At 32.5% G+C, this 288,358-nt stretch overlaps 7 protein-coding genes across 13 annotated transcripts; 3 read left to right on the top strand and 4 right to left on the bottom strand.

Annotated features, from left to right (window-relative positions):
- The first annotated feature begins 46,837 nt into the window (after positions 1–46,837).
- LOC127735639 (cyclin-G-associated kinase-like) lies at positions 46,838–97,414 on the top strand. The gene is made up of 24 exons (XM_052245875.1): positions 46,838–47,033; positions 59,281–59,342; positions 61,383–61,442; positions 61,779–61,893; positions 62,514–62,653; positions 63,058–63,183; positions 67,870–67,959; positions 75,819–75,954; positions 76,264–76,407; positions 78,492–78,660; positions 78,892–78,944; positions 80,872–81,020; positions 81,634–81,756; positions 82,258–82,391; positions 87,971–88,084; positions 88,456–88,536; positions 88,712–88,829; positions 89,799–89,878; positions 90,738–90,934; positions 91,812–92,957; positions 94,396–94,647; positions 95,670–95,818; positions 96,154–96,330; positions 97,086–97,414. Exons 1-24 carry the CDS (start codon positions 46,901–46,903, stop codon positions 97,185–97,187), a joined length of 4,050 nt encoding a protein of 1,349 aa, XP_052101835.1. The 5' UTR covers positions 46,838–46,900; the 3' UTR covers positions 97,188–97,414.
- On the top strand, positions 68,668–71,385 carry LOC127735645 (uncharacterized). Its single transcript, XM_052245888.1, has 2 exons — positions 68,668–68,995; positions 70,600–71,385. Exons 1-2 carry the CDS (start codon positions 68,911–68,913, stop codon positions 71,112–71,114), a joined length of 600 nt encoding a protein of 199 aa, XP_052101848.1. The 5' UTR covers positions 68,668–68,910; the 3' UTR covers positions 71,115–71,385.
- Positions 97,415–103,487: 6,073 nt separating the features above from the next.
- LOC127735615 (uncharacterized) lies at positions 103,488–128,550 on the bottom strand. 4 transcript variants are annotated; one of them, XR_007998535.1, is made up of 7 exons: positions 128,467–128,550; positions 127,418–127,883; positions 115,789–116,261; positions 107,206–107,294; positions 106,367–106,604; positions 105,921–106,103; positions 103,488–104,582 (listed from the first exon to the last, which is right to left on the bottom strand). XR_007998535.1 is itself a non-coding variant. In XM_052245847.1 (6 exons), the coding sequence occupies exons 2-6, from the start codon at positions 127,437–127,439 to the stop codon at positions 104,356–104,358; spliced, it is 1,143 nt and encodes a 380-aa protein (XP_052101807.1). In that variant the 5' UTR covers positions 127,440–127,883; positions 128,467–128,542; the 3' UTR covers positions 103,488–104,355. The 4 variants fall into 4 exon arrangements, 3 of the variants coding, with proteins under 3 accessions (XP_052101807.1, XP_052101816.1, XP_052101824.1); XM_052245847.1 differs by lacking the exon at positions 107,206–107,294 and having other exon boundaries at positions 128,467–128,542; XM_052245856.1 differs by lacking the exons at positions 107,206–107,294; positions 128,467–128,550 and adding an exon at positions 128,395–128,453.
- Positions 128,551–132,538: 3,988 nt separating this feature from the next.
- LOC127735489 (HAUS augmin-like complex subunit 3) lies at positions 132,539–161,397 on the bottom strand. Of its 2 annotated transcripts, none has more exons than XM_052245679.1 (14): positions 161,276–161,397; positions 158,841–159,027; positions 158,070–158,183; positions 157,345–157,428; positions 155,389–155,500; positions 152,062–152,277; positions 151,236–151,378; positions 148,394–148,528; positions 147,561–147,744; positions 146,938–147,090; positions 137,657–137,753; positions 136,446–136,593; positions 135,523–135,700; positions 132,539–132,743 (listed from the first exon to the last, which is right to left on the bottom strand). In XM_052245679.1, the coding sequence occupies exons 2-14, from the start codon at positions 159,014–159,016 to the stop codon at positions 132,615–132,617; spliced, it is 1,869 nt and encodes a 622-aa protein (XP_052101639.1). In that variant the 5' UTR covers positions 159,017–159,027; positions 161,276–161,397; the 3' UTR covers positions 132,539–132,614. The 2 variants fall into 2 exon arrangements, with proteins under 2 accessions (XP_052101639.1, XP_052101632.1); XM_052245672.1 differs by lacking the exon at positions 161,276–161,397 and adding an exon at positions 161,147–161,264 and having other exon boundaries at positions 158,841–159,044.
- On the bottom strand, positions 141,385–144,496 carry LOC127735575 (uncharacterized). The gene is made up of 2 exons (XM_052245821.1): positions 144,179–144,496; positions 141,385–142,566 (listed from the first exon to the last, which is right to left on the bottom strand). The coding sequence occupies exons 1-2, from the start codon at positions 144,261–144,263 to the stop codon at positions 142,052–142,054; spliced, it is 600 nt and encodes a 199-aa protein (XP_052101781.1). The 5' UTR covers positions 144,264–144,496; the 3' UTR covers positions 141,385–142,051.
- Positions 161,398–161,499: 102 nt separating the features above from the next.
- LOC127735448 (dentin sialophosphoprotein-like) lies at positions 161,500–202,069 on the top strand. 2 transcript variants are annotated; one of them, XM_052245624.1, is made up of 30 exons: positions 161,500–161,603; positions 165,478–165,527; positions 166,150–166,241; positions 166,966–167,138; positions 167,837–167,898; positions 168,654–168,742; positions 169,933–169,982; positions 171,898–172,059; positions 173,635–173,690; positions 173,954–174,042; positions 174,738–174,805; positions 176,257–176,291; positions 176,884–176,909; positions 177,249–178,961; positions 179,073–179,592; positions 180,930–180,964; positions 182,229–182,577; positions 182,965–183,039; positions 184,480–185,726; positions 188,551–188,730; positions 189,230–189,292; positions 189,699–189,776; positions 190,276–190,602; positions 191,070–191,183; positions 191,687–191,794; positions 192,180–192,272; positions 192,861–192,986; positions 198,199–198,374; positions 199,152–199,242; positions 199,542–202,069. In XM_052245624.1, the coding sequence occupies exons 1-30, from the start codon at positions 161,601–161,603 to the stop codon at positions 199,634–199,636; spliced, it is 6,345 nt and encodes a 2,114-aa protein (XP_052101584.1). In that variant the 5' UTR covers positions 161,500–161,600; the 3' UTR covers positions 199,637–202,069. The 2 variants fall into 2 exon arrangements, with proteins under 2 accessions (XP_052101584.1, XP_052101579.1); XM_052245619.1 differs by having other exon boundaries at positions 177,249–179,592.
- A 3,398-nt stretch (positions 202,070–205,467) lies between these two features.
- LOC127735563 (calcyphosin-like protein) lies at positions 205,468–218,190 on the bottom strand. 2 transcript variants are annotated; one of them, XM_052245808.1, is made up of 5 exons: positions 218,090–218,190; positions 217,798–217,959; positions 216,683–216,860; positions 216,001–216,207; positions 205,468–206,341 (listed from the first exon to the last, which is right to left on the bottom strand). In XM_052245808.1, the coding sequence occupies exons 2-5, from the start codon at positions 217,932–217,934 to the stop codon at positions 206,240–206,242; spliced, it is 624 nt and encodes a 207-aa protein (XP_052101768.1). In that variant the 5' UTR covers positions 217,935–217,959; positions 218,090–218,190; the 3' UTR covers positions 205,468–206,239. The 2 variants fall into 2 exon arrangements, with proteins under 2 accessions (XP_052101768.1, XP_052101760.1); XM_052245800.1 differs by lacking the exon at positions 205,468–206,341 and adding an exon at positions 214,010–214,519.
- Between the last annotated feature and the right edge of the window lie 70,168 nt (positions 218,191–288,358).

Genomic DNA, 288,358 nt, shown 5'->3' with positions numbered 1-288,358 from the left:
TATATCTCTAGCAGATAAATATGGCGCGGGATCATGATCAAATATGCTTATCTATGTATATCCATAAATCGATTTATTGTTTATACATTGATATTTACATGTATGTTTAAATATCAAATTATTTATACACTCTCGTATTTATTTAATTCGATATGTGAATATATATGAATAAGTATGTTTGACCTTGAGCACATGTCATAGATTAATCAACAAATATATGCTCGACCGTTTCTGTATTTGCAATCTAGAGATGATATTAATTTAATTAAGATAACATTTTATAATTTTCAGTTGTCCGATGTGCTTTTCTAAATTAACCTTATTCAGGAATGCTCTAACCCGAATATTTTAAAGTATTTATAGATAACTGAACACGCAAAGATCTTTAACTGCCAGATTCCTGACTTAGTACGGGCATTATCCGAAGAAAATGAAGGGTTGAACCTAGTTTTATAGCTAGCAAAACCCCCACTTGTATGACATTAAATTTGTTTAAAGATACATTATATTGACAAATAGAGTAAATAGGAATAACACTCTGTTTATGTTGCCTGAGGTAGTTAGAACCTTTTTTCATGTTTAACAAACAGAAAAATATGCTATAAATCAATACAAAAGAGCTGATTTTTTGGCTGATGATACGCGCAGGGTATCGATCCACTGCTAGCTAAGTTGGGTAACGCGTAGAGGTTTTTCTTATTGGTTATCGCTCTTATTGCTCAGTAGGTAATGATTTGTTTTAAGTGTTTGTTATTGTGATATCTTTACTAAATTGTATCTAGTGTTACCAAGGGAATATTATAACACATTATGTTGTCATTTTTTCTGTAAAACTGTTCTTTTTGTTAGGATACAGACTTTTCATTTATGTTTTGTAATACTACCTTTACTATTACAATAAGTCCATGATGTTGTTAAATTTTATTTAAGACATCATTTGTTCTCAAATAAAACATTAAAAAAAAGATATTTTAAAAAATAATCCTACCTTGGCATTACATTTATCGCGTATGTCAACGACGGCTTTAATTTACTGTATTTACGTTTATCTTAGTAAAATAAACATACAAGTAGCAATGCATTTTATGTTGAAATGCACTCTTAAAGAAAACAAAATATATATAAGAAAGAGAACACAACTTCAAGTACATTTAAGAAATAATTCATGGGGGCTTGAATATATCGTGATTTTACCACGGGTTGGCCCTTTATGACAAATATTTTACCCTGAGCGATATCGAGGGGTAAAATATCGGCATAAAGGGACAACCCGTGGTAAAATCACGATATATTCAAGCCCCCATGAATTATTTCGATTCTAATAGGACAAATACGGCAATTGTTTTGGATCGAAGCGCTCTGGATGAAGGCATTATTTGCCGTTCCCATGAATAAACGCACTATTAAATTGACGTAAAAGACCGGAGCAAACTGAATAAATGACATGCTTAAACTATTTACAATAACATATTTAGATAGGTTTGGATGAATCTAAATGATAATTGTACTTATATGTCTTATATATGTATACAAAACATGGCTTATATAACACATTTTAACATCGTTTGTTTACGTTTCCTTGTGATGATTTACGGTTTCACAAACGTGTATTTTCCCGTAAAATGCTTATATTCTTACGTCATCGTTCTATGACGTCCGGTAGCTCATTCATAAAAAAGCATATGACGCAGGAGTACGATCGGAACAGCCCAAACAATATATTCATATTTTACCACGGGTGTGTACTCAAAGCGTTTGAAGAACGTCATGTTAGAATCCACAACAACTATATCTTGTTCAATACACAGCTTCTCTATATTTCTGGGATTTCTATAAATAGTTAGAATCGGAAGAATTTAATACATTTATCTTATTCTCGAATAGTTTTTGTTGTAGTTTTGTCAAATTTAAAACTTTTCTCTGATTGAATTTCCTTATTCTCTAACTTACATGCTTATGATTCTTAATCGAAAGTTTTGCAATCAAAATAATGATAAGCAAAAGAAACCTATTCACTGTTTTTTCTTAAAAGAAAAAGAAGGTCTGTATCATTTGCATCTTTCTGTAGTGTTTGTAAAAGTATCAGTACTTCTTTTTTTTTATTTGATTCTGTTGTTTATTGGCGAGTCCTTTTTTTTTTCAGAATGTTCCGATGGAACATTGTCTACTGATGGTATACACTGCAAACCATGCGAATATAATTTTTACGGATACCAGTGCCAGCACGAATGCACTTGTCAAAGGTATTACACTGTTTTCATAGTTCTCGATACTCTTATTTTTAAAAACCTTCTTTAAATAGTAGTATAAAAACATATTTCACTACTTCGATTAAAACGTGCATTTTCATCAATAATATAATAGATGGATAACGTAAGATAACTCTACATCATGCATTTTGCCTATTCTAATGATTTCTGTTCTTATGTTCAATTATTGGTTTTTTTTTCGATTTTGATTTTATTTCAACGTATTAATATTTAAAAATCTAACCTGATAGGTGTGATCCTGCTCATGGTTGTAAAATTCAAGAACTACATAATTCTTCAGTTAGACCCAATAAAGATATCAGTACATCAGGATTCGAAATATCAACAACAGAAGATGGATTTGGAAAAGGCAAGATATATAATTTGCACTTTGATTGAATGATTTCTTTCAAATGAAAAGTGTCATTTTTATACAAATAATATTGAGGAAAAGTTAAATTTTTCTCTCATAGTTGTAGCCTATTATTTATTTCCAGAATGAAACAGTATCTCTCGTATCAAACTGAACGGAGTATGAAATGAAAAAAGTAATATGAGAAATTCATTTATTGTGTTGGACTATTTGTAAATTGAAACGAAAGTGCGAAATTACCGTTAGCTGTTCATTACTTCAGTGATGAATTCCAAAGATCATAACGTACAACTTTCCTTCGTAACAACGGAGTCAAATAGCTCTTCATTAATATTCTATACACTTGAAAATCTATATTTTGTTAATTTTGAGTCCGTTCTGAATTTAAGAAACAGTAGTTTACCAATGTTTAAATCTTATAAATCGACACAAATCTAGGCAACAAACAAACACCGAGGCAATCGCATGAACTCCAATAGGAGCAAGACCAGATACGTCTCCTGCTTACATCATTCCCATGCGAATCCACACTCAATAAAAATGTCTCAACGCAGAATAGGATATCACCAGTATCAACTATTAGTGAAATACAATATCTGAAGTTGGTTAAAAAAAAGGATATCATCGGTAACAATACAGATCAAACGGCTACTCTTTTATCTACAGACCCAAGAATAAGACCTTAGACTGTAAAAACGTGTCGCTAGTGAGTTGAGACACAGACATATCGTATCGCTCACATAATTTGTGATGATGACCGTAAAACTTGAAGTGTAAATTTCAGTCGTTCATTCTTATAACTCTATTGGAGCAGTTTTTGTGTAATGAGCAAACCTCTATTAATGAAGTCCTTATTTTGCAAGAATGCTCGAGCGTAACCAGTCAGGATTCTACTTTGTCAAAAATTATCTCCCCATTACGCCACCTAATTTTTATAATCGTAAAAATGGAAGTCATTGTAGTGATGACGCGATGTCAATTTAGCTCTTGAAACCCGATAAATTTATCCACATAGTATCATTACGATCCTTATATGCCAGTTGTATTTTAAATGACAAATGTATCGACTAGCTATTGAGCTTCATTTAATGTACTGTTATGCATTTGTTCAACTTAAAACTATTGTCTGATCGGTACGTTGTCAGGAGGAATTTTCGAAAGTTCAAAAATATTTAAAAAAATTCTAATTAGATATTTTGTGGAAGGGCAGACTAAAAATTTGGGTTGAAGACTAATTACCCTAGATAATACACACAAAATATGAAGTTTTTTGAAGTTATGCATTTTTAAGATCCACGAGAAAAGTTTGTCGTCAAGTACTTTTAGTAAAAATTTGTTATTCGAACACATCATCCCTGTTGTTATGACTCATTGGAAAGGTATTTCACTTGACCCATATATTTCATCTTTTATAACGGCAAATTTTTAATGCTATAGTATCCCTAATCTTAAGTTCACTTGGAAATATGAGATGCAATCACTCATTGACATGTGGATTACTAAGTGATCTTCTTTCAATTCAATTACAAAAATAGCAAGCGCTTTAATGCATTAGTGTTTTGTGAACGGACTATATGTTATTATGTCAAAGAAATTTCTATAGTATGAGAGCAATTATTTCTATCATTTAAAGACAACAGTTTGTCAGGTACATAAGCCCGCCATTCTGACGTTATGTTAAAAAGAAGAGGAATATAATATAGGGATATTCAGAACTCATATGTTGAAGCGAAAATGACAGCGCCATGACAAAACCCAAAACGACAAAAAGATATACAACAGTCTACACAACATTTCATGGAAAGCTAAAGACCGAGCAGCAAATTTGGAACAAAACTTTTATGTTTAGGTCCCCTTTTTAAAAACATCGCTTTAACTAAAACCAAGGGAGACATTTCATTACATTGTTAATTTGGTCTAAAAAATGGATGTCAATTTGTATTTAAATCTAAAATAAACTAATTCGACAAAGTATGTTTTCACATGCCGCAGGTTTTAAATGCAAAAAATTGCGACCGTTTATTTGTGTGGATTAATTCACTTTCTCTGGACCTTTTTCTGAAACCTAGGTAAACTAAGGAACGATAGTTAACCGATTTTTAAATCTCAAAAATCGATTAAGAAGACAAACATGGTAACAATTAAAAACTAAAGGGGGATGAACTCTTCAAGAACGAGACCTGCATCTCTACATCTTGAAATGCATTTAAAAATAAGTAAGACATATTTTACAGAAATTTTTATAACTGATCAATTTGATATGAACATGTTTTTTCACAAGAATCAGATTTTATCCTTGTTTTGTGATTTGATTTCCAATTATGCAGAAATAAATAATTCAGAAGAAGTTAACATATTCAAACATTTAAATTGCAGCAGAAGTTACTCAAAAACCATCAGTTTTTATGAAAAAGGTTTTGGAAATGATACAATATTTGCCTTGAAAGTTTTATGATAATTAAATAATCAGATTATAAAAGTTGAAATGATTTAAATCATATTATTTTTTACACTTATAAATAAAATCATGTATTGCTAAATCATAAAAGTACAAAATTTAAAGTTTGAGGTGTCAACAAATGGGCGTTACTCGTAAATTACTGATCTGATCCGATTAGTCAGAATTTTGACTGGTTGAAGCGACACATTTGTGTATAACGGCATATAAAGTGGCAGTTTCATATCATATAGGCCAATGAAATAAAATTTTTCAAAAAAGTGTGTCCGAAGCGCTTTTTTTTGGTTTTACCTTCTTCATGAACGCTCAAACTTTAATGTTTGTTTGAAAAGCCAGGTATGCATAAATACATTGCACCGGTAGCAGCTAAATTCATCTAATGTCAACCTAAGGGAGTGGAATATTAGTTTCTAAATCACTTATAGTAGGAACAAAATATTTGTCATGCATGTATAAAACCACAAGTTTAAAAATTTGCTTTCAATTACTTGGTACGAAAAATTACGAAATATGCAATCACGTATTTTACATTGTTCCTTTTGAAAATTTAATCAAAGCGGTGTCCATACCCTGATATTGGAGCTACCCAAATCTGAGTTTTCGTTTAAAAGCTGGGATGTAAAATGATTTGGTACTTGTCCGAATTGTCTTTTTTCTCACGAACTATTTATCCAATCTACTCACTGGAAAGCTAGTTTTAGCTTTCCTGCGTCAGATACAAAATACATGATATTTGAAAATAGAAATTTAAAATTGCAATCAACCGATGTCTTGATTAAGTGGACTGGAATGGAGAGAAACATCAACATGTCTTTGCCAGTAGCAAAAATTAAATATTTTTCAAATGTATAGGTTGGTTATAAACAAATAGGCTGACCAGCAAATTTTTATCAATTAAAAAAACGGTACCAATTTTGTTCTGTAACAGAGGCGCATTTCGACAATTAATGTCTCTTCAGTGATGATCGAGGTAAAAACATCATAAAATATTCAAGGACATAACCCGTATCATCCCAACGAATCGAACAAGTTGAAATGTATAAAACCATACGATGGTGTCAAGGAAACGCCACCATAAAAACGGATACTTAACAATAGGAAATGAAAAATCATCTTTTTTATCGTATGTTTTAGTATTAAGCTTCCCGTTTGAGATATAGCTATCAAGATCCAGGAATGGGTAATGTTCATTGTTAGTATTAGCTGTACTTAAAGTAAGTTCAACAGGATAGATCTGAGAGTGATCGCAGATCCTAAAAAGTAGTTCAAAGCCAATACCAATTAATAAAGATAATTAAAAAATCATGTATCTAAGACGAAATATCAATCAGTACACATCGAACATTCCATAGATTTAGTGTAAAGACGTAATTAATAGTCCGAGAAAAAACACGACCTTGTACAAAGCCAAAAGGTTTCGACAGAATGCAGGATCGTGTATGTACATATAGATGTGCATAGCAATAATATGTAGTTTTGATTTATTAATAACAAAATCAATGTTTATACCAAGATGGAGAGGGCTTACATAGGCTATGCCTGTTGACCAATCCAACTCAATTTATTTGAATAAAATACTGTTTAAACTAAACTAAACTAATATTTATACCGATAAAAAAAATATTCAAAGATTTTCATTACAATATTAAATTTGTTACCTTTAAGAATAAGTTTATTTAAAGGATCGATAAGTTTATCCGGATCTTATCTACATTTACCGGCTCGGTAACAGTTATGATGTGCTATCCCGTTTGTAACTAGTTTTATACAGGTACAGCCAAACTTCAATACTAAATCTTTTTATATATATATATATGAAAGAATTTAGTAAAGATTTTATGTAATTTGTGGTAATGACGTTCATGGCTTAATTATCTGCATAATAGCCATAATAACAATGTTTCAAATTTTATAAATAAATACATTTTATTAGTCCGTTTTATTTTGTTTGGTCATAGGTTGTAAAACTAAACATAATTTCAAAATTTTAATGAAACTTTATGAATCAAGTTTTAAATAGATTATGGCACGGTATTGGTTGCAAAAATTTATTATTTTTCATTTAAATGCAATATTTCTTATTTAACTGGTATATTTCTTCATTTAAATGCAATATTTTTTTATTTGAATGGTATATTTTTTTCATTTAAATGCAATATTTTTTATTCAAATGGTATAATTTTTCATTCAAATGGTATAATTTTTCATTCAAATTATAATTTTCATTCAAATGCAATAGTTTTTATTCAACTGGTATTAAATGTCATTTGAATGCAATATTTTTTTATTCAATTGGTATAGTAGTTTTTTATTTATATGCAATAATTGCATTATCGGAAATTCTTTGACGTCATAAGGTCAAATTTGCAACAACGTTTGTGATTGGTCGGAAATTGTTTGGATTTCTCCCCTTTCTTTCTAAACATGGGTGACCAAAAATTAAAAAACGCGTCAGAATATCGCCCCTCTAACTAAATCTAACGTTCGTGCGAGTCCTGCACTGGCTGTTAAAATCTTGTGGTCATAACTAGTATTTCTATTGCAACCATTTAGTAAAAAAGAGGGGGCTTAGTCCAAATAATTGTAACGTCCTGGATGCTTTTTATTCTTTTTTCATGTGTGCCTTCCTGCAACGTCTCTGAGGAGCAAGAAAAGTAAAAAATGATATAGCACTAAAGAACGTCATGATTACATGTATCTGGACTTAGAAGGGGGGGGGGGGGGCTAGCTATGTATTTTTTTTTTATTTCAATGTGTAGACTGTAGGAGAGTTTCTTCAGAAAAGGTTTTCATTGGAGGTGTTTTTGCCATGCACGCAGGCATCTGTTTCTATCCATGAACAAGTTGTGCCGGTCAAATTAATTATTGTTACTTGTCACTCGCATTTTTTGCTCGTCCTGGCCATTATTGGCATTAACAGCCAGTGCACGAACTCGCACGAACGCCAAATTTAGTTAGAGGGGCGATATTCTGACGCGTTTTTTAATTCTTGGTCACTCAAGTTTAGATAAAAAAGGGGAGAAATCCAAACAATTGCCGACCAATCACAAACGTTGTTGCAAATTTGACCTTATGACGTCAAAGAATTTCCGATAATGCAATTATTGCATATAAATAAAAAAAACTATCAGTATACCAATTGAATAAAAAATATTGCATTCAAATGACATTTTATACCAATTGAATAAAAAATATTGCATTTGAACGAAAATTATACCATTTGAATGAAAAATTATACTATTTGAATGAAAAATTATACAATCTGAATAAAAAATATTGCATTTAAATGAAAAAATATACCATTCAAATAAAAACATATTGCATTTAAATGAAGAAATATACCAATTAAATAAGAAATATTGCATTTAAATGAAAAATATCAAATTTTTGCAACCAATACCATGCCATAATAGATGTACATTACAAATGACATATACGGATGTTTAATTTAAAGTGTTTATAACTGTGATGTAAAAGCCGCCATCATATAAATGTTTGTTCCAACCTGAGACTACTATTTCACTATGTTATATTTGTCTCAGTTTCAACACAACGATGTTATCATTTCCCTCAGGTTTAAACCTGACATCCGGAATATACTTTTTTATTTTAGTGACAGATTTTGATTCATTGTTTCTTCTTTTTGATGTTGCTGTATAATCATACTGCTTTATATTTTTTTTGTAAAATCGCAATAACAATCCTACATTTGATTTAGTCGTTCAAATGTCTATCGATCGTTTTCCAAAAAAATACACCCACAATAAAAATAAATATCAAATTCGAAATGAAAACACCAAGATGAAAACACCAAGACAATATATATTTCAAAAATTAAAGAAGCTCGTAGTCAATGAAACAGCTATGCAGTGTGTATGGAGAATTAAGCGCTTTTACAGTATAATAGGGGCTGTCTGAAACTTGCAGTGAGGTGAAAGTTTTTGCTGCGTGTTGAATAAAATAATATATCTATACTTAGCGCAGACTCAGAGATGTACATATTAATGGCGGTTTCTATTTACCTTCCACGTAAATCCACATGTATCGTAGCCTATGTGCAAACACTATGTGGATTTCGTTGTGTTCAAATTGAAATTGTGTTTAAGTAGCTATACTATAACTATGTATTCATCTTATATATTTTTTACAGAAAGGACCTCGTTTCCATTTATATTTACGTCTTTAATAACTACTGAATCTACAATCTATAACAAATACTATCAAATACTCAGAGTTTAACCGAAATATTCATTTACAAAATATCGAAATGCGTGTTTGTTCTCGTTTGTACTATTGTGAGTACTATCGCTATTTTGTTCTCTTTATCATACTGCAGTTTTTCTTTCTACGAAATATGACCGCTCGTGGTATTGTCTTTTTCTGTTATTGGTGTTTTTTGGTTTTTTCTATTATTCGTATTTAGGATTGATTTTGTCGGAATCTCTTCTATATTAGATAAGTCGAAAAGAGTATACATTAAATGGAAAGAAAGGATATGAATGATGAAGAACAGATTTTTTGTTGCATTTTGTTAGCTTATTAACAATACGGAATAGTTGTATGATTGTCATTAGAACAATCATCAATTGAGTTTGCATGTCCCTTTGGTATCTTTCGCCTGCCGTCTTATCAACCATAGAACAAACTCAGGGGTAGGCAAAATAATTTTGTATCAGAATAAAATGCTGAGCAAGAAAAAATGTTTCTTCAGAATGACCGCCGTTCACTACAAAATTGACCGTGTCTACGTCGACATTATAAAGTTTGAATTTCATTCCTCGAGATTGTTTTCCGCAAACTGCAAACTGCTGCTACCATTCCAAAACATTAGCCAAATTTATTTGCATTTCCATTCTATATATAATTGTATATCTATACATTTATTTATCTAGTCTCTCTCTCTCTCTCTCTCTCTCTCTCTCTCTCTCTCTCTCTCTCTCTCCCACAAACCCCGAGTCATCTCATTATTGAAAGATTAAAGTTTCACAGCCAGGGTTATTCACCATTATTATTCTGATATTTTTTCGCAGATTCAATGGAGACTGAAATGATTCTTTACTATGGCATAGTTGTGGCTGGACTTATTATAGCAGTTTTACTTTCAATAGTGCTACTACAGATTTTTCATAAGCTCAAACGACAACGGAAATTATCTCCACAAATGAATATTCATGACCAAATTGCGCAACACAACTCTTTAGAAGAAAGTATATACCACGAAATAGACGAACTATCCACATCAGAACCTGCAACTAGTAGGAGAAATTCTTACTTGAGTATTGAAGAACATAATTCTATGAAAAATTCTGAGGAAAACACAACAAATGACGAAGAAACGTTAGGTGTTGGTGAGTTTATGACATCTTGTACGTCGGTCGCTTTTACAAACCACACCCCAAATAATGAGCTTTCAACTAAAAAGCAAGATGTAGACGATGGCATCTCAGATGAGATTGAAGACTGCATTACTTCTGATACCAATGATGACTTAGTTCGTGCTGCTGATGACGATGACGATAGTGACAATGATACCATTATTGAAACAACAGATATAGACGGATATCTTAGTCCTTACCACGCCTTATCCACAATAAGATATAAACAAGACTATGAATAGGGAAAGTTTCACAACATTCTAGTTCCTTTCAATTTATAAAAGCTCATCTACTCATTTTTATATCATCTATAATTTCAATTTGTTCATCTGACGTTTCTCAAACAAATGGGACAGCAACAAAGCAATGCAAGATGTCGTAACAATAATGTTGATGTTATAATTTTGATAAAAGAAAACCGAACACAATTAATCAAAAATAAAAACTAAAGACATCCAGGTGTCTCAAGCGCATTAGAATATACTAGACCACACCCTCGACATCGCGCGTCCGTGACTGAATTGAGTTATCTAATCATGTATAAGCCTTATTTTTAATCTGGATTTTTAGTATTAGTATTGTCATTTGATAAAGTCATGTTAATTATAAGAGGCACGGTTTTCTCTGCTTTCAAAATCTTTCTGTTTGAACCCGTCGACCTAGAACTTATTAATTATTTGTAGTATTTTTTTTGAGAAAAACAAAAGGGCCTGGATTGGTGAAATTGTAATCAACATCATTTTACTATATTAGTTATATATAAAGTTGAATTCTTTAATTCGCCGTTTTTACGTCATGCCAGCTAACAAATTGGAAACTGTACCTACGCCTTTATTTCAAGTCTGGATTTTTAGTATTTGTATTGTTAAAGTAAAACTGATAAAAAAAACTACAAACGGAAACAATGTGACAATGATTGAATTGAGTAGTGTCAACCCTGTATAATGACGAAGTGTATGTGTGTTTATGACCCGTGTATATAGCAAATGGTGGTGCGCCTGACAGTTACGGAACGTACAGATTAGGTAACAGGTGACATATACTATTGGTATCGGAATCGGATTCGACCCGGAACTTGTTAATTATTGATAATATTAATTATGTGGAAAACAAAAGGGCCTGGAATGGTGTAATTTTTAATCAACACCATTGTCCTATATTAGTTATATATAAGTTGAATGAATTCTTTGATTCGTCGACTGAGCATGCGCGAAAGCGTATAAGACACGGATCGATAACGGTCTCCGAATTTGGATATTTTCTCAAAAATTGGCTTTTTCTGTGGAAAAAAGATTGTTTCAAAGACAAATTTATGGAGTACAAAACACTACATTTTTACGTCATATCACAAAATATTTCCGACTTTGTATGGTTTCAGAGGAGTTGCGGCTCAATGAAATCGGTCTCTTCCTTTAGTAGTATAGATGTTTACCTAATAGAAAATCAGCTCTTATCAGAGCAGATAGTTAGCATATGCAACATATTCGGCATTTTTTATATTAACTGGTTTAGTAGATTTGAAAAGAATATATTTAATAAAAAACAGAAACAAAAAGACAGACTCCTTTTGGACCATTAAAGCAATAGTGTACTTTTCATCAGGAACAAAGTGATGGCCTGGTAAATACATCTTAGGAAATGTTTGCATGTTTTTTTTTGTCATTACTTTTCATCTGCTCTTAGAATATATTTTTGAAATAGGTTTTCAATGTAACACTTTGACTTTAACAGGCGGCCATTTTGAATATACAATCTGCAGCAACGCTACAGCACTTGTCGACTGTGGAAAGATATCACGTAGATTTTTCATGGTCTATTTCACACTAGGACTATTTAAAAAAAGTTTTTTTCTCACTATTCTAGCACAAACCGTATCATAGATGTGTAAGGATTAAACAACAATTTGGTGAATTTTCGAACGTTAAAAATTATTAATGTCTAAATATGTCTCTTGAAATCAAATTTGACAGATATTGCAAATATTTAGCATTTATCAGTAAAAAGTATAAAAAGCAATCCGTTACTAAATTATAATTCTATGGAAAGTAGAGCTATATACGATATATTGTCCTTCGAATACACATAATGCATTTTGGTAATAAACGTCCTTCGATTCATACATATACTAAACTATATAAAATTTGCAATACTATCTTTTCTAACACTATAAAGCGTTGAAAAACATTTATTTTGATTTACTTGTATATATATATATATATATATATATATAAGTCTAAATTGAAAACAACGTTCAAACCTATGATTGCTTTGGATAAAAACCGCAATTTTTATACGTGTGCATGCAAAATAAATTTCTTGTTAGAGGGGTCTAGATACAGCACAAACAACATTTTCCAAAAGACCAAAAAAGTGAAAAAGTATATTTTAACAAAACGCATTTGACTAACAGGTCGAACAACAAATGTTCTTAAACCCTGCTGACTGCCATTGGCGATTGCCAAATAAACGGATCACCGATGTAATAAATGGATCTTAATTTTAAATTTAATACTAAACAGAAAACAATAAACTTGCGGAAAAGATGATATGCCGCAAACAAAAGGTGCAAAGGTTTTTGTACACCATATCCGGATTTCGACAAATAATGTCTCTTCAGTGATGTTAGGAATCGAAACGGTATTTGGAAAGCCCAAAAATTTACCTCAATTTAGGATATACTCTTGAATTTTGAGGAGTCAAAATTGGATGAACGGATCATATAAACCCTAAGGCAAATATAATACAAGCCCAAACGAAAAAATATAAACAAGTCTAAATTAAAAACAACGTTCAAACCTATGATTGCGTTGGATAAAAACCGCACTTTTTATACGTGTGCATGCAATATATATATATATATATATATATATATATATATATATATATATATATAAAATATGTAAAATTGTTGATTGTTTCTTTATGCCCGTGATTGATTGAGGTTAAATCATATTGAATATTACAGTTCATAACTAGACTCATATAACATCCAAACAAATTAAAAGAATGAATGCACTTCATGTTTGTGAAACCGCAATTTTTATACGTGTGCATGCAAAATGAATTTCTTGTTAGAGGGGTCTAGATACAGCACAAACAACATTTTCCAAAAGACCAAAAAAGTGAAAAAGTATAAGGTATAAAATTCATGTTTGTGAAACATGTTGATAGATAAAATTGTATATGTGTGTATGAAAATATGTAATTATATGTTTTATTTTTTTCAAAAGTCAACCAAAAGTGTAGCTGTAATTGAAGACGGGGGTATCGCTTAAGATGACGATACATGCTCGTTATAGTCTTGCTGTATGGTATAAACTGTTTAGTTCATTTCTGACAAAAAAAAACTATCTGCAAATGTCTAGAAATACAACAAATGTACTATATCATACAATATCATCAACATTTTGTTTATATATATATATACAGTGAGCATATGTATTTTCTTTCAGACTAACATTTTTATTTTTATTTGATCGTATTAAAATTATAAAAAAAATAATTTCTAAACGGCTTCAGCTTTTAAATTTGATTATTTAGTTTTGAATTTATCAAACATCAATATGCGAAGTATCCTTGAATAATTATTTAAATTAAAGTTATGAAAAATAAACCCTTTGTTTTTTTCTTTTAAATTTCTTTTCATTTCTTTTTGTTTATTGATGTGATATAATATATAAAATATTGTGAAAAAAAGAAAAAGAAAACCCATGAATAAGTAACAGATGAATTATTGCAAACTTTATGGAAAGGACTGAAGATAAAACTCAATGTAAGACTTTCCATTTTCATGACTGAGCAGTATTTCCTATGTGCAACGTCATTTATTTTGGGTAATTCGACGACCATTTAAGGTAATTCTCGACAAAAAAATTACAAATCAATTACAGAAAAATACTTTATTGATTGTTATCAAATTCGCATTTATAGCCGAAACGCGCGTCTGGCGTATTAAATTATAATCCTGGTACCTTTGATAACTAATTATATTAGGTTTTAAACGTAGCAAATCTTCAAAATAAATATATTTCGACCCAAATTCTGTGCTATTCCCCCCAATTCCCGTTCGCCTGTATCGTATAGTTTTAGTAGGTATTGGTTATCACCCCTTGTGTGTTAAATTTAATTTTATAGTATGTGCTTGATAATATTTCGTTGACATTTACTTAATTATGTTAGTATTTGTATAGCTATGCACCGTATAAATTCATAAACCTCAAAATGGGTCCCCGTTGAATTGATAACTAGTATTTGGTGAATGATATAAGGGCAGATCAATGGTTCGAATAAAGGTTTACATAATTGTCCGTAATAGTAAAAAGGTCGCGGACTGTAGCTAAAAAAATATTTAAACTTAAGGACTTTTTGGAGACATGATTGCTTAGCTGAAATTGTCTTGTGGAAACAATAGTAGGGATGCTAAGTATGTATATTAATTGTTCATTCCATTTTTATAAGAATTGTTGTTGTATAAACATGTATTTTCTTGTCATTAAAGTGTTGTTTGTTTTACATTCTTGTGCGTTATTTAATGTGCATTCCTAAAAACTCCAAGGGATTGTTTACTTTCAAACATACATAATTCCGAACTTTACCCAAAGGAGCTAACTTTAAATATATTAAATATTTACAGCAATAACTGTCCTTTCCTATATTCAGATATTTCAGTTTTACACCAGAAAGTCTACACAAAAATTTATGACAAAAGAAATGATTTTTCTTTCCCTATTGTTAATTTTCCTTTTGTGGACGGCGATGTTCCTTTGACACCGTCTTGCTGTGTTTATATATCCCAACTATTTCGCTATGCCCGTGTCTTTAGTAACGTTTTGGATTTCAATGTATATAATCTATGTATTACTGGTAATTGAAGAATATATATTATTAATAACTAAATAAGGATATCGATTGATTAACAACAACAAAAAAGAATATATAGTGTGCATAAAACGCAATAGGAATAAAACAGAGAATGTGGCTCGGAAATTTGAATTCGTGTTGATAAAAAGTCGAAAATATTATATGGGCAGAAGGAACGATAAAGGCCTTTGGCATATATTTACATTGTTTACATAGTAGACATTGCGATGTTGACAATAGCGAGTCAACATCGTGTTTAAATTGTATGCTTAGTCTATACCTTTGTGTTTACATTGTTTACATCGTAGACAACGCGATGTTGACAATAGCTAGTCAACAACGTGTTAATATTTTATACTGTGTCTATACCATTGTGTTTACATCGTTTACATCGTAGACATCGCTATATTGACAATATCGTGTTCATACTGCATGCTTTGTCTTCACCTTTGTGTTCCCATCGTTTACAACGTCAACAACGGGATGTTGACAATAACTGCTCAACATTATGTTTATTTTGTATACCGAGCCTATACCTTTATGTTTACAACGTTTACATCGTAGACATCGCGATTTTGTGAATATTGTATCTCGTATCAACATCGTTTTTATATTGTATATCAAGTGTTATTATAAGCTAAACTTATGTGAATACCTTCAATACAGATTAATTCAATGGTTTAAATTAGTAATATTTTTGTTTATTATGTAGTACTTTTGAATTTGATTGTCTTCATTTTGCTATTTATCTGTAAATGTTTGTGCGTAAGAAACTAAAAAATTTAAAAAAAGAAATTTATTTAATTTTCATACTCATATTCATGAAAAGTTACGTTCTTTGGGCATTTTCACCGTCATATTACAGCCAAAAATAGCCAAAAAATAATTTATTTTTATTTACACTTAAAATTTAATGTAATTGTTTGATAAGCAATGATTGACAAATTAATTATGAAAGTCGTCTTAAATTGGCAATGTAAACAGTATATGAGAGTTCATACAATATAAATGATGTTGACACGAGATTGTGAAAACTGCAATGCAAACACGATATTGATAATACATTGTATACATCGCGAAGTTAACGAGGTCAACGATGTAAACAGTAAATAAGTTGTTACAATATAAACGATGATTACACGATATCGTGTAAACATTGTTAATATCGCAATGTAAACGATGTAAACACGAAATCGTTACTACATTGTAAATATCGCGATGTTGACGATATGCTGTTTACCTTGTGCACTGGACATGGATGAGATAGATATTGTGAGAAAGTTGAGGGGTTTGAAAGATGGGATTATTTTACAGATTACTTTAGAGGACCAACAAAAAAAGAGAACAATTGCTCTTTTTTATTTTCAACAATTAACAAAATAGATTGAAAATGCAAAGGAGGAATTTCCTACATTATATGTTACCATCGAAACAACTACTTTTCTCCTTTTTGTCATATATGTAATGTCATTGAAAAAATATTATTTTTTAACATGCAAATATCTGAAATTATTTTGGGATTAAATAAAATTGTTACTTGATAAATAAAAATAGGATATCATATTATACCAATCAATACTTTTTTGTATGGCTACAAAATAAATGATAAAACTTATCATGGCATTAATGATTTTCTTTCTCTTTTACTTTTTTACTATACATATAGTCTATTATACGTCTGAACATCAAAGAAAAAAAGTGATGTATTCAAAATTTTTTGACGAGTTTTGTCAGTATTATAAAAATAATAGAATTAAAGAACGCAAATATGACAACATTACCAGATTTGTTGCAGGAAAAAAAATATTTATTTTCCAGAATTTAAATTATCTAAAGATTTTCTCTGGTTCATTTATGTGAACGCTTATAATACAGAATTCATTAAGTGTGTGGTTTTTGTTATTATTTTTATAATTTTAAGAATCCGACTCGGAATATACAATATTTATAAATGTAAAACCAAGAAGATGTCAATGATTTCCAATGAGACAACACTCCATCAGAGACCAAATGACGTAGAAGTAAGCAGCTATGAGTCACCATTCAGCCTTCGCCAATGAGCAACATATACCGCATAACAAGCTATAAAAGGCCCTGAGCCGGAAATGACAAATGTAAAACAATTCAAACTAGAAAACTAACAGCCTGATTTATGTACAAAACAATGATCGAAAAACAAATATGATATATAGCAACGACAAATACTAAATTACAGGCCCCTGACTTTGGACGTGCTACAGAATGTGGCGGGGTAAAACATATTTGCGGACGTCCAATTATCCCCTTACCTGGGACAATGGTGTTACTATAACTATAACTGTAAAAATCAGTTGAAAAAGGCTTAACTCGTCCGATTGATACAAATCAAAAACACAGAAGACACAAAAGTGCAGATCGGAGGATATTTATCAACTTAAATATTTTGTAAATCACACATTTCGTACCATCATGTACTAACCATGAAAATGAACTGTATAATACTAATGTAACTTGGCAACATATGCATCTTTATTCTCAACAGCCAATGGATATCATCGATGCAAGGATACAATTACATAAAAAAAAACACACACACAATTTACAATAAAAAAACAATACATACATATAAAATTAATAATGGTAAATAGAAAATATAAAGCATATAAGAGTTACAAGCCAGGAGGACAAACACAAGCATTTTCGTATTTGATATATATTACGTTGTCATAAATAGCAAACAAACCATAGACATTCTTAAAGAAAATTTTAGTGCGCCAAAAATGAAAAGTACTAAAAACACAAGCAAAACAGTTTCAAATATCAATGGTTTGCGTTTTATAAAGATGAACCCAACACGCTTTCTTGAATATTGAATGTAATATTGATAAAAAAAAAGTTATGTAACAAAACAACAATGAGCATAAGATATAGGGGTTCAACCTTTCTACTTACTTTAAAAAGTGTCGTTTTGGATGTGATTCTGTGCATGGCTGTATACGTCAAAATTCCAAATTGTCAACCGAGGGCATCAGTATGCTAAAACCTGATACGTAAATAAGATAAATTAACTTCCCTACTTCAAAATATTCCCCCTACTATAGGAATCTAGCGAAAGTATCAACAGCTGTTGGTTGGATACTGCCATGGACATTGCGGAATTGTGTCCTAAGTCACGAATGAAAGATAACCGTTGTAAACTGGAGTTAAAATCTCATTAATTACGAAGATAGAAATCAAGGTAAACTCTTGAGCTAACTGCACAAAAGGACCGAGACCGGATGTACCGACAGGGCAGGCGTCTCATGATATGATGCATTACCCGCCATTCGAAATTCCCACTTAGCCAAAATATTAGAATCGGTATGTTTTCAGATTAGACGACTATTCTGGTATCCAAATACCGGTAGCTTACACTGCGAAAACATTTTGTTAGTGAATTAAGACACAGACACATCGTGATGGTGAAAGTCAAACTAATGAAGTGTGGATTTCAGTCGTTTTTCCTCATAACTTTGTTAGAGCATTGTTTGTGTCGGGATCAACCCTTACTGCTGAAGTCCTTATAGGTGAACATGAATGTAACTTATATCATTATCATTACGCGTAAAACGGAACAGAGGGTACGTTACTGCTGAGAAATGGAAAATTGACAATTGGGAAGTTGGAATCATCACGTTTGTCATATTATGAATTCTAGTTTGAAGTCGTTCATCTGTGTCAATATCGAGGAATAGATCAAAATTTCAAGCATACCTTTTAGTTGCGGTAGTAATTTTAATTCCACTGCGATATATGAGCTGCAAGAACTTACTGAAATGTGGGTTATCGAGTGATGTGGCATCATCGGTCTATTTGAGAGTGAAATTGAAGAACTTTGCAAGATGCTTTAGTATTGGAAAAAAAAGCGGGGTTTTGAACCCAGCTTTCAATTACAAATTTGTCTGGTTTTAGAGTTTCCATATACATGTATGTTTTAAATATTACGACACAGTTCCGCTAAAACAATGTTTTAGAAATGCACATCCTTTGTTGTTGTGTTTGTCCCCAGATTATTCAAATTTATTAATGCCTTTTTGCATTTTATTTTGCGGATGAACCCATCGACGGATACCCTTAAGTCAAAGTTTTGAACCAATCCCATAGTAGTAGCGATTTGTACAAAAATACAATTTACAAATACAATGACGCTCCGTTTCAAGATCATGTTGGCAATGAATAATACAAATTAATATAAACTAATAAATAAAAGAACAAAAATATGAATCAAATCTTTATTTTTTTTACCTGTTATCACATTGCAATTAAATATGACCAATAACGTTTCTTTAAACAGAAAAGAAATGAACATCTAAAAAATCACAAAAATAATTCAGAAATGCAGCGTCTATTACACATTTAACTTTCTTAGACAGGTAAATGATTCAGTCGCGTCTTGAAGTTAGTTATAATGTTTTGTCAATGTTATAACTAACTTCAAGACGCGACTGAATCATTTACCTGTCTAAGAAGAATCTGCATATTCAACATCTCTTAAACCATATGGTGAGTACTACACTCATTTATCAGTGGTTTTCTCGAAAACAGCATATTTGGCGCTGTTGAAGAATCTGCATTTTAAATGATTAGTATTGTATAACTCCAGAACTGTGTGTTTTATTCAATCGACTTTACAAGTTAAACAACAAGTCATTTTGACCTATACATCACACCTTAATTTAGTCATAACCCTGGTGAGGGGTTAAATGCACATAAGTGCATTAGCGTCGCTTCCAAAGATATAAAGATAATATGATTATATATTAAATCCAAATAGAAACTATGACTATTGGTTTGTGACCTGGATTTGTTTTCGCTTAATCGATTTATGACTATTGAACAGCGGTATACTACTGTTGCCTTTATTTACAATATTCAATTCATAATTTAGCATTAGTACATTGTCCGGATATCTATATAAAATTAGCATTCCAATTCGAAATGTTATGAAAATCATCTAACCTCTACTTATTACAAATCCGCCAATAAGTGCACGGATATCCTGTCAATCTTGAAAAATATGATCCTTTTACTATTTCCCCGGAAATAAAGCCCCAAACAACATCGTTTTTAGGTGTAAATCACATTACATAAACTGCATGATAAATGTATTAGGTATTGATAATTCACTTGGAAACTCAACATATACCACCACGACACTTACCAAGGAAAAATCCTGGATAATCATAGGTCTGTTCTATGTTCCTTTTGGAATTTCAACCAATGATGAAGAACTTGATCTTCTTTCTTGTATTGCATACCTAAACTCATAAGTGTCCTTACAAACAACATTATATTGCTGGGTCTTCCAAGTGCTCTTTCTAAATAATGAACATCAAATTTATCAGCAATCAAAGCCGGGCTTCAAAGTCATTGTCAACCTATTATAAATGTGGATTCTAAAACAATCCACAGATCTTTAAGAGTACATACAATCTAAGACTTTTTTTATCTTGCAATAGTATATAAAAATTTGACTTTTCTACACTTTACACAAATATTCCCCATTTCAAAATAAAAGACAAATTGGAAGAGTTGATCCTGCTTTGTTTCATAACAAAAATGGGCCAACATAGATACAATTATATTGTATGAAGGAAGGATAATTCGTACTTTGTAAAAAAAATCACTCTGATTCAAATAAAAAATTCTCTGAAACTGAAATTTTCAAGATGCTTGATTTCTTGATAGACAACATATTTTGGAGGACGCGTTTTCAACAAACAGTCGGCATTTCAATAAAAACCAACTATGCTCCTCTTCTTGCCAACTTGTTCCTTTATCATAAGCTTAATCATAAGCTGAAATCATATTTAATATGGCGTATAGTTTTGTTTTCAACCATCCTTTATTGTCAATTTCTAGATTTAAGTCAAGATATGAGACAGACTTAATTGTTTCTGTTCATAGGCGGATTCAGGGGGGTTGGGGGCTGGGAGCCCCCTCCTCCCCCCCCCCCCCTCCTTTCGTGGGAAAAATTTGGTTGACCCCCTTTCGAGAGAAAAATTGGTTGATTATATAGGGAAACACTGAAGTATGACTGTAGCGGGCCCCTCTTATGGCAGTCAGTGGACCCCTTTATGAAAAGTTCTGGATCCGCCTCTGCCGTTGTATCTTCTATCTCAAGTTTGATGTGATAGATGCGATCAACATAGTCACCAAACTTTGAATTATCTAGTGAGAGAACATCATCTATATAGCGGAAAATGAAGACAAAAGATAATGCAAACTTTCTTTTCTTTCTTCCTAAGAAGCTCCTGTTTGAAGTCAGCCTCATATGAATAAAGGAACAGAACAAGTCGACAAAAAGAGGATTGATCAGCTAATACAATATTCCAAGGCTTGTATTTCCTATAATGATTTTCTTGATAGAGGGTTGATGCTCTTAAGGAAGCTAATAAAATTAAAACCCTTCTCCACCAGAGACCAAATGACGTATAAAAAAGAGAGGCGAAAGATATCAGAGGGACATTCAAACTTATAAGTCGAAAATGAACTTACAACGCCATGGCTGAAAAAGAAAAGGACAAACAGACAAACAATAGTACACAAAACACAACATAGAAAACTAAAAGACTGAGCAAAACGAACCTCACCAAATACAGGGGATGATAGCAGTTGCTCCGGAAGGGTAATTAGCATATCCTGCTCCACATGTGGCACCCGTCGTATTGCTCATGTTAGTACAAACCCGGTAATAATTTTATTTCGGTAGGTCACATTCAGGAAATATGGACGGGATTGTAGTTACGACATTATAAAAACATATCCGTTACCATCTGTGAAACGGATATTCCATAACGAACAACCAGTTCGTGATGGCGTCCGTAAAACTTCGAAGGGATGATTTCAATTTCACCACTTGGAACTCTTGGTTTAATAGCTTCCTTGTGATGAGCATCCCTCTATCAAGGAAATCATGATAGGAAATACAAGCCCTGGAATCTCGTATATACTCGCAGGCGCTGCTGGAATGTTGCTACAAAATATATAAATGTATAAATTATACAGAAACTGTCTTAGTCCAACTCTCCAAACTTAAACAAATTATTTCCACTTAAACTATTTTAATACTATTCGCTGATTTAGCGCTTTACGGGAAAACGGAGGTATTTTCCACCCTAAGTGACATTCTAACATTTTCTGAATTTGCCACTTTTTGACGAAGAAAAAACAGGAGAAGAAAGTTATGTGTGATAGTTGAATTTTGTCATTTCGTTTGGCATAGACCATCTTCCGTTTGAGATTGTTAATATTATCCATAACAACCGTCCTTGTACATCAAGTTTAAGAAAAATCCGAGGCCTACAGAATGATTCTCCAAAAAATATTTCCCAAGTGTATCAAAATTTATATTGTAAATATACACACTGTAGTAATTCCTAAACAAATCATTTATAATTATATATAATCATATATAAATATACTAAATAAATAAATAATTTGGAAAATACGTTGAAGGTATAAAAAGTCATGAGATTTCCGAATGCAATTAGGTTCTTTCCGGGCACTCTGGTTCAAAACCTTGGTTCCATCCGGGTCTTTTGGTTCTGAACCTTGGTTCTATCCTGGTTCTTTGGTTCGAAACAATGGTAACTGGTTCATCATCCGGGTTGTTTGGTTATAGGAACCCAACTTCTTGGTTCTATCCGGGTTCTTTTCTAATATTCCCGTTGAACTTTGAGAAATATCCGCAAGTATCCGAATAAAGAGATAAAGTAGGTCAAAGACGCTTATCTTGTTTTATTTCATTTATACATTTCAGCATCGCCGGAAAATGAAGCTGTAAGGTAAATATCTTCTCATATTAATTATTTAACATTGGAAACCGGACAAAAATATATAATAAATAAACCCAAATATAAAGTATATATATATATATTACATCCGTTTTTAGAATCAGAGTCGTTCCGTTTTCATTTATTTTTCACTACTAATCCCTCATTTCCGTCAATTTTATAAACACTAATTAGCCAATTTAGGACATGTCGTTCATTTATTTTTCACTACTCATCCCTCATTTCCGTCAATTTTATAACCACTAATTAGCCAATTTAGGACAGTCAAACCTTTTGTTCTAGCGGTGAGCATCTGAGACATACAATACCACACCCTTTTCATATATTTTGATTCCTACCATGCTTTATGCGTGATAATGATTACGCTGTTCGGAGTGAGTGAGTGTTCCGCAGAGAAACAGTTTGATTTGACAAAAATCTGATGCACGTGACCCCCACAGAGACTATGTCTCTAATTACGATTAACCACAAGCCCTACGGCCATGGCCAGTATAAAAATCTGGTCCGCTAAACTAATGTGTTCATCACTAGCGAGCCTCCTCATGAGATTTTTGATTATGTAATTACTTGGCCATTTTTATAGTGATTATTTGATTACCAGACCAAATATGTCATGATTATTTGATAATCTAGGACTGTATTTTTGATTATTTGATTATCTTGTTTAAAAAAAATAATTAATGATTATATGATTAAAAATATTGGCAAATAAATTGTGATTATGTGATCACTTGGACACCCCCATGAGGGGCCTCACTAGCCATATGATCTATACGGCATACCAAAAAATTTTATCACTGGTAAGACAGTAAGAGGCCTTACAAGCATAGTAAAGTATAATAAATTTGATTTAAGATTGATTTTCGGTCTCCAAGTCACGAAGCTTTCGGAAGACTGAATTTGTCCTGAAAAAATGCCTCACAAGCCATATAAATCAAAAGAAATTCCATGAATTACTGATTTTCGGGTTTCTAAGGGAGAATTTTATCGGACATAACATTAATTTTCACCTATTAATTTAAAGGCTTACCTTAAAGTCTGATAATACTTTGCTCATCTAGAAAGTCAGTTGATTTAATAGTTCATTTTATTAAAACTGAGGGGCGAAAATTTATTATGATTCCACAGCTAATACAAACATTGAAAAGGACCAAAATCAGTTAAGGAACCAGAGCTACAGTATATATAATAAGACGTGGTATGATTGCAAATGAGACAACTCTCCACCAGCCCGAGACCAAATGACCGTAGAAGATAACAACTTTAGGTCACCGCACGGCCTTCCACAATGAGCAAAACCCATTAGGGTGAATGTCAAATTCTATATAGATAATGTTTATGAAGGAGCAATTACAGATTTATTGACTTAAAATAAAATTTACTCTAATACATATACTTATATTTGAAAAAGTTAATTTGCTACATGTTTTTATGGGGCAAACTAGTCCTTTATATATATATATATATATATATATATATATATATATATATATATATATATATATATGCCTTTGCATCATCTTTCCATTATTTGGCGTTTTTCAAGGGGCATTAGCTGTCAAATTCATGTTCACCGATTTGACTCAAATTCTCATATTTGATTTATAACATACTAAAAGGTAAATCCCAATTATAAAAAAAAGTCTTAAATAAACAATGAATTTGATTTAAGATTGATTGTGGTCCAGGAAGTCAAGAAGCTTTTCGAAGACTGACATTGTCCTGAAAAAATGCCTCACAAGCCATATATATAAATCAAAAGAAATTCCATGAATTACTGATTTTCGAGATATTAAGGGAGAACTCTCCTCGTACAAGGAGACAGACCTTATCGCTATTTTGATATTAGCGACACTTGAACTATTGACGTAATACAACAATCACTTTTTTGTGTGTGGAGTCAGACATTTGTGATGTCAAAATAATTAATTATATGGCCTTCCAAATACCGTTTCGATCCCTAACATCACTGAAGAGACATTAATTGTCGAAATCTGGATATGGTGTACAAATTTTTGCACCTCATGTTTGCTGTATACCATCTTCACCGCAAGTTTATTGTTTTCTGTTTGGTATTAAATTAATAATTAAGATCCATGTTACATCTCGTGATCAATTTATTTGGCAATCGTCAATGGCAGTCAGCAGGGTTTAAGAACATCAGTTGTTCGACCTGTTAGTCAAATGCGATTTGTTAAAATATACTTTTCACTTTTTTTGGTCTTTTGGAAAATGTTGTTTGTGCTGTATTTAGACTCCTCTACCAAGAAATTTGTTTTACATGCACACGTATAAAAATTGCGGTTTTTATCTAACGCAATCATAGGTTTGAACGTTGTTTTCAACTTTGACTTGTATATATATATATATATATATATATATATATGTATATATGCCTTTGCATCATCTTTTTATTATTTAATGTTTTTAAAGGGGCATTAGTTGTCTAATTCATGTTCACTGATTTGACTCAAATTTTCATATTTGATTTATAACGTACTAAAACGTATATCCCAATTATAAAAAAGTCTTAAATAAATAATTTGCGATGCATGGAATCGATAATATGTATCAGAATTTCGAGTGTATTTTAGTCTCTATATACTCCTCTAATTAACTATCGAGGTGACCTCCAAGACTGCCGATAGTCATATAACATAAATATAGTTATAAATAGATAGCGAACACGTGCAATGGGATTTTTTTTTAGGTCTGTTTGATTTCATATTGTAGGTTAAAAAATATATATAAATCATCGTTTTTTCCTGTATAAGAATGAGTTTTTGTGGATCGAATCAGTCAACCAAATGGTTTACTTTTGTTTCACTTTCAATGTTGACATTCTTTTCCTTTTAATAGCTGAACACGCTTATGTTCACCCAATCCACCTCTAGCTAAGGGGATAAATTGAAGGTCACGTAAATACGAATTCAATGAGGCTGAATTATTTACTTGCAAGTGAATAAATAATCAGCGATGTTTCTTAGCTTATTTTGACAAAATTGAACCAAACTGGCTGCTAAAAGCGAATATTATCATTTCACTATTTCACTTTTATTTATGATCATGATGATTGAACAAAACAAAGATCATATTTTAATTTTTTTTCATATCTCGTAGCTCATGCCACTTTAAAGCTGATATTTTCATTTCTTGCTTTTTTTAATTATGATGCTCGGTGGCAGCTTGATTATAAAAGCCAAAAATAGCAAATAGAAAAATGAATGAAAAAGAAAATATGAAAAATTAAAGAAAATGTAAATGTCACCACACAATGTTTGTGTTAAAGGACTAGAGTCAAGCAAAAAACAAAACATAAATTCAGGTGTTAAACGAATCCACCCTTGGATGGGATTGCAATTAAATATCTCCCTCCAAAACGAATGACATTGATGAAATTGCACCCTTTTCTCCCTTTGATAGTGTATAGATCTGTGTGCTGTTCCATAATAATTCAATTCAATTAGTGGTTCAGATGGTTTTTCAATAGTTTTATTTGATGACTATGCAGAAGCACCAGGCTTGGTATGGAAAAGTTTGGTAAAGTGACGAAACATCAAACAGCACCAGATCATTTGCGATTCCAGCTGATTTCAGATTAGTAACAGTGTTAAAAGTCATCTAAAAGAGCAACACAACAATTACTTAATAGAATGTACCTATACTATCATACATGAAATTGAATATTATGTCCAGACATAGAGGTGTATACGAAAGAAAGTTATGATAGATCAGAATTTTATTCAGAACGCACTAATAAGAAACCGTAGTTTTTCTTCATTTATTTACCTAAAACTATTAAACCAGCTGCAAAATTATTATTATATGTACGCCTACATTGCAGTAAACAATGGAAATTAACAATTTATATGTATATAAACGATCAAACTTGTAAATAATTATCAATAAATAATTATGCACAACCATTCTTTTAAGTATTTAACAGTTCAACCTTTAGAAGTAGTAAATAAACAACCTGGGGAATCTCATTCAAAATATGTACGATCAATAAATAATTGAATTAAATTGGATAAAAAAATTACAAACAGTCTATCCTCTCGGTCTTAATGATAATTTCATAGGAATTGGTAATGTATCAAGAACCAATTCTGTTAACATTTTGGATAAGTTTCTAAAGCTGTTCGTAAAAACCGTTCTAATGGACGTAGAATAAATCGCAATCAGAGGAAATTTCGTACTAAAAATTTAAATATTTCGGACCTACTTACTATTTCAAAAAACAACGGCAGACATTATTTGTTAACCAAACTCTGTTCTTTACCTGTTAATAAATTACAATAAATTTTGGAGGATTGCAACACAATTCCATATTGCAGTCCCAAGTATGAAATTGTTCAAATTATAATTGCATATTTTTATTCTAAACTGTTTCTAAAAATTGATCGCCCTGAAGACCACAAAAATCATTTCATTAAAATCAAATATGTCAATAAAGGTTTTGATTTTGTAAATATTGCCGGTATTTTTAATGATCATTCCGTAAAAGAGCAAAACCTGGTTATTTTGATAAAACTGAGCTCCCTCTAATTTGTTATGTTTATAAAAAATCTACCCGGAAATATGTGTTTAATTAAAGCGAGGTGTGTAAAGATGTTAATATCAGTGACATTACACCAACGTCTTGAAATTGCAGTAATTCCAAATACATTTATGGCCCCAGTTCCCATGTTATCACAGGAGACCTTAACATCGTCCAGGACCGAGAGCTGAAATCTTTCCTTAGTAAAGGACCTAAATATCGTCCCCCGTCAATTATTAATTGGAATGAGTGTCGTCCAGGACTCACTCCGTACTTACTGCACGAAATGGATAAAACGAGAAAAAGCTGACAAAAAATCCTTAGATTCTTTTTTAATTCAATAATGAACATAGTTGATATTCGTATTAAACATTTTAAAAAACATTTTACTCCTAACAACAACCAAAATAGCCCTATTTCTCGTATCAAACATAAGCTAAAAAAACTCGCCAAGGAATTTGTTTTTGTACCGTCTGATAAGGCTGCCAATAATATCATTATTGTTAAATGTAAATTTTACATTGAGGTTCTGCAAAAGGAAATCACGAATTCATCAACATTCAATCTGACTCCATTTTCGGAAAAATGACATCTGTAACAAACATAAACTTTTAGATACGTACCTCTTTACAAGCAGAACCAACTACAATGAAAGTTCCAACTATGAACTGACTTCCGAAGCTGCATAAAACACCTTACAAATATAGATTTATTTCGTCTTCAAGCCATTGTTCCACTACTAAACTGTCTATTCTACTTACTAGTACACTTGGTACAATCATGGAAGTAATATTTAATATTCAATATTGCTTCCATGGTACAATCAAAAACCTGGTAATAAATTGTTTAAATAAGGCCTTTGAAAATAATGGAATTAATTACTTTTGGAGTGTCAAATATTCGTTAGAAGTACTTGATAAATTGCATGCTTATATTTTTAGTTCATTTATATGTTTTGGAGTTTAGTATGATGACGTCCATTATCACTGAACTAGTACACATTTTTGTTAAAGGGCCAGCTGAAGCACGCCTCCGGGTGCGGGATTTTCTCGCTGTGTTGAAGACCCATTGGTGTCCTTCGGCTGTATTCTACTCTTTGGTCGGGTTGTTGTCTCTTTGAAACAATTCCATTCTCAATTTTATTATATTGATGATTTCGAATCTGTTCAAAGTTTTGATTTTTCTACCATATATACCACTTTGCCTCATAATCTCATTAAGAAAAAATTCACACATCTAATTAAATGGGCATTTAAAAAGTCAGAATGCGAATATATATGTTCAAACTCTTTTAGGTCATTTTTTAGTAACAACAAACAAACGAACTATGCCAATTGGACCTGCTTTGATACGACAACTGCCCTTGAATTTTTACTAGAAAACATTTTTGTTCGTTATGGAGATTCCGTGTATCGTCAAGTTATCGGAATTCTAATGGGGACTAAATTTACGATAAAAGAGATGATTTTTCATTTCCTATTGTTAACTATCCATTTTTAGATGGTGACGTTCCCTTGTCACCATCTTATGGTGTTTGTATATCTCAACTTGTTCGATTCGCTCGTGTATGTAACAACGTATTTGATTTTAACGAAAGAAATCTCTGTATTACCGAAAAATTATTGCACCAGGGTTTTCGATATCACAAACTAGTCAAAACATTTACTAAATTTTATCATCGGTACAAGGACATCATTCGTAAATATAAATCAACATGCAGACATCTTATACGTTCAGGTATTTCCCGTCCAATCTTTTATGGTAATATTCTATACAAAGCACAAAAATATCGTCATACACCTCAAAAGCTAACCAAACCTTTAAACAGACTTATTCAGAAAGGATATAGTTACGATACTGTTGTCAGGTCATTAAAAATTGCATATTTTGGGATTAATATTGATTCACTCATAGGGTCTTTCCATCGGAAATAAGCACATTTATTCCAAAACCAGATGTTGGCATGATACGGGTTATGTTCTCATATATATTATGATGGTATGATACTAAACCCCTAACGGGAGGGATTGTGCCTAATTTTCAGATGATGAAGACATAATCTTTCAATCAGTTTAATAGAGGTCTGGAGCTGGCATGTCAGTAACTGCTAGTAGTCCCTTGTTAATTTATGTATCATTTTGCTTAGTTTCTTCTGTTACCTATTCTGACATCGGAGTTTCACTATGCGTATTGCTGTGTGTTTGTTTATTCTACATTGGCTAGAGGTATAGGGGGAGGGTTGAGATCTCACAAAACATGTTTAACCCAGCCGCATTTTTATTTCACTGAACTAGTACACATTTTGTTTAGGGGCCAGCTGAAGCCCAACTCCGGGTGCGGGATTTTCTCGCTATGTTGAAGACCCATTGGTGGCCTTGGGCTGTTTTCTGCTCTTTGGTCGGGTTGTTGTCTCTTTGACACATTCCCCATTCCCATTCTCAATTTTATATATATATATGTTACAGTGAATTTGTATAATCAGGGATTATGTAGAATCCCTGAATTTTCAGGGATTATGTAGAATCACTAAAATCATTAGTGATTATATAGATTCCCTGAAAATGACCAGTGATTTTATATAATCACTGATAATTTTAATTATTATTCTACAAATTCCCTAATATGATTTCAGGGATTATCAATAATTAAAAGCTCCAAAGATGATGAATCAAATTAACATAGACAAATTATCATTTTTTTTCTTATTCCTTGAAAGATTAAGTAAACAGTTTTCATTCCTGATCTACTATGTGAATCTTAAGTGATGAGTTTTTCCCTTTGCATTTTATTCAAGTGTTGAACCTCATTATGTCACTAACAAATAAGCTCGGCACAGGCACAGATGTTGCTTGGGTTGAAGAAAACGTATGTCCAAAGTTAATGCAAATTGCAGAGGAAAAACAAAATGCAACATATGCATATCTCATACCATGGAAGTAATATTTAACTGGCGTTGTTGTTATTCCTTTCAATATTACTTCCATGATCATACCAATTCCACTAGTGGTTCCAGGAAAGGGAGATCCCAAAAAACATAAAGGTCATTATTCACGAAAAGACTGTAGAAGGATATCGCCTTGCCAGATAGCATGGAATCCTGCTCGGAGCTTTAATACAAGAAATCAGTTTGAGGTTGCTGATTTCCCTTCATTGGTACCTTCAGATGTTTGTGCTGAAAACTCTATTTCTCTGAGACGTGCAATAAAATCTGATTCAATATGGAGGACAAGGTTTTTTTTAAATGTTGATATTGTGGTAAAAACAGATGTGAATTTGATAGATATGCCTGTAGAAAAGCAGGGCAAATGTGTAATAGTCGATGCCATCCAAATTTAGTTTGTAAATAAAATGTTTATTTTTAAAATATTGTGCATAACATTTGACTTCATTCATACAATGGAAGAACATTTATCAAAACGATTGTACGCATAAAAATAGTTTTAATGACAATTTCATTTTATTTCATATTCTCAACCTAAAAACAATTGCTAAAACAATCAGATAAAAAGAATAATCATTCTGCCATTTAATATTTTCATACTGACTTCATCAACCCGCCCTTGTGGGCTTGCTTGATATTATTAATACTGATAAAGTCAGTGTCAAAAAGGGCTCGCTTGATATTATTACTGATAAAGTCAGTATTAAAAAGAAAAAACAATTATTCTATATATATTTTGCTTATCATTTAATTATATTGTGCTTATCATCTAATTATATTGTGTATAACATTTCAGTATTTTTGTGTCTATCATATTAATATATTATGCCTAACGTTTTAACATATTAAGGTTATTATTTTGATATATTACGGTTAACTTTTAATATATTTCAATATGTTATATATTTTAATATCATTTCAGTTATTCTGTATAATCCCTGACGTTTTTTCTAGTGATTATACATAATCCCTGAAAATTTTAGTGATTATATATAATCCCTAAACTAACCAGTGATTATACATAATCCCTGAAAATTTTAGGGATTCTACATAATCCCTGATTATACAAATTCACTGTAACATATATACATCCAATCACATCGCTCGCTTCCTTCACATGAGTAGGATACAAAAAGGGCGACCTAATGCCAGGAAAATGAAATACTACAACTTTACCTATAAATTTTGTTTGATGCAAATATTGTGTCCAGATAAATAAGGCGTCAAGACGGTCACAATCATATCATCATCCGCTAAAATGACGTTAACATAGGGTAATATCTATCTGTCTCTCTTAAATCACTTTTCACTAAATAAAATAAATGTTGTAGTAGATTTTGAAACATTACAGATAGAAAAAAAAGTTCATTCATTATGAAAATATTAACCCGTCGCCTTTAGAATAAAAGTATACAGTCAAATTGCTTAATCTATATACATTCATAGATTCATAACAGTCAATGGCATTATGCTAACAGTATTATGTATATGTTTAATTTGTAGAAACAATTATTCACTATTTAGTACCAATAGGAAGCTTGGTATTATTTTTTTCTGGATTGCATTGGAATTCTTCAATTATTGAATGGTCGACGAAAAAAAAACACTAGAAGTCACAATGCAAGTGAAAGCGAGGGTGACCGAAGAAATCAAGCAAACAATGAACCTAAAGTCGAGAATTTTTATTATGAAATTGACGACGTTTCAGGCCCGGTATCAGAAGCAATTGTCCGGAATTCTTATATGAGCATAAATAGTGATCAGTCAGTTGAACACAATGACGGCGAATCTTTGGTTGATAATGGTTACTTGACTCCCGGTCTACCATCTACTCCAGAATGCAAACCTAAATGTGGAGCAATAAACCCAACTATTGCAAATATGATTTACTACCAAAATAAAAAAGATGATGTAGATGAAGTTATGGAGGACGAAGATGACGAAAATAAGAATAGCACTATGTCCTCTGAAAACAGAACAGAGGAATACTTGTGTCCTTATCATCTGCTGATTAAAAAAAGAGACATTCATGACTATACAGATAATTGAACTAATACCCTGAATTCATCCTTGAGACAGGTGGATTTAGGTGGATGCATATCAGACTATTATTTCAAATACGGAGACATATCCATGGTATTTCCTTATTTTATATCTTGTAAAAGAGCTCTATGTTTATGCATTCATGGCTTTTAATTTATTTATTTGTTAGCTGTTCTTATGAATGTAGATCAGATAAAGCGCATCAGCGCACCAAATGTATCAAATATTATTTTCATTATTAGTGTTTTTAATATTATAACAAAATAGAAAGAAACCAAACTTTTGACAAATAGGGCGAATATCTTATTTCTTTCTCTTGAATTTTGTTTATAATTGGTTCAATTCGTTTGCAAAATACGTTTGTTTTGGGGTGTTGGTTTTACTCTCGTTTCCGATAGTAGAAATCTATAGAATGTATTTGACAATAACTGGTGCTGAATATGATAAAAAAAATATTAACATTTGAAAGCTGGGGTATTTTTTTATGTTTTGCAATGCTTGCAACATTTATTACTTATATCACGGATTGTTTCAACATCGATTTATGAGATTTGAACATCGGTAAACTAATGTTAACTTATAATTTAAGTCCCACCGTAGATTTGACGAGCTTCAATAAACTTTCTTCGTTTTCCTTTGAGGCTATTTATCGTTGGACTTGATAAAAACTCACTAAACATACCAGGCTTGTAATTTTGTTCGCCTACACAAGATTAATATTTGGCACTCGGTCGTATGATAACAGTTGGAATGCCAAATCAATTAAGTAGTTTAAGAGCATTAAACACAAATTTTCCAAAAAATCGTTCCAAATCAGACTCCGAATAAGAAAACCTTAGTATTTCGAATGATTTAAAGGTTTTAGAACAGTCAATTTACCAAACAAATACGTATCAATGATATTTTATGTGAGCATAGAAGTGCTGACTACTTGGCTGGTGATACTCTCGGCGACGAAACGTCCAACAGCAAATGGCCTTGACTCTGTGGTTGTGAAAACGCATCATAGATACCAAACAGTGGTGGAACCTCAAGCACTTTTCAAGTAAAATAATACCCTATACATTATCATAACATTAAAAGTGAGAATAAATTGAAATGTGGATATATGTTATACATGAAGTCAGCAACGCAATCTAACGACACATACAAGTAAAAGATATGGTATTTACTGACTTTCTGTACAGTTTTTAGGGCATTACGAGTTAACATATCTCCGAATATCAAATTATCCTTCTTGGTTTTCGTATATACAATTGAAATATTTGTTAACGGTTTGAATCGACTATAAGTAAATACTCATAAACCAAAGGACAAATATGTAAGCAATTAAAGGTCATTGTTTGGCCTTCATCAAAGAGCAAAATCATACCGTATAGTAAGCTATAAATGGCCCCGGCATGACAGTTTGATAAATAATTAAAAAAAGAAAACCAACTTTATTTATACTACAAATGAACGAAAAACAAATATGGCAGACAGATATCAACTGCAACCACTGAATTAGATTTCTGGGTGGTGGTGTAAGGTTGACCTCTGTGGTCTGACTTCTTTATGCAATTTACGTATTTACTCAATTCCAGCAAAATATTTTGAAAGATTACAACACCTTCGGGCGGAGTTTACCTTTGATGGATTTGGCTGTTCCGGCATCTTGGGTTCTTTTGATTTTAGTTATGCCCTGAAAAGATGGGTATCAGTTGCCAGCGTACGTGAATTCTAGCCTTTGGTAGATATATAGATAGATATACATTATATCAAAGAGTACACAAAACTCCTCTGTTCCATAAATTGGTTAGTATGTACGTACTGTGCATGTATATAAAAAAAAATTGTAAATGGGTTATACTTGTTGAAATTCTTTCCCTTGTAATTCTTTGACTAATGTGTATATTTCAAGAAAAAGCAGGAATTTATCAATCGTTTTTCAAGTCGCCATTAATATATATAAAGTGTAAAAGGATAACAAAAATACCAAACTCCAAGGTAAATTCAAAAAAGAGGAAGTCCATGAAAATAGACAAAATCAAACGTTAGACTTTATCAACCAACAGAACGAATGGAAAACAACTGTCATATTCCTGACTTGGTTACAGGCATTTGGTGGGTTAAAGCTGGTTTTATAGCTAGCTAAAACTCCCACTTTAATGACAGTTTTATAGTTCCGTTATATTGTCAAAATTGATGAGCAACCCAAAAAGACAAATCTATGTTTATGATAATAGTTTAATGCGGAAACAATTGGGATCCAGCAGCAAAAAACATACATCACAGATATACAACACAACTGATTTAAGTTGTATACAAATGTTATTTGAAATATTACTTGTCCAAGTAAAACAAAACATACGATACATGCTTAATTACTACACATGTAAATTTTGCTCACTTGAAAAAATCACCTAAAACGAGTTTATACGTAAAACTCGCATATATGCGGTATGGGTTTTGTTCATTGTTGAAGGCCGTACAGTGAACGGTAGGGTAGGTATCTCATGCTATGTATACGTAAACAACAGTCAATTATTCAGAAACACATGTTGAACACAGGATAATGTGAGGTGGACGATGATGGAGATTCTGGTCTATAGGAGAGTTCAAATGATTCGGTAACTTCCGAAACTGAGGCACTGTAACAATTAATACATTCAACTTGTGGAAATGAAATGTTGGGAAATTGATAATGAGAAAATTTAAACCATAACGTTTGTAAAAGTTTCTAGTTTTAGCCGTCCGTCATAAATAAATATACATAATGAACAGACTAGTTCTCTTGGCAGTTTGGCTATATTTAAGTTCATAGGATATACACGGTTTAATCATCAAAAAAGACTTACTGAGTGATAAAAACATAATTTATAACATATTAAAATGATATTTGAGGATTTGTTATATTTTTCTTCTTGACTTTAAGATGGTGTCTTTTTATTTATATTGTACAAATTCTGAATCAAGAATATGTGCATCGTCACTGAAATACTGACTGTTGCAATATAAGTTTCTCAAAATCAACTACCAAGTTTTCATTTGCTTCCTTTTTTATAGAAGAAACCATGTTATTGAAAAGTGATAAATGATTCTTCAACTGATAACAAGCAAAAGTAATGTAAAGTATTGAGAGGTCAAACAGTTTGATACCATTGCAATTTTTTAGTGACAGTAAAAGCAAATTAATATCTCTTGAATGTATAAGATTTCATATCAGATCGACACATGTATAGTATATATAGTTCAGTGGAACATCCTGTAGATCATTATGTTTAACGTTATTTAGAGCTGTATAAACCGCTAGATGTTTTTATGGTTTATTCAATTCAAGGGTTGTTTCGAACGTTTGTACTAGATTTTGGACTTTCAAATATCAAGTTTGGCATCGGGCATCACTGAAGAGACATTAGTTGTCGAAATGCGCGTCTGATGCAGTAAATTGGTACCGTTTATGTTATTAAGTAAATGTATGTCCAAATGAGAATGGGCAAATTTATGATTTTCTACAATTTCCCCTGTGTAAGAGAAGTATAAGTGACTCAGCAGATGCACCATTTTATGAACATATGGGGTCTATATTTTTAAAATTCTTTACTTTATCTAAATATCGAAAATGCCATTTCACGATACACATCTGTGATAGAAGCTGTACGTCCATATTTTTCAACTTAGTTCGTCGCAAGAAGTTTTAAAACCCTTTGTTTATCTAGAAAACGAATAAAAAAATTTGGTATTGTAAAGCGGCAAAATTCTTCATCATCGTTGACATGATCGCCTTGAGTTCTACACTGCATTCATATAAAATTTCATTCTGGATTTTATCTTGGTCAATATCTGAAAGAATGATAAAAAATATTTTTCCGATCTATTAAAAATTATTGAATATAATATTTGACCAAACATGAAACTTGCATTAAATGAAATGCAAGGTATAATCCGTAAAAAAACATTTGCCAAAATATCGGTACTTGCTTACCCTTCCCAAGCATATTGGTTCAATACCTGTTTAATGGGGAGAGGTTCCTAATAATCTTTGGTTTTCTGTGGCGTTTTGTCGTCTGTTGTTTTTTGTTGTTTTTTTTCGTTTTTCTTTTGACCATGGCGTTGTCTGTATTTCTGTGATTTGTGGGATTTTTATTGTTCCTTGATATTATCTCCCTCTTTTCCACCTTCTTTGATAGTTGAAACGAAAGAACCGTGTCGGATCGAATCTCATATAGCTTGTTTAAGTATGTGGATGCTAAAATCTAGAAAAGGAAAAATAATGTGAGAAAAAAATACCTACGCCACTGACGATTCTTTACAATGTTCAACATGTATGTATACATGCTTTAGATTATCATCATTCATCCATCCATCCATCCTCCTCTTCATCATCATCATTATCATCACAATCGTCCCTCGTCGTTTTTGTTATCATCATAGTCGTCGTCGTCTTTGAATTAGGTAACCAACAATTTGTATTACACTAGATAGATAAATATATTTATATATATTTACGGACGGATGGATGGAGCAGTCTTTCAGTGCTCTTTTACAATGTGATCAAAGAATCAACTATTAGAATAAATAAAATTATTTAAAAAACAAAGAAAATCAATTAGAAAAAAAAACAACAACTTATTACAAATGTTTTAAAGTCCATATAAATGTCCCAAATAACTGCTGATATTTTTGTTTGTTCAAGTTACTTTCCTTTATATAATAGATGTTAGTCCGGTAGGACGGATATCTGTAACGTGCACGACAGTTTCACACTATAATTGTAGATATGTTGTTCGTGATGTTCATGTTGTTCATGTTGTTATAACTGTAGGAACCACTTCGCATTGTAGTACTCGGGTACAGGCTAGAACCTCAGAATTGATGCACTATATACAAAAAACAGCAGAACTACTGTAGGTTAAATTTGAATATCAAAAATGTAAAATGATCTGACGGGTGTGACATCCTTCCACACCAAAACCTCGAGCAGAAATAAATCTACCTGAATAGGTGTGTAAATGTAACAGCCACTATGTTCCGTCAGTTACTTTGTTCCGGCGGAACTTTTCACCTAGTTATTTCGTGCCGATGGAACTTTCCAGCTAGTTGTTTTATTCAGAGTGCAGTCGAAAAGTTCCGGAAAAAAAGTAGCTAGTTGAAAAGTCCCGGAACAATGTAGCTAGTTGAATAGTTCTGGCGGAACAGAACAACTAGTTACACCGTTCCGAATATACCCTATTTCGTCCTTTTTGTAGAAAGAGGGGGAAGAATGAGTATCAGTGTATATAAGAGCAAATCATTAATTTACGAGAATACCCAACGCACTAAAAGGGGTTTCTTTGGGGACAAATATGCAAAATTTATGTTGTATTTCATAGCTCACATAAAACGGAATAAGTTGCATTATCATGCAAATTTAGTATTCATAGTACACTCAAGAGAGGGAAGAATACCCCCTCCTCATGTGGTTCTTTGCATCAATTCTCCAAATGGAACTTTGTGATTGGTTGATAAGTTCCGTTGGAACTTTTGGGCTAGTTTGTTAGTTCCGGTTTTGACTTATTTGCCAAAGAGGAACTTTGTGGCTAGTTGATAAGTTCCATTTGACTTTTGTAATCAGTATCTTGGTTTCCCTTTGAAAAGTTCAAATATAATATGTTGCGCTTTTACTTTGCATCAATTCTCCAAATGGAACTTTCTGCCTGGTTGATAAGTTCCGTTGGAACTTTTGGGCTAGTTTGTTAGTTCCGATTTTGACTAATTTGGCAAAAAGGAACTTTCTAACTAGTTGATATGTTCCGTTGGAACTTTTCAACTAGTCACTTTGTTCCGGTGGAACTTTTAAACCAGAGGAAGAACAAAGTAACAAGTTAATAAGTTCCTCCGGAACTTTTCGGCTAGTTAGTTCTTTCCGCCCGGAACTTTCCAACGTCGGAACAAAAGAGCATTTACATAAACCTGTCCGAAAAACTCGACTGACCACTATTTACAAATAGCCAACAGGTATATAATAAGGCCATGCATAATTAGTGTGAACCAAACTTAGGCCAAACGTGAATATATGTATAAAAGCGTATGGTAGATCTATGTTTTAAACAAACTATGAAAAAGGCGTCTCGCGCAAAGACCACAAGTGCAATTCTTTGTTTTTGACGACAATTTCACAAATCATATTATTTATATACATGTCCGACTGAATAAATATCTGTAAAATTCATCTGAATCGTGACAATCATCATAGTCGTCGTCGTCTTTGAATCAGGAAACCAACAATTTGTATTACACTATACATCCTAAGATAGATAGATAAATATATTTATTTGATCAAATATCAACATAAAACATTACAAAAGTAGTGAAACAATAGCAGACATGTAAACATACTAAAATTATAAAATCTTTAAAAAATGTTTATACCTAAATCTGGATTGCCCATGAAAGCCATACGGCTTATTTCCAATGAGGTCCATTTATGTTACATTCTAAATAATATTAAAATATAGTTATAAGAAACTGTTCTGCGTGTTCGTCGACTGAAAAGGCGTTCGACACGGTTTGGAGAGAGGCTCTTTGATATAAACTACTTTTAAATGGTATTAAAGGGAAAACATATATCAAGTCATTCTCAATATGTACAAAGATACATATATAATTACAAATCAGATTATTTCTCATGTGATAGTCTTTTCTGTTTGCTATCTTTTTGAATGACTTGCAATTTTTTTAGAAACGGAATATTTTGAGAGTCTGAACGTGATTTCAGATTTACTAGAAGATAAGTTGAACATTTGTCTATAATTCATCTGTAAGTCCTTATGTATGAATCAAAAGCAGACCTACAAAACATATTGAATGAATTTGGAGAGTACTGTTATATATGGAGACTGAAGGTAAATGTTAATAAAAAAAACACCAGTCATGGTATTTTCATTGCAGATTTAAAGTTTTCTTTAAATGAGGCAGATATAGAGATAGTTCACGAATTTAATTTATTTTGGAATACTATTTAGCAGGATCGGAAATTTCAGTAAAACAATAAAAAAGCAAGCAGAGAAGACAATAAAAACAATGTATGAGGTTTCAAAAAGAGGTCGCATCCATAATTTATCAATCGAATGCGAAGTACAACTGTTTAATAATATGGTAAAGTCAATTTTTTTGTATGGCTCAGATGTATGGAGATTTTGAAAAAATATGCAGTGCATCGGAAAGGCACATTTTTTTCACAATTTATAAATTGTTACTTAAATTGAAATAATCAACCCCAAACTACATCGTGAACTTGGCATTTTCCCTGTTCAACTAGATATCAAGATATCAAACTGGAAATTATTGCATATTGGGCATGACTTTTATCTGGAAAGAATTCGAAACCTTCTTATTTAGCGTATTAACTATATGAAATTGTCGATCGTAAATCATTTGGAATCACCATAGTTAAAGCTCATAAGAAAAAGTGTTTGATGATACTGGCTGTTCCTATATTTGGACGGATCAGCTTTTTCCTAGCTCAGATTGGCTTATTTCTTTGATAAAGATGCGCCTACATGATCAATTTAGACAGGAATGGCATTCACTTATGTTAAATTCACCAAAATCTATAAATTATAGATTATTTAAAGAAACATTTGAACTTGAAAACTTTTTAAATATATTGGAAGATAAAGATATCTATACGCTTTGCAAGTTCAGAACCACACATCATAGACTATACCTTTAGAAACAGGACGGTGGAATGGTATAGAAAGGGAAAATAGAATATGTTTGAAACGAAATAATAACTGTATTGGTGATGAATATCATTATATTCTGGAATGTAAAACATTTGAAGTTGACAGGAAAAATCTAGATGAAAATGTGTGGCAAAGACCAAATATTTTGAAATTTAAAGAAATTATGAGTTGTACAGACAAGTTTCAATTAGCTTTATTTACGGCAAATCCAGACTTTTTACCGGTTCCCCTATAGATTTTGTCTAGTTTGGGGCCCGCGGGCCCCCCTTAATCAAAATCCTTGATCCACATCTGATATTTTACATAATGATATATGTGTATATGGGTATTTACTGATTTTAATTGTTGTATGCTTGTGTGTATGTTTGAATGTGAGTTTCTTTTCATAGCTATATGTGTGTATATCTCTGTACCGTTGTAACTAATGGATTATGAGAATAAAGATTATTATCATAAGAAATCATGACTTTGGAAGGTTTGTTGTAACTAATTAAGTTAAAATTATAATTGACGAAGGCATTGACTAAAATATTCAAGCAATCAATAAAAAAAAAAATGCTATTTAAATCGTTGCTTTTCTTTTTTTTTTACAGACAATCTTTAACATCAGTTTTAAAAGATTCAAAAGTTTTGTTGCTCTTTGAATCATTTGGCAACAAGTTCCAATCCTTTATGGCATTACAATGAAATGTTAAAGTCTGTTGCCCTTCATACTGGGTGGTATATAAAAAATATGAATTCACTAGATCTTGTTGAATAATTGTGACAATCTTTGATCTTAGTAGAATTGCCTTGCATGAAGTTAGGGCTTTTGTTATAAAATATTTTATGTACATGGTTGAGTCTTAGTTGTTTGATTCAATTTTCTACATTAAAAAAACCAATGTTAGTTAGTACATTAAAATTTACAGAAGATATATTTTCTATATCTTTTATAAATCTAACAGATTTATTTTGAAATACTTAATTGTTACTTATTTATAAACTTTTTACACAAACATGAATATCACACGAACACGCATAATCAAAATAACATTTGTACTAGAGAATTATGTAAAGTATTCTAGAATTTTCTGATAGATATCAACCATGTCTATAAGTATAAAGGAACTTCAATCATTCATTCACTTTTTGTAAAATATTACTGATAATAATTTTCCCAGACAAATATCTGTCTATGCTTAGGCCCAAGTAATTTACATAATTTTGAGCTGGAATAATATGGTTGCAGCTGAATTGATTATTGTTATATTTTGCAAGTTTGCGTTTTGAACCAAACAAAATACATTCAGTTTTGCACAAATGAAGGGATAATTTGTTATCAATTAACCATTGACTTCAAGTTTTTCAGTTATTACCTCCGGGATCCTATGCGAAAATAAAATTGTGCTATCATCAGCATATAATAATAATTTAATAATTTACAATCGGAACTTATACTAATAGACACATCATTTACATAGGCGGATCTGGGGGGGGGGGGCCGCCCCCCCCCCCCTTTCGTGGGAAAAATTTGGTTGATTATATAGGGAATCACTGAAGCATGACTGGAGCGGGCCCCCCCATAAGTCAGTCAGCGCCCCCCCCCCTTTTTATGAAAAGTTCTGGATCCGCCACTGATTTACATAATACTAAATAAAAGTGGACCAGCCAAAAATACTCCTTTGAGGTACTCCACATGTAACTGTTTGAAAATTAGATTCAAAGCCATTTACATTTTGCTTTCTCTCTGCCAAATAAGATTTAAACCATTCTATGGAATTTTACACCCATTGTTCGTAGTTTATTACATAAATTGAATGACCAACTGTTTCAAAGGCTTTTTGTAGATCTAGCATTATCATACCAGTGTAGAGCCCATAGATGACGTTGCTTTAAGGTGGCTGGGGCGTCTTTATTAAAACTGATAGAATTTTTTAATAATTTGACATAATGAAGTTTTTATCATGCTTTTTTCAAAAATATAATAAAAAGTATGTGTCACCGGACTTTTTTTCACGCTACAGGTAGTACAAAATTGTCAGATTTTGTATAGATTATGCATGGAAAATTAAATTGTGTGTGATAAAAAGAAAACTACATGATAGAATTTTAAGATAAAATGTGAAGATATAGCTCTTATAACATGCTTTCAGATAAGAAAAAGAAAAAATGGGGTCACCGAACTTGTTTTCTTGCTACAGATTAAAATAGGTAAATTCACAACACTTTCTATTATAAAAAATACTTTATCTGAATTATCTCCCCTTATTTGGCAAAGTTGAAAAAAAATTAATCAAACACAAATAAGGTGGTTTTTTATAAATTACAGCCGTAATTATGATGAAACCCACAATTTTCTATATTTACATCAAAAGTCTTACACATAAATTACATACCACTCTCAAAATTTGCACATTTTATCAAAGATCTAGACCAACGTTATCTGCTATTTCAAAATCTAAAATGGAGGAAGACTCCCGAGACACCTTAATATGATCAAGTAAAAGAATTAAACATGTGTCCGTAGAATACGAGGACATAAAGCCAGACTGAAAGCTGTATAAATCTTTTTTCACTAAATTATTTTCCACTTGAGAATAAACCGATTTCTCAAGAATTTTAGATACGATAACCAAATATATCTTTCCTACACTGTAAAAATGGTGTTTAGATCCTAAACACATTTCTAAGCACATCTTTTGTGCTCTTTTTTTTACATGTTTAGATCTAAACGTGTCTCAGTACAATGTGTTTAGGATTGTGTTTAGAATCGTGTTTAGCTTAGAAAAAAGTTTAATTTCTAAACACTTTCATTTTTAAACACATTAAAAGTGTTTAAATTCAAGACATGTTTAGATATTATGTGATTACTGAGAAATGTGTTTAGAAATTAAACACAATCCTAAACACGTTTAGATCTAAACATGTAATACAAGTGTTTAATTTCTAAGCACGACTTTTGCAGTGTACTTACTGGACCCCGGGACAAGGGGCATCATATATATTATCATATTACAATAAAACAAGTACAAAATAATTATACAGAAGGAAATAACAGAAAGAAAAGAATGAAAAAAGTACACAAATTTGTGTTTCAATAGATTATACCATCCTCAGTGCCCTCCCTTACTTTGGTGGAATAAGAATTATCCTTTTCGAACAAATTTCAGTTAGCGAATTTTAATACTACAACCCATTTCCTATTTAGTTTAAAAACACAATATGTTGTTTAACAATATCATTGAATTTGATTTTCATGCATAAATATCGGTTATAACTTTATAACTTAATTTTGGATGCAACACGTCTTCAGGTTGGCTGAAAGATTTTTTGTCTATCAGCTCATAGACATAATTTTGTCATGTGACCGTCACGTCATCGTTTTTTCATGATATACTCCTTATAAATGGATTTAGAATTAAATCATAAGGGCTGACTGTAATATGATTCTAATATGTTTACTGTCTATTCGAAATAACTCAAAAATGTGGTGCACACTTTTAAATAACACGCTACGCGGGTTATTTGGTGTGTAAAGAAATAAGAAGATGTGGTATGATTGCCAATGAGACAACTTTCCACAAGAGACGAAATGACACAGAAATTAAAAACTATAGGTCACCGTACGGCCTTCAACAATGAGGAAACACACACAGCATAGTTAGCTATAAAAGGGCCCGAAATGACAAATGTAAAACAATTCAAACGAGACTAAATACTAACGGTCTGATTTATGTACAAAATAATGAACGAAAAACAAATATGATATACAGCAACAAACGGCAACCACTGAATTACAGGATCCTGACATGGGACAGGCCCCCCCCACCCCCCCCCCCCCCCCCCCCCCCCACACACACACACACATCTCCACTACAAAAAGACACTAAGTACAGATCTGAGAGTACTTGCAGAACTTGGGTCATTATAAAAAAAACGTGCATATTTCGATGAGGTAAATTTCGGGAAACTGATGTCATTGTTTTAAAAATTAAAAAATATGTCCTGCTATTCTGAAATATGGTAGCAGCTATATTCAGAAATATGCAATGGGGAAAATTAGGAGTTCCATCAGTTTAAACAATTTAAGGCCTTTGATAGAATCATGTCAATGGTGTTACCAATATAAAAACATGCATTTAGTTATTAAAAAATATTTTTAACTACCAAACAACTGTTCCAATTTGTTGTTAAGGGTTAAATTACTACTTATTGACATTATTTTTATAGGTATGCATTCTATTTAAACATAAATTTCAGAATAAATTGTTGTAAAAAACGTAGCTGTACTAATTATGGCTGTTGTTAATATTAAAGTATACACTAAAACTATTTCTTCGTCTGTTAAATCCTTTCAGATTTCTCAGTTTTTTTGTTTTGAAAGGGAAGTAACTCCGTTATGCCAACAATAACAACTTGTTAGCTTTAATTATGTTTTATGAACTTTTTTCAACCTTTCATCATCAATTTCTTCGTTTGTTGAATCAGATTTTTCCTCAACACCATGTCGTTTTTATGTTATAAAGGGTTGTGGCATCTTTATTGTTTTGAAAGGGAAGTAACTCCTTACTAACCCCATATGGTTGCTAATCCTATATGGTAACTAACCATGTATTTTTAGGGCACCCTATACCAAATATACATAGTCACCACGTGTAGTCCTTTAACCAATCATATCTCTATAAATCTATAGGAGGTAAGATAATAAAGTATATACTAAAACTGAATACATGTAAAATGTGTAAGACTGAATGATAAGTTAATGCCTAATCCTTCGTATACGGCCTAAAAAAACTTTCATTTGTTAATAAAAAATAAAAATTATTGCATTCTTATACAGTAACACCACTGACCCTTCAGTAACTACAATGACAAAGAAGTATCACCATTGACAACAAAGTTCAAATTTTACTTTTATTAAGTACTGAACACCGTGGCAAAACAAAGAACACTTAGCAAAAGAAAAAGAAAAAAAAGATTCTTAGGCTAAAAAATGCCAAATTATATAACATAACATCAATAACTAAAAATGTCAATATTGTTACTAAATAGTGTCATTGGTGTTACCAGCATACACCAGTTTGTGAAAACTTGGTGTAGGTAATACATTATATTGTTAAATAAGTATTATATTTCATAAATAAAATGATGTTTCGGTTGTTAAACATGATAAGAACAGAAAAAAATGCTGATTGTCATAATATATTCAGTGGTGTTACTAAACTGGTCAATGGTGTTACTTTATTAAAGTGGTCTCACCATTGACAGTAACGGCACCAATGACGTACTGGTGTATTTTTAGATTTAGTTGCAAAATAAGTGCTCCATTCCCCTATTTTATATGTTGTTCCTGGTGCATGTTTCTATAATCAATATCTTTTCAGAAATCAAAGTTTAGGAAATCTTTCGGAAAATGATTTTTCTAGGGGTACACCATGGACACTAATTTCATTTACGATACAGCTTGTACTTACTTCTAAGATTTTTTCACTAATTTCCAACATAGATTTTTTTTTGTCGTCTGCATTACATGCTTACAGGTAACATTGCTAGGGGAGAAACTATTGTAAATGCTGAAATCTAGAGAAAGATAACTCTTACCAAACCAATTTGTCTTTTAGTTACACTATAGTGACTTAAAAAGAATGAGACTCTTCTTTTTGTTGAAAATTTTTATTATAAAACCAACATACACTTTCCAAATCATTAAAAAATGTTTGTATATATCAAAATGCAATAAATAGGGATAAATCCTAATAACAAAGAATATGAATAATAGTCCTATTTCAGGTCTGAAAGGTCACAGTACTATAGAAAAAAATAATAGTTAATTCTGGCTATATCCAATGGTTTCAGAAAACATTAAGGATGTTTTTATAACATTTCATACTGTAAACTGTATGTTGTGTATCAAAAAATATTCATATCTAACATATACAAGTGTTATTTTGATATATGTTCATGTCTGTGACTAAAAAAAGACCAAATAACAATATATTTGCATGTTTTTTTTTATAATGACCCAGTTACTGACAGTTAGTTCAAAGCCAATAACACTGACTAATAAAGAAAAATCATCATGCATCTAAGACTAAAATATCAATTAGTACACATCCAACATCCAATGGCTTTAGTGTAAAGACGTCATAAATAATATCTAGTACCACATTTTTGAGGTTATTTCTTCATAGATAGAAAAAAATACTACAGTTATCCCGTAATAGTTTTTTGTTGGTATGTATAGAACTTTATTTTTTATTAACTGAAAAGAATTTGTGTTCTTTTCCGTATAATCTTCAATTGGTTGTTTTGTGGTTATATGGCATCTCATAAAGTCGTAACTCATTTCATTTTCCATTTATCATTTATATTGATACTCTTGGCTTTATTTAAAAATCAAATGACTATTTGATATCTAATTGCTCACTATACAGTAGAACGAGAATACTTTCATTAGCTGTTTATGATTATCGCAAATTGAGTTACTTCCGGCAAATTGACGTCACCTCTCTACGCCTGTCACAATGTCCAGATAGTCTAAATCATAAAGTAATAAGAAATGACAGACTTTTTTAAGTCGGCGTTTGGGATAATAAGTGGTGGTGGTCCCGGTGGTGCTGAGAATGATTTTGTTGGTCAAATGGTGGAGCTGGGAAATCAGAAACTCCGTGTGAAAAGGGTCATTGCAGAAGGTAACTTTATCAACATAACACTCTTTGAGCACAGTGTACGTTTCTTTAAAAAAACGATAAGAGAAATCAAATTTCATGCATTGCAGTGTCAGAAATCTTCTTGTTGGGCGCATCTTTTGTCTCTACGTTGGGTGAATTTACAATTGAAGCTGTAGTTAAGAAATAATTTTCAATGCCATGCCGATGGAATAATTAAAATCATCAATGATAATATACCAAGTAAAATGACAAAATCTAAATATACAAATCCCTGGGCAAATAAAGAAATTGATAGTTCATGTAAAAAACAAAGACGAGCATTTAATTAAGCTAAAAAAACTGGGAAACAAATCCACAAAGATAAATACATAAAGCTTAAAGCAACAGCTCAAAGAGAAATTAGGAAAGCCCAAAGTAAATATATGGAAGAAATCATAATTCCACAACTGGAGGAAAAACCAAAATCATTTTGGCAATATATAAAAGGGAAAAAGACTGAAACATCAGGAGTCTCACCTTTGAGAGGTAAATATGGATTACTTTATAGTGATCCACAAACACAATCAAATATTTTAAATGAACAATTTAAAAGTGCATTTACTAAAGAAGACAAAACTTCAATGCCACATAAACCTAAAAGTCCCTACCCCACCATGCCAGATATAACCATTAATATCAATGGCATAATTAAACTCCTTAAAAATATAAACCCCCATAAAGCTAGTGGGCCTGATAATATCCCTGCTATTTTCCTTAATAAACTCTCAGAAGAGATATCCCCCTTCCTTGTATTCTTTTTTCAAAAATCCATAAATGATGGAAAAAATCCCAGAAGAGTGGAAACACAGTCATACAACTATGCCCAAGAATTTGCATCAAAATGATGTTGGATGGAAAATCAGCTTATCACCAACACCACTTAGAAAACACAAAATTTTCAAATAAATTTGTCACTCCAATTATAAGTTTGTTAGTTGATGAATACCACATGTTTAGTTTTCTTGATAATTGGTGGTAATTATTGCATGAATGAATTAATAGTAAAATACCAGTTGAATTGTACAAGAACCAAACTATGTTACATGTAAATGCACTAACTAGAGTTTTCAATATTTGTTTTGACTCTGGTAAAGTTCCAATAATGTGGTCAAAAGGGATTATAACGCCTATTCCGAAAAGCTCAACATCAGATCCGAGGGATCCCTTGTCGTATCGTGGTATAACTTTGGCACCAGTTTCCTACAAACTGTATTGTGGAGTATTGAACTCACGACTAACATATAAGCTTGATGATATTGACTTCCTATGTGACGAACAAAACGGTTTTAGAAAAGGTCGTAGTACTGTCGACCATTTAAGTACACTGTCTACTATTATAGAAACTAGAAAGCTTCGTAAACAATCAACATATGTGGCATTCATTGACTTCAAAAAAGCTTACGATTGGATAAATAGAAATTTATTATTTTGTAAATTAAAAACAATTGGTATTAGTTCTAAAATGTTGAAGTCACTTTATTCTCTTTATAACAATGTACAGTCTTGTGTTAAAGTAAATGGTAACTTGACAGATTGGTTTGATGTAAATTGTGGTCTAAAACAAGGGTGTATCCTTTCGCCTTTGTTATTTAATATTTATATAAATGATCTTGTTGATGAGGTTAAGAAATTGAATATAGGTATAGACATTGAAAATCATAAAGTTAACATGTTGTTATCTGCAGATGATCTTGTTTTTATCACTGAGAGTGAGGGTGATTTACAAAAAATATTAGATGTTTTAAATATATGGTGTTGTACTAATGACCTTACTGTCAATTTAGAAAAATCTAAAATAGTACATTTTAGAACACAGTCTGTATCTAGATCAAATTTTTCATTTTTGTTTAATGGTAACAATATTGATATTGTTTCCCAATACACATATATAGGTTTATTGTTTACTGAGCATTTAAGCTATGATAATATGGCAAAAGCAGTTGCTAAAGCCGCTAGTAGATCGTTGGGTCTGTTGATATCTAAATGTAAAGCTAACGGTGGTTTTCAATATTGTACATTTACAAAATTATTTGATACACTTGTATGGTCTGTAATAGATTATGGTGCCTCTATATGGGGAACAAGTGATTTTTCATGTATAAATAGTATTAAAAATAGAGCCATGCGTTTTTTCATGGGTGTAGGAAAATACACACCTAATATGTCTTTGTATGGTGACATGGGCTGGATGCCGTGCAAAATCAAACAGTGGACTAGTGTTTTTAGAAACTGGACACGATTTAATAAAATGAATGATAATAGAGTAAATAAAAAAGTGTATATATGGGGTAACACATGTAAAAAAGTAAAAAATTGGCATTTTAGAGTAAAAAATAAGTTTAAAGAACTTGATATGGAATATTTGTGCAATGGTGATATTTTGAACAAGGATTTAATTAAGAATATTGAAAATGTATGTTTTGAAAAATTTAAGGAAGAATGGTATGACAAAATTATTTCAGATGATAAAAATAAATTACGTACATATAGAATGTTTAAAAATGTATATGGTGTAGAAAATTATTTGATTTTTAATATACCAGGTAGATACAGGAGTGCTTTAGCCAAATTTAGATGTGGCGTAGCACCAATCAGAATTGAAACTGGTCGTTATGAAAATATTGATATTGAAAATAGATTATGTTTTAACTGTAGTGATGACGTTGAAGATGAAAAACATGTTTTGTTAAACTGTCCTGTATATTCAGATATTCGTAATGTTATTTTTAACCATGCTAGTATTGTTGATGAGAATTTTTTACATATGTCTGATAATGAAAAATTTATATTTCTTTTTACAAATGAAAATATGGTATTTTATACTGCCAAAATCTGCTATGAAATTTTAATAAAGCGAAAATGTATTTTATACTCATGATAGTTGACTTGTATTTGTATTATAATTTAAGAAAAATTGTTTTATAGTCTCTCATAACTCTTTATAGAGTGGCTCTTGTTGTTAACTTGTGTTTTAAAAAGTGTATATTTTATATGTAACAAGTGGTGAGACTTTAATAAAGTATTTGTCTTGTCTTGTCTTGTCTTACAAATGTGAATATTTAGTTAATTACAAATGTAAACATGTAATACAAATTAAAAATTATAAGAAGACAAATAAAAATTTCAATTTTTTTAATAATGTATAGGGAATTATAACATCACAAACTTTCCTTCATCATTTTTAATATTTAATTTCCATGAGTAGTTATTAAAATGTTAAAATAATCAAAATTTCAATTAATTTCATTGTTCTTGTTCTGGAATGGTAATATCAGAAACTGGACACATTGTGTATTATCATCTATACTGTTATTACAAACTCAGTTTTTTGTTTTAAACATCTGTTTGTTAAGTATTATTATCTGACCCTTTATCAGCATCAGGTGACAGATTTACAGCTTTAGTTAACCATTTTATAATTGAGAGAAGATATGAAAATTTCACTCTGTAGGGTTTGGATTCAAGACTGAACAGGCAAATGTTGTGCCAATTTTTAAAAAGGGAGATAAGCATAATGCAATTAACTATAGACTGGTTTCTTTAACGGCTATATGTTGTAAGGTTTTAGAACACTTCTTAACAAGTAACATTAGAAAACATTTAGATTTAAATAATATTTTAAATGATTGCCAACATGGCTTTAGGAGTAAACGTTCCTGTGAAGCACAACTTGTTATCAGCATCCAGGACATAGCCAAATACTTGGCAGAAGGTAATCAAGTTGATGCAATACTTTTAGATTTTTCTAAAGCTTTTGATAAGGTCCCCCATGAAAGGTTAATAACAAAGCTTAATTATTATGGTATACAGGAAAATAACTTACTTTGGATAAAAGATTTTTTGTCAAACAGGCAACAGCAAGTCCTGCTTAACGTGTTCAATCTTCCAAATTAGCTGTTGACTCTGGTGTTCCTCAGGTTACAGTATTAGGCCCAACTTTATTCTTGTTATTCATAAACGACCTACCTGAGCATGTCTCCTGTAAGGTTCGTCTTTTTGCTGACGACTGTTTACTTTATGAAACATCAAATAATATAAATGAGTCTCAAGCACTCCAAAAAAATCTATCAAGCCTTGAAATTTGGGAATCTGAATGGCAAATGAAATTTAATCCTGAAAAATACTATGTCATAAATATTTCTAAAAAGTTGAAAACTAATTTATTTCAATATCAATTACATAACCATGTACTTGAATCTGTCAAAGACAGCAAGTATCTAGGAGTTACAATAAGCAATGATCTTGATTGGGGGCCCATATTAATAATATAACTTCAAAGGCATATAAAACACTAGGATTTTTACGTAGAAACATGAAAAATTGTACGCATAAGGTTAAAAACTTTACGTACACATCACTAGTGCGTCCGACCATCGAGAACTCCTCACCAGTTTGGGATCCGTACAAACAAAGCCAAATAAACAAAATTGAGCAGATACAGCGTAAGGCAGCAAGATATGTTTTTAATGACTATAACGATAGATCACCAGGTGCTGTCACTGGTATGTTAAACAAACTAAAATGGGAAAACTTGCAATCCCGTAGAACAAAAGCTAAGCTTGTCTTGATTTATAAGATTAATTGGGGGGTTGGTCGAAGTCACTAATGACGTCCTGACACAATCTGACAGGCGAACTAGAGGCCTACATAAATTTCGACATATATATACAAATAAAGACTTTTTTAAATCATCTTTTTTCCCCAAGTACTATTGCTGTCTGGAACGATCTCCCAGAAACAATTTGCATGTCACCCTCCCTAGAATCCTTCAAAGGTGGTATCTCCACCTTAACATTTGGAGGTTCTAGCCTGGCTAATTAATTAGTGTATTTAAGCCACTGTACATAATGTGAATATGTTTAACATTAAGCTACAACTAATGTTATTATAAATTGTAATTGAATTGTGGCAAATATTTTTATCTTATTATAACAAAATTTTCGACATCCATTTGCATGTACATAGCGCCACAATTCCGGGATATTCCACACTCCGGCACCAGAGTCTTTCCCGTACCAGGAAGAAGAAAGAAGATTTTATTATTTTTAACATGGGTAGGCATTTGTCAATATCTTTATACGGAGCGTTAGCAAGGTGTAAAATGTTGACATATATAATGCCTTCCCATGTTAAAATGAGCATAGAGCATGGCATAATAGAATTATTTCAATTCTAATAGGAAAATTTAGAATTTTTATCCTTTGAAGCGTTATCGCGTCTGTGCGCTCCGAACACACGTTAGCACCCCACACGTTTCCCCCAGGGTTTTTTGCACCCTATTTTTATACAAATACTGGTTGAATTATTAAATATTTTCTAGATGTTTTTATCAAAATATTTAAATTCTTTAAAAATTCTGGAATTTTTTAATGAGTTTTTTTTTTGTGATTTGATGATTAATTATTAAATGCCAATTATGTATGTTTACTGTTAATTGGTAGTTACAAAGCCAAATTCGATATAATTGTTCTGTGTATGAAAATCATAATTGTTGTTATAACTAGCTTTGATGTACAAAATTTAAATACTGCATGAAGTTAGCTTCAGCTGCTTGGTGTGCTTGGTATGAGTAAACTTATTGAAGATTTGGTTTCTTTTTGCCTTTCCTTTACAAGTCTTTGATGAATAAACTTTGCCTTAATCTTCATGAAATTTTCTTATTCATGATTAATTTCGTCAAAATAATTGATAAACAATAAAACACTAATGGAAACCTGTTTACTTTTTTAGTATGTCACTTTAATTTGAAACAATAAGAATAACTTATTTATCATGTTTATAGCAATACACTAACTTAAACACAATTAAAATTTTATTCAACACAAAACCAATTAAAAGGAGGGAATGGACCCAGGGTGCGAACGTGTGGGGTGCAAACAGGAAAGGGGGCAACCGTGAATGGGAGTGAACATGATTTTGGGCGAACGGACCCTAATTCCTCTTGATGCGGACCTATAATACACGTCGGAAAGGCAGCCATTTTGATTTGACGAAGCCTAAACGATATAGAAAATCAACCGTTTCATGATAAAAAAATGAACAGGTACATGTAAACTAAACTTTTAGAATGATTTTATTTAATTTCCTAGTGAGCAACCCCAACACAAATGTCCAATTCGATCTCCAGCATTGTTTGAAATACAACTGACATTGCAATTTCAATTGTGACGTCAATCACATGCAGCCCATGTTTTATTCGAATTAGAACATGGCTTTGTTTTTAAAGCAAAAGAAGAACGTCAAATTAGAATTGAAAATAAGTTATACAAGTACTTGTAAGTCAATCACCCTGAATCAAGGAATTATTTGACAATGACGAAGTCCTCCCTACTTGAACTGGTCTTTTAATATGAGGCATGTGTTGACCTGTGTAAGAGGATGAAGTCCTTATCATGAATATTATGAATTTGATACCGATCTTCATTGTATTGTAGTCAGTATTCTTTTTGGTTATCAGATATTCAAATTTGGGTGGGAAATCATATGGCTTACAACATGGCAGCAGCCATCAACAGAACAGGAACAGGGTAATGTGCAAGTGCAACTGTTAAAATCATTATAATGTTAAAAACCATGGGTAACTTTTGAAATACCCTTCATCATTGGCTTTATGATTGAAGGCTTGACAATTCATAACTCTTTACCAATTAATTGCAAAACAATTTATGCCTAGCATAATTTCTGTTGAAAAAGTAACTGAAATAAGGAAATGTATCCAATGTTGGTCATGTTGTTAGGAGCTTAATTATGAAATCCTTTTCAATGTAAATAAAGAAACACTATCTGCTTTAGGTAACGTTTTTTCATAAGAAAGTTTTATTTTATTAAAAGTATAAAAATTTATACCTTAAGCGATGAAAATACCACATCACATTTATCATTATTCTTTTTACATTAGATAACATGTAAGGATACAAAAATCTGCCTGATCAAGTGAATTTCCCTACTCATTTTGTATGCTATCTTGAAAATGGTACCTTGTATTGCACGATTCATTTTATTACGTACTCCAGCAAGACACAAGTCAGATTATTCGTCCTCATATTATTGTCATTATTCTTTTTGGTAATCAGATATACAAATTTCGGGAAATTGTATGACTTACAACATGGCAGCACCCATCAACAGAACAGGAACAGGGTAATAAGCAAGAGCAACTGTTAAAAAAAAGTTAACAATTTTGAGTTCATTAGTATATTGATATTGTTATGGATTTTTTTGTTTTTTTTGGACTGTTATTTTTTTACAATTGATGTACAAATATTAGAGACATACATTGACATATATAATGTATGTAATTTGAGACAGGTTCTACCTGGTGAGTTCCCAAAGGTTATTGGTGCATTTTAGTTTTACTTACCATCACACTTTTTAGTAGCTGCAGAACCATTGCTCTTATGGTCCTTGTGATGTTCACAAGGGAAATTTTTTTTTTTAATGCTGTATGATCTCAAACAGGAGGCACGTCAGACAGTTTTTCAATTGATGAAAGTAAGCTTGATAACATCTTGTCACACATTGTGATGTCGCTGATAACTTTTACTCAGACATTGTTGATATTTAAGTTCTGCTCCTGTCCCAAAGCTGTGATACAAGAATTACTGAGCACCTGAACAGGGTGATATGAGCAAAGGGCAGGACAATTATGCAAGGTACTGTAAATTCAGAAATTATTGCGTGCATTTATTATTGCGTTTTTTGAAGAATTGACATAAATGCGAGATTAATAATTGCGATTTCTGGAAACTTTGCATACAGATATATGTATCGGATATCAGTATGCTAGTTCTTATTATTGCGATACTCACTCAGATGATTATTTGCAATAATAAAAACCTCGCAATAATTTCTGAATTTTTTACAGTATGGATCTGTTGAATAGTGGGTCAAATGATTTAATCTTACAACTGTTTGGGTTTTTCTTTAATAAACAGTTTATTGTCAAAGAAGTCAACTGTGGCATTACATGTACATGCATGTACCTGTTTTTTAGAAGTTTACTTTAGGTAAATTAGTTTATTATGTATTCTTCCCTGTGGTGGTTGTCCTTTTCACGATGTCAAAATCATTTTTTTTTTTTTTAGATTGGACAACAATAATTTTATTTAATAGATTTAAATGCATTGTAAGGAGAACACACAGAGATGAGATTTACAAAACAAAAAAATAAAAGAGGGAATTATGTTTGAAAGTCTCAATTGAGGCAAAACATCTTCAATTGTCAATAAACTTTATTTAAATGACTCACAAAAAAAAGTTTATAAGCTCCTTTCAGTATGTTCAAAGCTGAGACATTTTCACAGATGTGGTTAAATTTTCAGAGTACAAAGTGTGGTTAATTTTTCACAAAATGGAAAACACTGAAAGGCCCCTTTATTTGCAACTTCAGCAAGTAAAAATTCCCTATTTATATCTCACAGTTCTCTCTAATTCTTTACAAACATTTACTGTGACCTGATTGTAAGTGTTGTTTTTCACCTATTGCAGTCCATTCAAAATTCTGACCAAATTGCCATTTGTTTTATCATATCAAACTGTTCAACTGCACAGAAAATTTAACCATCTGCAGCAGGAATCCACATACTAGTCATGAAATCCAAAGTGATACTTACAATCCTATAAGATTTTAATTCCTCTTCATGTCTACAATGATAGAGTGGCCTATAATTTTGAAGTATATTATATTTATTGTACTAATTGGTCAATGAAAGGGTAAGGTAGTAATTCTTGAATTGCTAAAAATATGTCCTATTGAAGTTTTCTCTTCTAAATGTTGTGCATCTATGTATAAATAAAATAGAGAATGGAAACGGGTAATGTGTCAAAGAGACAAAAACCTGACCAAAGAGCAGAAAACAGCCCAAGGCTACCATTGGGTCTTCAACACAGCAAGAAAATCCTGCACCAAGAGGCGGGCTTCAGCTGGCCTCTAAACAAAAATGTGTACATGTACTACATGTAGTTCAGTGAAAATGGACGTCACACTAAAAAACATATGATAGAAACTAAAATTAAAAAAAACACCAAAATACATGCTTCAAAGATGTTTTCTTAGTAATACTTTTAACAATCAAATATATATGAATTTGTTGGAAATAGTTAAGTTTGCTCCTTTTTGATGTTATTATGAACAAATAATTGTGGGGAAATTATATGAAAAATCTATAAAAAAAGAAAACCAGAAAGAAGATTTATTGCCACCATATTGTTGGAGGTTTTTAAGGGTACATGTACATGTATATAGACAAAAAATGAACCTTCTACCATTTATTCTCTCTTCTTTTTTACAATACTTGTACAGTTATACAAATATTGTTGAAATTATACCAGTATAGTGGTTGCCAAGTTCAGGTGATTCAAAATAGGATTTAAAAAATATTATACTAGCATCCGAAGAAAAAAAAAAGTCAATATTTAAAACAAAAATTCTATTTTTCTGATAAATGTTCTTAGTTTTTCACACATTATTTGTCACTCAACATAACATTTGTACTCCGCCAGCAGCAATAGAAGGCGAGACACAGGGTTCCATGGAATCCTTTGTGATTTTTTTGTGTTGTCAAACTGAAATTTTCAGCCCCTACAAGATGATTCTTTCATATTTACATAAATATAAGAATTTTGGTATGGTTACCATTGAGACATATATCCACCAAAGACCTAAGGAGTAGGACGTTACAAATGTATGTACGGTACTTTTAACCGGACTAATCAGTGTTTTAATTCCATTCTCTGTTATATCATTCCATTCATGGAAGCCAAAGCAGACAATTAAAACAGTTCAGATGAGAAATATTTGGGTTACTGTACTATTGATTCATGAGAATAAGCTTGAACTCAACTTTTCAAAAAAGTAATGAGCCCCAGGACTCACCCTAAATACCCTAGTGAGAACCTTGCTTTGGTAAGAAGTGGACATGAGTCTCAAGGTTTACTTTGATTTAAACAAATTAAGGATACCCCAGTTATAATATTTACAACATACTCTATATGTCTTTCTTGGTTTTCTTGTGTAGTTGGGTCAATGTCTTGCAATATCTTGATGTACCAAATACTGATACAACAATACCAGCCGAGCTTTATGGTATTAATGACTTTTTTAGAAAGTATTAATGCTACTATTGATTCCTGGATGTCAGTGTGGTGTAGTATTGATCAATACACCAGAAATCTGTTGTTACCACTGCAGAGATCAATAACCTTAACATTTGGCAATTATGCATCATTTGATTGGTTGATTCTGTAACTTAGACATTGGAATCATTGATATTATTGAAAGACATTCTCTATATAATTCAAGGAGGAATCATGTCAAATTTTATTTCTTATATGTATTAAGTTTTTTGACAGCTTTGATGAACAACAAATATTTTGGCTTTTTTTTTCTCGTATTCATTGTTATAGCAGTAACACCTGACCAGTCAAGGGTGTAACTTGAATAAGTTATTAAAGAAAAATAACATACATGTGTTATTACGGATACTTTCTCTTAATCTGTAGTAACATATGTTTGTTATCAGTTAAATGTACCATAAATATTTTTATTTTCAGTGGGCATTTGGGAATTCTTGAAACTTGCGCAGTAACTTAATACATAACCTAGAAAAATAATTTTCCTATTCAATTAATACATTTTTGATCAACCATGGTAAATCAATGAGACAAGGCTTTTAAGTGATAACTTAGCTGTAATAACAAGGCTTAGTTATTACAGGCATTGAACTTATTACATGAGACACTTGGGAATGACTAGGAAGCTTGCGCAGAACCTCATTACATGCTCTTATCATTATGTATTACAATAAATTAAAATACATTGTGATATATGTAGGAGAAAAGGCTTTGAAAAGATGTAGAGAAGCTGTAATAACACCCATTAGTTATTACAGAAATATTTTTTCTGTAATAACATGGGTGTGTTATGCATGATTGGCAAACTATGGGCTGTTATATCTTTCTAAAGTTTAATATGCATAAAGACAATTATAATATCAATAGAACTAGTACACAATTTAACAAAATAAAGGATGTATAATGCCCCTTTGAAACATGTAACATACATATGTTATCACAGATTTTTGATTTTTTAGCCCTCAATAACAAATGTATGTTATTTTTCTCTAATAACTTATTTAAGTTATACCCTTGACTGCTGACAGGACCAGAATAATAATTTGTAAATAGAGACTTTACTTATTCTTTGAATAATAGAGTTCTTTTCTTCAATCCTCATTATTATAAACACTTTATAATCCATAAATATTTTCATAATAGATTTGATAAATAACTGCATTAATATTTTTACAAACATAAGTCTGGTAGACATATTTCAATTGATGTAGATTGATTATATGTGAAATACTTACCTGGTATCGAGAATTTTGGATACTAGTTTTTTAGCTTACCTGGCCAAAAGAGAACTATTAAAGATAAAGAGAAAGTTTAAAGGCAAAAATGATCAGCAATACAAGAGCTGCAAATATGTCGGTATATCCAAAATCACCAGTCTATGTCTGATCTTTACCCATTTTTTTTTAACTTTTAAGTTTAGGTCTAAAACTATAGTAGATAAAGAGAATTTGTAGATGGAAAAAATTATCAGCAATACATGTACAAGATCAACAAAAATAATATTTAACTCATGAATTATTTTCTTGTCGATTTATTGGAGAGTTTCCCTTCCTGACGATTCATATAGGCCCAGGTGGGTGACACAAGCTCTTTAAAACCTCTAGCATGTCTAGTTTTACTCTCAAAGACTAAAATTTTGAAATACAAAAAATCAAACTTTTTGAAACCAAAATTTAAAATATCTTTAAAACAGTTGCATTTTTTTTAGGGCACAAATTGTTTTTCCAAATAAAAATCACCTCTTATTAGAATTTATGGAAACTTTACCAGAATCATAACCAAATAATGCCATTGTGCATATATATATACTTTTAACATGATTTTTTTCCGCTAGGGAAATCATGGACTGTATAAGGGGATGATGGTATCATGTATGACCTTTGATTACTTCATGTATAGCTTCATTTTTGGTAGGATATCAGTTCATGTGGTGTAAATTGTCTTTTAGTTTTTGCAGGAGTTGTAGCTCCTCTATACCATATATTTAACCCTAGTTATGAGTGTTATTAAAAAATTTTAATATGTAATGTGGGCAAAGGGATAATTGGTTACAGTTAAACTTCATGTGTTGTATAACCTACATGTCTGTTTATTACAGGTGGATTTGCCTTTGTATACATTGCTCAAGACACTACAAGTGGAAAGGATTTTGCTCTCAAGGTAAACACTTCAGACGTGTATGTCCGATTAGATCTTGTCTTCTGACATCAAGATAAGTGGGGTCTCGGAGGCCATGTGGTTTAAGTACTTCATCTGCTGTATTGCTAGCCTGTCAACATTGACGTTGTGAGTTAGAACCCTGCATGTGGCAGATGCATTCGACTCCCAATTTTAATTGACTAGGATTGTCAGTTTTCATGCAGAAGGTCAGTGGTTCTCTCAAGGGAATCCAGCTCCCTTCACCAATTAAAACTGATTGCCAGGATATAGCCAGTAGTACTGAAAGTGGTGTCAAACACCAATAAACAATCAATCAAAATAAGTATCATGGCAGGTAGCACTAGTCATGTTGCATCATAGAAAGTACTTTACATTACCTTAGTATCACAATAGTGTTTCATGGAAAAAGAAAATTTAAGATATGAGATTTAAATATATTAATGAACCAGAATTATATACATTGTAGATGCAAAATATCAATTCTACCACTGAATCAATGGGACATAAAAATTAATTGTCATATTTAAAATTGGACTCCTTATGTTCCATGAACACTAGGTAGTGTTCTGGTAGGTGACATTGTAAAGCCATATTAACACTAGAATAATAGATCATGAGCCTTTGCATTCTTTCCAAAAAAAATAATTGAATTTCAGGAGTGTGCTTGGGTGTTCGAAGCTAATTTAAATACCATCATTTGCAAAAAAGATTATTGTGACATTAAGATATATTATTTATATTATTATACGACCGCAAAAAAAAATTGTGGTCATATATTGGTATGACGTTGGCGTCGTCGTCTGAAGACACATTGGTTTTCACACTCTAACTTTAGTTAAAGTGAATGGATCTCTATGAAATTTTACCATAAGGTTCAATACCACAAAAGGAAGGTTGGGATTGATTTTGGGGGTTATGGTACCAACAGTTAAGGAATTAGGGGCCAAAAATAAGCATTTTTGTAACTTCCAGACATAACTTGTGTGTTAGTGTATGGATCTCTCTGACATTGTACCACACAGTTCCATATCACAAAGGGAATGCTGGGATTGATTTTGGGGGTAATTGCCTCCAAATTTTAGGAATTAGGGGCCAAAAAAGGGGCAAAAAACGAGCATTTTTCTAGTTTCATGACAATTACTTGTGTGTAAGTGTATGGATCTTTATGAAATTGTACTACAAGGTTCCATATCACAAAGGGAAAGCTGGAATTGAGTTTGGGGGTAATTGCCCAAAACGTTTAGGGATAAGGGGCCAAAAAGGGGAAAAAAATAAGCATTTTTCTAGTTTCCAGACTATAACTTGTGTTCAAGTGTATGGATCTCTCTGAAATTGTACTGCAAGGTACCATACCACAAAGGGAAGGCTGGGATTGATTTTGGGGGTAATTGCCTCAAAATTTTAGGAATAAGGGGCCAAAAAGGGGCAAAAAAACAAGCATTTTTCTAGTTTCAGGACAATAACTTGTGTGTAAGTGTATGGATCTTTATGAAATTGTACTACAAGGTTCCATATCACAAAGGGAAAGCTGGGTTTGAGTTTGGGGTAATTGCCCTAAACGTTTAGGAATTTGGGGCCAAAAAACAAGCATTTTTCTAGTTTCCAGACAATAACTTGTGTTCAAGTGTATGGATCTCTCTGAAATTGTACTGCAAGGTACCATACCACAAAGGGAAGGCTGGGATTGAGTTTGGGGATGATGAATCATAAGGGGGTTCAAAAAATTGGGGGGGGGGGATTTTTTTTTCCTTTTTTCTCTTTAAAATTTTCCATTTTAAATTTGTTATTTCTGATTTATATATAAAAGCAAATAATAATGATATGGTTTGAATAGGTAAATTAAATTGTTTTAAGTTCTTAGACCACATTCATTCTGTGTCAGAAACCTATGCTGTGTCAATTATTTAATTACAATCCAAATTCAGTGCTGTATCAAGCTTGAATGTTGTGTCCATACTTGCCCCAACTGTTCAGGGTTCAACCTCTGTGGTCGTATCAAGCTGCGCCCAGCGGAGCATTTTATTTTGAATATGTTTTCAGAGGTTATTAGCCAACGATGAAGAAAAGAACAAAGCAGTGTTGGAAGAGATTAGGTTCATGGTATCCATTACTATACATGTTATAGATAGAATTGATTATCCTGGTAGTACAGGAAGAATACATACTCATTGGTTAGATGTCATGTTTCATATAATTGGCTTCTTGAGTATGTCTGTCAAAAGCTTTTAGTTAAGACTGCAAAGGTTTCTGGCTAGGGACAAGAAAATAACCAAGTAATAAGGTTCAATTAACCTGTAGTAGAATTTTTGAAAATTAGATATACTAGAATAAGTCATAACATTAAAAAAACTAAATTTTCCATTTATCATAAAATTTGAAATGTATTTGTACCAAGATTATGTATATATTATTTATGGTTCCTTAACCACTGCCTAGAAAAAGTTAACAGGTCACAGTAACATTGTACAGTTCATAGCAGCTGCATCTATTGGTAAGGAGGAATCAGGACATGGGCAGGCTGAATATCTCTTATTGATGGAACTATGTAGTGGTAAGTCCACTACATTAACTTTACTTTAAGAAATTCACTGACCATATAAAAAACTAGGTTTTCAGATTGATTTTAGGATTATCTGACCTTCACATTTCATGGTACATTGATCAATATAATTTTCATTGATATCAACAGATTTTCATTTATCAAAATTTATAAGCTATAATTTTGTTGTATAAAATCATAAGAAGTATACAGGTCTAACTGACAAGATTCATCTGACCTTGACCTCAATTTCATAGACTATTGATAATTTTAAGTTTGCGTCATACCTGGAGTAAAACCTTAACCTCTAAGACTTTCAACATAAAATACAATCATAATCTGTGAATCAGGCAAGACATTCCAGCGTGTCCACTCTTGTGTTTTCATAAGACTAAATCATAAGCTGAATAAAAGATTACCCTATAATGACTTTCTTTATTGAACATTAATTCAATTTATTTTATGTTTTTGCAGATCTACTGGTATACATAATTTCTCTTAATGGATTTTACAATAATGCATAAAATTGGAAAAGGAGAGAAGAAAAAATAAAACATTAAAAAAAAAACAAGTCCTACTGAACAATTATTCATTAAAAATTTGATTATAAATATTATGTGATAATTTTACAGGTGGTCAGTTAGTAGATATTATAAATAGAAGACCTGGTCCTTTACCATGTGACCAGGTGTTGTTATCATTCTATCAAACATGTCGAGCAGTCCAACACATGCATAGACAGAACCCACCTATAGTCCACAGAGATCTTAAGGTGAGATTACACTAGATTTTATTAATTATTTTCTGGTAAGATATATATACATGTACTGTAAGAAAATTGTAATCCTGAAATATCTGAATAGGCTTTACACACAAAATTCATATTTCTTACACTTACATTTTTAGAAGATACTGAGAGAACCAACAAAAAGCTTACGAAGATATTATGGTAGAATAGAGCACATTCATAGAGCACCACAATCTCAGTAAATCAAGTAACGTGTTTAAGCCTTAATAATTAGAAATCCTTGATGTAAATTCTTCAGAATTGATGAAATTTATTTGATTTATGATTTTTTCTTGTCTTCTAAATCTGTGATAACTGGAAAGATATAATTTGAAATCTACTTCATGGCAAACTTTGAGTTTTGTACATAATGAATTGTTTTGTTTCAGGTAGAGAATCTGCTTTTGAGTTCCCAAGGATCAATAAAACTATGTGATTTTGGTAGTGCTACAACAAAGACCCATTATCCTGATTCTGGCTGGTCTGCTATACAGAGGAGTCTTGTAGAAGATGAGGTAACAATTATAATGATATTATTTCATGAACAAAACATTAGGAATATGATTTTTGAATTTTGTTTCAACTTTGCCATATAAGGGGAGATAACTTGGATAATGTAACTTTATAAAAGAATGTGTTAGGGCTATTCCATTAAAATGTATGTGGGAGGGTAGGAAGGGAAGTTTAATTATTGAATGTGGGTCATGGGTCTTTTTACAGTATGCGTCTATTACCATTATGCAAAATTATCTAAAAAAATGGTTCTTGGTTGTAGGGATATTTTCAAAGTCCCTTCCTACCCTCCCACATACACTTTAATGAAATAGCCCTTATCAATTTACCTACTTTGTTTTGTAGTAAGAAGACTAGCCCCATGACCCTTATTTTTATTTTCTTTAAGCACATTATTAGAGCTTTCTTCTCATATTTTATCTTAATATTCTATTGTTTAGTTTTCTTTTTATCACAAAAAATTTGTTTTTCATGTATAATCTATAAGAAATCTGACAATTTAGCACAACCTGTAGCTTGATTAAAAAGCCCAGTGACCAATACTTTTTATAATATTGGTAGGTGCATTATTCTCCAATCTTTATTGACAAGGATTGTCAGTTTTTCTACCAAAGGTTGGTGGTTCTCTCCGGGCACTCCAGCTTCCTCCACCAATAAAAACTGACTGCCACAAAATAGCGCAATAGTGCTGAAAGTGCCATTAAACACCAGTCAATCAATCAATCAATAAAACCAGCAAACCAAAATACAGCTTGATTTTCTATTATACAGAAATGAATCATCTTTTTATTTTTATACGACCGCAAAAAAATTTTTGTGGTCGTATATTGGAATGACGTTGGCGTCGTCGTCATCCGAAGACACATTAGTTTTTCGCACTCTAACTTTAGTTTAAGTGAATGGATCTCAATGAAATTTTACCATAAGGTTCAATACCACAAAAGGAAGGTGGGGATTGATTTTGGGGGTTATGGTACCCACAGTTAAGGAATTAGGGGCCAAAAATAAGCATTTTTGTAACTTCCAGACATAACTTGTGTGTAAGTGTATGGATCTCTCTGACATTGTACCACAAGGTTCCATATCACAAAGGGAATGCTGGGATTGATTTTGGGGGTAATTGCCTCCTAGTTTTAGGAATTAGGGGCAAAAAAGGGGAAAAAAACAAGCATTTTTCTAGTTTCATGACAATAACTTGTGTGTAAGTGTATGGATCTCTCTGACATTGTATCACAAGGTTCCATATCACAAAGGGAATGCTGGGATTGATTTTGGGGGTAATTGCCACCAAATTTTAGGAATTAGGGGCCAAAAAGGGGCAAAAAACAAGCATTTTTCTAGTTTCATGACAATAACTTGTGTGTAAGTGTATGGATCTTTATGAAATTGTACTAGAAGGTTCCATATCACAAAGGGAAAGCTGGAATTGAGTTTGGGGGTAATTGTCCAAAAAGTTTAGGAATAAGGGGCCAAAAAGGGGCCTAAAATAAGCATTTTTCTAGTTTCCAGACAATAACTTGCGTTCAAATGTATGGATCTCTCTGAAATTGTACTGCAAGGTACCATACTACAAAGGGAAGGCTGGGATTGATTTTGGGGGTAATTCCCTCAAAACTTTAGTAATTAGGGGCCATAAAAGGGCAAAAAAACTAGCATTTTTCTAGTTTCCAGACAATAACTTGTGTTCAAGTGTATGGATCTCTCTGAAATTGTACTGCAAGGTACCATACCACAAAGGGAAAGCTGGGATTGAGTTTGGGGGTGATGAATCATAAGGGGGTTGAAAAAATTGGGGGGGGGGGGGTTTCATTTTTTTTCTTTTAAATTTTCCATTTTAAATTGGTTATTTCTGATTTATACAGTACTACCTGTGACATTATCTTACTAATGGTGGCCATAAAAAATATGGTCACCATGATGGCCCTTAATGTCCATCATTGTACCTCCTGTTGCTTAATTAATACACAAGGTATTAATCAAAAACTAGTCAAGGATAAAGGGAAATCATGACTGCATTGAAGTGTTAAAATTATATAACTTGCAGGTAAAGTGTCTCAGGTAAAATATATGTGTTTGTCAAATTTAATAGCTGTGATTATGACAAGAAAATTCTAAAATAAAATAAATAATAAAACTAGTTGAACATATAGCTTCCTAACTTTTTTTTGTAAAATTTTTCTCATGACTGTTTGTTTTGAAATTATACCATGTATACCTTTTAAATAATTCTCTCAATTTAAGTTATTTGTTACATGTATTTTTTGGCAAGTGAATAATAAATGAATATCATCTTCTAATATAATGCAAACTTTCACATCGCCTGCCTTTTTCTATTGAAAAGGTGTTTCTCAAATTAATTTTCTAAAATCAAAATTGTTTATACTTACTGCATTCAACATTGTTTAACAAATGTTTAAGATTATCTTTAGGACTTATTCTAAATAAAATTTAGGCAATTCATTATTTCTCTATTGAATAAATACATGTATATATTCAAAATATTCATTACAGAAAAATTTGATAATATTTTTATTTTCATATAAACATTTTACAATTTAATCAAGTTTACGACAAAAAAAACAAAAACAAACATTATAATGCAAAGAAATAACAATTCTATAAGAAATCAAAACACATGGACAAAAATTATTAGGTTTCTGCCCTCAGTTCTAATGACTTTTTTTTTATAAAGGAGTTAATATTTTAAACATGTTCCATGTTATAGAGGTTTAGGATTTTTTTTACTTTTTGTTCTTGGTTAAAATTTCATTCATAAGATTCAAGATGTTATTCATAAACTGGTCAGAGACATTATAATGAGAAGGTAAACAATTTTCAAATTGATTATCTCTAAGCTGTTGTGTTTATTTTACAAACAATTCTATCCTTTATAGGAATTTTTACCCACCATCTTCTATTTCTAAATAATGACCACTAATTCTTTACTTAGTGAAGCATTTGAGTTTACTGTTTTCATCATAAGTTTTTATTTTATTTTCAAAAATATTTTAATTTTTTTTCTTAAATTTCATTTTTAATCAAGGGCTTTAAAGAATCTAATTCATTCAAGTCCCTGCAGTTATTAACTTTATCTAAAAGGCCTGAGTTGAGTGAAATATTTTTTGCAAATGTATACCAAGAATAAGTATCATGCATATGCCAGTCCTGCACTTTCCGACAATATAATACACAGAACAAAACGTAATTTAATTAATGGGCCATAAAAATGTCACAATCTATATGGAAGTGTACTTTATTTTTTTCTGGAGACAAATTTTGCCTGTTAACTGATAAAATTAGCTAAACTGAAGATAACATACTTGATAAGTTTACAATTGTTTCAACAGAGACATATATATGTGTATATATGTCTCTGGTTTCAAAAAGCAAGACAATTTTTTCTTTAAATACAATTTCTTTTCAAAGATTTACTTTATTCAGAGATAAGAACATTTTTCATTATGATTAGCATTTATCAAAATTTGATATTAACTAGGTAGCCATTTGGGAAATTTAAGTCTCTTTAGTGGTTCTTCATGCACAACTCCAGTTTGAGATTTGAAAAATATAAAAGATAAACAAAAATAGTTTATTCCTATACCATATAATGATATCTGTAGTTTTCCTGAATAATAATCATGATATTAGATATTAGATTATACAACTTTGTTAACAAAATTTATTGTAAAAGGATTGATATTCATGATATTGATAATTTTAATTTGTTAAGAAACAGGCTTGTTAAATTACTTGCTTCATGGTTCCTTTAAACATATCATTTTCATGATTATAAGTTATAACTAATAATAATTCATATTATAATGCAAACAAACAATAGAATTCCATGCACATCATGTACAATAACTTTTTTTTACTGAAAAAAATAATTATTTAAAGGATTCTCTGTTTTGTTTTCAAATGCTAGTCAATAACTTATCTTTGAATTTTTGTCATTTTTACTCAAGATTCTTTGCAAGAAGAAATTAAAAGAATAAGAAGCAAAAAAACAAATAAAAAATAAAAAATAACATGAAAAAATAAAAAAATAAAAACATAAGAAAAAAAAAGAAAAAATGTAAATTTAGACAGAAAAATCAACAAATGATATGAATTAAGTTTAATTAACAAAGACTAAAGCAACATTCTATTCTACATTTTCAAGAAAAGGTGAAATGTCAATTTGAGAAGAAACCTGAGCTACCTGTACAGGTAAATTTTAAAGAAACATACAAGCTGAAAACTTCAATGCTGATTGATTTCAACAGGTAACATAATTAGATAAAACATCAACCTATGTTTTATGACCCCAATAAATGGCCAACATCTCAAGATTGAATACCCCAATAAATGGCCACCATTCGATGGTGACCATACAAGAGGGTGGACATAATTAAGAGGAAGTCACAGGTTGTACTGTATATAAAAGCAAATAATAATGATATTGTTTGAATAGGTAAATTAAAAATTTTTAAGTTCTTAGACCACTTTCATTCTGTGTGAGATTTTGTCAAATATTTAATTACAATCCAAATTCAGTGCTATATCAAGCTTGAATGTTGTGTCCATACTTGCCCCAATTGTTCAGGGTTCAACCTCTGCGGTCGTATCAAGCTGCGCCCCAGCGGATCATTTTTTTACAGTTATATTAATGATAAGAAAATTCAAAATTCTATTTTTTTTTTTTTTAGATTACAAGAAACACTACACCTATGTACAGATCTCCAGAAATGTTAGACTTATACATGAATTATCCTATTTGTGAAGGTCTGGATATATGGGTAAGTTCATTGAAATTTAAATCTATTTATTCATTTAATTTGTACATACTGGAAAATCTTTGAGATCATCTGAGAAGAAAATATTATAAGATTTAAAAAAAAAATGCAACTAACATTACAGTAATCTATGATAAAACAGTTAAGATTTCACAGGTTTCTGATTGATGCAAAGTTTGGTTTAGACAAGTTTCACAGTATAGTAAAAAAAAGGGAGATAAAAGGAAATTGGAGCTACATGTGTCCTTCAATTTTTAAAGGCAGTGCTTTAATGCCTTTCTAGTTGCCGTGTTAATATTTCTTTCCGCGATATCCAACTTATCTACGTGGGGGGTCATTAGGCTCCAAGTAGATCCGGAAAATGTTGATTCTCTCCTCTTCTTATTGTGGTATCAAATGTTTTTTGTCTCATTTCATTTACATTGGGAAATAGAGAAACGATCATTGTGTTTTGTTAGTTTTAAAAACTTTTGATATATTTGTATTTTACATTATAAGCAGTCAACCGATTGACAAACTAGAATTATTTGAATTCCGTGTGGAAAGAGGTCGGGTTAATTTCGAGTGTTATCTGCAATCTAGATGTTTATAAATCATTTCAGTCGTTGATATAATAATTAAAGGTCGACTGAACATGAATTATATTATACAATTTAAAGCGCATTTCTGTTTATGCACGCGAACCCGTCTAACGTTATTATTATTTCGCAGTTATATAAAGTAGCAAATTATCGTTCCTGAATAGGTGGCGCCGTGGTAGCCGATCCTGTACTTCAACTTCCGGTTTCTGCACTGTGCAACTATTACAGTTGCATTTTTAATTAACGATGCCAAGTACTTGTTGTTGTGTACCTGGGTGTCATTTAAGAGGAGGACATGCATTTCCAAATGACTTAAAAAGAAGGAAAAGTTGGATCAACGCCATGGCCCATACGCAGATTGGACGAGAACACGATGAAATCGTGGAGTCCATCTCAATCAGCTGTTGTTTGCAAGGCACATTTTACTGAAAAAGACTACGTGCAGGAAACTATTCATGGTAAAACTCTATTTTCTTTTTAAAATATATAATTATATATGTTATCGCCATGCGAATAAAACAAAGTCTGTTTACAACCGCAATTATCGTTTTAGAATAAAAGGGGGTGGTTAATTCAAGACGTCATAATTTTTTGGATTACGATTCAATGTGATCTGTTTGAGATTTTTTGGTGCTTGCTACAATTATAATGATTTCTTACAAGAGGTATATCATACTGAGAATTATTTTAGCAGTAATTATGCTAATGTAGTAATGACAGGAATGCATAAGCTATGCCTCTTAGACTTTCTTGAAAAATATCAATGACAATGTTAACAGGAACAAAACAATGACATGCTCTCATCTATATTATAGTTATGTAGGTACAAACAATGTATGTTTGTTGCATACGTCTCTCATTGTTTGTCCTTTGGATTTACATAACATACATTTTGATGTACATTGAATCAGGCTAACATAGTTTTATCCAGATTGTAATGAATAAATCTAGTTAATATTTTGCCAGGTAGTACAAAGGGATTATAGTTATCTCGTACCATTGTAAACTCGTACCAATGTCAACTCGTACCACTAAACAAAAACTCGTACCACTGCTAACTCGTACCACGGTAAATTCATACCATTGTAAACTCGTACCAACTTATTTAAATGCATTCAAATGGTGTTTAATGATGAATATATACTTTAATTTCACTCAATACCTCTTAAGTCTGTAAAATGTATATAATTTGAAATTACAATAACCAATTTGTAGCTTATTTTCCTTGTCTAATTGGATAGAGAAAACCGTGGCAGATTGGCTTTGTTGTCTCCCTTGAATAGACTCTTTTTTAAACTTTTACTGACAACTATTTGATATAATTTTTAATCATTCCAAATCAGTAACATTGAATAGATTTGGGTATTTTTCTATTGTTTCTAAAAGGAATTTTATTTAATGAAAGAATTTATTGATTGTGTTTTAAAGGTTTAAAATTGTTTATGACCAACAGTTAGAAAGTATGAAATTTATTTTTATACAATATTCAGCACATTTCAGCAGAATATGACCATGATTATACAAGTTGATTAGTTAAAGATAAAAAAAAACAAGTTGATTAGTTAATAATCAACCAATAATCACACAATCAAAGGAATTTAATATATTTATTAGCATGGTAATTAAGAAATTACATTCGTATTTTTGTCTAAGTTTTCATTAAAATCTGGTATAAATTTCAAAGATATTTTAATTTTTTGTATAAAGCTTAAAAAAAAAATAATCATAAAACATTCGTATTTTTGTCTAAGTTTTCATTAAAATCTAGTATAAAATTCAAGTAATTCAACTTTTTTTATTTAGTTTACCAAAAAAAAAATCATAAAACATTCGTATTTTTTGAATATATTTTTAATGGTACGAGTTTGCAGTGGTACGAGTTCTGATTGGTACGACTTCCCAGTGGTACAAGTTTACGTTGGTACGAGTTAACTTTTTTGGTACGAGTTTACGTGGTACGAGTTTACAATGGTACGAGTTAACTTGCTTCCGTACAAAGTATGCATTGCTAATGGAAGTTCAAGTAATTATCAAAAAACTAATGTTTTATAACCTTTTTCAGGGCACAAACCCACTATACAGAGACTTAAGTCTACTGCCAATCCCAGCCTATTTTCCTGGACCAAGCAAGAGACTGAATCGTCCGCAAAAAGAAAAATCAGGGCAGTTTCCTGTGAAAACAAAAGAACTAAACTTGATGAATATTGTAGTAGAAATCTAGAGGAAAGTTTTGATTGTAAAGTTGGTTTTCCTGAAGAAGTAATTCATACTGCAGACAGGATTTATGACTGTCCACCACCAACTGCCGAGCTAATGTTGAGCTTCACAGATGGAATTACGCAAACACCATCAATGCCTATATTTTCAGCAGAGAATTTTGAAATGAAGACACGTGACACAGCCATGCATTTTTACACCGGTTTAGAGTTGTATACTAAATTTTTATTTGTTTTGACCACACTTGGTCCAACAGCACATTGTTTGAGATACATATATATTCAAATTGATAGGGTGTCATTTGAAAATCAGTTTTTTTATGACTTTGATGAAATTGATGCATTATACAACCAACTTTGAACTGTCTAGATTCTAGATTGAAACTAGTGTTAAGAATATTGTGTAAACATGGATTGTTTTTATGTCTAAACAGTGGCGTGAGGCTAACACTTGGCCATTTAGTGGTTTAGTCAGGTATTTTTCGCCATCCAACTTCAAATTAAAGTTTCCTACAACTTGGATTATTATTGACAGCACAGAATATCCCGTGATAAAACCTAAAGCTCCTAGAGCTCAGGCAACCTTTTCATCATATAAAAACAGAAACACTGAAAATACTTGTATGTTCGACACCCGGATGGTTTAGTCAACTATGTCTCTAATGCATATGTTGGTTGTACCAGTGACTGTGAAATAGTTGAAAGATGTAGAATAGTTCAGTTATGTGATCCAGGTGACAGTGTGATGGCAGACAAAGGTTTAAATGTGCAAGATTTGTTTGCTCACTTTTTTCAAAAAAAGAAACGGAATTAGTTCCAAAACTCTTATACGGGATAGAAAAGTCTCCAATTATCACATGCACATAGAGCTAATTATTGGACTTGGCAAAACATACAAAATTCTTATAAATCCTATGAATGGAACTGAAACAAAACTTTCATCTGAAATAACATTTAGTTGTTTTATGTTGTGTAATTTTAGAACTTGTATTGTGCCAAAGGATGCATAAATAAAAGTGACGCAATGAAGTTTGTTCTGATATATATATATAAATATTATTTACAATTACATGCACATGTAAATTGTAATGCATATAAAAATAAGGAGATGTGGTATGATATTCAGTGAGTTTATCGAACCAAAGTGCATAAGAAATGGGTTAAGCAGTTACAGGTGTTACTGTCACCATACAATCTCCAACAATTAGAAAAACTTGTACCGTGTAAAAAATTTCAGAGATCTTACAACTAAGTTTTGTTGTCTCACCTTGACTTTGGTGAATTGTTTATATCTGTTGATGTAAATATAAAAAAGAAGATGTGGTATGATTGCCAATGAGACAACTCTCCACAAGAGACCAAATGACACAGAAATTAACAGCTATAGGTCACAGTACGGCCTTCAACAATGAGCAAAGCACATACCGCACAGTGAGCTATAAAAGGCCCCGAAATGACAATGTAAAACAATTCAAACAAGAAAACTAACGGCCTAATTTATGTACAAAAAATGAATGAATAACAAATAAGCAACACATAAACAAACGACAACCACTGAATTACAGGCTCCTGACTTGGGACAGGCACATACATGTACATGCAGAATGTGGCGGGGTTAAACATGTTCACGGGATCCCAACCCACCCCCTAACCTGGGACAGTGGTGTAACAGTACAATATAAGAGCGAACTATAAAAATCAGTTGAAAGAGGCTTAACTCATCAGATGGATAAATACAAATACTAGTGGACGTGGCCGGGTAGTTGTACATCCAAACAACAAAAAGACACTAAGTACAGATCTGAGAGTACTCGCATTTACTGACAGCTAGTTCATGGAGTTCAAAGCCACAAACAACTGACAAAAAAATCTTGCATCTAAGACTAAATTATCAATCCGTAAACTCCCTTTAGAATTTTATAAATTTTAGATTTTACATTTCTGAGTTATGGGGTTTTATTCATTAAAAAAGGGGGGATTTTCCAGTTTTTGGACAACAACTCAAAAATGCTTTAAGCAGTTCGCATGAAACTTCGGTGAATTATTTATAGCTATTGATGTAATCTCCCTATTGATTCTCATAAATTTATAATATGACATTGAGAAGAAATTGAACTTTATTTGTTTATAGTCTGGCAACAGATTTATTAAGTATTGCGCAACAGCACAGTGTATTGCACAACAGCAAGAAATCTTTAATTGAATATCAATTCAATTCATATAACCGATTTCAAGTTCTTTGACTACATTTATTCAGAAACTATAATATGTCAAATATTTAATTACAATCCAAATTCAGACCGGTATCAAGCTTGAATATTGTGTCCATCTTTGCCCCAACTGTTCAGGGTTGGACCTCTGTGGGTGTATCCAGCTGCGCTCAGCGAATCAGTTTATTACTTAATTAAGAACTCCTTTTTGTCGAGCCTGCGACTTTTGTCGCAGAAAGCTCGACATAGGGATAGTGATCCGGCGGCGGCGTTAGCTAACTTCTTAAAAGCTTTATATTTTAGAAGGTGGAAGGTCTGGATGCTTCATACTTTGTATATGGATGCCTCATGTTACAAAGTTTCCGTCAGTCACATGTCCAATGTCCTTGACCTCATTTTCATGGTTCAGTGACTACTTGAAAAAAAAGTTAAGATTTTTTGTAATGTTTAATTCTCTCTTATTATAAGTAATAGGATAACTATATTTGGTATGTGCATACCTTGCAAGGTCCTCATGCCCGTCAGACAGTTTTCACTTGACCTCGACCTCATTTCATGGATCAGTGAACAAGGTTAAGTTTTGGTGGTCAAGTCCATATCTCAGATACTATAAGCAATAGGTCTAGTATATTCGGTGTATGGAAGGACTGTAAGGTGTACATGTCCAACTGGCAGGTGTCATCTGATCTTGACCTCATTTTCATGGTTCAGTGGTTTTAGTCAAGTTTTTGTGTTTTGGTCTTTTTACTTATACTGTATGCAATAGGTCTACTATATTTGGTGTATGGAATGATTGTAAGGTGTACATGTCTAGCTGGCAGGTGTCATCTGACCTTGACCTCATTTTCACGGTTCAGTGGTCAAAGTTGAGTTTTTGAGTTTTGGTCTTTTTTTCTAATACTATATGCAATAGTTCAACTATATTTGGAAATATTTTATGATCTATATGTCAGTCACACAGGTTTTTTTTTACCTTGACCTCATTTTCAAGGTTCATTGCTCAGTTTTAAGTTTTTGTGTTTTGGTCTATTTTTCTTAAACTATAAGCAATAGGTCAACTATATTTGTTGTATGGAAGAATTGTTAGCTGTACATGCCTGCCTAGCATGGTTCATCTGACCTTGACCTCATTTTCTTGGTTCATTGGTCAATGTTTAGTTTACTTGGTTAATGTTAAGTTTATGTGACAGTTGTAATAAAGTTTTATATTTAGGACTATCAACATAATATCAATGATTAGTAAAGAAGGCGAGACATTTCAGCGTGTGCACTCTTGTTTCATTCATAAATTACTTTATACTTGGAAATATAATTTTGCTTGGAGTTATAGTTTCTAAAAAAAGTATTGTCATTGAATGAGTTGACATGTTGCAATGTACATTTATTCTACATAGTTCTATGGTACCAAATCAAAAGTTTATATTAAAGAAAGAAGTCAAAGGTTTCCCATCATAGTTTAGTTACATACATTTTTTTTGTACCTGAGGTCGTTGAATATAGATCATTATATAAATAAGGAGATGTGTTATGATTGCCAATGAAACAACTATCATCCATACATTGTACTTACCAGTAACAAACCACATTTGCTAAGTTGAATAAAATACAGTTGATAACATTTACTTATTACTAAAAAGAAAATGCCAAACTATTTTAAACAGTATTTGACTATAAACATAGATAAAAGAGGTACAAACTGGACATAATGCACTAGTTCATAAACAAGTGAGAACTATCGCCTTCATATGGTGCTCAGAATATGACATTCATAAAACTTGTTCAATATCATTAGAGAACTCTAAATCTTAAATACTGAAAGCCACCTCTGATAAGTACAATGTACTATGCAAGATAATGATATAACTGGACTAAAAATACACACAACCTGTAATTAACTGCCTTTACAGCGCTTTCGCGCTTTGATTCTCTGACCATATGCATATTTGAAAATAATATTTAATGTGGGTGTCTTTTTTTCAGTCTATTACATTCAAAATCTGTCTCATTGTATTGGTTTAGTAAATTAGTATAAAGTATGATACACACACATTCTAGGCTGGATATCATAACGATGATTGGACATCAAGCCACTGTCAATCATATTTTTATAATAAAATTTATCATTTTATTTTCAAATGTAAATTATTTGTAATGTAAATAATGTCTCTTGAGATAGTCAGATGGAAAGAAACATAAATTGGTTTGAGCATATTTTATTTTCAAAATCATAGCAAATTGAATAAGACACAAAATGAATGATCTATCAAACTTATAATATCTTTTCCATATATTAAGTATATTATATATATTTTATAGCAGGCAAATAATTTCCTACAATCTGACACATTATAATATCATGAATATTAAAGCATTTAAATTGGGAAAAAAATTAAAGAAAAGAGTAAGATGAGAAAGTAATGTATTAGTGAGTTTGTGTGCATGTGGTCATTTGGTACTTCTCTAAATGTTGGTCAGTGGCACAAAATTAGAAACCTCCTTTTTTCTTCAAATGTAATCAAAAACTTTCTTAATATTTCTTCAAAAGAAAAGTATTTATAGGCTATTACAAAAATTTTAAGTTCAGGTTTTATTTTTCGATAGTGATCCTACTTTATGTATGGATAAATCTTAATTATTCCATTGTTGAATAGCTAATGTGATAAAAGAGTTCCTGATTGATGAGAGTTTGCAAAAAGGTCAAAAATATCGTCACCATTTCTCAGGGTATAACAGAAGTATGTATTGACGGTGATATTTAATCATAAAGGTAGTGAGGAGCAATTTCATTTGATTAATAATATGTAAGAATGTACAGGTTACTGTTACTTTACCAACATAACTATCTTTTCTTCCAGGCACTTGGTTGTGTCTTGTATCTTCTATGTTTTAATGTACATCCATTTGAAGACTCAGCTAAGCTTAGAATCATCAATGGAAACTATACCATCCCAGATACAGACAGAGAGTACACAGTATTCCATGATCTCATCAGTAAGTGTGTATTACATCATAGATTTTGACAGGAAAACAGTTCTGTTCTGAAAGTTAAAAAAATCATTACAATAATTTTCACCAATTACCTCAAATATAGCTATACTATTATAAAACAGCCAATGTAAAACTATGATTTTTGTCAAGCCTGGCTATTTCAAAAATTATCCATTGTGTACATGACATGAATGGTTTAAATTCACTTACATAATTATTGGATCTGCATTACCAAATAAACCCAAATGACAGATGAAACTTTAATGACATATTAGACAAATTTTATTACATTTTGACTTGTCTATTTTTTAGGGTCTATGTTACAAGTGAACCCTAATGACAGACCGAACATAACTGATGTATTAGACAGATTACAGGAGGTAGCAGCAGCCAGAAATATCAACTTAAAAACTCCACTTAATATTACTGAAGGAATATCTGCTACACCGTTCTCAGGTAAAAAAAACTCCACTTAATATTACTGAAGGAATATCTGCTACACCGTTCTCAGATAAAAAACTCCACTTAATATTACTGAAGGAATATCTGCTACACCGTTCTCAGGTAAAAAACTCCACTTAATATTACTGAAGGAATATCTGCTACACCGTTCTCAGGTAAAAAACTCCACTTAATATTACTGAAGGAATATCTGCTACACTGTTCTCAGGTAAAAAAAACTCCACTTAATATTACTGAATATCTGCTACACCGTTCTCAGGTAAAAAACTCCACTTAATAATACTGAAGGAATATCTGCTACACCGTTGTCAGGTAAAAAACTCCACTTAATATTACTGAAGGAATATCTGCTACACCGTTCTCAGGTAAAAAAACTCCACTTAATATTACTGAAGGAATATCTGCTACACCGTTGTCAGGTAAAAAACTCCACTTAATATTACTGAAGGAATATCTGCTACACCGTTCTCAGGTAAAAAAACTCCACTTAATATTACTGAAGGAATATCTGCTACACCGTTGTCAGGTAAAAAACTCCACTTAATATTACTGAAGGAATATCTGCTACACCGTTCTCAGGTAAAAAAAACTCCACTTAATATTACTGAAGGAATATCTGCTACACCGTTCTCAGATAAAAAACTCCACTTAATATTACTGAAGGAATATCTGCTACACCGTTCTCAGGTAAAAAACTCCACTTAATATTACTGAAGGAATATCTGCTACACCGTTCTCAGGTAAAAAACTCCACTTAATATTACTGAAGGAATATCTGCTACACTGTTCTCAGGTAAAAAAAAACTCCACTTAATATTACTGAATATCTGCTACACCGTTCTCAGGTAAAAAACTCCACTTAATAATACTGAAGGAATATCTGCTACACAGTTGTCAGGTAAAAAACTCCACTTAATATTACTGAAGGAATATCTGCTACACTGTTCTCAGGTAAAAAAACTCCACTTAATATTACTGAAGGAATATCTGCTACACCGTTGTCAGGTAAAAAACTCCACTTAATATTACTGAAGGAATATCTGCTACACCGTTCTCAGGTAAAAAAACTCCACTTAATATTACTGAAGGAATATCTGCTACACCGTTGTCAGGTAAAAAACTCCACTTAATATTACTGAAGGAATATCTGCTACACCGTTCTCAGGTAAAAAAACTCCACTTAATATTACTGAAGGAATATCTGCTACACCGTTCTCAGGTAAAAAACTCCACTTAATATTACTGAAGGAATATCTGCTACACCGTTCTCAGGTAAAAAACTCCACTTAATATTACTGAATATCTGCTACACTGTTCTCAGGTAAAAAACTCCACTTAATATAACTGAAGGAATATCTGCTACACCGTTCTCAGGTAAAAAACTCCACTTAATATTACTGAAGGAATATCTGCTACACCGTTCTCAGGTAAAAAAACTCCACTTAATATTACTGAAGGAATATCTGCTACACCTTTCTCAGGTAAAAAACTCCACTTAATATAACTGAAGGAATATCTGCTACACCGTTCTCAGGTAAAAAACTCCACTTAATATTACTGAAGGAATATCTGCTACACCGTTCTCAGGTAAAAAAACTCCACTTAATATTACTGAAGGAATATCTGCTACACCGTTCTCAGGTAAAAAACTCCACTTAATATTACTGAAGGAATATCTGCTACACCGTTCTCAGGTAAAAAAACTCCACTTAATATTACTGAAGGAATATCTGCTACACCGTTCTCAGGTAAAACTCTTGAAATCATAAGCTGGTTAAACTCAAGATAACATGGAATCTTTGTTTGGAAATTTTTTAATCATCACTAGATATTACTTACAGAATATATCACCATTCTCAAGTGTAAATGATAATATATGATTTGCACACTGTTTTTAAAACAAAGTGAGATTATTTTGGGAGAAGAATGAAATAGCGTTTTATGAAGGAAGGTATATGTGCATGGTTGTTTTAATCAGCATGTTTTTATGTAAAATGATATAACAGTTTAGAAATAAATAAACTTCTTTGATTTTGAATGCTTCTTTTGATCATTGAAAATCTTTATTATTTTAATAGATAGTTCAGATTCTCCAGTCAGACAAGCACCTCCACCACCTCAGCCTTCAGCATACAATGAGGGACAAACCACAGCAGGGTCAATATTTAGTTCATTAAAAGGTGGAGCAGGAAGTTTAATGAAAAATATCAAAGATGCTTCAGCCAAAGTAATGGAAACTGTCTCAGCGTAAGTTAAAATAGAAAACTTTAATATTTTATGCAGTGAAAATCTGAAATTATTTTACGACTAGTTAACCATTTATGGAGGTATCATTTACTGTAAACAGTTAAAGATATTTCAAACAAAATATTGAAATAACCAATTGTAATGAAGGCTATTGAAGAAAACTATTGAATGATGTGTGTTTAAAACAACACTAGAACATTGTTATTATTGAAATATTTACTTTTATTTCAGAACTGTGAACAAGGCAGATTTGGATTTGAGTTATATCACATCTAGAGTAATAGGTAATGTGCTTTCATTGGATTAATATTTTTTCATCATAAATGAATTTTTCTTATAGTATAAAAAATCTATATTACTTCATTAGCCTGTATATTATTCTAGATACATCCTCAAATGCTATTTTATGTTTGAGACTTGTAATGTAAGCTAGACTTGAAATGATTAAACAAATTATCCTTTAAAAAAGTGTATCATTTCAAACATTAAAAAAAATTCACTTATATCAGATGGATGGGTGGCTGATGAACATTCAGTGGCAAATTAAGTGCATATTTAGGCCACCAAAAAAATGTGTGTTTCCTATTACATGGAATTTTAAAATAGGGTAGGTAGGTGTTTTTTTTGTTTTGTTTTTTTTTCCCTTCAAAAAAAGGGGGATGGAGATTCAATATATATTGAACGGTAAAATTGATGTGTGTTAACAGTTGTATTACCTTTTCATTTCAGCAATGGTTGCTCCAATCAAAAGATTTATGTCTTTGATGAAGTCATTGTTTTGTTGATTCTAGACTTTTAATTTTGAATTCCTTTGCCAATAACTGTACATATCATCTTTACTGAGCCTTAAAGTGCAAACAAAATGAAACTGTACTGTATTGAAACTAATTGAAAAAACTGGATGACCTCAGGTGCTCTGGAAGGAATAGCAGGTCCTGCTTCTTGCAAGATAACCACCATGTTTCTCACAAAGGTTATTTCGGAAACTGTTGAAAGGAATCTACGACATCAGAAAAGGTCTGTTGACATTTGGGACACAGGCACCCCATAGCGGTCAATCAACTCATGATGACGGCCATAGAACTTGTGAAGTGATGAAACCCACACCAATGGCCCCAACAAGAAAGTAAATCAATGGTTTAATACAGCGCAATAAATTGCATCATAAAGTGTAATACTGAAAATACAAGGTGCTGGAATTTATTTATCCGTAGGGCCAACAAACATGTTGCCGTAAACAAGTGCGCAGCCATTACGATTTTATAATAAAAGAGAAGGTTACGGAAAAAGCACATAGTTTTTCCGGATTTTTTCTGAAATCATCAAAAAAAGTTCAGGGTCGGGATTTGGCGCAAAAAAATAGGGTGGGTCGGGTAACCGGAAACACACATATTTTTTTTTTTGGCCTTAGTATAAAAAGATGTTAATTCTATATGAAAATGAATCCTGCTTTTTACAAGACTGACACGCTGAGCAGGATTTTTAACAAGCTAGCTTTCAAGGTAACAGTCTGCAGGAAAACACACCTCCCTACTCATATACGTTGTTCTGACTACAAGCAGATTAATCTCTTCTCTTCTAATATCGCATGCTTTGGGGTGAAGCAGCAATACCAATTTTAAAGTCTTTGGTTTAACAGGGCCTGGAATCAAACCTGCACTCATTGCCACAATGCGACCACCACTTAAATCAGAGCACAAAGTTTAGCATATATATGTGAATTTACATTAGGTATTTCTAGCTAGCCAGGTAATTCCAGGCAACTACTCCACATGGTTATCACAAGAATAAGATGTGATATGATTGCCATTGAGACAATTCTCCATCAGAGAAAAAATGACCTAGAAGTTTGCAACTATAGGTCACCACATAGCCTTCAACAATGAGCAGAACTCATAAGGCATAGCATACTATAGAAAGTCTGATATATGTATAAAACAATAAAAGAAAAAACAAATATGATGTATAGCAGAGGCTGAATTACAGGCTCCTGACTTGGGACAGGCACATACAGAATTTGGAAGTTTAAACATGCTAGTGTGTGCCCAACCTTCCCAATAACCTGGGTCATTGGTGAAACAGCACAATACAAGAAAAAACTATACAAAACCATAAAATGAAAACAAAGATTAGTTCTATTTTCTAATTTTAAGTTGCTACTATCAGAGAATATTGAATGGGGTATTAAGTCTAATAACATTTCTATTTCAGTAATGTCATTCCCATCAGAAGGTGTAGAATCAGCTTTTAAGAATCATATAGATGAAGTTAGGAATTATTTAGATTACAAACATAAAAATTCATATGCTGTATACAATATATCACAGAAAAGTTATAGGACCATCAAATTTGAAAACAGGGTTGGTATATATATATCTATGTATTAACACATACATCAGTTCTAAATTAGAAATAACACATAAATAATCATATTGTACAGATGACCTTTGACACTTACCATGACTGGCAATTGTTATTTCTTTTCTTAAGTTTATTGAACTTTCTTTACAACTTTCATCTCCTTTCATGTTCAAGAATAGAAATTCTTATCCAGTTGATCATATTATTATTCGCCTTAGTAAGTTAAAGAAATACTTACTAGGTATAATAAAGTTGTACATGATTTTGACCAGATTAAAAAACAAATGAAGTTACTGATTATCATTTAAATAAAAAAAAAATTATTTCCCTTTTGGTCATATAGCTACTAAAGTTTTTATGTTTTTATACATCCCTGGCTTTCAAATGTCTAAGTTAGGATGTCTTAATGAATGTAAATCCAGAAAAGCTGTCTGGATGCACCAAATTTTTAAAGTGTTATTTTCATATATAATTGTATCAATTTTTGTCTGCAATTTATTATGATTCATTGTTTTCAAAAGGACACATAACTTTTAAGTAAGAGTCTAGATATAATTATTCTTTTAAACAGATACAATACCATTACACAGATGTTTTATATCTACATTATAGGTGTCAGAATGTGGTTGGACAGCAAGAAAAGCCCCAACACTTGCCAATCTCTTTGCTATTTGCAAGAATATGCATTTATGGCTCAGACAAAATCCACATAATATATGTGTGGTACATTGTTTAGTAAGTAATATATAAGACATCAAAGTAAATAGGTTAGGTAAAATATAAATTACTTCACATAGTTTGTATATTTGTAATATGCAATATAATATAAATAAAAAGGCCACATTCTTATGTTAAATATAATTCAGTATATAGATGAAAGTTAAAAACCAAATTTCAAATAACTTAGATAACAATGTTGAAATATTTCTTATACATTTTATGCCTATGAGTAAATGAAAGTTGTTTCAATAAAAAAAACAAGATACAAGATGTAGACAGTTCTCCAATAAGCCTTCAAATCTAAATGTGTTGAAAAAACATTGCAGAACAAGATATCTAAGGAATTGGGAACATTTTGATAGAGTATTTTATAAATGGTTCTGTGTTATAGGGACTATTCTATATTTGAAGCTGCAAGATAAGAACAAAAAGTTTGAAAATGATAGAATAAACATATCAAGCCTATAATTTACATTAATATGACAATAAAGTTTGATAGATGTTTTAATATTGTAGGATGGTAAAGCTTCCTCAGCCACAGTCGTTGGAGCATTTCTTGTGTTCTGTAGATTGTTTGAATCTAGTCAACAAGCTTTACATTTGTTCTCTTCAAAGCGATGCCAGCCAGGCCTGTCTCCTGCTCAAAGAAGGTATAACTGTCAACTTCCAACTTATTGTAGTAAAGAATTTCACTTGTTACTTGCATCACCAGCGGTGAAAGCAGGTCTAGTAACCACTCAACACAGTCCATCATGCCTTTCCAAAAGTCCTTCGGTAGAAATATTTTGACAAAGTTTTCTTGGGTTCTATGAAAGGAAACATTTTTGTATTAAGTATCCACCTCAATAATGTTGAGATATTGTGTGTAAGCAATTTTAACATCTGCCATGCAGCCATTTCCTGTTTGCCGATAGTTTGAAACTTTACAGCTCGCATTGTACAAGGAAAATGTTTGTCAAACACTTCTTAGATTTTAGGGAAGGAAATAATTTTATATTTTATCTGCAGCTTGATAATGTTGAGTTGTAGCCTGTTATTAAATTATACTAGTGCCAAGGCGGGCTCTTCATGTTTGCCAATAGTTTGAATTTTACTATACCTCTGTAGAAGGAAAATGTTTTCCTGGCTTGATTGATTTTAGGAAATGATCAGTTTTGGTTCAATATACATGTTACCTCAATTGCATGCTGCGGCACAGCTCCAAACATGGTATTGTTCTTGTTCTTATCAAAATGGTGTCTGTTATGTCTATCCTGCTCAAAAACAATATAACAGTCAATTACATTTATTAAGTCTCCCAAACGAAGTTTGGGAAGACTTATTGTTTTTGCTCAGTTCTTATTATTATTATTATTCTTCTTCTTCTTCTTCCTCTTCCGCCACTTTTAAATTTGAACTTGTCCGCACCCGTTCTCCAAAACCGCTTGTCAGATTAACTTAGGGTTTCACAATATGTTAGACTAACATGTCTAGTGGTGCAATCAGGGTTTTGTTTGTGCAATGGGGTTTATAAAGGGGTACTTTGAGGGGCAAAAAGAAGAGGGTTTTACTATAGAACCCTATGGGATTTTATTTTTAAAAATTTTCAAATGATTATAAATTGAAAACTGTTTGTGATAGACACAATCTTTTTAATTGAAAATGTTCTAAATGATAAAGCCCATTAAATGAAATACAGCGTTAGTCCCCAGGGGTCACCCCACCCCCTGCCATTTAAGAAAGTTCTAATACCTTGTAAATGGTCAAGATCCCCACCCCTAAACCATATATATTCTGTTTTTTCATGCTAAGATGGTTTGAATGATATACAGGGTTAGTCCCCAGGGGTCATCCCAACCCCCTGCCATTTGAGAAAGTTCTAATATCTTGTAAATGGTCGAGATCCCCACCCCTAAACCATATATATTCTGGTTTGTCATGATAAAGCACATCAAATGAAATACAGGGTTAGTCCCCAGGGTTCACCACCACCCCCTGCCATTTAAAAAAGTTCTAATATCTTGAAAGTGGTCAAGATCCCCACCCCTAAACCATATATATTCTGGTTTGTCATGCTAAGATGGTTTGAATGATATACAGGGTTAGTCCCCAGGGGTCATCCCGACCCCCTGCCATTTGAGAAAGTTCTAATATCTTGTAAATGGTCGAGATCCCCACCCCTAAACCATATATATTCTGGTTTGTCATGATAAAGCACATCAAACGAAATACAGGGTTAGTCCCCAGGGGTCACTCCCACCCCATGCCATTTAAGAAAGTTCTAATATCTTGTAAGTGGTCAAGATCCCCACCCCCTAAACCATATATATTCTGGTTTGTCATGCTAAGATGGTTTGAATGATATACAGGGTTAGTCCCCAGGGGTCATCCTGACCCCCTGCCATTTGAGAAAGTTCTAATATCTTGTAAATGGTCGAGATCCCCACCCCTAAACCATATATATTTTTGTTTGTCATGCTAAGATGGTTTGAATGATATACAGGGTTAGTCCCCAGGGGTCATCCCGACCCCCTGCCATTTGAGAAAGTTCTAATATCTTGTAAATGGTTGAGATCCCCACCCCTAAACCATATATATTCTGGTTTGTCATGATAAAGCACATCAAATGAAATACAGGGTTAGTCCCCAGGGGTCACCCCCACTCCATGCCATTTAAGAAAGTTCTAATATCTTGTAAGTGGTCAAGATCCCCACCCCCTAAACCATATATATTCTGGTTTGTCATGCTAAGATGGTTTGAATGATATACAGGGTTAGTCCCAGGGGTCATCCCGACCCCCTGAAATTTGAGAAAGTTCTAATATCTTGTAAATGGTCGAGATCCCCACCCCTAAACCATATATATTCTGGTTTGTCATGCCAAGATGATTTGAATGATATACAGGGTTAGTCCCCAGGCATCACTAATGCATATAACTTTACTGGACCAAACCAATTTTCACTGGACTTTGCCCAATGTCAGGCGACCCTGGGAATTACGAATTATGGGAGCTTTGTTTGGGAGACTTCGTAACAGCATCCTGTTACAATCATTTCTTGTTCTTTATACATCAGTGATATCCTGGCTTATATTCTGTTCAGGGACAAAACATAACCAATTCCCATGTAACCAGTCATTGGTAGCCAGATTTGTATCAAGTTTAAAAGTAAAAAATGCTTCTATTTTTTGGCATGTTGATTATCTTACGTACAAGAAAAAAGGTTCTTTAGATGGTTATCTTGTATAGATACTAATTACACTTTAATTTGATTGACTATTCTATAGGTAGTTGATACCTGATATTGACCTCTCAGAAAAGCAAACATATATAAAATTGAGAATGGAAATGGGGAATGTGTCAAAGAGACAACAACCCGACCATAGAACAGACAACAGCAGAAGGTCACTAACAGGTCTTCAATGCAGCGAGAAATTCCCGCACCCGGAGGCGTCCTTCAGCTGGCCCCTAAACAAATATATATACTAGTTCAGTGATAATGAATGCCATACTAAACTCCAAATTGTACACAAGAAACTAAAATTAAAAATAATACAAGACTAACAAAGGCTAGAGGCTCCTGACTTGGGACAGGCGCAAAAATGCGGCGGGGTTAAACATGTTTATGAGATCTCAACCCTCCCCCTATACTGTAAATTCAGAAATTATTGCGTGCATTTATTATTGCGATTTTGTCATTTTAGACTTAAATGCGATTTTAATTTTTACGATTTTGAGAAAAATCCTGTTTAGTTCATATAAAATATTTCAAAATGCGAGTTTAAATTATTGCGTTTACAACTCTGTCGCATTTGTCGCAATAATAAAAACCTCGCAATAATTTCTGAATTTACAGTACCTCTAGCCAATGTAGAAAAGTAAATGCATAACAATACGCACATTAAAATTCAGTTCAAGAGAAGTCTGAGTCTGATGTCAGAAGATGTAACCAAAGAAAATAAACAAAATGACAATAATACATAAATAACAACAGACTACTAGCAGTTAACTGACATGCCAGCTCCAGACTTCAATTAAACTGATTGAAAGATTATGTCTTCATCATATGAATATCAGGCACAATCCTTCCCGTTAGGGGTTTAGTATCATACCATCATAACATATATGAGAAGAACATAACCCGTGTCATGCCAACAACTGGTTTTTAAATAAATGTGTTTAGTGCCGATGCAAAGACCCTATAAGTGAATCAATATTAACGCCAAAATATGCAATCTTTAATGACCTGACAACAGTATCGTAACTATATCCCTTCTTAATAAGTCTATTTAAAGGTTTTGTTAGCTTCAGAGGTGAATACTGACATTTTTGTGCTTTATAAAGAATATTTCCATAAAAAATTGGATGTGAAATACCTGAACGTATAAGAAGTCTGCATGTTGAGCTATATTTACGAATGATGTCCTTATACCGATGATAAAGTTTAGTAAATGTTTTGACTAGTTTGTGATATCGAAAACCCTGGTGTAATAATTTTTCAGTAATACATAAATTTCTCTCGTTAAAATCTAAAACATTGTTACATACACGAGCGAATCGTACAAGTTGAGATATATAAACACCGTAAGATGGTGACAAGGGAACGTCACCATCTAAAAATGGATAATTAACGATAGGAAATGAAAAATCATCTCTTTTATCATATATTTTAGTATTAAGCTTTCCATTAATGATATAGATATCAAGATAGAGGAAAGGGCAGTGGTCATTGTTAGTATTAGCTTTATTTAAAGTAAGTTCAACAGGATAAATTTCATTAGTATACATACTGAAGTCGTCATTATTGAGAGCCAAAATATCATCCAAATATCTAAAAGTATTATTAAATTTGTGTATCAGATATTGTTTCGATGGGTCTTTGCTGATTTTTGTCATAAATTGTAACTCATAGCAATACAAAAAAAGGTCCGCAATAAGTGGTGCACAGTTAGTCCCCATTGGAATTCCGATAACCTGACGATATACAGAATCTCCAAAGCGAACAAAAATGTTATCTAGTAAAAATTCAAGGGCATATATAATATCAAAGCATGTCCAATTGACATAGTTTTTTTGTTTATTGCTACTAAAAAATGACCTAAAAGAGTTTCAACATATATATTCAGATTCTGACTTTCTAAATGCCCATTTAATTAGGTGTGTGAATTTTTTCTTAATGAGAATGTGAGGCAATGTGGTATATAGGGTAGAAAAATCAAAAATAGAATACATATCTTAGTTGGTAGCTGAAACTTTACACATGATTTCAGTCATATTTCTAAGAATGACCCTGAGGTTTAATTTTCATGTTCACCCAGATTTGAAAAGACCCAGTTCATAGCAAAAGCTTTCATTTCTAGATTGATGTTGTATTAAGGATGTATTCTTCTGAAGTTTTAGTCTCGTTGAAATCTCGTTCTGGAATTATTTCCAAAACATGCGATACAAGTGGAAAATATCAATGAATTTAAAAAATATTATATAATCAAACTTACCTCTGAGAAAAAATCGTGTATTAACAATAAGTAGTTTTTGCATAATAAAATTTTCAAATTTTATAACCAATCAAGTCAGTCTCATCAGCCAAAATTTTGAGAATATTTTTTCATGATAATATTCTAAAAATGGATAAAAATTGATGAAATATGGGAAAATCATCAAAATTGGGTACTTTCAAATGGCCGTAGCAAAAAAGAAGTGCACCACAATATGATTTTTTCTTCACCAATAATTTTTTTACAGGCATATAAACCAAAAATCAGGTTAAGAAAAAAAGTTTAATTCTAGAAATTGTTGGCTCCTCAGAGGTGTACATCCTTAATAAAAAGATGTATTGTAAAAGGTAAACAACGTGGTGAAAGAAAATTTCAAGCAGATGTAATATGGTTTTTTAAATTATACAATCCATATAAATATGAACCTGCTTGGAAAACAATGAGTGGCAAATATGACTGTTTTTGAACCCTTGCTGACACCCCATATTTACCTTTCTTCAAACATTTGTTTTCTATTTATAGGTATATAGGGTACATTTCTGAGATGGTAGCTGACACCCCATATTTACCTTTCTTCAAACATTTGTTTTCTATTTATAGGTATATAGGGTACATTTCTGAGATGGTAGCTGACACCCCATATTTACCTCACTTCAAACATTTGTTTTCTATTTATAGGTATATAGGGTACATTTCTGAGATGGTAGCTGACACCCGATATTTACCTCACTTCAAACATTTGTTTTCTATTTACAGGTATATAGGGTACATTTCTGAAATGGTAGCTGACACCCCATATTTACCTCACAGTAGGCCAGTGATGATAAAGAACCTAATCATGTCACCAGTTCCACTATTCAATAAAATGAGGTAGGTAGTGATAAATCTACTGTAAAAGTTATATACTATGTTACTCCAGACCTGAAACTATAATAATAGAGTAGTAGAAGAAAATAAATTAACAACTGTTATAAAGCTTGATTGCAGGAATATTTCATTGTCTAGGTAGATTGCATCCTAATTAGGGGCCCACCTTGAAAATTTGGGAGCTTTTTTGAAACACAGACTCATTAATTTTCTCATTTCTTCTCAATATTGAAAGCAATAATATTCTGAAGATTAAAATTTTATTGCAAGTGTAAGCACAAATTTAATATATAGTAGTTTAAAAAATATAAATGATAAAATTTTATTATTGTTAATAAAGGTGTTTTTATATTGTTATTATATCTGTTTAATAGGAATGGTTGTCGACCGTTTGTGGAGATTTTTGTTGGAGAAGATAGAATAATGTCAACATCTCAAGAATATGACAAGATGAGGTTTGTAATATAATCTCATTAAGGTAGATTGTAGATGTTGTATCATTAAAATTGGGTTTTTTTTTAATGTGAAAATATTTGCAGGAACAGGAATATTTTAAGAGAGAAAAAAAGATTTATAGAAACTATTTAAATCAATTAAATGAATAAACTAATTATATTGTTTTACTTTCAGAGGGTTTGTTGTTGATGAAGGAAAAGCTATAATACCACTGAACATGTCTGTTGTTGGTGACATTACTGTGATAGCTTATCATGCAAGGTCAACATTTGGGGGCAAAGTTCAGGGCAAGGTAAATTATTAAATTTCAACATTAGGGGACAAAGTTGTCAGCAAGAGAAGAATACAAGGACAACATTGGGAAGGCTGGGTGCCTAATAATAGTATCTTGGACAAAGTGAAGGACAAGGTCAACATTTGGGATGAGGACATGAAAGGTTGAGGGCAAAGGTCAAGCAGAGGAAGTAAATGTACAGACCTCCATAGTCAACTTTAAGTTTAAGACAGAATTTAGCGGATGGGGTTATGAAGATATCTTGCTCACACTCTTACTTAACCACTGAAAAAAACCCATTACAAGTGGTGAAAGTAAAAAATTCTAATTTGTTTCCAACCTTCTAAAAGCAAATCTAATATGGTTTTTTAGGGGTCAGTTTCAGTTTGACTTCATTGACATATCCTGATTAAGGTTACTAGTCACCAGCAAAAGAAATCCATTCATAAAAATTCTAATTGAATAGATTGCCTGAATATGATGCTCCACTCCCCCCCCCCAAAAAAAGGTGAAAAAATGTAAAATAAACATTTTTATGTTCTCAATATAGTACATTTTTTCTTTGCCAAAGACAGGTACATGTATCTAGGCAGTCAATATTAGAAACTAACTCAGTACAAAGCTACAGGCTTAACAAAAAATAACTTCTTTTTAAAACTAGTTGTAAAACAATGTTGGGACCATTGTTTAAAAGTAAGAAATTTGTCTGGTTGTGAAGATCTACTGCTTCTGTCAAACAAACAATGCTTTCATCCACCAAACATCTATTGTCAGTGGCATTCTACATTTCACTTCATTTATCTTGGTCAAGTCACTTTACAGAACCCATCTCATGGGTCAGGATTTCAATATTGTTAATTTGTTGTTGTCCTGAATACACATGAAATATTGGAATCCAAACATTAATCAAACAACCAAGCAACATTTCTATTGTGTAAAACTGTTTATCATTACAATTATAAATCATATTAAATTTGTTTCTTTCAGATTACATCAATGAAGATGTTTCAGTTACAGTTTCATACTGGTATGGTCAAACCTGAAACCACTAACACTAAGTTCACACAGTAAGTATAAATACTCCTATGGTCAAATGTGAAACCACTGGTTTAGTTTAAACATGTTTTATTGTTCAAAAAGGTCAATGTGAATTCACTTACATAAAGTTCATAGAATAGGTATTCACACTGGTAAGGTCAAACTTGAAACCACTAAGATTAAGTTCACAAAGTAGATATACATACTGCTATAATCAAACCTGAAACCAATTACAATAAGTTCAAGTTCAATACATACTCCTATGATAAAATTTGAAACCACAAAGGATAAGTTCAAAAGTAAGTCTGCATACTGCGATGGTCCAACCTGAAACCACTAACAATATTATAAGTTTACACAGTTATTCTACATGCTGCTATGGTCAAATTTGAAACCATTGATATTAGGTTCATGCTTTGAACCTGAAACCACTGTCATATTAACAACAATACCAAAAGTCGTTACTATCATTCGAGGCTTTTTAAAGGTCAAATGATTATATGACAGGATGTTGAACTTTGTCATATTTATGGATATTTCAAAAAAGTTTACCATTAACATTATGATTTATATTCATTTATGATGACTTTAAAGGTAATAAATAAAATTTTCAATTTAAATAGTGCTTTTACATCAGTCCTACATTCACCAAGAACTGTTTATTACGGGATATGGTACTTGGAATGTACAATCAACATTCACTTTTTTTTAGCTCCAGATATTTTTGCAAAACTTGAGCTATAAAGTTTGAAACAAACCATTATCATACTTTATGGAATAAATCATTGTTATCACAGAGCATTAAATTGTCTTCTTAAACCCAATCTTTCAAGCTGTACTTCAACTACTTGTTGTCTTTATGTTTTAAGATATATTTTTTTGTTGCAGATTTGATTTGGATCAGTTAGAAACTGCGGACAAATATCCGGATCTTTTCTCTGTGTCGTTGGATGTGATTGTATCACCCAATGAACGTCCTAGAACTGACAGTATGTACCCATGGCAAAAATTTGATACACAGAAACTGAATCCCAGGGTTTTATTCTCTTCTAAAGATGAACTGTATCAAGTTCTAAATGAGTTTGGTAAGTTGTATTATCAGGATAATTTAGTGTCAATAATAATAATAAATTCTTTATTTAAAGAGGGTAAACACAGTTGCAATAAACTTATCTTCCCTGAGGTCCTCACATACAAATTACAATACATTCAAAAACAGATATTTACACATAGTTATTTTACAATCATATAGTTCAATGTATCATTACAAACATGATAAAAGATAAAACTGCTAAAGAGGTACATGTAGTAAAATATTTTAAAAAATAGTATACAAATCAATATAATACATTGTAAAAAACAGAAACCTTATTAGCTTATAAAAGTAAGAAAATATAAATAAAGATTGCTCTTTTTTCACTTAACATACCTGGGTATGACAAGAGAATAGATAGCTAGGCACAGGGAAAAACTGGTCTAATGAAATAAACTAATGAACTGTTGAGAGATCGAGGGATTTTAATACTATTCATATAAGGCCATTGAATGTTGGTTTCCCCTAACACAAGAAAATTTGTGAAGGTTGGGCAGGCAGGAAAATCTCTTTATTTAATTTATTAATTTTTTTTATGAAAAAGCAAACAAGGCACACACTGTTTTAATAGTTCTATAGAGAAATTTTCTTAAACCACTGATAGGAAATTTATCTGTTTAAAAAAATGACCTGGAAGGTAAAACAGCCCCGGCAGGTTTATAGGAAACCAACATTCTGTTTTGCCTAAGGCAATAATCATCAGGACTTGTATGACTGATACAAACCAAAGTAATACTGTTTTAATACTTGGCTTTTAAGGTATTACTGTAGATGTAAAACATTAGTTACATTTCACATAACCTTTATTTATTTAGTAAAACTATGCTTTAATTATATATATATAGTTTTGATCCAATTTTCTACATCAGGTATATCAGAAAGAGTAAAATCCAGATTACACAGGACTACCAGTCAACCTAGTAGTGAGAATAGCAGTCCTGCTCATGTATCAAAGCCACAAGAACCAAAACAGGAAACCAGGAAAACAGAGGAACCAGTTAACAAAAAAAGTTTCTTTGACAGTTTAAGTTGGCAACAGGAAGAATCAAAAGGACTGGGTGAAGTAAAGAGTTTTGCTGACAGAGAATCGGAATCAGGTCTGCTCAGTGGCAGTGAAGATGAAGATGATTTTGCAGCTTTAACTAGTGAACGTATGAAGGGATTACCTAATGGTAATAGTGGATCTCAAAACTCTATTGGAGGGAAGAAATCACCAAATGTTGACTTGTTTTCTTCTGGAAATAACTCTGATAATGTGGATTTATTTTCAATGGGAAACCAGTCAAAACAACAAGATGTTGACTTTTTCTCATCAGGAAATAACACTGAAAATGTGGATTTGTTTTCTTTAGGAAACCAGTCAAAACCACAAAACGTTGACTTGTTTTCATCAAAATCTGATAATCAATTGTTTGATCTGTCAGGTGAGCAAACTGAAGCAGGCATATTAAATTCAAAAAATGGAGATGTGTCAGAACAAATGGATTTACTTAATATAAATGAACCTAGTGATGACTTAGACTTTCTAGGTGGAACACAAAATAGTGCGCCTAGTGGTCAGCAATCTACATTTGATCCTTTCCAGGAATTATCTTCTCGACAGACTAATGCATTCCCAACAGCCAACTCTACCCAGAAACCATCTGGAACATTCGATCCATTCCAAACAAGTGTCTCAAGTAAAAACAATTCCAAAAATACTCAAGAAGATGAATTTATTAAAATGATGGAAAGTAATTCCTCAAATGACACTGGTCCAAATTTACTTGGAAACTGGGATAGTTCAAATGTAGTTAAGTTTAATACATCAAACATTCCAGTAAATAGATCAAGTCCTAACTTACGACAAAGTCATTCTGCTTCTAACTTAGGAGGTAATCAACAGAATAATAGTGGAACTAAATTGCCGGCAATGGGAGGATTTGGTTCACAACAAAATATTTTATCTGCTAATCAGGCTAAGCCAGCTCAGCAACAACAACAGCCCAAAAAACTGGATCCATTTGCTGACTTAGGTAAGCTGATAAGATTTTGAAGATCAGTCAATCTTCTACATCAGTCAGGGATATAACTCTATAGGGTTATTACAGAAAATAACTTGCATGTGTTATTACAGATACTTTCATGAGTTGTCTACTCTTTATTCCTTAAATTTTCTAAATCTGTAATAACATATGTTTGTTATTTGTAAAATAAATCAAAAATATTTTAATCTATAGTGGGCTCTAGGGAACTCTCGAGACTTTGCGCAGAAACTAAATGCATAGCCTTGATAACTAATTTTTTAATTAGATTAATACATTTTTGATTAACCATGGTAAATCAATGAGATAAGGCTTTTAAGGGATAAACTTAGCTGTAATAACAAGGCTTAGTTATTAAAGGAATGTAACTTATTATATGAAACACTTGGGAATAACTGGGAAGCTTGCGCAGAACCTCATTACATGCTCTGGTCATTATTTCTTACAATAAATTAAAATACATTGTAATTAAGCATGATGTATGTCTGAGCAAATGCTTTGGAGTAGCTGTGATAACACCCTTTAGTTATTACAGGCATATTTTTTCTGTAATAACATAGGTGTACTATGCATAATTGGCAAACTATGAACTGTTATATCTTTCTATAGTTAAGTATACATAAAGACGATAGTAATATGAATAGAACTTGTATACATTTTAACTAAACTAATGATGTATATTGTCCCTTTGAAAAATGTAACATACATATGTTATCACAGTTCTATGATTTTTTAGTCCACAATAACAAATGTATGTTATTTTTCTGTAATAACCCTATAGAGTTATATCCCTGACTGTACATAGGAGGTTTCAGAGACATAAATGAGGGCGTTCCACTTGACAATTAAATTTGTAAATTTTTTTTTTAATTTCTGTTTAACTGCAATAATAGCTCAAAAATATATGCACAAATGGCAGCGGAACTTTTAGGCGATTGTAACTCTAATGGTAGAAAAAAAAGGCATTTGATGCTTGATTGATTAAAGTCATCCTTACTCACATGTAGAAAATACTTGAGTTTGGCATCCAACATTCCTTCGAGAGAAATACTCTCCTGTTAATGAACAATAATTAATAATTATAATATCTAGTTGCATGTAAACTGTTGATGTTTTTGATATTGTGACAACTATTGTTTTCTCTGTAATGTCAATTGTGTATTATGATGAGAAAAGGTGGAGTTTACTTCTAAAGAATGAGTTTGGATCAAATATAAAAAAGATATATGTTTATTTCATTATTTCACCTAAATAAATGTACACATTGGATACCAAAGGTGGTAAATAAATAAAATCAAGTAAACTGTACCAGGATATGTTTTTAATCATCAGACAGAATACCAGGTATGAGATACTTGCAAGTTATAATAATTTTAGAGAATAAAGTATATATCTGACAACATGTCATAGAATACCTTTTTTAAAACAGGTAGTTTAGGTAGTATTGGAGGTAATAAGCAGTCTGCAGGGTGGCAAAATAAACCATCTCCACAAGGTTCTCCAAAACTCAACAGGCCACAGGCAGTCATCAACAAAAATTCCCCTCAAGGATCCCCACAGATATCTAGACCTGCACAACATAAACCAAACTACAACGTAAACTTCCCTGCTCCTCCGAGTAACACAGGAAAATCAAGTGTGATTGGTGATAGAAGTGATCGAGGTGTTAGGAAACCATTCGGTAAGTGAAACTAAAACAGATATAGTACCAAAGTCTTGTATCAAGGTCTTTCATGTACAAACACAAACAAAACAACATTGATTGAACATTTAACCAATGGTTTTATGTTAAATAAGTTTTTATTATTAGCTTGTAAAAATTTAAGCTTTTGTTTGTCTGATTTCTGTGTTTAAGTTGTAATATGGATAGTAAAGTATGTAATGAACTCCGAGTCCAAGGTAATTTAAGGTCTTAATTAACTGGAAAAATGGAAACACAAACCATCTAAACTGCTGGAAAAAATTGAATTTGACTGTCATATGCCAGACTTGGTAAGGGAATAATTGGATGTCAAACCAGGTTCTGTGGTACCAAACTTCCAACTTTTACACTTTGGAGGCCAAAATTTTATAGCTATCTTCTGACCATTTTCACATAGGTCAACTTTGGTATTCATAATGAATTCAAATCTCCACTTTGTCATTGAGTTTATCTTTGACTGTTGATTGTTTGAGTAAGACTGAAACATCCTAGAAGCAGTATAATGATTGTTTTGTATTTGCAATATATTTATTTTATTTTATCATGTTTATTTTATTTTCCATCATAATTTAACTCTTGTCATTATGATTGCAGATAACTTTGGTAATACATTTCAATAACATTTTGAATGCTTCTGAGCACAACATGCCACTTTTCCTACATCATTTGTTAACACCAACTTTTCACCATTTTACACTCTTTAAAGTATTTACCTCAATGTTTATAAAGAAGTTAGATTCTACCAGCCACCTTCTAACCTGCACCTTGCATTTATGAAATGTGAAAAGATTAAAGTTGCACAAATGTTACACTGAATTCTGTCTTTTTTTCTCTCCATTATTTCACATGTTTTAATTTAATGGTAAAACAAAATAGGTTTTAACTAAAACAAGTCAAATTTTTATTTTTCATAGAGTTAATGTTAACAATTAAACTTGTTCTAAATACTAGTAACTTCTGATTGTTTAAACCATTTTGTTTATGCATTTCACATGTTTCAGGTCCAAAGCCATCAGTATCTAATCATGCCTTTGAAGATCTGTTAGGGCAGCAGGGCTTTAGTTCTACAGCTAAATCTAACGAACAAAAGACTATTGCCAGTATGAGGAGACAACAGTTAGTAGAAGATATGGATCCTGATAAATTAAAGGTAGATAACAGACAAATACACATCTTTTTAAATATCTTAATAATTTAAAAAAAACAACACTGCTGTCTGAAGTTAAAGACCATATGTTGATGTCTTTTGATTATTATTTTGTGTTGTTACATTACTGTCTCATTGAGGTATACAACATATCTCCTTTAATTCACAAAAAAACTCATTTTTGTTACATTGTAAAACATAAAAATGTCATTTTATTAGAATATTGTATACAAATCACGTCTATGAAAATCTTATCACAGATAAAAATATGAGCTTTTATACAACAATTTGTTAAAGAACTGTCAGAAATACTATCAATTAATTGAACTGTATTAAAGATATTGGAATGGGTACAGGGTAAAGAGAGGAATATAAGAGCTCTTCTGTGTTCACTACATACAGTCCTATGGGAGGGAGAGGAACGATGGAAAGGCATTGGAATGCACGACCTTGTCACACCGGAACAAGTCAAGAAAGTCTACCGTAAAGCTGTTTTAGCCGTTCATCCAGATAAGGTAGGTTCTGTTTAATGATATCATAACCGTACAATAAGTCAGGAAAAATGTTCTGTATGTTTGCTGTTTATAAGGCTAAAGTATGTGTAGTACCATAATCTGGTACCTTGTACCAGTCAAGAAATGGTTCCATGATGTATCAGATAACTGTTCATCCAGATAAAAGGGGTTCTGTACCATGAGATGTTTACTTGCATTTAAAGCCACATTTTACAGTCATTCAATATATTTATAGATCTAATTTAAAAATTTGAATTGTATCTCTGAAATTATAAGTGATGCATAAATGGAGTTCAATGAGTTCTAAATGCCTATAACATTTCATAAAAATTGGAAATACTGCTTGGCTGTTTAAGCTGAATGGTAATACAGAAATAAAACTGGAAATGTTTATTGTTATCTCTCTCAATTACCACATACATGTACAGTACAGGTGATAGCAGTCTATCATCAAAATACATTTATCTTCTATTAATGTAGTGTATTCTATGGGCAGTTTTACATTATGTTCTAGTCTTAAACTTTTGATTCCTGCAATTAGATTAAGTTACAATGATTTCATTATAAACAAACTGTCAAAATAATACATTGAAAGTTGAGAACTTTTTTTTCATGTGCATAGTCCTCATGACCAGATTAAATAGAATTTATAATGTTACGTGGTATGTGAAATGGTTCATTGAATCAGTTGAACATTCAAGGAATTATTTAAGTTATTCTACCTTTAAATGACCCAAGATATAATTTATTTGCAGCTGACTGGATCACCACATGAAGACATGGCTAAAATGATATTTATGGAATTAAACGATGGCTGGGCCCAGTTTGAGGAGGAAGGCATGAAAGCTTTATATTAACAATTTCAAATCACATGATCATGGACAGTTACTGCACTTTGAAAGTATTCGATGATTATCTAGGTCACATGTAATTTCTATAATTTTAATGTTTTTTCTAGGACTGTGCTGTATGTTTCTTATTAGTTTTCAATTTCACTTTAACATCATTTTATTGAGATAAAAAAGGCCAGATTACTTTTAATGTTTGGTGAATCAGTAATTTTTTTAATTTTTTAGTAGCAGGGTGAATTAGTAGGATTTTTAGCCAGCAATGGAATTCTAACAATATCTTTGAATACAATTGGAAGAAAAAATAAGCAACATTCATACTAAGTAATTATTGAAGTAAACCATATATCATATACATGTATCATTAAAATATTTATGTAAATTTCTCTAAAGATTGAAAATACAAAATGTATCTGATGTCCCAAACATTAAGATTGGAATTATCTTATACTTTATCCCAATAGTCAAAAGAGCAGTATATGATATCCCTTAAACAATGATCTATTTTATTTTGTGTTTTAATATTTATATAGATTGCTGCTTATTGATGAATTATGTTATAATATACTTAATATATTTAATATTTTACTTGGCTTCAATTGCACAGTTAAAAGAAAATTCCCTCTAACAGATGATACCACGTTTTAATCCAATTTTATTTTAAGTACTCCTTATAATTGCTACCTGGATAAATCAGTTTTAAGGTCTCTACACATATTGAAAATTGGCATAGTGTGTGATAGTATTAAGAACATCTGTTGTGGTATGTTTCCTGACTGCCTCTGTAATCCAGATATAGTCATTCATATGGCATAACATAATGGTTGTACAGCGGTCACATGGTCAGTTGTGGTACAGATTACTTAAATCTCATCATGTTTCTATCATTGCCTCTTTAATTTAGATATAATCATTTATACCGCTACTTGAGTTTTACATTTCTGTACTGTTTACACCCACAATTTTATGCCTGGTTTCTTGTCCTTTTTAGTGATCGTGTCATCACTTTAGGTAGGGATTCCTTTAAACATGTTTATTTTATTTTCCTTTTATTTAAACATTGTATATGACCCACAATCTTATTTGTTTGTGCAATATAATGGTTTCATGTAATTTGATTAGTATTCAGTATTCTATGTTCTGATTATAGTTTAAGTACTAAAATGTAATTATTTTCCAAATTTGATACATTTAAGATTGGAAACCATTAATTGAGACAATGAATTGAATATGATATATTATTGTCTGTTATGTACTAATTAATGTATAGTTTATCTATGTATTTATAAAACATTCCGATTGATAAGCTGGTTCTTTTGACATATCTGTATTCCCCTAAGGTTAGTAAGCATGTATTTTGTATATTTTGGAATATCTGTGATAGTTATTGGTTAATCTTAATAATACTAAGGTATGGTCTTTCTACAGATGTAGGTGTAGACTTTCTATAAATCTCTTAAAGAGTTCTAACATGAAGTATTAACAATTGTTCCATGGACATATGTGCAATCAGTGAGATTCATACATTTTAGCATTTTAAAATATGAAATATTATTTCTGTATGGTGTAGTAATTTAAAGTACAAATAAGTTTTTAGAAGGAAACTGTTAAAGTTAGTCGTCACTCACATATTTTTCTGTTTTATATCCAATTATGAAAGATTTGAACATTGGTGTTTAGATGTTTTAGAAGTTAAAAAAATTTAGTGAATAAGTAAGTTTATTGCACTAACAATTACGTCAATAAAAGTTGTTATTTGAGAATGAGATTAGGTGCGTTTTAAATTTGTGTATATTAGTTAATGATAAACACTGTTTGTTGTCTGTAAATAGTGGATACTTATGAATAGGTCAATAAATATGCATCAGTATGATAGTGTTCTTATATATTTAATAGCCACAACAGTTTGGATTCTTGTGCATCTATTATCAGATTATCCAGTCAAGGACATGCAAGTTTTTTTGACCTCCTGAATATACTGAAAAGAAACATACCAAAAGTATTTCTTAAAAGGTATTGATTGACATGCTTTAAACAATTTTTAGCTGACCTGGCCCAAAGGGCCAAGTGAGCTTTTCTCATCACTTGGCGTCCGTCGTCCAGCGTCGTCCGTCGTCGGCGTTAACTTTTTACATTTTGAACTTCTTCTAGAGAACCACTGAATGGAATGAAACCAAATATGGCATGAATGTTCCTTATGAGGTACTGACCAAGTGTTGTTACTTTGTAGCCGATCCATCATCCAAGATGGCCGCCAGCGGGGGACTTAGTTTAACATAGGACCCTATGGGAAATGCATACAAATGACTTCTTTTAGAGAACCACTGAATGGAATGAAACCAAACATGGCATGAATGTTCCTTATGAGGTGCTCACCAAGTGTTGTTACTTTGTAGCCGATCCATCATCTAAGATGGCCGCCAGCAGGGGACTTAGATTAACATAGGACCCTATGGGAAATGCATACAAATGACTTCTTTTAGAGAACCACTGAATGGAATAAAACCAAACATGGCATGAATGTTCCTTATGAGGTGCTGACCATGTGTTGTTACTTTGTAGCCGATCCATCATCTAAGATGGCCGCCATCGGGGAACTTAGTTTAACATAGGACCCTATGGGAAATACATACAAATGTCTTCTTTTAGAGAACCACTGAATGGAATGAAACCAAACATGGCATGAATGTTCGTTATGAGGTGCTGACCAAATGTTGTTACTTTGTAGCGATCCATCATCCAAGATGGCTGCCAGCGGGGGACATCGTTTAACATAGGACCCTATGGGAAATACATACAAATGTCTTCTTTTAGAGAACCACTGAATGGAATGAAACCAAACATGGCATGAATGTTCGTTATGAGGTGCTGACCAAATGTTGTTACTTTGTAGCGATCCATCATCCAAGATGGCTGCCATCGGGGGACTTCGTTTAACATAGGACCCTATGGGAAATACATACAAATGTCTTCTTTTAGAGAACCACTGAATGGAATGAAACCAAACATGGCATGAATGTTCGTTATGAGGTGCTGACCAAATGTTGTTACTTTGTAGCGATCCATCATCCAAGATGGCTGCCAGCGGGGGACTTCGTTTAACATAGGACCCTATGGGAAATACATAAAAATGTCTTCTTTTAGAGAACCACTGAATGGAATGAAACCAAACATGGCATGAATGTTCCTTATGAGATGCTGACCAAGTGTTGTTACTTTGCAGTCGGTCCATTATCTAAGATGGCCGCCAGCAGGGGACTTAGTTTAACATAGGACCCTATGGGAAATACATACAAATGTCTTCTTTTAGAGAACCACTGAATGGAATGAAACCAAACATGGCATGAATGTTCCTTATGAGGTTCTGACCAAGTGTTGTTACCTTGTTACCGATCCATCATCCAAGATGGCCGCCAGCGGGGGACTTAGTTTAACATAGGACCCTATGGGAAATACATACAAATGTCTTCTTTTAGAGAACCACTGAATGGAATGAAACCAAACATGGCATGAATGTTCCTTATGAGGTGCTGACCAAGTGTTGTTACTTTGCAGTCGGTCCATCATCTAAGATGGCCGCCAGCAGGGGACTTAGTTTAACAAAGGACCTATGGGAAATACATACAAATGTCTTCTTTTAGAGAACCACTGAATGGAATGAAACCAAACATGGCATGAATCTTCCTTATGAGATGCTGACCAAGTGTTGTTACTTTGTAGCCGATCCATCATCCAAGATGGCCGCCAGCGGGGGACTTAGTTTTACATAGGACCCTTTGGGAAATACATAAAAATGTCTTCTTTTAGAGAACCAATAAATGGAATGGAACCAAACATGGCATGAATGTTCCTTATGAGATGTTGACCAAGTGTTGTTACTTTGCAGTCGATCCATCATCCAAGATGGCCGCTAGGGGGGGGGGGGGGGGGGCTTAGTTTAACATAGGACCCTATGGGAAATACATACAAATGTCTTCTTTTAGAGTACCACTGAATGGAATGAAACCAAACATGGCATGAATGTTCCTTATGAAGTGCTGACCAAGTGTTGCTACTTTGTTGCCCATTTACTGTTCAAGATGGCCACCAGGATATTTTATTAAATAACGGGACCAATATTAATCAAAATTTGGCCTCAATCATTATTTGGGTATCTGTTATGATTTTTATCTATCTTTACATGATTTCTAAAACCAAAGTAGAGTCAGGTGAGCGACACAGGCTCTTGAGAGCCTCTAGTTATTTTATCACTGATGAAGTTTCCAAAAGAGAAACTTTATTTGTGTTTAAAAAAAGGCGAAAAGATTATAAAGGGCGGGACAATAACATATTATATTTTGAAGAATTAGAGAACACCATGGTCAAAAGAAGGCTGAATAGACGGTCCACAAAACGCTACACAAAAAACTAAAGACTGAGGAACACTAACCCCACCAAACACCAGGAATAAACTCAAGTGCTTAGGAAAAGTTCCTGTTCCAGTGGTGACATCCATTATTTGGCTTATAGCAAGTACAAACTTAGTGATGTCACAATAAAGGAACGAAGAAGAGGTATTATATTTTGTAGCAATTGTTCTGTTAAATTTTGTGCAATTTACCTCCTCCATCATTCACAGGAAAACCTTATACTGTAAACCAACTTATTTTCGCGAATACTTTATTTCGCGTTTTACCCTTTCTAAGTTACTACGCGGCTATTTAATTTTGCGATTTTTTTATTATCTTGGTGAAATTTAATAAGTCATGATCCGAGTTTTACATATTCGCGACGATATATATTCGCGTTATTTTTCTACTCGCGAAAGTAGCTAAAATAAATCGCTCGCAAAAATAAGTAGGTTTACAGTATTCAAACATTACAAAAGCACATTCATATGAAATCTTTTCATCACATAATATGGTTTTCAATATTTAAGAATAATTTACATTAAAATTATAGTGCTACAATTAAGATAGGCAAATAAATTTAGGTGGAATTACTCTCAATGGGTATTGTATGTTGTACTGCTAATTATTTCTCATGAGTAATAGAAGTGAGGTATATCACACTATATTTGGGTTATAACTAGGTACAACGTTGATTTCTTTGTTTTTGAACTGTTGCCTGTGTAAGGACTATTATCAATTGATACATGTAGCAAGTAGTGATGTGAATGTAGTTCTAATTATGTGTGTGGTTGGATAACACTATTTTTTGTAAGGGGTCAATTTAAGTTTAATTGGTTTAGTAAACCTGTCTATCCAGTATAAACTAATAAAGTATTTAGCAAGTAAATTACGAAGTATTATTACATACTGATAGATCTAATACACCTTGTTCTTCTATTTTAGGATTGAGTAATCAATAAAGGAAGTTTAACCCAACACATATGTACATCACAGAACCCTTGCAACAACTCTCTGATTGGTCTATAAGTGGCCTGTTTAATCCACCATTTTCTACATAAGAAAATGCCTGTACCAAGTCAGGAATATGACAGTTGTCCATTCGTTTGATGTGTTTTAGCTTTTGATTTTGCCATTTGATTAGGGACTTTCCGTTTTGAATTTTCCTCAGACTGCGGTATTTTTTTTATTTTACTTTTTGCATGGCAAAATCTGTGGCCCTTTATAACATTCCCTCAGTCCAAAGGTTCCAGTCTTGCAGGACCTACCTTTTCTTGTCCTGAATATGAATGCATGAACTATTATATATAGATTGATTCAGTGATTTTTGGTGTTTTTTTCACTGTCAGCTCATTAATGTGGTGGCAGAAGCTGGAGAGAACCATCAACCTTCAGCAGGAAAATTGTCAATCCTATTCAATCAAGATTGGCGTGGAATGCGTCTGCCAATCAAAACCGCAGCTAGTGAAACAGTAGATGAACTAATTAGGACACTTTTGCCACTGGATGTTGGGTTATACACAATCATTTAACCCTTTTATATTTTCACACAAGCATACATGTTTGGTTACATCTTCACTCATGAAAGGAGTCATCATTTGGTATCTGAAAATGTGAGTCCTTTCAAATGTATTTTTACTTTATGGATTAACGAACAGGTGAAAAAAATATGGTAAGTTCAGTGCAGAAAGTTTATTTGTGATGGCATAAACATGTCGAAATTAACATATTTATCACACCTTCTTCAGAACTGTCCACCTTGTAAATAGAAATGCAAGTCAATCTTGATAAAGGTATAATTTCTTGTTTGATTGTTCTACATACTGGAGTATTAAGTTTCTAAATGGTCTTTATAAAGGACAATAAGATTTTTAAAGGTATCCTACATGTAAGTGAAGGCCTTTTAAAATTAATAAGTAAATAAACTTAAACAAACTTTTATTGAAAAATGAATGAAAGACACATGTGTGAGACATATATTTACACAATCATGATTAAGGTTATCAAGTATCAAGTATTTTCATTAATGTATTTAAATACTGATGGTTAAATCTCAAGGTAAACAAAACATGGACAAGTTGATATATATATATAAGTACGTCTGAACCAGTGACAACTCTACAATAGATTTATCCATCGGATCACCAGCAGTGATGGTGATACATGGCTGTGTACATTCTGTATATATATATAGATGATAATTATTCTTTTATGATGAACCTTACGCTCTACTTATACAGGTATGTCTGTTTGCCAGTTCTTGTGAAACTGTAAATGAATGCATTTAAGCACACCAAGTACAAATTAAAGTAATTGCATACACATTAAACGAAAAATAACACTATTGAATTTATGACAAGTACATTATAAGTATTAAAATTTTGCTACATTTCAGCAGTGGTCTGCGTTATAACTATAATGTTAAAACAATGGTAATACACAATTATTAAGTTTGTATTGACTCCAAATAAACCTTATTTAATAATTGCAATGAAAGGATCAAAATGTTTGTCTCTAAAGAATAATACAAATCATTGAGATGTGAAATATTGGCGATGTTGTCTTCCTGTTTGTGGATGTTGCTTATACCCTTAATTATGCACCTTTAGACCCAAGTAACATGGTTGTAGGTCATTTAGTATCCGAGGTTTGATGTGATGTCGTACATAACACTTAAAATAAGTCAGTGCAGACTAAATTAAAACCTCAACTTCCTTGAATCAAGCCGAAAATTACATATGTTTTTGAAGGCGAAAATATTGCAGTGACATGACAAAAATCATTGTTGATTATAAGGAAGTATCTGACATTTGGCTTGTGTTCGGAGCTGTATCTGATAACTCTTTCATTTCCAGTTTATGCATAGACAATGTGCTGGCAGTAAACTGAGCTGTTTCGATAAACATTTTTTTATAATTGGTTTCCAGATCAGAATCTGCATTACTAGCAGTCTCATGTGAAGAGGTACATCTCTTTTGTCCCTTTTGTAACTTTGTTCTCAGCTTTTCAGCTTCATCTGAAATGATAATATACATGTCATGTCCAAAACGTGTTCGATTCCCCCAAACGTGTCCACATGAAGTCACTGAACTGCAAAACATGTCTTACGGCGCCAAAGCTTGTCATTTGTATGAACGCTCGAACGTGCCTAATCCCCCAAACGTGTCCATATCAAGCTTAACTTGTTTTCTTTTACTGAATGATCATTTGTTTCCATATTATAAATACTTCCGTTATTTGGTTATTGCTATTTCATTAGCGTATATTCATTTTACTATTTTATTAAAAAGTAGAAATAAAGTACTTTAGGTCTTTTTTAAACCGGCAGTATAAGTGTGGCTTCTAATCAGCTATGATGGATGTAAATGTAAGCAGTCACACTCAGTTCAATTGTGGATATTAAATCAGATACCTCGTGTAAGGAGAATATCCCATTCCCTGCAGATTAAAACCTTTCTAACAACTCTTTCATGGTGCCATCAGTTGTATTTCGGAAGGCACCATTTTTGTCCTGATTCATTTTTGTTCTAGTGGCAGTTATAATTTCCGCAATTTTTATTTAAAACGACCTCTATTACATAACGGATATTGGAGTAGTGTCTTACTGAAGTCATAAACTGGTTATCAGATTTATTTATATATGATTTAATAGTTAATTCATATGTTACAGATTAAATTTGCAATTATGATAATAGTTAACAATGACCACTTCATCAACTGTGTCCCCCATCATAGAATTGCCGTAAACGTTATTGATTTCATTTTGGACATACATGTATTAGCGCTAAAAGACGTGAGACGTTTTGGCGAATAACAATTATCGGACACGTTTGGGGGTTATGAAATCGGACACGTTTGGGCGATAATGAATATTAAGGACTCGTTTTGGGGGGAATAGACACGTTGGAGGGAATCGGACACGTTGGAGGGGATGGACACGTTTGGAAGTGTTACATACATAAATTGCATTCCATTGAAAAATGTACAAAAATAGCCTTTTTTTTTCAGTTGATGTGTGCTATATAAAACATGATAGAGGATCAATCAATTAAAAGTATCAATGCATGTTGCCTATAGCTCCCTTCCTAGCAATGAAGACTTTTTTTACTTGCATAGATGTTTTGAATGTAAAATTTAGAAAATCATCTTTGCAATGATTTTATTGAAACAACTTCTAGATAATTAATTTCTGTTACAATTCTACTCCTTGGTCGGGTTATTGTCTCTTTGACACATTCCCCATTTCCATTCTCATTTTCATTTCTGTTGATGCAGTTGTAAACCAAATGTTGATATCCCCCTATTCTTATTGAAATATTTGTTAAATCAAATTTGAATAAATTTCATAGCTCACCTTGTATGACACTCTTCTCTAGGTCTCTCAGTTTGTAAACAAGGTCCATAGGTCTCTTGTTTTTCATCCAGAGCTCCAACCAGCGAGTACAAGCATTAGCAAGTTCATCTGATGTAAGTCTCTCACCTAACGGATGATTACCAACATCGCCAAAGGCACCATATATCTTTTCAGGTCGTGCCACTGAAACAAAATGTCCATATATTAAGAAGTGGTTCATGTAAAAGTTTTGGATTGGAGTAGATTTCTGACATGAAAATTTAAAAAAAAGAGACCCCATTTATATATACTTGATTGATTCCTCGATGGCAAAGGACGACAAATTAAATAACATACAATAGTATTGTGTACCAGGAGTTGCTCCATGGTTTACTTGAGAGGAAAAAAAAGGTTTCAAGTATAGTTTTAACTAGATTGCTGGTTTTGATTTCCAACCTGTATCTTACCGTATTTCACCGCCAGACATTTTGATAACTCTCTCCCCAACTTAGGAACCACTTTATCTGAAGTTTTGTATTTCATAGCATCAGCTGCTTCTAGAATGAAATCATCTGTAATTGTGTCCTGTTTTACTCGGGTAACAAGACTTTTGACATCGGTTATCTTTTCTATTAACATTTTCATGTTTGTGTCATCTGTAGACTGTATCAGCTCCAACTTTGCATCAATGTTGGATAAAATACTCTGGAAAAATAAAACTTCTCTTAAAAATGAGTACAGACATAACTAGAGATCTACTATTACTGCTTAATTGTTTGTAACTTTTATATAACTCGTTCCTTCTGTTGGTTATACTTGACGATAATCAGTATCAACAGTTGTGTTCTGTGTAATCATTACTGCAGTGGTCCAACTACAGTCTTTTTTCACACTTGCCTCCCGCATCAAGTGTTTCTTTGTTTTGATAAAAAAAGAAAATTCTAATGCAACATTGTTTTTAACGTTCATTTTGATTGGATAACGTCACCAATTTTCATGGCATCAATTGATGCTATGAAAACGTACGCACAAGCGCAGAAGACGTATGACAGATTTCAAATGTAGGATCTGACATTGTTTTCTGTCAGTTTTATTAGAATGAAAATAATAATATTGTATTTTAAGCTCCGACGCCATCAATTGGTGATTTTATGGTCGCAAATACCCGTTTACTGGCTCCTCTAACGCAACGCCAGTAAATTTAATTTGCGACCATCAAATCACCAATTGATGCCGTCGGAGCTTGAAATACAATACAGTTATCTCCTAAATAGATATTTTCTTGTTCGAGACATTTATGACTTACAAGTATATTGGTTGGTTATAAACTTCTCAATATCATTCCATTTAAATCATCTGATTTGCAGGATATGTTCGTCTTTTCTGTCTGTCAATCTACATTGATAAGCGGAAGCATTAATTATGATGAAGCGTTTTGTCTACATAAGACTTACCATTGACGCTCGAATCAAAACAGACAAAAGGCCAAATTAAATACAATGTAAAAGAGCATTTAAAACCGGATAGACCAAAAATGTAATGCCAAATAAGGCTAAGGTAAGGTAGAAAAACCAAGCGTTTGGAATATTCAATATTTTATAAGCAATTATTTATATATATAATAACAGTTGATATCCATTCATTTGATGTGTTTGAGCTTTTGATTTTGCTTTTTGATCAAGAACTTTCCGTTTTGAATTTTCCTCGGAGTTCGGTATTTTTGTTATTTTACATTTTATATTTGTTTGTTTTTATAGAGATTAAGATTAAAACACAATGTTGACTGCTGTACCCCTATTTTTGACATTTTTACCAATTAAAAATAAGTATGATGTGGTAAGAGTGCCAATGTATCAACTCTCCATCCAAGTAACAATGTATCAAAGTTAACAATTGCCTGTTTGTTTTGTTCACACATAGTTGTCAATATTTATGGAATTTTATGCGACTGGCATACAAGTAGTTAAAACCAGGTTTAAAAAAAGTAAAATAACAAAAATACCGAACTCAGAGGAAAATTCAAAACGGAAAGTCCCTAATCAAAAGGCAAATTTAAAAGCTCAAACACATCAAACGATTGGATAACAACTGTCATTTTCCTGACTTGGTACAGGCATTTTTTATGTAGAAAATGGTGGATTAAACCTGGTTTTATAGCTAGATAAACCTCTCACTTCTATGACAGTCGCATAAAATTCCATTATATTTACTACAATGCGTGAACAAAACAAACAGGCATAAAAGGTAAAAATGTCAAAAATATGGGTGCAGCAGTCATTGTGTTATAATCTTAATCACGATACAAACAAACAAATATGTCAACAAAGAAATACAAAAAGGCACATAGACAAAACACATTAGCAAAAACGAAAGACAAGAATACAAAACTTTATCACAGTACATTAACACAATGACGAAATGTATAAGTACCGAGCCACGTCAAATGGATATTACCAAAAAATATACTAAACAGCTAAAGTAATAATTTACAAAGACAAATAAAAGAACATTATAACACGTAATTAAGATGATAAACAACGTGAGTACCTCGAATCTATACTTCAAGACCATTCGTGTATTATTTGTGAAGTTGATAAGGAATATTTATCAACAAGGTCTTGGTATCTTCCGATGAACTTTTTTTCGAAAAAAGACAAGACGTTCTTTGACATAACCATGAGAACCCTGGTTCATCAACTTTCTACTCTGACCCTGGTGACGTTTTACTAAGTCTGAGTAGCAACTACAAGCTGTTGAATATCAAATGAATCGGGTTATCCCATATGCAGGTGAAGATGGTATATTGCTACTCAGGTGGGGGAAATTGATGATTTCAAAATTGAAATCGTCTCGTTTGTCAGATTTTGGTACTGATCGAGATGACCGATTATGTCAAATTCGAGGTATAAGTCTAAAAATGAGGCAGAGGAAGCCGTGTCTGTTGTTTCTTTAATTTTTAGTTCTAAAGGATATATTAATAGAACCCAATCAGAAAAGTTTGGATTGTTAATGAAAAGAACATCAATATATCTGAATGTGAACTTAAATGATCTGGCTTCTTTGATCTTCCAGCATTTTCTACTTAAGAAAATGCCTGCACCAAGTCAGGAATATGACAGTTGTTTTCCATTCGTTTGATGTGCTCGAGCTTTTGATTTTGCCATTTGATAAGGGACTTCAAGTTCTGTCAAATTGTGTGGTATGTTTTTTACTCATTGTTGAAGGCAGTACGGTGACCTATAGTTGTTAATTTCTGTGACATTTCTTCTCTTGTGGAGAGTTGTCTCATTGGCAATCATACCACATCTTCTTATGTTTATAAGACAACCTTCAACATTTCATCAACAGTAGATTTACAGAAAAGGTGGCATATAAGCAATTCCTATTTATAAAGCATTTCTAGTGATGTCTTTAATCCGTCATCTATTCTTTTAGTGATCCTTGATGTGATATAAAAGAGGGGCGAAAGATACCAGAGGACAGTCAAACTCATAGATCGAAAATAAACTGACAACGCCATGGCTAAAAAATAACCTTGTTTCTATTATGAACTAAAAAGTGGGGGTTCTGGCGACTTAACCTAGTTTCTATATGGGGATTCTGGTGACGTTTGGTAATGTTAACCCTATGGGGAAAAGGCAGCTCCCCAATGTGAGGCTAATTCTATGACGTCATACTCACCTAGTATGAGACTAATTTAAAAAAAAATCAATTAATTTCTTTGGATAACTTCGTTATTAAGTGTCACTAATGACAGCTAATTAGTTAAGTTAACCTATTTTTATAATGTTTACAAAGAAGTGAAAATCCCTGGCCTATTTATATATATCGGAAAAACCCATCTACAAATATTTATTCACCTACGGCTATAAAACCGATTAAGCTGTATACTTTAATATAACAACATAATTGTTTAATCAATATTGAAAGCGTGTTTAAACTTGTCATTATTGTACGAAATGACCTTTAACATGTTTAGACGTCTCAATAATCCGTTTAAAGGGAAATGGGGGGTTCTGGCGACTTTTTGTTAATGTTAACCCTCTAGGGAAAAGGTAGCCTCCCGGTGTGAGTCTAATTCTATGCTATTATGAGACTAATTAAAAAAATCAATTAATTTCTTTGGATAACTTCACCATCAAGTGTTACTAATTACGGAAAATAGTTAAGTTAACCTATTTTTACAATGTTTACAAAGAAGCGGAAATCCCCGGCCTATTTATAGATATCGGAAAACCCATCTGGAACAAAATGCCACTGTGCCACCTGTAGGTGGCATGGTAGTATTTCCTGGCCCAAAGGGATAATGATAGCCTTTTTAAATTTTCACCACTTTCTAACACTGCCAAAAATTCTACATATACAGTTAACTGATGTACTTTCATTACAATATTCAGAAATGAACTTGAATATGTATCATGACCGTTTACTTTTTTAGCTATCTTTAAAACCATAAGGCCACTAGTGCTTTTAGGTCTTTTATCATGCAGTGAATTCAAAATTTAAAAAAATTTCAAAATCATTTTCACCTGTATGTAAAATTATTTCATATTTTTCTACACCTGATTCATCCCTCAGTTTGGGTAAGTATGTTCAGTTGATACTGTATTGTTGTCCAATCACACTGTTCAGATACATTGACTAAAGGAGGGTACACAAAAGAGCAACCTAAATTCCGGAATGCAAATACTACCGTGCCACCTTAACAAAGACTTCACAAACTTGAAACCAGTCATGTATGATGCATAGACTTCTTACTAGGAAACATATTACAATAAAGAATATTATTCTGCATTTATTTCTTACCAAAAAAAAAAATAAAAGATTATACCCCTACCCCAGCTGGCAGATTTTCGCTTTTTTTTCATCTTACCATTTTTACTTAAGGAGTGAACTATATCCAAATATATGAAGCTTCAAATCAACACAGAAGTAAAACATGGTGATTCGGGTGGAATTATTGGATTGCCAACTCTATTTCTAGTTAATCTGACTGAAAGAAACAGTTGAAGTACCAAATCATGAAAAATGATAGTAGAGTCCATTCCACATTTTACAGCATGCCTTTCATTTCTTTAAGCATTTCCAGATTATGAAGGCAATATAACATGATTCTTTAGATGGCAGTTAACTATTAATCTAAAATCTTTTTGACAATACATGTACTAGAATATATCTCTAAGTTTACTGTTTGTCTATAACTCATGTATGCATTAAGTTAAATTATGTCCCCTTACATAATCAATTTACCTTTCTTGTGCTTTTCAGGGTCATAAAATCAAAACAATTCATGACATTTGCATGGAAAAAGAAAAAACTATTTAATCTTGCTGATATACAATCATAATCACATTCTTTGACCAAAAAATTGTTTTGTCAATGTAAAGAAACCTCTAATTCTATCTCTATTTCAGCTAAATATTTGGGCTAAATGAATAAGTAAGAACCCCTTAACCACTTGCTGGTTCAAAAAAAGCTCATACTGGTGTCATGTTACCACAGAACTACACATTAAACCTGAAGAAAACTAATATAGCTGTACTTGTGTGGAAAAAAATAAGAAATTATGCACTTTATTTATTTCGGTGAAAATTATAGGACGTAAAGGCAACTAAAATATGTCGCGTCTCAAACTCCAGTTGTTGCACATGTGTCAGACACTGCGAAAAGTTAAAGCCAGCATTTTTAATTAAAAATGTATTGCATGTTACATAGAAATTATGAACTTCTACTTTCTAGGTAAATTTTTACATTATTACCCACAGATCAGGCAAAATATGCTGAATCAGCAATTTTCACTCCTAGAGGCGGAATTTAAGGGCTGTTTTTATTCTAGTTGCCGTTAATCAACTTTTTAATGATCAACTTACAAATTGAATAGGTAAAAAAAATTCTTTATTGATCTATTGATAACATATATATCCCAGTTAAGGTGGCACGGTAGTATTTCCTGGCCCATAGGGATAATGATAGCCTTTTTAAAATTTTCACCACTTTTCTAACACTGTCAAAAATTTTACATACACAGTTAACTGATGTACTTTCATTATAATATTCAGAAATGAATTTGAATATGTATCATGACCGGATACTTTTTTTGCTATCTTTAAAACCCTAAGGCCACTAGTGCTTTTAGGTCTTTTATCATGCAGTGAATACAAAATTCTCAAAAATTCTCAAAAATTCATTTTCACCTGTTTGTAAAATTATTTCATATTTTTCTACACCTGATTCATCCCTCAGTTTGGGTAAGTATGTTCAGTTGATACTGTATTTTTTGTCCAATCACACTGTTCAGATACATTGACTTCAGTAGGGTACACAAAAGAGCAACCTAAATTCCGGAATGCAAATAATACCGTGCCACCTTAAATGTGGTATTTTCAAGAAAAGACAACTTCAAACGTCATAAGCGAAACCATGGTAAACAACCAGTCTAAAATGGTGGTGGTGTTACCATGACCTAAAAAGACGAATGCAAACAACTTCAAAGCGCTTAATGGAACCGTTGTAACATATAAAATCGGAGCAATATGATTGAATAAATTCGATCCGATAGCATTCCTGAAAAGTCAATATCATGATGTTAAAGATGTTATGAAGCGTAAAATAAAAGAAAGAGGTGGTATCTATCCATGAAGGTTAAAATAAGCACATTTTTGCTTGATAAAGGAATTTTGATGTGGTTATTAGGTGACCAGCAAAGACACCGTAAACGATATTTTTACTCTCCCTATTGTCTGCACGGATTTACAAAAGAAAGACTTTTGAACGATCATTTATTAAACTGCCAAACCCACGGACCCCAGAAAATTAAATATGTGTTTAAATTACAAAGTTATACGCAAACAGTTTAAGGTACCATACATTATCTATTCAGATTTTGATTGTCTTCAAGAACCATTCCTGGATAACAACGAGAAAGTCAAAAGACGAAAGACTACCAAACACATACCATGTGGCTTTGCTTTAAAAATGGTAGATCTAAGACCTGATAGGAGAATATGGATCAGTTTTTGACCAGATATAGCAGTTTGGTTCAGCATCTTATAAAACTACAAAATGGTAAATTGCACGGCAAGGTTATGAAAAAGATCACAGAACTAGTTAACGATGACATGGAATACGAGAAAGCTATCATAGTATCTATCAGGAAATATAAAGCTGTGTTCGAAAGCTATCTAGATGAAGCTATTGACACATAAACTAATGATGATAGTACTGAAAGCGAAGATAGTAAAGATGATGATAATTATGATGATGATGAGGAGGAGGAGGAGGATGTTGACGATGAAAGCTAAACTGTATAAATATGAGGACGTTTTACTCTGTATGTCATACTATATTAATCATTCTATGTGTACAGATGGCCTCTTGGGAAAAGTACTTGAGTATTTATTACAATCCAGCTAACCCAGTGAGTTTTTCATGGCCTGATAAACTTTCAGTCCTCACTTAATATAGAATACGAAAATGGCTACAACATACAGCTTGCAAAGACATTTAAAAAGGTCGTTTAAGCGGAACAAAGTTATCGTTATTGGAATAGACGATCAATGGGATATCGATTTAATAGACATGTCTAAATTTTCGAAATCTAACAGTGGATTAAATTACATATCATTGGTGGTTGATATATTCTCCAAAAATGTATGGCTAAGGCCTCTAAAGGATAAGAAAGGTGAATCTGTGGCGAATGCTTTGAAACATGTCTTATCAGAAGGAAGATCACCAAACAGAATAAGAATATATAAAGGACAAGAATTCAGATCAAGATTAGTAGAAGCTCTTCTGAAACAGAGAAATAATCAACATCTATTTGCCCAAAATACGGGTATCAAAGCTAATTACGTAGAAAGAGTGATCAAGATTATAAAATAAAAAAATCATGAGATGCATCACCAGTAAGCAATCTTATGATTATGTGGATAACTTTCAGAACTAACAGTTACAACAACACCTTCCATAGAACGATTGGCATGACGCCAGATAATGTCTCTCAGTCTAAAGAGACCAATTTGTGGTGGAAAATGTATTGGCCAACAAGAGTTCAACCTTAGACAAAGAATTTACGAAAACCTTTTGGTTTCAAAATTGGTGATAAAGTTTGGATTACATACACAAGAAATCAATTTACTAAGGAATACGATGAGAGGTGGAGCGGAGAGATATTTTAAAATATCTCAAAGAATATAACGTGGTGGACTCCCAATTTATAGATTTATTGATTTTCAAGGCGAAGAAATACCAGGGACCTTCTACCAATCAGACGTGCAGAAAGTGGATGTAAAGACGTTATTTGGGAAGTTGAAAATATTTTATAAAGGACCCAACAAGCAATATTATACGAAATGGCTACACTGGCCAAAAAAATTCAACTCTTGGATTAAAGCTCGCGATTTTCTGATATTTGAGAGAGTTAATTATCCCGGAAAGACTAACATGAAGTCTCGACAGTTAACGACCCTGCACGAAAGATAGCATACTGTTGGCCATTTCGTGAGGTTAAAGATACTGTTCATTGATAGATGATTCTCTAATTCTTTTATCTAGATGTAAAAACTGGTTAAAGTGAATTTTTTATATTGTAAAGACACTATGTGGATGGCTCTCCGACCTATGTCTGTCTAATTGACGGGGATATTAAATATTATATTAATCTAGAATGTTTGTTATTTAACTATGTGCCTACTGAACAATAATTACATATAATACGAAAACAGTTCGTAGTACACTTGCATAACGTCACTTACCTACACATTTAATCGGCACAAATAAAACATAGAAAGATGATCAACATCTGTACATTACTCAATAACGCCAATTAATTAGCCGTAATTAGTAACACTTAATGATGAAGTTATCTGAAGAGATTAATTGAATTTTTTAATTTGTCTCATAATAGGTGATTATGACGTCATAGAATTATCCTCACATCGCACTACTCTGAAGTTTTTATACGACCGCAAAATTTGCAGTCATATAATGGTATGACGTTATTACTTCTGTTAGATTCAAACAATCGAAACGACTGCATCTGCCATGAAGGAGAACATATACCAAGGAGCTATCGAAAACCATAAGTTGAAGAAAAACGATATCCATGGCCAAACTGAGACAAATTTAAAAACAAAAACAAAAAACAAAATTCCACAGATCACAAATCCTACATAGTAACACGAACCTAACTAAAAACCGAGGTCGAAATCGGATGCAATGGGAAGAACAGCAGTTTTTGTGACATCATGGGCACCTGTCGTAATACTCGGGTCAAAATCTGCTGGTGCTTCTTGTATCGAAAAATAGGAAAATGTGCCTTACTTATCCGAAAAAGTTCTCATATGTTACAACTCTTCATTGTCAAGTTGCTGACCAAATATGAAGTCATTCGATTCAGCAGCATCGAGAAAAGTGCGAGTAAAGTATTTGTTAGACGACCGGACGGATGAACAAACCCTCTTGGGTATGGGTATAGTTTTGACATTTTCTTTGTTTTCCATCGTTATATGAATCAGATTATTCACTAATTGATCATTTTAAAAGCAAAGTCCAAGGTAGTGTTCTCATACAAGTGGTTGCGTTTCAATGACCCTATTTCCAAGGGAAAGCCGGTCTCAGCAAGTCGTTATCATTGTCATTCCACTAACTTATTTCTCGGTTACAGTTACCATTTTCTTTTTCTTGAAAGTTTGTAAAATCTCGGAGTATCATTTTGCAATATAAATTTCAATTGCTTCAATCAAGATTATTTCTATTGGTTTTCTTTATACATAAACCTTGATTTATGAGCAGCATTAACCAATGATAGTCCAATACACACAGTGCCTTTAGTTTATAGTTTAGATAAATATTATACTATTATTTATTATATTTTAATATGTTATCATACCTCTGTTGATTCCATTCTCCATTTAAGTTCTGCATGACTTTCTGCCACTTCTTTGAACTCGTCATTACATATTTTTATCAGGAAGTTTAATTTGTCTTTTAGTTTATGAGTATCTCCGTCCGTATTTAGCAGAATATTTCCATTCCCTATGATAATATTACTTCCAACCTTTTCTGTGAGAGTCAATGTCAATTCTTTGCTACAATCGAACATTTCATCCTTTAGCAGCTTTATTTGATCTTCTTTGTCTTGAATTACAGCTTCTAGCTCTTCTAATCTGTTGCCATAGTCAATGACTTGTTGCTGCAGTGCCCTTTTTCTAATACCCCTAATCCTGCCTGTTCTAAAAACTTTTGATAGACGTCCAAAAATTCCAGGATTTCTTCCATTTCGTGCACTTCGTTCATTTAATGTTTCATTCTGGCTACTGACAATAACAGACGAAGTTTGTTTTAGTCCCATTGTTCCTGGATCTAGAAGTTGAAAAAGGTCAATTTACTTTTATTTTCAAGTTTAGCTTCAAATACATCTAATTTTTTTATAAGAAGTCATTTAATTAATTAAGGATGGTCGCTTCTCTTTTTTTTGACTCTTTGTCAGAGTATTCGGAATCCTCTACTAGTATTTTTATCCTTAAAATTGAGAATGGAAATGGGGAATATGTCAAAGAGACAACAACCCGACCAAAGAGCAGACAACAGCCGAAGGCCACCAATGGGTCTTCAATGCAGAGATAAAATCCCTCACCCGGAGGTGGTCCTCAGCTGGACCCTAAATAAAATTGTGTGCTAGTTCAGTGAAAATGGACGTCACACTAAACTCCAAAACATATAAATGAACTAAAATTAAAAAACATACAAGACTAACAAAGGCCAGAGGCTCCTGACTTAGGACAGGCGCAAACATGCGGCGGGGTTAAACATGTTTTGTGAGATCTCAACCCTCCCCCTATACCTCTAGTCAATGTAGAAAAAAGAAACACATAGCAAGTAGTGCAATAAAAATGTTTTGCCCGCTAATCCCTACTTTTCTTTTTATAATTTCACCACATATCGTTTAAAAAGTCATTTGTACTTGATTTTCATATGATGAAGACATAATCTTTCAATCAGTTTAATTGAAGCATTAGGCTGGAATGTCAATAACTGCTAGTCGTCCTCTGTTAATTTATGCATCATTGTCATTTTTCTTAGTTTCTTTTGTTACCTATTCTAACATCGGACTTCTTTTAAACTGAGTTTTTCTGTGCGTATTGCTGTGCGTTTGTTAATTCTACATTGGCTAGAGGAATAGGGGGAGGGTTGAGATCTCACATAACATGTTTAACCCCGCCGCATTTTTGCGCCTGTCCCAAGTCAGGAGCCTCTGGCCTTTGTTAGTCTTGTATGTTTTTTTAGTTTTAGTTCATTTATATATTTTGTAATTTAGTATGACGTTCATTTTCACTGAACTAGTACACATTTTTATTTAGGGGCAAGCTGAAGCCCTCCTCCGGGTGCAGGATTTTCTCGCTGTGTTGAAAACCCGTTGGTGGCCTTGGGCTGTTTTTTGCTTTTTGGTCGGAATGTTGTCTCTTTGACACATTCCTCATTTCCATTCTCAATTTTATTTTACAAAATATCAAAGAATCCTTGTTATTTCTCCATAGTTTTTGAAAGAACAAATATACCAATTTTAAATGTTTGAAAAATCTAGAGAGAATCATTTCCTGCCAAATTTTCAATTGACCCTACCTCAAAAACAAGAACACGGACCTTTCATATTTTTCTATTTTTTAAGTTCCGTTATTTGTATGCTTTCAAGTGATAACAGTCTTTTAAAAAGTTGTTATTTTGAAACAGTGCAGTTAGTAATAGTTGGGTTGGTGCGCTGGGTAAGTTCTGTGACTTTATCGCATTGTTGCGTCATCCATCGGAAGTGACGTTATACAGCCATGGACCGGAAATAAGTGTACCGCATGATGTCACCATACTTGTCGTCACGCATGCGCAATAAAATTTCCTGTCAAGTGTGACACTCATTACCGGTCTTTTAATGTATGACATCACTTCTTGTGGATGACTTGACAATGCAATGGCGTCACGGAACCTCCCCTGAACTGTCCCCTTAAACTTCTCACTTCCCCCCAAAAACAGGCAGGGTAAATTTTTCAAAGCAACTGATTATGAACTTGCATATTTAAGAGTGTAGTTTAAACGAAATTGAATATCAAGGCAAGCTGCTTACATCCAGTTCCTTTGATCTATGATGGATAACGTGGGGTACCCAAATTGCACCTATTTTGACAGTTTTTCCACCTGTATTTATGATCCAGACAAAAAATTTTCCATTTTGTGTTTATTTTGTAGATGTATCCTTATTTACTATATGGTTCCATCAGTTTGATTTTTAATCCATATTGAATCATAGAAAAATGGGTTTGAACCGACCTCCAAACGATCCATGATTCTGTAACGAAAATACTCAAATTGCATCCATGCTTAAATTCACATCCTTAAAAATCGAATAACAGGTGTTTTGTTTTATTTCTTCAAATATTTAGAACAATTTGACATTAGTCCATGCTTGCTATTCATTTTTTTAAGAAATGGATGCTCGTAACATATTTGATTTGCTAATTTTTAAAAGATGGCTTTTTGTGGACGTCGCATGGCGCATTTCCGAAGATTTTACTTTTTCCAGAGAATACTTCATCTGTTGATTTATACTGTAAACGTTTTGTGAATATTTAAATATATTCATCTATTTGAAAGACGTGCATAATGTCAAATAAAAAAAAAAAATTGTTTAGTCCATAAGAAAACTTGTATGATTTTCGCTGCTATTTTTGCTAAATTGGTGCTATTTGGGTACTCGATGCAATTTGGGTACTGTGACGTTAGCTATTTCCGCAGCAATCATACCACATTTCCTTATTTTTATTGAAACAACACCAGAAACAGATTTATTATGTTTTTATTTTTTTCGTCTTTATGTTTCTTGTATAAAGTACATCTTCTCATACACAGAAACGAAATTCAATGAATGAATCCTTGTATACTAGTAGTGCAAGTACACCGTATTCAATGTGCAATGAGAAAGATAATTGTAGCAGAAACTTTTAAAAGGGGTCTTATTCTACATCTGTGATTTGTGAAGGATCAACAACAAATTAAAGGATATTTACATTAAAGCACAGGATAAAAACTTGACTTGCACTATTCACATGATGTATCTAAACTTTATTAAATACATAGAATAATCAGTAAGTACATGTATATCAATGAAGGCTAATTGATCTATACATATTGCCTGTTATTCAAAGGATAATAAAAACACGAAGCAAACTTACCTTATCAAGACCACGACTTAATTAAACTTTGATCCCGTGGCCATATTGTAACAGCTTTTTATGCTTATAATAAAAATAGAACCTAGTAAGACGCTATCGATCAGGTCTGTTCAATATGTTTATATTTGATTTAAATGATTCGGTTTAAATTGTTAACATATATATGTATATAATTTAATTTTGGATGTAACGCGTCTTGTGATTGGCTGACGTTGTTTTGTTTATCAGCTCATAGACATAATTTTGTCATGTGACCGTGACGTCATCAACGTTTTTTCATGGTTTACTACGGTTTAAAATGGAATTTAGAATTAAATTATAAGAAATGACTGTAACATTTTTTCTGTCTATTCGAAATAACATAAAAAATGTGGTACACACTTTAAAATAACCCGCTACGCGGGTTATTCAGTGTGCACCACATTTTTAATGTTATTTCTTCATAGACAGAAAAAATATTACAGTCATTCCTTAAATATATATAAAATAATCCCCTTTTGTATGTCAAAATCCTATGAACTTGTAGGTAAGGATGAAATAACTAATCGTTTCGTACTGTTTACATGTCAAAGACATTTAACGATTGCTCTATGTGAATCATATGTTTAAAATTTAATTCAAGAGAAACCCATACATGCGTTCTATTGTTTATTTAATAATTGAACGCTTCTTTTTTATTTCATTGATGTGTTAAGCATTGACCGAAGCACATATTGTATGAAGCGCTAACTTCTTACTTTACACTTTTTATATTTTTCGAATATGTCAACAGACAAAATTGCCATACACATCAAAATAGCAATGTCCTAATTTTTATATGAATTACATGAAATGATCGATAGTAATCAAATAAAAACAAATAAAGATATGTTTTATTGCTATATTATCAATGATAACACAACAAAAATGAGGAGGAAGTTTAAATAGAGACTGAACTATGTCTACAAGTGTTACTTAAAACGCTAACTCGTTAACTCATGCTGTACTTGCGGCATACTAACGTTGTTTTAAAATATATAAAGGCGCAAGACCATAGATACATTATATCATATCATATTGACATATGTTAACTCAACATTTGAATATCATTCGGTTGATAGCCAATTGTCTATTCATTTTCATCCCCACATCCAAGAAACTTATTTAGCCATGAACGGTCGATGATAACAAATTTATTGTTTAAAAACCTATGTCAAGGTACTTGTTTTACCAGAAGGTCAATTAATTGTATTGGAAAGACACAGTGTAGAACGCCACATGCGGTGTGTTGAGTGTAGAACGCCACATGCGGGGTGTTGGCTATGTTTGATACGGGGTGGCGATTTTGAAGCGGAGAAAAAGCGATTAAGATAAGTAAAAGTATCATTTTTTTTTTTTAGAATTGTTAGCACCAAATAATGTTTTGCACGGAAAGAACCGAAACATAATCTATTTACAGCTAGCAGAAGCAGACGTTTCAAGTGATTTCAAGTACATTGACATTGGTTTTTAAACAATAAATTTGTAATCATCAACCGTGCATGGCTAAATAGGTTTGTTCGATGTGGGGCTGAAAATGAAGAGACAATACTACATTTTGAACGTTTTTCTGTTTTATACATTTATATTTGAATTGTTTTAAAGTTATTTCCAAATTTTACCAAACATTTTTTTGTTTGTTACTGTATTGCCAAAATCCAAATGATTTGTTATTCGAACTTGTTATAAATCCTAAATACCAACCCCACCATTTATTAATTTTCTTCAATTTTTGAAATGCTTACCCTATTTCTTCACGAAAAACCACAAATCAGCCCAAATCTAATTAAAAACAAAACTTAATGGGACTAGAAATGTAGCATGTAATGACTTGAAAATCTAAAACCGTTCTTAATTTTTATAACTTCGGCTTGTTTAGACAAGTGGGCTTTCTACGAAATGTACAAAAAGGACATTGCCAAAAGTCAGCATTAAGCATTAAGGCATGCAACAAGTTTGGCCATCCAATAGAAATAAGAAGATGTGGCATGTGACAACTCTCCATCCAAGTCACAATGTGTAAAAAGCAAAAAATTAAGGTCAAAGTACGGCCTTCAACACGGAGCCTTGGCTCACACCGAACACCGAGTAAGCTATAAAGGGCCCCAAAATGACTAGTGTAAAACAATTCAAAAAGGAAAATTAAACGTTCACCCAGTTATCATGCTGTACTTGAGCTTATGTTCCTGAAAACGTTTTTACGTGCAAAAATACACGAGAATGTCTAAATGGATGAGGACTGATGCATGTGCATTATTATTTATAGATAGATAGACAGGAGGAGGAGGAGGAGGAGGAAGGAGGAGGATTGTTTAACTGCCAATTGAAAATTAAATGCATATTAAGGACGAGAACATGAATATAAACCTTGCGTTGTACTAGACTAACACGTTGAGTCGTACAGAATATTTGCATTTCCTATGATGATATTGCTCTCAAACTTTCCTGTGAGAGCTACAGCAGTCACTTCTTTACTACTTCTTAATCCTTTAGAAGACCTATTTTCTCGTCTTTGGTTTGAACTGGAGTCTCTCGCTCTTCTTATCTGTTCCCATAGTTAATATTTTTTGTTGCAGTGCTTTGTTACTAACGCCTCTAAATATGCCCGTCCTAAGGAATATGATGGTAATTGAAATTTAAATGCATATTCAGGACGAGAACATGGTCTTGATACATGAATATAAACCCTGCGATGTACTAGACTAACACGTTGAGTCAAGCTTTTATCATTCTTGTTCACGGGGAAAGTTCCGAAACAGTCCGCAGCAAGACATGTCACCCTACACGGACACATTATTCTGACTCCGAGCAAACAATCATTTGCTCTTACTCCTATATGCCACGTTCAAAGTTTTCTTTTCAAAGTTCAATAGATGTTTCCCCTTTCGTTATCTATCTATTGCGACTACTTCCCTAATAATCAAACTATAGCTAGTTTCTACACCATTTAGTGTCTGATGTATAGTTGTGTCATTGGCAATCATACCACATCTTCTTTTTTATACTAAATACTGAAATCAAAAGAAAAGTTTCTATCTAGTTTCAAACTGAATACTTATATATGGTAGTTGAGGGAGCGACAAGCATAAAAAGATTATTACTTTATCATTACTTTATTTTCAAGCATTTTAATGGTCATTACATTTAACTATATGTTCCGTCTGCAATTTTACATAAATTTAAAAATAAACATGAGGTGTAAAAATTGCCAATGGAATTCAGGTAAATTTAAGTCGCAGTAATCAATGTTATGCTGTAGCATTATTGACCTAACAATTTTTTTACAGCTCCTTGATACAATTCAGTTTAGTTGATAAATGGGTACAATGATTGAACCGTTGAAAAGTTTTATGGTATCTAAAGGTATCTAAAGGTGTAATACCACCAAATCATAGTACATCGCATCCTGTTTCATACGAAAAAGGGTAGAAAAAATTATTCCCCTTGATTTTATCAGTTGTAGGAAATCAACCCTGCATTTCATTGCAGAAAAAAAACATTTCTGAGTTATAAAAATATATTTATGGTGTTTAAAAGCACCATTCTTTTTTTATTTGCTGTTTCCATATACTAATAGAGGAAAATCAATGGTGTTATTACTCCTAAAAATTTACATTTCAGACATATCATATTGGAAAAGAACGGATGTGTGGCGAATATACGCAAGGCAAGACGTCCATTGAATACAAAGAAATAATCGATAATTATACAAATGTCGTCTTATTGATCTATAGATATTAACTGAGTGAGGAAAGATTGAGTTATAACGAAAATGTGAGAGAGACCCGAAAAGCGGAATAAATTTACCCTTTAAAGAGTCATTGCATCAGCTTTCAATAATAACATTAATAATAGAACCTAATTAAAACCTATAGCCCAGTATTGAACAATATGTTTTCTGTTGATTTTAATCAATTGGGTTTAAATCTTTATATAGATATATTGATCTTCTTACGTTTGTCAAAAACCTTTGATATTAAAATATACTTATCAGTAATGACATAGTTTATAAATATTTGAATCATTCGTCACGTACTTGGTATTTGTCAAATGACATTTTATTTGTATGTTTTAGGCCTGATTAAAGTAAACTCATATCTAATACATAAATTATAGTTGATGACCGTAAGTTGTTCTAAATATGTCTCGATCATTTGTGTCGTTTGTTTGCTGTCTCATTAACGTATATTTCATGTCTCCTTTTATTTATATCAATGAGGACATTATAATCTTTGAATTGTCTCGTATAATGAAACTTTTCCAGTAAAAGAAAGGCGAAAGATACCAAAGGGATATTCAAACTCATAAGTCGAAAAAGAACTAACAATGTCATGGCAAAAAACGAAAACGATGACAAGACATAACAACGAAAACTAAATACTGAGCAACACGAACCCACCATAAGTATATAACGGAAGCCCATTTAGGACCTCCCGAAAATATAATTTTTATTCGATATCATAATTTAAATTGGTATCACGAATTCTAGAATTCGTTATCACAGATTAAATTCGTTATCACGAATTTATGGAATTATTATAACAGTTTTTGTTATTCGTAATAACGGATTAAATTCGTTATCACAATTTTTTTAAATTCGTGATAACGAACTTTATAATTCGTTATTACGGATTAAAATCGTTCTCACGAATTTGTGTAATTTGTTATCACATTTTTTTTGTAATTCGTGATTACTGATTAAATTCGTTATCACAGATTATTGTAATTCGTGATAACGGTTTAAAATCGTTATAACAAATTGTATGATTTGTGATAACGGATTAAATTCGTTATAACTATTTCTACGCATTTGTGATAACGAATTTAATCCGTTATAACTATTTATGAAATTCATTATAACAATTTTAATCCGTTATCACGAATTACCCAAAAAATGTGATAACAAATTCTACGAATTTGTGATAACGAATTCGATCCGTTATAACGATTTATACAATTCGTTTTCACGATTTATAAAATTCGTTATTACGATTGTAATCCGTTTTCTCTAATTCTTTGTCAATTTATCCCTTTCTGCACCCATTGTATAAAAAAAAATTAAACAACGTGTGGTTCGTTTGATCTCAGTTCTTCATTGGTTAAAATCCGATTATGACGTCGAATTTTCTTGCTTTCCTCTGAATTTCCTATTGTGACGGCATGAAAAAAGGCGACCATGCCTGATGACGTCACATAGAAAGAACACATCTTTTTGCAGATCATTCGAAAAGAAGGAATAAATTTGCCTGCGTAATGTTTGAAAATCATTAGAGAAACAGATTCCACAACCAAATCTCGTGTAATACGTACGATATTTATCCACTCGCGACAGTTAAATATTAAATATTTAAAACGCTCGGCGAGCCTCGCGTTTTAAATTTGAAAATTTAATTGTCTCGAGTGGATAAATATCGTATCACACTCGATGCAGTGGTAGAATCTATATATCTCGAATTACAAAAAAATGTGATAACGAATTTAATTCGTTATTTCGAATTACATAAACTGTTATAACTAATTCCGGAAATTCGTTATCACGAATTTAATCTGTTAATTATAACGAATTCTTCAATTCGTGATGATGATTTAAATTCGTGATTTCGATTTCAAATATATATTTTTGGGAGGTCCTAAATGGGCTTCCGTAGTATATAATGCTACTGTGAATTTTGCAAAATCAGTGATTTTGTAAAATCCTTTACATTTCAGGAGTTTTGTATAATTATAGAATTGTTATTATTTGTCAGTTTAAACAATTATAATGTGTTCACATTCCTTGGAAACTGTTATATATTATCTTATTGCAAGATAGCACAAAAGATCAATTATATCCATATTTTATCCATTATCAAAGATCAAAATCATAGAAATTAAAAGTAATTTTTGTTTAATGTAGGTCCTTTAATGATGAGATATGATGAAGGATAGAAAATCGTAATTCATCACATGAAGATATCAAATATTGTGTAGACATGTAAATTATTCTACAGAAATATAATAAAACAGGTCACGATGTATCTAAAAATAGTCAAAGAGGTAAATACGAAAGAATACCATCGTTTCATTCGAAGCTTTAGGCTTTAATAACAATGTAATGGCCTTGTAAACGTCTACGGACCCCTGCTGTTTTAACTCATCGCTACACTTCCTTCGGAGCGGAGATTTAGATTGAATGGCGGACCAGTTTAGTAAACGTCTAGTCGGAAGCCAAACATTAGCAAAGAGATATAACAGCTGATTTTATATGTGATTGACGTCTATGCTTCTTTCTATTTGTGTTGGTGGGTTACTATCTAGTTGAAGTTTACCCAATATCTCCATAATGTCGGTAACAAATAATAGTTCAAACATGTCTTATTTTCTTTTTTATGACAAAAATACATTTCTGATACATGTACATGGCTTAAACTTCTAATTAGTCATCTTACAATCCTAAGGAATTTGTATAGTGATTGTTACGTTTCTAAGTATTAAAACATCCCTTGCTATCAAATGTCTAGTTTGGGCATTAAATCCAGAAAAGAGCTTCGGACACACGAAATTTATACAATAGTATTTTCGTTTACTAGCACTGAGGTAATACTGCTGCTGGTAGACTCTCAGTTTCCGAAGGTATCACCAGCTTAGCAGTCAGTGCTTTCGTATTGACATGATTTATATCATACCTTTTTCCGGTTGATAAATGAGAATATTATTCAGAAACTAATTTTCCAACATCCTCAAATAAAGTTGATCTGAAATTAATTTGGCTATGCTTTTTGTGTCCCTTTTGGTCACATAACAGCTGCTAACGGCTCTACATATTCAAACATCCCTAGCGTTCAAATGATTGGGTTAAAAACGTCCTTATTATTTCATGATTTTTCAAAATAACACAACAAACCAAATACAAAATAAAAATCCAGAAGGAAACGACAAATTTGAATCAACCATGTTAACCTGCATTAAACAAAGCATTAAACAAAGCATTAAACAAAGCATTAAACAAAGCATTAAACAAATGCATAGAAACTCATCAAAGATACCTGGCTTTAGTGTGTTACGCTACACGCGCGTTAAGTCTTTATAAGACTTGTCGGTGACGCTCAAATTAAAGAAGCTGAAAGGCCAAACGTGTTCATTCTAAAGATTACCGGTCATTTAGATCAAATGTTTACGTTCATTTTAATATGGAGAAGAGCACTCCGATTACGTTTTATGGATGCAATATTGTTTACGTTTACGAATTCTTATTGATATAGTTTGTATACTGAGGTCTCTCATTTGTTCCCATCACTGATTACCTTTTTTCTCAAATTGTGTTTCTTTTATTAACTCCGTCTAGAATGCGCATGAAGTATTTGTCACTGGATATTAAGGAAGCAAACATCAATCAAGCATCTGTTAGATTCTATAAGATGTGAAATTTCTGAGTGTAAGATTGATTCATGAAATTCATTGAGAGTCAAACCGTCCAAGTGGTAACATTAAAAAAAATGTTTCAGGAGATAAGAAGGGGCAGTCATAAACCATTAGTCGAAGAAAACTGAAATATCCATGGCAACACGGAAAGTTTTCGAAAAGACAAACAACAGCCCACAATACACTATAAAAAATTACTGATTGAGCAACATGAACCCAACCCAACCGAACACCGGGTAAGAGTAAGGATCGGATTTCCTGCTCCACTACTAGTGACACATGTTCACTCCAGTTAAATCCACTGCTGAAAAGATACCTACAACTTCTTTGTATTCCATTCTGATGTTATTTTAAATTGTTATCAAATTGGTAATTGTATCAAGGGAGGTGCAAGTTTAATTGTGCTTTTGGTGTTGATGGTCACACATAATAAGAGCAAGACCCCTATTGACTTTGAGGTCATCATGTCAAAGGCCAAGTTTATAGTAACTAAATGTAAACTGAAGGTTGTTTCCAGGTGTTAAACTGGATTGTAACATTACTTGGATAAAATTACTTCTAATAAGAAGAAAATACAAGCGTATTTTCATTAAAACCTATAACGTTTTATTCTCTTAAATGTGTGATCAAAGAGGATTTTTAAATCAAACTATCGATTTTCGACATGTTTCAATATAATATCAAAACTGTTTATGTTGGATTTTTGTCTCCTTTTTCCGACCATCATAAACTTAGTGTTATTTGCAGCATTAGCCAAAGATAATAAAAAACATTGTCAATCCTTTGTTCATAGTGCTTTTAGTTTACAAATTTTATGAATTACTAATATTTATAATGATATATGAATCACATATGAGTTATTTTTATATATACTCATACCTCTGTTTATTTCATTTTCCATGTTTGTTCAGCATGCATTTCTGCCACTTCTTTGATCTCGTCATTACATATTTGTATAAGGGAGTTTAGCTTCTCTTTTAGTTTATGTGTATTTCCGTCCGTATTTAATAGAATATTTGCATTTCCTATGATGATATTGCTCCCAAGCTTTTCCGTGAGAGCTGCAGCAGTCATTTCTTTACTACAATCTAATATTTGATCCTTTAGCAGATATATTTTCTCGTCTTTGGTTTAAACTGGAGTCTCTAACTCTTCTAATCTGTTCCTATAGTTAATGATTTGTTGTTGCAGTGGTCTGGAACTAACGCCCCTAAATATGCCTGTTGGATAAAGCATTCGCATTGTCCATTTACCGGTGTAAAAACAATTCATTTCGAATAATAGTTCACATTTAATTGCTTTATTTCTTTTTGTTTTCTTTTTCCTGAATAATCAAACGTAAACTCTGAAATGCAAAGATAACAAACTACACTATTCATTCTAGTTTCAAGAACACGCATATATAGTCATACTGATTAATTTGATATTGTAGTTGAGGAAGAGACATGCGTAAATATATCTCATCTCTTAGTATTATCAAGCGTTTTAATAGTCATTGTTTCATCTATGTTCCATCTTCAATTTCAGATATACTTTAAAAAAATGTCAGACGTATAACTTAAAATTGCCAATGAAATTCAGATAATCTTAGCGGAAGTTATCAGGATTATGCTGATGCAATATTGACCAAGCATTTGTTAAAGCTCCTAGATAATGGGTATGTCTAGTTGATTTATGAATATAATGATCGAACCTTTGAAAACACCCGGTAATAAAAATCAACAAATAGTTTACATTTTTAACAAACCAATTGAAAAAGATAGGCTATGTAGCAGATATACACGATGCAAACTATTCAATGAATATAAAGATATATTCAGTAAATATGTGTTGCCTTATTGATCTATAGAGCCTACCTTGTTATAGGAAGATTGAGCTATAGTGAAAATGTGAGAAAAATCCCAAAAGCGAAACAAGTTGGAACTTACCTAAATAGTGCAACAACTTAATTTGACTTTGTTCCAATAGTCCTTGCAACAGCTTTCAATGGTAAAATTTTAAAATAGAACCTAGTAAGAAACTATAGCCCAGTATTGTATAACATATTTTATGTTGACTTAAATGAATAGGTTTAAAATCTTAATATATATTACATTGATCTTGATGTCAAACAGCTTTTCATAATTTAACTCGTCATAGACCTGACGCGCATGTTGCACAAGTACAAAATTGAAGTCGAATATTCCGAAAAGTTTAGCTATAGTAATCTATTCCTGGGGTAGAAAATCCTTATTTTTTTGTAAGTTTTGTAAATAATCAATTTATAACTTTGACCATATCAATATTCATTCATGTTAACACTGTAGTGCTGACTACTAAGCTGGCGATATCATCGGCGAGGAAACCTCCACCAGCTGTGGTATCGACCCAGTGGTTTAGAATAAACTCATCATAGATAAAATATGAGAATATTCTTGTAAAACAATATCAGAACTTATAAATATTTTCATCGTTCCTCACGAGATTTGAAATCCATGAAATGATTTACTCTTCTTTACCGATCAACTGGTTTAAATCGAGGAATTCATTTACTTTAACTTATTGATTCCTTTTTTTTTTTTGTTATTTCTTTTCAGTTTGATCATTTTGAGTGTGTCCACGTTTCTTACAAACTGTTAGATATCATCTACTTGTATGGAAGCAAAACAGACAACCAGCTTACGCAAAAATGTCTATTATATATGTATATATTTTATCTATTATGATAGATCAAAATCAAAGTAAATTAAAAACTAAATTTTGTTTAAGTAGATATGAAGTTCTGGTATGAATAGTTGTTAGAAAGGATAAAAGAAAAACGAAATCCATTCCATGAAGATATCTAATATTTTGAAGATAGGCATATCATTGTACAGAAATTAAGAAAATTTCAACAGGTCATGGTGTAGATAAGCATGTTCAAGGAGGTGAATAAAAAAGTATACCATCGTTTCAATTGAAGCTTTAGACTTTTATAAAAAGAACTGTCAAATGGGCTTGTAAACGTATAGTCAGAAGTCAAACATCAGCAACAAGATGAGTCAAACATCAGCAACAAGATGAGTCAAACATCAGCAACAAGATGAGTCAAACATCAGCAACAAGATGACAGGTTGATTTTATATGATTTACATCTTCTATTTGTGATTGACGCATGTATAAGTCTTTTAATTTGTGTTTTGGGGTTGTTGTCTCATTAACTCTTTGTAATACACCATGATTTGTCTCTTGGGGTTACTTCAAGCTCCCTTGTTTAAAAAAAATTATATTACCAAAAACTTTCAGATCCTCACCATTAAACTATATATATTCTGAGCTGCAATGATAACATTTTTCCAGTACACTGTTTTTTGCTTGGGCTCATGTCCTGCATCTCGAATATTATATAAATTGTTCAAATATCGTTACATTTGTTCAAATTTGCACCATCAACATCCTAAATTGCAATCACAAGACCTTTCTATTGCACCTTAAATTTTTCTCCAGAGGGTTTCATGGAGTACTCCTTATCATAAATTTTTTTTTTAATATATGGAAGACAGTTAAGATCTTCTTCATTAACAATTAATTTTTTATTTAGCTTGAACAAAAATCGTTCCATTTCTAGAATGTGTTTGGTGTGCTTCACAGGATGGGGGTCACACAATACACTTTGGTAACACACGTCTTTCTTGGGTTTAAAAACCGCCCTCAATTCACATGTTGATGTTAGCAAAATCCCTACTCATTCGTATTTTTCTAAGGAACATCAACACCTATTGATATATTTTCTCAGCTATCGGAAATACAATCTATGTCATCTTTAGATGTTAACCACATGGGATCATTCATATTATTAGACAAAAAGATCAGTACACAGTGTTTACAGAAATCTTACCAGAAACAGTTCCACATCGTTAATGAACTGAGTTCTGGCTAAAAAAAACAGGAAGAAATGAACAATTTAAAAACAATTTAAAATCCGTCTACTAACACAATAGTATGATAATTTTACAGAGTAAAGGTCAAGGTCAAATAAGACAAAAATAAGTTGCCTTAAATGTGGTGTTTATTTTGAAGTTTTTGGTCCTCACCATTAACCCAGAATCATATTGGGCACACTGACATTGATATCATATCCGGCATAACTCATCTGTACCAACTATTCTATTATTCTTAGCATTCAGATAAACAAACCATATCTAATCGATGCAGCTTGAATTTGAGGTAAATCTTACACAAAAAGTCCACTGATTGATAATTGTTTAATGTCCAGAGGCTAATTAAAATGCATTTGCATGTGAAATGATGATACCCTTACTAGACTGACCATGCAGAGTAAAATGAAGATATACAGTCCCAGGAAGACATATCATTATAATTGGACACATTATTATGACTTTGAAAACAACAATAAACTATCTTATGTACTCTGAAGGTAAGAATATACTGTATAGCGAGTTATTTTAGCTGATGTAAAATCTTGCGATATTCATTGAATAAGATATACAAAATATTATGGCGGTTAAAACTTTAATACAATACTATTGCATGTTCACTTTTAAATTGGCAGAATTTATTTTGACGATTTTGTTCTAGCGGTAAAAATAAGCGAAAATTTACACTCCGTGAAAAATAACCCGCTATAGGCTGTTATGAAATGATAGTATATAAAGGAACTAAAAAAGCAGAAAAAAATGAAGGGTCTGTGTGCTTGTTTTCGAGATATAAGCCAATTAAAATTTGGCGGGAAATGAGTCTTTCTAGATTTTTCATACTTTTAACATTGGCCGCTTTTCTCTTTTAAAAACAATGAAAAAATAACAAGGATTTTATAAGATTTTCAAATATGGTTTTTTAAACTATATGAAATAAAATTATGAAAAGAAAAGTAGGGGTTAGAAGACAAAATTTTTAAATGGCAAAGCATGGATAAAACCAGAGGATTCTGAAAATCTGGCAAAATTTCAAAAACAAACAACTTTGCCACATAAGGGGAGATAACTCAGATAAAGTAACTTTAATAATAAAATGTGTTGTAAATTTACCTATTTTATTATGTAGCAAGAAATTCTATGCGGTAGGTTTCTTTTTTTCACACAAAATTGGGTCTTCCATGCATAATCTATACAAAATCTGACAATTTTGCACAACCTGTAGAGTGAAAGAAAGCCTGGTGACACATACTTTTTATTATATTTTTGAAGAAAAAAACATGATATGAACTACATTTTGACAAATTATTAAAAAATTCTATGGGTGTTAATTTAGAACCCCCATCTACCTTAACAAGCTTATACGACAGCATACAGAATATCATTAACTTACCATTAGTGGTTCATCTGAACTAACCTCATCACAACTTTAGCAATTATTTACATCATAAACACTTAAACAGCATGCTGAAGTCTTCCTATCAATACTTTCCTCATAAATGAATTGAAAAATTGCATTTTTTATAGAATAGCAGCCATTTTTCAAATATTTTTGAGATGCTTAAGTTGACAGAGTCGAGCCATTACTATTGCTCTTTGGTCGGGTTGTTGTCTCTTTGACATATTCCCCATTTCCATTCTCAATTTTACATATGATCCGCAAGATAAGATCTGCAAAAAGGTCAGCATAGATGTCTTCTTATAGGCATTATTGCCCTTAAATGACAAGTTCAACACTTCTTTGTGTTTTAGGCAAAAACTATAGAAGGTAGAGGAAAACTGTAAACAGAGAAAATGTTCAACAATACAAGATCAACATAAAAAAGATTTTAGTTATGAATTACATTCTAGTCTACAATGTTGGAGAGTCTCCCTTGTTGAGGATGCACATAGACCTAGATGAGCGAAACAGGCTCTTTAGAGTCTCCAGTTCAATATGGTCCAGTAAATGAAATTGGAAGAACAATATGATTGTAATTTTCCTTGTGGAAGCTAGTCTGTAATGCTGCAGTATTTGTCCCTATACAAAATATTTTTACAATGCTTAAAAACCAGATCTTCATGATACCTTTCAAACTTTTTTGCATAAAAGCTGAACACATTTCAATATCCTTTTTCAAGAATTTATTGAAATATTAATGTATAACAAATGTAAATGGCTTAATATAAAGAGACAACATGGGTCAATGAAGTTTCTGAGCTTGTAATCTGGAAGACAGTTCATCAAACAATGTGTTCAGCTGTGATGGATTGGTGAAGAAGTGGGAGAACAATCTTCTTTCCTTGCATAACAGGGTATCATGTCTTAATGTCTGAAAAACAACAAAGAAATTATATTAATGACATTACCGTATTTTGCGGATTAAAAAGCGCACCCCTAAATAAGGCGCACGGCCGTTTTTGGGGGTGAGGATTGTTTTTTTCCTTACATAAAACGCACCTGCATATAAAGCGCACCCTGAAGAAAAACGTACATGCATTCTACTGACCTTAGCGTAATGAATGTTCACTCCTTCTTGTAACTCACTCCGTAACATGTTTCATTTTTATTTTCAGATTGTTGAGAAAGTTGAAAGACATTTTGTATATATTTATTTGTTTCATATTAAAATAAATAAATGTTAATAAAATTATTATAATTTTCTTATTGTTTTAATCATGCCAGATTCATTAGTTGTTTTTTGTCAACAATGGCCATGTGTTGACAGCTTGGGTGTCCATTGAACCTTGTTGTTTTGATTAAAATTAGTTCGGTGTTGATTGCTTATTTATTGTTTGAATTGGAATCAAGGATTTTAATTAATCTTGAAAAGGTATTCATTAAAAGTTACCCAAGCCATAAAACTGCCATTGTTTACCTTGATTATGACCTACTTAATTACCTGTACCCACGTGTGAAAACTGTTCACCCATAAGTCCGGAAAAAAAATTATTAAATTAAATCTAAAGAATTTTATTGTTGTTTATAAAATAAAAGTTTAAGTTTTATAAGTAACAAACATTTTTCAATTTAAACTTGGTTGAAACTGCAACAAAACCATTCAGTTTCTGCAAGTCATTGTCTATTTTTAACTGAAAGTGAGATGGGCCACGGAAAGGGGAATTCAAATAAGACGGCGATATATAAATGTCTTAGCATATTGAATTATGAAAATTAATATTCATTTTTTTTATTTCTTACACCAATATGTGGCTACAATATTTCATAAAGATATTTCATTTTGAAACAATAAAACAACAAGCAGTTACTCCTCAATAGTATATCCTGTATGGTACCTCTTTTCAAACACGCTTATCTTTCTTTGTTTATGAAACACTTTAAAGGGTTCATTTCAGCACATGGTTATCACCATCGTCATTAAAAGAGACTTGAAATATTGGAAAGAAACACAATCACTTCCTTTATTATTTCTAAAGAAGATTTTATTTAAAAACACATTACAACAACAAACAATTACATATTTATTGTAAATACACAATTAATATCCTGTATGGTACCTCTTTCAAACACGGTTATCTTTCTTTGTTTATGTAATAAACACATGGTTATCAACTCCGTAAGCCAACAATGAAATAAAGAACAAATGATAAAGTATATATATTTTTATTCATAACAAAATATGCCACATGAACAATTTATCAAGTCACTGCAAGCACTTGGCAATCTGACGGTCTCCATAAAAAAAAATACAGATATATATTTTTTTTCACGCTTGCCCTGAAACTGAAAAAAATACATACATAAAGCGCACCTGAGTATAACACGCAGGGACAATGACAGAGAAAAAAACCTGCGGCTTATTTAACGAATTTAACGGTAATCATATAATAATACATTATAAAAATATTCATGTTCATATTTAATATTTTTGTACAGGGTAAGATGTTGTTTGATCATAGGCACTGTATGAATTAATACTACATATCCCTTCTTTTTCACTAAGATAAGAAAAACAGTGAAAAGAGATGACACAATCATACTTTCAACACCACAATTTGTATAGATATGGCAGAGTCATCATTTGATAAGCAGAACCTCGAAAAAAATAGTCGGATAAAGATGTATAGCAGGAACCAAAGAGTTGCATTATAAAGGAGGATTCTGTGAAACTTTCATTGCAATCTGGTCAGTGGTTTGGATACAAGATGTCTACCATTTATCAATATATGGCAAAAATCATGCAGATAAAAAAGGAAATAGAAAATTCACATAGGCATCATACTAAAAAGACTTTGTGAATATTTAAATGAAATCCAGTAAGTAAACAAGAGGGAGTTGTGAATAAACGTATTTACACTTTTAGTATGTAGCTGAATTTTGTCTCAGAATGACCTTAGATCTGCTCCGAATAACCATCTGACGTCGAGCAACAATCACTTTTTAATTGTGACGTCAAACTTTTTTAATTGTGATGTCAAAGTTTATGGGAACTTGTGTGTGGTGTTACCTAATGGCGGACAAATTGGCATACAAGTGTAAATAAGTCTATATAAGATGATTTTCCCCTTAGAAGATTTAGGTAACTCCATGAGAAACCTTGAATCATTTGGTCCCAAATAAAATGAGAGGTGCACACAATATCATTAAGTACTTAAGATCTAGTGCATTATCCTCCACAAAAATTACTGTCACAGTTAAGAAATTAAACATCTAATTGTTTGTACAAATAAGTTTCTGTGAAAATGTTTTAATGAAAAAGATTTGAAATGATGAGTGTGGGATCAATAAACAAAGAAGTCAAAGTTAAATAATGAATCATTTGTCTATTATAAAATAATACTGGTTTGAAATTAAAAAAAATATCTGTAACATTTAATCGTTGCTGACTCAACACTTTAAATAACATAGGTTAAAAATGTTTCAAGTTCATTCACTCAATATTAAAAGTGTTCCAGCATTTTAACAAAATAAAATAAGAGAAGCTCACATACAAATTTTCAAGCATTTTGTTTTTATAATGAAAATTAATTCTCATACTGTCAAAATCCTATAAAACAAAATCAATACTGTGGATTCTGGTGAAGGAAGTTAGTAATATATAACTCATTTGATAATGATACATTATTTAAACTTGTACATAAACAATCTACCTGTTTCCTTTTCTCTAGATCTTTAACCACTTCCTTTATAGACTGTTCTAATTTCCTTAACATTTCCTCCAGTTGTGTCATAGATTCCATCAGCTGCCTGGGTGTCATACACGGCTGTCCACTGGTTGTACTAGAACCAGAGTACACAACCTGCTCACTGATCTGTAAACTCTTTTCTCTATAAAGTTCATACAAGAGATTGTTAGAATGTCTCTTGTTATATCAGAAATGTTTCTACTTCTGGTGTGTTAAAAATATATACTTATTCAATGACCTTCCAAATTGTAAATGTTCTTGGAAAAAAGTATTAATTCTCAATATAAACCAGAAACTTACCTTGTTCCCTGGTATACAGATATGGCAAAATATATTTCTTGCTGCGAATCACCCCAAAAAATTTAAGAACAAATTTGTTTTAAAAAGAGATACAACAGTTTTAAGTTAGAAATATTTTGAAGTCAGGCATGGTTTAACTTAAGAGAAATTGTAGCGAATAGATTTCTACTCCCTTTTGTGGATATAGTCCATGTTTTGGTAAAGGAAACAACACAAATCATTAAAACCAAAAAATTAAATTGGACGAGCATAATGGCATCAGGTATTATGTATAGACTAATTAAAATCTAGTCATTAGATCAAGAGTAGTTGCCTTTATAAAGTGCAACCCCAGATAAAAAACAGAAAGACATAATTAATAGTATTACCACAGCTTCACTTCCATTTAAATGGTTATTACAACCTCTGTCAGAATAATCCACTGCCATGGTTTGTGTAATATCTCTTCTTTTTTTAAAACAGCATCACATTATTAATTAAGTTTCATCTTTTTCAGTAAGTCTTTTTTCAAAAGAATAAAAATAATTAGTTGGGAGTAGTGCCTTATTAAAGGTTAATCAAACTACCAGCCATTATAATAATCTTACAACTGTTTTAATTTGTCCTCTTGTTTTTCTTCCAATGCTATTTTATTGATCTTCATTGATGAAAATTTCTGTCTTAATTTATCTGCTCCCTGTACAAGACTGTTAAATGTTAAAAATAGATGCTTCTTCTCCTCTCTATCTTCAGAACCTAGAATATAACCAGTTTACAATAAAACAATAAGATATCATTTTTCCTCACAAAAGATCTTACATTTGTAAACATAGGTAATTACGATCATAAAATTTGCCCCATCTGACAATTGGCTTAATAGACTTTATGTGCTAATCAAGTCCTATCAAAATCCAATTCAACTTAGAATGGTTGTCACCAAAATGTGACCACTAATTAATGAGTTTTCAACTTAGAATGGTGGACACTAAGTAATGAGTCTTTAACTTAATACAAATCAACTTAGGAAAGCTGCTATATTCCCCAAAATAAATCTAAGTTATATAGTTACAGGTTACATAATCTGAGATCTACACATGGATGTAAAACTTTAAGTCGATGAAATCCGAAAGTTTTATTTAAGTCATTGAACCATAAAATAGCTGTCAAGTAACCTTCATCTTATGGTACAAAGTCACTCACTCCAAGATACATCTGTATACCAAACTGTTTATTACTTTCTGAAAAATGGCAGGGGGTTGACACCCAGTCATGGCCAACTTAAGTATTCCAATAATTCAAATGAAAGTTGTTCAGAAGGTCTACTTACTTGAAGTTTAAGCTAATAAAATAGAGAATGGAAATTGGGAATGTGTCAGATTTTCCAAAAACCCGACTAAAGAGCAGAAAACAGCCCAAGGCCACCAATGGGTCTTCAACACAGCGAGAAAATCCCGCACTAGGAGGTGGGCTTCAGCTGGCCCCTAAACAAAAATGTGTACTAGTTCAGAGAAAACAGACGTCACATTAAACCATCAAGATAATGGTTATCATACTTAGGGTAAATTTAAGGTATGTAAGATGAAGATTGTAGTTAGACACCAAGTTGCAAAGGTTGTCATGCTTAACATAACCCATGGGTAATTCAGTTAAACAAGAAAAACAAGAAGTAGGTGTCTGGCAGATCTAAAAAGTGCTCACAAATAAAACTCAGCACTGTCAAGCTGCTGACCAAATATGAAGTCATTATATTAAGATATACATGAGAAAAGTGTGACAGAAATATTTCTATGATGACCAGTAAAATGGACATAACACTTGCCTAACATGTGATGAAGATTGGTTGAGAATTTGTCTCTGGAATCTATTGTCCCTCTCTGTTGTCTTGTTGAACTTAATGCAGGGTCTTCCATCATTTTCTGTAAAGAGAATATATATTAAAATAATAGACATAATTTTACAGTAGTTTTGTAACAGCAATGTTTATATAACAGCATTTACTATCCTGTGGTAATCAATTAGCATGCAAGTGGCCAATTCCACTTAAAATGCATCTAAAGCTATACAAATAAATTGCTTCGCTGAGCGCAGTTGGATATGACCACAGAGGTCCAACCCTGAACAGTTGGGGCAAAAATGGACACAATATTCGCGCTTGATACAGGTCTGAATTTGGATTGTAATTCAATATTTGACACATAATAGGTTTCTGACACAGAATAACTGTAGTCAAAGAACTTAGAATTGGTTATATGATTTGAATTTATATTCAATTTTTTGCTTTTGTGCTACACACTATGCTGTTGCGAGTTAACCCCCCCCCCCCCCCCCTTTTTTCCAAAAAAAAAATTTGAAGGATTTTCTTTTTGATTACTGAAATATTGAGGAGAAAAATTGTTCCCCCCCCCAATTTTTTTTTAACCTCCCCCCCTCTTTTTCCAATCAAAGCGCAAAAGCGCTATAAAGGCAGTTAATTACAGGTTGTGTGTATTTTTAGTCCAGTTATATCATTATCTTGCATAGTACATTGTACTTATCAGAGGTGGCTTTCAGTATTTAAGATTTAGAGTTCTCTAATGATATTGAACAAGTTTTATGAATGTCATATTCTGAGCACTATATGAAGGCGATTGTTCTCACTTGTTTATGAACTAGTGCATTATGTCCAGTTTGTACCTTTTTTATCTATGTTTATAGTCAAATACTGTTTAAAATAGTTTGGCATTTTCTTTTAAGTAATAAGTAAATTTTATCAACTGTATTTTATTCAACTTTGCAAATGTGGTTTGTTACTGGTAAGTACAATGTATGGATGATAGTTGTTTCATTGGCAATCATAACACATCTCCTTATTTATATAATGATCTATATTCAACGACCTCAGGTACAAAAAAAATGTATGTAACTAAACTATGATGGGAAACCTTTGACTTCTTTCTTTAATATAAGCTTTTGATTTGGTACCATAGAACTATGTAGAATAAATGTACATTGCAACATGTCAACTCTTTCAATGACAATACTTTTTTTAGAAACTATAACTCCAAGCAAAATTATATTTCCAAATATAAAGTAATTTATGAATGAAACAAGAGTGCACACGCTGAAATGTCTCGCCTTCTTTACTAATCATTGATATAATGTTGATAGTCCTAAATATGAAGCTTTATTACAACTGTCACATAAACTTAACATTAACCAAGTAAACTAAACATTGACCAATGAACCAAGAAAATGAGGTCAAGGTCAGATGAACCATGCTAGGCAGGCATGTACAGCTAACAATTCTTCCATACAACAAATATAGTTGACCTATTGCTTATAGTTTAAGAAAAACAGACCAAAACACAAAAACTTAAAACTGAGCAATGAACCTTGAAAATGAGGTCAAGGTAAAAAAAAAACCTGTGTGACTGACATATAGATCATAAAATATTTCCATACACCAAATATAGTTGAACTATTGCATATACCGGTAGTATTAGAAAAAAAGACAAAACTCAAAAACTTAACTTTGACCACTGAACCGTGAAAATGAGGTCAAGGTCAGATGACACCTGCCAGCTAGACATGTACACCTTACAATCATTCCATACACCAAATATAGTAGACCTATTGCATACAGTATAAGAAAAACAGACCAAAACACAAAAACTTAACTATAACCACTGAACCATGAAAATGAGGTCAAGATCAGATGACACCTGCCAGTTGGACATGTACACCTTACAGTCCTTCCATACACCGAATATACTAGACCTATTGCTTATAGTATCTGAGATATGGACTTGACCACCAAAACTTAACCTTGTTCACTGATCCATGAAATGAGGTCGAGGTCAAGTGAAAACTGTCTGACAGGCATGAGGACCTTGCAAGGTATGCACATACCAAATATAGTTATCCTATTACTTATAATAAGAGAGAATTCAACATTACAAAAAATCTTAACTTTTTTTTCAAGTAGTCACTGAACCATGAAAATGAGGTCAAGGACATTGGACATGTGACTGACGGAAACTTCGTAACATGAGGCATCCATATACAAAGTATGAAGCATCCAGACCTTCCGCCTTCTAAAATATAAAGCTTTTAAGAAGTTAGCTAATGCCGTCGCCGGATCACTATCCCTATGTCGAGCTTTCTGCGACAAAAGTTGCAGGCTCGACAAAAAGGAGTTCTTTATTAAGTAATAAACTGATTCGCTGAGCGAAGCTGGATACACCCACAGAGGTCCAACCCTGAACAGTTGGGGCAAAAATGGACACAATATTCAAGCTTGATACAGGTCTGAATTTGGATTGTAATTGAATATTTGACATATTATAGTTTCTGAATAAATGTAGTCAAAGAACTTGAAATCGGTTATATGAATTGAATTTATATTCAATTAAAGATTTCTTGCTGTTGTGCAATACACTGTGCTGTTGCGCAATACTTAATAAATCTGTTGCCAGACTATAAACAAATAAAGTTCAATTTCTTCTCAATGTCATATTTGAAATTTATGAAAATCAATAGGGAGATTACATCAATAGCTATAAATAATTCACCAAAGTTTCATGCGAACTGCTTAAAGCATTTTTGAGTTGTTGTCCAAAAACTGGAAAATCCCCCCCTTTTTAGTGAATAAAACCCCATAACTCAGAAATGTAAAATCTAAAATTTATAAAATTCTAAAGGGAGCTTACGGATTGATAATTTAGTCTTAGATGCAAGATTTTTTTATCAGTTGTTTGTGGCTTTGAACTAGCTGTCAGTAAATGCGAGTACTCTCAGATCTGTACTTAGTGTCTTTTTGTTGTTTGGATGTACAACTACCCGGCCACGTCCACTTGTATTTGTATTTATCCATCTGATGAGTTAAGCCTCTTTCAACTGATTTTTATAGTTCGCTCTTATATTGTACTGTTACACCACTGTCCCAGGTTAGGGGGTGGGTTGGGATCCCGGGAACATGTTTTACCCGCCACATTCTGTATGTACATGTATGTGCCTGTCCCAAGTCAGGAGCCTGTAATTCAGTGGTTGTCGTTTGTTTATGTGTTGCATATTTGTTATTCGTTCATTTTTTGAACATAAATTAGGCCGTTAGTTTTCTTGTTTGAATTGTTTTACATTGTCATTTCGGGGCCTTTTATAGCTCACTGTGCGGTATGTGCTTTGCTCATTGTTGAAGGCCGTACTGTGACCTATAGCTGTTAATTTCTGTGTCATTTGGTCTCTTGTGGAGAGTTGTCTCATTGGCAATCATACCACATCTTCTTTTTTATATTTACATCAACAGATATAAACAATTCACCAAAGTCAAGGTGAGACAACAAAACTTAGTTGTAAGATCTCTGAAATTTTTTACATGGTACAAGTTTTTCTAATTGTTGGAGATTGTATGGTGACAGTAACACCTGTAACTGCTTAACCCATTTCTTATGCACTTTAGTTCGATAAACTCACTGAATATCATACCACATCTCCTTATTTTTATATGCATTACAATTTACATGTGCATGTAATTGTAAATAATATTTATATATATATATCAGAACAAACTTCATTGCGTCACTTTTATTTATGCATCCTTTGGCACAATACAAGTTCTAAAATTACACAACATAAAACAACTAAATGTTATTTCAGATGAAAGTTTTGTTTCAGTTCCATTCATAGGATTTATTAGAAATTAGTATGTTTTGCCAATTCAATAATTAGCTCTATGTGCACGTGTTAATTGGAGACTTTTCTATCCCGTATAAGAGTTTTGGAACTAATTTCTGTTTCTTTTTTTGAAAAAAGTGAGCAAACAAATCTTGCACATTTAAACCTTTGTCTGCCATCACACTGTCACCTGGATCACATAATTGAACTATTCTACATCTTTCAACTATTTCACAGTCACTGGTACAACCAACATATGCATTAGAGACATAGTTGACTAAACCACCAGGTGTCGAACATACAAGTATTTTCAGTGTTTCTGTTTTTATATGATGAAAAGGTTGCCTGAGCTCTAGGAGCTTTAGGTTTTATCACGGGATATTCTGTGCTGTCAATAATAATCCAAGTTGTAGGAAACTTTAATTCTAAGTTGGATGGCGAAAAATACCTGACTAAACCACTAAATGGCCAAGTGTTAGCCTCAAGCCACTGTTTAGACATAAAAAAAATCCATGTTTACACAATATTCTTAACACTAGTTTCAATCTAGAATCTAGACAGTTCAAAGTTGGTTGTATAATGCATCAATTTCATCAAAGTCATATAAAAACTGATTTTCAAATGACACCCTATCAATTTGAAAATATATGTATCTCAAACAATGTGCTGTTGGACCAAGTGTGGTCAAAACAAATAAAAATTTAGTATACAACTCTAAACCGGTATAAAAATGCATGGCTGTGTCACGTGTCTTCATTTCAAAATTCTCTGCTGAAAATATAGGCATTGATGGTGTTTGCGTAATTCCATCTGTGAAGCTCAACATTAGCACAGCAGTTGGTGGTGGACAGTCATAAGTCCTGTCTGCAGTATGAATTACTTCTTCAGGAAAACCAACTTTACAATCAAAACTTTCCTCTAGATTTCTACTACAATATTCATCAAGTTTAGTTTTTTTGTTTTCACAGGAAACTGCCCTGATTTTTCTTTTTGCGGACGATTCAGTCTCTTGCTTGGTCCAGGAAAATAGGCTGGGATTGGCAGTAGACTTAAGTCTCTGTATGGTGGGTTTGTGCCCTGAAAAAGGTTATAAAACATTAGTTTTTTGATAATTAAATGAACTTCCATTAGCAATGCATACTTTGTACAGAAGCAAGTTAACTCGTACCATTGTAAACTCGTACCACGTAAACTCGTACCAACGTAAACTCGTACCACTGGGAAGTCGTACCAATCAGAACTCGTACCACTGCAAACTCGTACCATTAAAAATATATTCAAAAATACGAAAGTTTTATGATTTTTTTTTTGGTAAACTAAATAAAAAAAGTTGAATTACTTGAATTTTATACTAGATTTTAATGAAAACTTAGACAAAAATACGAATGTTTTATGATTATTTTTTTTTAAAGCTTTATACAAAAAATTAAAATATCTTTGAAATTTATACCAGATTTTAATGAAAACTAAGACAAAAATACAAATGTAATTTCTTAATTACCATGCTAATAAATATATTAAATTCCTTTGATTGTGTGATTATTGGTTGATTATTAACTAATCAACTTGTTTTTTTTTTATCTTTAACTAATCAACTTGTATAATCATATAAGCATGGTCATATTCTGCTGAAATGTGCTGAATATTGTATAAAAATAAATTTCATACTTTCTAACTGTTGGTCATAAACAATTTTAAACCTTTAAAACACAATCAATAAATTCTTTCATTAAATAAAATTCCTTTTAGAAACAATAGAAAAATACCCAAATCTATTCAATGTTACTGATTTGGAATGATTAAAAATTAAATCAAATAGTTGTCAGTAAAAGTTTAAAAAAGAGTATATTCAAGGGAGACAACAAAGCCAATCTGCCACGGTTTTCTCTATCCAATTCGACAAGGAAAATTAGCTACAAATTGGTTATTGTAATTTCAAATTATATACATTTTACAGACTTAAGAGGTATTGAGTGAAATTAAAGTATATATTCATCATTAAACACCATTTGAATGCATTTAAATAAGTTGGTACGAGTTTAAAATGGTATGAATTTACCATGGTACGAGTTAGCAGTGGTACGAGTTTGCATTGGAACGAGTTTTTGTTTAGTGGTACGAGTTGACATTGGTACGAATTACAATGGTACGAGATAACTATAATTCCTTTGTACTCGTAACCTGGCAAAATATTAACTAGATTTATTCATTACAATCTGGATAAAACTATGTTAGCCTGATTCAATGTACATCAAAATGTATGTTATGTAAATCCAAAGGACAAACAATGAGAGACGTATGCAACAAACATACATTGTTTGTACCTAAATAACTATAATATAGATGAGAGCATGTCATTGTTTTGTTCCTGTTAACATTGTCATTGATATTTTTCAAGAAAGTCTATGAGGCATAGCTTATGCATTCCTGTCATTACTACATAAGCATAATTACTGCTAAAATAATTCTCAGTATGATATACCTCTTGTAAGAAATCATTATAATTGTAGCAAGCACCAAAAAATCTCAAACAGATCACATTGAATCGTAATCCAAAAAATTATGACGTCTTGAATTAACCACCCCCTTTTATTCTAAAACAATAATTGCGGTTGTAAACTGACTTTGGTTTATTCGCATGGCGATTACATATATAACTATATATTTTAAAAAGAAAATAGAGTCTTACCATGAATAGTTTCCTGCACGTAGTCTTTTTCAGTAAAATGTGCCTTGCAAACAACAGCTGATTGAGATGGACTCCACGATTTCATTGTGTTCTCGTCCAATCTGCGTATGGGCCATGGCGTTGATCCAACTTTTCCTTCTTTTTAAGTCATTTGGAAATGCATGTCCTCCTCTTAAATGACATCCAGGTACACAACAACAAGTACTTGGCATCGTTAATTAAAAATGCAACTGTAATAGTTGCACAGTGCAGAAACCGGAAGTTGAAGTGCAGGATCGGCTACCACGGCGCCACCTATTCAGGAACGATAATTTGCTACTTTATATAACTGCGAAATAACAATAACGTTAGACGGGTTCGCGTGCATAAACAGAAATGCGCTTTAAATTGTATAATATAATTCATGTTCAGTTGACCTTTAATTATTATATCAACGACTGAAATGATTTATAAACATCTAGATTGCAGATAACACTCGAAATTAACCCGACCTCTTTCCACACGGAATTCAAATAATTCTAGTTTGTCAATCGGTTGACTGCTTATAATGTAAAATACAAATATATCAAAAGTTTTTAAAACTAACAAAACACAATGATCGTTTCTCTATTTCCCAATGTAAATGAAATGAGACAAAAAACATTTTATACCACAATAAGAAGAGGAGAGAATCAACATTTTCCGGATCTACTTGGAGCTTAATGACCCCCCACGTAGATAAATTGGATATCGCGGAAAGAAATATTAACACGGCAACTAGAAAGGCATTAAAGCACTGCCTTTAAAAACAAATTTTCCCTCTGTCATGGTCATAATTTCAATTCAAATTTCCATGGAGATTGCAACCATAATAACCCATTTAAATACATCATTAAAGTCTTAAAATAGAAAATAACATACATAATCATAGCTAAAATTAATTTACCTTAATCAGCATTTTTAAAATTATTAAAATAGTATCTTCTAAAAATGAATATACAGCTAATCACCTCAAGACAATACAAAAATTCTATATACATAATTTAAAAGCAGTGTAAGGGAGGTAATTCAAAGTAGTTTTTGAATTACCTCCCTTACACTGTAATTTGTACTTAAGTAATGTCCATTAACCAGGACACCCTTGTTTTTTCTCACTTTTTTGCCCCTAATTCCTAAATGGTTTGAGCCATAACCCCCCAAAGCCAATCCTAACCATCCCTTTGTGGTATGGAAACTTGTGGTATAATTTCAGAGAGATCCATACACTGTTCCACAAGTTATTGTCATGAAACTAGAAAAATGCTTATTTGGGCCCCTTTTTGGCCCCTAATTCCTAAACTGTTGGGACCATAACCCCCAAAATCAATCCCAACCTTCCTTTTGTGGTTATAAACCTTATGTTTAAATTTCATAGAGATCCATTCACTTAAACTAAAGTTATTGTGCAAAAATCAATGTGTCCTTGGACGACGACGCCAACGTCATACCAATATACGACTTTGCGGTCGTATAAAAAGGTCAAGCAGTTAAACCAAAACATCTCAGGACCTGTTGTTCATCTCTTGGTTAGATTTTAACCAAGGGTTATATATCAATACCCTTGGTTAAAACTTAACTATTGGATAATTTCTGTTGTTCATCCTGTGGTTAAATTTAACCTTTGTTAAATCCTTGGTTAAAAGATTCAGATTTAACCTTACTTCGGACCTCGGTTATAATTTTAACCAAGGAATTTACTACTCGATTGGAAAGACCACTTATAGTTTGATATTCTTTGTATTCCATTATCATTATAATTAGTAATGAAAAACTGATTATTAAGTTTTACAGTCCTTCCCCCTTTTTGGATGGAGTTTAACGCTCATATTTTAACCTAATAGAAATAATCATATCAACATAATTTTACCTTGTTATATTTAATGTAAAAAAAATCATGCAGAAAAATTAAACACATTTTAGTAAGATAATGTAGACTCTATTTATCTATAATCAAGGACATTTCTAAGATAGATCAATGCTTCTTTTCAAACCACAGGTGCTCTCTGTCACATCTGTCTTAACATTTAGTGAAAATTAAACCAAGGGTTAAGCAACCAAGGGTTAAAATAAGTTGAACAACAGAATTTTAACCCTTGGTTACATAACCCTCTGTAATAAGATTTAACAAAGGGTTATATTCAACCAAGAGATGTAAAACTGGGTGCAGGAGGTACTTGTATAACTTTTTAGTTAAGGTCATCTTATTATCTGATTATTACAAAGATATATGATTAACAAATGCTTTAATCTAACATAATATTTTGTTTAGTTTGCATATTCAGAATTTTCATTCTTTATTCAGCTTTGTTTCTATACCAATTTGGTGGATATAGTATGTTCTTACCTCCATCCATCAATCATTCAAATTATGTGCAATAAAAACATTCTTGTTTTGTTAATCTGAGAAAATGTCTGCACACTAACATTTTTTGTCAATTTTCAAATGAATTTTTTATAGTCTTTTCACCACAAGAAGCATTAGCTGTTTATAATCAAATTTTGTTTATTCGAAATGGTCTCATGTCCCTATTCTGATCATACATGGCTGCATATTTATACATCCTGCATAGCTAAACAGACACCTGCAGTATGGCTATCTCATATGGACAGGAGCAATCCAGGAGACCAAATGGTAAATTGATCCTTTCAAATAGAAAAAGTCATCAAATGGTTATATTTTCAGATGAATAAATGCATCACCTATCAAAGATTAATCATGGCTACAAGAATTTGAAGATTACCATTCTGTCTTCATATGATTTAAGTTGTGTGTAAAGTAACTGTTTAACTGCTGTCAGTAATCTATGTATATCTCTGTGGTTTCTTGCCTCAACTTCATATGCCATGGTAAGGAACTCATTCCTTGATCTTTGTAAAATCAATTCATTCAAAACCTACAAAATATAAATATGAATAAAGAAATTAGTGGACCATATGTCAAGAGACATTATAAAAACCCAAAAGACATCTAGAAGTCAACATATATGGTCTTAATAGACAGGTTTCTTCACCAACAAATTAACAGTATAAAATAGAATAAAATAGATTCTTCTGAAAAATCTACTTGTTGCTGTCTCACTGACCTATTCCCCACATCTCCTTTTTATAAATGGGGTAATGCAAAGGGGAACAATGGCAAACATTTTTATGTGATAGGGCACAAGGCTGCAGCATGAAGGGGACATCTATTTTTGGCTAGCAAGTCTGTTGGTCCTGTCATAAGTTGTAAGGACCACCTGTGTCTTTCATTTCATTCCATGAATGTGTTGTCTTACATTGTTAAAAGTTTCAATGTCTCATGAAAATATTCTATAAAAGTGATAGTTTTGATTAAATCATAAAAAAAAATAACCATATTAATTACCTTATCTTGGTTTGATATGAAATAATCCTGCCTGGCTAGTTTGAGATTATAATCCCCCGTCAGTATCTTGGATACTTGAGAAGCTGTACTCTCCTGTATTAAGGCAGGAATATCTCTCTCTGCCATTCCAGCAATCTCCCTCTTAACTAAACTTACGGCGTTTCTTTTCTCATTGATTCTTTGGCTGAAAACATATAACTTCATTTAACTAACATCAAACATTTACTCTAAGTAACTAATACGTTTATCTTTCTGCTTTTTTTAAAAAAATCCTTCAAAGAAGCAAAAAATTTGACCAAGATACCCCAAGCCATAGAACAGAGGTAACCTATTCCTGGAAAGCGTGTGTGGACATGATAGTTAAAAAAATTGACAGCAGACCAAAGTATGTCGTGTTTGAGAGTAATCTTGTTTGCTACAAAAATAGAATTTTTATATAGAAAATTATTCATAGTTCAAAAGGGTGACCAGATTGTGGCCACTACTAAAGACTAAATTCACCCCTTTGTTTCGTCTCTATACATTGTACTTATCCAGTGGTAGTAAATTGCCTTTCTGTACCCTTTCACCACTCATTTCTCAACAATATTTCAAAATTTATATACATTGTTAACATGTGAGGGATGTTTGCCTCTGCACATTAAATAAGCAACCAACAATCTAAAATTATGATTTTCCTATGACTATAAGTAATCTTAGGGTGATGGAAATACCAACTTTACTCATTGTTGAAGGCCATACAGTGACCTATAGTTGTTAATTTCTATGTTATTTGGTGTCTTGTGGAGCTTTGTCTCATTCACAATCATACCACATCTTATTTTTATATTTACCTTAACTTGCTGCTATCTCTTCCAAAATCACCATGTTTCAATGACTGTATGATATCTTGAGCTGACTGTACACAAGCATTTGCCTGTTTGCTATTCATTAAAGCATTGATACGCTTAGCCTCACTCTTTGGGTAACTAAAAGTATATAATTTTATCACATGACAATACATGCATTAATTTTTTAAGAATGAAAATATTGGAAACATTCAAATTTTACATAAAATATAAAGTACCAATATTTTTAAACTTTCCATTATATTCTATATATGACTTTCATGGTATTGGGGTATACTAAATTTGCTGCTTTCAAACAATTTTCATTCACACTTGTTGTCCAGGAGACAAAGAGCCAAAAGTTGGGACAGCTTTTTCTCCAAAACCACAAGGTATCAGATAAAATCAAAGGTACATACCAGGGCTTCCAAAACGGTCATATATTCCGGAATTGACCAAAACTTTCATAAAAAGTCCGGCTGCTCTCAGCCTCAAACGGTCAAATAGAATTGGTTTGCCACTTTTTGTTATTCAAGGCATTTTCATAAAACGGTCATTTCAATTTTTACCAACTATCGATCGATAAAAATGTCCGTTCGGGGCTTTGGGCATGTCCGTTTGAGCATTTTAGTTTATAATTGTGGCAATCTATTTCACAAAGATATTTCGGTCATAATTGGGTTTAATAAAACAGATGCAGCATATTTCAGATACTTTGAAGTGTCTCAGTTAGTCTAATCCTCTGGGTACATAAATGTACCGCTTGGTCTTTAGCTTGTGTACATCAATAAAAAGTAGAAAAAACACGTTTTCTTTTATTTAAATAACAACAAGCTGTCAAACAATTATCCCTTCAATAAGTTATATTGAAGCCATAAATCATTCACTGATTACAGGTTTGTAACCTTTGATGAGGTGTCCTTAGCTTGTCTTTATCAATAGAATTAATGATGCGTAACACTGTACATAAAGGTGATCAGGTAAACGAGGTCAAACATGTAAGCGTGTATGGAACAACATCCTATTTAATTACGCTTTATAGATATTATTTTAAATGAGCATTCAGTTTAAAAAAGTATCCTGATATTTAAAAGTTATTCTTCAAATAAGGATATTTATAAATGAATAAGTATGATATATTATTTTATTTAACACTGTACATCGTGTTAAATACTGGGGTACTCTAAAGGGGAAAATTTATTGAAATATATAGAAAAAACACCGAGAACAGCTGAGTTGTCCAATAAATAAGGGGGGGCGTTCTCTATTCTTGTTTTCATATTAAAAACTGTTTTTATAATTGAAATCATAAAGAAGAATATCCAATCATGACAATCTCCAACTGTTATAAAGACTTTGTCTCAAATTGAACTTTACAAATCTGCCATCATGGGCAAACGTAAACGTGACGATTCCGATCAATATTCGAAATCTGCTAAAAATGCTAGAATCTTTATTCATAAATGGTTACAACTGTTTTTATGGTTAAGATTTGACAGTATGCTAAATGCCATGTTTTGTGACATTTGTCAAAAACATAAACTTAAAAATAACTTTTCGAAAGTCAGCCGTTGTAGAGCATGCTAATAGCAATGACCACGTTCAAGCTCTTAAATTAGAGACAGCTTCCAAAAGTAATCCAATTGTATCAGTATTTGAGAAAGTTCATGAAAAGACTGACAACGCAATGTGCACCTTGTTCCGTAATGCTATCTTTATTGCTAAAGAAAACTTACCAATGGACAAATTTCAGTCAATAAATGATTTAACTAAGTTAAATGGTGCCGTGATCACTTCTAAATTACATCAAGAGAACAATGCCTGCTCCGAATTTATTCAGACAATTTCCGATATTATAGAGAAAGAGGTGATGTCCGACGTAAAGTTAAGTCCTGCCGTGGGAATTATGATCGACAAGTCAACTGATCTGGCTACGCAAAAACATTTAATTTTGTACTTATCAAACCTCAAAGCTGGTGAACTGAAAATTAGTTTAAATTATTTATCAACTGAGTATGTTTTTATTTATTCTTCTTATTATCTAAATCAGGTTGGGAAATTGTACAAAGAAAAATGTTATTACTGTTCAGTAGATTTTACACGGTTTAAAACAATATCCTTCATTGGGCCTACTCAATGTTATCTATAAATACCGCATCAGTTGTAAAAGTCACGTGGTCAGGTAATCAATACACAAAAAGAAAAGTATCACGTGTATTGATGATCAAGTTGTACTGCAATTAAAGCCAACATCAACAGTTTCAAATAAGATACCCTTAATTTACAAAGTGTTAAGTACTCACAGAGAGAAGATAGATTATATAAACAGAAACAAAAACATGAGAACAGTCAGGTACTGAAGCTGATTGATGCAATGATGGTTACTGTATTACGATACACAGAAAAATGACACAATACCGAGGATAATATTTTATTTATTTTTAGAATGAAGAAAACAAAACAGTTATAAATAATTTTATTGCATATAACACTACTAATTATTTAGACACATATATCAATTTATGCATCCTCTCAGTTACATTTAAGTATCCAGCTGATCATTGACCGTCAAAATATTTCTTTGAAAAATGTCTGGCTGTCGTCAGGAAATTTTGGAAGCCCTGGTACATACATGTACTTTTCCAGAAAAAAAACAAAAAAACATTTTTTTTTAAAGCCATCATCAAAATATTGATTTGGTCACAACCGTCTACAAAGGTCTTCTTATTTTTTAGCAAAGATGAGGGGGCATATTTTCTATGCTTACAATTTATATTATACATGCAATAAAAAGAAACTTATGATATTAACAAAGGGAGACAAATATCTAAAATATCTAAATACTAACAATGCCTGTATTCTGGCTAACTCTTTACATTCACTAATGTTGATTTCCTCAGCTTCTCCACGCACCAGTAAATTTTCAGGATCACTGACCTCCAATATTTCATATCTAGAACCTTCATCTTGACCAGTCATTTCTGCTATTCCCTATAAATATAATTTACAGTTATCTCAAAATGAATACTGCATAAATTTGGTCTTTTTTATTTCTTTCTATTTTAGATACCCAAAATACTTTTCATTAAGAAGATGATTTCTGTTTAATAAATAAAACACCAATTTTGACCACAATTTCTGCAAATTAGAGTCTTAAGAAAACGACCAAAACTTTTTAGATATATGCTACACAAATAATAAAAAATACAATATAAGTGTGAAGATTTGTGCAACGACACTGATAAAAGAAATGTAGGAAAGAGATGAAATCATATTGGCATTATAAAAATGTCATATGACCATTACATTAAATGAGTAAAATACATTTTCTTGTTTACTTTTTCAAAAGATATATCTTTTATGCATATGCACAACTAAATAACCCTGCTTATTTTTATTTTTTTTTAGTATCTTAAGTCATATAATAATGTAACATCTGGGAGATAATCAAATTGACCATAACATGCAAAATACTAGAATATCTAAAATCTATAAGAAATTACAAGACTGACATCCCTCAAATAAAGAAAACTTTCCATACAAAACAGGAAGGCATGCTCAAATATCACAAATACACATCAGCTGGCCAATACAAACTCCAACAGAAATAGTAATTCCATTTTACATAGTTTTCAAATCACTGATTACAATGACATCTCCAAAAATCCATTTACCTCAAAGAATAATCTTTTAGTATACGATGTAAGTTCTTGTGTAAACTTATCTTCAGTTTTATTGTATTCCTCCTGGGATAGCTGAGAGAGAAATACGGGAGATGTTGGTCTGTCTAATGTCACATGACTGTTTTGATCTGATACTTCTTCTTTCCTGTCATACAAATCAGTGGTGCGTGAAACAGATTTCACCAATTCATCAAGACTATTATTCATCTGTAAAAATCAGTTAGATATTTACTCTGTAGCCCTTGTGTTATAACATTTCAGCTTTTATGATAATAATTTAAATTCTGATGACATTATTTTTAGTATTTCACTTCTGGTGTCATTAACTTTAAATTATGTTTTTACATATCCATTATTTTTTTTTCTCAATTCAGTTTTGAATATTATATTTGAGCTCTGATGCTATCATATTTTAATTCATGTCTAATCACATTCAAGTTCTTACAGTTAATGAGCTATGTGTGTTAAACTGTAGTTTAAAGTGTGAATAAAACAAAAACTTGAAGCTCAGACAATAAAACTATTCCGACAAACCCGATATCAGTAATAGGTCTTCAAGACAGAAAGAAAGCATTGTCAGATCTAGCATTGTCTAGTAGGCAAAACATGGACACAGGGTCTGTATTTTAATCAAATTGATTTTACATTATATGATTACTTGTGTGTTATCAGACTGAGTCTGTTCAATCAGATTGATTTTACATTATAGGATTACTTGTGTGTTATCAGCTTGATTTTACATTATAGGATTACTTATGTGTTATCAGCCTGAGTCTGTTCAATCAGATTGATTTTACATTATGTGATTACTTGTGTGTTATCAGCTTGAGTCTGTTTAATCAGATTGATTTTACATTATATGATTACTTGAGTGTTATCAGCTTGAGTCTGTTTAATCAGATTGATTTTACATTATATGATTACTTGAGTGTTATCAGCTTGAGTCTGTTTAATCAGATTGATTTTACATTATATGATTACTTGTGTGTTATCAGCCTGAGTCTGTTTAATCAGATTGATTTTACATTTTAGGATTACTTGTGTGTTATCAGCTTGATTTTACATTATAGGATTACTTGTGTGTTATCAGCTGGAGTCTGTTCAATCAGATTGATTTTACATTATAGGATTACTTGTGTGTTATCAGCTTGATTTTACATTATATGATTACTTGTGTGTTATCAGCTTGAGTCTGTTTAATCAGATTGATTTTACATTATAGGATTACTTGTGTGTTATCAGCTTGAGTCTGTTTAATCAGATTGATTTTACATTATAGGATTACTTGTGTGTTATCAGCTTGATTTTACATTATATGATTACTTGTGTGTTATCAGCTTGAGTCTGTTTAATCAGATTGATTTTACATTATAGGATTACTTGAGTGTTATCAGCCTGAGTTTGTTCAATCAGATTGATTTTACATTATAGGATTACTTGTGTGTTATCAGCCTGAGTCTGTTTAATCAGATTGATTTTACATTATAGGATTACTTGAGTGTTATCAGCCTGAGTCTGTTCAATCAGATTGATTTTACATTATAGGATTACTTGAGTGTTATCAGCCTGAGTCTGTTTAATCAGATTGATTTTACATTATAGGATTACTTGTGTGTTATCAGCTTGATTTTACATTATATGATTACTTGTGTGTTATCAGCTTGAGTCTGTTTAATCAGATTGATTTTACATTATAGGATTACTTGAGTGTTATCAGCCTGAGTCTGTTTAATCAGATTGATTTTACATTATAGTATTACTTGAGTGTTATCAGCCTGAGTCTGTTCAATCAGATTGATTTTACATTATATGATTACTTGTGTGTTATCAGCCTGAGTCTGTTCAATCAGATTGATTTTACATTATATGATTACTTGTGTGTTATCAGCTTGAGTATGTTCAATCAGATTGATTTTACATTATAGGATTACTTGTGTGTTATCAGCCTGAGTCTGTTTAATCAGATTGATTTTACATTATAGGATTACTTGAGTGTTATCAGCCTGAGTCTGTTTAATCAGATTGATTTTATATTATAGGATTACTTGAGTGTTATCAGCCTGAGTCTGTTCAATCAGATTGATTTTACATTATAGGATTACTTGTGTGTTATCAGCCTGAGTCTGTTCAATCAGATTGATTTTACATTATATGATTACTTGTGTGTTATCAGCTTGAGTCTGTTCAATCAGATTGATTTTACATTATAGGATTACTTGTGTGTTATCAGCCTGAGTCTGTTTAATCAGATTGATTTTACATTATATGATTACTTGAGTGTTATCAGCCTGAGTCTGTTCAATCAGATTGATTTTACATTATATGATTACTTGTGTGTTATCAGCCTGAGTCTGTTCAATCAGATTGATTTTACATTATATGATTACTTGTGTGTTATCAGCTTGAGTATGTTCAATCAGATTGATTTTACATTATAGGATTACTTGTGTGTTATCAGCCTGAGTCTGTTTAATCAGATTGATTTTACATTATAGGATTACTTGAGTGTTATCAGCCTGAGTCTGTTTAATCAGATTGATTTTATATTATAGGATTACTTGAGTGTTATCAGCCTGAGTCTGTTCAATCAGATTGATTTTACATTATAGGATTACTTGTGTGTTATCAGCCTGAGTCTGTTCAATCAGATTGATTTTACATTATATGATTACTTGTGTGTTATCAGCTTGAGTCTGTTCAATCAGATTGATTTTACATTATAGGATTACTTGTGTGTTATCAGCCTGAGTCTGTTTAATCAGATTGATTTTACATTATAGGATTACTTGTGTGTTATCAGCTTGATTTTACATTATAGGATTACTTGTGTGTTATCAGCTTGGGTCTGTTCAATCAGATTGATTTTACATTATAGGATTACTTGTGTGTTATCAGCTTGATTTTACATTATAGGATTACTTGTGTGTTATCAGCTTGATTTTACATTATAGGATTACTTGTGTGTTAGCAGATTGATTTTACATTATAGGATTACTTTAGTGTTATCAGCCTGAGTCTGTTCAATCAGATTGATTTTACATTATATGATAACTTTAGTGTTATCAGCCTGAGTCTGTTTAATCAGATTGATTTTACATGATAGGATTACTTGTGTGTTATCAGCTTGATTTTACATTATATGATTACTTGTGTGTTATCAGCTTGAGTCTGTTCAATCAGATTGATTTTACATTATAGGATTACTTGTGTGTTATCAGCCTGAGTCTGTTCAATCAGATTGATTTTACATTATATGATTACTTGAGTGTTATCAGCCTGAGTCTGTTCAATCAGATTGATTTTACATTATAGGATTACTTGTGTGTTATCAGCTTGAGTCTGTTCTAGACATTTCTTGTACTGTGACTTTGCCTTTGATTCTACAGTCTTTAACTTGGACAAACGGTGTGTTAACCCTGTTTGATGTAAGCTACAAAATAAATCAATGATTAGATGAAATTTAGATAAACCAATACAAAATGAAATCAATTATAAAATGCTATTATGTATTTCTAATCCTAGATATGAAACAGCTTCTTGTCTTCTTGTAGCAATCATAAGACTCAAAAGTGTATAAGTATATGTAAGCCTCAAATCTATGTCTTTTCCGCAAATCTATGTCCTTTTTAATATTGCCTCATAGACGTTCCAAATTTATGTCCTTTATTGGCTCAAATCTATGTCTTTTATTGTCTCAAATCTATGTCCTTTATTGTCTCAAATCTATGTCCTTTATTAACTCAAATCTATGGCCATTTTTGTCACAAATCTATGTCCTTTATCGAAATGTGGTGACGTAAGACATAGCAAGACGTAATCAAGTAAAAAAATATGTGTAGTTTCATTCTTGAAGGCACATTAATAAAGTAACATGTATGCTCGTTATGTCAATAATTTGTACACAGAATTATGTTGTGGTTGTTGAATGTTGATGTCATGGTACACAATGGATTTTAAAAAATACATAGATTTGAAACCGGAATAGTTTCACCAAAAAAAAACCTTTTTTAATAAGATAGTGGCACAAAATGTCGTTGTTAAACCGGCAATAAATTATACCCTAAACATTTTTATGTGGTACCGATACATTGAACAAATAGGTGTATGTGTTTACAGATTACGATACAGAATAGGTTCAATTCATTGTTGAAGGCCATACATGTATCTTTAGTTGCTTGTATATAGATGTTATTTTGTCTCAGGTTTTTTTTATTAACTTATGTTTCGTATTTGTTATCAAAACGTAATGAGTAAAGGGAAGTAACGATAATTACTACAGAACAATTAAACAAGGGATCAAGAAAAGCAAACAATTTGAAAATGTTGTAGTTTTACAATAAAATGTAAATCATATAATAATTAAATTTTTAAGCACACACATGGAGAACACATCCCAACTTAACATTGAATTATAGGAAATGACTTAATAAAACAAAAATCCTGTAAGGCCATACTTATTAGACGGGCATAAATTTGCGCATTGCGAAAAAACTGGAAAAAGATTTTAGAAAAGGACACAGATTTGATGCCGTATCTTTGTTAACGGACATAGATTTGCGAATCACGTCACGATTGAAAACAAATTTGAAAATAGGACACAGATTTGAGGCCGTATCTTTTTTAACGGACATAGATTAGCGATTGACGTCACGATGGGGCACAGATTTGAGAAACGGACACAGATTTGATGCCGTACACAGATCTGAGGTTTACATATATATATATACATATTTGTTAAATGTTTAGCAATAGATTATGTGATATGTGATATGTGAAAAAGAATAGATTGCAAATACAAAACTCCTGTTGTCACCTTCTTCAACATCAATCATAATGTATTAGAACTAGTGCAATGTTGACATATGAACAGAATTTTATATATTGTGTTGATATCCAACATGTAAGATTTAGTTATGACTTTCAGCAGCACAATGACTAAAATACCTGGAAAAGTTACATACAACTTTTATTTTTTTACTTTTTTTTTGTATGTTGTTATACTCTATCCAAAGATCTATATCTAAATACATGTGTTAAATAATGTTCTATTTCAATGAATTCATTGTTGTTATCAAAATGTTTCTCCTATTTTTTCTGTGATGACTCAATAACTGTGTTGAACTGTAGTTAGAGTAATTGTGAATAAACTAGTTACCTTATGACCAGACAATAGAAGTATTGGTTATTTATTTCTGTTTTAAAAAAAAAAAATCTTGTTAAAATATAATAATAATTATATCTATCCCATATTAAATATGATAACCATTATTTAACCTCAGTCTGTTTCTTTTCTGTATAAGTGACTGTTTCCTCTTGCGACAGCATTCTATATCCATCTTTAACTGATCATTTTGTTTCCTGCAATTAAAATAATAAAATTATTGTTCTGTTTCAGTTTTAATATTGGCGTCTGAATAAACAACTACTATTATATGTCAATTTATTTTTAGGTGACCAAGATGCAACATAACTGCATAATCTTATTCTTGAGTGGTTTTCAAATTGTCTACATTTTCAGTTGTATGTGAAAACTATGTTTTAATGCTTGTTAACTGTATTTAAGACTTTGGGTAAAAGAATGGTAATCCATGAATGAAAGGTTTCACACTGAATAGAGGGATAAATGTCTAGATGATCTTAGCTTGGTAAAACACTGCCAGACTCAGTATCTCATGACCAAGATACATGAATGGCAGTCACTTCAAATAGTTAAATCTTCTCAAATAAGTAAATCTTAACATGTATATGTATAGGTAAGAGTTATATTCTTTTGTGTGAAAATATATAGCCTCACAAATAACTACAAATACAAACATTCCATGAACTGAACTATGTAAAGATAACTTTTAAGACATTAAGAAAACTTGACACCACTAAACCGTAATATATGGTTAATATGTCTTTTTTGTGGCAGTTGAGAGGTATTAACACAAACAATAAGCTTCAGACTATAATTCTAAGGCATGCCTTATGTCATTTTAACTAAAAATGTATCTCACTTCAGGTCATCAACAGAGAGAGTTTCTTCTTCTGCTGAAATCAAATTCTTCACAGCTTCATCAAGTTGTGTACCATCTAACACTGCCTCTCCACTTTTTATCAAAGCTTCATATCTAAAATTAAAACAAATAACTGTGATAGCATCAACAATTGGCTCATCTGCTCTGCTGAAGCATGAATAAGGGGTGGAGATTAAAAATTAAAAAAAGAAATGTATGGATGCAAATGGTTTAAAAGGTCAATGATGCATGACTGAAGGCAGAGCTGTACGATTCTGAAAGTTACTGCTACATAACTGAAATGAATCTTTGTGTACTGAACACATTGGAGATGTAAAGATGCTTATACAACTGTATGCTAAACAGATTGAACATTTTCAGAAACTATCAATTCTGGAATCTATTCAGAAGATAAGTATGGAAAAAGGAAATAAAATATGTTCATAGCCTGATTTGCCATACATGTTACATATAATGCTGGTGGCATCAACAATACATACCAGGGGCGTATTCAGGCAGGGGCGTGGCGGGCATGCGCCCCCTCCCCTAAAATTTGCAAATCATGGGTTGTCCTCAGCTTAATAAAGAATATTTTCGATAATTTTACCTCAAAAATCCTGGATCTGCCCCTGCATACAGTAGTTTTGATTCCTAAGTTGAAGCTTGGAAGATTCCACAAAACAAAATCAGTTTCATCTGATATCACATTTTTGTCATAACATCATACCAGAGTACCATAATTTTTAATTCTTTCCACTGGTCAATACTTACTCTTCAAGTTCCTTAGCATCTAATACATTAGCAGAATTGACATTAGTACAGAACCAGTCAAGGAAAGGAACCAGTTCTTCACATTCAAACATCCATTCTAATCCACTTGGATCTAGAGAATGAGCTTTAGGGTATCCTAACTGTTTCAGAGTTTCTACAAACTGTCTACCACTCATTTTAATATCTTCTGCAGTTAAAAATGTACTGTAAAGATAAATAAAATAGAATTAATTTCAATATGTTCATTTGTTATTGTATACATGTATCTACAACATATAGTCAAGTGCTATCTCTTTGGTAAAATATTTGAAATAAAGGACCAACATGTAGTAAATCAATATAAACTCAGGCCATTATAAATTATCCTTGTATTCATGCAAGCGAGACTATCTAGTGTCAACAGCAACACCTACAGAATATTCAACCAAAAAAAAAATGAGAAAAAATGTTTCCTTCAAAACATACTGCCTGCAGTGGCTATTTTGTTAAAAATTTCAGGAAGTTGTAAACGAATATCCCATTGGATATTAGGGGAGTACCATTTGATTTTCGTTGGAGGCATGGCCACAAGATAATTATATACGCCTGCATATATCCATTTTCACCTTTTGCTATTGTCATACTTCTTTTTTTTGCAGGACTTTAAAATGTTCTTTTGTACACAAGTAACTTTTCAGTTCTTACTGGCCAAAATATTCATTTCTAAAATCCTCTTTCCCCTCCCCCAGAAAATCAAATGGTTTTCCCCCTATATTTTTGTTATCTCATTTGGTCAGTGGGTGAGTAGTCCTAAGGAATACTACATATATTAGCCTCTACAGTTATAGCTTGGCAGCAAAAGGGAAATAATAATATTTCAGAACTTTTAGTTTAAAATATCAGTAACAGACAAAATCTGCATTGTCATGCTTTCTCAGCACTACAGGTTTATCAAAGTTTTAGAGTACAGACATACTGCCCGTGTTTTTACTTTCGTGTAGCAAGAAGAGAAAAGGTTTCTTCAATTAAACCAGACACATCACCATTTTGATTATTCATAATCAGGACTCACACTACTTTAGAATCATAGGGAGAAGTGACTTCTCTTTTTGAAACTGATAGGGAAAAGTGGTGAGACTTAAAAGAGAAGTGCTTGTCAGAAACTACAAACTAAATATCTAGCACTAAAAAGAAACTTTTTGTTAAATCAAAAAGGAAGAGAAAGTACATGTATCATATATATCAATTAAAATTCAATATAAAAAACTACTCTTTTTATCAAGTTTAAGAAATTCATTTATATTTCTCATTAAAAAGATAATGTAAATTCAGAAATTATTGCAAGGTTTTTATTAATGCGAATTATGTGACTGAATAAGTATCGCAATAATCATGATAATAGAAACTCTCATTCTGATATCTAATACATATAATTGTATGCAGATTTTCCTAAAATCACAAAAATTATTCTTGCAATTTAGTTCATTCTTCAAAATTCGCAAATTAAATGCATGCAATAATTTCTGAATTTACAGTATGTAAATTTAACAAATTTAAGCAACTTTAATCAATAACATGATAAATTGAAACAATGCATTTACATGGAAATATATTCATTTAGCAAGGAGACCTAACCAAAAGTCTTGTAATTGCATGTAAAATGTGTAATTTTCACTTTTGGGATCATTATTCTTCTGTCAGTGGTTATTATTCTAAGAATACAGATTTCATTCATTGATTATCCTCTTCCGATGAATACTGCCCCTGATTCGTGGTTTGTACAAATTTTCATAGAAGACAAATTTCTGCAAATAAACAATGTTTGACAAGCGATTTGGAAAGGAAAATGACCTTTTTAATGCAATGAAAGGATTGAACATTAACTAAAGGCAATTTTCATCATGTTCTAATGATACCGCTTTGAATTGAGTCTGTCAGCAAGCATGGCAAGCGACTTATGTGAACACTCAGTCTCAGGCGACTAGATATCGCTGCTGATGGTCGGGCAAAGCGAAGTGACATACATGAAAGCGGTATCAGGTCCGTTCGCCCCCTAGGTCCGTTCACCCTACACGTTCGCACCCAATTCTTATTCAAATTCAATACAGTTATCTCTTAATTTCAAAGCGGCATCCTTGGTCCAGTCGGCCGCTAGCGTGAGCCCTGTCATTTGGAAAATTTGGAAGGTCCTCTTCCTGTTCCATGTGTTCAAAATGTAAACTTTTGGTCACTTGAAATCAACGAATTATACTGTATTGAACTGTTGATGAGACTATGGACTTCAACAGAATTTCAAGATACAGCTCATCCGGTAAATATAGACTTACATATAAAACTAAGGAGATGAGGTATGATTGCCAATGAGACAACTATCCACCAAGTTCAAATTAACGTATTAAGTGGATGTAAGCAAGCAAGGCAACCGTACAACCTTCAACAATGAGAAAAATATAAACCGTATAGTCGGCTATGTATATGCTATATTAAATCGATCTCATTCTTCAAGTTTCAACTGAATTGTTGAAAAGTCCTGTGTTTATTCTTGTTTGAAGATACCGCCCTGCAAAATATCTAGCATCAACGTCGTCGACAATAAAAAAAACCTTATCCATGAAATACTGTAAACAAAAACGTTTGTTTGATTAAGATGAAAAACAAAACAAAAAAATGCGGATTTCCTCTACAATTCGGTTATCGTGTCCGGTGTTTAGAATATTTTGAGAATGGCGGAAATTTGAAAATGGGAAAAATAATTAAAAACTGCGAAGAACTTATTGAACCATGGTAATTAAACCTACATCTAAACTATACGGAGTCACACAAACAGAAAAATGAAAATAATTGTTTTTGCCGAGTTTTACTAAATATGCTAGCAAAACATCTATTTAATTTAATAATAATATCCCAGTTAACATTTACATCTATACCAGAAATTCATCTCTTACAGTCTACCTAAGTCAAAATGTTTCCACGTGCTTAGATCATCTTGCTTCTCACTATTCAGCTCTGCTCCATTTATCACTATTTGCACGTTTTTGGACTTCCATTTCACAACATTTATTATCTTCTAAATTAATTCCATAAATATGTATAGTTGAACTTAACTTTGAACAGAGGTCTACGATTCTGCTTTATTTACTGTACAGGATCTGGAAAAGGGGGAAGGGGTTCTTCATTTCTGTATTCTTCCATTATTAAGTCCAGTTTTCTCTTTTCTTTGTAATTTTACACCCCATTATTTTCTATTCATTATTATTTTACACCCCTTTATTCCCTACTTTATAATTTTATGGCATAATTTTCTCTGCTCCTCAATTTTTTGACCCACCATTTCCTATTCTATAGTGCACAGACAACAGAAAAAGATTCTCTTAAATTGAAATTTGACTGTAATTGTTTATGTAAATAGATTTTAATCTATGATCTAATTATTTTAGAATAGTACATGTAAATACATGTTCATAATTAAACACATATCATTAAGCATAATTTGAATTAATAATGCATTATAATTTTGTGTGATTGTTGAAGTTGAATAGTTCACTAAGGAAATTCTCTGAATTTTTGTGCCTTAAAAAATTCCTGGAGTGTAAGCAGATTCAGATGTCTTTTTTTCGCCCTGATTCCCATTCACACCAGTTCAATTTGCTCAATGAATTCAGTCATGTTGCCCAGATTTTTTAAATTTTAAAACTGATTTATTCTTTAAAACAAAATGTATATCACTTTAAGTATTTTTTTAAGTACAGCTAGACCTGCCAACTATCCCGATTTATGGGGATATCCCTCATGAGAGGTGTTGACCTGAATTATGAAATTCTATATTATATAAACTTAAAAACTTAAACAGACATTCAAATGAGTTAAAAGGGTATTGAAGCACATACATACTCATTTAAAAAATACAGTAGTAGATTAAGAACACTTATGACAATATAAGAGGAGCATAAGGTCCTATTGCTCTTAAAATCCCCCATGGAGATTTTAAAAAGTTAGCAGGTATGTATAGCACATATTGAATATTATACTAATTTTATGGTGAATAATATTTTATTATAAATCACTTATTTATTACCTTTGATTCAGGAATAAAAGCAATTCCTAATTGACTATTCATTTGTTGATGCATATTTATTTTTTTTTATGTTTATTCATAGAACAAATGTAAGTACATGTAAGTTAATTATTAATAAAGTTGGCATATCGATAATATTTATGTACACTGTAACAATCATAACATAAAAAACTTACTATAAGCCTATGTTTTTTTAGGCAGTTAAGCTGCCTTATGCGAGCACCCTAGATTTGTGTTCTACCCAATAAATGCTGAAATACGTGCCATTGTTATTATCTAGCTGGCTATTATGTTATTTATAACTAATTGGACATTTTTTTAATACTTTTATTTCTGGAATACAAAAAATATGACCAGAAAAACCTTAAATGATCGTCGAACTACCCAAAACTTTTGAAGTTGCACATAGGAAGTAGTGCTCAATAGAAATCCGTACGTAGTTTATTATCCCCTGTGCTTTTGGCTACGATGTCACAGAACAATTGTAAGAAATATTTCATCGCCGAAAATCGGTAATTACAAGTCGTTTATATTTCCCAAAGTGCAAAATGCGCAGGAATATTGTTCATGTACAACAAATCTCTATGATAGAGGAAATAAAGTTATATAAATGGGCGGTAATTTTTAACTTATCTTGCCAAATAAGGTTGTTGTTATTTTATGAATGAAACGAGGTCATGAAACGGCGTCATGAAACAGATGCGGAAATCGACGTTGATGGGATGTTTTAAGTAATGTGTCCCCGAGACAAGTCGGACCGAATCCACTCAAATCGTCTAAGAAGACAACTTTGACCGTTTGTCAGATTTACTTAGGGTTTCATAAAATATTAGACTAACATGTCTAGCGGAGCCATTAATCTTTTGTTTGTGCATTTGGGTCTATTTAGGGGTATTGGGAGGGGCCTGAAGAAGGGAGGAGTTTACTATAGAACCCTATGGAATTTTATTTTTTTAAATTTTCAAATGACTATTTCTCGAAAACAGTAAGTGATAGACACATGCAGTCTTCAGTAATGAGAACAGGACAATAAAAAAAATCAACCAAAATATAGGACGAGTCCCTAGGGGTCATCACAACCCTCTTCAATTTGAAAATGTACTTTTATCTTGTAAACCGTCGCGATCCCCACCCCTAAACAATATATATACTTGTATGGGACAATAAAAGAAATCAAATGAAAATAATTTGGGGGAGTCCCGGGTGTCGTCCCACCCCCTCCTGTTTGAGAACTTGGAAATGGTCGAGATCCACACACCTAAACCATATATATTCATGTATTGGACAATATAACAAATCAAATGAAATATAGGGGGAGTCCCTGGGGTCACCCCACCCCCTGTTGTTTGAGAACTTGTAAACGGTCGAGATCCCCACCCCTAAACCATAAATATTCATGTATGGGACAATTTAACAAATCAAATGAAATATATGGGGAGTCTCTGGAGTCACCCCAACCCCTCCTGTTTGAGAACTTGGAAATGGTTAAGATCCCCACCCCTAAACCATATACATTCATGTATGGGACAATAAAACAAATTTAATGAAATATAGGGGGAGTCCCTGGGGACACCCATCCCCTCCTGTTTGAGAACTTGTAAACAGTCAAGATCCCCACCCCTAAACCATATATATTCATGTATGGGACAATATAACAAATCAAATGAAATATTTGGGGAGTCCCTGGGGTCACCCACCCCCTCTTGTTTGAGAACTTGGAAATGGTCAAGATCCCCACCCCTAAACCATATGTATTCATGTATGGGACAATATAACAAATCAAATGAAATATAGGGGGAGTCCCTGGGGTCACCCCACCCCCTCCTGTTTGAGAACTTGTAAACGGTCGAGATACCCACACCTAAACCATATTTATTCCTGTTAATCATTTCAAAAAGATTTGAATGACATACAGGGTCAATATCCTAGGTGTCACATATGCATATCACTTTACTAGACCAAACCAATATGAACTGGACTTTGCCCAATGTCAGGAGACCATGGGAATGACGAATTATGGGGGCTTTGTTTGGGAGACTTCGTAACGGCATCCTGTTACAATTAATTCTTGTTTATTATAAAATTTTATTGATGCAAACAATGAGTCTAGGTTAATTGAATTTACTTTAATTATTTATTAAATTATTTCTGGGCCTATAATAATTTTCATTTATGGCTCATTTTAAAGAAAACATAAATCTTTCAAGCAGTGTAAAGCCCGAGAATGTTTGACCAACTGTTTTATAATTACCTGTCATTTTATTCCAAACTTGGTATGGAGTAACATCATGCACTTGGGGGTGAACATGGGGGTCATTTACATTGATATATGAGTTGCTTTTGAAAACCTTGATGAAATATTAATTGATTTGCCTTAATAATCAATTCATTTAATGAACATAAATGTACAATATACGAATGTTTGATGTTTGTTCTTTCAAGTCTTAAAAAAAAAATTGAAGCAACACTGCCACAGTTTTCATAATTACGTTTGCCTTGGTTTTTGGTTAACTGCCTACAGCGCTTACAGTGCTTTGATTTGTTCTAACTGTTAGTTAATATCTTGTATTTCCTTTTTTATAGGCAGGGAAAGAGTTCTTTGTGAATCCACTGAAGAGGAAGAATAGAGGCTTGTAAGATTATATCATTGTGATCTGATGAATATTATACATATACTTTCATAGCATCAACATGTTACAGATTGTAAGATTATATCATTGTGATCTGATGAATATTATACATATACTTTCATAGCATCAACATGTTACAGAGATACAAAATCAGTTTTCAGTGAACTTGATTCACAATATGTACATAATGATAATCTTTAAGAATGAAGGATTTTGCCCCAACTTATACTGTGTCTGACAAAATACCTTGACATCAGAGTTTTCCACATATCAAAGTTTGACCTTTATATTAAATTAAAAAAATTCCTTCAATATCAATTAATTGTTGTTTGCATAATTCCAGGGGCAAACATTTTCATGCATATTCAGGATGAGAATTGAGAAATATATCTAATAGGAAGGTTCTGTGAAGTACATCATTCAGGATAAAGGGAAGGAAATTTGAAATGCAACCGAGAAAAAAGTATGCTGGATAGGCAACATACACAGCCGAAAGAGTTGTTAAAAATCTTCCTTAACATGCAGAGGGTATGGTGCTTCCCTTGCAAAAGGATTAGATTATTTATTCAAATTATAACCAGACCTGGTTTTAATAATTATTATTTTACAAATATTTCTTTTACAGGAGATCTGGAAGACCGGTGCTAAAATCTGGTAAAGTAATCAACAGAGACAAAGATGGATATGAAGTAATAGATGATTATTTTTCAGAATCAGGTTGGTAAAAACTAGTAGTACTAAGTGATAGATCTACTTGCCATGGAAAATGCAGAGTGTTATTTTCATATTATATTTAGTTTACTGATTCAACACAGTCTGACTGTGCCTTTTTGAGGGAAACTAGAAATTAGAAATGTAACTATGGTTCAGGTTACATATCTCTAGTTTTGTAGGAACTACTTTTGATAGTTCAATTATATTTTCTATAAAGCTGCTTTACTATCAGCACATATCAGTTTGGCAATTATTTCTAGGCCCTGTCCCCTGGGTCAAGGTTCAGTGACTTCTATTAATTAGCAATTTTCAATGTGAAGTTTTCTGCTTAAGTTAGTTTGATAGGATCTACTTGTGATAGATCAATGATATTACCTATAAAGTCACATTACTATCAGTACATATCAGTTTGAAGACTATTTCAAGGCCCTGGTCATGGACCAGTGGCTCAATTAATTTCCAATTTTCAATGTTAAGTTTTCTGCTTAAATTATTTTGATAGGAACTCCTTATGATAGTCTAGACAATGATATTTTCTATAAAGTTGTGTTGCCATCAGTACATCTCAGTTTGACAATCATTTTGACGAGCTGCTCGCTATGTCAATCATGGTCCAGCAACTTTGAATTCATTAGTAATGTTGCTGTCCATCAGATTGGTTTTTTTTTCTGAATTATCTGCCGACATAATATAGTTTATTAAGAAAAAAAAAATCTAATTTATTTAGATGCTGAATCCAGCTTGAGTTTACATAGATCATCTGTAGAGTCTCACAAATTCACTAAAGATGTGGAAGACAACCGGATTATTCAAAGCCAGCCTGCCCCTAGCAGTCGCATGTCTACCAGAAATAGAAACACTTCCTCTTACAGATCTGTTGTCTCTTCTGTCAATTCTAAGGTACATATAGATATATATGAAGTCTGGTCTTTTAAGTCACACATGGCTGCTTTATAATTAATCAAGAGCCAGCATCCTGAGCAAAATTTGAAATTTGCTTTTATTCATTTTTCTGTATTTTACTGCTAAAATGAACCTAGTTTTTGTAGTCATTACACTCTTACATTGACAGCAGCAGTTTCGTGGAACACTTTATAATGTTTGATTATTATTTAACTATATATGGAACACTTTATAATGTTTGATTATTATTTAACTATGGAACACTTTATAATGTTTGATTATTATAAAACTATGGAACACTTTATAATGTTTGATTATTATAAAACTATGGAACACTTTATAATGTTTGATTATTATAAAACTATGGAACACTTTATATAAATGTTTTGTTATTATAAAACTATGGAACACTTTATAATGTTTGATTATTATAAAACTATGGAACAATTTATAATGTTTGGTTATTATAAAACAAAAACTATGGAACATTTTATAATGTTTGATTATTATAAAACTATGGAACACTATAATGTTTGATTATTATAAAACTATGGAACACTTTATAATGTTTGATTATTATAAAACTGCCTTTCTATAACATCCTTACTTTGTTGATAAAGAATCCAGTGGATTAGATTAAAAATAAATAATATTTCTGATGTTTGTCATCTTTGATACATTTCCTTTGATTTCAGGTTTCTAGCAGTACCAGTAGTTATAACCCTGTGGGTTGGTTACACAATAAAAATTATGGAAGGTATAGTAAATAATGTTCAAAAGTTGTAGTATTTGTATAACTAGAGTTATATTTTTGTATGTACATTGTAACATATGAAAATCAAATCATGTATATCAGGCTCAATTTTTAAATCATCGAAAAAAAACCAAAGAAATGTCCTGTTAATTTCCATATTATGATTTAGAACCACGTCTCTCAGAAATTGATATTGAGTTGTGCAGAATTGATTGTGAACTTGGACATTGGCAATTTTTTACCAATTAAAAGATTTTATCTTAAAAAAAACTTAACTGTACCTTGTAAAAATGATCAGCAGGACAAAATTTACAAATAAGTGGAACGGCCTAAATAATCAGTCCTCTCCTTATTAAAGTTATTGCCCTCCAATCACAATATCTACCCATTTTGTCAAATTGTGTTTTCTTCTAGAAACTATAGAAGCTAGAGGGAAAATGAAATAGCAAAAAATGATCAGGACTTCTATAAAAACATACATGGGACCCAGGGAAGACAACTTGAATTTACTTATATGGGTGGATGTGATAACATGTTTAAACTGTATGCAGGTCACTATAATTGCTTCTATGGGTGGTTACACTATTTTTAAAGTGCCTTCCCTGGTTGCAATGTAAGTTTTCAGGGATAGATTCAAGGGGTTGGGGACAAAGATTGGAAAAAATCATCAAAGATAAAATGTCTTCCTGTGAAAATACAAAAATATTACATGAACCTTTACATGAGCATGAATACAATAAATGTTTATTGTCTTACAGGAGGACAGGTCTTGATATAAAAGCAGGAAAGAATATTCGAAAGCGACCTGATGGATTTGAAGTGTTTGAAGATTATTGGTCAGAATCAGGTAATCTTACATGTGTAGGGATTCTTTGGTTAATCTAATACATTTAAAGCGGCCTTCCATTGGCTGCTTTAGTTTGGTATTAGAAGTATTCCCTAACTCAGTAAGAAAGTGTTAGCTTAAACTATGCCAAGATTTACAAGTTTGATTGCCAGTGGTTAAGTCATAACTTAGGAAGGAAAAGCATGATCTGTTATTACACAGGTAAAGTACTACATGTCTCCAGTAAATTCTTGACCTATCTGCATGAAGTAAGAATACCATAGATGTCATCAGTTATTGGGGACAGATAAGCATTAAGGATATACTTTTGTGTAAAAAAAAACACTATTTTTTTTGTTAGTAAGAGTTGTGCAAGGGATCTTCTGGATAATACTTTTTATGCCCCACCTACGATAGTAGTAGGGGCATTATGTTTTCTGGTCTGTGCCTCTGATCGTCCGTCTGTTCGTCCATCCGTCCGTCTGTCCGGCTTCAGGTTAAAGTTTTTGGTCAAGTCAGGTTAAAGTTTTTGGTCAAGGTAGTTTTTGCTAAAGTTGAAGTCCAATCAACTTGAAACTTAGTACACATGTTTCCTATGATATGATCTTTCTAATTTTAATGCCAAATTAGAGTTTTGACCCCAAATTCACTGTCCACTGAACATAGAAAATGATAGTGTGAGTGGGGCATCCGTGTACTATGGACACATTCTTGTTTATATTTCCTTTAAAGAAAATAATATCCTGAAGATGTAAATATATCTGTTGTAACACAGAATGAGATCTTCTTTGTTGGAAGATATTTGCCACCGGACATAAGGCAAGCAGCAATCAATCATTGTAAAAGACGTTATCATTATTTTGTGTATTTTTCTTTTGATCTTTTTTTGTGATAATTTTTCATATCATGCTACTTGCTTGAGATAGAAATTATCGTTAGAAACTAAGGGCCCATGTGACGTTTTCAATGTAAACATCCACGACGTCATAGGCAAAATAAACAGATTATCAACGGTCTTCAAACTCTAGGATGTTTCTGGGGCACATCTCATCTCAGGGCTGTCGCCTTTCAATAAGATTGTAGCTGAGAAACACCCTCTCTGTAATCTGTGATTACTTTAATAAACCTAAAAACTGATTTCCTAACTCATAACTTATGATTTTTTGATATAATGGTACATTATTTATAATGACAGATATATATTTGTGTAGATGCAGACAGTTTGATGATATCCAGGCATAGTACATGTGATACACCTGAGGTAAAAGTGTTTTTAATTCAGATTGTAAAAAACAACAAAAATACTACTGTGTGTATTAATTCACTTTCTTTAAAACAAAAATGACTACAAATACAGGTTCTGTTTAGTAGATACTTAGAGATATGGATATAACTACACTATATGTAAAAAAATCTTAATTTCAACTATTTTAACCTTTTTTATTCTTGATTAAAAAAAAACTGGAAAAAACCTTGCTCAGCAATAACTTTGTTATTCAATTGCTTTGAAAGGAATAAGTAAGTATGATTTATTCAATTACATTGGAAAGAATAAGCATACAGAGTAATAATACATTTGATAGACACAATACATATTCTTTATCATTAGGTATGCTGGATTCCAAAAGTTGAGAATGAATTATTTGTGTCAAAATAAACCAAATCAATTGAAACAGAACAACCTAATAAAATTGAGAATGGAAATGGGGAATATGTCAAAGAGACAACAACCCGACCAAAGAGCAGATAACAGCCGAAGGCCACCAATGGGTCTTCAAAGCAGCGAGAAAATCCCGCAACCCAAGGTGGTCCTCAGCTGGCCCCTAAAACAAATTGTGTACTGGTTCAGTGAAAATGGATGTCACACTAAATTCCAAAACATAAAGGAACTAAAATTAAAAAAACATACAAGACTAACAAAGGCCAGAGGCTCCTGACTTGGGACAGGCGCAAAAATGCAGCGGGGTTAAACATGTTTTGTGATATCTCAACCCTCTCCCTATACCTCTAGCCAATGTAGAATAAAGAAACACATAGCAATACGCACAGTAAAACTCAGTTTAAAAGAAGGCCGAGTCCGATGTCAGAATAGGTAACAAAAGAAACTAAGCAAAATGACAATGATACATAAATTAACAAAGGACTACTAGCAGTTACTGACATGCCAGCTCCAGACCTCAATTAAACTGATTGAAAGATTATGTCTTCATCATATGAAAATCATGTACAATCCCTCCCGTTAGGGGTTTAGTATCATACCATCATAAAATATATGAGAAGAACATAACCCGTATCATGCCAACAACTGGTTTTAGAATAAATGTGTTTATTTCCGATGCAAAGACCCAATGAGTGAATCAATATTAATACCAAAATATGCAATCCTTAATGACTTGACAACAGTACAGTAACTATATCCCTTCCGAATAAGTCTGTTTAAAGGTTTGGTTAGCTTTTGTGGTGAATGGCGACATTTTTGTGCTTTGTAAAGAATATTACCATAAAATATTGGATGTGAAGTACCTGAATGTATAAGATGTCTGCATGTTGATTTATATTTACGAATGATGTCCTTGTACCGATGATAAAATTTAGTAAATGTTTAGACTAGTTTGTGATATCAAAAACCCTGGTGTAATAATTTTTCAGTAATACAGAGATTTCTTTCGTTGAAATCAAATACGTTGTTACATACACGAGCGAATCGAACAAGTTGAGATATATAAACACTATAAGATGGTGACAAGGGAATGTCACCATCTAAAAATGGATAATTAACAATAGGAAATGAAAAATCATCTCTTTTATCATAAATTTTGGTATTAAGCTTCCCTTTAAAGATATAGATATCAAGATCCAGGAAAGGGCAGTGCTATTTGCAATCAAATACATTAATGATGTGAATGTAGTTTAAAAATCAAATTCATTCAAAAGATTGTTTTGTCTTCCTCAAATTACTGTTAAATGATATATAATATAAAGACTGCATTCAATATTTGTCAATTTTCACATAAAACAAATATTCGTCCAATCCATCTATAGAATGTGGAACCTGGGCTAATTTATTTCACTTTCGTTCTAACTTTTAATTTAGGTAAGTGGTAAATATTTTAGAAAACATTGTAAACAAGTTATAAAATATATTTCTAAGCAAAGTATTTTTATTATATCTGAAGGTAACATCAGAATTACACAGATCCTCTATTCAGGCCAAACATGCCAAAGTTATAGAGGATGACAGAATTGTTCAAAGTCAGCCTGCTCCTGTCAGTCACATGTCTACTAGAAATAGGAACACTTCCTCTTACAGATCTGTTGCCTCCTCTGTCAATTCTAAGGTAACTAAAAAAAGTCAGAATGGGCCTGTCAGTCACATGTCTACCAGAAATAGGAACACTTCCTCTTACAGATCTGTTGTCTCCTCAGTCAATTCTAAGGTAACTAAAAGTACAAAGTCAGCCTGCTCCTGTCAGTCACATGTCTACCAGAAATAGGAACACTTCCTCTTACAGATCTGTTGCCTCTTCTGTCAATTCTAAGGTAACTAAAAGTACAAAGTCAGCCTGCTCCTGTCAGTCACATGTCTACCAGAAATAGGAACACTTCATCTTACAGATCTGTTGCCTCCTCTGTCAATTCTAAGGTAACTCAAAAAAAGTCAGAATGGGCCTTTCAGACACATGGCCACAAGAAAAAGAATTGGATGCTTTTACAGATCATTGAATCTTCTGTCAATTCTAAGGTAACTTAAAAAGTGAGAATTGCCCTGTCAGATGCATAACTAAATAAATGTCAACCATTTGGAGAACTGTAAACATTGAACAGACAGCAAAGCAACAACGCAAGAAACTTAAGGAGGTAAAGATTTTTAACTGCAATTTACGTACATATATAAAAATAAGGAGATGTGGTATGATTGCCAATGAAACAACTATCCACCCAAGTTCAAATGAAGTCGATGTAAGCAATTATAGGCAACCGTACAGCCTTCAACAATGAGTTGGCTATAAAAGGCCTTGACAGGAAAAATATAATACAATTCAATTGAGAAAACTAACGGCCTAATTGATAACAAAACAATTTACGAAAAAAACAAATATGACAGACATGAACCAACGACAACCACTGAACTACAGGCTCCTGACTTGGGACAGGCACATAAAGAATGTGGCAGGGTTAAACATGTTTATTTGTTCTGCAAACTCTGATATGGTATACAATAGCATTATAATTATAACTTTTTTCTACAAAAAAATTATAGCTTTCTTTTGAAAAATGGTACAGTGGTTTTAAAGATGTTACACAAAATTTTCATTGAAACTATCAACTATTTAAGCTTAATAATCCATTGCTTAGTAAAGAACATTAACTTTTAACTGTTGATTGCACTAAGAAATATTTGATTGTACTACATGTACTAACTTCAGTTTGATAGAATGCACTCTACTTTTATTCTGTTCAGATCTGTACAAAGCTTAACCAACTATTTAAAATAGACCTATAATAAATTTATAATGTCCCCAAACATTATCTTGATGAAATTGATTAGTTATTCTCAGCAACTGTCAAGTTTTATTTTAAGTAGTACACACTTGATAAAAAATGAAAACAACACGTTATTAATTTCATGCATCCGAATCGCTTTTCTGGATTTACCTTCATCAGGAACGCTCAAAACCGAATATTTGAAAGCCAAGGATGTATTAGAACTGAAACAGTCGACGAGCTATATAACCAAGAAGTACTTAAAAAATAGCCAAATAAATCTAAGGTCAAATTTGCCGGAGGGAGTTGAAACCTTAGTTTCTTTATGATTTTAAAATGTATGATATAATTTTAAAATTTATAAAAGGACAACTTCAGAAAGGTTTGTTATTAATCATGTCAGTACAATAAATAAATATCTTTTACAGGTATCAAACAGCAGTTATAATCCAGTTGGATGGTTACATAATAAAAACTATGGAAGGTAGGTTCACGTTTTGTTTAATGTATGTTATTATGATTTTTATCTTGAAAGATGATCATTATAGAGCTTACATGAATTTTAATGATTTGTTGTTTCCTTACATGAATGCAGATTTATTAATTTTCATAAATAGCAACAGAGTTGAAAATTCATTTTTTTATGCCTGTAATAGTGTTTTAACAATTACCCAGAGTGCATCTGTGAAGATTATGAAACATTGTTATTTCATGATTTATTGAAGGAGACATTTTGTTTTAATGTAGGAGGACCGGTAAAGATATTAAAGCGGGAAAAGTTATTCGTAAGGGACCTGATGGATTTGAGGTGTTTGATGATTACTGGTCAGAATCTGGTAAGTCAGGACATTTTATATAGTGATGTCAAAAATGCAGTATTAGGAGTGGGACTTGCAAAAAGTCTATGCATAAACCATATATGCAGCTTCATAAAGGAGTCACTGCCCTAAATCCACCTCTGCACATAGTAAAATAAGAGGTGTAGAAATAAATGTTGTACAAATTGATGTGAAGTACAATTTATAGTTGATTGATTGATTGATGGCTGTTTAACATCCTTTTACAAATATTACATATATATTTATGAGAATAACATGATCACATGAAGACACTCTTCTTTGTTGAAGACTGACTGACATGATTAGTTAGATTTCAAACTACCAGTACTAGATCACTAGTTAACAGCTTACAGAAAGATTTGCCACCTTCCTTAGATATATTTCTGACTTCCTGCAAAACTGTCATTCAGCAAATTTCTATAACAGTCTTTGGTTTGACCTAAAATTGAATCCATAACCTTCTACACTCGAATCTATATCTTTACCACTAGACCATAGACTGATTGTATGCTAATTGTATGTACATCATTAATAGGTCACCAATATTTAAACATTTCAGGAAACGAACAGATGGCCAATGTAGAATCATATAAAAAAAGATACTTTTTGAACGAGTCTTTTATTTCCTGCTTTTTGTATTTTTTATGGTGATCAATTTTTAAAATCATGATCTTTGTATTATTTATTGACAGAGGCAGATAGTTTGATGTTATCCAGAATAAATGATAAAACAATAGAAACACCTATCGTTCCTTCCAAGGTAGGTAGCATTGTACTTTGAATACTGAATTGCTATCAAATGTTTATTTCATTTAACATTATACACTCACATTTTCTTTTCTTGGATGTAACAAATCCAAATATTAAAAAAGACTTTTCTGTACTATTTTCAAAGAAGATTTGGTTTTTTTTATATATATGTTGATTTTTTTTTCAAAGATCGACAGCAAACTTAAATTTAAACACATTATTAGTTTTGTAATTATAAACTCATCTGTCCAGAAAAGCCTTTTTTTATGGCCCTGCCGACTTAGATCATGGCCATATAGTGTTACCCTTATCCGTCATTCTGTCATTCTGCAACAATCAGTTATACAGACTTTTAAACACCTTTACATATTGAGCTGATTTTTTGTATATGAGTCTGCTTGATCAATTACAGATTGAGTTATGTTTGGTTTCTAATCTGCTGATTTTTGCAGAAATTACGGGTTTTGGACTTTTGTGAAAAATAACAATTATACAGACTTTTTATCTTAACGCCTTCACATATTGAGCTTATTTTTTGTATGTGAGACAACTCTGATGAGTTACAGATAGAGTTTATGTTTTGGTTCCTCTCTACTGTTTCTTGCCGAAATAAAGGGATTTGGACTTTGAAAATTTCCACTCCTAAAAATGGCTTGAAGCATGTCTAGTTTCACTTTATGTTTGTTGTCTTTTGACAAATTTTCACTAAAAACACTAGGCCCTGGAAATTGCAGTGGTCATTTTTATTCCTAGTGTATTTAGTTTAAAACTATATCTCATGGTGCAGTCAAATGATCAATATTCCCACCATAACTTTATATTAAATAATCTTGGTAAAATGGGCGTCTTTTATGGCTATCACTGTAAAATGAATTGATTTTTTGTATATATTTTGGTAAAAAGTATTGCTCTATTTAATCTTGAGACATAAAGGTTAAGTATAGGAGTAAAGAGTGCCTTATACAGTTTTTGAAGTTCCTTTATAAGTTCTTTAGGTTTGAGGCTTTCAAAAGTTTCACATTGTTGACTTTCAAACTTTTGTTTTCCTACAAAACCAGATCCAAAAGACATTGAGTAGTCAAAATATCAATGTCAACAATTGACATATATATTCAATACATCTAAATTACATGGAATCTATAAAGTTCTGAATAAATCAAATACAGACTGAAAGATCCATCAACACCAAATTTCAAAAAGGACAAAAACATTAAGATGCAACAAGACAACCACTGAAAGGGCTCCTCCTGACTTGGGACATGAAATTGTATCGGGAATAAATTAGATCTTTGAGATTTCAACTATTTTAGTATCTCCTATTACCAATTGTTTTTTCCAAGAGTATTATTTAGTGAAGGCTTCCCACATCAACTGTGTTAAGTCTTGGTACAAAGAGTTTCAAGTCATAAAATGAATTAAGCAGTAACAACTAAGTTTAATAAAGACATTAATATTTTACAGGATTTTAAGCATAACCAAGACTCTGAATCAGATATGTAAGTATATTAATGCTTCATCAATAAGACATTGATCTAAACATCGGATGATATTTCATTATAAAGTAGATAATTTATTTCTCTATTTCTTACCCAATTTATCCTTTTCCTGACATGTTGATTATTTTTATTCAACTTGTGGTTTGTTTGATCTCAGTTCTTCATTGATCTAAATTTGATGACATCAAATTTTCTTGCTTTCCTCTGACGTCATGATGACGTCACATGGAAAGAACACATCTTTTTGCAGATCATTCGAAAAGAAGGATTAAGATTGTCTGTATATCATCTTAAAATCATTAGGGAAGAGGTAAAGAATAAATAGATAAGGTTTAAATTATGTAAAGGGAAGATTAATGTGTATAAAACTTAATGTCATGGCACAAGGATGAAATGCAGGATTTAAATGTAGAATTACAAATATCAATATTTTTCAAATCAGTACAAGATTATAAGATTTTAAAAATCTTTCAGCTATTTTTATTAAATTATGGTCAAAAATATTTGACATAAATACTAAAAGGTAATTGTTATTGAATGATATATATCTATAACAATGACCCTTATTAAGTATTGATTTTAAACATTCCAGGAATCCAGAAACAACAGAATCTGAAGGTAAGGTTATTATTTTTATCTTGATAAGTTATGCTTGTCTCAGAAAATATATCTATAGAATAACACTTTCTCTTCCAATTCAAAAGAAATTTTTCATAGCTAACATTATTACCAAAAACAATCTGCTTTAAGTTCATATTTTGGGTATACTCAATGACACAAGTATTTTTTATCTTAAAGTGAATTGTAAGAAACCTTATCACTAGGATAACAGCACATGTTCATGACATTACAATATATAGTCCTGGTTTTGATTCATTCTTTGGTATATGTAACTACCAACATATTCTAAAAGTATGAAAAGTATTGTGACATTATTTTGCTTGACCTTTATTACAGGATCAACACTACAGTCTGACTTAAGTGACGGCAGTAGTAAGGATGATACTTACTGTGCCAAGGAAGATTCTAGAATAGCTGAGTTTCTACCACAGCTTCCAGATGACAGTCCAACCAAGACTGGGCTTCAGAGGAAAACTTTGTCAGTTCTAACAGAAAAAAGTCAGACCTCCCAGTTGGTATCCCCTGAGAAGATATTGAATAAAAGTAAAAGAAAAAGTTTATCTTCAGGAAAGAATAATCTGTCAAATGAAAGTGATTTGTCTGTTAACCACAAATCAAGAGAAGATGATGCGTTATCTGATAAGGATAACTCAAGTCTAGACGGTGATGAGCATTCATCTCTGGAAAAAGAAAATCTAACTCCTGAATCTTGTGAACATTCATCTCTTTCAACAGAACATTTAAGTGAACATTCATCTCCAGGAAAAGAAAATGTAATGCCTGAATTAAGTGAACAATCATCTCTCTCAACTAGAAATTTAAGTGAACATTCATCTTTAGGTATGGAAAATAGTTCGTCAGAATCAAACAGAGGCCTTACTTCTGGTTCAAAAAGTCATTTATCTGTTTCAGAAAAATCTGTTAATGGGCAACAAAATGATGAGACCTCTGACACTGAAATTCACCACTCATCTCACGTTAAGGAAGTATCCAATGATTTATCAGACAAAGAAGGGGACCAGGAATTACCAGAATGTGACGATCAAGGTCACAAGAACCAGGAATTATTAAATAGTAGACATGAGAGTCAGGAGTTATCTTCAGATGGAGGGGAAAACTATCAGGAGTCATTGTCAAGACAAACAATGCTGCAATCATCTTTACTTAAGCAACAAGGGGAATCATTACAGAATAACCTTCAGAATTTAAGGTCAGAGGTCACCTGTAATGATCATAGTAATGCTACTGACATGAGATCATATAAATCAGTAGAAAGTTTTGGCAAACAAGATACGAGTGAATGTCAAGATCATACAAAAGTGTTGACAGGATCAGAAAATACAACGTCTTCTAGAAAAAAATCTATAAGACATTATGATATTCCACCAGGGCCATTGATACCATCTTCACTGGCTGACAAACTACTGAATAAATCAAATAAAAAGGAATTAGAAGTGTCAACAAATAGAACAGACAATAGAATATCACTCCCAGAGTCCTCATTGTCAGGTGACACAACACACCATACAGAATCTAGAACTAGTTCTGTAATTCCTCATGCTGAAATTAATGATAATACACTTAAAAATGAAACATATACTGAACACAGAAATAAAACACACAATACTACTACACATAAATCATTTGTATTTCCAGATCTATCTTTCGATTCACAAGATTCGGTGATGATGGTTGACGATGACAATGATTCGGTAGAAAACAAATCTCTTAAACAAAAATCTATGAGAAAAGGAACAAAAAGTATGATCACAGTGGATAATAGTGTCCTGGATGAATCTGTTGTAGGAAAAACTTATAGAAAATCAACAGGGTCTATGATGACGGGGAAAAATAACAAACAAAAACAAGGGAAAAAAAGCAAACAAACACAGTTATTGAAAGGCACAGCTGAAAATGTTGAATCTACGAAAAATTCTACAAATACAGAAGTTTCCAATACATCTAGTAGTAAAAAAGAACTATCCTTGAATGATAGTAATGAAAATTTGAAGATAAATAAGCAGTTGAAAGTGACTAAAAGATCTAAAGGTAAATGGGCCAATCATTCTGTGACAAATACTGACACATCACTGCAGTTAAACAATAGTAATGAAAATTTGAAGAAAGATAAGCAGTCTAAAGCAGCAAAAAAATCTAAAGGTAAATGGACCAACCATTCTGTGACAAACACTGACACATCACTGCAGTTAAACGATAGTCATGAAAATTTGAAGAAAGATAAGCAGTCTAAAGCAGTAGAAAGATCTAAAGATAAATCAACCAATCATTCTGTGACAAACACTGACACATCACTGCAGTTAAACGATAGTCATGAAAATTTGAAGAAAGATGAGCAGTCTAAAGCAGTAGAAAGATCTAAAGATAAATCAACCAATCATTCTGTGACAAACACTGATATTCATGATTGCAGCACTGAAGGGATCGTTGAGACAAATAAAGAGGACAGTAAAGTCAAAACAAAGACCACAAAGAGAAAAAAAGGGAAGAAAGCAGTTTCAGAGAACAAAAAATATATTTTGAGATCTGTACGGAAATCTGTAGGAAACAAATCTTCTGATGTAACTACAAATGAGTCAGAAAACACTTTGAATGAAGTTACTGAAGATATACATTTTCCTTCTGAGGAATCAATGGAAGCTGAACGGGAAACAAATCAAAGGTAAAAACACTCTCACACCCTATATTCAGAATTCTTAATAATTTCAAAAGTAATTTATTTTAAAATGCTGTTTGCATAAAACTGCTTTTAAACATATATAATGAATGAAGAAACAAAATGTCTAAAATATTAGGTTTCATTGTACACTTTTTACCTACTTTGAAAAATGGCACTTATAAAGTACTGTTTGATGGTAAATAACAATCAATCAATCAATCAATCCATATCTGGGAAATACAGCATACTGTAAATTGAGAAATTTTTGCAATATTTTGATTATTGCGAAAATTTGGACAAGAAGGTTTCACCCAAGTAAAAACTTGTATATTAACTATTGAAAGCATTATTTTTATTCAGCATTTTCCTGAAATTGTAAAAATTTTATCTCTATTTTTGGTCCATTGTTCAACTGCAATAATAAAGTCATGTAAAATTCCAGAATTTACAGTAGCTTTAGATTTTTCAAGTTCATCTAATTTTTGTAAATCACTTGCAATAAACACTGTGTAGTCTCATTTTATTGAATGCTCATGTACGATTTGGAAAATGAGGAATTTATGAAAAAAGAATAATTATATTGTTCTTTCATTACATAAAAGGGGCATTAGCTGTCAAATTTAAGTTCACCTATTTGACTCAAATTCTCAAATTTGATTTATAACATACTAAAACATTTACATCCAAATTACAAGTCCACTGAAGTCTGAAATAAAACATTAACAATGCGTGGACTAGATAATATATATCAGCATTTTGTGTGTATTTTAGTCCAGACGCCATCTAATTAGCCATCGAGATGACCTCTGTAGACTGCCGACGGTCACATAACCCGATATAAACATAAATATAGATATAAATAGGTAAGCGACCTCGTGCAATTGGACTTTTCTAGGTCTGTTTGATTTCAACTAAAGGTTTAAAAAATAAGTTAATCATCGTTTTTACCTGTAAAAGAATGATTTTTTGTGGATCAAATCAGTCAACAAAATGGTTCACCTTTGTTCCACTTTAAATGTTGACATTCTTTTCCTTTAAATTGCTGAATACGACTAATACATGCATAACCAATTCTAGCTAATGGGTTAAATTGAAGGTCACAGGAATACAGATTTAATGAGGTCGAATTATTCACTTGCAAGTGAATAATTCATCAGTGATGTTTCTTAGCTTATTTTGACAAAATTGAACTAAACTGTCTGCTAAAAGCAAATTATTACTTCACTATTTCACTTTCATTAATGATTTAACAAAAAAAAATCATAATTTAATTTTTTTCTATATCTTGTAGCTAATGCCCCTATAATTTAATAAAAATAATTTTTTTATTTGTATTTCAGAAAACTGCAGATACCAGACACAATGAAGATAACTGGTATGAATAGTACTAATATTAGTTTACAAGTTTAACAGAAGGGTGGTCAAATTAAAGTTTTATAGAATTATGGTCAATTTACAGTAAATGGGTCATGTCACAGATTTTTGTCAAATATTGCATACAGCTGCAATATGTTAAACTTAAACTGAAAATTAAAAAAAAAAATAATGCATTTATCCTTTAAATTTTCTGAAATATTACGGAATATGAATACTTTATAGTATTAACAGAAAAAAAACAGTCTTTAAAGAAAACAGAAAGAACTATGCTATCAGGTCATTATAAGCTTACCCCCTGTATATTTATGGGGAGAGAGGTATAATAGCTTGCTCACTAAAAGTAAGTTTATTAATAGGTGATATTTTGTTCTGGTAAAAGGAAATAGTTTTAATGAAAAAAATGTTTCATCTTTCATTTCAAATGTATTAAAAGTATGTCTGATTCTTTTTCATTTGTATAACTTATGTTGCTTTATAAGTGTCTTATGTATAAATTATCTCACCTTTCAAGTCTATTAATGAATTATTATATCCTCTATCTAGGATTATGGGCTCTTGTATTCACATTGTCTGTCCATCTGTTCATTCAATTAATATTTCCTCACACTTTTTGCTATAAAATTTAATAGACTTCATATTCAGTCAGCAGCTTGACAATGATCCGCTGAAACTTGTGATAATTTTTCTGGTTTGTCAGGTACTTTCATTCTATTTACTGATACTAATAAATTTTCAATGTATTGATGAACTTTGAATGTTTTTGTCACACATTTCTCCCAAGATAATGTACAGCATCACTTCATATTAGGAAGGCAGCTTGGCAATGATGAGTTTTAATGTTTTTGTGTTTTTCAATTCTGTCAGATACCTACTTCCTGTTTCCCTTACTTAAAATTACAAGTGGGGGGTGTGCCTACCATCACGGGGGGGGGGGGGTCTCTTCCTATATGAAGGTATATACATATGTGCCGCTGGAATGGGTCCCTTTTTTGGTACGTCAGATATATCAATGGGGTGCAATTTTACCGAGGAAATATATCAATAGGTAGTAATGGACCAATTGTGACATATTTAGGTACTATTTGAGCTGATAAATATATGAATAGGTAGGGATTTCACAATTATTCAATATATGAATGGGGGGTGTTTTTTAAATCCCAGCTGCGCAACTGTACCCAAAATCCAATGTTGAGACCCCCCTGTGCCTACCATGCCAATGCATACATTCTTGTTTGATAATAATTTTTATTACTTTTATATAGCTGAAGAGGATGACCTAAGTCATGATGAAAATTTTCTCACAAATAACTCAAAAGTAGAAGATGATATGCCGGATGAAAAACAAGAGAACATTTCTTCGACAGTTACTAAGGTTCTAATAGATAAATCACAGGCCACTGGTAACAAAACTCATAGGATATCACAGGCCACTGTCGACAAAACACATGGGATATCACAATTTTTACAGGTAGAAAATAAAACAGTAGGAATATCACAGCTGTCTCAGGCAACAAGTATTGTGATAGGAGGAAATAAGACTGGTTCCCTGACTAAAGTAGAGTCTGATCCAAATCTCGTAGGGAGCACACCTTGTTTCAGGACAAGAAAAAGGTAAGAACAAAGGAGTTTTTCTATAAGTAATTAGACATAATTGGTGCTTAAATATTATAATTAATACAGAAGGTGATGTAAACAGGCATATAACAAACCAAGTCAACAAAAAACACACTTATCTGTTTCTTTCCTCTATATTGTTATACAATTGAATTGCAATTAGTAGATAAAAATGGTTGAATTTCAATGAGAAATTTTTTTTTTAAATTTGCTGGAAAAACTGATCAAATTTGTGTCAAACTTCTTTTTCAAAAAGAGTTTACTTAAAAGAAAACATGTTTGTGTATATAATGTGTGTTGTTGGATATGTCAAAATGATTTATATTATGCAGTCCTATGTTAATGGTATATGTTGTTGTTTATTCTGTGATGTTTATTTGACAGGTTGTCCTACTCCATTGCTGCATTAGATTCCAGTCAGTTACAAGGGAAGAAGAAAAGACAACCTCGGTTATCTAGGTATACATTGATATTGCTAAGTAAGGGTATTAAGTGGTCTATATATATGTGGAATATAAAGTTTACTCCTAGTACTCCATGCATAAGCGACAGCAGTGTAAACTATTTATATCAAGCTTTATATATCAGAAGGTAGAAGACCTAGATGCTTCATACCTTATAATCAGATGCCTTATGTTACGAAATTTCCGTCTGTCACATGTCCATTGTCCTTGACAACATTATCATGGTTCAGTGACTGCTTGAATAAAATTAACAGTTTTTTGATCATGTGAAATACTTATTAGTAATAGGATAACTATATTTGGTAATAGAGATCCTTGCTAGGTCTACATGTCAATCAGACAGGGTTCACCTGACCTTGACCTCATTTTATGGATCAGTGATCAAGGTTGAGTTTTTGTGGTCAAATCTCATATACTATAAGCAATAGGTCAACTATATTTGGTGTTTGGAATGATGGTAAGGTGTTAATGTCTGACTGGCAGGTTTCATCTGACCTTGACCTCATTTTCATGGTTCATTGGTCAATGTTAAGTTTTCATGGTTTTGTCTGTTTATCAGATTCTATAAGCAATAGGTCAACTATATTTGATGCATGGAATGATTGTGAGGTATACATGTCTGTTTTGCAGGATTCTTCTGACTGTGACCTAATTTTCATGGTTCATTTATAGTCAATGATAAGTTTTCAGGGTAATATCTGTTTCTTGGGTACTATTAGCCATAGACCACTATATTTTGTGTATGGAATGATTTTAAGGTGTGCATGTCTATCTGACAGGATTCATCTGACCTTGACCTGATTTACGTGGATCATTGATAATGTTTATGTGATACTTGTAGTAAAACCTTCATATTACAGACTTTCAACATAAATTCAATCATGATAAGAACAGCATGTGAGACATTTCAGCATGTGACTTGATGATGGGATGAAGTAAGTTGATCATCATGCATATAGAAGTATAAATCTATAGAATTTACATAAATGCAGCACAAAACAATTAGATTATTTGACTTTAAATTTCTTTATCCAAAAATCTCTCAAAACAAATTTTTTAAAATGATATGTTTCTGACACTAAAAGCACTATCCCGAAAATCTGATAAATTGACAATTGTATTATATATTAGAATGCAAATCATAGTTACACAATGTTTCAGATGCTAACACCGATAAAATTAGGTCAATCGTGACTTTTGTTGGTTATTTTTGGACAATCTCAATACTTTGGTTCAAATTTTATTACATCACAAAGCTGTGATATCAGATTTCTAGTTAGCTGAGCAAAATAATGCACAAGTTGTAAGTATAGTTCCAGTGAAGGATAATAAAATATCAAGGGCAGATTGAGTTACATGTATTGCATCATATTTCAGTCTGTTGTACACATTCTTTTTTGAAACAATTAATTAAGACATGATTTTGTTTTTATAGCCGAGAAAACTCCATTATTTATGACCAGCTACTGAACAAGAGAACATTTGTACTGGATACTGACTCAGATGAAAGTTCACAATTTTTATTCAACAAAACACAAACAAACAAATCAAAAGTAGAAAGGAATGATGCTGAACTTCTGGAAGGTGATTGGAACAGCCATAATGATAAAGATATGGAAGCACAAAAATCTAAATCTATTAGAAAAAAAGGAGTACATAAAGAAAAACATATTAGTAATCCCACAGTGAAAAAAAATGAAGCAAAAAAGAAGAAAAAAGGTGGAAAAAATAAACCTCAGAAAAAGTCTTCTACAAAGGAATCATCGATTGAGGAAAGCATACACAGAAAAGAAATAGACTTGATCAGTAAACATAGATTAGATACTGTTGTGTATAACAACCAACGAGAGGAATCAGATATCAACAATAAACATCAAGTAGAGATGGATAACACACATGCAGACAATAAACATGTGGAGGATACAGATGTAGACAATAAACATGTGGAGGATACAGATGTAGACAATAAACATGTGGAGGATACAGATGTAGACAATAAACATGTGGAGGATACAGATGTAGACAATAAACATCCAGAGGAAACAGACGAGGTCAATAAATACCAAGAATTAGCAGTTTTGGACAATGAACATGAAGAGAAAGAAGATTTTGATAATATACATCAAGAAGAAGCAGTTGTAGACACTTATCCACATGGGGGAGAAGATAATTCAAATATTGATAATAATAATACACATATTTCTGCTGGTTCAGAAATCGAAAAAGAAAAGGACATCAATTCTTCAAAATTGTCAGAGACAAATAAATTAAGTAATAATATAGAATTAAGACAGAATCGAAGAAAAACAAATAGAAGAAAGACCACAGGTAATAGTCCTGTCAAAACAAACAAAAGAAGGAACACTAGAAAGTCTGCACCTGTTATAAGTATTGATGTCAAGGAGGAAGAAAACCTGAAGGAAAATATAAGAGGGAAAAAGGAGAAAGAAAAGATAATAAGTAAAAGAAATAAAAAGTCATTTGTGTTTGATTCTACTGAAACAAGTTTGGCTGATGAACAAGAAATACGAGATGTTTCACCTGTAACTAGTGATCAGCCAACTCAGGAACATGCTGAGTTAGAACAAGATGGTATACCTGTAACAGGTAATCAGCCAGTTCAATTACAAAAACATATTGAAGAGCAGCCATTAAGTGATGCAAATCAGAATGAAATGTCAGGTAAGATTTTGAGGAAATTTAAATTAAGTCAAAGTTTTAGCCTCAGGATGTATTCTTTTTATGATAATTTCAATGTTCCACCAGATTGTTTAATTCAATGAAAACTTGCCAATTTCCATTGGTTTTTAGGACCAGAAATATATAGGGCATGTGTTGACAAACAAGATCTTATCACTTTCTTATATCAAATATAACATCTGACTGGATTATATAGTTTGTCAAACCCTGCTCTCTATTCTACCTAGTTTTAAATTTGGTTGAAATCTAGGAGATTTTGTTATATTTTACAAGAGTCTCCATTTTTTGGTCAGTTTGGAGTGCAGATGTTAACATTCCATTAGAATAGTTCTAGAAAAAGTATTCTATTTCTCTGTCTCACATGTCTATTAACCAGTTTGAAAATTTTTTGTCTTGAATGTACTTGACTGATATTTAGGGCCAAATGAGGCCCTTACCTAATCTACCCCTTTTTACTCAACATGCAATGCAGTAAACATTAGACTTTCCTAGACTACATATATTTTTACCCTTGATTAAAATATTTGAAACACCAAATAATAGGATTTTTACTGGATAATTGGTTCAGTAAACTGGCATGTTATTGGATCAAAGTTATCTTAACGATTTGGCATTGTATAAATGCTACAGGTTGCACTTTGTAAATACAGCTGTTTCTCAAACCACGCCTCTTTTGGGGAGATATTTAATATTCATAGGTATGTTAATTTGTTAACGTACTGGTTCCCATTGATGATCTCTGTGTTTCATCTCATAGAGACATCACTTGGGAATGTAACCAGTATAGATAAACATGGTAGCGGCTAAATTTTAATTCTTAGGAGGTCCAAAAATGGAGGTAAGGGTAGTATAGAATTTTAGTATAAGTTTAAACTCTTAGAAGTTCAGGGCATATAAATGTTGAAAATATGCCGCACAGCCCTATATTTTGACCTTTGAATAAAATAGTAGTGCATATAAACTTTCTGTTCTGGGATATTATTTTTCACGAAACTTCATAGTAAAAGTGTCACAGTTTTAGCCGCAAAGGGAGTTCCTATGGGAAATTGCATTGTCTGTATTTACAGAATTGCAACCTATATAGGGTTAAAAAATAGAACATACAGAATTTCACAAAATCTGGTTTATCTCAGAGATTTTAAAGAATTTAACTCAAATATGAAGTTTTATAAATATTTCATGAAGATTGAGAAAATCCTGGGCCTTAACTATGATGACTCAGCATAAATTCACAGTTTAAAGTATGCATGGTTTACTTAAAGCCCTGAATTCAAAATAAATTCATAATATATGCCTATTTGTAATTTAAATTGTTTAGAAGTGCTTATATTTACTCTTCGCAGTAATTGCAACTCATTGATCCTTCCTAAATATTTCTGGTGGGGTGTTTTTGTCCTGTCGATAACCCAAAAGTAAGCCGTAACGCCTAAATGTGCTTTTTTGTGACTGCGGCATAAAAAAGTACAAGCTAGAATTACAAAAAGACCTCAGTAAAACTTACAATAGTGTGTTCTATCCTTAATATGTAGTAAATATTTCACATTGCTAGAAACAGGGAAAAAAATTAGGAAATGTGAGGCCCCAGGGGCAAAAAACAGAGGAAAATGCCTACCCCTGAGTCATAAAACAGATAATTTAACTTGTAAATGCTATGATTTTTTTATTTTAAAGGTCTTTTATAAAGTAAACAATAACTGTGCTAGGAAGTTATGCAAAAATCAGATGTAAGCAGTCATTTCAATGAAACTTTTAGTGAATTTATGCACCAGACTGATATCTTCATAAATACAACTTTTGCAAATATGCCTTTGTTTATACACTTCTAGGACATATATTAACTAACTTATGTTAGATATATGGTTAGGGATGATACTGTTGTGACAAGAATTCTAAACTGACCATTTGAGGCAGAAATTGTGAACTTTCATTGACAAATAGGCATACAGTAAGATGTGGACTGGAGACACAGGCAGGATTTGATACTTTGTATAATCTTGAATGTTGGAATGCTTAACTACTAAACAAAACATTTATAGTATTCTAAAATGCTTTCAATTTGTTATCAGAATAGTTTCAAACAGGTTTTAGACAGTTCATGTCAGAAAACATGCACATAGGGTAAGCTGGCAATAATTAGAGTCTTGTTTTCAAAATCTTTAAAAAATTGAAACAGGGGTAGGGGTATAAAATGTACTGTAAAAGGAGACTTAGAGTATATGCAGTGATTTCTTTAAGGCTATAATTCTGATAAATAAGTATTGTTGTGAGAAAAAGTGTTTTTAGAGAGTTTTCTATTTGAATAAATGTTTGTATAGGTTGCACTTTGTAAATACAGCTGTTTCTCAAACCACGCCTCTTTTGGGGAGATATTTAATATTCATAGGTATGTTAATTTGTTAACGTACTGGTTCCCATTGATGATCTCTGTGTTTCATCTCATAGAGACATCACTTGGGAATGTAACCAGTATAGATAAACATGGTAGCGGCTAAATTTTAATTCTTAGGAGGTCCAAAAATGGAGGTAAGGGTAGTATAGAATTTTAGTATAAGTTTAAACTCTTAGAAGTTCAGGGCATATAAATGTTGAAAATATGCCGCACAGCCCTATATTTTGACCTTTGAATAAAATAGTAGTGCATATAAACTTTCTGTTCTGGGATATTATTTTTCACGAAACTTCATAGTAAAAGTGTCACAGTTTTAGCCGCAAAGGGAGTTCCTATGGGAAATTGCATTGTCTGTATTTACAGAATTGCAACCTACAACTGTTTTTCCAATTTTTTTTACATTTTATATATTTTTAGATTTACAGACTTTTGAAGAGGACAATGAAATCAGTACAAGAGTCTCTTCTACTGAAGATGACATGCCAGGAAAGACTACACAAGATAAAAGAAGGAAGAAAGAAAAAAACAAAGGAAAGGATGTAAAGAAGACTTCACCAGTAACAAGAAAAAGAAGTATTCCGAATGAAATTATCACAGGTATGTTTTTATATCTTCTTTTAGATCTGGTAACTTATATTTTAGATAAAGACCTATTATGTTAAAGATTGTTAGAAATTACTGGGCTTGATTTAATTATTTTGTTATAAAAATGCAATGGTTGGTACTAGTTTACCTGTCAGGTGAACAGGTAAATCTCATCCAACAATCAGTCTAAGAAGCTGTCTGTCCATCTCATCCAACAATCAGTCTAAGAAGCTGTTTGTCCATCTCATCCAACAGTCAGTCTAAGAAGCTGTCTGTCCATCCCATATCAGGTTAAAAAAAATTAGTAACCACGAAGTTGGGCTCACATCAACTTGAAATTTTTATTTCTAATAATATTTTTGAATTTCATGAATTAATCAGAATCGTAAGTAAATGTATTCTTTAAATGTATTTCATGTCGTATATGAATTGTCTTAGTCTCTAGTTTTTATAAAATTGAAAAATATTAGAAGAGTACACAGTAGTAAAATATTCATGTTTTGCTTCCTAGATGAAGCTACCACCCCTGTGATAAAACAGCACATTATGATAACCAACACACCAGATGTTCAATGTAAGTACATGATATAATATAAATGTGGCCTTCTGTTTTATTTGTTAAACCTGATTGTTTGATACATCACAGTTTCGTAAGGGTAATATAGCTAGAAAGGGGAACAACAGGTTAATGGAGATTTTTTGTATGTTAAGTTTAACATATTACTAGATGAACAAATCAAGGTACAAATGGGGAACATTGAAAGTTATTTTACTTTTTGTAAATTTCTGAGCATTTTTTTTTCATTTCACATGGTATCATTTTCAAAACTCAGAGTATGACAAACTAAATTTGGACATCACAATATAGATTTGAAAGGAGGACAGATAAATAGTAAGACACTTTGTTGACCAGTAAATTAGGGGGGAAAAGAAGGGAGGGAGAGATATAAAACTGAAGAGAATATTTTACTTTTTGACAGACCCTGTTAGTTTGTTAAAGGAAGGACTAAAGAGTGGAGTATCCTTCAGAAGTAAGAGAAGAACTATTGTTGTGGAAGGTAAGGCATTTAACTATTGCTGTAGAAAGTAACACAATATATACTAATTATCATAAAGAGGTAAAACCATGGTAAACAGTTCCAATATTCACAAAGTTATTTCAAATGAGCCAGCAAATTAAAATTATGTATGTCTATTTCAAAAGACTGTTACTGTTTCTATAAATGCTATATACTGTGGATTCATTTATTTTCGTGGGAATCAATTTTCATGGATTAAGGAAAACTTGCATTTTCGTGGATATTTGATTTCGTGGTTTTCCAAAAGTCTGCATATAATTATACAGCAAATATGCAATTTGTTGAACATTTAAATTCGTGTTTTATCTGTACCCATGAAATCCACGAAAATTGGTATTCAACGAATAATAATGAATCCACAGTAGTCCTAACTAAAAAAATGTGCCAGTTTAAGGAACGCAATAGATGTCTGTTTTAAATTGTTAAGAGATATTAAAAAAAAATAATTTGATTAGACTTATTTATTAATGAATACCAGATACAGATACCCCTCAACAAGACACCAGCAATAAGAATATAACAGATAATGACATGTCAGGACTTGATGTGGATAATGGTCAACCTGATGCGGATAATGATCCAGACAGCTCTGGTCCACATATAGTGAACAAAGACGAAGCAGATATAGATGGAAAAATCCCAAACATTATCCGACGTCGTAGTTCTATGAGGTTTGCTCCTCCAACTGATATAATTAATACAACTCCTTGTATTGTCAAAGGGAAAGGTAGCAAGAGTAAAGAAAGACGAGTTACAATCAGCAGGAAAGTTATAGAGACATCTTTTGATGTTGAAAATACAACAGGTTAGTTCAAACATAATCATTTGTTATTGATGTTAGTTAGTACATAATAGTTCTAAATTAAGGAAGATACAGTTGTTGGTATGTCCTGCCTGTGTCTTCCAGTAAAGGCATTCAGAGTCACCTTTATCTATTTGTTGGAATGTAATTATAAGCTATCATCAGTTATATAACACCAGAAAAGGTCAAAAGATATAAAGGTCAGTAATGGGTAAAAACTAAATCAGAGCTAGTGCTCAGTTACAATTTTGATTAAGAAGTATGCTATCACAACTTTGTTTAGTGTTGTTTCTTCAGTGAATATGTAGTTCTGCTGTTTTAATATCTTTTCTTCATTTTGAAATACTTATATTCAACATTGCAATTTGTGAGTTTATGTAAGTATACCAATAGTGACAATACTTTTTCAGAATCTAATAATTAAAGAATGTTATTGTGAATGTGACAGTAATTGTTTTTTGTGTGAACAGGCAGTAGTACAGACCATACACAGAACATGACAGATGGTCCCCTGGTACATGCATTTGAAATGACTTCTTCACAGACTCCTGAAAAGATAGGCAACCCAAAATTAAACAAAATGAGTAAGTGACTCATGGGAAAAATATGTATTGCAAACTTTAAAAAATAAGAAATAAACAATTTACAGTTAAATGTAAGTCAGTTTATAAAGAAAGATAGATAACCCAAGCTTTAACAACAATGGAAATCCTAAACAAGACACAAAATTTGAACTTGAAGTAGATATGTATCTTACACTTGAATAACATTCTTAAGAGACTTGAAAAAAATGGACCCACACATGAAAAAAAATATGTAGCTCTCATAAATGTATTATAATCCATACGTGGTCCTTTGTGACTCTTGAAATAGATAGATGCTTCAAACATGGGAGACAATCAAAAGTGGACTGTGTGACAGTGTGAAAATAAAAGTATTCAACTGACAAACAATATTCAAATTTTGTCATTCTACATTAGTCTGATCTACACACACAAAAAACCAGGAAAACATATTTGTTACAAGCCTTTTTTATTTGTTTAAATGATCATTATCTTACTTTCTATGTTGGATATTTGTTTTCCAGTTTCCCCTGAACCAGCTCCAGAAGGTGTGAGAAGATCCAGGCGCACTCGTTTAAAAAGATTGGACAATTACAAACTTGAAATACCTATTTATGAAAGACGAAAATCAGGTAACTTATTTCGTATTTAGTTAACTGTAAATCAATTTTTCTTTATGTCTATGCAAGCGAACTATACTTAGGTCTTGTTACTTGGTCTTTACACTTAATAAAAATTTGGGGCCTCAGTGGCTGAGTGATCTAAGTAGTTCAACTACTGTCTCACTTGCCTGTCAACATTGGGGTTGTGAATTCAAACCTTGCACGTGGTAGGTGTGTTTGTCTCCAATCTTAATTGACTAGGATTGTCAGTTTTCCTGCTGAAGGTTGGTTGTTCACTCCAGGCACTTCTGCTGCCTCCACCAATAAAAACTTACTGCCACGAAATAGCCAATAGTGCTGAAAGTGGCATTAAACACCAAAAAATCAATAATGAAAATTGTGTATTCCTTTTCAGGAGGATTTGCAATCATTGGTATTAAGCCATCTGTATCAGAAGCTAAACTGAAGGCCATGGAACTGAAACGTAAAAATCAACTCAAAGTAAGAAGTAAGTATTAGATATATAGATCTTATAGAAATAGCGACGAAACCTAAAGGCTGTGGAACTGTAATGTAAAAATCAACTTAAAGTTCACCAGTAACGAGACAGATCCTTTGGACTAACATTCAAAAGGTTATAATGTAGAGCTTTGGGACTATCATTCCACAAGTGATAATGTAGATCTTTTGGGCTAACAGTCCACCAGTAATAATGCAGACCATTTGGACTAACAGTCCAGAAGAAGTGATTTAGATCTTTTGGACTAACATTCCAAAAGTTATAATGTAGATCTTTGGGACTATTAGTCTAGCAGTAGTGATTCTGTCTTAGAACTATTTGGCAATATTTTACCTATAGTGAAATTTGTCCTTCAAAATTTGTTTGAGACTAACAGTTCCTGAGTATTATAGCAGTCATAATCCACCAGTGATAATAGTGGTCTTAGGGACTAACATTACACCAATATAAAATTTACTTTAAGGTGAGCAGTATTTGGATTCCTTTATGTTACCCACTGTCTACTATCAGTAAAAATTCAAAATAGCAATGAAGAAGAAAAGCATAAGTATTGATACGATTGAATTGTTCTTGTAGAAAAGCCTGATCGGAGGTTGTCAAGAAGATTATCTGCTCATGCAGAACTGCCATCAGAAGTTGACCCTACAATTAACACAGAAATCACTGTATATAATCCTGATAATGAAGAAGATGTCATGCTTGGTAAGTAGTGTGTCTCCACTTCCTGTGTATCAACAGTTTACATTACCATAAGTACAGATGTCATGCTTGGTAAGTAGTGTGTCTCCACTTCCTGTGTATCAACAGTTTACATTAACATAAGTACAGATGTCATGCTTGGTAAGTAGTGTGTCTCCACTTCCTGTGTATCAACAGTTTACATTACCATTAGTACAGATGTCATGCTTGGTAAGTAGTGTGTCTCCACTTCCTGTGTATCAACAGTTTACATTAACATAAGTACAGATGTCATGCTTGGTAAGTAGTGTGTCTCCACTTCCTGTGTATCAACAGTTTACATTACCATTAGTACAGATGTCATGCTTGGTAAGTAGTGTGTCTCCACTTCCTGCGTATCAACAGTTTACATTACCATTAGTACAGATGTCATGCTTGGTAAGTAGTGTGTCTCCACTTCCTGTGTATCAACAGTTTACATTACCATTAGTACAGATGTCATGCTTGGTAAGTAGTGTGTCCATGTCTCCACTTCCTGTGTATCAACAGTTTACATTACCATTAGTACAGATGTCATGCTTGGTAAGTAGTTTGTCCATGTCTCCACTTCCTGTGTATCAACAGTTTACATTACCATTAGTACAGATGTCATGCTTGGTAAGTAGTTTGTCCATGTCTCCACTTCCTGTGTATCAACAGTTTACATTACCATTAGTACAGATGTCATGCTTGGTAAGTAGTGTGTCCATGTCTCCACTTCCTGTGTATCAACAGTTTACATTACCATTAGTACAGATGTCATGCTTGGTAAGTAGTGTGTCTCCACTTCCTGTGTATCAACAGTTTACATTACCATTAGTACAGATGTCATGCTTGGTAAGTAGTGTGTCCATGTCTCCACTTCCTGCATATCAACAGTTTACATTACCATTAGTACAGATGTCATGCTTGGTAAGTAGTGTGTCTCCACTTCCTGTGTATCAACAGTTTACATTACCATTAGTACAGATGTCATGCTTGGTAAGTAGTGTGTCTCCACTTCCTGTGTATCAACAGTTTACATTACCATTAGTACAGATGTCATGCTTGGTAAGTAGTGTGTCTCCACTTCCTGTGTATCAACAGTTTACATTACCATAAGTACAGATGTCATGCTTGGTAAGTAGTGTGTCTCCACTTCCTGTGTATCAACAGTTTACATTACCACTTCCTGTGTATCAACAGTTTACATTACCATAAGTACAGATGTCATGCTTGGTAAGTAGTGTGTCTCCACTTCCTGTGGTTCAACAGTTTACATTACCATTAGTACAGATGTCATGCTTGGTAAGTAGTGTGTCCATGTCTCCTCTTCCTGTGTATCAACAGTTTACATTACCATAAGTACAGATGTCATGCTTGGTAAGTAGTGTGTCTCCACTTCCTGTGTATCAACAGTTTACATTACCACTTCCTGTGTATCAACAGTTTACATAACCATAAGTACAGATGTCATGCTTGGTAAGTAGTGTGTCTCCAATTCCTGTGTATCAACAGTTTACATTACCATAAGTACAGATGTCATGCTTGGTAAGTAGTGTGTCTCCACTTCCTGTGTATCAACAGTTTACATTACCACTTCCTGTGTATCAACAGTTTACATTACCATAAGTACAGATGTCATGCTTGGTAAGTAGTGTGTCTCCACTTCCTGTGGTTCAACAGTTTACATTACCATTAGTACAGATGTCATGCTTGGTAAGTAGTTTGTCCATGTCTCCTCTTCCTGTGTATCAACAGTTTACATTATCATAAGTACAGATGTCATGCTTGGTAAGTAGTGTGTCTCCACTTCCTGTGTATCAACAGTTTACATTACCACTTCCTGTGTATCAACAGTTTACATAACCATAAGTACAGATGTCATGCTTGGTAAGTAGTGTGTCTCCACTTCCTGTGTATCAACAGTTTACATTACCATAAGTACAGATGTCATGCTTGGTAAGTAGTGTGTCTCCACTTCCTGTGTATCAACAGTTTACATTACCATAAGTACAGATGTCATGCTTGGTAAGTAGTGTGTCTCCACTTCCTGTGGTTCAACAGTTTACATTACCATTAGTACAGATGTCATGCTTGGTAAGTAGTTTGTCCATGTCTCCTCTTCCTGTGTATCAACAGTTTACATTACCATAAGTACAGATGTCATGCTTGGTAAGTAGTGTGTCTCCACTTCCTGTGTATCAACAGTTTACATTACCATTAGTACAGATGTCATGCTTGGTAAGTAGTTTGTCCATGTCTCCACTTCCTGTGTATCAACAGTTTACATTACCATTAGTACAGATGTCATGCTTGGTAAGTAGTTTGTCCATGTCTCCACTTCCTGTGTATCAACAGTTTACATTACCATTAGTACAGATGTCATGCTTGGTAAGTAGTTTGTCCATGTCTCCACTTCCTGTGTATCAACAGTTTACATTACCATTAGTACAGATGTCATGCTTGGTAAGTAGTTTGTCCATGTCTCCACTTCCTGCATATCAACAGTTTACATTACCATTAGTACAGATGTCATGCTTGGTAAGTAGTTTGTCCATGTCTCCACTTCCTGTGTATCAACAGTTTACATTACCATTAGTACAGATGTCATGCTTGGTAAGTAGTTTGTCCATGTCTCCACTTCCTGCATATCAACAGTTTACATTACCATTAGTACAGATGTCATGCTTGGTAAGTATTGTGTCCATGTCTCCACTTCCTGTGTATCAACAGTTTACATTACCATTAGTACAGATGTCATGCTTGGTAAGTAGTGTGTCCATGTCTCCACTTCCTGCATATCAACAGTTTACATTACCATTAGTACAGATGTCATGCTTGGTAAGTATTGTGTCCATGTCTCCACTTCCTGTGTATCAACAGTTTACATTACCATTAGTACAGATGTCATGCTTGGTAAGTAGTTTGTCCATGTCTCCACTTCCTGCATATCAACAGTTTACATTACCATTAGTACAGATGTCATGCTTGGTAAGTATTGTGTCCATGTCTCCACTTCCTGTGTATCAACAGTTTACATTACCATTAGTACAGATGTCATGCTTGGTAAGTAGTTTGTCCATGTCTCCACTTCCTGTGTATCAACAGTTTACATTACCATTAGTACAGATGTCATGCTTGGTAAGTAGTTTGTCCATGTCTCCACTTCCTGTGTATCAACAGTTTACATTACCATTAGTACAGATGTCATGCTTGGTAAGTAGTTTGTCCATGTCTCCACTTCCTGCATATCAACAGTTTACATTACCATTAGTACAGATGTCATGCTTGGTAAGTATTGTGTCCATGTCTCCACTTCCTGTGTATCAACAGTTTACATTACCATTAGTACAGATGTCATGCTTGGTAAGTAGTTTGTCCATGTCTCCACTTCCTGCATATCAACAGTTTACATTACCATTAGTACAGATGTCATGCTTGGTAAGTAGTTTGTCCATGTCTCCACTTCCTGCATATCAACAGTTTACATTACCATTAGTACAGATGTCATGCTTGGTAAGTATTGTGTCCATGTCTCCACTTCCTGTGTATCAACAGTTTACATTACCATTAGTACAGATGTCATGCTTGGTAAGTAGTTTGTCCATGTCTCCACTTCCTGCATATCAACAGTTTACATTACCATTAGTACAGATGTCATGCTTGGTAAGTAGTGTGTCCATGTCTCCACTTCCTGTGTATCAACAGTTTACATTACCACTTCCTGTGTATCAACAGTTTACATTACCACTTCCTGTGTATCAACAGTTTACATTAACATAAGTACAGATGTCATGCTTGGTAAGTAGTGTGTCTCCACTTCCTGTGTATCAACAGTTTACATTACCATTAGTACAGATGTCATGCTTGGTAAGTAGTGTGTCCATGTCTCCACTTCCTGTGTATCAACAGTTTACATTACCATTAGTACAGATGTCATGCTTGGTAAGTAGTGTGTCCATGTCTCCACTTCCTGTGTATCAACAGTTTACATTACCATTAGTACAGATGTCATGCTTGGTAAGTAGTTTGTCCATGTCTCCTCTTCCTGTGTATCAACAGTTTACATTACCATTAGTACAGATGTCATGCTTGGTAAGTAGTGTGTCTCCACTTCCTGTGTATCAACAGTTTACATTACCATTAGTACAGATGTCATGCTTGGTAAGTAGTGTGTCCATGTCTCCACTTCCTGTGTATCAACAGTTTACATTACCATTAGTACAGATGTCATGCTTGGTAAGTAGTGTGTCTCCACTTCCTGTGTATCAACAGTTTACATTACCATTAGTACAGATGTCATGCTTGGTAAGTAGTGTGTCCATGTCTCCACTTCCTGCATATCAACAGTTTACATTACCATTAGTACAGATGTCATGCTTGGTAAGTAGTGTGTCTCCACTTCCTGTGTATCAACAGTTTACATTACCATTAGTACAGATGTCATGCTTGGTAAGTAGTGTGTCCATGTCTCCACTTCCTGTGTATCAACAGTTTACATTACCATTAGTACAGATGTCATACTTGGTAAGTATTGTGTCCATGTCTCCACTTCCTGTGTATCAACAGTTTACAAATTTTTGTATTATTGAAACTGCTTGATAGTGAGAAGTTCTTCACTATCTATTAAGCTATTTCAATACTATCAAAAATACACTGAAAGTTTTTTTTTATAGGACTTGAAAGAAACTAAATGTGGAGCTTTTATGAAATGCTTTAAGAAATAAAAAAAAATAGAATAATGTTTAGATTGTACAATATTGGTAGTTTAATGAATTTAGAAAATTCTCATAACAAAAATTTGCAGATATTTTAATGGACTACTGTTTAAAAAGAAGACCTGATATACTTTGTACATCTTACTTTTTGTTGATCTTCTGTGGCTTGCTAGTAAATGTTGTTAGTACTTTTAAAATTCAAAAGATTTACCTGAAGATGTTATCCCAAGAATTAGTATTCCATAACTGTTTAAGTATTAGTCAGAGAGCTTACACTTCAAGCACATGGAAACTTTATACTGTCTCCACACAGCATGAAAGACAAACTGTAAGAGTAATGTACATGAAGAGATATAGTTTATTTATCCATTATATTTGATGTCAGCTACTAGTACATAGTAGTCAGAATCATGTTACAGACTCTATTGAGCCTTATAGCTTGATGTAAATTATCTGAAGTCTTATCTTCAATATATTGATTTATTATTTCTTGTCAGAATGCATTGGAACCAAAGAGCAAAGCTTAAAATTTGGACCTGATGGAGAAGAAGCCTGTGACAGTGACCCATTCTTCATGACCAGGTCTATTAATCAACCAGCCTTTGGTACAGGAATGTTACAACTAAATGGTTTAATGGAGAAACCATTGCAGGCTGTAACTAAGGGAACAGTGGTAATAATTAACTCTGTATACTGATAATAATGTAATATATATACCTTACAGTTGCCTATAATTGCTCACATCCACTTCATTTGACATTTTGTGGATAGTTGTCTCATTTGCAATCATGCCACATCTCCTTATTTTTATAAGAAAAAACTTTGTGAAATAGTACACTGGTATGCTAAAATAGATGTACATGTGTAAATGAACTTTTGGCCCAAAAGGTTAAATAGAAATTATTATACTGGAGTGAAACATCCCAGCTATTCATGTTGTTTGATTGGTTGCTTGTCATGGGATATAAACATCAGAATGTTAATAAGTGTTGAAATCAGGACACTCCAGTCTAATATGATTTTTATTCCAGCTTTACAAGGGATATGGGCTCCTATTCCCTTTCAGTTCCCTATATCCCCTTTGACTGACAGCTCAAGGGATATAAAACAGTGACAGGGAATAGGAACCCATATCTCCTGTGAAGATCTTGAATATCATATGTTTTTCTTTTTACATGATGAGTTTTATTAGGCTTGCTTAGTGAAGTTTAGAATAGTGCTTTTGTTATGAGACACTGTATCAACAACTTCTCCTAAACACATGAATGTATATCAGTAAAATTCAATATGTTAAGGCATAGAATATCTTTGATTTGATTATTTTTCTGACCACTTGATTTGTCTTTTCATCACATTATATTTATTTTATTAGAGGGTGCTGTGTGAATAGATATTTTGTTTATGGTAAAGATTTCTCAAGTTTTGCTTACAGTACATATACTTTTTTCAGATATTTCACATAATATTTGGAAAGCTATTAGTAACGATACAATCCACCAGTGTCATTCTGTCTACACATGATCAATTCTTTGTACCTAGAGGTAAGTTTATAGACTCCATCAATCCTTATTTATCCTGTCTACACATGATCAATTCTTTGTACCTAGAGGTAAGTTTACAGACTCCATCAAGCCTTATTAATCCTGTCTACTCGTTATTCATTGTATGTTTTAAGAGTAAAGTTCCACTACATTATTAAGTCGTAGACTTTTATCTTATGAGGAAGTTTTTAGTTTTCTCTGCTCCTTAGTAGTTCTATGTACATATGATTTGTCCTGTTTGGCCTGTGTTAAGTGTACAGACTTATAATCACTGCTATAAGAAATGATATATTTTGTAGGTAATACCTACAGTATTAAAAATCTACGCAAAGATGTTGCTAAGTTATCTTATGTCATGCTGAAAGAAGATGAGCCAGAAGATCAATCTGATTAAACCAAATAATTTCATGTTGCCATGGAAACTTGATGAGAACATAGTTTCTGTGAGTTGGTAAAGACAATATGAACAGGGTCATTGTATATATACCATCATGGAAACATAGTCTAATCAAAATGAACCAAATCATAATGGTGTACTGAACCCTAATGACCATTCAGACTGAAAAGTAACATGAAATGTTGTCATGGATACCTGATGATCAGACTTGACCAAACAATATAAGTAAGCTGTCATGGATATTGAAAGATCACTCAACAGAAACTGTTTTATTTATTTGTTTGCATGGAAACTAAACTAATCAGAAAAAACTTCATTGTTTATATTGTTTTAATATTTCAGAACATTATCTGCAATGATTTGTTGTTTGTGATTTTAGTTATGAAACAGTTTGTTATACATAAATAAATTTTTACAGTCTTTTATACAACAGTTTTGTTAAACACTCTGTTTAGTTTCATCCATGAAAAACAATTGGATCTTTTAAGCATTTTTCTGTTGGACTTCAACATAAACTTTTTTGTAGCTCTGTTAAATCTTTTTCCTTTATATAAATCGGCTGCCAGTTATTTACATAACATAAAGGGTTCCTTATGGATAGTTCTATTGTCTCTGCTAACAAACCAAACACCTTATAAATGCATATTTTGTCCATTTCAACAGCGTTGAGGACCATGTTTGAGTGTGTCCTCAGCGAGTCCTTAACCATTTCTCAGAAGCTAATAAACATACCAGTATACAGATGGCAGTATAGCCAATTCTAATATGACGTGCAAATTTTTCTTGAAGAGACTTCAGACGAAGGTCACATGACCCTTAATTCATGATTTAGTCAATTTGATAAAGTTTTTAAACTTCATTACTTATATTAAGTTGTAGTGTTAAATTCAGTAATCATATTCTAAATAACCTTTTATCATATGACCTGGTGTAAGTTTACATCTAGGAGTGTATAACAACCTTCCACAAAAGTAGGTAACTCTGACTTTTATCATACATTTACTCCATTAAGTTTTATTTCACATCTAGATCTCAGATAAATTGTGACCTTCAATCATGAAACTTTCCTACATGTATATGGATACTTAGGGTCAGTAGAGCATGCCACAAATAGAGGGGCACTCAGACAAACATTTCATGCTTCATTGACTTTGATTTTGTTTCATATAGTAAGTTACTTACCAGTACAGTCATGTATCTTTGTGTTAGGATGCGTTTAAGAGGGTATAACATCCATGCATGAAAAGTACTTGGACTTGACCCTACTTTTTACTCTTCATGGATTTGTATTAAGTTGAAAGGTCAAAGTTCACTTCTCGGTGATTACATTCCTTTCCAAACATGTTAAATTCTACAATAACTTTTTTAAACAAGTATACTAGTATATACTAGTACTTTTAAAGGTTTGTCTAGTCAATTTACCAAAAAACTAAAAGTGGAGTACTTTGTTTTTTTCTGTTGATTTATTTTAATTTTTTTTTAATAAAATATAAACAAAGACTTGATGTATGTAAAAAAAAATGTTTTTTCTAGCTCTCTCTTTCTGACCTTTCACTTTTTATCCTTTTCTTTTTCTGTTCATTACTATTTAGTAATTCAAGTGGTGTTCAGTGACTCTTTATATGTGTAATTTTATTTAAATGATTTTGGGTATATTGATAATTAAAGAGAACATTGAATGGAAAATAATGACTTGCATGTTTAGCAATTAAAAGAATAAGTCATTTTATTATTATTGGTTAAGTTACTTCTGTTTTAAGGCTATATTAAATACAAGTTTATTCAGGCTTACAAATTAATCAATCTTAAAGTGCAAATATACTTTATTATATGTTTGCGAATATACACAGTAGCATGTAAATAAAACAATGATTGTCATTTAGTGAACATTCACAACAATATAAAAAACAATTGAAAACACATAACAATATTTTTTATGTCCGCCTTTTGGCATTGATGTCTATAAGAATCCACACACGAATTTTTCATAATTTATGATAAGTCTGTCCATTGTTTGGCATTAAAGTTTATAAGCATTGGTCATCATTAAGTTGAAGTAAGCATCACTATCTACAGAAGCACTGACTCCACTGTAGTAATTATCAAACTCCTCTCTTGTTATCTGTAATGTATTATGTGTGTATACATGACAATGTTGTAATCATATTTTGTATGTGTATTGAATCACAACGTTCTCATACTATTTTGTGTGTAGTACAATGTACCTCTTTGTTTGCATTATTATACTCAACATATTCATGGCCTCATGTACAATGAAAAAATTTTAAAAGATAATGTGGATTACACATATTTTATTATCTTTAGTGTATGGGTATATTTTTGTAAATTGCTATCAAATAGATTATCTTTCTTATTTTAGACTGAATGGATAAACTGGTGTAAAGAAAAAATAAATATTGTCCATTTTCATTTTTGTGTATTTTTTTAGCCTTGTAACATTGTTGACTAAATTTACAATGCGGTGAAAGTTCTTAGATATGAAGACTTTTTCAATAACTTGTCCAATATTTCAAGAATAATTTGCCTTGAGAATAGATCTCTGAATAAAAACAACAGTATGAAGATCCTGAACATTATCAACTATTAGGAAAAAAGGATTTCATTTATATTGGTTTATGTTGGAATTACAATATGCCTTCATCAGTTTATTCCCAAATCTTGTGAAAATCAATTCCTTCTCAGCTAGATTGATTTCATTCATTAAAAGTAAGCACAAGTGGTGTGTACCATAAAACAATGGTTAATTTTTAGTATGGAGCAGGAGTATGCTGCATCAGTATGAAATTGTTGTATGGATTTCCTTGAAACTTTTAACTGATTTGAGCATGAACCAGAATTTTATCAACATTTCATTTGAATCACAATGTCTGGAGGACATTTACCCAATTACATAAACAGAAAATGCATGAGACTTGTCTTTTAAAATGGCTTAAACTCAATGACTCAGATAATATTATATAAGCTTACCTTACTGTAGTGCTCTGTAGTTTTCCAGACCTCATAGTCCAGTTATAATATTCAGATTGTTGGTTTATTGAAAAATGTAATAATTTCACAACAAGTAAGCAATTAGTTTTGACATGGTGGTGTGTTATACTTGTTAAACTTTACCAACCTGCCTTTAAACTGTTTGACTTGGAAGATAGATAGTTTTCACCAGTCTGTCACAGAACGAAATTTTGTTTGTTTGTATGAACTGTAATATTGGCCAATATAATGTTGTTGAATGTAATAATGAACAGTAATGAGTGTTTTGTTTTAATAATTGAATTCTTCTTCCATATAGACTTGCTTTCCATTTTATATGAATAAAAGTAGATGTGAAGCATATGTCTATCAGACAGCAACCCAGGGAATAAAATAACCCAAAACATGTGCTTACATGAAGCATTAAACAGACATGAGTTAATTACCTTGTAACTGAACCACTCCACCAGTATTATCCATATGCAGAATGGGAGTTTATGGATTTGATTTAACTGCTACTTCCTTTATGAGATAGGGCAACAAAGAATTTATATCTAACATACTTGGTAAGTTTCCAGTACCAAAATGTTGGAACTGTTGGGCATTAGATACCTTACCTTTTACCAACCAAAGAAAAAGTAATAAACAATAGGTTTTGCACATTGTTGAAGGCTGTAAGGTGACCTTTAGTTGTTTAAGTCTGTCATTTGGTCACTGGTAGATAAATGTCTCATTGGCAATCATACGACATCTTCTTAATTTTATGATATCCACAAACAGTGGACAATATTCTAAAGACTGAGCCACACACACACCACTAAAAACTAGGGGTTAACATAGTTACTCTGGAACAGAAAGCAATCCCTGCTCCACTAGTGACATCAAAAGTGTTGCTTATGATATGTATAACTGTGGTGATCATTCATATGTGGTGGTAAGTCATAACAAAGAATAGCATTGTGAATACAACAAACAGAGAATGTCAATGATCGAATAACAGACACATGCATATTCAACAGTTCCCCCAAGAAATATCAGTGAAATGTACTGTCAACATTATACAGATACACATGTAAATACAAATATCAGTTGTCAAAAATGATAAATATGTAGGACTCAAATCTATGGCGGGTTCCAGATCTATGGCAGATTCCTAATCTATGGTAAATATGACGTCATGTCATCCCAAATCTATGGCAGTTTTTTTTAGAATCCTAATCTATAGCAACTTTTTAGTTTCCTAATCTATGGCAATTTTTTTAGTTTCCTAATCTATGGCGGATTTCTAGATTTCAAATCTATGACAGATTTTCTGCAAAGGTCGGACCAGTCAGTGCATATCTGACCAATGATTTCGAGGTCGAAATGTCCAAAGGTAGCAAAAAAGCTGCTTTTAAATAAAATCCAGTATTAGAAAAACAAATTAGGACTATTACTAGGAAGCATATACATAACCGTTTGTAAAATGAGCACAGACTGTAGGTTTGAAATCATGTGCCCCGGAAGAATACTTATTTCCTACTCTGTGTATACTAGTAGTACCTGTGTGACCCTCTAAAAAAATCCTTATTTCTCCAACAGTACAGTTTTTCGACATATTTAGAGCGGAAAACGATATTAATATCTATTAGAAATCTATATCATATTTATTTTTTTCCAAATCTCAAGAAAGATTGTTTGCTACAATAGTACAGGTAGTCACTGTTATATAGCTGACAAAATACTTTATGTTGTGTTACTTCTTACAGAAAATTAAAGAGATCATAGGAATACAAAAAAATAGCATAAAAACACAAAATAGCAAACCAAAATGCACGGTAAAAGCTCGTACAATTAAGGGTGATGCCAACACCAGCAACACGAGAAGAAGAAAACAAGGGTAGAAACAAACACAATTTTGAATTATAATTTATTTATTAATTTATATCCTTGCAAACTTGCTTTTCGATCCTTTTCTTTTCCTTTTGTATAACAAAACCGTCGTCGTCATCGGCAGCTTCAACGTTCCATGACGTTATTTAATTGTGACGGAAAATTACGTAGTATCCAAATCTGCCATAGATTTGGAGAAAACAAAATACTGCCATAGATTTGTGTTATGTTTGGCGTTTGTGACATCATATTTACCATAGATTAGGGATTTGCAGAAATTTGCCATACATCTGGAACCCACCATAGATCTGAGTCCTACAAATATACTTTTGAATTCAAATCTTGTTCTTTTCCATTGTCTTTAATTTTATAAATTCTCACTGATAAATACATGAAATTTCAAAAGTTCATTAAAAAAAGACATCTAATGTCCATGTATCTCGATCTATCTTCTTTAAAGGACAATCTGACTGTTATGATATTTACAGTGCATCTTTAACATGCCTAATGAAAATTGTTCATCAAAATTAATAATCAATTTGAATATCTTTTTTAAATGTGAAGTGTATTTTACAAGACTGGGTGAATAAGTGTTTGAATGTAAAACTCAAATAATCTTACCTTTACTATCTAGAAAATAAATAGAGGCTATCAATTGTTTTATATAATTGCTCTTACTCAATAGATATTTTGTAAACAAGCGAATCACCATTTTTACTACACGCCTAAAACTATGACTTGGTAAGTATAAATGAAAATGATCTAATGCTGACCACTGATCAGATCAGAGGTTAATTTTTTTCATTCAGGTTTTGTGTTGATGACACAATTTTGTACATTGGAACCTCCTATGTCCGACAATCATCTTGTAGATATTTGTAATATTTCACATTGTTCTAAGTTATGACCAAGTTCCAGTGTTCAAACGACAATGTTTAACATAAATACAACATACAAAAAGTCATGCAACAATTTATATAGTTTAATATAACAGAGAATATGTACAAGAATTGAGCATTACTGTTCAAACAAATGTTCTGGTAACACAGGGGCGGATTCAGGCAGGGGCTTGGAGGGTGTGCGCCCCCTAAAATTTGCAAAGCATGGGTTGTCCTCAGCTTAATAAAGAATATTTCGATAATTTTACCTCATAAAATTTTTCGCCTTGCTCCGCTCGGCAAAAAATTAAGTTTGCGCCCCCCCTAACCTATACTCCTGGATCCGCCCCTGTAACATGTAGTGTCCATAAGCCGAGCTATTACTAGGATCCAATGGGTAATATAGTACTAAGTCTAAAGCAGATCCTCAAAACAGACGAAATTCTTACTACTATAGCAAGCTTAGCCTTCAAAGTAAAGAAAATGTGTAGCTACAGTAGTACCCTTTCATCTTATCCCAACATAACGAAAGCAGAAAATGCAGTGTCAGTAAAATATTTAGGATTTCTATCATATGAAAACTAGTCTACATGAGCCAAATGTTTTGTTTATTGACCCCTTTTAAGAACCGCATACTATTTTATAAATACTAAATAACTGATGACTTTAGTCTCCATGAGCAAAATGTTATTGACCCTTGTTGAGAACCTCATATTTTTGTTTATTATAAATATTTGATGACTTGAGTCCCCACGTGAACCTCCTACTATTTTGTAAATGATAAATATTTGATGGTTTTAGTCTCCATGAGAACCTGCTACTGCTCTATAATTTTAAATAAATATTTGATGAATTTAGCCATTCACAGCTTCCAAGCATTTGTCATCATTAAATTAAAGTACACATCACTGTCCACCGAGGCAGAGACTCCACTATAATAGTTATCAAATTCATCACGAGTTATCTGAAGAATAAAAAAAAAAACATGCTATCAGACACTATTATATTTCTGATTTTGGATATATGATAAGAAAATGTTTGTTTTCTTTGACATTGGTTATGTGTGAAATGTTATTCTTTTCTTCTGTATACTCAATTCGTGACTTTCGACTTCAGTGCAATAAACCATGTATTTCACAGTAAACAGGAAGGTACAATTTAAGTTAGGTCATTTCTTTTTAATCATTATTTTAGTTTGTTTTGTACACACTGTTAAAATCTTTATTGTAGACTACACCTTGGCCAATATATAGTATAAGTCGACTACATATATGGGTCAATAGAAAATACACGGACCAAAGGTATGAATTCATTTGTATGATGAAGTAAACGACATGGAATTTCACTAGTTCTCTCCCCTGATTTTCATGCTCTCAGGGTATTTTCATGTGCAAGCAAATGCCTAAACTAGCTTTTTTCAATGTAGCATAAACATATGTGTATCTAAATGTTGAAATAGAGTTGAATGTCATTTGCGGTAGCCTCCGAGTCAGAATAATGTGTCTGGGTAGGACATATCTTCCTGTGGACTATTAAAAACTAGCAAGTTCAAAAACAGGCTCAGCTTATTGATCTAGTACAAAGCTTCATATTCATATCCCATTAACATTTCCCTGTCCAGATAGGCATGTAATATTTGCCACTGGACGCCAAACCCATTCCTTCATCATCATACAGTTCACGGACTTTGTTAAAAAAAAGATATGCAACAAATGCTGATTAAAAATTGTATTGGATAATGGCCCTTGGAAATTTTAAGTATGTGAAAAACTGCCTTGTTAGTGCTCTCATCCGCACAGTATATATCAGGATGATCATTGTACACTTTTTTTTTATCTCATCAGATTTCCTAGAGTTATGTCCCATGATTGAATGTTTTAACTTGAATTGTAGATACTACTTCTAACTGTATTACTTCAATAACATGTTATGCAAATTGTGTGTTCATTAACTACAACTTATGGAGGAAGCATTGGAAATAAACACTTTATAAATGTGTGGCCGAAGCACATCTCTGGACTTTCCTTCACCAGAAATTCTCAAACCTAAACACTTTATAAATGAGTGGCCGAAGCACATCTCTGGACTTTCCTTCACCAGAAATTCTCAAACCTAAACACTTTATAAATGTGTGGCCGAATCACATCTCTGGACTTTCCTTCACCAGAAATTCTCAAACCTAAACACTTTATAAATGTGTGGCCGAAGCACATCTCTGGACTTTCCTTCACCAGAAATTCTCAAACCTAAACACTTTATAAATGTGTGGCCGAAGCACAACTCTGGACTTTCCTTCACCAGAAATTCTCAAACCTAAACACTTTATAAATGTGTGGCCGAAGCGCATCTCTGGACTTTCCTTCACCAGAAATTCTCAAACCTAAACACTTTATAAATGTGTGGCCGAAGCACATCTCTGGACTTTCCTTCACCAGAAATTCTCAAACCTAAACACTTTATAAATGTGTGGCCGAAGCACATCTCTGGACTTTCCTTCAACAGAAATTCTCAAACCTAAACACTTGAAAGCGTAAATACGCTGAAACATTAAAAAAATATATGACCAATAAGAATCCAAACAGAGAAGCCAAATTCATCTTAGGTCAACTTTGCCTGAGGATGTTTGAACCTTATAGTCTCTTAATAATTTCTTAACTTATGAATGGGGAATTAAAAAAAAATGTCTTTTTAAAATCATGTCAATACCGAAGCACTGACTACTGAGCTCTTCACCAAAAACGCTTAAACATAAACATTCTTTTTTTTTGAAAATCAGAGATCACTATTGTCTAATTCATGTAATTGACTTTCAGTATATTAAAAAAAACGTACGTTTGGTGTTGTTTAAGTGTTATTTACAAGGAAGTCCTCTAAATGTAAGATTTGTTTTCGTTATACCATAATTTTTCACATTTTGTGATTCCTAAAACTACAGGTACAAAAAATGAATAAACGTGTATCTTTTAGTAACCAGTAATTGCCGTTGTTGTCACATGGATTGGATTTTATACTCTACTGGCTATTTTGTTTATTCCATTTCCAGATTAAAGACTGGATATTTGTATACAGATTTTAACCTTATATATTTATTTTTGCATAGTAACCCTCTTACAAACTTTGCATAAAGATTCATGTTTTTATGCTGCGCCTACAATAGTATAGAGAGCATTATGTTTTCTAGTCTCTGCATCTGTCCCATATCAAGTTAAAGTTTTGGTTCAAAGTATTTTTACCATGAAGTTGTGGTTACAAATTGAAACTTGATATTCATGTTCATTATGATATTGACTTTTTAAAATAAAATCCAATTTAAGGTTTGGACCCAGATGTTGCGGTTCACTGAACATGAGACTTGTGCATGTTGTCCTATCGACGCATGTTCTTGTTTGAGTAATACATGTATATGAAAGTGTATGTAGCCTTTCTAGGGTCGTGTCATTAACATAATATTACTTTAGTTTTAGTGAGAGAAAATTTGATGAGAAAGTTCAACATTTAAGATTTTATCTGATCGTCAAACTCGTGCATGGTTTTGATTCGTGGAAACCTAAATTTGAAGAGGATCTGATGACAAATAAAGGACTAGAACACTCATATGTGGGATGTTTAATTTTTAACAGGCGTCTTCACTAAAAATTGTCCCAACTTCAGATCTTCTGATTTTCAAATTCATCCATGTTTTTTATGAGTGGAAGCCTCCATCCAAATAAGAAGAGATTCTGACAAAAATGAACATACTAGCATGGCGACAACAAAGTTGGACTTCGTTTAGTAGGGTATAATTAATCCTTTAACTAAGGAAATTCATGAAATTTGCTTTGTTTTTTATTTTATACGTTGTTTTACTTCCAAAATAGTAATTGTTGGTTAATAGTTGACAAGTTGCAGATATAATTCGAGCTTCCTGTAGTTCACAAAGGATTTGTTTATGATTAAAATCCTGAGGTTACCTACTGCCTCTAATGTCCACAACATTCATGATGCTGCCTGGGCATTCGTATCACAAATGTAGTGCAGTAGAAATATACATACAGATTATTACATGGCCTTTTCCATATCGGCCAGGCTATCATCCCCATACCCTCGTATCACCCGAGACGTTAGTCGATGCACGATATGGGACGATATGGAAAAGGACATGTTTTAATCGTTTTATCATATACTACCGATGTTCGAACGCACCAGGCTGATTACGCCATGTGACGTCACATATGGCTGATATGGGGTATTAGCCATGGAATGAAGATATGACTAGTTAACTAACAATTACTATTTTGGAAGTAAAACAACGTATAGAATAAAAAACAAAGCAAATTTCATGATATCCCTGAATTATTGTAATAAATAATATGAGAGAAGCATCTAATATACCTGAATTGCAATTGCAATTTATAAGCGCTTGAAACAGCATTTGATATTTCTAAATTGTCCTTGTAAAAATCCTTTGAGAGTAGCCACCAATATTCCTAAACTTCCATTGTAATAAACCACTTGAGAGTAGAATCTGATATCCATGAATTGCCCTTGTAATAAACCTTTGAGAGTAGCATTTAATATCCCTAAATTTCTATTGTAATGAACCATTATTTGAGAGTAGCATATGATGTTCCTAAATTTTCATGGTGATAAACCCGTTGAGAGTAGTCATCTAATATCCCTGAATTTTCACTGTAATAAACTTTGAAATCCCTTAATTGTTATGGGGAAAAACCTTGAGAGTAGAATCTGATATTCCTAAATATCCATTGTTATGAACCATTTGAGAGTAGCATCTAATATCCCTTCATCATTGCAATTGCAATAAGCCCTTGAAACAGCATCTTATATTCCTAAATTGCCCTTGTAATAAACCCTTTGACAGTAGCATCTGATATTCCTCGACTGCCTTTGTAATAAACCATTTGAGAATACCATATGATGTTCCCGATATGTCACTGAACTAAACTCTTATTAAGTAGCATCTGATATCCCTTAATTGCCATGGTGATACACCCTTTGAGACCCTGAAATGTCATGGTGATAATCCCTTCTAGAGTAGCATCGTATATCCCTGAATTGCCATTGTAATAAACACTTTGAGAGTAGCATCCCTGAATTTTCATGGTGATAAACCTTTCAAGAGTTGCATTTGATATAAACACTTATGATGTACCTGAATTGTCACTGAACTAAACCGTTTGTAAGTAGCATCTGATATCCCTTAATTGTCATGGTGATCAACCCCTCGAGTGTAGCATCGTATATCCCTGAATTGCCATTGTAATAAACACTTTTGAAAGTAGCATCGTATATCCTTGAATTGCAATTGAAATGAGACCAAGAGAGCAGCATCACATTATCCTAAATGTTCATTGTAATAAACACTTGAGAGTAGCATTTGATATATCCTTGAATTGCCAATGTTATAAACCCTCTGAGAGTAGTATCTAATATCCCTGAATTGCCATTGCAATAACACTTTGAGATTTGCATCAGATATCCTTTAATTACGATTGTAAATAGCCCTTTGAGAGTAGCATATGATATCCCTGAATTGCAATTGTAATGAACCATTTAAGAGAAGCATCTGATATCCCTGAATTGCAATTGTAATTAATCATTTGAGGGAAGCGTCTCATATCCCTGAATTGTCATGGTGACAAACCCTTTGAGAGTAGCATCTGATAACCCTGGATTGCAATTGTGATGAATCATTTAAGAGAAGCATATGATATCCATGAATTGCAATTGTAATTAACCATTTGAGAGAAGCATCAAATATCCCTGAAATGTTATGGTGATAATACTTTTGAGAGTAGCATCTGATATACCTGGATTGCAATTGTAATTAACCATTTGAGAGAAGCATCTAATATCCCTGAAATGTCATGGTGATAATACTTTTGAGAGTAGCAATTGATATCCCTGAATAGTCCTAGTAATAAACTCTTTGAGAGTAGCATCTTATATCCCTGAATTTCCATTGTAATTAACCATTATTTGAGAGTAGTCGTCTGATATCCCTGAATTCCCATTGTAATAAACACTTTGAGACTAGCATATGATATCCCTTAATATTTATGGTGATAAACCTTGAGAGCAGAATATAGTTATTCTAAATTGCCTTTGTCATTAACCCTTAGAGAGGCTATTGCAATAAGCCCTTGAAACAGTTTCTGATATTCATAAATTGCCCTTGTAATAAACCCTTTGACAGTAGCATCTGATATCCTTTGTAATTAACCATTTGAAAAAAACATAGGATGTTCCTGAATTGTCACTGAATTTAACCCTTTGTGAGTAGCATTTAATATCCCTTGATTGTCATGGTGATAAAGTCTTCGAGACTGATCGTATATCCCTGAATTGCCATTGTAATAAAGTGTTTGAGCCTAGCATCTGATATCCCTGAGTTGTCGTGGTGATAAACCCTTCGAGAGTAACATCTGATATAAACACATATGATGTTCCTGAATTGTCACTGAACTAAACCCTTGCCCTTGTAATAAACCTTTTGAGAGTAGCATCTGATATCCCTTTATTGCCATGGTGATAAATCCTTTGATACCCTGAATTGTCATGGTGATAAACCCTGCGAGTTGCATCTGATATCCCTGAATTGCCATTGTAAAAAAACAGTTTGAGTGTAATGTCTGAAATCTATTTTTTGACAGAAAAAGCCATTGCTAGTAGTAAAAGAAACTAAATGTTTTGTACCTTAAGACTACAGACTAGCCTTTCTGTTCTAATACTGGTTATACAGCACTTACACAAAGTTTTATACCAAGGATTGTTATTGATACTATAAACATTTTTTTATGACAAAAGAAATGCTTTTAGTAATATATATAGTATATTATATGTCATGCACATGCTAACTATTTGTTCTAGAATGTTTTAAATGTAGTCCAGTCAATACATATATGTGTATGTACATCATTATTTTGAGTTGTTCAAGGGATATATCGGGCAAATAAAAATAAAGGTCTGTCACCTGTCAGATGAACATTCACTCCGTACACATTCTGGCTTCTGAGAAATAGGTCTAAATCTAAATACTTAAGTTGATCATTAATGTTTTAAATGATCTGACAGATATGTATTCCATTTCTTAATAGTTTCAACCTGTCATGCATAAAACCAGACCTCTATTAAAACAAAATAGCTGGACTACATGAAAGTGAAGTCCAGGCAATATCTTTTGTTTGATCTAACAAGTTTCAATTGATGGAACCTTTCACACAATTGGACCAATATCATATTGTAATGGGCAGTTCCTGTACTAAGCCAGGGATTTTCCATTTCTCTCATTTGTTCATATTTTTTTAGTTAAGTGTTTTTGTCAGTGTTTTTTTACTTGATAATACACTTTGTACAAGTTATGGTTGACATGGGTTAATGAGTGAACTAAATACAAAATTATCTGCACTTGAAAAATACCCTTGAAACTAGTTCTGAAGTATTTATTATAATTATATCCAGTGACTCAGCTGACTAACATGCACTGTCACCAATCTGTATTAAATACTTGGGTCAAATGCCGGTATCAATATTTTTTACTGAAATTACATGTATAACCTAATTGTGACTTAATTTGGTAAATCGGAACATCAATTTGTATGCCCTGCCTCTGATAGAAGGGTCATGAGATGTGATATATGATTGCCAATGAAGGAACTATCTACCAGAGAACAGTTCAACACAGGTCAAGAATTTACACAACTATATGTCACTGTACAGCCTTCAACAATGACTATAACCTATGCCGTAAAGTAAGGTATAAAGTGCCCCAAAATGACAACTAAAATCCATTATGATTTAAACTTTTAAAGTAAAGCATATGCCAAATAAGGATTTCATGAGTGGAAGTACAGAAGGTGTCAAAATCTAGAAATAAGGAAAAATTCAACATTTTGCTCAGAAAAAAGGAAGGACAAAATATGTCAGAATCTGGATAATCCAGCAAATTCCTGCATTATTTTTGCTAATAAAGTTTAAATCCCTTTTAAAACTGGTATGTACACAACATCACACAATACTTAAGATACTCTGAAAGTTTCATTTTATATCAGATGTTGGCTTCAGAAGAGGTGAACCTGACAAATAAACAAATTGACTCAACATTTATACTCAACACGTCACTAAAGCAGAAGGTATAGTAATTGTTGAAAAAGAGCTAGCTGAGTAGGGCGATTCAAAATGAGTAATTACAGTGTATGTTATAAATATATATTCAAAGGGCCCTTTACACATGCACTTGCATATATATACCTAGAAATAATACTTGTCATCGATCACAACAATCTGGATAGATAGTTCTTTAGGACAAGCAATTTTCACGTTTTGTTAAACAACTAGACTAGAACAACATAGCAAGACCTAAAAGCTAAAATTAAGTTAAGCAAATCATAGAAAGCAGGGGATAAGCATCACAATACTCACACTATCAATATGTATGTTCACTTTGATTTGACATATATATCAACCATGTGGGAAGGAAAGAGTGTCATTGGCAAGTAGTGTTTGTGCTTTGTGATTTTGAAAGTGTGTTGTGAAACATTGTCAGTAACTCTTGGAAAATTATGCTCAAGAACAACATATTCCAAGGGTCACCAACATGATAGATAAATAAATCAGTGAATAAAATAAAAAGTGACCTTTGATGATATAATTTAATGTAACATGGTAAATAAATGGATGTTTTGTTAACAAACTAAACGTGCATTTGTCCACCGGTGCGTATTTGCTGTCACCATTGTCACTGATGATACTGCACTTTTGTTTTCTAATCATAGCAGGATTCTTCTCTACGTAAAACAGATTCTCAAATATCCATTAAAAAGGTACTTAACAGAGATGTCTATAAAAACTAATATTTACAGTATATAAAATTTATAAATAAAAATTATAAATAATAAAATATATACAAATTGTGATAAAACTTTGAGCTTTTTAAAACAATCTGAATATTTTAAATAAATATGTAACATTATTTGATGATTTGAGAATCTGCTGCTAATAACTAAACAGTAAACAGATGTCTATGTGCAAGGGGCAGTGTTCACAGTTTCCAAGCATTTGTCATCATTAATGAAAAGTAGGCGTCGCTATCTACGGATGCTGAAACTCCAGCATAATAATTGTCAAATTCATCTCTTGTGATCTGTAAATAAAGTGTTGTAGAATAAGCATAAATATAAAAATTGCAACATGCAAGGAATAGGAGTAGATACAACATTCATGCTGACTGGATTGTACAATGGTTTATTTCAACCTTGGTTGAAAAAAATGAAATAAAATATTGAAAAGCTTGATATAAGAATTGGTATTTAAAAAATTACAAATGGGAAGTAACTCTTTATATATTCTTTAAAGTGAAAAAAAAACTTTTGAAAAAAAAAGGATCATGAGATTGGCAAGGAAGACATTAACACAATATCATCTGTAGAAAATGTACATCCCAGTCTTTTATTTAATTTTTGTATTCTTAATTTTCATATTGCTATAATGTGCATGCAAACTTTCCATTCTCAATTTTATTTGTTGTATATAACCATACCCATACATTGTGTTAATGTGCTACCATATTGGCTACAGTGGTTACAACTCATTTATGAATGAGAAAAAGTTGTGAAAATTTGGATCAAGAAGGAATGAATCCAATCTCCTGACCCCTGAATATGCCACTGAATAAACCCCAAGCCAAATAATGTTTACCTTTACTACACTTAAAACTGATCTGAAAACTTTAGTCACTAGTAAATCAGCAACAGAAAAACGAAATCTAGGTTGGAATTACCTAGGTCTTACTGTAATGATTTTCCAGAAAGAAAAAAAACCCTGTTGATTCTGATAAAATCCTTTGCCACAACCCCTGTGGAAAATATGTTGTTACACTAAGGTATAATTAAGTATCTTACAACACATGTACAGTTATTACAAGTATCTATAAAAATCTATAACACAGTAAGTACATTTTGAATCATGGATTTAAAACTTCAATTTTTCAACAGCTGCTTCAGTGGGTATTTTTCTAAAGAAATTGATCATTTCAATGTTGCTTACATTGATAGTTTTAGTATCAGTTGTATAAAGGTTAATTACAACAGTGTTTGTCTAGAAACAATTTAAAAATTTTGAAGACCTCCTTTTGGGTCTGTGTTCATACCCCTCCCTTCCCATCATAAATGAAAAAAAAATAATAAATGTATAAAAAGAAAACCAAAAATATAATAAGCCATACAAACAAGATCAGCGTAAGAATATTGATGAAAATTTAGAATAAAAAAAAACATTTATTGTACTATAAGTGATAAGTAAAGGTCCATCTATTTCTTTTAACTATAGGATAAAAAAACATATGGTGACTGATACTCCTAGCCATACACCCAGTAACAAAACACCATAGATATTCATAAAGTCAAAATACCATAATGAACATTTCATAACCAGAAACAAAGTTAAATTCGCTGATTCAGATTTACTGGTCAGAACAAGTTGGTATGTTTTGTAAGAACATCCAAATGAATATCCTTAATTAGGGAGAATGTAATCTAGATCATTCAGGACATGAGAAATTTTCCATGGTGATTTTTCACTGGGTTTACTACATCCCCTCCCTCAACATGAATTGTGAATAATTACCTTTCCATCTTTGTCATCTGAATCAAATGATGCAAGAAACTGAAGCAAGCACTGATCTTCTGTCCATTCTCCATTTAAGTATTTAGGATGTTTCTTTACATTATATACCCCTTTTAAATCTTCTGTTGTGATTAAACTATCTCCTGTTCTGTCTAATTTGTTAAAAGCTTGTGTCACTAAAGCTTTTCTACTAGCATTCATTTTTGGCTACAAAAATAAAATATCTCAAATAGAATATCATTAAATATGTTTTCTGTGGTAATGCTTTAGTCATTGACAAGAAACAGTGCTATTACAACAAAATCAGGAAAAATTATATTTCGTTGATCCTTTTATAGTTTTGTACATCTTTCTCTTATCTTGCCTCTCAAAGCATTAGATATAAAGAAAAATAACACTTGATGTGGTACTATGATTGCCAATGAGACAACTCTCCACCAGAGACCAAATGATGTAGAAGTTAGCAACTTTAGGTCACTGTATGGCCTTCAACAATAAGCAAAACCTACACTGCATAGAAGATATAAAACCTATTGTTCATTGTTTTCTTGGAAGCCAACTAATAAGTCATCACAACATATTGCACCAGACATCTAAATTGCATCCCACATTATACATATAAAACTATTTACTTTTAATCAGGGGATACTAATTGACAAAATTTTCTCAAAGATAAACTTACTCGTAAAGCAATTAAAAATTCATCAAAATCCAGTTTTCCACTGTGATCTTTGTCTAAGGCATCAAAAGCTTGATCAACAACATCTCTCTCTAAAACAATACCATAATCTCGGATTCCTTTGCTGAATTCTGATTTATCAAGGGATCTACTGCCATCATCATCAAAAATCTTGAATGTTCTGTTTATAAAATTAAAAAAATTGTTAACACTTTGGAAAGAGCATAGCTTGAATAATTCACAAGTGTATCTTTTTCTGTGATCTTTGTGTGATCAGTAAGTTCATTTAAATTACCTGCATATTTCATTTGCACATGTACTACTGACAAAATCTGCATGTTTATTGCTAATTTTACATTTGATCTCACTGCCTAATAATTGTCTATATCATTGACAGGACCTGATACTCAAAAATATAAGGCAATGATGCCATGTTACAGTGCAGCAACGTCACACATTCATGTCCATCTGCACCAATTTACAAATGAAATGCACAAGAATTCATTGAAACAACTGCCCAACTATCACAGTTTTTACTAATCATTTCATTGTATTTCATATTCTCAACCCAAAAACATAATGTTAAGACTAAATCATCCATATATAAAGAACAATGGTTTTTTATTTTTTTGATACGGACTTCATCAGCTCGAATTTCAGCTTGCCCTTGTGAGCTTGCTTGATATTCTTAATGATAAAGTCAGCATCAAACACCAAAATGCCATTATTCTATATATATATTAGTCAGAGATATGATATATCTTATATTATTGATTGATGGCTGTTTAACATCCAGCAGAAAATATTACATGCACGTTTAGGGAGATAACTCTTACAGAGGTGCAAAAGCTTTTCATTTATAGGTTGCCACAATATGAGATTAAATAAATTTATTTAAAAGAGATGTTACACAAAAAAGGGGGTCCATACCCGAAACGCCTGTCACAATTATAACACTATGTAATTATTATGACAACATTGTTGTACCAGGTCACTTTTCTTATTTCATTGTAATCAATATGTGCAATTCTGTGTTTCAATGTCATCATCTCAATTTTACATTCTTGTTAGTTTTAGATTGCAGGAACTAACATGATTTCAATACTGTAAATACATACCGTGCTAGTCCTTTTATACCACTTGCACCTCTTTGTAAACATTTACATCTTAACAATTCAACAGGATCACTGCAATTTTTCTCTGCTTCTTTGGCTTTTCTTTTTAATTCATGGTTCATTCTACCGGTCGCTGCCATTTTTGTTTTGATGTGTTGTTCCCGCCTGTAACAAACCGAAAATTTTACACTTTACCCAAGTGACGGTGCATACGTTTTAAATAATTTATGATTATACTACAAAAATCGTTATGTTAAATTGCTGTATATAAATAAAATAAAATAACAGTCCTTACCTTATATTCTAAAACACCAATGTAAGTTTGGGTATAAACACCTGTCAATGTATTATATATCGATCAAGTTTTCGTTCAGACATGCACTAATTGGATTTTATTTACTTCCGTTGGTATTGACAACTAGTAGGGAGACATCATTAACTCTGTTTTCAGTACGGACATCACTCACTCTTCTAATTAAAACAGAATAATTAATAAATGTTTATCAAGGTATTGATTTAATTAAGTTAATTAGAGAAAACTTAAAGATTAGAAATAACTGTCAAAATTAGCGGTTGACAAATTTGCAATTAAAACTTGTTATTCAGCCAACGGATTTGATTTTGTTTTGTTTTACTTTAAATAGATTTATAATTTATGAAAAAACACTGATATAGATGGAAATAAACAATAACAGTAAACAATGCTTTAATCTAAAATTTTTTTTTTTAAATAACATGAATAATAAAAAAAAAAAAACAGGATGGAAGAACTCTGTAAAGTAAAACATGGAGTGAAATAAATAGTCCATTTTTTCTGGACTCATTTTTTTCTGTTTGATTAAAAGTTTATGTTGAATTGTAACATCCTTTTAGATTTAAAAAAAAATGTTGCATCTTTTTGGGATATCAAACAAGGAAAGTGGAAGGATATAATGTTTACTGGAAGTGGTGCGAACCTGTCAAAACAGCAAAAAGAAAGTAGAAAAAAGTAGTTTTGACATTAGGGATTCATAGCTTTTTATTCTTTGTGGCATAAGGCACGTTTTATGCCTCCACTGTATTTTTTCCGTCTTGCCGTCCGTCCCATCATTTGGTTTGTTTGAAGCTTGAGCGGGGGCATTCGTGTTCTCAGACACATTCTTCTTTTATTTTTCCTTAAATCACAATTTCACATTACTACATACATAAAATGTACATGAAAAAAAAATTCTATGAAGCATTTTTTTTTTTTAATTTCAAAGTTCAGCTGTTCAGTTTGCATGTAAATCTATGGAGCAGTAAATTACAAGACTGCAACCATATTTACCAAACGACGAATCTTCTTCAAGTAGACTATTAAACAAGCATGATAAAGCTGAATACAAAAAATCAAGAGCTTTTATGAAAGAACTGGTAAGGAGGATGGAGTATTTAAGACACTATCAAGGATCAGAATCTGATAAATATTCAGGACTAAAAATAATGAATAGAGAAAAATGAGGAAATAAATAAAGAATAGAGAATGTGGTGCAAAAATATAAAAAAAATAACCGGAAAATAAATGAATTAGGTAATAAAATACTGGTTATCTTCAACAAACCCATCACTACTTACGCTTACAGAACAAGTAGTGGGAATAAGCACACATCACCACAATGTTATGGTGGCTAAATTTTAGGGTCTGGATGAGGGTCCTCAATTTCTGTATTCTTTATTTTTTTTAGCATTTTTCTCTATCTTTGGAAATAACGCTTATTCAGTAAGGTTCTTATGAAAAAGATTATTATTAAATTTTTCTGAAATAATATTATTTCTTTTATCTGTACATCATTCACTTTTGTAATCAGTATTATTAATATATTACCAATATTCTGTCCCTCAGATGTGGACATGTCGCGTTTTCGCCTTAGATATATCATAAAGCGAAAACGCCGGAATGGTTTTCGTTTCGCGTTATCTTTCATTATATCGTCAAAGGCGGAGGCGTGAAATGGCGCGGCATTCGGCTGCCATACTACTAGTGATTAAATGAGGGACAAAATGTATGACAGAAAACTATATTTCTGCTTGTTTTACGTCAATGGGTTGTAAAGTTATAAAAACGCTGGATATGTGAACACTATAATGAGCTAAGCCCTTTTAATTTTTCCACTTTGTTTATATTGTGTTGTTACACCTCGGTTCATGATTTAACTCTGCCACATTCTTCTGTAACCTAGTTGATATAATGGGTTGCTGTCTGCAATACTTATTTTTCGGTTATTGTTGTAATATAAATCAATTCTGGTCACGAGGAGAACTTCTACTGAATACGAAACTATGTTTCTTGTTTTATTATTTCTTTTTGATATATATCTTTCGGATGCTTGGATCGATATACTTCGAACACTGTGGGATGACTGAAGGTAAAAAAAAGAGTCGGAAGATATAAAGGAGACTTTCAAATCTCAGGAGTTGAAGAGAAACTGACAAAACCATGGTAACAGACCAAAGACGACGAAAAGAAGTCATCAAAACACTAAATAGATAAAATGGCAACACTTGAACAGTGTAAACTAGTGAAGGAACCATTACTGAAGGTACAGGGCCAAATAACTCCATGGAAATAAGAAATGCCAATGTTAATACAACTGCATATCAAATACCATTGACTTACCATTAGTGGTTCATCATAAACTGACCTAATCGTAAACTATGCAAAAACTTCAAAGTCAATAGACCATGACTCAGGGACAGTGGCCTTATTATCTCCATGGAAATAAGATGTACCAATGTTTATAAAATTGCAAACCAAGTACCATTGACCTACCACTTCTTAAACTGATCGAAACACAAATTTGAACATACAAATTGAATGTTGCTTACATCCACTTCATTTGAGCTATTTGAACGCTGGTGGATAGTTGTCTCATTGGCAATCATACCACATCTCCTTATTTTTATAGTAAATAAACCACGACTGGGTGGACAGGGCAAAATATCCTCCAAGGAAATAAGATGTGCCAATGCTAGTACAACTGCATACCAAATATCATTGACCTACCACTAGTGATACTCCTTAAAAATATATTGTTACAAACTAATATATCGTTGACGCCAAAGGAAACAGCATGTCCAAGTCCCACTTTTTCGACTTTGTCGAGGGGAGACAAAACTACAAACTGAGCAACACGAACCCCACCAAACACTATAGTGGTGATCTCAGCTGCCCCGGAAAAGTAAGCAGATCCTGCTCCACTAGTGGTGATCTCAGTTGCCCCGAAAGGGTAAGCAGATCCTGCTCCACTAATGGCATCCATCATGTTGCCGATGGTAAGAACAAAGTCGGTGATAGGTCTCATTCTATAATGTCACAATTTAGGAAAAATTGACGGAATTAATGTGGGTATGACAATTGGAACATATCAGTGGTCATCTGTGACACATGTTACACAACGGTCAACCAATTCATACCAATTCATATAAATATAAATCAACATGCAGACATCTTATACGTTCAGGTATTTCACATCCAATATTTTATGGTAATATTCTTTACAAAGCACAAAAATGTCGGCATTCACCTCAAAAGCTAACCAAACCTTTAAACAGACTTATTCGGAAAGGATATAGTTACGATACTGTTGTCAAGTCATTAAGGATTGCATATTTTGGTATTAATATTGATTCACTCATAGGGTCTTTGCATCGGAAATAAACACATTTATTTTAAAACCAGTTGTTGGCATGATACGGGTTATGTTCTTCTCCTATATTTTATGATGGTATGATACTAAACCCCTAACGAGAGGGATTGTACTTGATTTTCATATGATGAAGACATAATCTTTCAATCAGTTTAATTGAGGTCTGGAGCTGGCATGTCATAACTGCTAGTAGTCCTTTGTTTTTTAGTTTTAGTTCATTTATATGTTTTGGAGTTTAGTGTGACGTCCATTTTCACTGAACTAGCACACAATTTTATTTAGGGGCCAGCTGCGGGTGCGGGATTTTCTCGCTGCATTGTAGACCCATTGGTGGCCTTCGGCTGTTGTCTGCTCTTTGGTAGGGTTGTTGTCTCTTTGACATATTCCCCATTTCCATTCTCAATCTTATACTCCATATACAGGCGCTGTTGGAATGTTGTAAAATAGAAAGGGAAAGTTCACAATTGGGAAGCTGAAATCATTCCTTTTGTGGTAAAGTTTTGTTCTCAATCGATCCTCATTGTCAAGTTTTAGATGTAGGTCAAGATATGAGGCTAACTTAACTATATCTGCGATATCCATTATTTCAAGTTCAATGGGATAAATGCGTTCAACATAGTCACCAAAATTTTAATTATTTAGTGAGCTTCATTTCTATTTATGTATTTTCTCATTACGCGGCAGTTCACATATATCCTGATACTTTGTATCATTATACAAGACTCCTCAGTTTACACTGCAAGCTCTGCGTGGCATCCGTAAACAATGAAGCGCAGCGCCAGGTCACAAAACAATGGAAGAACTTTGAATACACCCCAAAATAAAAACGAAATAAAAACGTCCACCATTAAGTTTTTCAACAGTCTGCAGTGAAATTATGGAATTAAACATGCATGTATGTTAAATACTGAATGAGAAATATGACATTTATAAGCAGCACCATTCGTTAAACTATGGAAGGATAATGTCTACGAGGACAGGGGTAAGAGAAAACAGTGTAAAAATATATCCACAGAGAGAAATAGGGAGGGAGACAGACGGACGCTTTCACTTTAAGAATTATGAAGCTATGGAACACCCTACCAGAGTCAATAGTCACAGCACCAGCAACAAATTTGTTTACAAATAAAATTGATAGCTGAATGAACGAAACAATGGTGTATGACGATTATATGGCAATCAAACAGAATTTGAAAGAGACCAGTGAAGGCATTTTCATTTGTTGTTAAATATATTTTCATGATTTTGTCAGTGGTCTTTTCATATTTCCTTGGGATTCAATAACATTTGCTATTTGATAAAACACTTCCCTAAAACGCTCTGTTGTACAAGAGTGATATTTATTAATCTTACAAACGAGGAACGACAAATAAAGAAACTGAGTCTTGTTCAATATAGACTTTTGTACTAACTGGGCTCCAGAAATGAAAAAAAAACAAGAATTTGAAATTCCCAACTCTTTTGTTTCCTTTCCCTAAATAAATTATTTGAATTAAGATATGACAGAAATATATCTTATGAGGTACTTTGGTGGTGATTGAGGTGTAAACAGCGAATATGTGTTATTTGTTTTCTTCAGAATGGTGTACCAGTTTAATCCAAATATGGTTGTTGGATTTTCTGCATTGTATTTAGAAACTCTGGGACAATAATGAAAACTCAATATCTCAATGCCTTCTGCCTAGATATGAAATGCTCTGTCTGAAAATCTTTTTATGGATCATGAAAAAATGATGATTTAATTTTGAATACACCATTTAGTCTGTATCCAAATAAACAGATACAAATTATATTTATTCAATAGAGTTATCCCTCTTTGTACTAGTTCTCTCGTCGCCCTTTATTAATATTTGCATTATGTTGTATGATTTGTATTTATTTTTTTGTTGTTGCACTAAATAGGACCTTTAATTGAGAATACAAAATTTGTATTTCTAGTTGATTCACCAGCTTAACAGGTTATGACTAAAAAAGAATTGATACAGACTCATAATCATATGCAGTATGTATATGTATGCCTCTGTTTCAATCAGACATGTCATATAATGATACACGATATGACTTGAACAAATTAGTGATAGTAAAATTGCTTTCAAAAGTATACCCAAATGCTATTGACAGAGCGTAAAAATGCATTTCAATTTGTAGGATTTTCAATTTATTCACATTCAAACGTACCGTCTCATAATGACATTGTTCTTTATGTTTAACAGCTCACATAAGAAATGAATATGGACTTACGTTGCAGAGAAACTAACAATTAAAGTCAGTATCGCACGTTACAAGATAAACAAGTCACGCATATTTTTGTATAAAACTGAGTAACTATGATGAAGGATATCCGCTATCTGAAATATTTATTGATACTTGTTTTACGGTTTCCTTTTTTTTCGATGTTGTTTTGTCGTTTTCATAACGATCCAACGACCTCGTAAGAAGAAGATACCAGCTTGAATATATTTTACCCATTGTAGATCATGCATTCGTATTTCTTCTGACTTTTGTTATATTCTAAATGTTTGTAATGCCTCTGAATTTATGAGGATAAAGATATATATGAATAAAACAAAAGAGGAGCACACCAACCACTTAACCTTGAGTAGATAATAGGCTGGTGTGGAATACAAAACCATTGCCTAAACTTAATATACTTTGACATTTGAAAAAATTACTGCAACCAAAAAAATACTTTCATTTTGTCATTTTTATAAACGACTGCAGTTTTTAAGTCCCGAGCGACACTAATTATTTAATTTTTTCTAAGTTCAGGGGAAATAAAAGACATTTTTTCCTTTTATTTTCCAAAGAGTTTTATTGATAAACATTTTGTTATTTTACAGGGATATACAATATTAAATGATCTTAAATGAAATCATTTTAGCCCTATTTATAGTCACCGCGGCCATAATAGTTACTAAATCTTGTTATACAAACTAAAACTAGTCAAGGTAAACTTGGTTCCGTAGATTGAGTGTTGAAACAAAAATGCAATGAGAAAAATTAGTCATGTAAGGTCAATTACTCCAATAAACAATCAATTGACAGTTTCGATCACGATAATGTGACTTTAACATGATTTTTGTTTAGTATATTGGTGATATTTTTTGTTCTTTACAGTCTTAGCTTATATATGATATTTTAAGATGATATTCAAAACGGTAAAGTTGGGTCAAAATTTGTCGTTTAAAGGGCGGTTATTCATATAAAATAATAAGGAATCAACGTATTGTTTCAGTTATTTCAAATTTATGCAGATCTAATATTGCTGATAAAAGAGAGGCGAAAGATAACAAATGGATATTTAAACTCATAAGTCATAAATAAACTGACAACGCCATGTCAAAAGAAAGAAAAGGACCAAAAGACAAACAACAGTATACAAAAAACAACATAGAAAACTAAAGACTGAGCAACACGAACCTTACCAAAAACCGGGGTATTCTCGGGTACTCCGGAAGGGTAAGCAGATCCTGCTCCACATGTGGCACCGTTGTGTTGCTCATGTAAGTATAAACCCGGTGATAAGTCTAATTCGGTAGGTCACATTCGGGAAAAAGAGCACGGGATTGTGGTTACGACAATTGGAACATATCCGTCGTCATCTGTGAAAAAAATATTCCATAACGATCACTTTTGCTGTTAAATTTGGTCAAAACTCATCATAAAAGAACTCAGTAGATTGTTTTAATTCTATTTGCACTTTTTGCTAATCTTGTATACTACATTAATATTATTTTGTTTGTCTACTTATAATAGCTTTCAAGATAGTAGGCTAAACGCTGTTAGTCTACAATCCTCATTTAAGGGCCGGCAATAACTTTTATTAGAAATCAATTAATGGTTTCAGTAATATTGGTATTTTTGTAGATCTTTTATGGTGCTGATAACTTTTGCCATAAACAGTTTCTGTCTTTCTGTTCTAGCTTTTAGCACAAAATAGAAAAAAATCAAAAGAAATATTTATCCAAGGGCATTAACTTCGAAGAGTTCTGGGTTAAACCGAAAATAGGAAGATAAAAGTCGGGTTCTTATTATTTCTTTAAGTCCGTCAGATTTTCTTTATCTATATTATTGTTTTAAGATATTCGATAATAACACGCTTTTTATACTTCTGTTCTATTTTGACAAAAGTAAAATAACAAAAATACCGAACTCCAAGGAAAATTCAAAACGGGAAGTCAAAATCAAAAGCTCAACTGAACACATCAAACAAATGGAAAACAACTGTCAAATTCCTGACTTGGTACAGGCATTTCCTTAAGGTGGGTAAATGGTGGATTATACCTGGTTTTATAGCTAGCTAAATCTCTCACTTGTAATGGTGGATTAAACCTGGTTTTATAGCTAGCTAAATCTCTCACTTGTATGACAGTCGCATACAATTCCATTAAATTGACAACAATGTGTGAACGAAACAAACTGACATAACAGGATAAAATGTAAAAAAATAGAGGTACAGCAGTCAACATTGTTATTCGTTCAGTGTATGTTCACTTGTATTTGTTACTATGTCTTTTGATTGAGTTAAGCCGTTTCAATTGATATTTTATAGTGTGTCTTTCTATGTTGTGATGTTACACTATTGTTTCAGGTAGGGTGAAAAATGGCGCCTATTAAAACGTTTAAACCCGCTGCATTTGTTTGCGCCTGTTCTAAGTCACGAGCCGGTTGTTCAGTCGTTGTCGTTTGTTGATGCTGTTCATAAGTTTTTCTCGTTTTTTTTTATATATATATATATAGACTAGACCGTTGGTTTTCCTGTTTGAATGGTTTTACACTGGTCATTTTGGGGCCCTTTATAGCTTGCTGTTTGGTGTGAGCCAAGGCTCCGTGTTGAAGGTCGTACTTTGACCTATAATGGTTTACTTTTACAAATTGTGACTTGGATGGAGAGTTGTCTCATTGGCACTCATACCACATCTTCTTATATCTATTGTGTTATAATCTCAATCATTAAAAAAACAAACAAATATGTCAACAAACAAAAACAAAATGGCATACAGACAAAGCACATAAGCAAAAATGAAAGACAAGAATACAAAAAATGACCATAGCACAATAACACAACGGCGGGATGTATAAGTATCGGGCCACGCCAAAAGGATATTACCAAAAATGGACTAAACAGTAAAGGCTAATAATTTACAAAGACAAACAAAAGAACACTATAAAACGTAATTAAGATGATAAATAATGGTTACATATTATATACAAAATGGTCAATTACCAGGTATGATCTTGACTGCAAGCCAGACCGCCGAATATAATTTCATCATAAACCTGAACGATAATAAATTCGTTTTAAAAATAGAATGCTGTATGCAGGTCAGGGTCTAGTCTAGAATATTTTTCATAACGAATACACATTCATAAATTTGTTTATAGTATCAGTTAAAAGGGATGCATGTACAGAAACATGTATTCTTAAAAACGCAAATAGCTTTTATTCTAGTTTAACTTAACGGTGACCTATATAGTTGTCAACTTCTACGTCATTTGGTCTCTGTTGGAGTGCTGTCTCATTGACAATTATACCAAATCTTGATTCTTATTTTTATATCCAGAATGAAAAAAAATTGAATGGGTTTCTTTGATATTGCATAAATGTATTTGTAAGCCTTTGGGCTATACATCTATGGAATGGGCAGCACTTTCAACTGATTTTTATAATTTGTTCTTATGTTGTACTGTTTCACCACTGTCCCGGGTTAGGTTGAGGGTTGTCGCCTTCAAACTCGTTTAACCCCGCCACATTCTGTATGTGCCTGTCCCAAGTCAGGAGCCTGTAATTCAGTGGTTGTCGTTTGTTGCTGTATAACGTTTTTTCGCTCATTATTTTGAACATAAATTATGCCGTTAGTTTTCTCGTATGAATTGTTTTACATTTGTCATTTCGGAGCCTGTAATAGCTGACTATGCGGTATGGAGTTTACTCATTGTTGAAGGAAGTACGGTGACCAGTAGTTGTTAACTTTATGTCATTTGTGTCTTGTGGAGAGTTGTCTCATTGGCAATCATCCTTATCTTGTTATTTTAATATTGAGGATAATTATTTCAAAGTCTGTCTACTAAAGGTTTCATCAAATATTGTTATGGGTATCTATTCCTGGGGTGGAATATCCTTAGCTTCTAGTTCACAAGCTGTTTTCATTTGATTTTAATTCTTTTTAGAAAACGAAATTTAAAGCCTGTAACACATTCATACTGTTAATAGCGACCATTCTATAATTCAGGAGTGCCTTAGTAAAATTTAGGTGTGTTGTGGCGCCCATCAGAATTATAAATGGTCGTTACGAAAATATTGACATTGAAAATACAGTATGCTTAAATTGTACTGATGATGTTGAAGATGCAAAACATGTTTTGTTAAACTGTCCTGTATATGCAGATATCCGTAATGTTATGTTTAATCATGCTGGTATTGTTGATAAGATTATTTTTACATATGCCTGATAAAGAAAAATTGATATTTCTTTTTACAAATGAAAATACCGGGTATTTTATATTGCCAAAATCTGCAATGAAATTTTTTTAAAGCGAAAATGTATTTTATACACAGTTGACTTGTATTTGCATTAATTAAAAAAAATGTTTTATAGTTTTTCTTAACTCTTTATAGAGTTTCTCTTGTTGTTAACTTGTGTTTTACGGTATCCAGTCATTTCGTACCATAACCATTTCGTACCATTAAAATTTCGTACCAAAAAATTACCATTTCGTACCATGAATTTGCCATTTCGTACCATGAACTTAAATCATTTCGTACCATATGGAAAAAAAGATTTATCATTTCGTACCATATGGAAAAAATGCTTTACCGTTTCGTACCATATGGCAAAAATGCTGTATCATTTCGTACAATATGAAAATTTAACTTTACCATATCATACTTGGTACATGAAAAATTTCAGTTTTAAATGGGAATATTAGTATGGAATTTATTTTATGACAATTTTGTTTTAATAGGCAATTTCACTTAAACTGACTCAGAAATGGTATACATTATAATCTTCCATATGGTACGAAATGGTCATGGTACGAAATGGCATGGCACGAAATAGTTTTTATTATGGTACGAAATGGGTGGTACGAAATGGTTATGGTACGAAATGACTATGCTGTATATTTTACATGTAACAAGTGGTGAGACTTTAATGAAGTATTGTCTTGTCTCGAATTCAATCTACCTTACTCGCTGAAGTTTAGCGAAATTTTATACGATGCAAATAATGTAGTTTTAACAGCGATACTAGAACTGAACTTTTTTTTCTTCAAAAGCATCGAACAACCATGTCAATGATACTGTATTTCGAGAGTTCTAGTTACGCACAGCAGCTCAATTGGAGTAACTTATTATTAATTCACCGCCTCACGGCTGTCGTCATAATGATGCATCAAATGATGCTTTTTAAATTTGCGTTTATGCTTTTCTACATTTTGACAATACGAATTATTATGTACATTTTGAATAGCAGCATATTCATGAAATGTGTCGAACGAGTGCATGAAGAACGTGTCTCACGAGAAAGAAAAATGGAAATAAAAATACAAGATGGCACAAAGCAATAACTGAAATATAAATAAATAAAGCGAAAAGCAACATGAGAGTTGGAAGTCAATACGTAGTACTAGGAATTCAATATGATTGAATAAGCGTTTATAAATTACAATGTAATAGCAGTAGTACCGGACTTTCATACTTATAAAGCAACATATTATTCATTTTTTTACGACACATGATTTGATATTTCTACTGGAGATTAGCCGGACTTTAATCTTTTTAATTAAAAAAATATTAAGTCCCGAGAGCACAAGTCTGCATGATAAACCCTTACGTAAGAGAACAAAGGGTACGAAATCTGTATATACAATTTAGATTCCGGCAGGTTTAATGATAGACATTATTCACATGTCACTTTGGCTTTGCACGCTATTCAGCTAGGTTCATATTTGCTTTGGAGTGCGTTCATATCTTGCGCAAATGGCTTTGTCTACTGCTTTAATGTCGTTTTGGAAATGCGTATTTTTATCTGAGAAAAAAAAATTGCTATGCTATGATCTTTTTTGCGTTATCTCCCTTAGGTTATATTGTGAATTAGTTCCCCTATATCATACTAAATGGCATGGTGTAAAATCAAGCTTAATTTCGTTGATAATCAAATACATATAAACTCTTCTATTTCTTATATAAAGGAAAAAACAAGAAGTGTACAAAATGTCAGGTTTTCTGATAATTTATTCAGCTGTAGTTCTTGTTATAATTCATTCCTCTCAAATCATTTATATGTGTAATAACTTAAACCTTTTTGATTGCTTTTGTAAAACAATAAAAAAAAAATATCATTGAAATAACGTTATATTTCATACAGAATATATGTTGGCCTTGTTAATATAGGATTCATTATTAAATTTGTTTTGTTTTTGGAATAGTTGTATTTGATGTTTATATTTTTTGTATAGTTCCAATCAAAATCTTTTTCTTGTAGCAGAAAACGGCAGAGATAAACTTTTTATTGAATGTATATGTTACATGTTGACAAAAGCGATGACAAAAGAGATGTTCATCCACAAATAAAATGTATTTCTAGACACATTTAACTATTTTCTAGACACATGTAACTATTTTCTAAACACTGTTAAACGGCTGTTATAAGAATTATAGGTTTCCAAAATTTTGAAGAAAACGAATCCGAAGAGTGACCTAATTATATTGAATTGATATATCATTTGTAATGTCGCTGCGATTTCATATATAGATGTAGGACAGAAAGTCGTAAAAAATCACAATTAAGTTTTTATATATACTTCTGATTCTTAACCTTTCTTTTTACTTTAATTTTTTTTTACAAAAAACTAAGATTCAAACAAGATATATTGTCAAAATTTTAATCTTGATCAAATAAATATTAAGAAAACAAGTTTATTTAATAGACTAAGTTCGTGATGCCAAAAAATCCTCATGTAAAATTGTAGGTGAACAATTTCCTTAACTGCAAAATGAATTCATCTCTTAATAGAAATTATTACAAGACATGTCTAATAAATGTTCAAACAATTGTAAATTTAATAACAAGGACTTTTTGTCCTATTAATTTTGACTATCTGTTCGTTTATCGTCATTGGTATGTTGTTGGTTTATATGAACAACAGATTTAACCCCCTCCCCCCCCCCCCCCCACACACACACACAAACACGTTCATCTATTTATTTCAATTACATCAACATCATTGTATAGGACACGAAACTTGAAACTTGTTACAAATCTGGCAATGAAATGAACTCTTTTTTTTCTGCATTTCCTTGATTCTAAGTTTTCAATCCAAAACAAATATGCACGTATCATAATTCATATATGACAGACTTGTTGTATCTTGTGAACACCTGAAGGATGTTATTTGGGAAAATAAACTACTTTTTGATACTAATGGGATTTGAAATAATAGAGTATGTTTGAACATGTACTCTTCCATGCATGGTCATAATGTTTTGATTAAACATTTGTAAAAGACATCCTCAAGGTCTGAACTTCTTAACCAACTGATTGACAAGATAAACATGAATAAAATTGAGAAAAAGCATGGGGTTCTACAGAATATTTATTGTTCCAATTAAGGGCCCTTGATCGGAAGCATGATATTTATACAAACACACAATACACTATAATTTTGTTAAAAAAAATTACATTGAAATGAAATATTAAATGTTCATATAGTTTTAAACCTACATATATTGTTTTCATCTTATATACATCATGTACATTTTTTTCCAGGCAGGACCAGAACCATTAAATCGTTACAATAATCATCGCTATTAGGTGAATTTATAGAAATTTTATAATAAATTACATGATCATGTGGCAATACCACAGCTGAATGTAATAAAGTAAAACGAAACAAATAAATGATATTCCTTGCATTGATCACCAATGAGAAACACATAAATGATATTCTTTGCATTGATCACCAATCAGAAACAAATAAATGATATTCCTTGCATTGATCACCAAGCAGAAAGTTTAACATATGAACAAATACCGTTATGTGACAACCTAGAATTTGACTAATGTTTTCACTTCATATGAATGAAATTAAAGGTAGGTTATATGTCATATGACAGCAACATAACGACACAAATTACCAAAAGTCAATGTATACAGAAAACCACACAGTCCTCAACCATAGACCTATGCATGTCACTCCAAGTTATAGGTTATATCTTGAGTTGTTATTTTTGAACCGAAATTGATCATTGTAACTACGTGCTGTTTTAAATTGTGGCGGGCGAAATTCAATAATTACATTTAACAGTGAACCAAGACTGTAGAATCTTTATAGGTAGCAGAACAAAACTATTTGTGCAAACAATGTATCAAAAACATTGCCAGTTGTGTAGCATTTCTTAGGTTTTCCCTTTGTGTAAAAAAGAAAGAGAAAAAAAGCATATTGTGATGACAGACATGTCAACATGCAGTACTTTTACAATATCTGTAAGTCCCACCCAACATAGTCCGTATTTTTTGGATGTTGAACATTTTGGGGTGCCGCTTGTTTCCAGAACAATTAACCGACTATACGATACGGCTCGTTCTGGCGGTAAAAAACATATAATATTAAAGAGATTGCTTTATCTAACATTTACAGATGTTCCTAATTTGAAGGTTCCTTCAGGACTTGCACAAAATTGACTTTTAGTGTTTTAACAATTAACATTGTTTTAAACTTTACCATGGTTCTTCATCAGATAACGTAGTGATTTCAAAACAAGTTTTAAAAGATTGGGGTCAATTGAAAACCACAGAATCGTCAAGGGCATACAAAGCACAAAATATGGCCCACAAAATATCACACAGACTGACGAAAACGGACCTCACTTAAAATATTTTGAAACCTTGACAGATATTGATGCTTCCTTCTTTGAATGAATGATTTCAATTTAACTTAAAGGAACATCCCCTCAGTCAATATCTATATGTTTTTTTTTTATCTGTATTGACGGATTACTATATTGTATACTATATGCATGTGTATATATACTCCATGTTCAATCAAATATATACGATCAACCAATCATAAGTAAAAATACACAATTAATGGAGAATAGGGCTACTTTTTGTTATGTTTTCAAAAGTCCCTGTATCATATCTGTTTCCTACAACATATAAAACAACTCGAAAAAGGAGGAGCATTATTGGTATTCATGTGAATGCAACTACAGAAAATAATTGTACAAAAAAATGAGCGAACAGAAAAAATGACTAATGAAGAAGAAATGATACAAACCCCAAAAGTAGACTTTTCTACATGGTCTGGCATGGTAAGGCATGTGATGTCAAAACTTTATATACTCATTTCATTAACGGGTATTACACACTGGTATCTTTTGTTACAAGGGCGATATGACTGACGAATGTTTAATGCGAAGCAGGAAATGTTTTCCCATTCCGAAGCACCTGATATCACTCCGGTTCTTTTTTTATAGTCTATGCCAATAATTGGTGATAACAGATTTTTTTTTAAACTGGTAACTCAACTCCTTCACCTAGTGGTGAAAACCAGCTTCGCTTTTGATGAAAGAAAATCTTGTTAGTCCCATGTGTAAATACGTCGCGAGAAGTAACGCTATAAATTTGGTCCTTCACACGGTTGAAAAAGTATTAATTCGGAAGCCACTTTAAAGTTTATTTTAATTTGCTTTATATAGATTGGTTTTGTTTAGTTGTTTTTCTTATCCATGAACAAACAAATGGAAAAAAGTAGTAAAAAGCAATGCCCTTATTTGTTTATTTTATCAAATATTAAATAATATCTAGCTAATAGTTCCTATAGCCCTATTTCTTCTTTTAAATATCCCTAACAAAAGACATGTATGCACCTGTGTAGGAATGTTACACTTTTGATCAGTTAATACATACTGAAAACAAACACTGTAAATATTTGTTATTGAATTTTAATTAGTATTATCATTAGATTTGTGGACATTAATCTATATTCCGTTCCGCGCAGGTGTCCAGCAATGCAATCTCTTTATCTTTTGTTCTCGTTAATACTCGCCGTGGATTTCCCACCTGTGTTAGATATATATGTCGCAGACCGCGGCATACTGGCGCCAGTCGGATACTTAAGTATGTTAAATATATACACAACTGGGGTTTTAAGTATTCCTGGTTCAAGATTACTTCATACAAATATTTTTAAACTTACTTCCACCTGCATTTTTAATATTATTCATAAATTATTTTTTGTACTTTGAAAGAAAATCAAATGATATAAGAATACTACCTGATGTGTTGGTGCTCATTAAAAGACTTCTAATGATACTTTGATGGTAATATTATAACGTTTGTAAAGATTTCGTTTGTAATGATTTGTAAGACACAAACTATATATTGACATTATTTGAAGAAAACATGAAAAATGCAGTATTTACTTCAAACTTTCTAATATGAGCTGTATAACACATGCAGTTGTCTCTGAAAAAATACCTTATACCTGAACAATTTCGGGTCTCTCAAATTTTGCTTATAAGATAAAGGGAGTAGGAAATTCATTAGTAAAATTGTTATAAAAATGGAAATCAGTATATAGTTACAATGTATTTAGATATTTTTTTTCAGACTGTATAAAAAGTAATTAGTGTGATTTTGTGTAAATATTTTTGAATAGAACCCTCGCCCCAACCGCTCCCGTGAGAGAGAATGAAAAATAAATAAAAACGTGATTTATATTTCGGACAGTACCATTTCTTAAATTGGACTTTAGATATTTGACATTTTAACATCACAAGTGTTATTTCAATTAATAGATATTAATCTCCGACAGGCTGACAGGGGAAACATAAATTTCAACAGGTGTAAAACATTTTTGATATTTTCTAAAAATTATCGATCAATAAAACGTCAAATCCCATGTGAAGGTATCTTGGACTGTGTAAGAATGCATGTCAAAATCCGGCAATAACACGTGGCTTAGCCGTACAGGTGTGCTCTAGACTGGCTGGCGTCGATCATTTACACAAGTAAATATGTGTAAACAGCGACACAGACGAAATATAATGTGCCTATGTACAATGTATTACAATAGCACTTAATGCCTCTATAAACAAAAAAGTTTTAAAATTGATAAAACGTTATTGTATCAATAGGAGAGATATTAAAGTATTTTTAAAGTGTTAAAGTAATATTCAGAAAACAATACATTAAATCGTGAAAGGAGAAGAACAACATGCCTAAAGGGATATGTTTGGGGTAGTTCACCTGATTTAATCTGAACTAATTCATTAGATAATTAAAATTAGAACTACATTCTCAAAAAAAATGTATAAGAGGGGGAATTGAACAAGTAGGTTGTTTCTATTGAAATGAAGTAAGAAAAAACACCCAGCATCATTGATACATAAACGGTATTGAAAAAAAATAGTTGTTTTTATTAAAGTTCAAAATATAGTTTATCCCCCCCCCCCCCCCACAAAAAAAAAAACAAACTCCCCGGGATTCCTTCTCCAAAAAAAGTTATTACCTTATGAAATGAAGGATAGTCATTATTCGGATGGTTAGTTAATGAATCTAAGTAGAAATATTCAATTTAGAACACAAGCACTTGGGACATGGAGCCCTCTTTTTCCCCCTTATTTTATAGTAAATATTCCTTATTTTCACGTATTCCATGGTTTCTTATGCTTATCCTTATGCTATACAACAATAACAATAGTTTAGACATGCTGCCCCTCGATTCTTATTTTTTTCCACAATATTTTTATGATCTCAGCCATATAAAAGATGGCTTTACCCAAATGCCGGTCTGCCATGCCACTCAAAACTGGCATCAAAAGAAGCATATGAACATGCTAAAAGAGGATAGTTTTAAGTAGAAAGCATATGCTAATCACGAATTATCCATAGATGATAATTCTACTTAAAGGAATAAGCGTCAGATTAAACGATCAAGTTATGTCTTCATGTGGCCCGAGAACACAGTTATTTCGTAGTGCATTTCTTTTAGACAATAAATTCAAATTAAAAAAATCGCACCAGCTCTATCTCAAAAATATTTTTACAATGTAGTGTTCTACTTTTGGGACAAATAATATCAAAATTATAGAAAAGTCTAACAGCTCTAACTCAAAATATGGACAATTCTATATTAAGGGGGTCTATAATTAAGTTTGACAGCTTCAGACATACTAATTTTTTACCTTTTTTAACTGGACCAAATCAATACTTTACATAAAAATTCATCACCGAAATTTTTTTAACATTTATTTTCATCTCCATACTTAATATTTCATGCATAGAATATAAAGAAAGAAATTTGGAAAGTGTTTATGAACAAAATTTGCAAGTTATACACTGTCCAGTATAAAATGTCTTTTATTGTATTTTATTTTTTATCTTTTCCTGATTATCTGCTTTATTGATACTTTTTAGATTTAAATAAATGTCCATCTGTTGGCAGATGCTTGTTAAGATTTTTTTGTAGCGCATAATGAAATATCTAAGTGAACATGTGTATAATACGATTTTTCAGAGAAATTGACTTCTCTATTTCTATGAGCAAATTCATGTCAAAAACATGGCATATAAAATTAGTAAAATAAGTATTTGTTATATTCCACGAGACGTACAGTTCTAGTTGGAAAAATACTTGCAGTTACACTGGTGAATTTCCATCTACATATGTGAACAGATGGACCCTGAAGGCACTTTTTTGCGCTAGGGACCGAACTTTTAACTATAACGCAGTCTGCGTTTTTATGATAAGTTTTCAACCAAAATAAAGAAGAATGAAAGCATAAAAACGAAAGAAACAAAAAAAGGACAAATGTTTCTTGAACAATCTATCGTGCAGTAGCTACTGGGTGAAGGAAACTTCGGCGATAGTCCACTAGTAACATTTCGTGAATAAAATATAGAATAATTCATCTCCAGGTTGCATGAACCAATCGAATGCACGGAGTGAAATTCTGTATTCCCCATGCAACGAAAAAAGGTCATTGGCTCACCTATCATTCATTAGACATGTTGGAAACCAAGAATTAGGAAACCAATGAATAAGAATTCTTTTACACGACACGCTGATAAACATGGCATGAACACAACAGTCAGAACGTTACATTACACAAGACGCAGAGCTATATGACATGAACAGACCAGCAAAAACGTAGCACTACACGACGCAGGAGTATATGACATAAAAAGAACAGCCAGAACAATATATTACTAGAACAAGACACACAGAAGTATTTGACACGCACAGAATAGCCAGAATATTGTATTACACGACACACATAAGTATATGACACGAACGGAACAACAAGAACATTGTATGACTCGACACATAGAAGTATATTACACGACAAGCAGAAATATATGAAACGAACAAAACAGCAAAAAATTGCAAGCAGAAATATATGGCATGAACAGAACAGCCAGAACATTGTATGACACGACAAGCAAAAAAATATGACACGAACAGAACAGCCAGGATATATTGTATGACACGACATGCAGAAATATATGACACAATTAGAACAGTCAGAACGTTGTATGGCACGACACGCAGAAGTATATATATTTGACACGAAAAGAACAGCCAGAATGTTGTATGACACTTAACACAAAAGTATATGACATGAACAGAACAGACAAAACATTGTATGCTACGAGACGCTTAAGTATATAACAGGAGTTTTAAAAGTCAGAACGTTGTATTACACGACACACATAAGTATATGACACGAACATCACGACCAGAACGTTGTATTATTCAAGACGCCGAAGTAGATGACTTGAACAGAATTGCAAGAACATTGTATGACACGACACGAAGAAGTATATGACATGAACAGAACAGCCAGAACATTGTATGACACGACACGCAGAAGTATATAACACGACAGAACAGTCAGAACATTGACTGGCACGACGCTCAGACGTATATGACACGAACAGAACAGACAGAACATTATATGGCGTGACACGCAGAAGTATATGACATGCACGAACAGAACAGCCAGAATGTTGTATTACAAAACACGCAGAAGTTTATCACATGAACAGACTAGCTAGAACGTTGTATGACATGACACACAGAAATACATGACATGCATGAGCAGAATAGTCAGAACTTTTACACGAGACGCAGGGGTATACCAAAACGTATTACACAAGACGCAGGAGTATGCCAGAACGTTGTTTTACACAAAACGCTGGGGTATACCAGAACTTTGTTACACCACACGCAAAGTTGAGGATACAAGAAGGTGGTTACTCCAGACGCAAGGGGAATACAAGAACGTTGTTACACCAGACGCAAGGGGGAGGCGGTGATAACAGAACGATGTTTCATCAGAAGCAGACCTACAACATCTTGACAATATGTTGAACTATAAGCTTCATTTTTATAGACAACAATGTTATCCTTCATCTTCTATTTTTATCTTCCATGGTCGCTTTCTTCGTGCTGTAACAATGACACATGGAAGTTTGGTGTTACAACTAGATCTGGAAAAGTGTAGAGTTGAGAACAAGGGGCTAATATGTGTAGAGCTAAGAACAAGGGGCGCATATGTGTAGAGCTAAGAACAAGGGGTGCATATGTGTAGAGCTAAGAACAAGGGGTGCAAATGTGTAAAGCTAAGAACAAGGGGTGCATATATGTAAAGCTGAGAACAAGGGACGCATATATATAGCTGAGAACAAGGAGCGCGTATTTTTAGAGCTAAGAACAAGGGGCGCATATGTCTAGAGCTAAGAACAAGGGGCGCATATGTATAGAGCTAAGAACAAAGAAGAAGGGCCCATATGTGTAGAGCTAAGAACAAAGGCTGCATATGTGTAGAACTGAGAACAATGGACGCATATATTTAGAGATAAGAACAAGGGGTGCACATGAAATAATCAAGCAACCATCAATAGTATTAATCCGCAAACAATGGGATGAGTGTATTATTTATTTCCTTAAGAAATGTAAATTTTAAAAAAAGTATTTACAAAATTATTAAATTTCTCAGCCTAGCAAGTACGTAAGATATAAATAGTTTTGAGATACTAGTAATACTAGTGTCAATTTCCCCGTATATTGTATAATTTTAGAACGATATAATGAATGGTTTGTTTACTTATTTGTCTAATGCATTGCAGAATTCGTTCATGATCTAGTTCACATTGTATGTCCCTTTTTTTTTTATAAAGTAAACGTTTTGTAATTTTCGCTTTCATTACCTATCGATGGCCATCCTTTGAAATTATCGTGTTCTCGGGAGGATCTGAATGTAGCAGACGAAGTTTGGTTCGGGGGGGGGGGGAGGATTATAATAATTATAATATTCCATTTCTATGAAATCTATTGTTTCAGGCGTGCAATCAATATTTTTTAATTCCAGTTTATAATTTTTATGTTTTTTTTTTTTTTATTTTGCGTAAATAATTTAAACAATCACTTATTTTTTTTTCATATTTAAATTGAAAACACCTAAATGAAATTTCCTGTAGTAGTTTCATGATGACAAAATTCAGAGACAAAATAAAATCCTCTAAAAAGTGCTTAGTCGTCATTTTTTATCATATGAAATATGAATATTGTTGTGAACACGTCAAAACACTTTGTAAACTATCTAATAACATCGTTTGATATTGAAAAAGAACATATCTAAACACAAATCAAATGAACATTCCTTCCATCCTTCCCTGTGTAAACATAAAAAAACAACATGAAAGTATTCTTCTACATAATTCTTATTATTTTCTAATTGTACATCAAGTAAATACATATTGAAACAATTACCCATAAAAGATAGTAATAGTATTAATTTATTAAATTGCCACACCAAGTGCCCCTAAGTAGATGACACGTGACTTTACCTATTGAATGTGGGAATGAATGGCTAGGTAATACCAGTGTCGCCATACTGTCGGCTGAACACCTGAGTCTACTGTACACCTGTGACTGCTTACGATTAAAACAGACAGTTATTTCAACACTTTACATTATAACTTGAAAGAAGATACTTCAAACTGAAATGAACATGATGAACTTTTAAAGTTTTTTTCCTGCATTTTACATTAAACTATAGAAGACATTGCCGTATTTTATCTTGTTTCATATATTAATGTATCTATTATTGAACTTTGAAACTCTTCACATTAGTATCTAACTTGTATAGACAGCTTACTATTCTTGGGATTCGAGTTTATTTAAAGTATGATATTTTAAATTTTGAAACTGGAATTAGAATTTGAAGAGTAATAACTATCTTTTTATAACAATTATTAACATTAGTTTGATTTTATTTTTCTGAAGTTTAAAAACTTTGAAACTCTTCACATTAGTATCTAACTTGTATAGACAGCTTACTATTCTTGGGATTCGAGTTTATTTAAAGTATGATATTTTAAATTTTGAAACTGGAATTAGAATTTGAAGAGTAATAACTATCTTTTTATAACAATTATTAACATTAGTTTGATTTTATTTTTCTGAAGTTTAAATTACTAGTACTTCATTTCATTTTAATTTTTCCTTTTGTTTTGTAAATCCGTTATCTGATCAAATTCTGTTTAGAATTCCAAATTATGAATTGATTAGCACCTTGTATCATCCTGATTTATTACCGATTTTCAGGACGAGGAGCACCAATTAAAGCGCTGTTTATTGCTGTCTGATTTTACATGAATTATTCTATCGTCTAGTCCCTATAAAAATATGAATGCCCAATATACATAGGTAAGAAGGGTTCCCCTAGTTCAACATCTAGGTAGAAAGGACAGACAAGTGCTTTCTCGAGTCCAATATAAAAGTGTGAAGACCGAACTAGAGTCTTTCCCTTGCCCATATTAAGTATAATATCTTGTTTCGTGGATATAACCTTAAGCAGGTAGCTCTATAGATCACAAGGTCAACTAATAATCCGTTTGACCTTTACAGAACAGAATGAAAAACGATCACTAGTTTGAGCTATGCCGTAGACATAAATAAGATTATAAATTTCTTGCTTGCCAATATTCAGTTTGTTCGTTTATATGGCAAGATTGTATACTAGTATCGTGAAACTAACGAAATTCCAATGGATACTGACATTGCACCTCTAATTGTCGACCTTTTCTTTTCTATAATAAATCCGGATCCTTCATTGGAAAACTTCAAAAAGGGAAAAAAATTCCGACAAATTCATGAACATATTAAGCAATAATAGCAGATATAAAGTTGATGATGCACTTGCTTGGTAATTTATACATTTTCAAAGTATTTATCCAAAACAACTTCAGCTCAAGCTCAAGCGTCAATTTTTAGACAACTCTATTTGTACAAAATGGAAAAATTGGATCAAAAAAATACGACAAACAGTACGTTATTTCCTAAAAGCAATACCGCTTATAGGCATAATAGCAAAGTATACATCAAATTCTAGTACAAAAGAAGCAATTCTGGTTTTGTCATAACAAAGCTCCTTATTTGGGGTGGCGGTGTTCCACTTGTCGTATCATATGACGTGTGTAGCATTAACAGCTAAGGCTACAGATGTACCACAGACTTTCGATATATGGATTCTCGCATTAACAGTTAGGGCTACAGATTTACCACAGACTTTCGATATATGGATCCTCGCATTAACAGTTAGGGCTACAGATGTACCACAGACTTTCGAATGCGTTCAATTTTGTTTACATCAGCATCTTATCTATTGATACAATGTTTCTCGTAAAAGATTAATCATAATTTGACGGTATTTCGCATCCGTCCTTAATGTTCGTAATAAAAAATAGGTTATTTTAAAGGAGTTTATCAATAATCTTCTAAGAAATAACTTTATAAATTTATCATTCCAATTTTAAAAATGCACTAAAAATTATGCTCAGAAGGAAAATTTCATGAAATCTCACAGAACTATTTCGTCTGTGTAGGAATCCATACTCGTGACGCCATGAAAGTGTTGTTTACGTGTATAAACTTTTTGGTTGCTATGACCGTCACCAATGAGTAGATTTTTAATGTTTATCATTGGAACTGTAATGTCGACAACAGAACTTACGCATTGAAAAATTATGTATATTAACTCGGAAAAGTTCTTACATCTTTCAGTTAAATTGGTTCTTTCTTCCGGTGGTCTGATGATTTTGAATTAAAGACCTACTAAAGCCTCCCTCGAGTACAAATGATTTCATCTATTTTTTATTTTGAGACATTTTAGAGGTGGCTATCTTGTGTTTTGGATTTGTGTTGTTCGTGGTTGTTAGTGTTTTATCGGATTCGTCGTATTTTGGTGGTTTAGTTTGGTCTGATGTACTGTCCAATATTTTTGGTAATTCCTGTTTCTATTTTATGCATCATAGAATAATTCGCGTATTATATTTGACCCCTCAATAGTTGTAAATGCATTTTAAATACTTCAGGACTTTTAAATTTTAGCCATTTTTTTAAAGAATTTAATACAAATTGCATTATACTGCAAATACCGTCATTTCACTTCATTGAACTAAGATCATTGCAATTCAATACATAATAGAAAAACAAAGGATATGGGGTATCCATCCATGACACAAAATCAGTACCTGCACAGCAAAAAGCACACAAAAAGCAAAGGAACAGCGCTTCATTTCATTGCTGTTCTTCAACTCAAAGTCACATTGAGGCCTTCAACTCGGAAATAAACCTCTCAGAGCGGAATTCTTTGCAAAGTATATGCAAGAGACCAAAATGACACAGAAATTAACATCTATAGGCCACCGTACGGCCTTCAACAATGAGCAAAGACCATACCGCATAGTCAGCTGACAAAATGTAAAACAATTCAACTAACGGCCTGATTTATGTACAAAATAATTAACGAATAACAAATACGTTACACAGCAACAATCGACCACAACTGAATTACAGGCTCCTGACTTGGGATAGGCACATACAGAATGTGGCGGGTTAAACTAGTTTGTTGGCACCAACCCTTCCCTAACCTGGGACAATGGTGTAACGACACAACACAAGAGCAAACTATGCAAAACAATAAATGACAAACAAATATGAGAAACAACACTAAACAACAACCACTGAATTACATGTTCCTGACTTGGGACAGGCACATATGTAGAATATATAGAATGTGGCGGGGTTAAACTATTTTGAAGGCGACAACCCTCCACTAACCGGGGACAGTGGTGTAACAGTGCAACATAAGAACAAACTATAAAAATCAGTTGAAAAAGGCTTAATTCATCAGATGAATACAAATAGAAATACCGATCTAAAAAAGATAACAGAGTGGACGTGGCATGGTACTTATTACAACCCAACAGCAAAAAGACACCTAGTACAGATCTGATAGTACTCGCAGTTACTGACAGCTAGTTCAAAGCCAATTACAACTTATTTAAAAAATCATGTATCTAAGACTAAAATATCAATCAGTACAAATCCAACATCCAATGGATTTAGTGTAAAGACGTCATTAACAATCAGAGAAAAACATGACCTTGTGAAATGCCAAGATACAGTTATCGACAGATTGTAGAGCCATGAATGTGTATATGTATATACAAATAATATTAAGTTTAATTTTAATTTACTGGTAACAAAATCAATATTAATACCAATAAAAACATTATTCAAAGATCTAATTACAGTGTTGAATTGGCAACCTTTTAGAATAAGTTTATTTAAAGGATCGACAAGTTATGTATAAAATAGTTCATAGTTCATATGAAAAATGAGAAATCTGAGGATAAAGGAAAAAGAGAAATACTATAAATTGTGTTGACCTGTCTAGATTTTAATAACCTGTTAGTTGAAATCTGGAAAAGGCAATCCATTAATCCAAACATCATTGTGACATTATTCCGTCAAATAATGTTATGCTAAAGAACTTATAAACATCGTGTACGTTGTAATTTGAACAAAATTGTAGATACCATACAATTCGAAACAGACAAAACTATTGAAACGAGAGAGAAAGGTAACAAGCAATATAGGATCATACAAAAAAAAATGAAGATTGGATTTTTGGGAAGGCATGTTTTAAATTTACATCAGCCAGTTAAGTACTTTGAGTACTATACATGAAGTTTATATACATAAACTTATATCTTTTTTTTATAGTATACATAGTAAAGCAATTTGTAAGCTAACTCACTTTGATTTGCTAAAGGTATATGTAAGTGGGGGTTAAGCTAGCTTCAAAACCAGGTTTAATTCACCATTTTCTTCGGAAAATGCATGTCCCAAGTCAGGAATATGACAATTGTTTCCCACTCGTTCCGTTGTTTAATAACGTTTGATTTTGCAATATTGACTGATGTTTTAGTAGACTTCTCCTTGTTTGAATATACCTTTGTTTCGGTTATTTTGTTATATATATATACTTTTTTATATTAAAGATAATTATCTCATTTTTATGCTGGTTTTAGATAAATAAAAAGGTTTTTGTGATTTCTTATTTCATTGACTACATACATTTTACTTCCTGCATCCAACAAGCACTCTTCAATCTCCTCAACTTTTCACTCTTCACTCTCCTCAACTTTTCACTCTTCAATCTCCTCAACTTTTCACTCTTCACTCTCCTCAACTTTTCACTCTTCACTCTCCTCAACTTTTCACCTCCTTTTACTTTATAAAACCCATAACTATCGCTATCATATATAATAATTTATCCAATTGGTTTACTTATACTTAAAACAGGTTTTTTTTATGTGCATGGTCAATTAATGTAATATAACAATTATAGTATATGCAGGAGAAGACTTCGTTGTGTCTGATCCAATATTTTTATTATTGGTCAAATAAAATAACCATAAACTTAACTATCTGTAAACACTTAAGATTTTTACTATTGTAGATTATGATTATCTAAAAGAACATGCATCAACATTTATGTAATAAACCATTCAGTAATTTTCACGTTAATTATTTGTAAAACGAGATATGTTATACGATTGTTTAATTCATCTGCATATTCAATAATGCATATTGGTGAACCATTGGAGATCTTCACAACGATAAATAATTGACAGTCACAGGTGCGAATATTACCTGTATTTAAACAGACACTTCATAAACAACTTGTCAAAAAACGTCACAATTTAAACAAATAGTATCCTTTTATACAGAACCCCCTAGTAGATACGTGAAATTGCATTTTTCTGCATACAAAAATAAAATGGACCAAATCTGAAACCCATTAAATCATCAGTAGGCACTCCTATTAATTTATAAGGACTGTTATGTCAAATGGGTCAAATCTCAGACTACTATAACACCACACCATAACACTATGCGTTATAGTAGTCTCAGGTCAAATTGAAATAATTAAAAAAAAAAAACCAATGAACCCTGTAAAATGAAATTCATGTTTTGAAATAATCAAATGTTTAATTACAGAATATTATTAAACATAATCGGAGCCTAAGAAATTATTATATTATTTTGGTGAAAACCAGTATTCATATTCCTATTATAGTATTTCTCTATACCTTGTCACAAAATATGGTTTATTGAGAATAAAGATATGTATGAAAAAACAAGTTGTATAACATTAGTAAAATATTCTTCTTCTTTTAATAATGCAAAGATAACTGGCATGCATTATAAAACATGTTCTAACGATTATATTTTCTCTTAAGGCCACAACACATTGATTCATAGTTCTTTGGATTTGCTCACTCCAAAATTTTGGAAATATAGATTCCACAACTGCATCAATTGTGTTTCGATATTTCTCCACTCGAGAGACTTAATTTGATAATTTAAACGGCGAGGCTGACCGAGCTTTTTAAAAAATATTGAAAATTTAACTGTTCAGAATTGAGAAATATCGTGATACACGAGATATAGTGATGGAATCTGTTTCTCTAATCATTTTAAGACGATATCTAAACAAGTTTATCCTTTCTCTTCAAAGATTTGCAGAAAGATGTGTTTTTTTCTATATGTGACGTCATTAGGCCTGGTCGCCTTTTTTCATGATGTCACAATAGGAAATTCAGAAGGCCTGAATCAAGAAAATTTTACGTCATAATTGAAATTTCGACCAATCATTTGCCGAGAACAAAGTTTTCTCTAGAGATGAGAAATATTTTTCTCACACCAATCGAGACATGTGAAAATAGCATGAAAATCAGGGAAATATCGTACCACATTCGATGCATTGGTGGATACTCTGAATCAAAACCACAGAATATGTGTTTGTGAATAATTTATGCAGTTTTCTGCTTTTGAAACTTTGAATTGCTATAAAGGCTAAAGATATCGCAGTACATCTATAATGCAACATGCTGACCACACTGCCAATAATTTATATACAAGTTATTGAGAAAATTAGTTTCGAAAAATGTTTTCAAAACATGGCACAGAAGACAAGATAGAAAAATGTTCCGATTATTTTATAATTTTAGCTGATATGTTTGAATAGTTATATCAACTTTATCGTTTATTTGAGACAGCCTGTGCACACTAATAACCACTAAATGTCCACCATACACATCAACCTTTGGGAGAAACTATAAAATATTGAAATATCTGTTTTATTTGGCCATATGTGTTTTACAGTCATTTTGATCAGTATTACTTGTCATTTTTATCATTATCGTACAATCAAATAATGGACTGGACAGAAAGGTTTATTTCTAATGATAATACGTGAAGTGTAAACATGGCTCAACAAGTTCCTATACATCACAATAAATGACAATAGCGGAAACAAACAGACTCGAACGTTTTCCACTTGTCATTTATTGGTTACGCCATTTACACAACGAGATTGAAGTTTGTGTAGTGATAAATGCTTAGTATATTTTAGTTCAGTTCTGTTCTTGGTACTCACTGAAAGCGTAGAACCACTATAATTTAGGGCCCGTTCAGGGAAGGAACCAGAAAGTAGTACATCAGGCAATATTGCATGTTGAACTTTTGACTGCTCTATTTAGGCTTTTTGTTTCATATGTTTGACTTGTCGAACATTTGATTGATCTCGAGCGTACATGGTGCATGTTGTTCCGGAAACACGTGTAATGCCCACGGAAAACGCATTTAATGTCTTCGATTACTTCCAAAGAAAAATTCAAAAAGATCGAAGTGAATAGAAAGACATTTTCTAGTATAACAAGAAAAAAAATATTTCGTGCAAGATACGTATACTAATTCAATTTGACGTTATGGCCAAGACTCATTGAAATAGTAAGAAAACGGATGTCATTCTTTTGAAAAGCTTAAAGCTAAACTGTTCTATTGCTTTCAGATAATAATTAAGTTTCTAAATATAATTCCAGCCAACTATATATGCCAGTTGGCGCTTTGATTATTATTGATGTAATTGTCATGTCAAAAGTGTATGCCCCTCGGGATCCTTAACTAGAATTAACTATTATCTTCTTCTTCGTATACAACATCGACGTCGGCAATTTGTAATCCTTACATTCTTGAATTTCTGTACAAAAAATTGTAATCCACAAGATGGTTACTAAATATTGAGGTGAAATATATACAGGGAAGTACAGTTTTATTCAGCTTAACAGACGACTATACATTTTCTTACAGTTATAATACTTAAATTAAATATTTCCGTTCTAATAGGGAACTATTTCGAAAGCAAACCTTGTAGTGCACGAATAAAGACGCATAAAAAAGGAGAAAAAGACCCACAATTTAATTAATGAGAAACATTTTTACAAAAGCCAGTTGAAAAAAGATTCATAAAAGTATATTTATAGTCATTCTTTTAGTGGATTACTCTATAAATCACTTAATCTTTTTAAGGTTTTGTGGAAATCATTTAAAAGGTAATCAGAATAAGATTTGTCCAATGACTTCTGATAGAATTGTTTTTTTATATCAAATATAGACATTTTTGAGTATAAGAAATTGTTGTCTTCCCTTTGGTCATATACAGTTATGGCCAGTCTTTAAATCATTATGTTTTGACAAGTCCTAGACGTGGGAACCTGTATCATACAGTGGTATTTGATATATATGATTAGCAGGTGAGAGCTATCCTTGGGCATTACAGGTGCTCAGCTATAAATTTCACCTTGTCAATACTGTTTCCCTCTATATAAGGAAGAAAACAATGAATGTCATATCAAACAAATATTTTTTGCCATTTTACTTTTTCTAAACCATATGTAATTATATGGCTGCTCTGCCTAACTACCATCCAATAGAATGTACATTGGTACAGAATTTCTTTTTGATCTATTGCTTTCACGAGTACCCGAAATCCACTCGTTAATCTCGATGCTTAAAACCAGGCATAATAACATTACATTTATAACCAAAGATATGCAAAACAATACAGAATGTTTATTGAACTAATTGAGGACATGATTTGTAAAACCAATAATATTATATGTCATACCTTAATAATTTATACATTTACGGTCATACAAAGAAAGCAAAAAACAACGTTAAATTGAGGAAGGCACAGACCATTTCTGTTGTAGGGTAGGGGGAGATGGCATTAGTTTTCTCTTGAGACACACAATTGTATCTGTCTTTATTAAAAAAAATAACTTCTTTTTTCAATATATACATAAAGTCCCCAAAAATGATTTTAAAACCCAATGTATTTATTTATTTTTTCCTAATTTAAATATAAAAACAAACTATTATATTTTACTTCCATTCTGAAACAAATGATTTTTTTAAGAAATTTATGATCAAACAATTTATTTAAAAAAATCAATAGATGAATGGTGCCGTAACCTTTCAATTAAGTATACTTTTTTTATATAAGATCTCAACAATTCATATCATTGAAAATCGTGGGAAAAAATTGGACTCCTGATAAAATCTCAATATATATTAAATACATGTTTTGTTTGACACACCTGTGGACGTTACCCAATGTGACGTAACAACTGACCAGGTCATTTTGCAGGTGTTCAGGTGTTGTTGCCCTTAGAGAAGTATTTCCATGTCATGTTTGCGTAACTATTACGGTATCTTTGTATAGACGTTTGTCTTCCGTATTATTAAGGATTTTAAAGTCGGAAATTTTACATTTTGCTTTGAGGCAATAATCATTTAAGTGTAAAAATAATTAGTATTTATTTGATACATAAACAAAACTATGTAACCAAAGTAATGTTAACTAGAGTCTTTCTAATTAAAGCAAACAATTCTACATGTGTCAAAATGTTTGAAATCAAATTTTCTATTTTAAACACTGAGGTATTAGATGAGTGTTAAAATTTAAAAAAAAATCTTCAGGTAAACTTTATATACAGATATATTTTGATTTTGGATTCAATGAAACAAGATCATATGGAAACAATCAATTGAAATTATTCCAGTACCAAAGAATGTGAAATATTGAAAACGTTGAGAGTAAGATGTCTCAGTCTAGTATGGCCAAAAATTGCTTCCGCTGATGTCACATTTAAAAAGACGTAAGCAAAAACAATACGACTAACAGAGCAAAAAAAAATTAAGAAAAAAGACATCACCGTTAATGATGAATAAAAAATAAAATAAAATTTCCGTGAACTAAAATACCTAGCATGAACCCACAACAGGCGATAACAATGACAATCATAGTTTTATATATACAATCTGGTATACATACAACACACAACAGTAAAAAGTATAGAATGCAGTATGAGCATATTATTGCTCATGTATATGAGCTTGGGATTCAGCTTATGGTTTATATCGACTGTCAGCGGTGAGGCATGGACAAACAACAGTGGCCCTGCAAAATGATTGCAATACTGCAATAGATAACAGGGGACAATGCTTTATAGTCCTATATTATCCCTGTATCTCGGATCCAGGAAAGCAAGCCATGACAGAAAATTCTCCATTCAAATTAGGATTATAACAACCCCAAAAGCACATGAGATGAACGGGAAATTGTATTCATTTGCGGGAGACTAAAAGGGACGGTGCCTAACGGATGTGCTATTTGTGCAACGTTCCACTTGGTGTCTGAGGTGTGGAGGAGTATCCTGGTATCTACCCAATTAAATTAGTATATAATGAGAAAACCTCTTAGTATGGTATATGATTTGTCCTGATCTCAGCATTATTGATCTGGGTAAAATAATTTTCAAAGTGCGAGGTTGTCCATCTGAGCATCCTGCCAACCGCCTTTGTCATATTTTCAGAAAGGTCTCTTTTATGGTCTTTCTAAGAGTACATTTTAAGTATACTTTTAATCTAAATTTAATTATATCTAATGCAGTGACCCATACCATGAAGGTTTGTATTGGTAATATAACTAACTTCATAGAGTGTTTTCATGCGACTTGGAGCAAGAAGAATGAGTCTAAATTTTCTCCAGCAAATGTTTAATTGCATATAGCAATAATTACAAATGCATTTATGTTTCACGAGAATCCGTTAGTTTGATTGGCTAACAACAGTCGCACGTCATTACAAAATTAACCTTCATATCAAAATGAATGTTACATTCGTGGTGACACTTGCTTCCACAAAAAAGTGCACAGGTAAATAAAAGAAAAACTTTATAAAACTTTGTTTTCATGGTCTTATCAGCATAAAAATGTTATTATAAGAAATGAATGCTTCTTTTTGTAATTTTATTGGGGTGTAAAAGGGTTGATCGTGCGCACATTTTTAGAATGAAGCGCTTCCGCGCTTCATACAAAATGTGCTTCGGTCAACACTTGTACACCCCAATAAAATTAAAAAAAGAAGCATCCATTTCTTATATAACAAAGTAAAGTAGAAATCGTCAAAGATCGATTAGAACAACAAAGTTACTATTAAGAATATGACGTATCGCAGTTATAAAGTTGGAAAAGAGATTTTATACTAGCAAATGCTTCAAATTAAATGCTGGAAGAATATCAGTAAAGTTGTGTGGATGTATTGTTAGGAAAATAGTGCAAATTATTCAAAAGCAGAATTTTTTTATATTTTTATAATCGAACAAAATATTTCAAATATTCAAAATGAAGTTTTGTACAGAATTGTGAAAAGAAACGGGAATGTGTCAAAGAGACAACATCCTAAAAAACTAATAGAATATTACTAAATTTTGTAATGCTGCATAGAGTTTTCACGAAAGTTTTACTGGAAAATGTACATTCGATTTAAAGCATCTTTTTGGCACGTTACAATAATGAATGCAAACGAAAGGCTTGACCATCAAGTCCCTGGTACATGTAAAATATTAAGGAGATTTACCACAGCAATAAGATCGGACCATCATCTTCCTCGTTCATGGAAAACATTAGAGTGATTTGCCACAGCAATAAGATCGGACCATCATCTTCCTCGTTCATGTAAAACATTAGCGTGATTTGCCACAGCAATAAGATCGGACCATCATCTTCCTCGTTCATGTAAAACATTAGCGTGATTTGCCACAGCAATAAGATCGGACCATCATCTTCCTCGTTCATGTAAAACATTATAGAGTGATTTGTCACAGACAAAAGGCTTCACCATTATCTCCCTGGTCCATGTAAAACATAATAGGGTGATTTGCCACAGACAAAAGGCTTCACCATTATCTCCCTCGACCATGTAAAACATTATAGAGTGATTTGCCACAGACAAAAGACTTCACCATTATCTCCCTGGTCCATGTAAAACATTATAGAGTGATTTGCCACAGACAAAAGACTTCACCATTATCTCCCTGGTCCATGTAAAACATTATAGGGTATTTGCCACAGACAAAAGACTTCACCATTATCTCCCTGGTCCATGTAAAACATTATAGGGTGATTTACCAAAGACAAAAGGCTTCACCATTATCTCCTTCGTCCATGTAAAACATTATAGAGTGATTTGCCACATACAAAAGACTTCACCATCATCTCCCTTGTCCATGTAAAACATTATAGGGTGATTTGCCACAGACAAAAGACTTCACCATTATCTCCCTCGTCCATGTCTCCCTGGTCCATGTTAAACATTATAGGGTGATTTGCCACAGACAAAAGGCTTCACCATTATCTCCCTCGTCCATGTAAAACATTATAGAGTGATTTGCCACAGACAAAAGACTTCACCATTATCTCCTTGGTCCATGTGAAACATTATAGAGTGATTTGCCACAGACAAAAGGCTTCACCATTATCTTCCTGGTCCATGTAAAACATTATAGAGTGATTTGCCACAGACAAAAGACTTCACCATTATCTCCCTGGTCCATGTAAAACATTATAGAGTGATTTGCCACAGACAAAAGGCTTCACCATTATCTCCCTGGTCCATGTAAAACATTAAAGAGTGATTTTCCACATACAAAAGACTTCACCATCATCTCCCTTGTCCATGTAAAACATTATAGGTGATTTTGCCACAGACAAAAGACTTCACCATTATCTCCCTGGTCCATGTAAAACATTATAGGGTGATTTGCCACAGACAAAAGGCTTCACCATTCTCTCCCTCGTCCATGTAAAACATTATAGAGTGATTTGCCACAGACAAAAGACTTCACCATTATATCCCTGGTCCATGTAAAACATTATAGGGTGATTTACCACAGACAAAAGGCTTCACCATTATCTCCTTCGTCCATGTAAAACATTATAGAGTGATTTGCCACAGACAAAATACTTCACCATTATTTCCCTGGTCCATGTAAAACATTATAGAGTGATTTGCCACAGACAAAAGGCTTCACTATTATCTCCCTCGTCCATGTAAAACATTATAGGGTGATTTGCCACAGACAAAAGGCTTCACCATTATCTCCCTCGTCCATGTAAAACATTTTAGAGAGATTAGCCACAGACAAAAGGCTTCACCATTATCTACCTCGTTCATGTAAAACATTAGAGTGATTTGCCACAGACAAAAGACTTCACCATTATCTCCTTGGTCCATGTAAAACATTATAGAGTGATTTGCCACAGACAAAAGGCTTCACCATTATCTCCCTCGTCCATGTAAAACATTATAGAGTGATTTGCCACAGACAAAAGACTTCACCATTATCTCCCTGGTCCATGTGAAACATTATAGAGTGATTTGCCACAGACAAAAGGCTTCACCATTATCTTCCTGGTCCATGTAAAACATTATAGAGTGATTTGCCACAGACAAAAGACTTCACCATTATATCCCTGGTCCATGTAAAACATTATAGGGTGATTTACCACAGACAAAAGGCTTCACCATTATCTCCTTCGTCCATGTAAAACATTATAGAGTGATTTGCCACAGACAAAATACTTCACCATTATTTCCCTGGTCCATGTAAAACATTATAGAGTGATTTGCCACAGACAAAAGGCTTCACTATTATCTCCCTCGTCCATGTAAAACATTATAGGGTGATTTGCCACAGACAAAAGGCTTCACCATTATCTCCCTCGTCCATGTAAAACATTTTAGAGAGATTAGCCACAGACAAAAGGCTTCACCATTATCTCCCTCGTTCATGTAAAACATTAGAGTAATTTGCCACAGACAAAAGACTTCACCATTATCTCCTTGGTCCATGTAAAACATTATAGAGTGATTTGCCACAGACAAAAGGCTTCACCATTATCTCCCTCGTCCATGTAAAACATTATAGAGTGATTTGCCACAGACAAAAGGCTTCACCATTATCTTCCTGGTCCATGTAAAACATTATAGAGTGATTTGCCACAGACAAAAGACTTCACCATTATCTCCCTGGTCCATGTGAAACATTATAGAGTGATTTGCCACAGACAAAAGGCTTCACCATTATCTTCCTGGTCCATGTAAAACATTATAGAGTGATTTGCCACAGACAAAAGACTTCACCATTATCTCCCTGGTCCATGTAAAACATTAAAGAGTGATTTGCCACAGACAAAAGGCTTCACCATTATCTCCCTGGTCCATGTAAAACATTATAGAGTGATTTGCCACATACAAAAGACTTCACCATCATCTCCCTTGTCCATGTAAAACATTATAGGTGATTTTGCCACAGACAAAAGACTTCACCATTATCTCCCTGGTCCATGTAAAACATTATAGGGTGATTTGCCACAGACAAAAGGCTTCACCATTATCTCCCTCGTCCATGTAAAACATTAGAGAGTGATTTGCCACAGACAAAAGACTTCACCATTATATCCCTGGTCCATGTAAAACATTATAGAGTGATTTGCCACATACAAAAGACTTCACCATTATCTCCCTGGTCCATGTAAAACATTATAGGGTGCTTTACCACAGACAAAAGGCTTCACCATTATCTCCTTCGTCCATGTAAAACATTATAGAGTGATTTGCCACAGACAAAAGACTTCACCATTATCTCCCTGGTCCATGTAAAACATTATAGGGTATTTGCCACAGACAAAAGACTTCACCATTATCTCCCTGGTCCATGTAAAACATTATAGGGTGATTTGCCACAGACAAAAGACTTCACCATTATCTCCCTCGTCCATGTCTCCCTGGTCCATGTTAAACATTATAGGGTGATTTGCCACAGACAAAAGGCTTCACCATTATCTCCCTCGTCCATGTAAAACATTATAGAGTGATTTGCCACAGACAAAAGACTTCACCATTATCTCCCTGGTCCATGTGAAACATTATAGAGTGATTTGCCACAGACAAAAGGCTTCACCATTATCTTCCTGGTCCATGTAAAACATTATAGAGTGATTTTCCACATACAAAAGACTTCACCATCATCTCCCTAGTCCATGTAAAACATTATAGGTGATTTTGCCACAGACAAAAGGCTTCACCATTATCTTCCTGGTCCATGTAAAACATTATAGAGTGATTTTCCACATACAAAAGACTTCACCATCATCTCCCTTGTCCATGTAAAACATTATAGGTGATTTTGCCACAGACAAAATACTTCACCATTATCTCCCTGGTCCATGTAAAACATTATAGGGTGATTTGCCACAGACAAAAGGCTTCACCATTATCTCCCTCGTCCATGTAAAACATTATAGAGTGATTTGCCACAGACAAAAGACTTCACCATTATATCCCTGCTCCATGTAAAACATTATAGAGTGATTTACCACAGACAAAAGGCTTCACCATTATATCCTTCGTCCATGTAAAACATTATAGAGTGATTTGCCACAGACAAAATACTTCACCATTATTTCCCTGGTCCATGTAAAACATTATAGAGTGATTTGCCACAGACAAAAGACTTCACCATTATCTCCTTGGTCCATGTAAAACATTATAAAGTGATTTGCCACAGACAAAAGACTTCACCATTATCTCCCTCGTCCATGTAAAACATTATAAGGTGATTTGCCACAGACAAAAGACTTCACCATTATCTCCCTCGTCCATGTCTCCCTGGTCCATGTTAAACATTATAGGGTGATTTGCCACAGACAAAAGACTTCACCATTATCTCCCTGGTCCATGTAAACATTGGTCCATGTAAAACATTATAGAGTGATTTGCCACAGACAAAAGGCTTCACCATTATCTCCCTCGTCCATGTAAAACATTATAGGGTGATTTGCCACAGACAAAAGACTTCACCATTATCTCCCTGGCCCATGTAAAACATTATAGAGTGATTTGCCACATACAAAAGACTTCACCATTATCTCCCTCGTTCATGTAAAACATTATAGGGTAATTTGCCTTTGACAAAAGGCCTGACAAATCAGATGTAAGACATTAGGGTGATTAGCTGCTGACAAAAAGCTTGATCATCATTTGCTTAGTCCATTATAGGGTGATTTGCCACAGACAAAAGACTTCACCATTATCTCCCTGGTCCATGTAAAACATTATAGGGTGATTTGCCACAGACAAAAGACTTCACCATTATCTCCCTCGTCCATGTCTCCCTGGTCCATGTTAAACATTATAGGGTGATTTGCCACAGACAAAAGGCTTCACCATTATGTCCCTGGTCCATGTAAACATTGGTCCATGTAAAACATTATAGGGTGATTTGCCACAGACAAAAGACCACCATTATCTCCCTGGTCCATGTAAAACATTATAGGGTGATTTGCCACAGACAAAAGACTTCACTATTATCTCCCTGGCCTATGTAAAACATTATAGAGTGATTTGCCACATACAAAAGACTTCACCATTATCTCCCTCGTTCGTGTAAAACATTATAGGGTAATTTGCCTTAGACAAAAGGCCTGACAAATCAGATTTAAGACATTAGGGTGATTTGCTGCTGACAAAAAGCTTGACCATTATTTGCTTAGTCCATTATAGGGTGATTTGCCACAGACAAAAGACTTCACCATTATCTCCCTGGTCCATGTAAAACATTATAGAGTGATTTGCCACAGACAAAAGACTTCACCATTATCTCCCTGGTCCATGTAAAACATTATAGGGTGATTTGCCACAGACAAAAGACTTCACCATTATCTCCCTCGTCCATGTCTCCCTGGTCCATGTTAAACATTATAGGGTGATTTGCCACAGACAAAAGGCTTCACCATTATCTCCCTGGTCCATGTAAAACATTATAGGGTGATTTGCCACAGATAAAAGGCTTCACCATTATCTCCCTGGTCCATGTAAAACATTAAAGGGTGATTTGCCACAGACAAAAGACTTCACCATTATCTCCCTGGTCCATGTAAAACATTAAAGGGTGATTTGCCACAGACAAAAGACTTCACCATTATCTCCCTGGTCCATGTAAAACATTATAGGGTGATTTGCCACAGACAAAAGACTTCACCATTATCTCCCTCGTCCATGTCTCCCTGGTCCATGTTAAACATTATAGGGTGATTTGCCACAGACAAAAGGCTTCACCATTATGTCCCTGGTCCATGTAAACATTGGTCCATGTAAAACATTATAGGGTGATTTGCCACAGACAAAAGACCACCATTATCTCCCTGGTCCATGTAAAACATTAAAGGGTGATTTGCCACAGACAAAAGACTTCACTATTATCTCCCTCGTTCATGTAAAACATTATAGGGTAATTTGCCTTAGACAAAAGGCCTGACAAATCAGATGTAAGACATTAGAGTGATTTGCTGCTGACAAAAAGCTTGACCATCATTTGCTTAGTCCATGTAAAACATAATAGGGCGATTTGCGTTAGACAAAAGGCCTGACAAACCAGATGTAAGACATTAGGGTGATTTGCTGCTGACAAAAAGCTTGACCATCATTTGCTTGGTCCATGTACAACATTATAGGGTGACTTACTATTGTCACATGCGTGTTAATCTGACATACTTATTTTGTGAAGACTTTGGTGGGAAAATAATCATTTTCCATATGTATTGAGTATGTAGGCAACTACATCAATCAAACTTTATAAATGGTTTCCTATTTAGTATTAAAATGTCCGACAACTTTGTGGCGCAACTTTTTTCATCTACTTTAAACCGTTTCCAAATAATTTGTATTTTTTCCAAAGCAAAATATTAGTTTTGTATTTATTTGTATATATGTTGTCAGACTGATAACTCTAGGGGTGGCGTGAATCAGATGTGGGTACTAAAAATTCCAAAAATCTATCAGAAAACATACAATCTACAAATAAGTATCTTTCCTGTTGCAATAGTATATTGACATTTGACTTTTCTACCCTTTACATAAGTATTTCCTATTCTTATAACTAAAAGACAATTTGAAAGAATTAATCCTGCTTTGTTTCATAAAAAAGAATGGACAACGTAGGAATAAGTATTTTGTCTTTGGGAGTGATACATCGTACTTTGTACAAAAAATCCCTCTGATTCAAGCAAATAATTCTCTGAAACTGCTTGACATTGGTAAGATTGCTAGATTTCATGATTTATACGTTTGGAGGACGTGTTATTTCAACAAACAATCGGAATTCCAATTGGAACATAATGGTGCTCCGACTTATTTCTTTATTCGTATGACACTTACTTCATATAGGAGCTTCTTCTGAAGAACGAAAAGAAGCTATAGCGTTATCATTTAATTCTAATTCCGCTTTATAAATGATGACCTCTCACTAAATACACTGAAATGCAGTCAAGTTTAGCGATTGATAATTCATTGACAACATTCTAGCGTATCACAAACAAACAACTTGTAACGTCTCACTTCATTGGCCGAAAGATTTAAATACAACAACAATTGTTGTGTGCACGTGAATTGACACAGGTGACCGACAATGGAATGTACTACGTTACTACGAACGTAAAAAACAATGATTTTTGGTCGAAATAATTAAATAAGTATTTTGTGAATTTCAAATAGTGGGGTCGAAATATTATACTAATAATTTGTGTTAAGTAATATTCTTTATGCATGCAGCACTTGTACCGCACTATGAAAAATATAAGGATAAAATAAAATACATGTGCCGCTTTTATACGGATGAATGTATGAACCACTTTAATTTCTTTCATATTGACGCTAGGTTATTATCCTGACAATGTCGTAGTTACTTATAATAAGGATCTCATAATACTGATCCATTTCAAATTTATGATGGGTTGCACATTCCTCTTTTATTGTTTTCATGCTATAAAACGAAAATAAAGAAGCTAAGCGTTTGGTCATTCAGAAATGACGTGTCATAAACGAGCAAATTGTCCCCGAAAGATCGTACCATGTGTGCACGTGAATATAGATGTACTATGCAATGTACTATCATGGTCACCACGAAATTCAAATGAATTCAGTGAAGGCATGTTGGTGTAAAAAGGTTTGAAATGTTTCATCGGCTAAGATTTTATTTTTGCATGTGTGGAACTAAAAAATAAATAAATACTTGTGAGAAATGTCGTAGTTTATAAGGAACTATATAAATGTACTGTTTTCGATTTTGATTGGTTGAAAATTTATCCTTTAATTTCATACCGTAAGAATAGAGCTTTGCATAACATTGTTGAACAATCCGCCAAAGTAACGTGTGGCGTGCGTGCGTATTAAAATGAAATACAAAATCATACATGTATGATAAACTTATAAACGAAATATTAAGAAATTAAGGATGACTACTGTAAAAGTATGTACAAAAATGGAGTCACCTTTTATCAATACATTTAGTGAATAACCACACTTTTTAAAACTGATTGTTTTCTATGCAACTATTTAAATATTTACAATATATAATTTTCAACCGAGGATAGCAAAACAGTTAATTATAAATTAAGAAAGTATATCGCTAGAGTTTATAAAGTACATTTCCTTCCACTGTGCCATGGTTTGCCATCTCCATTTTTTCTCTAAACAAAGCATGGCTGGTTACATGTTCTGAATTTACTTAGAATTTCGGGATTTTTTTTTCAAAATCAAGTAAACTAAATCAGAAAAAAAATCACACTATCCTAAAACTTATGAAAGAATATGAATAATGAACATGACAGTTTATAACACAAACCCATTTACTATAAAAATCGAGCAATATCTTTAGTATGTAATTTGGTTATTTTTGTAGTTAAGTACGGTTTCATTTCAAGTACAACGTTAATTCATCAAGTCCATTGAATAAAAGATAAGGCAGGGTGAGCAACTTGACAAAAAAAGGCAGGATGACGATTTATGTAAAAAATCAGGATAAACGAATAAATATAGTCAGGACCTAACAGACTGAAAAATAGAAAGACAGGACAGAGATAACAACTAAAAAAAATGCAGGACAAAATGTTTCATCCAAGTCCTTCACCCCCAATCAAAATAAAATGGTAGCTCCCTTAATCCAGGACCAATTGAGAGGAGACAGTTGAATTAAATATTTCGACGTGACTGTTAAGATTAAAGTTTAAAATTTTACATGCACATGTATAAAAGCTAGAATTGCCATGCGATAATCAAGAACACAATCATGTTCGGGAATACGACGATGGAAGTTTTTAACGACCTTGACCGGCTACGTGAATACTGATCAGTTCATTCAGCTTTATAGTACGCGTGTTCTATTTTCGCAGGTGTGAGGTCGAAGGTTTGAATTGACCAATGAAAACGATCGTTCCTTAACGAGTTAATCTAATAAAGTTTGTTTGACTGATTATGTTGCACGACCTTTCGCTAAGCTTGACCGCAGTTCAGTGTAGATCAAAGTTTGGTGACTATGTTAAACGCAAACAAACAAATACTTTATTTGCCAATCACAGCGCCCAAAATGAGCAGAACAATTATAACATAATTTTCATAGATATGATGTAAAAGTAAAATAAAATAGGTTAAACTATAAGTATAATATGATTAGTTTTGATTTAATTGATTAACATCTATAATATCAAAGTAAATAAAATAAGTAATTTGTAATAACAAAAATACATAATATGACACATCTCTCTTATCAAACTTGAAAGGATACAACAGATACAGCTGAGTCTATCTCATATCTTGACTTCCATCTAGAAATTGACGATGAGGGTCAGTGACAACAAAACGTTACAACAAAAGAGATGATTTCAGTTTTCTGACTTTTTAACTTTCCATTTTTATGTAGCAACATTCCAGCAGCGCCTGTATATGGAGTATATATCTCCCAGTATACTATAGATAAGATATTCCAGAACTTGCGTTTCATAGCACTATTTCGTAGATAGGATGGCTGCTGCTTACAGGGAAGCTATTAAATCAAGGGTTTCAAGCTGAGATCATCCATTCGAAAATTTTACTGACACCATCACGAGTTAGTTGACCGTTTGTCGTAGTCACAATCCCTTCCTCGTTTACTCGAATTAGACTTATCACCGGGTTTGTACTTAAATGAGCAACGCGACGGGTGCCATATGTGGAAAATATGCTTACCCTTCTGGAGCACCTGAGATCACCCCCGGTTTATGGTGGGGTTCGTGTTGCTCAGTCTTTAGTTTTCTATGTTTGTGTTTTGTACACTGTTGTTTGTCTTTTGGTCATTTTTCGTCTAAAACCATGACATTGTCAGTTTGTTTTCGACGTGAGTTTTTATCCCGTTGGTATCTTTCGCCTCTCTTTTGATGGATACTATACTGCATTATAAAAAAACAACTACACATATATGAAGATTGTTAACTACGAACTTATGTAAAATTCAAGTGTAATTTTGCTTTTGAAAATTATCTGTCGACTTTTTGAGCAAAGGAAATGTATAATTCGATGAAAAATATCTGCTCACTAATTGCAAATTGAATCTAGTAGATACCAAGGTATCTTTTAACAAACCGAATGTGTCTTATTTATTTAACAGTGACACTCATTTACCAAAATGATATAGGAATAGATGCCAAGTATATTGAAATCATGTCCAAACTAAAATATGCTGCAATAACTACTCCTGTTTGCTTCTTTTATAAGGGTTTGGATACTCTGTTATATGCCTGCACCAAGCATATGAAGAATTGCATAATCTGTGGCACTGTCCCTTGATGATCATTGCGGACTTGGCATAGAATCTATTATTTTAAAATAATATATCATCTTTCAAAAGTTAAGCTCATTTGGTGAATAAAATATATCATTTAATTCTATATGTATCTATATATTTTTTAATAGTTTAAAAAGATTGATTGATTATTGTTTGCTTAACATCCAGTGCCACATATTTCATGTGCTAGTATATTCAGGACGAGCACAATTTACCTATATATAAATCAAAAAATAAGGTTCGGAAAAGTGGTTCGACCTGGATGTTGGGTGGGAAATTCGACTACAACTGGAAATGAGGGTTTGATGGGGAATTCGCAATATCGGACTTGGATAGGTGCAGTAATTTTTGTCTTGCAACATGCCACCTATGTAGATATAAGAAGATGTGGTATGAGTGCCAATGAGACAACTCTCCATCCAAGTCAAAATTTATAAAAGTAAACCATTATAGGTGTTTTTATGTAGAGAAATCGTGCCACTTTCTCTATTTGCGAGGCATTCGGGTTGACTTCTCTTACCTTCCACTAGGAAGTTATTATCGGTGAAAAGAAGTTGTACATAGGTGTTTATTGGGCAAGCCTTTTTAGAATAATGAAAATTCTGATTATTCTGTTCTGTGTAATAGATGGATGTTAAGTTTTTGTTCTACGGGGAGTGCAACCGTATTTTATTTCCATTTGTTTTGGCACTTTTTCACACCTTTTTTACTGGACTTCGAACCAAATTGAATATGAGTTCGAATTATTGAAAAGACTTGGAAAATGTCATGTACAACCATTATTCCCGTTTACTTTACCTAATTGCATAATTTTATAAAAGTTACTCAAGCGAGGATACTTTTACGTTATCGCACTGTAAGAACTTTACAACTTAACTGCCGTGGTTAGTGATTGGCCTATTTTACCTGTATGAACTAGATAGGCATGCGACTTTGTTTACCTTCCACTAAGTTATTATCGGTGAACAAAAGATCTACGTCACCAAGTCCCTCCTACAACTGATATTGTATACAAACGGCACGCGCCAGTGTCAAAAGGATCAATCTGCCACGCGACTGTGTAATGGAAGTAAGGAAAACTTTGTATTTTCTCTAAAAACAACTTTCTGAATTATGTTGGAATTTTGCAGACATGTGATGTTCCATCTTAAAAGGTGGAAGGAAATAGCAGATGTACGATTATTGGTTTTATGGATTTTTCAGAGTTCTCATTGTTGGAATAAAACAGCTGTACCCGACATCCAGGATTGAAATCTCACCTGTCTTCCTCTACCGTGGGGAAAACAGAATATGGAACATCTGTACAACCATCTTTGGCGTGGGAATCATATGGTACCAGTCAATGTTTTCATCATCAAAGAACATAACAAACACGTTCTTAGTGCTCAGCATCTGCCTTCGTAACCTCTTTAAATGATGAAGAAGAAAAAAATGAAATGTGGAATTTAGATGAGAACTGTGGATCTTCATAGCCTAGTTCTGTAAACTTATGAGACCTGTTGAAAATTAATAATAAGACCAATAATAATAAACAAAAGGAAGACAGTGGAGTCTTACTAACATTATGACAAAAAACTTTTGAGAACAGATAAATGAAAACCATTGTTCCTACACTGAATAACATCAATGTTTAAAAGTTTTGATAAATGTACAGGTGTACTTAATACATCTAAAGAATTGAGCAAATTGTGATAAACTTGTATGCCCCACTACACTGTTATTTATTTTTGTTAATCTGTTCAGAAGTCTGGCGCCAGTACTATCGAAACTAAATAGTATTAGTATATAGAATATATGCAAATGTGCAGGTGTCTGAGGGTGTGAAGTATCATTGGGCCGAAGGTGACAAATTTTAATGTAATTTATCAGTCACTCCAGGGCGGTTGCTTTGAAGTAAAGTTTGATTGGCAAAGGAGTAACGTTAGCGACCGCCTGTACGGCGCCGAGGTTGAGTAAAGTATATTGAATGAAAAGGTGACGTCAAAATGTCGGCGCCCGAGTGTCGCCCAAGTTGAAGTGAATTTGTTGTTAATCACTTAAATTCATGTGTCATGCGAAATAAGCTCATTTAAAGGATTTTCATTAATCCCACCAATCTATGTTATAATTAAACACCTGGATTAACTAATTTGTGACTTTTTTCTTAGTTTTACTCGTGATTAAACTACATGTTTTACACCATGCCCTTTGGGTAATCCAGCCTATATGGGGCGGAGCAAGTGTCACTACGCAATCAAGTAATTATTTCATTGGCGATAGATTCGTATAAACATTATTCATGTGGGTTAAGTTGTAGGCGGAGCTTAAATGGATACATTTGTTTATTACCACAGAGTATTGATATTTGCACACATATTCAGAATCGTCACAATTCGAAATACTGCTCAGACGAAGAACATTATTTTAATTAATTTGTTTCACGGATATTTTACTACATAGCAATGAAGGCCGCTACCCAAACATGTGTTAGAAACACAGAATTTGGAATTAAACAAGAAAAGCTGTTAAAACCAAAACACGAAGACACAACGGAGATGCAGCAGTGTTTTTCTAAACTAAAGGAATTAGTGCCATCAGTGCCAAAGGACATTAAACTTTCTAAAACACAACTTCTTCAGCATGTGATTGACTACATTTTAGATCTTGAATCCACCTTAGATGTACCTTCAGTCCTGGCATCAGCTGTCTGCAGATCGCCATTGTCAGAAAAATGCCAACCGAACGTCATTGGAGATGTAAGTAATTAGACAATTATTTATATTTATAAGAATAAAAGGATATGGAAGATCTAGCAGATTTTATTAAGATTTTGTTAAAAATATTTGACCATTATATGACCAGTAAAGCGGGGAATATATATATATTAATACGTGGAATGGCAGATTGTTTATTGATTTGTTAGATTTCGTATATTTTATGCAAATTCCTCTACATCATTCATGATCTCGGAGAACACAACTCATTATGTAAAATGTATTGGGGCGATATGAGAAATAACTTCACTAAAGTAACACATCTCTAATGACAATTTCTTCACACTTAAACAGTTTTTAATTTTATTTCTTCAAATTTGTATCTTTAAACTTGATATTAATTTATATTAACCTTCAATAAAGTACAGTCATTTGATTATGCTCGGGGTGATAATTTTCTTTTTTGATGTAACGGAATTTATTATTAACCATATTTCAACATTTGGTGTTGTTTGGTCATGTCAGTTTCCAGGTTAATAAGATCGTATTTGTTTGCATTTTCAGTTTTTAATTGATGAAGACATGTGCGATGAAAAGTATTGAGAAGATAATGTCCTTTTTACAAGGTAGGTAATTTTGACCATTTCACACAGGTGTATAGGATAGTTAACATACCGCGACAGACTGGCGCCACACTCTGACGTACAAAACAGGTGTTCATCACTCGCAGCTGCATGTGTTTATTCTAAACTTGTTTATTGCAATACACAGTTCTTGTAATGAGGATGTTAATTGATTGTTGAATAAGTACTTTTCATTAGGATATTCATAATTAACAAACCAAAGTAGCAGAGCTTAGCAGTTTATTGATAGTCAAACGTGACCCACCCGGAAGGAGAGATACGTGTCAAATTTTCACATGAATAATAGTTAACTACTCACAATATCACCATTATTAAATTAATTCACTCTAAATCAATTTATGTTATACATTTAATAAAATGCTTTATAACTGTTTTATTTAATTTCAGGGTCTGTATGTAGCATGGACTGGATGTAGATCTGTATGCTGATCAGAACTACCAGTTGTTGTCATCACTATGACTTGCTTATAATTGGACGAGATGGTACTCGGCGGGACTCGACAACGAGATAGTCGATCTACAAACCGTGCTCTCCGTGCTCTCCAAGCTTCAGGGATTTTATGTTTTCAGTTTTTCAGTTTCAGAACTGTATATAAACTGTAATTATGTTAGAACAAGGATTATGAAAGAAGAAGTGACTTTAAAACGCTTTACCACCGAATTTATTTTGTTGTTACTAACTTTTTATTTTATATAAATTTTGTTACTTGTTTTTAATTTTATAAAGAGTTCATATTAAAATGTTTTAATTTGTAAGAACGCATCGTTTATTATTCTCTGTCCTTGGGTTTCCGTTGACAAAAAGTTGTCTATACTTGTATTCCTGTCACTTGATAGGAAGTGCGGTTCTTTGATGTGTTTTAAGTGGAGGCGACTTGAGTATGGGTGTAGAGTAGATGGATAAGTGGTTTCACTTGTTTATCATTCATTAAGTATAGAGAATATTTGTTTCCTTGTTTTTCTCTATTAATCAGAAATGTTATCTTTTCTTTTTTATGATTAATGATGACATGTACTTTTCTAAGTCGACAAAAACTCCAAAAAACCACTCTTTTAAGAGTATTTGCTAGGAGGACCACTTTTGAACAATCTGTCACAGTAATAGACTGGATATTTTTACTATTTGTGCAACGAAGGAAATCTTACTTTATTTTCATATTGCAAAGCTTAAGATTTTTAAGATGAACTTGCATTGGACATCTTTCAACAATATAAAGAATATATGATATCTCTCAGTATGCAGTATAATCAAAGAGTCTTGTTTGAGAACACTGAATGTTAGATCTGTGATGCGTTGCTCAAAAAAAGTTTTTGAGAATGTCGTCTACAAACAGACCGATTGATTGACGATTTCCCACTTCCAGTGGCAAGCATTACATGTTTAAACGATTTAAAGATGCAATACCCTGTACCAGACCATCATGCCAAGCCATAACACCACCAATATAACATAATGGAATGTGTTGTGATTGCGAATGAGACATCTATCTAACATAGTCCAAATGACGTAGATGTAAGCAACCCAAGATCACCGTCCGACCTTTAACAATGAGCAAAACCCTTGCCGGTTAAGGCGGCAATTAACAGACAGAAAACAATATACAATCACACATGATGACGATGCAGTCTAGATTGAATATATATGTTTGTTCCGTAAATGTTTATAATCACATTGTTGTGTGTCATATGCCCTCCTGGGAACCTCATTTAGTAAACAAACTCGAATCTATTCATTCTCTTAACACCCTTTATACGTCGGTTATTGGATTCATTTCAGGTTTTTTTTTATGTTTAAGAATATTAGTAGCAATCCGATTGTTTGGATTTTATACTAATAATAATTTTATTCTTATTCTTATTACCCAGTTTTGAGTATACAATACATTTTTTTTTATGGAACATTGGTCCATTACAACTTCGAAACGCTTATTTTGTTCATAAATCTGGTGAATTGTAGAAAGAACACTAAAAGTAAAACTACGAACAAACTTCTTTAAGACTAATTCATTTAATGTTCGATATATATGAAATGATAAGGGTTGTCTGTGCGACCTAGATGAACGGAGGAATGAGATGTTAATACATAGCGCCGTACACTTGATAGAATTAACTTTCATAGCCTCTTTCAAATCTTAAAGCACAATTCAACCCGAAGTTTGTTATCAAAGTTTAGATTTGTTGTTAATTCATCCCAAACCTCGTCTATGAAAATATGCCCTCAATGGGTACTTACAAATGTTGGAATGAAAACTACAAGAGTAAAAAAAAAACGTTAGTTAATGTCAGTTCGCCAAGAAAACTTTGAATGGATTTAAATTTAACAACACTACCATTAACAACTGACATCGATGACTTTCGTGTGGGAGAAGTAAAACAAATGACAAATTGGTATTTATAGGTTCATGAATATTCATTCATAATTATATTTATTAAAAAAAAAAAATGGTTGTAATTATTCTGAAATGAGCACCTTACTTGTTGATTCAGTTTACTTCATTAAGTTAGACAGCCACAGAAAAATAAATATTTGAATAGATAAAACCCAAATAAAATAAAAAACCTCAAGGTTGTGAAAAACAAACCTTGTGTTCTATTGTATGATTTATATAATGTGTTTTATATCATACAACATAGGATTATTGTTGATTGACATATAAGATACATTATAAAGTTATTATGTTTGTATATATACAGTTAATGCTGAATGTTTGATGGACAATTTGATACTGTCCATCTGTTTATCAAATATCTAAACACCAACACCTGGGAAAACAAATTGTAGACAGAAAAGTCACTGACTAAGGGAATATATTTGTGCTTGATGCCTTGGCGCATATTTAGAAAGCTTCACTGTAGATGTTGGTTGTGTACCATTGCTTTTCGTTATTGAAATTTATGTAAGAAATGGGCTTTTACACAAATCGATATTGTGTTGGCCGACTTTATCGAAAACGTCCACATGGTTATAACCAGTATACATATTGAAAAGATTCCACATTTGTTATTAGATATTTTATTGTTTCCCAATGGGGTCCCAAGAGTGCATATATATATAACAAATATTATCTTTTACAAAATGACATTCATATAATACCTAAATATTGATATAGAGTCATACAGGCTATAATGTATGTTACAAGCATTTTCAAGGATTTGAAAGATTGCTGCTGAAACAATAGAATACAGAGAAGAGCATTGGCACATTCATTTGTTGAGGACAGAGATATATATTGGATTCAATTTTATTATAAGTCTCTGTTGAAAACAATGATAAACAATACAGCATGACAGGACACTTACAGCTATTTGGAATTTACATGTTAATAACAGAATCCTTCTTATGATAGAAAATACAGTGTATTGCGTAATTTTATTTAATTGCTTAAAGAGAAGAATCGGATTACGAAACGACAAAATTGTTCTCTTATATTCAGGATGTTTACATTGAGGTTAATGATTTTTAATTTTATCGTCCAATATTTTTTTCGGACAGTTCGGTTTTATTGATGTCAAAGTAACAACTGGACAATTCACAAATATTTACTAAAAGAACAAAATCCCCCAAATGTCATAACATAATGGCTTTTATTACTAACATGTCTATAAACTATTTTTTGTTTGAAGATTTATGGATGTCAATCAGATGGCCCGAGGTGGACTTCATCTCGCCATGTCATAAATTACAAAAATATGATAAAACATGTGCTGACCATATATCGAAAAATAATATGACACATTAATCAGTGCAGGTGTCAGCTTTATAGTCTCATTAACCAAATCAAGCAGCTGGACTTGTGCTTATCTTAATTAAAAAGATAATCACGGTTATTGACGTTCTTTGTTCGGTCAGTGTAATAATGGACACTACTATACACGTGTTCAGCCTGGCACTGCAGATGTACACCCGTATGTCAAATGGTATTGATAATACAGGTGATAGGACCTTATTAATATTGTATGCTGTTAAACGAAACTATTGACGTTGTCTTCATATAACCTCTATCAGCTGAATATTTTCGATTATTATATTTAATAATTAAAATGTTCGACCCGCGGATGGCAGATGCTGTATTCATTTGAAGTTTCTCTCGTGTTTACAATGAATTAAATTTGTTCTGTGGATGTGTGCGTGCGTTTCATATAAAAAAAAACGGATTTTCCGACTGACAAAAAAAGGGAGGGGGTGGGGTGAACTCTAAATCATACTACGTAAGCAAAAACTGTTATTGAATTTATATAGTTGCTTTTTTTGGTTTTAAGTCGTTTTGCTTGGCTAGATCATGGCAATTAGGAGATGGAAAGAAGGAAACTAACTACTCTGAGATAATACCATATTGTCTTTATCGGTACTAACATTGATTTTGTTTTCTATGAATTAAGGTGTTATTGATAAACAGTTATGACCACTTGTGGTCTTACATCCTGCCAAAACTTAAAATAATTTTGATTTACTGAAGGACATGCACGCTTTTCGAGTCTTTATGCCGTCTTTACACTAAATTCGTTGAATGTGTACTGATTGATATTTTAGCCAGGAAAAAAAAAATGGTTTATTTATCAGTTGAAATTGACTTTGAACTAGTTTTTCTCTTAAATTGTTTCACATTTTGTCATGCCGTATGGGATTGCTCATTGTTGAAGGACGTACGATGACCTAGAGTTGTTTACATCCTCGTCCTTTGGCCTCTGATGGATAGTTCACTGATTGTCAATCACACCAAATATCCTTACTGTGATACTTACATAAACCACGATGAATAAAACACCTAAGAAATAAAGTGAAAAATAGCTTGCGCGTAACTGTACAAAATATTCTTGGGGATAAAATCACAAATTATAGTCTTAAAATTATTGACAAATCCTTCTTTTAGATGTTGGACTGACAGAAGAACGTAGGTTAGCTGTTAAAAGCATTTCAAAGGTTAGCAGGATATCTGCATCATTACTTAATGTCCCTTTCCGTTAACATCTGAACAATTAAACTCTAACAATACCAATGGCTTCAAGACTAAAACACCTGGAGGAAATGATAATGTAAGTCATGTAATGTAAGTCCTTGTAAGTCAGCCATTATTTGACATTTACCGCAAACTTATTTTATATCAACACAGAAATTTTTTTCTACGGTTAAACTGATTTATTAAGTTTCCTGATACCATCAAGGAAATTTGTACATGTACGATTTTATGAATGGGAACACAGATATAAGGATTTAGTACCCAGATTTTAGTCCTTGTGATGACTGATAAAATTCAAGTGTTGTTTCCTCAATTAGTATTAGTAATCTGGAGAAAAGATAGTCACACGGTGTCATAAGATGTCCTGTGTAGCCATAAGTACTATTATCTTACATGTTTAAAGTTGTCATATACGATACAAAGTCTACAGTACTGATGCAAAAAGGTGATCACATGTATGCTAAAGTTTGTAACCAAATAAAACATCAGCAGTGATAATAGGTTAAACATCAGTGATAGTACAAAATCATAATATAACAATTCCGGATTCAGAAATCAGACAGAAAGACGGATTTTTATAACACAAACCTTATATATTCTTATGTGAACTGTTTTATTATTTTTTTTAGGGCGTTGCTATTTGTCTTTAACTAGCTATTCTTAATATATGGTATAACCATCTATATGATAAGCTTTATACAAAATCGGTCTCGATTTGTAAAAACAAAGTTTACAAAAAAAGAAAAGACCACTTATCTCATTATCCCCTCACTGGTGAAGCCGAAGGTGAAATACAGGTTTACACTCCGTCAAGTAAGATTTTTACTTTTTTTTTAGATATTTTGTATACAATCATATCATTTAGAAACTACTTCTAGTAACAACTCTTTCTCAATTTGAATTGAAAATTCTCCGGACTTTCCTTAAATGAAATGCTTGTCCCCCATAATTATTCCTTTCGGTAGGGGATATTGTATTGCCTATAAAAAAATATATGCAATAACCTCAGAACACTTGTTTAAAAAATCATGTTTCACGCTACAGACACGTTTACTCTTCGAAGACTCAATTCCCTACATTTGATCTCATCTAAAATGGATAAAAGAGGTCAGTTGAGAGATAGTGAACATTAAAGAGACGACTTCAGTTTTCCCATTGTGTGCTGTTCGTCCGTGATCTGATTATATGGACACTGTAGTGAATTGAGAACTTGCATTAATCGGATGGTGTCCTTTTATAACATTAAAACAGTACCAATGGTATACCTATCAAGAGGTCGTGTCAACTTTCATGGAGGATTTCTATTTTATGAAGGACACTTCTTATCCAAAGTATTCGAAATGGTAACGTAAAAACCCTCGAAATGTTTTGGCACAAGTGGAGTGGCCATTGTCACAGTCACTTGTCTCTGAATATTTTTGTTTTGCAACATTTTTAATTTTGTTGTTTGCATGTCATATATAGCCATCTATTGTTCTGATTTTTTAGGGTCTAAAATTCTTTTCTTATACCTTTAGCCGTTGTCAGAGTTGTGTTCTTTCGGATGTTTAGTTGTCCATGTTCTGCTTTGAAGGAAATATAAACAACTGTCATACAAGTGGGAGGTTTAGCAAGCTATAACCAGGTTTAACCCATAAGTTTCATTCCGAAAATGTATGTACCAAGTCAGGAATATGGCAGTTGTTTTCCATTCGTTCCATTGGTTGATAAAGTCTAACGTTTGATTTTCTCAGTTTTTATGGACTACGCCATTTTGAATTTACCTTGGAGTTTGGTATTTTTGTTATACTTTTTTGGGAGTTTACTTATGAACTTAAGTTGTCAATGTTCATTTGTAAGTGACCATGAGATCTGCATTTATCAGTATTTTGATTTGTAAGTTAACTTATTATCTGTATATTTGTCAATGCTCTGTTTTATAAGTGACCATGAGATCTGTAGTTATCAGTATTCTGATTTGTAAGTTAACTTACAATCTGTATATTTGTCAATGTTCTGTTTGTAAGTGACCATGAGATCTGTAGTTATCAGTATTCTGATTTGTAAGTTAACTTATAATCTGTATATTTGTCAATGTTCTGTTTGTAAGTGACCATGAGATCTGTAGTTATCAGTATTCTGATTTGTAAGTTAACTTATAATCTGTATATTTGTCAATGTTCTGTTTGTAAGTGACCATGAGATCTGCATTTATCAGTATTTTGATTTGTAAGTTAACTTATTATCTGTATATTTGTCAATGCTCTGTTTTATAAGTGACCATGAGATCTGTAGTTATCAGTATTCTGATTTGTAAGTTAACTTATAATCTGTATATTTGTCAATGCTCTGTTTTATAAGTGACCATGAGATCTGCATTTATCAGTATTCTGATTTGTAAGTTAACTTATGATCTGTATATTTGTCAATGTTCTGTTTGTAAGTGACCATGAGATCTGTAGTTATCAGTATTCTGATTTGTAAGTTAACTTATAATCTGTATATTTGTCAATGTTCTGTTTGTAAGTGACCATGAGATCTGTAGTTATCAGTATTCTGATTTGTAAGTTAACTTATAATCTGTATATTTGTCAATGTTCTGTTTGTAAGTGACCATGAGATCTGTAGTTATCAGTATTCTGATTTGTAAGTTAACTTATAATCTGTATATTTGTCAATGTTCTGTTTGTAAGTGACCATGAGATCTGTAGTTATCAGTATTCTGATTTGTAAGTTAACTTATGATCTGTATATTTGTCAATGTTCTGTTTGTAAGTGACCATGGGAGCTGTAGTTGTCAGTATTCTGGTTTGTAAGTTAACTTATTATCTGTATGTTTGTCAATGTTCTGTTTGTAAGTGACATGAGATCTGTAGTTATCAGTATTCTGATTTGTAAGTTAACTTATGATCTGTATATTTGTCAATGTTCTGTTTGTAAGTGACCATGAGATCTGTAGTTATCAGTATTCTGATTTGTAAGTTAACTTATAATCTGTATATTTGTCAATGTTCTGTTTGTAAGTGACCATGAGATCTGTAGTTATCAGTATTCTGATTTGTAAGTTAACTTATAATCTGTATATTTGTCAATGTTCTGTTTGTAAGTGACCATGAGATCTGTAGTTATCAGTATTCTGATTTGTAAGTTAACTTATGATCTGTATATTTGTCAATGTTCTGTTTGTAAGTGACCATGGGAGCTGTAGTTGTCAGTATTCTGGTTTGTAAGTTAACTTATAATCTGTATATTTGTCAATGTTCTGTTTGTAAGTGACCATGAGATCTGTAGTTGTTAGTATTCTGATTTGTAAGTTAACTTATAATCTGTATATTTGTCAATGTTCTGTTTATAAGTGACCATGAGATCTGTAGTTATCAGTATTCTGATTTGTAAGTTAACTTATTATCTGTATGTTTGTCAATGTTCTGTTTGTAAGTGACATGAGATCTGTAGTTATCAGTATTCTGATTTGTAAGTTAACTTATAATCTGTATATTTGTCAATGTTCTGTTTGTAAGTGACCATGAGATCTGTAGTTATCAGTATTCTGATTTGTAAGTTAACTTATAATCTGTATATTTGTCAATGTTCTGTTTGTAAGTGACCATGGGAGCTGTAGTTGTCAGTATTCTGGTTTGTAAGTTAACTTATAATCTGTATGTTTGTCAATGTTCTGTTTGTAAGTGACCATGAGATCTGTAGTTGTTAGTATTCTGATTTGTAAGTTAACTTATTATCTGTATGTTTGTCAATGTTCTGTTTGTAAGTGACATGAGATCTGTAGTTATCAGTATTCTGATTTGTAAGTTAACTTATAATCTGTATATTTGTCAATGTTCTGTTTGTAAGTGACCATGAGATCTGTAGTTGTCAGTATTCTGATTTGTAAGTTAACTTATAATCTGTATATTTGTCAATGCTCTGTTTTATAAGTGACCATGAGATCTGCATTTATCAGTATTCTGATTTGTAAGTTAACTTATTATCTGTATATTTGTCAATGTTCTGTTTGTAAGTGACCATGAGCTCTGCATTTATCAGTATTCTGATTTGTAGTTAACTTATTATCTGTATATTTGTCAATGTTCATTTGTAAGTGACCATGAGATCTGCATTTATCAGTATTCTGATTTGTAAGTTAACTTATTATCTGTATATTTGTCAATGTTCTGTTTGTAAGTGATCATGAGATCTGCATGTATCAGTATTCTGATTTGTAAGTTAACATAGTATCTGTATATTTGTCAATGTTCTGTTTGTAAGTGACCATGAGATCTGTAGTTGTCAATGTTCTGTTTGTAAGTGACCATGAGATGTGTAGTTGTCAGTATTCTGGTTTGTAAGTTAACTTATGATCTGTATATTTGTCAATGTTCTGTTTGTAAGTGACCATGAGATCTGTAGTTGTTAGTATTCCGATTTGTAAGTTATCTTATAATCTGTATATTTGTCAATGTTCTGTTTGTAAGTGACCATGAGATCTGTAGTTATCAGTATTCTGTTTTGTATGTTAACTTATGATCTGTATGTTTGTCAATGCTCTGTTTTATAAGTGACCATGAGTTCTGTAGTTTTCAATATTCTGATTTGTAAGTTAACTTATTATCTTTTTTGTAAAAATTATTTCCGTACTCCATGTATACCTTACAACCAAATTATTTTTATTTACCTGTGTACGTTATTTTATTTGGCGGCATTTTGCCCAAGGTTATGGTTGTCTTTCTGATATTGTTTACTCTAACCCCCTTGTTTTATTAATTTTGTATTTACATTGTGTTATAGATCAAATTTATTCGTTCAGTGTATGCTCACTTGTATTTTTTTTAATATGTCTTTTGATTGAGTTAAGCCATTTCAATTGATACTTTATAGTGTGTCTTTCTATGTTGTGATGTTACACTATTGTTTCAGGTAGGATGAATGTTGGCGCCTATGTAAACGTTTAAACCCGTTGCATTTGTTTGCACCTGTCCTAAATCAGGAACCTGATGTTCAGTGGTTGTCGTTTGTTGATGTGGTTCATAAGTGTTTCTCGTTTCTCGTTTTTTTATATAGATTATACCGTTGGTTTTCCTGTTTGAATGGTTTTACACTTGTCATTTTTGAGGCCCTTTATAGCTTGCTGTTCGGTATGAGCCAAGGTTCCGTGTTGAAGGCCGTACTTTGACCTATAATTGTTTATTTTTACAAATTGTGACTTGGATGGAGAGTTGTCTCATTGGCATTCATACCACATCTTCTTATATCTAATTATGATCTGTAGTTGTCAATGTTCTGTTTGTAAGTGACCATGGGAGCTGTAGTTGTCAGTATTCTGATTTGTAAGTTAACTTATGATCTGTAGTTGTCAATGTTCTGTTTGTAAGCTAGTGATCTTGTCATCTGTAGATGTCAGTATTCTGAATGTTCGGTTTTGGAAGTGACATTGTGATCTTTATAGTTGTCAGCGTGTTGTTCTATCGGATATTTAGGTGCCAATGGTCTGTATTATATGTGACCTTGCGATTGGTAGTTGTCAGTGTGCAGTTTACTGGATCTTTAGCTGTAATTGTTTTGTGTTTTTAATGACCTTGTGATCTGTAGTTGTCATATTCTATTTTGTAAGTGACCTTATGACCTGTAGTTGTTAGTGTTGTGTTCTATCGGATTTTTAGTTGTCAATGTTCTGTTTTGTAAGTGACCTCGTGATCTCTAGTTGCCAGCATCCTTTTTTATTGGATCTTTTGTTGTCAATGTTCTGTTTGTAAGTGACCTTGTGATCTGTTGTTGTTAGTGTTCTGTTCTATCGGATAATTTGCTGCCAATGGTCTGTTTGTAAATGATCCTGTGATCTGTTGTTTTATTAGTGTTGTTTTATGGGATCTTTTGTTGTCAGTGATCTATATTGTTAGTGACCTTGTGATTAGTAGTTAGTAGTATAGTCGGTATTCTGTTTTATAGGATCTTTAACTGTCAGTGTTCTGCTTTGTAAGTGATTTTGTGATCTGTAGTTGTTAGTGTTCTGTTTTATAGGATCTTTAACTGTCAGTGTTCTGCTTTGTAAGTGATTTTGTGATCTGCAGTTGTTAGTGTTCTGTTTTATAGGATCTTTAGCTGTCAATGGTCTGTTTTGTAAATGACATTGTGATCTGTAGTTGTTTTAGTTCTGTTCAATCGGATCTGTAGTTGTCTATGGTCTGTTTTGTAAGTGATCTTGTGACCTGTATAGTTGTTAGTGTTATGCTTTTGTATTTGAACTTCAGTGATCATTGTTCTGGTTTGTAGAAATAAAAGGAGATGTGGATTATATGTCAACGGGACAGCAACCTAACGATATAAAAACACCAAACCGATATATTTAGGTGAATATAAGGTCTTCATCAATAGACTAGTGTTAACGAAATATGTCGAGCCTTAAATTGTGCGTTCTTAAGAAGTCCATGGTGCATATGTCTTTTGATGTGTCTTTGGTAATGTGAGTTCTCTTTTGTATGATTCGTGTGCTACATCATATCAATGTTGTCATCGTTCTTTATTGTGTTGGATCTGCAGATTTGAGGGAACAGATTTTATATTCTACATTATTTTGATTTAGTTGTCACAGTTCTATTTTCTGTTCAATCCGCAGATTTGAGGAACAGATTTATGTACTACATCATATCAATTTAGTTGTGATCGTTCTATTTTGTGTTGGGTCCTCAGATTTGAGGGAACACATCATATCAATTTAGTTGTGATCGTTCTGTATTGTGTTGGATCCGCATATTTGAGGGAACATGTCTGTGTACTACATCATATCAACTTATAGTTGTCATCATTCTATTTTGTGTGAGATCTTTTCATAGCTGTCATTGTTTTTGGTTGTGCACGGTATCTTTTTTTTGTATTTTTGTGGTTCTCTAATCGATCTATATTGATTATCATCTCACCTTTCATAAAGAAAATCTTGCAATGCTATTATTTTATCAAAGAATCTTGAAGACGAGATAAAACATAAACTATCTTGTATCAATTAGTTTACATGAACGAAAGCAGAACTCAATACTTAGAAATTCACTACAATGCACGTCTCAAATAGTATGAATTGATGATTTTTTTAATGATACTTTCCACCAGTTTCAAAAAATCTTGCATTGGATACCAAAATTAAGAGAATACTCATAAAAAAGGTAGGACCCATTAATAGTCGTGTTTCACAGGAACTGTGGTCACGTGTTACACAATTACTCGCCATTAATTCCATCAATATTTCGAATTTACAAACAATTTTGCAGGAAATTGGACACAGAACAAAGAACAAAAAAGGAAGATGTCGAATTACTGGAAAACTAGATTAAAAGAAATGAAACTACGAACATCTAATGAGTAGAAGTGGTAACAATATATTGCCATTATATACTGTATAAGGCTTATTGGCTTGATAATGATTGCTATAATGAACGATCGATTTTCCCACACGCAGGAAACACCTGCAGAATTGCTTAGAAATATGTCCTGGGAATTCTCCAACAAATAACGATTTTACGTACTTTTTTCAGTTTACCATAATTTTATAGTGGTTCAACATTTTTTCGATCGACAAACTTTCCGGTTGTTTCAAGATAAATAGAATGCTGTATTTAGCGACAGCTGTTTGGTGGGAATCCCTGCAAATGTAAATTGCTTCTTCAATAGCAGAATAATCATTAATACCATTAACAAGAGTAAAAATCGTTGGAAAAAATCATTGGGAAAATATAAAAAACGTTTTCCCACAACGATATACTATGCTCTTTTCAATATTACACATTTGAAATGAACACTTATATTCTTAGTTTTAACCGTATATATAAACCATTATATAATATATCAGATTAGCAATAATTGTTGTAAGGGTATAAATATTTAACCATGGTCATATACATGCTTTGTTTTTCATTCAGGAAGGCCATCTGCGCAATAAGGGGAAGTTAGAACAAACAGGAAAATGAAAAGTTTTATCACAACAATTACAGTTGCCGGTTCGTCACCTATTTGACTAGTATCAACACCTATTTCCGTAGAATCTGATAGGAGTTAATAAGGTCATATTTGTTTTTTTATGCATAAACTTAAATTTTCAAAACCAACCAGCCAGCCAGAAAGAAAACTACTTACAACAATAAATTTAAGACACATCAATAAATCAAACATGCCGTACATTTTGATACCAATGTTTAACAACAAAATCATTCTGTTCAATAATTCTATCTAGCAAACTACACGTAAAAAAAATCTTGATTTTCATAAGCTTTCTGAAATACTATGTTCAGTTTCTATGTTTGTCTAAGACCAACAAGAACTTGACATCAATCCAATTGTCGACCAATAGAAGTTACCAAACCAACAACTATATATAGTGTGTTAAATGTCGACCAATAGAAGTTACCAAACCGACAACTATATATAGTGTGTTAAATGTCGACCAATAGAAGTTACCAAACCGACAACTATATATAGTGTGTTAAATGTCGACCAATAGAAGTTACCAAACCGACAACTATATATAGTGTGTTAAATGTCGACCAATAGAAGTTACCAAACCGACAACTATATATAGTGTGTTAAATGTCGACCAATAGAAGTTACCAAACCAACAACTACATATAGTGTGTTAAATGTCGACCAATAGAAGTTACCAAACCGACAACTATATATAGTGTGTTAAATGTCGACCAATAGAAATTACCAAACCGACAACTATATATAGTGTGTTTAATGTCGACCAATAGACGTTACCAAACCAACAACTATATATAGTGTGTTAAATATCGGCCAATAGAAGTTACCAAACCAAAAACTATAGTGTTTTAAGGATCGACCAATAGAAGTTACCAAACCGACAACTATATATAGTGTGTTAAATGTCGGCCAATAGAAGTTACCAAACCGACAACTATAGTGTTTTAAGGATCGACCAATAGAAGTTACCAAACCGACAACTATAGTTTGGTAAAGATCGGCCAATAGAAGTTACCAAACCAACAACTATAGTGTGTTAAAGATCGACCAATAGAAGTTACCAAACCGACTACTATAGTGTGTTAAAGATCGACCAATAGAAGTTACCAAACCGACAACTATAGTGTGTTAAAGATCGGCCAATAGAAGTTACCAGAATACAACTAGTATGTTGAAAGGACAATCATAGGAAGTCACCAAGCCAACACTAGTGTGTCAAAGTGACAACTAATAGAAGTCAGGACAACACTAGTGTGTCAAAAAAGGGAAAACTAATAGAAGTTACCAAGCCAACACCAGTGTGTCTAAGGGACAACTAATAGAAATTACCAGAGCAACACTAGTATGTCAAAAGGACAACTAATAGAAGTTACCAAGCCGACACTAGTGTGTCAAAGGGAAAACTAATAGAAGTTACCAAGCCGACACTAGTGTGTCAAAGGGAAAACTAATAGAAGTTACCAAGCCAACACTAATGTATCAAAGGGAAAACTAATAGAAGTTACCAGGGCAACAATAGTATGTTCAAAGGACAACTAATAGAAGTTACCAGGCCAACACAAAATTGTCAAAAGGACAACTAATAGAAGTTACCAGGCCAACACAAAATTGTCAAAAGGACAACTAATAGAAGTTACCAGGCCAACACAAAATTGTCAAAAGGACAACTAATAGAAGTTACCAGGCCAACACAAAATTGTCAAAAGGACAACTAATAGAAGTTACCAGGCCAACACAAAATTGTCAAAAGGACAACTAATAGAAGTTACCAGGCCAACACAAAATTGTCAAAAGGACAACTAATAGAAGTTACCAGGCCAACACAAAATTGTCAAAAGGACAACTAATAGAAGTTACCAGGCCAACACAAAATTGTCAAAAGGAAAACTAATAGAAGTTACCAGGCCAACACAAAATTGTCAAAAGGACAACTAATAGAAGTTACCAGGCCAACACTAGTATGTCAAAAGGAGAACTATAAGAAGTTGCCAAGCCAACACAAGTATGTCAAAAGGACAACCAACAGAAGTTATCAGGCCAGTATACTAGTATGTCAAAAGGACAACTGATAGAAGTTACCAGGGCAACGCTATAGTATTCAAAAGGAAAACCAGTCGAAGTTGTAAGAGTAAAGACACAAGAAAGCAAGAAAGTCGGTTTCACATCTGTTCTGTTTTTATTAAAATCAACAATGATAAACAACCCAATACTAGTATCTATGACATCCACTATATATATTGAGAAGTAACATACAATATCTCAAAGATTTTGATGTTTTGTGAATGCTTTTTGCAAAAATAAAGACAAAATTTAAGAAACAAGAAAAGCACATGTATTTTCACACATACAAATATGAATAAATGAATACAGGTTTCTACCTAGCTTGTTTATTATGATATAACTAGAGAGTATTATCAATGTAATCTTATATATTGTATAGTAAATGCGTTACATTTTTTTGGGAAATACAACAAGAGAAAACTCGTGCAGTTTTAGAGATATATTTGCATGAGAATTGTGTTTCATAACGAATTGATAGAAGGATACAACTTAAAGTGGAACAGAATAATGTTCATGTACAGATAAAACTCCCAGGACAAAGATAAGGTTTTGACTGCTGATATCATTGTTCCAAGATTCCATCTCTTTCATAGAAATAAAGACTCTGATCGAAAACATGATTTTTTCTAAATATAATAAATCGCATCCAAGTTTTCAATACATTCGATCGATTTAGTTATACACTTTCAACTCGCATTCTCTAAGATGGATGTTAAGATCAATCACGGCAGTCGTCAGGAATAGAACGTGATTAAAGCCATTCTGGTGGAGAGAAGACACAGTGAAGCATTACAAGGAGCTTTTAATTAGAATTTCTGTGACAACGTCAGTGTCGGAATCTCTCCAACCACCATGCTACTATTGATTTTTCATGATTGATGAAAATGAAATTGTTCTCAGAAGCCGTTATGAATGTCCTTATGTGGCAATACGTTAATTTGAATCTCTATCAAACAGAGTGGAAACATCCTACAGATATTACTCTCTCAGATGTAATCACTAATGTTCTACCAATGTTCTACCAATTTATTCTTCCAATATTGACAATTAAGATTTCCACGATTTGGGTTCCATCTAAATGAGATATAGTTTGAAGGATCAGATTTCAGCTATTGATGTGAATGGTGTTATCCCAAGTGTACAATTTTGTACTAATGCTTCAAACATATATTTTTAGTTTACTTCTAATTTATCATGGTTTTAACTGTAAGCCCATGTTTGGCAGATGTGTATCATTTATTTCTGTTTTGAAGTCCGTATTGCATACAGTTAACTTAAGGAGTTTCTACATTTAAAGTTTGGTTACGTATAAATATATATATATATATATATATATATATGGTTATGTAAACAAGTCTAAATTGAAAACAACGTTCAAACCTATGATTGCGTTGGATAAAAACCGCAATTTTTATACGTGTGCATGCAAAACAAATTTCTTGGTAGAGGTGTCTAAATACAGCACAAACAACATTTTCCAAAAGACCAAAAAAGTGGAAAAGTATATTTTAACAAAACGTATATGGTTATGTATATATATATATATGCTATTCAATCTACAAATAAATTACACATAAAAATGGTTTTGCTTTTTGATCGTGAAAAAAAAAATTGAAGGTATTTCTTCTTTTTAAAAAAGTCGAAACATTCAAATAAACACTTGAATATTGTTAAAAAAATAAGACATATATATTGTATCACATCTGATTGTCATTTAACCGTTTGTTCCAGTGATGGGTTGGTTATAACTTATTTTGATACACCATCTTAAAAATTATACAGTAAATGACCGATTTGGTAGAACTGTGAGGAAAGATATGTGTTTTTCGATTATAGCAATTATACAATGGAATGCGTTCGCAAAGACATGATAAATATGTTTACAAACGTGAAGAGACGGTTATACTATCGACAAAATATTGCTTCATTAATATTAATCTTTTCTATTATCAATATGGTTATGGCGAAAATTACCAACATAATGAAAAGATTGGCACGATGTATCCAACTTCTCTGGTTATTGTTCGCAGGTTTGTCTTCACCCGGGACTGTTGTTATACGGCTCGGCTTTGAAATAAAATAAAGCCTTAACTGTACACTAAAATTTCCAAACTTGAGCGGTTTTCAAATTTCTTTGCATAACCACCACCAAATTTGTATATCGTATGGTATTTCCCCTTATCAGTCATAGCGCGTGTTCAGTGTACCATCAGAAGGTTTGTTCCAAATATCGTATGGTATTTCCCCTTATCCTTCCTAACGCTTGAACAGTAAACCAGCAGAAGGTTTGTTCCAAATATCGTATGGTATTTCCCATTATCATTCACAACACATGTACAGTGTACAAGCAGATGGTTTGTTCCAAATAACGTATGGTAATTCCCCTTATCATTCATAGCGCATGTACAGTGTACCAGCAGAAGGTTTGTTCCAAATATCGTATGGTATTTCCCCTTTAAGAATGTAAGAATCCTGGGTTTTGATTGGTTGATAGCCAGTGTATTTTTCACCAATTTACTGTTATCAAATGAATATCGTTCATTTTTTAACGCCGCCGGGGTATATGCAAAAAGGATATGCCTTTTTTACCCTCTCTGCCGTGGTATTTTCCAAAAAATACTCTATCCGACTGGACGCTTGTAACGTCACGATCATCAATGCGTTTTTGAACGTTAACATTCGGTGTAATTAAACAGATATAGCATGTTCTTGAGGGGTATTTGCGAAAAATACAAGTCTTGAGAATGAATTTCCCTCGGCTTACGGCTCGCGAAATTTAACATTCTCTCGACTGGTATTTTTCGCAAATACCCCTCCTTAACATGATATATCTGTTCAATCATTCCTAACGCATGAACAGTGTACCAGCAGAAGGTTTATTCCACATAAGAACTCAATATGCAATAAATTGTTGTTACGAAGCCCCTATAGTGTACCATCATGTCATTTCAAACATTCATATTCTCGCACTTTCAGGGGACGACCATTTAAAATTCAGTTTGGGACGGGAGATTTTTTTCCTGGATTGATAACAAATTTTCATCTGTATTTTGCTACGCATGCTTATTTTTTCCAAGGCTTGGGCGCGCGAAAAATTATTTTACTTTTGTGCACATTTGTTTCCTGCATTTTGTGTTGCAGAATATTCATATTTATCCAGTCTTGTGCAAAGTTATTAATTTTCGGTTCTTGCCAGGCCAAGTTATTCATTTTCGACCGCCCGCTGTTGGAAAATCCAGTGATCGTTCCCTAATATACATTAGAGTAAGAGAGAGAGAGAGAAAAGGGTGAGGGGGGGGGGGGGGGTTGGTTGACAAGATCTGATAGATGCTTATTATGGTATAGGTATACAGCGAAATCTCAGTGCTATTGTTTGTAGTTATCTAGTCTGCATCTCTAATGAAAATCGTTTTTTTTTTCGTACATAAAACTACTATTGTTTTTATTTCCTAGTAAGCAGTAGTCAAATGTACAAACTTTTTCTTTGTACGCTCAACTTTCATGGAATAAATAGGCCATCGTTGAAAACGGCAATTCTTCCCAAATGTAACGCGAGATCATCTGTATAGCCGATTTTCTATTTGATTGATATATTCATAACTATGTAATTATCTTTCATTCTTTGATAATCATTCGTACGTGATTATATTTTTGAATATTGATGACTTGATGAGGCGAACGTCACCTGTAAGGTGTTCCTTTGATCTGTAGAAAACAATTACTAGATCTCATCACGATAAATCTATAATGAAACAATTGTATAAATATTATTGTTTGTCAAACATCACCTTTATAATGGGATGTTGTCATCTATTGATTGTCATTGTAGGAATAATATGGGGCATTATCGAAACAATCAATCTAATATTTACTGCACGATAGTCACGGGTAAGCACATTAATGCTGGTTTGTAGCGTGACTTTTGGATCTTTAGTTTCTCTAACGATCACTTTCCATTGTATGACAAAGCAGGATAATTTATCAAATGTGCGTCATTTATATGAATTTCAAAATTGTTCGAACAAGATTCTACTAGAAATAATATCTTAAGAACCTGGAAGTATGGCCAAAATACCAGGGAATGAGATTCAACACAAAGAAATGCATCATTTTAAGCATAAAAAACAAAAGCCAAAAGATTTATAGTTTAAACGGAAACATTCTACAAGTCCAACATAACCCATACTTGCGCCAATTCATTTCAGAAGACCTAAAATAGACCATTCATATTTCCAACGTAGCGAAAAGAGCGAACTCAACACTAAACTTCCTGAGAAGGAATTTGAGATAATGTCCACAAGAATGCAAGAAAACGGCATCGCTTGTCAGGTCAACAATGGGGTATGGAGCGATAATATGGGACAATACACATTACAAACGTCAACAAGCTTGAAAGAATTTAACGACAAGCAGCAAGATTTATAACAGGAGACTACAAATCAAGAGAAAAAGGTTGTGTCTCTAATATGCTCGCCAAATTGAAACTTCTAGATCCCCAGACAAGACGCTAAAGGGCCAAAGGCTTATATTTTTTTTTATGTATTAAGTAGTTGAGTGGCTGGTTCCTGTTACATGCAATTATATAAATGAAGATGTGATATTGTCCTTCGCTAAATTAAAGTAATGAAATAATAAAAGTCAGTTTTAAAGGTCCGTAATGCCTTATTTCATGATCATATTTCTTTTAAAAAAACGGACCAGTTTTGAAAAAAAACTCTGTCAATATGACTTCAGTAATCGACAAAAAGAACCACGAGGTAAACATTACTGTAAGCTTTACTTCAAATGAAAGAGAAGACAACAAAAAAAGTAGCTATTTTCAAAACTTGAATATCATTTAAGTTAAGTTGGACAGTATTGAATAAAACTGATATACTTGCGAAAAATAAGAGCAAGTAAATCGATTTCCTCGCATGTTATTTCATACGAAAAAAACGGTCTACTCTCGAAAAAAGTAGACCGATTTACTCGAAAAAAAAACACAATCCCAAAGGGACACTATACCTACCGTGTTAAAAGTAATCATATTTAAAAGTTCAAACTGTGCATTATGTTAAAAAGGTTTAGTGCATGTCACACTAATAAAAAATGTTTATACACTAAGAGGTACTACGCTGAACATCGCGAGAAACTAAATAAAACACATGTTGTGTGTATTTAAGTAGATGGTGGGATTAATTTAAAATCAGAACGTATTCATTACAAGTTTCAAAGTTCATATTTCGATAAAAGAAACAATCAGTACGCCACTATACTTTACAAACGGATTATCCTTTCTATTTTCTCGCACATGGCTTTATTATCACTTAACGTTCGTCGTCTGTCATCTGTCGTAATTTTTAAAATAATCGCTGGTGAAACCTTTAGGTCAATTGGTTTTTTTATTGCTATTTGCATAAATTCAGTGGCAAATATTTCATGACGGTTCAGGAATAGAGAACCGGACATTTGGAATATCTCTTATCAAAAAAATATAGAGGGATTGCTGGATAGGGACAGAAATTTGTCTTTGAAAAAGGCAACTTAAGGACCACTCAATAATTCTTCCAATGGTTCTCCAACGTGAAAAAGCATGACATTCAGTCTTCAATTAAGGGATATCATACTTAACATCCCATTCAACGAGCATGGCTGCATATCCTACATCCCACAGCGGTGCCAACGGACGCAACCTTGGTATGGGCGATAGAAGCTATAATCAAGATGTCTATACCCATCAAATATTCCTAGCAATTGCTTCCAAAATAAAAATAAGGAAATGCAGTATGATTGACAATAAGACAACTACCCACCTGAGTCCAAATGACATGTATGTAAACAACTATTACATATAAGTATAATCAACGCACGATCTTCAACAATGAGCAAAACTCATTGTAGCTTTAAAAGGTCCTGACATGACAAAATGTGAAACAGACAGCAACAAACGACAACCACAATTACACCCAGGCTCCTATAATACACTCCTGATACAGGTGGCTGTATTTCAGAGCACGAAAGTAATATTGACAATACATTTCCATGTTCGGAGTAAATGTCAAATAGTGACGCCTTCAATAATGCGAGAGAAAGGATCTTGTTCAATGCCCATATTTGATATAGCATATCTATATATATGTATAGAAATTATAGATGTTTTAAACTATAAACATCAATGATTACAACTGGAACAACAATAAAAAGTCCATAAATGCAAAAATATGAATAAATATCAAACCTGACACCAGCATATGTTAACCTCTAGATGTTGATTTTTGTATCGTTATGTTTTTCTTTCCTTGAGGTTTACCTTTTATTTCCTTTTGTGCATATGTAAAACAGATATAATTGATTCAAATCATTTAGAATCTTGTCCTTTGGTCTCTTGTGGATAGTTGTCTCATATACAATCATACCACGTCTTTTATTATTTATCAGACTGTTTCTATATATATATATATTATATAATTTATATAAAAAACAGCTGATCTGTGAGGTATACCACAAACATGCCACAATACATCATGTATACTGTGTGAAAACCACAGATAAACTCGACGAGGAGAGACATTACATTTACTCGACTTATAACGAAATCTATATTTCTATATTTAGCCGAATGTCTTTAAGGCGTGGCAAAATGCAGACGGTGTTGCAATGATGTCATAGAAGTATATATCACATTGGTATAGGCTAAGTCTCGGCCCTGTATATCCAGGGGCGGTTCCAACCCCCGGAACCCCCCCCCCCCCCCCCCCCCTTTGGATCCGCCACTGATATCCCAATTTTATTCGATGGGGGTACGTGTCGCATAGTTGTAATAATATGTAAATATAAATTTATATATATATAAACAGTCTGACAATTCTAAGCAGTACATTTGATGTTCTTCTTTCGAAATCCTACTGCATTTGCATTCTTGTTAAAACACCTTCCTGATACTGAATGTAAAACACCTTCCTGATACTGATTGTAAATTCTTACCGAAGGTTGTGTCAAAGGGGGTATAGCAGATTTAATTAATACAATTAGCTGATTATAACAAAAAGTTGATGTAATCCAAACAACTCGTATAGTTAAAATGAGTTCTGTGTCTCAGATACTTTGTAACTTCACCACAATAGGGGCTAATTTCTCTAGAATGGAAAGCCATTTAAGAAAATTGGTGTGAAGTGTTTAAATTTCATTATTTGAGTTGACGCATAATTCCACATCTAATTAGGAGATAATATTACTTTAAGAATTATTTCTGAATAGTAAATTGTGCAGGTGTAAGGTGTTATTTCTATATTTCATGCCTGATTGAGCTGTCAAATTCATCAAGTCCATTCTTGGTTTAACAAGGTTCAAGTCGAGTTTCTTCAAATGATGGCAATGAATATGATAAAACTCTTGAGAAAATTTCAAGTGTTTACTTAAAGGTGATTGGACATTAATTACACAAGTATACAGGTGTTTCGGATTTAAATCGATTATTTTAAATATTTAAATTGTTTTACCAATTGCAGATTGTATTTCTAAAGAAATTTGTATTATTGTTCTCCCACATGTTAAACTTAAATGTGCGAAATGCAAATATTGAGTTAAATTTATAAGGAAATCTTAGTGGGAAAACTGAACAAATGTAATATTTCGTTACGTACAAAAGTCGTAAGAACTTGCGATTTTAATGAAATAATGTTTGTCAAATCGAATCTGTTTTTGAACAATGTAGAAAAAAATCAACGTACCCTATTTCACAATATGCATTTTAAGAGCTCAATACTTGCCCAGCATATATTTCAATTATTTAAAGACTCAGAATAGGGAATAGTAACTTGTAAAAATAAAGTCTCCTGTTACTCCATATATACTTTCATATTGAGCAAACATTAATGTGAATATTTCTTTTTGGGGTGTCAGTTCATGTTGGGGTCCTCTTCGCGGTCTGCCTTGGAACGCCATCGATTTCTTCAGAAAATTCAGAGACAACTATTTAAACAACTAAACCGTAAAGTGCCGGGTGTAACTAACAGGAAAAAAAAAACAATATGTGCACAATGTCGGAAAATATAAAATTTATTTGTACGAGCTTTACAAACGGGGCGAAAAGCGTATCGAGTACAAATAAATTCTATATTTTCCGACTATGTACACATATTGTATATTTATTAACTATTTATCATATTGTTTATATTATCATTAACTGCTGTCTATTTATTGTCATCAGTCGAAATGGGAAGACAACAAGTTTTTGTTTATTTTTGTTTTGATTTTATTTGATGATTAATGCTTGTGTTTGTTGTTCAATGACAATTCTGAATTTTCTTTCAATAGCTTTGACTTTGGATGCAGACCGGCAAGCCAAAAATAAATGTAGAAATGAATTAAATTTAAAATAAAGATACAAATACGACATTGATCGTGATAATAGCATTGCATGTACCATGTTTGCCATCCATGTAACCATTGTCAATACTAATTTCGTTTGCAGCTCATATTATTTACATATTGACGAGAACTGCCGCTGGAGAAAACGCTGAAGTTCTGCAATCAGTCTAAATGGACTTGGTAAATAAATTGATGTCTTCCTGGCTTCATTACCTTAAGTTATTCATTAAGTATTTACGAAATTGATTGCTGGTTTTCTATCTTTGACAATTCCTGCACCTGTGCAGAACCCAATCAATTATATATACATGTGTTAATTAGTAGATTGCAGGTGCCACAGGTATATGTCAATACACAAGTTACATAAATGTTTGATCAGTGATATTGATTCTTTTGTCTGTATTACTTTATGCCATATGATAGACAAATAGGACTTCTGGTGACCAAATGTTCTTGTTTGTCTGCCTATTCCCTCTTGGTAAAGTCATGACAATACTTCATTAATTTTCACGTTAGCTCGGATAGAACACAGATGTCGCTTCGGATCTTTTGTTTTTATAATCTAGCAGACCATCTGTGGGGATTGTATCTAAGCCCTACAAAGTATTCTGCAATGATGAGAATTAAATATTGAAAGCTTTCCATGGATCCAGAAAACAAAGCATTTGTTCGCTTTTTACTCAGGAATGACGCCACCTTAACTGAGTTAAAGCAATATCAGCTATTAGTTCTAGTGACTGCAACCATTTTTGTTTGCGTTTGATTCTATTAGTACGCGAGACAGCTATAAACTGAAATACATCAGGATGAAATAGAAATATGGTGACACTGTAGAGAAATAAAACGAAGTTATATTATAAGTGGACACATTTTAAATGGAGGCCGTAGTCACTCGTAATCTTGTGCTTATAATCTTGCGCAGCCATTCTTCTAAATAAATGTATATCTTCCTGTCTTTTAATTCCCTATTGTGTTTCTTCCTTGTGTTTCAAATAGAACTTCGTGACAGGATGGTAATGTAAATTCTCCATATGGGTATTATCAA

Source organism: Mytilus californianus, unplaced genomic scaffold (assembly GCF_021869535.1).
Source record: "Mytilus californianus isolate M0D057914Y unplaced genomic scaffold, xbMytCali1.0.p SCAF_1, whole genome shotgun sequence".
Taxonomy (NCBI): domain Eukaryota; kingdom Metazoa; phylum Mollusca; class Bivalvia; order Mytilida; family Mytilidae; genus Mytilus; species Mytilus californianus.
This window is presented reverse-complemented; position numbering and strand designations above follow the sequence as displayed.

Excerpts from the sequence above, each read along its gene's own strand:
- LOC127735639 (XM_052245875.1), top strand. The coding sequence starts at position 46,901 with ATGACAGACTTTTTTAAGTCGGCGTTTGGGATAATAAGTGGTGGTGGT. Across the intron at positions 62,654-63,057 it reads TAGTCCACAGAGATCTTAAG|GTAGAGAATCTGCTTTTGAG; the intron begins GTGAGATTACAC and ends GTTTTGTTTCAG. Across the intron at positions 82,392-87,970 it reads CTGTCTCCTGCTCAAAGAAG|GTATATAGGGTACATTTCTG; the intron begins GTATAACTGTCA and ends TTCTATTTACAG.
- LOC127735645 (XM_052245888.1), top strand. The coding sequence starts at position 68,911 with ATGAAATCGTGGAGTCCATCTCAATCAGCTGTTGTTTGCAAGGCACAT. Across the intron at positions 68,996-70,599 it reads CGTGCAGGAAACTATTCATG|GGCACAAACCCACTATACAG; the intron begins GTAAAACTCTAT and ends AACCTTTTTCAG.
- LOC127735615 (XM_052245847.1), bottom strand. The coding sequence starts at position 127,439 with ATGGAAAATGAAATAAACAGAG. Across the intron at positions 116,262-127,417 it reads GGAAAATGAAATAAACAGAG|ATCCAGGAACAATGGGACTA; the intron begins GTATGAGTATAT and ends TTCAACTTCTAG. Across the intron at positions 104,583-105,920 it reads AGAGAAGAGTGTCATACAAG|ATGAAGCTGAAAAGCTGAGA; the intron begins GTGAGCTATGAA and ends TTATCATTTCAG.
- LOC127735575 (XM_052245821.1), bottom strand. The coding sequence starts at position 144,263 with ATGAAATCGTGGAGTCCATCTCAATCAGCTGTTGTTTGCAAGGCACAT. Across the intron at positions 142,567-144,178 it reads CGTGCAGGAAACTATTCATG|GGCACAAACCCACCATACAG; the intron begins GTAAGACTCTAT and ends AACCTTTTTCAG.
- LOC127735489 (XM_052245679.1), bottom strand. The coding sequence starts at position 159,016 with ATGAGTGGTAGACAGTTTGTAGAAACTCTGAAACAGTTAGGATACCCT. Across the intron at positions 148,529-151,235 it reads TTAGCCAGAATACAGGCATT|TTACCCAAAGAGTGAGGCTA; the intron begins GTTAGTATTTAG and ends ATATACTTTTAG. Across the intron at positions 147,745-148,393 it reads AGAGATAGCAGCAAGTTAAG|CCAAAGAATCAATGAGAAAA; the intron begins GTAAATATAAAA and ends ATATGTTTTCAG.
- LOC127735448 (XM_052245619.1), top strand. Across the intron at positions 167,899-168,653 it reads CACAATAAAAATTATGGAAG|GAGGACAGGTCTTGATATAA; the intron begins GTATAGTAAATA and ends ATTGTCTTACAG. Across the intron at positions 174,806-176,256 it reads CACCTATCGTTCCTTCCAAG|GATTTTAAGCATAACCAAGA; the intron begins GTAGGTAGCATT and ends AATATTTTACAG.
- LOC127735563 (XM_052245808.1), bottom strand. The coding sequence starts at position 217,934 with ATGGCAGCGACCGGTAGAATGAACCATGAATTAAAAAGAAAAGCCAAA. Across the intron at positions 216,861-217,797 it reads GGTATAAAAGGACTAGCACG|AACATTCAAGATTTTTGATG; the intron begins GTATGTATTTAC and ends TTTTATAAACAG. Across the intron at positions 216,208-216,682 it reads AATTTTTAATTGCTTTACGA|CCAAAAATGAATGCTAGTAG; the intron begins GTAAGTTTATCT and ends TTATTTTTGTAG.